The sequence below is a fragment of the Amphiura filiformis genome, chromosome 8 (genome assembly GCF_039555335.1).
Source record: "Amphiura filiformis chromosome 8, Afil_fr2py, whole genome shotgun sequence".
Classification (NCBI taxonomy): domain Eukaryota; kingdom Metazoa; phylum Echinodermata; class Ophiuroidea; order Amphilepidida; family Amphiuridae; genus Amphiura; species Amphiura filiformis.
The window spans coordinates 38,223,701-38,512,058 of NC_092635.1; the positions used below are offsets into that span (position 1 = coordinate 38,223,701).

Here is a 288,358-nt window from a genome sequence, read left to right on the forward strand (position 1 = left end):
AGCTGATTTTACATGCATACAGCAATTTCCATAAAACTCAATTCACTTTAAAGATTGTATCTGACATTCCAATTTTGTTTAGGTTTTAAAATAAAGGAATGATATTGAGGAAACATATACCTGCTTTAATTTAATATTCTATACAGCTGTAATGACGAATGATGTAATTTCAGTAACTAACCAAATACACCTGGACTAAATTTAGTCTACCAGTCTATTGAGATGTTATATCATCACACACGATTATTAAATGGTTTCAGATACATTCTCTTATATGCATATCAACTGCTGGAAAAATTAGGTACTGATAAGCCCTTTTGTAACTATTTTCATATACTGGAAAATACATGTAAAAACTAGTAAATGTGATGTGATCAAGCCAAATGAGTCGGATTTGGAGAATGTTGATTTTGAGAAGCACAGAAGGTAATAGCCAAGAATAGTATTCAATTTGTTTTGTATTTTAATGTTTGAAGAAACACTAAAATGGCCATATCTCTGGAACCGTAAGTCTAATTATGATGGGATTTTCAGCAATATAAAGCACTGAAAATGGCTCATGAAATGAACAGAAATTGAAAACTAAATTTTGATTTTGATCAACATACTCATTTAACTTGATTACATCAATGTGATATCGAATAAGCCCTTTTGTTAGTATAAAAATGACATAATTAGAATAACTCATAAAGCCTTGTAAAAGAAGATATTACCTTACTTTACATGTAGTTGAGCCTACAGCCAGGGTGGTACTGTATTACCACACCCACAATATATATGCAGCTATATAGCCTATACATTTACAGTGAAACTGGTAAATAAAACTTGTATTACCATAACACATTACAGCAACACCAAGAAATATACCATGCACTATTTAAATACAAGATGAGGTTTTAAGAAATAGGTCTCTATGTATTTTGAACATTCTCAAGTATCGAACACATTCCCATAAATTGTTTTCATTCAATATTCTTGCGCATTTAACCGGCTACCATATCTGGCTGCAATCATCTTAATTGGAAATATGATGCCTGTAATATGAATAATTCTCATGTTGCAGACTTTGACTGTCTCAAATTCACCTGCCATTTTCTTAGCTGACCATGAATGTTTTAATGAAATTTAATTGAAGCTTTAAGAGGTTTTCAAGATGTTAACTAAGTGCAAAAAAGCTTCTCCGTCAGCTAAATATAGAGCCGACCAAAGCAACACCATTTCGGGATGATACTGATGGTGACACATTGTTTTGCAGCTTGTGCATCACGCACACTTTGCATTGGACACAGAGTGATACTACACAAACCAGCATGGAAGAACAATGTGTATTTCAGCATGATTTTATTCAAATGATCTTTATTGTATGAAATACAAAATACAAAATACAAAATTGAAACAAAACGGAAAATTAAAATAACAACACGGAAAAACCACAGACTTTAAGTTTTAAAACACAGAAAACTTGCCACCTTGCCCAAGCAGTCATTACACAACATTAACAAACCATGTATAGCGCTATTATACACCAAAAAACCCTAAGCGCTTTTATAAAGATAAACAGACAAAAACAAAAAACAAAACATACTGTATTTTTTTGCTATTACACAATGATATATTATGCAAATTTTATCTAAAAAATAATATGGTAGGCCTAGTTCATTACAAAAAGTCTGAGAAAAATATTTTGAACCAGCCATATCCTTGCAGTTCCATGATTGCGAAGAGAGCCACCAGTGCCCAAGTCATTGTTAACAAGCTATTAATATAGATGGCTCACTTCATCAAAAATTTACTGTCCAGCAGGTTGTGAATGACGTGCATTCTCTAAATTCAGTAAATTTCCATCGTCAACCGTGTAATTGAATGGGATTATTTTGAAATTTTAAAACGCTTGAAATATTACAAACAAATAGGCCTATGTTAATAAATAATATAAATATATAAAGCTAAAACCGTTGGGGTTCGATAATGAACCCCACAAAACTAACCGAGTATATGGAAAATGCCATACGGCCGGGCGGTTTCACAAGTTGCCGGCTCTATCATGCCACTCGCCGCCTGCTGTCCAGCATACACATGATAAAAGATGCACTGAAGTGCATTGGAATCAGTGAGTGAGTGAGAATCCTAGAAAAAGGAAGATGATCAACACATAATCCCAAACATTAAAGAAATTTGGCTAGAAATTTACATTCAGGAGGAAGCATTAGACGACACAAATGTAAGAACATTTGTATACATGTATGTTGTTGAAATGATATTACGCTTGTACAGAAAGATGACACCTTCACCTTCAATGGGTTAATTCTTTTCATACAGGGGATGCAGAGTGACCCGGACGATATGGGCGACGTCGTGCCTGAAGTACAACAAACCCCAAGGAGCAGAAATCTGTGAGTGAGTAACATGTGAGGAAGTAGCCCACAATACAGCCATTGTGAGGGTGGTAAGACTATGACCAACAAGGCTGTATGCGTAAGAATAGACAGCAGCGGCATAGGCCGAATACAGTAAAGACTTTGATCACAGCAAGACTTATACAACTGTCTTCTGCATAATGTAGGCTAGTAGCTTAGCATACTGTAACTTTTGTACTTTACAATCAGATTTTTAGATGACCTTAACCTTAACCAGTACTAGTATTTCAAAATATGTTCAAAATCGGACACTGGAAACATTCCCAGATATAACTGTTTACTGTTTGATTGAGAGAGCGAGCGCAATCAAACTAACTGCCGCAAAGGCTATATGAAACTCTGTTCTGTGTGGTATTTTAATTTACGATGGAATTTACTTTTCTTTTAAGGTCACCAACGATTCAATCACTCAAGTATTAAGAAACATGGCATCATGCAGAAGGGTATGGACAATGGGTTGAGGAAGGCGGAAAGACAGGATTCATAAAAGCATTTCCGTTAGCACAGAAGTTGTTGGATTTGATCAATCTGGACGAAACTGCATATACAGACGTGTCTGCAAAGGAGAGTTGCCAACCGCAAAGCTGTCTCTGTCGCTGAAAACTTGGTTAATGAAGAATGCTGGCAAGGAGGTGTTGAGCAGGTTGAATGGAGAGGAAGGCCAGGAGACCACCAATGGAGAAGCAGACCAGGAAATCGCCACTGTACATGAAGATCAGGGGATGCAGAGTGATGCATATGGACGATGTCGTGCCTGAAGTACAACAAACCCCAAGGAGCAGAAATCTTTGAGTGAGTAACATGCGCGGAAGTAGCCCACAATACAGCCATTGTGACTAAGACCAACAAGGCTGTATGCGTAAGAATAGACAGCATGCAGCGGCATAGGCCGAATACAGTAAAGACTTTGATCACAGCAACACTTATACAACTGTCTTCTGCATGTATGCTAATAGCTTAGCATATACTGTAACTTGTACTTTACAATCAGATTTTTAGATGGATCCTTTATTCATGATTTGCTGTCGGCTTGATTTTTTTTAGCAAAGTACATGAATGCATTGCAAAAGCTGCCTCATTTTTCTTCAACTGAGACAGAAGATTTATTTCGAAGTTTTCCATGGAAGAACGCATCCCATCTACAGCATAATTGAAGTGAACGATACACTTTTATCTCATCTTGCACCAAAACCAGTGCAAGATTTCCTGCAGCAGAATTATGGTATCAGTAAGTCTGGTGCCAAATCAAAAGGCCACGATCGATGCAGACTATATCTTGGAGGAGACAAACCAAGAAACTAAACAATGGATTCCAAAAAGTGTTCCAGACGATGAAACATGGCGGCAGGTTTGCCGAAATCTTCCACACCTAAAAATAATAAATGAGAAAATAGCAGACCTGACAGGGGTATCAACATTCAACAAGTAATGGGTACGGGTAAAGGAACCTGGATGTTGATGCTGGTGTTCACGCCTGGCGCTGTAGATTGCATGAATCAGAGTATCTGTAGACTGATAATCTGCAGCATACTTCAATATCAGGGGAGCCATAGCATGGTCAAATTTCCGAACTTTAGCAGCAGGAAAAAGGGCCAATCATATCAGTGCAATATTTGACAAACACATAGTTGAAGACACAAAGCCAGTTTTCATCACAAAAAAAGAAGATGGAGAAAATGGCTATAGAAAACAACACGTGGCACAGATAAAGAAGAGAATATGCGAGAGCTAACCAGCACTCATAGAAGCTGAAGAAGACAAAGTGTACTTCTTCAGTAAGTTTGAAAGTGTAAAGGGACAGAAAAAAGCTGAACTTATTAAACCCTTTTATGAAATTCAAAATCATCACAATGACCAACTAAAACTGGTAACCATGGACATGGATGAGTCTACAGATGAATGAGTTAAGGATTTAGCCTATTTTAAAAGTTTAAAAGCATTAGTGCTAAAAGACGAAATAATCCTATATGCAACTGGGCAGCTTTGCTTGTATTGCTGCTAATATTTCTCTTACACAAGGTACAATCCCAGATGATTGGAAAAGAGCTACTGTTGTACCTATTCATAAATCTGGGGATATCACTACTTTGAAAAATTACAGACCCATTTCCTTGTGTTCTGTGGTAGGCAAAACGTTAGAGAGAGTGGTTACATGTAATGTTGTCAATTATATGAGAACAAAAGGTCTTGTTTCTCCTCAGCAACATGGTTTTATAGCTGGTTGTTCCTGTACCACTCTCCTCAGTAAAGTTTGCCACACTGGCTACAAATTCTTGATCAAAGATCTCCACCAGATGTTGATGTCATTTCCTGGACTGGAGCAAGGCTTTTGATAAAGTCAGCCACATCCTTTGCCGGAAACATAACTGTTTACTGTTTGATTGAGAGAGCGGCGGAATCAAACTAACTGCCGCAAAGACTATATAAAAACCTGGTCTGTGTGGTATTTTAATTTATGATGGAATTCACTTTTCTTTTCAGGTCACCAACGATTCAATCACTCCAGTATTTAGAAACATGGCAACAGAAGGGTATGGACAATGGGTTGTGGAAGGCAGAAAGACAGTATTCATAAAAGCATTTCCGTTAGCACAGAAGTTGTTGGATTCAATCAATCTGGACAAAACTGCAGAAACAGACGTGTCTGCAAAGGAGAGTTGCCAACCGCAACGCTGTCTCTGTCGCTGAAAACTTGGTTAATGAAGAATGCTGGCGAGGAGGTGTTGAGCAGGTTGAATGGAGCGGGCATGCTAGGAAAGTGGAGAGGCAGACCAGGAAATCGCCACTGTACATGAAGATCAGGGGATGCAGAGTGACCCGGATGATATGGACGATGTTGTGCCTGAAGTAAAACAAACCCCCAAGGAGCAGAAATCTTCGAGTGAGTAACATGCGCGGAAGTAGCCCACAATACAGCCATTGTGACCAAGACCAACAAGGCTGTATGCGAAAGAATAGACAGCAGCGGCATAGGCCGAATACAGTAAAGACTTTGATCACAGCAAGACTTAAACAACTGTCTTCTGCATAATGTAGGCTAATAGCTTAGCATACTATAACTTTTCCATGGAAGAACGCATCCCATCTACAGCATAATTGAAGTGAACGATACACTTTTATCTCATCTTGCACCAAAACCAGTGCAAAACTTCCTGCAGTAGAATTATAGTATCAGTAAGTCTGGTGACAAATCTAAAGGTCAGGATGCAGACTATTTCTTGGAGGAGACAAACCAAGAAACTTAACAATGGATTCCAAGAAGTGTTCCAGAAAATGAAACATGGCTCTAAGTTTGCAGAAACCTTCCACACCTAAAAATAATAAATAAGAAAAAAGCAGACCTGACAGGGATATCAACATTCAACAATGGGTACGGGTACAGGAACCTGGATGCCTGGCTCTATAGATTGCGTGAATCAGAATATCTACAGACTGATAATCATTCTGCAGCATACTTCAATATCAGGGGAGCCATTGCATGATCAGCTGTCAAGTTTCCGAACTTTAGCAGCAGGAAAAAGAGCCAATCATATCAGTGCAATATTTGACAAACATGTAGTTGAAGATACCATGTACAAAGCCAGTTTTCATCACAAAAAAAGAAAAGATGGAGAAAATGGCCATAGAAAACAACACAGTGGCATAGATAAAGGAGAGATATGCGAGAGTATACCAGTATACTCCTAGAGAAGCTGAAGAAGACAAAGTGTACTTCTTCAGCAAGTTTGAAAGTGTAAAGGGACAGAAAAAAGCTGAATTTATTAAACTCTTTTATGAAATTCAAAATCATCACAATGACCAACTAAGACCGGTAACTACGGACATGGATAAGTCTACTAATGAATGAAGGATTTAGCATATTTTAAAGGTTTAATTTAAGCATCAGTGCTAAAAGATGAAATAATCCTAAATGCAACTGAGCAGCTTTGCTTGTATTGCTGCTAATATTTCACTTACACAAGATACAATCCCAGATGATTGGAAAAGAGCTACTGTTGTACCTATTCATAAATATGGGGATATCACTAATTTGAAAATTTACAGACCCATTTCCTTGTGTTCAGTGGCAGGCAAAATGTTAGAGAGAGCTCAATGGTTACATGTAATGTTGTCAATTATATGAGAGCGAATGGTCTTGTTTCTCCTCAGCAACATGGTTTTATAGCTGGTCGTTCTTGTACCACTCTCTCAGTTCAGTTTGCCACCACTGGCTACAAATTCTTGATCAAAGATCTCCACCAGATGTTGATGTCATTTTCCTGGACTGGAGCAAGGCTTTCAATAAAGTCAGCCACATCCTTTGCCCTGTTCCCCTGTGTTGCTTGTCTGTGTTCCTGTGGAAACCAATTAGGTTTAGCCACTTTGAAAGAGTGCACCATGGGATAGATAATATGGCGGCCGACTGCCCATCAACAAAACCGCCACTGTCGTACAGATTGCGCTTGTTGCCAGACCGAGTCAAGACGTCACAGATTAAAAGCGTAAGCTAGAACAGCGAGAGGCAGAGATTAAGAAGCTAAAGGAGAGTGAACAGGAGGAAACTGAAGAAGCGGTTTATTACAGACAGTGGCAGCAGAATCAACAGCAGAACCACTACTGCTTGCGAGCTGTAAATACCAGCGTGTAATTCTATCCCGCGTGTCATTGTATTTGATTCCTGCGTGTCATTGTCAACACACTGAACATGGCTGAAACTCTATCGTCAAAGCATGGGAAAGATTGTTTAGCATTTGGGGGATTTATATAAAGTTAATTTTTTATTACTTCCATGGTCCAGGTAGGCGCTGGTGAACTACGATCGCGTAGAAGAGACAAGGTCGCCTACTACACGTCACGCCGACAACCAATGGGTCAACCGGCTTGTTGTCAAGTGCGTTGATCAGCCAATCAGCATGATTGTTTATTTCTTCTGTGTGTACGATCGTCAAAGCTTGGAAAACAGCTTGGGCAACGGAAGTAATAAAAAATAACTTTACACCAAGAGGAGGGCGACTGATTTGGCTGTGTACTGGCGCTGCCGTAACCGCATCTGTCCTGGTACTCTAAAGACAGATGTGTCGAAGGGATTAGTCATGGCCATCCACCAAACGTGGACAAGGTGGCAGTTCACAGAACCCTTGGTAACATGAAGAGAAGAGCCAGTACCGAATTAACACCAATTCCTGCGATTTATCACCCAGGATCAAGCCAACCTTTACGTCGCAAACGAGGTGGCGGCAGCGGTATTGCCCTACTAAATGAGTATCGGACCAAGTGAGTATCAAACCATTGGACTAAATGATGAGTGGACACAGTAGATATAGACCAAGTGGGTTTAGACGAAATGGGTGTAGACGAAATGGTTATTAGATGGAATGGTATTAGACCAAACGGCAATTCCCCCTTTAAAGGAGAGTTCAAAGAAGGAGGATTTAACAAAATTTTGCATGAAGAGAGATGAGGACGGCTGGCTTTACCTGCCAGAAGATCACGCATACCAAGTACAAATGCAAATGAACATTTGTAATAGGTCTTTCTGTGACTTTATTGTGTGGAGTGAGAACTCATGAGAATTTGGGACCCAATTGACTATCAAATGAAAAAGATAGGTGGGTCACCAGAAAAGTGCATGCTGATGAGGATGGTTTGGTATACAGGATACTAAAACTAAACTGCCAACTTAGCCAAGTCGGACGATGAGGAGTCTGAAGAAGGTCAAGTGTACTGCTATTGTACAATGCCTGCAATGAACATGATGTTGGTATGTGGTAACAAGAAAATGCATCAAACAATTTCACATATAAACCAAATTGGAGAAATTTAAGGAAAACAACAGATTGTACAGGCCACACTGCAGCTTACCAATCAAAAAATACACTCAAGAATACCTTGCAAAAGGAAGATATATCAACAGAATCCAATTTCCACTCACACCATGTTGGGCAACTACAGTACACAAAATACAAGGATTATCACTTTCAAATGCAGTTATATCAATTAGGTCTAGCATATTTCAAGCAGTCCATGAGTACGTAGCACTCGGCCAAAAGGACAATGTGTCCTCAACATTAATATACAGTGACTGCAAAGTCATTGAAGAAGTCTGGAAAATGAAACGTACCATGGAGGTCTTTAATTTCAAACTTGTTCGGACTTTCAAGTTTGCACGAGGGCGCTTTTCATCAAAACATTTGGATTTGCTGTTTTTTTATGCGCCATCAAGATCCCAACTTTTTTTCTTGGTTTTTGTTATGTAACCAGTTGGCAAGGGAACACCAAGCATTGTAAAGCTATCTGATGATGAAGAAGGAGACACCACAAAACTGACCCATGACAGAGATCCAGCATCATGCTCATCACCTTCAGCTCCCAAAATAGTCAAATACAACACCAGGAGTAGCAGACAGAAAAGGGTACTAAAAATGGAATGTACTTCAGTCAAATGCTTTAGAAAACCTTGGTGTCAACTTTGTTTAATAAGTATTAGCTGAAAATCATACAAGAACCTTGCTAAAGGAACTATGCAAAGAGGGATACGGAGAATGGGTTGAAAAAGGGAAAGTTGTCGGAATGAAGAAGAATGAAGAAATCGCCCATGAGAAACTGACAGCACTAGACATGGATGAGGAGTCACACTAAGAAGCATGTCGCAAAAGCATGGCAGAAAGTAAAAAGCCCAAGAGTGTGATGAACTTGTTAGAGGCTGCATTAAAGGCACCCTTATGCACGGCAGTTGGCAAGGGAACACCATGCATTGTAAAGCTATCTGATGATGAAGGAGACACCACAAAACTGACCCATGACAGAGATCCAGCATCATGCTCAACACCTTCAGCTCCCAAATCAGTCAAATACAACACCAGGAGTAGCAGACAGAAAAGGGTACTAAAAATGGAATGTACTTCAGTAAAATGCTTTTGAAAACCCTAGTGTCAACATAATTTCTTAAGTATTAACTGAAAATCATACAAGAACCTTGCTAAAGGAACTATGCGAAGAGGGATACAGAGAATGGGTTGAAAAAGGGAAAGTTGTCGGGATGAAGAAGAATGAGGAAATCGCCCATGAGAAACTGACAGCACTAGACATGGATGAGGAGTCATACCAAGAAGCATGTCGCAAAAGCATGGCAGAAAGTAAAATGCCCAAGAGTGTGATGAACTTGTTAGAGGCTGCATTCAAGGCACCCTTATGCACGGCAGTTGGCAAGGGAACACCAAGCATAGTAAAGCTATCTGATGATGATGAAGAAGGAGACACCACAAAACTGACCCATGACAGAGATCCATCATCATGCTCATCACCTTCAGCTCCCAAAACAGTCAAATACGACACCAGGAGGAGCAGACAGAGAAGTAAGAATACAACAACAAAGTAAGAAATTTGCGTGGATTAAATTGATTATCGCAAACTTGCAAGTACAAAGAATCCACTTTTAACTTGACGCTTTAGGAATAGGGCTGAATTTGGGATAATTTTCATTATCACAAACTGAGTTTAGAGAATCATTGAAAATTGGTTCTCATAAGTCGCAATATGGACATTACCAAACAGTATTGGGTCTAGCCTGGCATATACATGTACTGTGCACAATTAAGTTTCCTTTTTACTTTTATTTCTATATGTCTGCCTTTTCCCATATAATTTTCTTGTACTTCAGTAAAATGCTTTAGAAAACCCTGGTGTTAACTTTATTTCTTAAGTATTACCTGAAAATCATACAAGAACCTAAAAGGAACTATGCTAAGAGGGATACGGAGAATGGGTTGTAAAAGGGAAAGTTGTCAGGATGAAGAAGAGTGAGGAAATCGCCCATGAGAAACTGACAGCACTAGACATGGATGAGGAGTCATAAAAAGAAGCATGTCGCAAAAGCATGGCAGAAAGTAAAATGCCCAAGAGTGTGATGAACTTGTTAGAGGCTGCATTAAAGGCACCCTTATGCACGGCAGTTGGCAAGGGAACATCAAGCATAGTAAAGCTATCTGATGATGAAGAAGGAGACACCACAAAACTGACCCATGACAGAGATCCAGCATCATGCTCAACACCTTCAGCTCCCAAAACAGTCAAATACGACACCAGGAGTAGCAGACAGAAAAGGGTACTAAAAATGCAATGTACTTCAGTCAAATGCTTTAGAAAACCCTGGTGTCAACTTTATTTCTTTTAAAGTATTAGCTGAAAATCATACAAGAACCTTGCTAAAGGAACTATGCGAAGAGGGATATGGAGAATCGGTTGAAAAAGGGAAAGTTGTTGGGATGAAGAGGAATGAGGAAATCGCCCATGAGAAACTGACAGCACTAGACATGGATGAGGAGTCATACCAAGAAGCATGTCGCAAAAGCATGGCAGAAAGTAAAATGCCCAAGAGTGTGATGAACTTGTTAGAGGCTGCATTCAAGGCACCCTTATGCACAGCAGTTGGCAAGGGAACACCAAGCATTGTAAAGCTATCTGATGATGAAGAAGGAGACACCACAAAACTGACCCATGACAGAGATCCAGCATCATGCTCAACACCTTCAGCTCCCAAAACAGTCAAATACAACACCAGGAGTAGCAGATAGAAAAGTAAGAATACAACAACAAAGTAGGATATTTGTATGGATTAAATTAATTATCGCAAACTTGCAAGTACAAAGAATCCACAAAGAAAGCATTAAATTGGTTGTGGGAAGGTTGGAGTAGCTTAACACGACTAGCCTTCACATTGGCACTACTCCTACATTACACACGACCTTCCACAGACCCATCCTTTGTTCAACCTTCTGCCAGGTGTAAAACCCAGCGTCTGAACACGGCCTTTGTTTTGAACATGAAAAGATACTCTCTGGATAATGTTTCATACCCCTCTCATCAGATGAAAAACTTCAGTTGAAAGGGTACTAAAAGTGGAATGTACTTCAGTAAAATGCTTTAGAAAACCCTGGTGTCAACTTTATTTCTTAAGTATTAGCTGAAAATCATACAAGAATTTTGCTAAAGGAACTATGCGAAGAGGGATATGGAGAATGGGTTGAAAAAGGGAAAGTTAATTGTCTGGATGAAGAGGAACGAGGAAATCGCCCATGAGAAACTGACAGCACTAGACATGGATGAGAAGTCATACCAAGTAGCATGTCGCAAAAGCATGGCAGAAAGTAAAATGCCCAAGAGTGTGATGAACCCTGGTTCTTTATTTCTTAAGTATTAACTGAAAATCATACAAGAACCTTGCTAAAGAAACTATGTGAAGAGGGATATGGAGAATGGGTTGAAAAAGGGAAAGTTGTTGGGATGAAGAGGAATGAGGAAATCGCCCATGAGAAACTGACAGCACTAGACATGGATGAGTAGTCATACCAAGAAGCATGTCGCAAAAGCATCGCAGAAAGTAAAATGCCCAAGAGTGTGATGAACTTGTTAGAGGCTGCATTCAAGGCACCCTTATGCACAGCAGTTGGCAAGGGAACACCAAGCATTGTAAAGCTATCTGATGATGAAGAAGGAGACACCACAAAACTGACCCATGACAGAGATCCAGCATCATGCTCATCAACTTCAGCTCCCAAAACAGTCAAATCGACACCAGGAGGAGCAGACAGAAAAGTAAGAATACAACAACAAAGTAGGACATTTGTGTGGATGAAATTGATTATCGCAAACTTGCAAGTACAAAGAATCCACTTTTAACTTGACGCTTTAGGAATAGGGCTGAATTTAGGATAATTTTGATTATCACAAACTGAGTTTAGAGAATCATTGAAAATTGGTTCTCTTAAGTCTCAATATGGACATTAACAAACAGTATTGGGTCTGGCATATATACATGTACTGTGCACAATTCAGTTTCTTTTCTAGTTTTATTTCTATATGTCTGCCTTTTCCCATATAATTTTCTGTCAATGCCTTTTTTGGGATCGCAGACTTTATTATTTATTTCATGTATTGCCTCATTTTTCATTATTTTTTCTGTATTTTTTCTCTTTCACAGTGGGTTCATTATCCTATTCACATGAGTTTCCAGCAGTACTCGAGGAGAGGAGGAGGCCCTTTTTAATGAGATTCTGAGGGACAAACGATGGAAGAACATAAAAAGACGGTTGTGAACATGTGGCGTGTATGTGGCAAGCGACTAAAAACACGCTGTGCTAGAGTGTCGAGCAAAGCAGCTCAAATTAAGGCTACTTACAATGTGGACACCTCAAGAGACCAAGCAAATATCCAACCCCAACATCTGTGCAAATCCTGCGATGCAGACTTGTACAAGTCAACAAGCTCATGTGATGTAATTAATTTTTGGGAACCACACAATGATGTCACATGTCAAACATGTGAAATGTATAACATGACACTTGACCCAGATGACAAGATGTACCCAACCATTCGCCTCGTACACATAACATTCATTCCAAACAGCATGTAGCGGATATCGTACAGAGAAGGGCATATAACTGTAAGAACCTATCCAAATGAATCAGATGGGCAGATGACCCTTATTGGAAGAAAAAGAATGATGAGTGAGGAGCACAAACTTTCTTTACTTCGTTCATTTGAGAACAATGCACCAGTGCTTTCTAGAGTTCAATTTGGACCTGACAACACGGAAGACTTCAATGCTATAAAGGGGGAAGCATTTATAAATGGCACCTGGAACATTTTTGGAACCATTAAGAAATCAAAAATTCCCAAATTGACAAAAGCCATGAGGAAGAATCAGCTTGTTGAATGTAGATTTGTCAAAGCTCCACACAATACACCATGAATTTAACATAACGAACTAATATCTATAGAGCAACTCATTGATGTGCTAATTTTTAATGTGTCATAAATTAATGTGTCATATTACGCTTTTTTTACAACCTTTTGACAGCTATAGTCTATTTAGCTTTCATAATTATACAGATGTGTAGACTGTAGTTCAAAAATGCAAAATTTCCTTAGGCAAGGGGGTGCTGCCTCCTTGCAACCATCGCCAGTGGACCAGCCAGCTGGACCACCGTTTTGGTCACCAACAGCACTGCGGGGAAGCAATACTGTACTAGAGTGTCTAGCAAAGCAGCTCAAATTAAGGCTACTTACAATGTGGACACTTCAAGAGACCAAGCAAATATCCATCCCCAACATCTGTGCAAATCCTGCGATACAGACTTGTATAAGTCAACAAGCTCATGTGATGTAATTAATTTTTGGGAACCACACAATGATGTCACATGTCAAACATGTGAAATGTATAACATGATACTTGATCCACATGACAAGATGTACCCAACCATTCGCCTCATACACATAACATTCATTCCAAACAGCATGAAGTGGATATCGTATTAGGGAAGGGCATTTAACTGCAAGAACTTATCCAAATGAATCAGATGGGCAGGTGACCCTTATTGGAAGAAAAAGAATGATGAGCGAGGAGCACAAAATTTCTTTTCTTCATTCATTTGAGAACAATGAACCATGGATTTATGACCCAGCAGATTTTTCCTGGATGAAATACATGTGGGCAATTTGTAACCATGTGCACACTTTAGATATTGTATTTGTGGATGGAAAAATCTGCAATTTCAAAAAGTAAGTTAATTTCAGGAACCAAATAATTTTCCTTGAATCTGTTTCTGAAACAATTCAATACACTATTTGATTTTCATAATTTGTTGTATGAAGTTAAGATTAAAGAAGAAAAGTCCATAATGAACACATACAAAGAGGGATCCTTTGGACATTTGTTTTGGAACCAACAACGGGATGCTGCAAAGGCAAAGGATGAAGTTAAGTATTTTCAGAACTTTGCATTCAACTGTTTATATAAATTTTAATTTTGTTATGTATTTCATACACAGGTTTTTTTCAAGACTCGAGACTCAATATCAGTCCGTTTCAAAAGATCGGAATTCCTATGGGACAAAAGTTCAATATCCAAACCATTTGCATCTGTCACAGACGATGGTAGTGAATTTGTTGAAATGTACAATAGTGTATATGAAGTACCACTGGGCCGGTAAGTGAACATTTCAAAATGAATTGCATTAAAACAGTCTGGGACATGTGTCACAGAAATCAATTTTTTTGTGAGCTAAAATCGTGCTTCTTAAGTATTGCTCCTTTGGGCTTTTGACCTGTTGACTAATAATCATTCAATTGCCTTTGTTACAGAACTACTTTGAGACCTGCATTGGGTGTGGGATGTTAGAGCAGAGAGTGGCAGCTCTGGAGGGCATCGTATCTGAGCTTCAACGCCAAATAACAAGTACACCACCAAGACCAGCACCACCGCAGGCACCAGCACCACCACAAGTACCAGCACCACAGCAGGCACCACAACCACAGCAGGCACCAGCACCACAACCATGCACAGCAGGCACCAGCACCACAACCACCGCAGGAACTATAGCACCGCCACATGCACAAGCACCCCCACAGGAACCAGCACCACTAGCACCATGACGGGTACATGTACAAGCACCACCGCACGAACCACCACCACTACCGTTTCATGCACATTTTACCGGACCAGAATTGGATGAGAATGGGAGAGTTGTCAGAGTTGAGCTGACGGAGGATTTACATGTACATGACAATGCGCTATTATTAGTGGAACAGGGAAGGGAAGCTATAACATGTTTTTTGGTCAGAAAATTATAATACAGTGGTGGAGAGACGTCAGAGGAATTGTGCCAGGCGAGCAGGTAAAGGATGTCTCGACCCGGTATGGTTGGATGTGATAAAGCGTACAGTTTTTGCAAGAATCCCTTGTGCGCGTACAGAGACAGGCACTGCGTGGAAGTCTTGTGTGAAGTCAATAGACTCTATGAATAGGAATCTCAAGCGTCAGCAGAATGCACCAGGACCCCAACAGTAGAATGCACCACGACCAGGACCCCCATCACAACTCTTTTTATAGACATATTAATTGGTAACTTTCTGTATACATGAAGTCTATTCAGTATCAGATGGCACCCTGTTCTTGTTCCACTTAATCACATGGATATAATCACATGGATATCGTACAGAGAACTGTAAGAACTTATCCAAATGAATCAGATGGGCAGGTGACTCTGAATATTGGAAGAAAAAGAATTATGAGTGAGGAGCACAAACTTTCTTTTCTTCGTTCATTTGACAACAATATGAACCATGGGTTTATGACCCAGCAGATTTGTCCTGGATGAAATATATGTGTGCAATTTGTAACCATGTGCACACTTTAGATGTTGTATTTGTGGATGGAAAAAATCTGAAACTTCCAAAAATAAGGTGGTTAAAAGACTACATAATTTTCCTTGAATCGGTTTCTGAAACAATTCAATACACTATTTTCATTAAGAAGCCAACAGGATCTACAGATGTGTACATGTAGACTGTACAGAGTTCTCGATTTTAGCTCACATCATTTGAAGATCATACCAATAATCTTTGAAATGCTTAGTTGATGTGCAAGTGGAAGTGATCTTACACCTTCAAACAGAAGTGTAATGACCTTTTCACTCAACACATGGAGGTCCGTATATGATCAAAATAATGTGAAAAATATAAAAAAGACGAAAATTAACAAGTGAAAAGCTACAGCAGCATGTAAATACACAATTCCTAAATGTATGAAGTAACATTTATTCCTCTCCACAGAACAACTTGTCTGCATGCATCAATCATGAACTAACAGCTTGCCAGAGATGAATTCTTGTCACCAAATGGGTTGGAGAAGTATGGGAGGACATGAGCACCACAATGAAGGGAACTTTCATCAGGGCCTTTTCGTAAGATGTTTAACACCTGGTGCGATGAAGTGATGATATGCATCCTTTAACAAAATTAGGATGAGTGGGTCATTCCACAAATACAGTATGAAACGTTGATAAGGGCTATTAAAGAAGGTTAACTCCGGCGAGAGTTATCACTGACTTCGCTAATGCAGGCCGTAAGTGCCAAATTCCCAACCAGCCGCTTGTGTGGATGCTACTTTCATTTCTGCAGTAGGTTTTGGAGAAAAGTCCAAGAACTCGGATTACAAGCAGCGTATCAGAATTATGTGAGGCTAAAAGCGTTTATAAGGCGGTTCATGGCATTGGGATATGTCCCCCTCCCCCACGTGAGATTTTTTCAATATAGGAGGTAACATGGACGACAGAATGGCGGAAGCAGTTGAAAATGCAACTGCAATTCTGCTGTGTTTTTCAGAGAAGTATCATCCCAGAAAGAAATACATCCTGGATGAATTTGTGAAGAGGAGTGGCAAATTCAGGATGGGTATAAATGTTTGTGGTCTTCACACTGTACTCAATTACGGTGCATCTTGGGATATTACTTTCAGGAAAGCAGGAGGGTTGGACGAGATGGAAAAGATAGCCATGCAATACCTACTGTGTATAATCCCACACTCGCTAACCCTAACATGTTACTGTTATAGCTTTTCAGAATGACTGATACACAAGTGCATGTAGAGAAATCGGGAGTAGATAAAGTTCCGCCAATGGACGCAGAAGATCAGCATGTAGTGGAAGATGTGGGAGGAGAAAATGACAAGCAACAGCAGATGGAAAATGACGTGGAAGAAAATGCAAGAGAAGAAGAACAACAAAACTTACCAAAGCAACAGCATGTGGAAGATGGACCAAATGAACAAGAGTATGTAGAGAAATCAGGGGAAGATGAAGTTACGCCAATGGACACAGAAGATCAGCAAGTAGTGGAAGATGTGGGAGGAGAAAATGACAAGCAACAGCAGATGGAAAATGACGTGGAAGAAAATGCAAGAGAAGAAGAACAACAAAACTTACCAAAGAAACAGCATGTGGAAGATGGACTAAATGAACAAGAGTATGTAGAGAAATCGGGGGAAGATGAAGTTAGGTCAATGGACACAGAAGATCAGCAAGTAGTGGAAGATGTGGGAGGAGAAAATGACAAGCAACAGCAGATGGAAAATGACATGGAAGAAAATGAAAATGCAAGAGAAGAAGAACAACAAAACTTACCAAAGCAACAGCATGTGGAAGATGGACCAAATGAGCAACAGCAGGTAATATAGATGGTAGCATCCAGGATTTTCAGTTGGGGCGTAGTAATATGATGACAAATCGAATTGTAAAGGTTTTTTAGAAGGTGTTTAGCCTTTAGAAGGTTTAACCGTAAAACTTTGTACAATAAACAAAATACTTTTACCGATCTTGAAAAAATAAACATGATCTCATAATTCTTTTCTCTTTTTTCCCTTTTGTGTTCTTCTTTTTCTGTGTAAATTTTAGGTTCCACCACTGCCTGTTAATATGGAAGCTGGTAAAGAAGCGCCACCGCCTGTTGGATCCGTGCCTGAAGCCGATAACATAGAAGCTGGTAAAGAAGCGCAAGGAGCCAAGAAAAGGAAATATACAAGAAGGAATTTTAGTGAGAAGGGCAATATTATAATAGGTGAACGAAAGGGCGGGAGCGATCCGATACATTCGGAAGAGATCAATAACACTTATAAATAACGGGAAACACTGCATAAACTGACAAATTGTCATGTCAATGTGGAAGTAATAGCCACTTGGCCTGGGGAAAAAGATAGGAAATGGCAATCGCCAGGTTTCCCAGCTGCCCCGGTCCAGCTGCTGCTCAGCAATCTGCAACCGTGACTAGTAGCATTTCTAGTAGACCAGAAAATCCACGGGTAAAAGTCCCCAGAAGCGCAGTTAATACTCCCATGGCAGAGCATGATGAGGCAAATGAGCCTACAACTTCAGGGACAACTTCAGGAGCATCAAAGAAGCGCGGCAAAGAAAAGCGTGGAAAGAAAAAAGCGCGAGCTCAACAATCTAAAGACGAGTGTGCCGTTTGCGGGATCGAGTTTGATAGCCCTGCGGATATGCTAATGCAAGATGCTTATTGGCTAAATTGCCAACATAAAGGGGGAAAGCGGGGTTGTTCTTATTGGGTACACTCAACATGTACTGGTATTTATTATCCGGATACCAGGGCAGGGCGGTGTGCCCTTGACAGATGGGCGCCTCCCATTTTTTTTTTGTACCGCTCACATGCCAGGCTCACATATGCCATCTGGCTTGGGTAAGAAAAAAGAAGTAGTAATGCATTATTAGCATATCAACGAGGTTAAAACACAAAAATGCATGAAAACAGGTTTAGAAAATGCATTGTTAGTTTAAAACAGTTTTTAGAAATGCATTGTTAGTTACTTGAAAATTAAAAGAATTAGGCATTGTGCCTTGCGTTACTTGTTAGTTGAATAAACTACAATACCAAACTTGAACTACCTTCACTTGTTTGTGTGTTTTACTCTTTTGCATCTCAACTCAATTTGTTTTACTGCTTTCAAATCGTTTCAAAGCACTCTTGACACTTGACAGAGAAGGTAGTTAGACATGTTTACTTGAATTATTTTTCAATCCTTGCTCATTTCAAAAACATTCCTTCTCTTCTGAATCTCCACAGAAAGTCCAATGAGGTTAAATCACATTGTTTCATCCATCTACATTAGTACACAGCGCCCATATCATTGACATATCTCAAAGTTATAGTAATTGTATGCGCATTTAATGTGCGATATCACGCCTAATGTAGCGACATCACGCCCAATGTAGCAACATCCGGGTGCCGAATGGAGCGTGATGAATCATGTGTTCAAAACATGTGATACACATGAATAAAATTAATGGTGAGCTATTTTCAGCGTTTAATAATGAACTACAAGCTAATACAATGACATTTAATTAACTATTATTCCATATTATGCCTGGATTCAAAAGATATAACAATATTGCTTGATCGAGCGTGTACGCTCTATCGAGCCGTGCACTCGGCTGCTTGATCCAGCAGGCCGCTTGATCCAGTGGGCCGCTCAATCGAGCGAGTGGCCCCGACTGCCAATAATCTTTGAAATGCTTAGTTGATGTGCAAGTGGAAGTGATCTTACACCTTCAAACAGAAGTGTAATGACCTTTTCACTCAACACATGGAGGTCTGTATATGATCAAAATAATGTGAAAAATATAAAAAAGACGAAAATTAACAAGTGAAAAGCTACAGCAGCATGTAAATACACAATTCCTAAATGTATGAAGTAACATTTATTCCTCTCCACAGAACAACTTGTCTGCATGCATCAATCATGAACTAACAGCTTGCCAGAGATGAATTCTTGTCACCAAATGGGTTGGAGAAGTATGGGAGGACATGAGCACCACAATGAAGGAACTTTCATCAGGGCCTTTTCGTAAGATGTTTAACACCTGGTGCGATGAAGTGATGATATGCATCCTTTAACAAAATTAGGATGAGTGGGTCATTCCTTTAGGAATGACCCTACTCACGGGAAAGACACAAATACAGTATGAAACGTTGATAAGGGCTATTAAAGAAGGTTAACTCCGGCGAGAGTTATCACTGACTTCGCTAATGCAGGCCGTAAGTGCCAAATTCCCAACCAGCCGCTTGTGTGGATGCTACTTTCATTTCTGCAGTAGGTTTTGGAGAAAAGTCCAAGAACTCGGATTACAAGCAGCGTATCAGAATTATGTGAGGCTAAAAGCGTTTATAAGGCGGTTCATGGCATTGGGATATGTCCCCCTCCCCCCACGTGAGATTTTTCAATATAGGAGGTAACATGGACGACAGAATGGCGGAAGCAGTTGAAAATGCAACTGCAATTCTGCTGTGTTTTTCAGAGAAGTATCATCCCAGAAAGAAATACATCCTGGATGAATTTGTGAAGGGGAGTGCAAATTCAGGATGGGTATAAATGTTTGTGGTCTTCACACTGTACTCAATTACGGTGCATCTTGGGATATTACTTTCAGGAAAGCGGGAGGGTTGGACGAGATGGAAAAGATAGCCATGCAATACCTACTGTGTATAATCCCACACTCGCTAACCCTAACATTCATACAAATGGAGCATCACCGGACATTTCATCTGTCCTCCAAGAAACCAATACCATTCTTCATATCAGTACACCTAAAGGATACCCAACACCATTACAAGAATTAGTGGATTGCGAGGAGTGCTTTTCAAAGGAGAGCTATATTTTTTCAGGATTCAGTTATACTGATAGACAGTAATAGATTGTAAACAGCAAATGTCCATATGCCATGAAGGCTCCCTTTATTATCATGTATGCAAAATAACATGGTTTTATTGTTAATAATATTATGTGCTTATTCTGTTTTTCAGAAAACCACAGACTCTGTGAACAGTTGCAAGCTGAATGCAACCATTCTTCATCCTCCCGTCTGCGTCCAAACAACTGCAGGATTCCTGCTGATGGAGAAGAGTATCAGCCTGCAAGGGGCCCAAAGATACAGAAATGCCATTACGTATGTACAATGTTGAAAACAGTTTGAGTTTAACAGTGGATACTTGTTAACACAAAGTTGCTAGGATCTTTAATTTACCTAGTTAACAGGATTAAATGTTATCTGGGCCCTATTTCATAAAACTTTAGAAGATCTTAAGTGACTTAAGAATATTCTTTTTAGGATCACCATTCATGTTTCTTTTAGCTGAAATAAGTATTTGCTCAAATTTTCTGTAGCAAAGTTTTATGAAAGGGTTTGTGCAACAAGTTTGCCAGTACTTGCCACTGTTGTTGAAGAAGTTGCCAGTACTTGCCACTGCTGTTGAAGAGATCTCATGAAAAGGACTTTAAAATGATACTGTTTTCAAGAGTAATGAAAATATAATATGAACAGAGTCAGAATCTTGGCAAGAATCCGAGAATCAATTCTCACACAGATTCTCGTTACAGTCACTCGTAAATGTCATCAATGTAATTTTCTACATTGATTAATCCTTTCAGTAGGATTCTCATAATTCTGTTAAAGGTAGCGGCAGCATTGACCAAGCCAAATGGTATCATTTTGAACTGATCATGTGTCTTTGGCCATAGGGATCTGCCAATACCCTTTACTCAAGTCAATTTTGGTGAAATAATGATCTTTGGCACCTAGTATAGATTCTGGCATTATGAAGGAGGTAAGCAGGCTGCTTTCGATTAAACAGTTGACTACAACACCTTATCACCCTGCATGCAATGGATTAGTCGAACGGTTCAACAGGACGTTGAAGGCTATTTTGAAAAAAATCTCTGAAGAAAAGCCTAAAGACTGGGATAGGTATATCCCACCCATTTTATTTGCTTAAGGAAACCCCCCCCAAGACCCTTTACTCAAGTCAATTTTGGTGAAATAATGATCTTTGGCACCTAGTATAGATTCTGGCATTATGAAGGAGGTAAGCAGGCTGCTTTCGATTAAACAGTTGACTACAACACCTTATCACCCTGCATGCAATGGATTAGTCGAACGGTTCAACAGGACGTTGAAGGCTATTTTGAAAAAAATCTGTGAAGAAAAGCCTAAAGACTGCAGGGGATAGGTATATCCCACCCATTTTATTTGCTTAAGGAAACCCCCCCAAGACTCGTCTGGATTTTCACCATTTGAACTGTTATATGGGAGAACAGTCAGGGGACCTATGGCACAAACTTCCTTTTCTTCGTTCATTTGTGAACAATGAACCATGGGTTTATGACCCAGCAGATTTTTTCCTGGATGAAATACATGTGTGCAATTTGTATTATAAACCATGTGCACACTTTAGATATTGTATTTGTGGATGGAAAAAATCTGCAACTCCAAAAGTAAGTTAGTTTAAGGGACTAGATTTTCTTTGAATCTGTTTCTGAAACAATTCAATACACTATTCATCCAGTTATGACTTTACATTATCACTTTATATTGTTGACTTGGATTATTCTGAAATATACATTTTGTTAATTGGACTTTGCTTTCTCATTTGACACCCTGTTCGTGAAAAAATCGAACAAGAATTGACCAAGATATGCGCCTCAAAGCCTCAAACCCCAAAATCAAAAGTTGCATTTTCAACGATTTTCAATGGGAACGCATCGTTGTATTGCACACAAGCACCACGGGCCAATCAATAAAGCACACAGTGTAACAGGCACAATTGAATCGTTAAAATTGCAACTTTTCAGTTTGGGGTTTGAGAGTTTGGAGGCGCATATCTTGGTCAATTCTTGCTCAATGTTCACGAACAGGGTATCAAATGAGAAAGAAAAGTCCAATTAACAAAATGTATATTTCAGAATAATCCATAACTGACGAGTTTCTTTTGTGCCTGGTGTATGTTAATATGTAGCTTAACACACATGGACGAGGAGAGCTCACATGACCAATGCAAGGTCACCATCGACTCAGTGTTGGACATCTGAGAGTGCCTCCTGAAAGGTCCCGGACCTTTCAGGTATGTACTAACTTTCAAAATGTCACAGGACCGGCCACCTAGCTCGATTTTCTTCAGTCGAGAACGAAGGCGCAGTGGTTGGAACAATAACCCTAACTGTCTCCAATTTAAATGGGATTTGAGATGCATATTCCATCATGCTGCATGAGTTGATGTTGAGGGATGCTGCCAAATAGAGTGCAGCGACAGGTGGATGTGGCTACTGGAGAAAGAATACATGGGATTCAACAAGAACTCATTACATGGCAGGGTTACGGGAAGCAGTATGATACATGGACCAAAACAAGTGTATCTCTTGAGGAAAAGACAATTTCTGGACACTCAACATTGCCTGAGTTCTTGGATATTATGGCAATCCATGTTCAGCAGCACTTTCGTGGGGGAGAATCCAGGAGAATATAATGTTTCCAGGAAACAGTATGTTGCATACCATAAGCTGCATTATGAACATCTTTGTGTGCAGTGCAAGGACACGGGACTCTGGATCAGTAAAGAGCATCCATTCATAGCTGGATCATAACTTGTAAACATTGTGGAAGAGGACTATTGGAATTGAAAAATCCGTACATGCACAGACACATGACTATTTCACAGTATGCCGAGCAGAAGGACTCATGCCTTACCATAGAAAATTGACACATTGAAACGCATGCACTCTTATTATGCGCAAGTACAAGTGCAAATGAAGCAGTGCATATTTGAACAGGATTGGCTTGCTGAGAATGACATCATTGAGCATAATAATAGGAGTGAGCTAAACATGGGTGATATTTAGTTTTGCTCGGTTTAACAGTTTTTTAAAATTCCTTTTGACCATAAGTACACCCTCTGCTTTTGTGCTTGCCATACTTCAAAAAGGCTTATTGTTGTCATGATCTCTTTTATTTTTTTTTTTTGAGAAGCAAAATGCAATTTGTATAATTTTTATTGTTACAGTCTGTATTGTTAAAATTCCTATAGGCATATCACATTAATTATATGGTGTTCTGCTTAATTTCATGTACAGGGGATTCAATTCAGGAAAAGTACAAGTTTTCAGAAGTTGCTACTCTCGCCTAGCAGAGCTCCACTCCTTTCTACACAGCTCCACCCTGGTGATTGCCCTAACATCAACTGGTTGACAAGTCACATCACCATATGTTCAAATAGTAACAATCCATGGAATTTTGCAGGATGAGTGGGTACTCACGGGTAAGACACAAATTGAGTATGAAACAATGATAAGGGCTATCAAAGCGAAGTCTCAAACCTGACAAGAAGAAGGTTAACTGCGGCGAGCGTTATCACTGACTTCGAAGCTTTGCTAATGCAGGCCATAAGTGCCAAATTCCCAACCAGCCGCTTGTGCGGATGCTACTTTCATTTCTGTAGCAGTATTTGGAGAAAAGTCCAAGAGCTCGGGCTACAAGCAGCGTATCAGAATGACGTGAAGCTAAGAGCGTTTATAAGGCGGTTCATGGCATTGGGATATGTCCCCCTCCCCCACGTGAGAGTGTCATTCAAGTAAGTATCAAATACTTTCATAATATTATTAAGTTCGAATATTTTCTTATGTATTCTAATATTATCGTGAAGTATACATATATAATGTATGACCTCAGGATCTCTTCATTTCATTCCCAAACTCAATGAGCATGTAGTGGCATATCAAAACATTTTTGAATTTTAAATACAAAAAAGTGTTAATGTTGAAAACAAGTTTGTTAGTCAATATGAATCACTTGCAAGTCAAGTGTTTATGTGGAACTCAAGGGTCTAACCCCTCCTCATCGCTTTTCCTGCCAGAACCCATATGTTGAAAACTGCCAGAAATGTCAATTAATATTTAGAATAACATTAGATATTCAGTAATAGACTCATGTGAGAGAGAAAATGATAAGGTGAAACACTTTGCGTGGCTAGTAGACGATCTGCAGCGAAAGGCAGATAAAGTGGATAAAGTGCTAATATTTTGCAAAACACATCGGAATGCATGCAATATTGACATTGCCATAACAGAGGAGCTTACCCGTGAAACAGCCAGTTTAGTGGGCCTTTTATCCAGTGTTACTGAAACATCCAGAAAGAAATACATCCTGGATGAATTTGTGAAGGAGAGTGGCAAAATCAGGATGGGTATAAATGTTTGTGGTCTTCACACTGTACTCAATTACGGTGCATCTTGGGACATGATGATTACTTTCAGGAAAGCGGGAGGGTTGGACGAGATGGAAAAGTTAGCCATGCAATTATAAAGAAGACGTTATTGGAAAAAGTCCAGACTTCTGAATACTCAATGGCCCTCATCACAAATGACGCAGAGAAGATTCGCAAATATTCTTGTTTACTTGCTGTATTTGCACAAGGCGCACATTCCTGCATATTTGAAGGACATGTTTGACTATATGATTCTGTGTTTGTCACTGCCCACCATGAGCATGGACATGCAGCAACAGGGTCAGCACTTGGGGTGGACTTTGCAGAGTCAAGTAATAAACAGCTGCGGGACTTCACATATGCAGTCGGTGGAAGAGGAGAAACATTCAAGCATGACAGCACAAGAAGCACACTATTACAACGAGTCCAGAAGATATTTAATGAGAAATATAGGCAACATCCACAGTCAGATGCAAGCCAGGTACAATACATGTACATGTACTACACTTTTCAACTTGGACATACATGTATCACATTTAAATAGTATATGACTTCATCAAGCCGATCTGTGGTAGTTTTAATATTAAGCTATTTGTCCATAGTACCGACGCGGACGCACACATTGTGCTGACTTTGAAGGCACACATACCTGTAACAGAGACGCAGCACTATGCGCTGTATACACGCGCGCTGTCACTTTGTACTTCAGAGTGGACAAACTGTAGGCCTTGTATGACAATAAATATACTGCTGCTGCTGATATTACGATTTTAATTTAACTTTTATGACAATAAATATATGGCTGCTGCTGGTATTACGGTTTTAACTTTACTTTTAATTATTCTTCTATTAATTTTGCAGGGTAAGGTAGGTTGGCGGAGCTTCAATCTTTTGTAAGAAGTGGTACTCCATTGCTGGTTTTAACAGCTACTGCAAGTCCTTCAGTGAAGCGAACAATATTTTCGAGTCTCGGACTCGCAAAAAAAAAATGAAATGAAAGCAAGCAACGGATAAGGTATTAATCTTTTGTAAGACACACAAGAACAGTCGCAGCTTTAATTTTATGCTACACTAACCGAACACTTGTCAGAACAGGATGAAGGCATGGTTGCTGTTTTTTAGTGTCACCGAGGACAAACGCTGAAGCAAATACTCACAGACTTCACCAAAGAAAACAGTACAATCAGAATTTTGCTGGCAACATCTGCTTTTGGAATGGGCATTAATGTCAAAGGACTTCACACTGTCATCAATTACGGGGCAACATTTATTCAATATAAGAGGTAACATGGACGACAGAATGGTGGAAGTAGTTGAAAATGCAACTGCAATTCTGCTGTGTTTTTCGGAGAAGTATCAAGCAAGTGCCAACTGCAAAAGGACATTGATGATTACGGGGCAACATTTATTCAATATAGGAGGTAACATGGACAACAGAATGGTGGAAGTAGTTGAAAATGCAACTGCAATTCTGCTGTGTTTTTCGGAGAAGTATCAAGCAAGTGCCAACTGCAAAAGGACATTGATGATTACTTTCAGGAATGCGGGAGGGTTGGACGAGATGGAAAAGCTAGCCATGCAATTATAAAGAAGACGTTATTGGAAAAAGTCCAGACTTTTGAATATTCAATGGCCCTCATCACAGATGACACAGAGGAGATTCGCAAATATTCTTGGTGTTCTTCATATTGTCGTTCCCCACACAGAGGATGAAGCAAGTGGACGTCTTATGAAAGTTAAATATCTATATAAATGGATCATGTGCGGCAAAAGTGTTGCGATCTCTTCCAGCCAGGACAAACTGTTTCTATAGATGAGAGCATGGTTGGTTCAAAAGGATGCTCTGGTCTGAGAAGGTACATACAAAACAAACCAGTGAAATGGGTTTACAAGCTGTGGGTTCTTGCCGATAACTCAGGTTATACATGGGACTTCAATCACCCAATGGACTTGGATATGATGTTGTTTTTGATCTTGTTGAACCATTTATACTGAATCAAGTATATGTTATTTGTTGACAACTTTTATACCTCACTACAACTTCTCATTTCAGAACACAGTGAAAAACTATCTGACCAGAGCGCTACAATGTCTGCGGTGTACGACATGTTGTTGGTACGTTGAACATCAAATCAGTGCACACCTAATATAGCACCACACTACCAGTGTCCCCTCAACAACATATGCCCCCTACACCACTATCCTCCCATGAGGTGCTCCTTCCACCTGCAACACCAAACCAGCCATCACAGCAGCAGCATTGCAAACCAGCAATCGGTAAGTTTAGGCATGCACATAGCACTGAAAGGCACATTCAGTTTGGGGAGGGGGTGGTTGCCTGAAAGTTCAGAATGATGTCCATGCAGATGTGTAAGGTACATTCATAATTTCATGTGAAAGACCACAAAGTTGCAACAGCCACAATATCATTCTTTTATGAAGTTTTAAGGGATCTAGAATGAGCGTTTATGGCGTTTCGACAGTATTTTTGTGGGACATGAGAGCACCTCAGGCGTGTCAATTGCATTCTGAATACTGAAGCATGTCTTTCTGATATCAAATAATTTTCATTTTTGAAATTCACGATATAATACAAATTTTATGACAAATTATTAAAATTTGATATTTTCAAATTTTGATATATAACAGTCCTCGAAATAAATTTTATAAATCTAATGATATATTCTTAAAGTGTATGTAGCTGGGAGGAAAAGCCGACGATCAATTGAAAATTTTGACCTTTTATATTGAAGATATGGATTTTTCCCAAAAGATCTATTTTTTTTGGTGTTTTGGGAAAAAAAATCCATATCTTCAATACGAAAGGTCAAAATTTTCAATTGATCGTCAGCTTTTCATCCCACCTACATACACGTTAAGTATAACTCATCAGATTTATAAAGTTTACTTCAAGTACTGTTAAATATCAAAAATATCAATTTTAATGATTTGCCATAAAATGTGTATTACATTGCGAATTTCAAAAATGAAAATTATTTGATATCAGAAGGACATTCTTCAGTATTCAGAATGCAATTCAATATGTCTGATGTCCCACAATAAATACTGTCCAAACGTTCATACCCCTTCCCTTAATGCTACAAAATCTGTGAATGTCATTGGGAACTAGTAATGTAGGGATGTTTGCCGATGTAAATGTGAGAGAAAATATTCCCATAAGGAGACGATTAAAAAAAAGCCTATGCTGAAGCCTGACCAGCCTTATTTTCCATTTTGATAATTTTTTCCTTTTAATTTGCTGTATACATGTTAAATCGGCCATTTTAGGCCCAAAGTGGACTTTGTTTGACAGCAATTGGTGTATGCATGTAAAAGCAGCTGTTTTGGACAAAAAGTCAATTTATTTTGACTGAAAAAAACCATGTGCAATAGGAAGAATCAGAATATGTAAATATATTAATCATTTTGTCCTTTTCAAACTACCGCTCATACCATTAGCCTATATATGTGAGACCAGAGTGCAGTGCAAGGAAGGCAACCAAAATGCTGCTGCTGCAAATGTTTGGCAAGAATATGCTGGCCAACCACACATTCCGAAAGAGCCAGCGAAAGGAATGCCTAGACGAGACAAAAACTACTGCCATCATCAGCAAGTATAAAATATAATTTGCATACTGTAATTCTCCTGTTTTACTTTCGCGCCGCCGCCAGCATTGAAACCGCAAGAAGCCATATTTCCCACTTCCGGGTCGACAACTATTTAAAGATGGTGGCCATCGTAAACAACTTTCGCGCGATGAGACTCTACCAACTTAAGAAATGTTAAGCAGATCAAGGTATTCCAAGTGCAGGGAAGAAAAATGACAAGCTTGTAGACTTGGCAGTGAGAGCTCAGGGAAAATATGAAGTGTTGGGAGACTGTGACCACAATGATTCAGAGCGAAAAAGATGACTACAATGCAGTGGACGATAATAGCTTGTACTTTACAGGCAAGGCTATAGGAGAAATAATACACAATGGGGTTCAACAAGAACTCATTAGATGGCAGGGTTACGGGAAGCAGTATGATACATGGACCAAAACAATTCTCATCAGACCAAATAAAAGTGTTATCAAGACTTTCAGCATCAAATCCCAAAAGGACGGAACTAAAGCATGTCCTGTGAGGATAGCCTATATCTGGGCTAAACAAAATCGAGGAGGATTGGCAGTGAAAGAGACAGCTGATAAAGGTTTGTCAATTATACTATCAGGACTCACTCTAAAATGATTTTATCTTTAGTAATAAATGTTACATGATTTGATAAACACATCAAAAGAAATAAGTCCCCCTCTGAAAATTTCGTCATAACATCGTAAAGTAAAACTTTGTACCAATAAAACTTACTTAGAAATAATTATATGATTGTTTACTAAGTGTTTTGTGAAAATGAAAGATGTCCATGACTTCATGGCTGAATGAACCCAAATTGAAGACAAAAACTGCCCTCTAATGATCCCACCCCACTAACCGCGAAAGTCCACTAACCGTTCAGACTAGTGTCAGAGGGGATATGGCATGGTTTTTCATTTTTCTTTCTATTGGATGGAAAATAGGTCGGCTTTGGAGCAAAGCTACAACAGCGTCCCAGACAACAGACAGCTTCTTCTGCTCGTCCAACGCCTCGTAATACTCATCAACAACAGCGTCCCAGACAACAGACAGCTTCTTCTGCTCGTCCAACGCCTCGTAATACTCATCAACAACAGCGTCCCAGACAACAGAGTTTCTTCTGCTCGTCCAACGCCTCGTAATACTCATCAACAACAGCGTCCCAGACAACAGACAGCTTCTTCTGCTCGTCCAACGCCTCGTAATACTCATCAACAACAGCGTCCCAGACAACAGACAGCTTCTTCTGCTCGTCCAACGCCTAGTAATACTCATCAACAACAGCGTCCCAGACAACAGACAGCTTCTTCTGCTTGTCCAACGTCTCGTAATACTCATCAACAACAGCGTCCCAGACAACAGACAGCTTCTTGTCAGCTTGCTGAAGGCAAGCTACAAAACTGATCCAGAGCCCAGCTACAAAAGTCACCAACAAGTCACCCACAATCGACCACTATTTTGGCACTAACTGTTAAAAAAGATACTGTCTACTCAACCCCACCAAGCATGAAAGTACACTGACAATATATACTTCTCTCTCATATCTTTAATATTACCAGCCACATACACTTGAATATATGGATCTATATTGGGACAGTCAAAAGCTGCTTCATTAAAACAGACTGCCACTGGGAAGAACTCTACTTCAGGCACAACCAAACTTGGACAAGTATCTACCACAGGTAAGAGTTAAAAAAATCATATAAAACCAAATAATGCTGTATTGGGACAGTCAAAAGCTGCTTCATTAAAACAGACTGCCACTGGGAAGAACTCTACTTCAGGCACAACCAAACTTGGACAAGTATCTACCACAGGTAAGAGTTATTTTTTTTTTTAATCATATAAAACCAAATAATGCTGTATTGGGACAGTCAAAAGCTGTTTCAGCAAAACTTTTCCCAGAACTCACAGAAGAAATTACAGTGCCAACAGACTGCCACTGGGAAGAACTCTACTTCAGGCACAACCAAACTTGGACAAGTATCTACCACAGGTAAGAGTTTAAAAAAAATCATATAAAACCAAATAATGCTGTATTGGGACAGTCAATTTACAGAATATACAAAGCCAACCTACAGCCAGTCTTTAGACTATAGTGTTAGAGGGCATATGGCATGGTTTTTCATTTTTTCTTTCAATTGGATGGAAAATAGGTTGGCTTTGGAGCAAAGCTAGGTTAACATAGGCCTCAATCTTGGAAAACACATGTTTAGTTAATGTTGTCAAATCAAGATAGTCCAAGATTAGGTTTACTATGTTTTCAGAGCTGCTTTTTTATCCTTGCAATTTAGTCTTATATGGGTTAATTGTATAGCCTAGGGGAAATCAGATTGTAAACCAATTTATGTGCTCAAGTGGCATATTTTGGAAGGGGGTTCAAAGTAGTGAATGTACCGAATGTTATGAATGAATGTATTAACAAAAACACTAAAGGAAGTATTTTTTGCCAACTAAAAATTTGAATTGTTGACCCCAACCTTTTTTTTTAAGAACAGTGTAGTTCAGAAATGAAGCAATATTATATTTAGCAGAGCAACAATAATGGAAAATCAATCTTGATATTCAATCTCTCAATACTACATGGATTGAGTTTCAAGGTGTGATTGCGCTCACATGCCATCAAGTGCCTTCTTTTCACCCGTGCAAAATATATTGTGTGCCTCAAATGTAATAAATGCACTTTAGCAAATATTGATGCCAATGCCAAATTACTCTCCTCACTGCTCTCCAAATTATTTTGAGGCCATGAGGGCAACACTTCTTCCAACCTTTGAACCTAGGACATTGATAATTGTATCAAATGCTTCATACATCTAGTGACATTTTTAATTATGCATAAATTGAACTGGAAAAAATAGAAGTGATGATCATATCAGAAGACTTACATGTAACAATAAGAGACCTTGCTGATGGAGGCTGTCCAAGCCAGAGTTCATTTACTAACTACATATTCTACAGGATAAGTTGGTTCCAAGATCGGATAAAATATAACATGTAATGGTTACTGTGAAAAGAAGGTTTACGGAATCAAGAGATGTAGCATTAAAGAAAATGCAAAGGGTTTTTTACATTCAGTGCATGCACTTTCTGAGATGTTACATTTTTTTCCATTCTTGCTTATAATTAATTTCCTGCCCAAAAGTGGTCCCAAGCTGGACCACTCCAGCCAAACTGGACTGTAAAATAATGTGAAATTCAAATCCCGACCCAGATACAACAAACGTTTTCTTTAGTAGAACAAATGAGTGGCTCACAACCCCACTTGTTTAAATCAGGGGTGGGCTAGAAATCATAATGTGGTCCACAATATTATTCAGACCCAACTTGAACCATTTTCCTGAAATATATTCGAATCATGAGACAAATTTATCACAGAACATCAAAAGTTTGATTACTCTTGGAGGTGCTCATCATACAGGTGCCTATATAACCATGGTATTAATTTATAAAATAATTTTAAGCAGAATCCTTCTGTTTGTCACTTTTCAGGTAGAGGAGTTGTTGCAACTAAAAAATTCTATAAAGATGACTTCCTCCTCCAGTATGATGGAGAACTTATCACAGGAAAAGAGGAGAGAGGATGATGAGAGTAGCCATTAATGCTGTATAACGGTGGGCGATATCGCCCTGTATGATAATATCAGGATATATTTTTCTACATCATAATAATATTTTTTAAGCTTTCAACGATATGCCTATGCAGACCTTGCCGTTTGAGGTGAGCTCTCACTCTCGCTCGCCACCGCTCGCCCAAACTCGATTTGCAGTGAGCGATATTCCACTCGCCATGGACACTAAATATCGACTCGGCGCAGACGATGTGCATAGCATATAGGTACCTAGCATTAATTTTATAGTGAATCCACTGCTTTTTGATTTATTTTTGTTCTATAGGGATATATCTCCATTGTCAAATAAGTCGCTAGATCCTTTTTTTTTAAAATAATTTCACCACTGACATCACCATTTCGTGAAGTTTAACCTTTAAGTAAACAGTCATCTTCTTCAAAAGAAGTCTGCAGACGTAGACCCAGCGAACTTTCCCCTACAACTCTGTGCCTACCTGAAGGAGAACTTAAAGCTGTTGGAAGAGTGTCGTTGTATAAAAAATATCCTCGAATTGTTACTATAGCAAATGAAAAACTTCTAGATCATGGACTTGCAGCGCATAGGCGTAGGCGTGATACATGTCCACAAAAACTTTACATGAAGAAATTTAATAAGATTTTGATGGTCTAGAATCATACAGCGAGACTTCAGTTCGCTGCTTGTTTGCTCCACCAAATAAAAGGCGCAGATCTGCCTCAAGATATGCTCACCTAATATGACGCAAAAATCGGAACAAAGCACAATGATTTATCAGTAAAAAACATTGATTCGTATTATTACGGAGCAACTGTAAAATATGGATTGGAAATGGGAACAGGTTTTGATGATGAAATGTATATGATATCTGCTGATGACAAAAATAAATAACTATAGTTGGAGGAGACACTCCATGTATGAATCGTCATCAGAAATTTCAAAGCTACTTTCTGAAGAGAGAGTTTGGCAGCCGCACTAATATCTTCTAAGTTAATACAATGTGCATGTTATTTTTACATGCGGCAAAAATGAGTTTGGCAGCCGCACTAATATCTTCTAAGTTAATACAATGTACATGTTTATCTTTTTTTTTCACATAGATCATGTAGATCAACCACGTCAAGAAAGTCATGCTGCTGATGTTGCTGAGTTTGGCTACATGTCGCTAAATTCACAAGGTTTGTTAAATCTTTGAAGTATTAACATTAATTTGAACTTTAAATCTGAAAGTTTAATTTTTTTAAATCCCTGTTGGACTGAAATTTATAAAAATTTGTAAAGACCTATTTTAATCCTATATTGATTGGTCCCTAACCACACACGGTCTCTGAAAGTTTTGAAAGTTTTGGATTTGAATTTAAATCCATGTAATTTATAGTGTATGTGTGTTACTTTATTGTTATAAAACTAATCTTCAAGATATCTTCCTCCAAATTTTATAAAAAATATAGATACAAAAGAAAAGTATATAGGCCTACACACTGCATATCCCAGCAAACACAAAACGTTTTGCACATCTTTCGCAAAAGGTCAGAAGAGGTTGACAGAAAAGGTTTAAATGTCGGGTTATATATGGACATATAAGGTATAAAACGTATTTTATCAAAACATATATTTGTTGATAACCTACTGCAAATAATGTTATGTTATTTGTATGTTGACAAAATATTTGGCAAAACATGTTTGCAAAAGATATTTTACAATAACATTTCTAAAACATTTTAACATTTTTGCTGCAGTGTGTTTTCATAGTTTTTCATGATCTCTATATTACCCGATATTTAATGTTATTAAAAGGTTTTTATCTAAACCAAAAACCAAACTATAGGCCTTTTGACACATGTGGAGGTCAAGTCGTGATCTTTGACATTTCTGCTTAACTCCAGAAGGGAATCACACATATAGGTAAAAGTATACCTTTTCTGGATCGCCATGACAAGAGGAATAATTTGGTAAACTTTCAACAGCAATAAATTGGATAGGGCCCTACCACAACAAGCTTCTGTGGCAAAAATGAGTTTGGCAGCAGTACCAATATCTTCTAAGTTAATACAATGTACATGTTTATCTTTTTTTTTCACATAGATCATGTAGATCAATTAACCACGTCAAGAAAGTCATGCTGCTGATGTTGCTGAGTTTGGCTACATGTCGCTAAATTCACAAGGTTTGTTAAATCTTTGAAGTATTAACATTAATTTGAACTTTAAATCTGAAAGTTTTATTTTTTTAAATCCCTGTTGGACTGAAATTTATAAAAATTTGTAAAGACCTATTTTAATCCTATATTGATTGGTCCCTAACCACACACGGTCTCTGAAAGTTTTGAAAGTTTTGGATTTGAATTTAAATCCATGTAATTTATAATGTATGTGTGTTACTTTATTGTTATAAAACTAATTTTCAAGATATCTTCCTCCAAATTTTATAAAAAATATAGATACAAAAGAAAAGTATATAGGCCTACACACTGCATATCCCAGCAAACACAAAACGTTTTGCACATCTTTCGCAAAAGGTCAGAAGAGGTTGACAGAAAAGGTTTAAATGTCGGGTTATATATGGACATATAAAGGGTATAAAACGTATTTTATCAAAACATATATTTGTTGATAACCTACTGCAAATAATGTTATGTTATTTGTATGTTGACAAAATATTTGGCAAAACATGTTTGCAAAAGATATTTTACAATAACATTTCTAAAACATTTTAACATTTTTGCTGCAGTGTGTTTTCATAGTTTTTCATGATCTCTATATTACCCGATATTTAATGTTATTAAAAGGTTTTTATCTAAACCAAAAACCAAACTATAGGCCTTTTGACACATGTGGAGGTCAAGTCGTGATCTTTGACATTTCTGCTTAACTCCAGAAGGAATCACACATATAGGTAAAAGTATACCTTTTCTGGATCGCCATGACAAGAGGAATAATTTGGTAAACTTTCAACAGCAATAAATTGGATAGGGCCCTACCACAACAAGCTTCTGTGGCAAAAATGAGTTTGGCAGCAGTACCAATATCTTCTAAGTTAATACAATGTACATGTTTATCTTTTTTTTTTCACATAGATCATGTAGATCAACCACGTCAAGAAAGTCATGCTGCTGATGTTGCTGAGTTTGGCTACATGTCGCTAAATTCACAAGGTTTGTTAAATCTTTGAAGTATTAACATTAATTTGAACTTTAAATCTGAAAGTTTTATTTTTTTAAATAACTGTTTTTTTTCACATAGATCATGTAGATCAACCACGTCAAGAAAGTCATGCTGCTGATGTTGCTGAGTTTGGCTACATGTCGCTAAATTCACAAGGTTTGTTAAATCTTTGAAGTATTAACATTAATTTGAACTTTAAATCTGAAAGTTTTATTTTTTTAAATTTCTGTTGGACTGAAATTTATAAAAATTTGTAAAGACCTATTTGCACCGTGGCTATCTACTGAAGACAGCAGAGTATTATAGTCTATACTCGCGCCTAACCTTGATGGTCTTTTCCCGTCACTTTGTCATCTTACAAAAATAAAGGCATAGGGCTATTATAATATACTTTAAGTGAAACAACAATACCAGCAGAAAAGACAAGCGAATGAAATGCTCAAAATCGTTCAATTTTAATGTAGTATTAAACTCTTTGTTCGATTTTTATTTTGCATACCACGAAGAAAATTCAAGAATGTGCACAAGGACTTCTATGTGAACTGCTTTCATATTGTGGCGTCTATCATTCATCAACAAATCGCCAGCAGTGCTAATATAAAGACGCGCTTGTTGCCGAGTATTTATGAATAAAGATGAGGGGCCTACCGACTGGACAAAATTTATGACCAGGTCATAAATACTCGGCAACAAGAAAGTTTGGTGACGTCATCAAAACCAGACAGAAGTGTTGCTGGTGCTAAAAACATCTAGAAACACCAGTACCAGAGTGAACAAGATTCCTGATAGGAATTGAAATATTTCTGAGTGAGTAGTATCATTTAAATTGGATCTGAAAAAGAACCTTTATCAATCAAATGTAATGAAATTGTGTGTTTATTTCTTGTTTTTACAGTGCTAACATAATTTTGACGTATAATGCCACCATGGTCATGCCCATCGCAGATATTCCGGGAGGTAAGAAAATGATAACAATGTCATCATGATCATTTAGACAAGCGTCGACCGCATTGGCATCCATGTCGGGCTCACCTTGTTGACGCGCAATATTAACACCCAATTTCACTTGTGGAGCTATGGATGACAGTTGGACATGGGATTTTGGATGTTTTTAGGAGAGGGAGGGAAGTAAAAAAAGAAACAAAAAAAAACATAAGTCTGAACTATTTGATTCATACGTGCAAAACAAAATTCATGCATCCTTATAATTATTGTATTAGTTGGATGTCCAAATTAGCTAAATAATGTCCGGAATATTTGCGAAGTTATCAACTTTCTATACATTTTCTTGTGTTTTATAGATGCAAAAAAGCTATGGCAGATTATTGCTGGCCGAGATGTTCACTGATGCAATGATTCTTACTTTTTGTTCAAAGTTTAGCCAAGCTGTATAATAAAGTTATCGTTTCACATCAAATGTTATAAGGTAGAAGTCAAAGTGCAGAAAATAACTTAAATTTTCAGTATGTTTTCACATTTCTTTGTTTTTTCAGAATTCCCTCTGTAGAAAGCATCACTAATACGGTGGGATCATTCGTGGCATTAACAAAAAAGATGGGCAATCTGAATGTGCCTATGCCAAGTCTATGTATTTATGACGACAACATTTGTAAGAAAACATTTGACAAGAATCTGCTCAAATGATTAAATTTGACTTTTTTTTTATATGAAATTGTGATTCTTTCATGACACCCTTTAAAGTTCCATTGTGTTTATTCAGAATATCAAGAAAATTCATTTATTTCCTAATTCGCAAGCTCAAACGGAAATAAACGTTTTCCTCTTGAGCCTGTCTCCTTTGCTTGCCAAACACATACAAACTACCTTGGGGAGCACTGTACTTCAGCGCCGAGCACTTGAGCTCTACCCCTATGCCTCAAGCATCAGCTTCAAAAGTATAATGTATGAGGATCAACAAGATCTTGTTGGTGAACAGTTGCAAGCGCAAGCGAATAGAGTGAACGTAGAAGTTCATCAACAGCAGGAGCCAAGAGGTCAAGCCCCGGCGCTGCAGCAAGTTGCTCAACAGCGTGAACAGGTTCAGGTGCAAGTAGTCACGCTGGATAGCATTTCGGCCATAGTAAAAAGCTCTGTAAAAGAAGCTGTTGGAGGTGTCAAGGAATATTTAGGTATGTATGTTGTGTCATGTAAGACATGGTTGTATTGTATGCTCATGTTGTTGACCGTATGCTTGGTATGCATGTTGTTGGAACGCCAATAATATTTTATTTTTGTGTTTTATAGATGAGGCACTCACTGCTCAGAAAGAGCAGGTAAGATGCTAGTAAAGTGAAGCTAACCTACAGAGGAAATAGAATCCAGTACGATTACAACATTGAACAGAGAGATAAGATAAATAAGGCGAATACGGTCAATGGAGTACCACACCCCTCCACTGTATAAAAAAAAAACGCGCTACTTATTAGCATAATTAATTTGCAAATGAGCCTTATATATAGCATCAATAGGAAAATCTCATGGGCAAAGGGGCACTCCATAAAATTCAGTACAATTCATTGAATGTTTTTAATCAAATTTCACTATCCAATTTCTTTCTCTCTCCCTGATTTCCAGATACAAGATGGTTAAAGCTGTGGAACTGTTATACAATTAGGCACAGCCGGATTTGATTTCACAATTTGCACTGGCTGAGAACCTGGTATCATATTCTATAACAGCCAATTAATTGATTAGTGACATGAATGGACATGCTTCACCGGCAGGGAGCTACTGGTACCTTAAAACATGGTTTGCGGACCAGTCACAAACACCAGAGCCAAACAAATCCGAAAAACAAACAAATTTCACTATCCCATTTTTCTCTCTCTGATTTCCAGATACAAGATGGTTAAAGCTGTGGAACTGTTATACAATTGGCACAGCCGGATTTGATATCACCGTTTGCACTGGCTGAGAACCTGGTATCATATCCTATAACAGCTAATCTTGCAGAGGTTATGTACATGTATATGCTAACATGATTCACATATTTTTTATATACAGAAATTACAGTCTTTGACAGACCTCGATGGGAGAGTAACGGCACAGGAAGCAGTAATAATGGAAAATTCAGAAATATGCCAGAGCCTGGATAACAGGGTGACACATGTTGAGGGAAAGTTGATGCAGTCGGTGGAATCCATCGACAATAAATTTGGATACTTGAAAGAAGGTAAATGTTCTATATGTGACTCCTCGCCACAACTGAGCCCGGATGTCGCCAGTGCCACTATTGAGATATGCTCCATCGAACTTAACAATAAACAATAGGAAAGAAAGGATTTATTGACTGTTTTATTGATTTTTCACTACTTAAATGTCAAGTACTATAGACATGATATACATCATTTTAAAGCTAATTTCAAGCAGAATATTTTGGTTGAATATCTCAAAAATGATGATTGGCGACATCCGGGCTCAGTTGTGGCGAGGAGTCACATATGTTTGATATAAACTGCTCAAATATAGAAAGTCCACACTTATGTCACCCGTCCTACACCAAAATCTGATCTTGTTATGGCAATTTGATTGATGAAGTCAAGTGCAGAATCTTGTTAGCTCCAATTTGCTACCAAAAACTCTAAATTCACAGAGATTGATACCAATATATGAACTTTGGTGCATTGTTTGAGCTGCCCCAAACTTGATGGGTGGAGTACTTTGTAGAAGGTTAGTGTATGTCATAAGAAAATAATGGTCAATCCTCAATATGAGAAGAACTTGTCAAAAACTCAAACACAAATATCAAGTGCCAAATAATTTCACTGCCTATGTCCACAAAAAATATACCAACACAATTGAAATCACTGCCATACTGTAAATGCAGTGTCAGTATATGTAACAGAATTTCCTATTTGAAAAATAAACCCTGTGTAGTATTTAATGGTACTAATCATTGTCTAAATTGTATTGTTTCTTTCCACCAGCTCCAGGCAATCCAAACATTTCCGAGTAAATATCCACCGTTCCAAGATGTAGAGGTGAGAAATGGAACCATCTCCGATGACACAGGATGTGTAGAATTTGCCTTGTGGCGGAAAATAGCAGCTGCAAATATCCAAGTTGGGGACATGGTGAGATTCCACCAAATGACCAAATCCACGTCCACCTATGCTGGAACAAAGTACACTGACAATATACTTCTCTCTCATATCTTCAATATTACCAGCCACATACACTTGAATATATGGATCTATATTGGGACAGTCAAAAGCTGCTTCATTAAAACAGACTGCCACTGGGAAGAACTCTACTTCAGGCACAACCAAACTTGGACAAGTATCTACCACAGGTAAGAGTTAAAAAAAAAAATCATATAAAACCAAATGATGCTATATTGTGACAGTCAAACATACAAAATATACAAAGCCAACCTACAGCCAGTCTTTAGACTATAGTGTCAGAGGGCATATGGCATGGTTTTTCATTTTTTCTTTCAATTGGATGGAAAATAGGTTGGCTTTGGAGCAAAGCTAGGTTAACATAGGCCTCAATCCTGGAAAACACATGTTTAGTTAATGTTGTCAAATCACGATAGTCCAAGATTAGGTTTACTATGTTTTCAGAGCTGATTTTTTATCCTTGCAATTTAGTCTTATATGGGTTAATTGTATAGCCTAGGGGAAATCAGATTGTAAACCAATTTATGTGCTCAAGTGGCATATTTTGGAAGGGGGTTCAAAGTAGTGAATGTACCGAATGTTATGAATGAATGTATTAACAAAAACACTAAAGGAAGTATTTTTTGCCAACTAAAAATTTGAATTGTTGACACCAACCTTTTTTTTTTTGAGTAAGAACAGTGTAGTTCAGAAATGAAGCAATATTATATTTAGCAGAGCAACAATAATGGAAAATCAATCTTGATATATTCAATCTGTCAATACTACATGGATTGAGTTTCAAGGCGTGATTGCTCTCACATATGCCATCAAGTGCCTTCTTTTCACCCGTGCAAAATATATTGTGTGCCTCAAATGTAATAAATGCACTTTAGCAAATATTGATGCCAATGCCAAATTACTCTCCTCACTGCTCTCCAAATTATTTTGAGGCCATGAGGGCAACACTTCTTCCAACCTTTGAACCTAGGACATTGATAAGTGTATCAAATGCTTCATACATCTAGTGACATTTTTAATTATGCATAAATTGAACTGGAAAAAATAGAAGTGATGATCATATCAGAAGACTTACATGTAACAATAAGAGACCTTGCTGATGAAGGCTGTCCAGGCCAGAGTTCTTTCATTTATCAACTACATATGAATTCTTTTGCCATTTTTGTACAGTACAAGCTAAATGAAACCAAACCAAAATTTCCCACCAGTTAAGATTGACAGTAAAAATCTCAAACAGATGGTATTAACAAAACAATAATAGTGATCATAAACTTGATCTAAACTTGATGTCACACTTCTGTCCTAGTTACACAATCTTGCCTCATGCAGCAAAAGTATTTAACCCCATGAGAACCACCTGCCGATTGGGCAAAAAGAAGTTTTCGTTATCAATTGGTCCAATCAGCAACATTGTTGGAACAATTTCACTATGCAAAAAATTGGGGTGAATTTGCAAAGGGGTTAAAACAATAAAACTTGTAGGAATAGCTTGTAGGAAAAGTGCACTGGATGAAGTCGATAAAATTTGTACTTATTTCATATGAAAAACTTGGCAAAATGAAAAAGGGCAGTATTAATAATTATAAAGCTCCATTCCAAGTAATTTTTTCTGATAGGGCCTATAGCGAATCACTAGGCAATGGTACCTTTAATGTCAAGGCATGACTTCTTTTAAATATTGCAGCAGGAAATTTTCCTGAAATAGATTCTAATTATGACACAAATTTATCACAGAACATCAAAAGTTTGATTACTCTTGGAGGTGCTCATCATACAGGTGCCTATATAACCATGGTATTAATTTATAAAATAATTTTAAGCAGAATCCTTCTGTTTGTCACTTTTCAGGTAGAGGAGTTGTTGCAACTAAATAATTCTATAAAGATGACTTTCTCCTCCAGTATGATGGAGAACTTATCACAGGAAAAGAAAGACAGAGGAGAGAGGATGATGATAGTAGCCATTCATGCTGTATAAGGGTGTGCGATATCGCGCTGTATGATAATATCAGGATATATTTTTCTACATCACAATGCAATATTTTTAAAGCATTCAACGATATGCCTATGCAGGCCTTGCCGTTTACCTATAGGTACCTAGTATTAATTTCATAGTGAATCCACTGCTTTTTTATTTATTTTTGTTCTATAGGGATATATCTCCATTGTCAAATAAGTCACTAGATCTTAGTCCAGTCCTTGATACCGTTATTTCACCACTGACATCACCATTTCATGAACTGAGTTTCACCTTTAAGTAAACTGTCAAACTTTCTCCTACGACTCCGCGCCCACTTGAAGGGTAGGAGAACTAAAAAGCTGTTGGAAGAGTGTTCAAATTGTTACTATATAGCAAATGAAAAACTTCTAGACCATGGATTTGCAGCGCATAGGCGAGGCATAGGCATGAAACGTGTGCACCTGTTGGTGTGTCCATAAAAACTTTACGTGAAGAAATTTAAACAGATTTTGATGGGCTAGAATCATACGACGAGACTTCAGTTCGCCGCTTGTTTGCACCACCAAATATAAGGCACAGATCTAGCTCAAGATATGCTCACGTAATTGACGCAAAAATCTGAACAAAACACAATGATTTATCAGTAGAAAACATTGATTCGCATTATTGCAGAGCAACTGTGAAATATGGATTGGAAATGGGAACATGTACAAAGCATGTAACATCAGTCCATTGTTTACAAAGGTGACTAAGAAAGTTGTCAGGGTGATGATAAACATTGTTTATGTTTCAAATTAATGCGAGTGCAAAGACTGTGATAGGAATGTCTAGATATTTAGCTTCTAGCAAACATTGAGTGGACGATACATGTATAAGACCGTTTGTTAAAACAATTTACACTTTTATACTTTTACACATTTATTTTCCATTGCAGAACCTATCACTCAGGCTGCAGGCAACAAGAAACAGAAGAGACAGAAATTGTCCCTTGTAAAGAATGTAAGTCAATAAATACTAAGTAATTTATTAAACTCGGCATGATTTGTTAAGCGGGCGGTTTTGCAAGTGTACACTACTACATGTACATACCTGAATCCATCTCTTGCTGTTAAAATTCTGTTCTGTTAATACATTGTAGATAATATCATGGGCAACTCGTCGGATAACATGTTTAAATGTTTGACATGTAAATAGGGATTATCGATTTAGAGAGTGGGACAATCTTTCATAGAAAATCATTGCAAATTATCTTTCAGAGGCATAGTTTATGATACATGTACATGTGTCCTGATATATCCAAGAGTGTCATTTGCAGCAAAATGTAGGTATACATGTATTATTTGCCCAGAGTTGTTGGCTGTATTGGAGTTCTCACTTAAAAGTGCTAACACTTGACTTTAACCAAAGAAGTAAGAATGTGGGAGATAAGATAAAAAAAGAAAGAAAATGTATATTCTACATGTACAAAGAAAATTGTGATAATCCTAGTACACATAATGAATGAGTCTCTGCTAATATATACAATCTCTTACAGGCAGCAGCAGTTCGGAAGAGTGCCTTGCCTCCCGATTACAACTCCCAGATCCAGTCTGCGGGAGAGGACTTCCGGTACGACCTTCATGAAGATGAGACAGTGGAGTCTATGACGGATGCAGCAGATGCGGGTCTGCTTAGGCTGCAACAAATGAAAGATGTACGCGATGCCCAGAGGGAACAGCTGAAGAATCAGCAGGTAATTATATTTTCCACTCGTATAATTATATTTTCGTTTAACATGGTTTCATTGTGGTATAGTAGTACATTATTCTGTCGCAACTGCTGCATGATGTTGAATCGGTCAATGTAAGCAGAGACATATTGCTTTTTGGACAAAGTTCCTTTCCAAAGTTGAATATATTTGAACAAAGACAAGCATACTAAGGCTTTGTCAGGTTTTTATGACCCCCAAGTAAAAACCTAAAATGAATATCATGTCCAATTTTTGCAGCAGTTTGGGGCACAATTTGTTGACCCCTTCTTGAAATTCGCTTTGACCCATCCCCCCATCCATGAACATATCATGTAATGTTTTTGTTATTAATTTCACTTTCAGGCAACACAAGCCCAAGGTGCAAAACAGGTGCAGGATGAAGCACACACACTGAATGAGGTGAGTCATTTTTAACAGCCAGGATGAATGTATTTTATAGAATATATTCCAAAAGTATGTTTTGATAATCATTCTCAAATGATTAATAACCCTTGATTGGTACATGTTTGGTGTACTATAGGGGCAGTGCCATATGAGGGGAACGTCCCCAGGTAGAATTCTCCATGCCCGCCCCCTCTCTGATTACCCCAGTATAAACCAAAAAATTACTGAAATTTGCACTTTAGTGCAGCAATTTTGGGCACAATTTGTTGACACCCCCCCTTGAAATTTACTTTGGCACATTCCCCCTATAAACATCATGCAATATTTATGATATTAATTTTGCTTTCAGATAACCCAAAGATGCACCACCACTGAATGAACTTGGAAATGGTGGCTTTGACCTCGCTGAGTCAATTCTGGTTAGTGATACAGTTTTTTCCCCAAGGTATCATAAAATACCATTTCAAATCAGATGGGAAAACCAGGGGCAGTTAGCAGAATAGTGGTATTTATTTAGTAAGGTAGGGGTCAAAGTAGTGGACACACAAAAATTATGAATTATGGTGCCCTTTTAGGCCAAAATTGAGTCATTGTCAACATGGTCATCACATATATTTTTTTTTAAATATTGAACTAAACTCATCCACTATTCAGCATGAGAGTAATGGAAGGCAGAGTGAAAATGTTCAATCATGGCAGCTGTCTTCAGAAAACTAAGGTGTCGATGTTTCCTCTTGGCATAAGGCACAACCTCACATGTACATTTGTAAAAGATGCAGCTAATCACAAGAAAATTTATGATAATACAAATGTATGTGTGGAAATGATTGACAATTTTGAATTTTATTATCTTTCTTTACAGATATCCATCGCACCCGGCAATGAGCAGAGCACATCAGCACAACCACACTCGCAACCACATTCACCTGTATCACTGGTAAGCAAAGCACTGCCATTAGAATATACCATTTCAAATCAGATCGGAAAACCAGGTGCAGTTAGCAGAATACCGATATTTATTCAGTAAGCTAGGGGGTCAGAGTAGTGGACACAAGAAAATCATGAATTATGGTACCCTTTTGAGCGAAAATTGAGTCAATATCAGCATGAGGTCATCACATAATAAATTTTCCTAACATATTGAACTACTCTAACTCCTCGGTTATTCACAACATTACAATGTGACAGCAATGGAAGGAAGAGTAACATGTTGAATCATGGTAGCTGTCTTCAGAAAACTAATGTTTCTGTTACTTGGTATACATGTAAGGCAAGATGTGCAAGATGCAACCAAGCACAAGATACATGTAAATAGCAATACTTAAGGGATCTAAAATGAGCGTTTATTGCGTTTCGACAGTATTTTTTGTAGGACATGAGAGCATCTCAGACCTATCGAATTGCATTCTGAATACGAAGCATGTCTTTCTGATATCAAATAATTTTCATTTTTTGAAAATCACAATATAATACAAATTTTATGACAAATTATACAAATTTGATATTTTTCAAATTTTTGATATATAACAGTCCTCGAAGTAAATTATATCAATCTAATGATATATTCTTAAAGTGTATGTAGCAGGGAGGAAAGGCCGACGGTCAATTGAAAATTTTGACCTTTCATATTGAAGATATGGATTTTTTTCCCAAAAAGACCTATTTTTTTTTGGTGTTTTGGGAAAAAATCCATATCTTCAATACTGAAAGGTCAAAATTTTCAATTGATCGTCGGCTTTTCATCCCACCTACATACACTTTAAGTATAAATCATCAGATTTATAAAGTTTACTTCAAGTACTGTTATATATCAAAAATATCAATTTTTAATGATTTGCCATAAAATGTGTATTAAATTGCTAATTTAAAAAAATGAAAATTATTTGATATCAGAATGACATTCTTCAGATTCAGAATGCAATTCGATATGTCTGATGTGCTCTGATGTCCCAAAATAAATACTGTCCAAACGCTCATACCCCAGCCCTTAATCAAAATATGTAAAATTATTGATATTTAAAATTTATTATCTTTCTTTACAGATATCTCTCACCCCCAACAACACCACAGAGAGCACACTATCACAACCACCTTCTCCTGTCTCAATGGTAAGCAAAGCACTACCACGCCACTAGGCTCACTGGTAAGCTACATATTAAGCGATTTTTTTTCTTAGTGATCCAGCTGAATGAGTTCACACTACAGAAAAATTGGAGATGTTGCAAAAAATGATTTTTATTTACTATGTTAGAAATTTTCATGACATGGATTTTGGATGGCATATGCAGTACCGTAGCCAGCGGGGATGCAGTAACATAGCCAGAAGTTTGTATTGAGAGGACAAACCCAAATTTTTATCCCCATTTAGGGGGCAAAGCCAGATTTTCGCCCCCATTTGTCAAGTTTTTTGTCATGTTATACAGTTAAGGACACTACAATGTATGCTCTTTGCCATCCGTATCCCTGAAAATAGGGGATGAGGGCACTCTGCCCCCTGCCTACGCCACTGGGGTGGGGGGCACAATGCCCCTGACAGAAAAATGAAAGAGAATTTTGGAAAGGCAAAGGAAAAAAGTGACACCATATTTTGTTAACCCAAAAGACACAGAATCAAGTATAATAGTAATTTTACTTTCAATCAACATTCTGCATAATTTTTTCACATGATGTAATGATGATGATGTATGTTAATGTCCTTTACAAAACCAATTTTCTCAAAAATGATGATGCATGTACATGTACAGCCAACTATTTTATTTTGAACATGTTTTTTTCTCTACAATTTACAGGAATCATCATTCGAGGCATGCCATGGGTGCAATGTGCTGTTGGCACGAGTAGATGCCCTCGAGGCAATTATTGCTGCACAGGAGAGGAGACTTGTTGCCCTTGAACAAAAGCCACCACCACAACCACAAGTACAACAGCCACAACCAGGACCATGCAGGACCTCAGCCACCAGAACTACATGTAGTAGCACCTCAACTGCCAGAACCAGTACATGTAGCACCTCAACCACCTCCACCACCACTGCGAGTAAATCGACCACAACACCCAGCACCACCACCAGGTCCACTACCATCTCAAGTTGCACCACACCACTATATCTAATCAATGATAAAACCTGATAAAAACCCGTGATATAGCCCAACATTTAAATATTGTCTGTACTAAAATGCTTCGTTTGCTAGGGATGTAATGAAATTGTGTTTTTATTTCTTGTTTTTACAGTGCTAACGTAATTTTGACGTATACCAACAGGGAAGTTGCACATGCCACCATGGTCATACCCATCGCAGAGGTAAGAAAATGATAACAATGTCATCATAATCATTTAGACAAGAAAGCATTGGCCGCATTGGAATGTAATGTATAGGTATCACAAACCATATAACTCAGTGTTCAGAATGGAATATATAAGTAGCGCAAACCATATAACTCAGTGTTCAGAATGGAATGTATAAGTAATGCAAACCGTATAACTCAGTGTTCTGAATGGAATATATAAGTAACACAAACCATATAACTCAGTGTTCAGAATGGAATATATAAGTAAGCAACTGCTACTGCATGTCATCATATTGTTACTGCCATCATATCAGCATGTACTGTAAAAGTCAATATTTTCGCGAGAAGATATTTTCGCGATTTTGAAGATTTTGTCAATTGCACGAGAATTAAATTTCGCGGTTTTGATTTTGATACAATAGAAACCTAATACAAAAGTTTATTTTCGCGAGTTTTTATTTTCGCGATTTTATGTCCACTCGCGAAATTCGCGAAAATAAAAACCTCGCGAAAATTTCTACTTTTACAGTAATTATAATAATATTAATATAACCAATATTTATGGACACAGTAAAATTAAGTAATTTAACAAAAAGTGACAGCAAATTCTTGGGCAATATTCAATCTGAATGTTTTTAAACAAATTTCACTATCCAATTTCTTTCTCTCTGACTTCCAGATACAAGATGGTTAAAGCAGTAATAATGGAAAATTCAGAAATAAAAATTATGCCAGAGCCTGGATGACAGGGTGACACATGTTGATTTCCAGATACAAAAAAAGCTGTGGAACTGTTATACAATTTGGCACAGCCGGATTTGATATCACCTTTTGCACTGGCTGAGAACCTGTATCATATTCTCTATGTAACAGCCAATTGGTTAGTGACATGAATGGACATGCTTCACCAGCAGGGAGCTACTGGTACCTTAAAACATGGTTTGCGGACCAGTCACAAACACCAGAGCCAAACAAAAATGAACAAATTCCACTATCCCATTTCTCGCTCTCTGATTTCCAGATACAAGATGGTTAAAGCTGTGGAACTGTTATACAATTTGGCACAGCCGGATTTGATATCACCTTTTGCACTGGCTGAGAACCTGGTATCATACTCTCTATGTAACAGCCAATTGTTTAGTGACATGAATGGACATGCTTCACCGGCAGGGAGCTACTGGTACCTTAAAACATGGTTTGCGGACTAGTCACAAACACCAGAGCCAAACAAATCCGAAAAACGAACAAATTTCACTATCCCATTTCTCTCTCTCTGATTTCCAGATACAAGATGGTTAAAGCTGTGGAACTGTTATACAATTTGGCAATGCCGGATTTGATATCACCGTTTGCACTGGCCAAGAACCTGGTATCATATTCTATAACAGCTAATCTTGCAGAGGTCATGTACATGTATATGTTAATATGATTCACATATTTTTTATATACAGAAATTACAGCAATCTTTGACAGACCTCGAGGGGAGAGTAACGGCACAGGAAGCAGTAATAATGGAAAATTCAGAAATATGCCAGAGTCTGGATGACAGGGTGACAAATGTTGATTTCCAGATACAAGATGGTTAAAGCTGTGGAACTGTTATACAATTTGGCACAGCCGGATTTGATTTCACCGTTTGCACTGGCTGCATGAGAACCTGGTATCATATTCTATAACAGCTAATCTTGCAGAGGTTAATGTACATGTATATGCTAACATGATTCACACATATAGAGAAATTACAGCAGTCTTTGACAGACCTCGAGGGGAGAGTAACGGCACAGGAAGCAGTAATAATGGAAAATTCAGAAATATGCCAGAGCCTGGATGACAGGGTGACAAATGTTGATTTCCAGATACAAAATGGTTAAAGCTGTGGAACTGTTATACAATTTGGCACAGCCGGATTTGATTTCACCGTTTTTGCACTGGCTGAGAACCTGGTATCATATTCTATAACAGCTAATCTTGCAGAGGTTAATGTACATGTATATGCTAACATGATTCACACATTTTTTATATAGAGAAATTACAGCAGTCTTTGACAGACCTCGAGGGGAGAGTAACAGCACAGGAAGCAGTAATAATGGAAAATTCAGAAATATGCCAGAGTCTGGATGACAGGGTGACAAATGTTGATTTCCAGATACAAGATGGTTAAAGCTGTGGAACTGTTATACAATTTGGCACAGCCGGATTTGATTTCACCTTTTGCACTGGTTATTCTATAACAGCCAATTGAATATTGACATGAATGGACATGCTTCACCGGCAGGGAGCTTCTGGTACCTTAAAACATGGTTTGCGGACAAACACCAGTGGCCATACCCGATGAAGATCTTGTTGTTGCGTTTGACAATAACCAAGTGATCGGGAAGAGCTACCATGTCAGGTCCAACAACGAGGTCTCCGGTTCAGTCGTCACCAGTGTATGTGTTGCTAATAAACTGGACACCAATCTTCAAAAACCAGAATCGCTTATGCCAGGGAAATATATGGACTCGGGACATTTGTGTTGAGGACATTGAAAAAGACGTCGGACCTGCTGTTTGCAGAACTCTTGCAAACCACTATTTGATAATGGCAACCCAAGAATTGCCGCTTTAAAATTGACAATAAGGTACCAATTTTGCTGAAGTAACATCAGAGCTCACAACTCTGTATGGTGACCCATCACCTAAAGGAAACAATGGCCATATGCAACATGGCCCAAGATGATGATATCCTGAAAGCCAATTTAAAGGATTATAAACTACAACTTGCTGAAGATCTATGTAATAACTATACCCACTTGGCAACATCATATAAAGATCTGAGTTATCATAACTGTATGCTAGAAGGAAAAGTAGCAAGCTTGGAAGCAGTCTGCTGCCTTCCAAACTGCAAAAACTCCTGCAAAACCATTACCCCCTAGTCTTACCCCTCCAACCATTGGAGTCTCTAACCAATTCAACATACTTGCAGATGAGCTTGAATCTGCTGTTCTTTCAGCACCCAGCATCGACTTGATGACCCCAGACAAATATGTCCCCGTTAACTCAGCAAAGTCAAGGCTTACAACTAATCAACTCCAAGACCAACAAGACAACCTACAAAAAGTACAACTAGTGAAAAACCACCGCCGAAAGCATGCCCACAGATCCTAATTTTTAGTAACTCCATATGCAAGCAGATTGATGAAGATGGGTTCTACAAAGGAAGGTATTTGCTAAGAGTGGAGCAACCATAGTTGACATTCAGAGACTTCTAGAGGATTGCGAGTATGAAAACCTAAAACATGTCATCCTACAAGCATGGACTAATAATCCAATCTTAAGCTTTTTTACACAAAGGAACCAGATCTACCAGGTTTGTTTGAGTGTGCTAACACAAGATGAAACATCCACAACTACTATTACATGTATGAGCAGGTGACAAAGAGCAAGCAGGCCATAGTTAATTTCAGAATGAGCATTAGGCGCAATAACTCTGAGCTAGTACAAAGTGCTAAACATGAATCAAAGGGAATCATTCATGGGAGATCGCATCTGATTCGTCAATTGAGGTCCATTCACTTACAGACAAATATACCCAGATCCTATCAAATATCAGCTCCAAGCCTTTGAGTCAATATCTAAGAGTGGTGAAAAAAGCATATATTGGGCTACACCATGCATTGGGTGGATGACGCTTGGACTTTGAGATCCCGGAGCCTATAGGAACTAGGTATGTACCTGAAGACCATACCGCAGCTAACTTATTAGTTTGTATGGCCAACCTCCTTGACCACTGGGGACTTGATGTAAATAAACAGGTGGCAATGACTAGGCTACAGACAATGGGGCAAACATTGTGAAGGCCTGCCGAGACCTCAACTGGAAGGAGGTCACCTGCTTCGGACATAATTTACATCTTGCAATTACAACAACCATGAGCAAGGATGACAGGCTACATCGCACGGTGGCTGTTTGTTCAAAGGCATGAACTGCCGCCTTCAGCATGAGCTTCAAGCGCAATCGGGACTTAGAGAAAGATCAACTCCACCAGCAAAATAACGCAGAACTTGAAGATGAGGCAACTCCTTGAGCACCAGTTTAACTGGTTATGGCAAGTTTGTTGTTAACTTATTTTCGTTCCTCTTAAGGGATCTAGAATGAGCGTTTATGGCGTTTTCGACAGTATTTTTTGGGACATGAGAGCACATCAGACATATCGAATTGCATTCTGAATACGAAGAATGTCTTTCTGATATCAAATAATTTTCATTTTTTGAAATTCATGATATAATACAAATTTTATGACAAATTATTAAAATTTGATATTTTTCAAAATTTTGAGTCCTCAAAATAAATTTTATAAATCTAATGATATATTCTTAAAGTGTATGTAGCTGGGAGGAAATGCCGATTTTTTTTTTTTGGGTGTTTTGGGAAAAAAAAATCCATATCTTCAATACGAAAGGTCAAAATTTTCAATTGATCGTCGGCTTTTCATCCCACCTACATACACTTTAAGTATAAATCATCAGATTTATAAAGTTTACTTTACAAGTACTGTTAAATATCAAAAATATCAATTTTTAATGATTTGCCATAAAAATGTGTATTACATTGTGAATTTCAAAAAAATCTAAATTATTTGATATCAGAAGGACATTCTTTGTATTCAGAATGCAATTCGATATGTATGATGTGCTCTATAATGTCCCACAATAAATACTGTCCAAACGTTCATACCCCTTCCCTTAATAGTACCATAATTGTAGGCTTATTTGTGTTTTTTATTATTTCAGATGATAACCTATCTTGACATTTTGAACCAGTTTTGAACAGGATTAATTATTATATTGATAAAAATCAATAATGATGAATAAAAGAAATCAAATCAGTAATTAGCCAAAATTTAATATTTGAATTCATATGGAAATAATTTTTTTCTTCTTGTACACGTATCTTGCAGGTGCCATTTGTCAAGGAAGGGAGCAGCATATTATAAAGCTGTCTTTCAGGCACTAGATGAAGCATTGCCAATAAGGCCCAAGGTGAAATGATGCTAGACTTCGAGTTGGCTGTATGGAAGGCGATCTGTTAAGCCTTCCTACAGGTGAGTCCAACTGAAGATGACCATGTGACGTGACCTCGCCACCCACGAAAGGTAGTGGGTTACCGTGGAGTTTCACTTTTTTGCATCAATTGGTAATTAATTTTACATCATTTTTAAACAACATAATGAGTTACAACTGTGAACATGGGCTCATTTTAAAGCTTACACTTACTGTTATTTTGCTGAATAAATATCATGAATTCATCATTTGTGTTGTTATCTCCATAACTTGTGCAGGCAAGTTGTGTTAGGTGCTCCTTTCATTGGAAACATGCTGTATGGAGAAAGAAAGATCCAAGAAGTTGGACTCCAATGCACCTACATGGAGAAGGGCGATGTACATCAGCTGCTGAAGGAGTTAATGATGCTACCACTCCTTCCTCACAAGAGGGTGCTTAATATATTAACAAGCTGAAGGAACATGTTCAGACAGAGATGCTCAAACAGGATATGCATGATGAAAGTAATTTTGTTGTTTATGCTTATATCTGGATCTGGCAAAAAAATCATCCCAAGTCACATGTGGCTTAGTAATGTTTTCTGTATTCCTAAATCATATGACTTGGGGATGATCTGAAGTGACCTCCTCTTAAGATGAGTATTGTATTTAAATGTCGTTAAATACAAAAATGTACCGTTAGGTAAAAAGAGACATATCTGCCGAACAAGTGTTGATTTGATATGGATATCCTGGGATGAATGTACACATATACCGTAAAAACTTGATAGTTAGCATGTGTGCTTACTATCAAGCGCTTTTAAACATGCAAACATGAAGAGCCCCATCCACAAAAGTGTAAAGGGTTTTGAGCAAATCGTCGATACACCTAATTATATACAAACAAGTAAACCTGCAAATTTGTGTCTCAACCCCAATAGCTCAGTTGGTAAAGTGCCGGACTTTAAAATTTCATGTTTTCAAAAGCACTCGATAGTAAGCACATATGCTAACATATGAGTTTTTACTGTATGATTGCCATGCTTGACTGACCGATAATTCATTTCCCTAGCGTGACCTAAGATATATACTAAAATTTGTTATGTATTTCATTTTGATTATAGGTTGGGTGAGACTTGTTCTCTTGCAGCAGCCTTGCTCTTTAAGATGGAGGCAGCAGTTCGCATGGGGTTCACTCAATCGCCAGCATGTACTGACGAATCATGCCACTGGAATAGATGCTATGTCAAGAAGGTGACTGGCGCACCGGTTTCCAAAATTAAATTTTACGACCATCAGGCTTCCAAGGAACGGGTAAAATCAGAACGTGCAAAGCTGCCACCACAACCATCAACTGCAGCTGAGCAAGACCACTTCTTGGACAGTCTTGCCAGCTGCAGCACCCTGCCAGTTGGACTGGCTGGGTTCGGAAAGCATACAAAGCGATTTATAAGTAAAAAGCCCACTTCAAACAGGGTTAAGATCCCTTCTGGCCTTCGCAAATTATATATGACCAAATGTAATACACCAGATTCCATTTCCAATGATCAAATCAGGTATGTGGAGGAAGCTGGTGAAACTTTATACAATATAATATAACAGATATAATAAATTCTACATTTTTCAAAATGGCAAAAAGCCCTTTCATCCAAGAATATAATGATAGAGCTATGCCTTTTATTTGGTTGATATTGAACATTTGGTTCCATAGATATGCTTGATCAAAGTTGAAGAGTGTAAGCCGAGGCAGAAAAATAGTAAACAATGCATCGCTCCTTTACTTATGTAGATATTTTCAAGGTGATATTTAAGAACATTTTAACAGCATTATTTGTTCACCATTTGAATTGTTTTACGGTTTGATTTAGTTGTATAATTATTCAAATTGATTTTGTAACAATTTAATATCATTAAATATTGCTGGTTCATGGATTTCTTTTGTATTTTACTGCTTCATTACCATGATTACAAACTGAATTTGCAATTTGAAACAAAAGGCATTTTGTTTACGGTTTTAAAGTAATTACTCTGCAAATTTTACTTGAAATTTATATAAAAATTACAATTAATGGACCACTTTTATTAGAATAGCTCCAACTGTCAGAGAAAGGCAGAGCATTCAGATCTATTTGAAATTGCCAAGAAACATGTGAATGAGAAAAAATATAAAAATGATGGTGCTATAAAAAATATAACCATGCATCACTGTAAATCCCAAAATATTTTAAGTAGGCCTTCCACATATTCCACTAGAAAAAATAAATTTTATGTTATTTCAAAATCAATCTTTTGTAGGTGTGGTGAAATTTTGACTTTTTGATGTTGACTTTTTGATTTTGACTTTTGATTTTGTTTGTTTTGTTTTGTAATTTTTTGTTCTTTTCATTTTTTGTTAATCATTCTACAGAGCCAGTCAAATCCTCTAGATGAGCAGAGTGATGGCAGTATCGACAGCGAAGAGGTTGTCTACTATCAAGGCAATAGCAGCAGCTTGGAATCGGTGAGATATAGCCCACCTGTAGGTTGGAATGCAATCCAGTCTAGTGGTAGTACTTTATATTTCACAGATGATGGTATAAGCAGTGGTTATGGGAGTAGAAATCCCCATTTCCCTGTTGTGTCACAAGATGATGTACTGATGGATGTACCTGGAGATAGAATAGGAGGAATCGACAACCAAGGTAATATGTACAGGTGGGTTGTCAGAGAGTATAATGATTTAGGTTGGGGAGGATGGATGGTGGCAACAGACAGAGTTAATTTGGAGGAAAGGAGATCAGTCATGCTAGTGAGAAGAAATGAATGATTGCGACATCCATTTATGGACAGGCAAGAGAATAGGTTAAGCAGGCATTGCACTGTCCAGATTCATCTTCTGTCCATGCCATTTGTCATCAAATACCGCTGACAGATTTCAGGGATGCAATGCTTCAAAAGTGTTGCATCAGAGATGATACCAGCAATCAAGCTCCTGGTAGAAAAGATGTTGTTTAAAATAATCAAGAAAATGGGTCAAAAGCCAAGAACAAATAAAACAAGTTGCAGAAATCCCTGATTTGTTCTGTAAAGAGTATTGATATATTAAAACAAGAGTGGGAACAAGAGTGAGCCAATTTGCAGGACTTAGACCAAAACATGTTATGTTGAGTAGCACATTACGCCACTAGTGAAAGAGAACTGAAACCACTGAGGATGAGGGCAGATGGTTATAGGCAGAATATCAAATACAAGTGTGGAGACAGGAAAATTGCTTTTAGGAGCCTCATACAAGTTGATTTTAATTCATATAAATATGAACCAATATCAAAATGACATATTTATGATTAAATTAATTTTTAATAGTTATGACTTAACAAAATTTCCCCTCTTTTCAGCTATTATTTCTCAAGAATTGCCAATCTAATTCTGATAGAATTTTTAATATATTGTGCAATATAGGCAAGATTATTAGATAAAAGTTAAAATTTCCCCCTCAAAAGTGTATAATTCTTTCAGAATCCATCAAAGAGACAATTTTACCCAAAATGTCACTTTTTCCTTCCTCTGGCAGAAACAAGTGTAAGGTTATAACAATTACAGTGCATGATACACTACATGTAAAGATGCAGTTGGTGGTCTATATCACAGCAACCCAGGGAGCATTTCGCTGAGTATTCATGTTGTGTGTATAAACAACAGGCTTTTTTTGAACTTACAAGTGAGCAGCATATTTACATGTAAGAGAGCTGTCACAGGAAGAAAATTTAAATTGACCATTGCGTTCTAAATTTTACAGGCTCTAGCTATACCATTTTCAACCCAATTGTGGCACATGAGGAAACTTATGATTGCTTTTAGGAGAGTGGTCACCCTTTTTTACTTCAACAGTCAAAGCCTGAAACATTAATACCATCTTATTATAGAAAATTATTTAATTTGTGTACATCGTGGAACATACTCTTTGTGTGTCTGTGTGTAGTAAGCTGTTGTACGCAGATAACCTTGCTAATATGGAAGCGTAGAGTAGCGTTGTACGCTCGTTATTAGCATGATTAGTCAAGGAGTAGCAAGCATAGTTGAATGTTCCACGATGTACACTTTTAAATTAAATATTTTTTCTATACTACGACAAAGTTGTAACCATAATAGCTGCTTTATGTTACTTATAACTGTTAATTTGAACAAGATAAAAAGTCTATGGCTACTTGCAGTACCTCTCATTATTTGGTTCATTGCTGATAAGATCATTTGGAGTTAAAATATAGTCAATGTGGCAGATATACTGCTGATACAACTTTGTTGTAATCATGTGTAACAATACACATAAAAGGGGTTATATTCACATATCCTGGTTCACATTGAGCACTTTCTTGTTTGTAACCAGAGCTACTTTGCTTGAACCTTTGTCTAATGACAAACTATCTGTATACTAAGGAAAACAAGCCAGATATTTCATGAACAAAGTAGCGCCTGATTTAGCAAAATGGGTATGTATATGGCCCATTTCACGGTTAGGCGCCACTTTTGGTGAAAAAAACTTGAAATTTTCAAAATGGATTAAATTTCATTTAATTGGGGTTTTCTTTCCACATAAGACCAGATTTTCATAAAAATATCATTTCCCAGCTTAAATCTCTCTACTTCTTGAAGAAAATTATAATTTATTATCTCATGTCATGTAATTTTTTAACAAATTTGATAAATATTGAGTAGTGAATATTTATACTTTTACTGTCCAATACATATAATAGATATTTAAAATAAACAAGTATGTCATAGGCTCTCTTCTGACCAAATTTGGGCAAATTTTGTTGTGTAATGACAAATTTATGGCCACTTACATGTAATTTTTGTGGTAAAAAGGAAATTGACATGAAAAGGTTTACTCAACAATTTTAATAATCAATGAATGACTCTGATATTTCACAGCTTTGATGGTCATAATATGGGTAATGTTCACAAATAATATCAGCCAGTTTGAAAGCACAGGTCAAATTCAAGATTCTTATGTTTGTGCAATTTTGGATGTGACAGATGTCAATGTGAACGGAAACCACACATTGTAAAGCACAGTATGTTTCAGAAAATAATGATTCAAAGAGTTTTCACACACTCAGTAAATTAAATGGGATATATTGAAACATATTAACCTGTGTTAGTGTTCATTTTAAAACATTGTTTACAATTTATAGAGGTGGATGTGACATTTTTAATTGTGAACAGAATATTTCATTATTATAAACAGTTTGCTTGTCAAAATATAAGCTTTAAAGCACTTCTAACACATATATTTTGATAGATTCTATTGAATTGGGCAATGCTAAAATGTTTTTCCTGACCATTTATATTTTTGCCAAGCAAAATGTTTATAATACTGAAATATTCCGTTCACAATTGAAAATGTCACATCCGCTTCTGTAAATTGTATACAAAACTGTCCCCTAAAAGACAACAACAAAGCCATGAAATAATCATATGTGACATGTATGAAATAATAAACCTATTTTAGAAAGTCAAATATCATGTTGTTTAAGTATTTTGGCCTAAAAACTACTAATTTTGAGGATGTGACATGTGAACGGAAATTGAAGCTTTTTGAATCTCCTGTCACAATTAAAGAAGGCATGCTGAATTAAAAACTTATTGTGCCTTTTGACCCCCCACAAACTTGTAATGAAATAACTTCAAACTGGCATCCTAGTCCCATACCTGTCTTAGTTCTTTGAAGAAACTATTTTGGATGTGACAGGTACCATGGATGTGACACATGTGAACGGAAACTTTGAAATGACATCTGCAAGCTAAGTTGATGAAGGAGTTTTCATTAAATGGTGTCATTAGATAGCTCATAGCAGGAGATTTTTAAAAATCAAGGAGAACAAATTCTGCCACTTATTTGTTAATAAATTATACTATTTGGAAAATTAATCGGATGTGACAAAATTGTGAACGGAATTTGTTGGCAAAAATTCAAAATATCGCTGTATCTACGTATTTAGAGCAACAAGTGTAATTTGTTCAACAAATAGTAACAAGACTCTGAACTTTACTAAAACACACTAGTTTGCCATTCATGTAAAGTATTAGTCGATCTATTCCACATTGAATAAGGTACATAGATGTGAACGGAAAATGTCACATCCGAATTCAGAAATTTAAATGGTTCTCATGCTAGTTTAACTGACAACTACTACTTTGTTCATGTATGGCTGTATAGTGCAACTTGTTCATTACATAAAAACAACAAAAAGCAGCTGGTAGGCTCAACATAGTTAAAAGTGGCAGCATTGGAAAATAAATGTCTGTTTTAGGTTGCTAGTAAAATGTGGTTTTTGACCACTTCTGACCCCTGCGCCCTGAAAGATAAAAGCAGAAAGGCCGATTAAGCTAGTGGAGGTAGGCTATACAGAGACAATGAAAAATCACCAACAGTCAATTCTGTAACCCCATTATTTTTTACACACCAGGCCAGATACGTTGAAAATCAAAAAGTGGCGCCTAACCGTGAAATGGGCCATATAACAACATGAACAGGGTTCCACACAGCTCAAAGTTGCTTCTTACCTGTGGGACAAGTCATTTCTTCTAAGGTCTTTTTAAAGTAGGCTGTACTGGATATCCCAGAGCTTTTGTGAAACCATGTCTGAGGACTTCTTCAGAGACAGTGGTAGAATTTTGATGCACAGTGATTTTTTATAGCCAATTGATTTTGCCAAATTAAAATTCTAGCTTAGATATAATGAAAGGAAGTGGCAATTTCAAAGATTTGTGGAGTGCCTAAACCCATGCCAAGCCTATAGACACAAGCTTTGTGTTGTGTCAGAAGGCTTGGAATGGGCCTACAATAAGGCACTAGAGACAGAATGGCAAATGAATGACCACAGCATGACGAACAGATGCTTTCCTACCACGCATCCATGACAACTTATGCAATTATGTGTGCATCTAAAATGACATGTTGTGTTCATTCATTTGCCATTCTGACTAATTCATCAACAGGAGTGTAAAAACTCCTGTATTAACACAAGACCTGATTCTTACGATGCATTAGCTACCCGGTATATCTGCTTGACAGAGAGGCTGTATACGAATCACCTCGGCTACATCATCATCAAACCAGCACGTCACATGAACCGTATCTACAGCAAAGAAGTAGAGTCTGTCAGAGCACTTCTCACGTCTGTACGTTGATCGTGGATCAGCTTGGAGTATTTCGCAGATGGCTTGTCTCGCTTCTTGCGCATTTTTGAAGAACTCTAACGTGTAGTCTGGATTGGTTTCTGTGTGTGGAATAAAAACAAATAATAATATGAAAAAGTAATTATCCCGCGCCGGAAAATGAACCCCCTAAATATACATAAGATATGAATTTGGGTATTGCAGTTGAAATTCATACACCTCCTACACGTATATGGAAGACATGACGTTAATCTCCCACACAGAGAGTTTAGATTTCAAATGGAGTCACCCATTCACGGAACCCCATTCAAAATTTGCACTCCCTGTGATTTTGATTGATTTGATTTGTTCTGGGTTTGACAACCCTGGATAACCCAAGAAAGCCTCTATTCAAGCTTATTTCCATTGGGGTCCATTTGAACACCGGGATGGGTTGGGAACAGTCAGGGGTTAACACCCTACTCTTTTCGAAACTGGCTGTGAGATACAGGTATATGGGTCTCTGCACATGGGACCGACATCTTAACGTCCCCTTCGAAGGACGGAGTACTTTCACGATTCATTTACCCAATTCTAAATGAACCATGGGGGAGAGCGGAAGTCTGAATTTAATCTACAGAGGTTGCCAATTAATTTCAGACTTTTTTTCCCAAGTCAATATCCCAGCAAATGGCCACTGCCGCGAATTGAACCCGCGACCTCATGCACTAAAGGCAAGTACCCTAACCATTGCGCCACGCTCTCCCTGTGTGGGAGATATAAGGGTCATGTCTTCCATGGGGTGTATGTGGATTTCAACTGAAATACTTTGTAGCCCATTGTGACAATATGCATACAAAACTAGTCATTTGAAAATGAAAGAAAACATATTTTGCAGACTTTAAATTTATCAAATTCATTTGAAACTTTTAAAGCAATATTAATTGTTGCATTTCCATAGATAAGTTTAATCCTTTTGCTTGAATTCATTCCAACCAGGTGTACAATAGGGAGCTGTTAGGGGTTGACATACACCGACACGGTCACTGTTGGCAGCCACATGCATGGTGTGATACATCTAGGTCTGCTAGGAATACGCAATTTGAGACCAAAATATGCACCTTGTCCAAAAATGCCAAAATATGCGCTTTCTCGCCCAAAACTCAAAAATCTTCTTTTTTTCTTTCACGATTTTTCTTTTCTTTTTTGTGGACTTAGAGAGTCCCTGGACCTAACAGCAAGTGATGTAATCATTCATGATTGCAATGATTAATGAAAATTGGAAAAAAATCACCAAATATTTTGTATCCATAATCTAAAGCTCCAAAACACATTGGTTTTGCACACATTTCTCTGTCTTTAATAGATTCTGAAGTAACCATAAAATCATTTTTTATTATTTATAGATTCCCCCTCCCTATGTCAAAAAACAGATTTGGAGCCAAAATATGTGCTTTACGTCGTAAATAACGCAGTTGCATATTTGTAGCAGTCCCAGGTATATTCTAGTAAGGGCGGAAAAAAATTAAAAGCGCTTTGAACAATCTGATAAGCCCTGACATTTATTTTATTTATTTATTTATAGAATGCAAAAAGACAAACAATCTATCATTGCTACCTTCTCTCAATCATACCTTCACTTGATACTGGTCGAAAAGCCGCCAACTGCCTCTCTGCTTTTTCTGTGAACTGAACCTTCAGTTTACATATCGGCGGGTTCTGTATCCAGTCTGCTACCTTCACTTCAACTTCGCTTCTATCTTTTTCTTCTCCACTGTTTAATGACTGACTGGAATCTTGGGGTTGATGACTAGTGTTCCCAGCAGGAGATGTTGATAATTCATTGCTTATTGCCCCTGGACTGGCACCACGATTGTCAAACTTATGGGAAATATCTTTACAATCAGCTTTAGTTCTCCCAATTTTGTCTTCTTCCACTGAACAGTCTGTAGACGTGTGCATGTCAGCTTTACTTACATCACCTTGCTCTGTCTCTACATGGCTTTCTATATCTTTACCTCCAGTCAAATCTTCACCCAGATTGGATCGATATCTAAATATTTTCTTGTCAGGATTCAACACATTTTCTGGATTGTCATAGGCTGGAACATACGGCTTGATGTCCAACACTGGGGTGCCATCGATGATGTCAACACCAGACAGATGTAAAGTTCCTCCTGAAAGTAGTAATGTTTGATTCAACAAAATCACACAAATATTCATGTAGCAGGGGTGAAATTTTGATGAAAAGTGCAAATGTTTATTAATTTTAGGATGATGGATTTCAACTTGGATACAAGGGCTTGACTTGGATGACAAAGTTCCCACAACACAAATAATATCCAATATAATGGACATGTTAAGGGGGTACTACACCCCTAGCCAATTTTGTGCCTATTTTTGCATTTTTCTCAAAAATTATAGCGCATTGGTTACAGGTAAGATATGTAAGTTATAGGGGCAAAGACTACAACTACTGCATTGAAAATTCAGCAACTCAAGGCAAGTAGTTATTGATTTATTGATCAACTATTGGTTTTCCCTCATTTTTGACTGTAACTCCACAACTGTTGTCTGTGCTGAAATAAAACTTCCAGTGCAGTAGTTGTAGTCCTTGCCCCTATAATATACATATCCATATCACATATACCAATGCGCTATAATTTTTGAGAAAAATGCAAAAATAGGCACAAAATTGGGCAGGGGTGTAGTACCTCCTTAATGTGATGTTTCAAATAAACTTGGTTTCTCGAGAACTCTAGCTTTGTATTTGCACGCAATATTCGAAGCTAGAGTCCACTGGTAGAGTGTTTTGCAAAGCATGTTAAATATTCTGTTGACGTTTAAATTTGGAGTATAGTTATTAAGATGAATCAATTATATCTTTAAAGGCAAATGTTGTCTATTTTGAACAATCTAAAATTGAGTTGAAGTACAATTTTAGCAACATCTTTCATCGTGATTGGCTTTGTTTACTTCTTAACTTCAAATGATTAACACCTAGTGTCATGCTTTCATTTCTACTAGATTTTGATAGCAATGGACTCTAGCCTCGCATGTGAAGCTATCAGTGAGCAAATTCGAAGCTAGACTTCTCGAATAACTTTAATGAGGAAAATAAATGATGACTGATGATAAACCTGTTCTGCAGATTGCCACTTTTAATAACTACTGACAGGAAAAAAGCTGCAGATATAGCACATTTATACAATATCCTTGCGCTTTACAGGAAGTCGTTGAACACTTTGGTCTAACACACCTTATAATCAGCAACATTCAGAACTCTACAAAAATATACATGCGTAAACCCAATTTAGCCTGCATATAATATAGCCATTGCAGCCAGTATACATGTAGGTATACTTGGGCAATTGCCAGTAAGTTCCTTGCCAAGGGGTATTTCAAGCCAGCTCAATTTTTCCATGAGAAAGAATAGCCACTGTAGGTGGGGCTCAAACTCATAGCCTCACACAATCATTTAGTCTTGCTAGCAGAGCACTTTACTGATTGAACTCAAAAAAATCTTACAGACTTCAATCATGCTTCAATGAACACTGCATGCATAAGAATTAATGCCCAATGTAACAAAAGAAATGAAGAATAAAACAGGTGAGCAGTACATGTAGAAAGCTAAAAATCAATGACAAAAATCAATCAGAAAAAAACAGGGTGTAACAAAATAGTTATACACAAGGTGTATCAAAATTAAGAGCAACATAAATTTCTTAAAATAAAAATTTTTAAATTTTAACCTAAAAAGCACATCCCTTCAAAAAAAACACCACACCAACAACAGTGCCGGGGAGGGGCACTCGAATATAAAAGTGGCCATCAGCGTACGAAACTAGGGGTCTATCAGTGTAGAAATTTTCATAAAAAAGGGTGTCATTCGGTGTTGGCAATGTCAAAAATGGGGCGATTTTGTATGGGAGCGCCCAAAATTTCACATCATTAACAATCAAAAATAGCTTTTTACCCAATTTTACAGTACAAAATAGCTAGACAAAACTCATTAATTTTTTTCAAAATGCACGCTTGCACGCCGAAATTTCAATTTTGAGGACTAATTGTTCAAAAAAGGGGGTCATTTAGTGTAGGCTACTGAAAAAAAACGGGGTCGTTGGGTGTAGGATTTGCCAAAAATAACGGGTCTTTTCCTGGGCACATGACGATGTCAATATATGGGAGTGCCCCCACCCCGAACTATAAAGTGCCACACCTGGTAACACTTGAGTGAAGCCAAATGTTGAAAGAAATATTTTAAAGTGAAACTACAACACTAAGGACAGATCAAACTACATGTACTACTTCTAAAATGACCATTCGAACAAATGTAAAATATATTATCAACCAAATCATGATCAATTTTAATATAGCGTGGAAATATAATTTGATGGAAATACAATTTTATGATCATTATTGAAATAATAGGCCTAAATATAATTCAGATGGAAAAAATCCAATTGCTATAACATTGTATTGTCTGTTGAATTCTTTGTGCTCTCTTGGCTGGTCCAGGATTTATTGTGTGCTCATGAACATATTTTATGCCTAAGGCCAAAAACAACATGTTTGTTTCCTGTAGCAGGTCTAAAAAGTTAAATGTGAAATTTTTTTTTTTTTAAATCCATGTCTTGAAATGAAAAAAAAAATGCTGCAAATTGGAATGGTAATTTACAGTGGGTCCCTCTGACACACACACAAAAAAATATCATAATTCTTCATAGTCAAGAATATTTATGATCCCCTTTCAACCTGCAGATTAAAAAAGGTATTTAAAAAAAATCACAATAGATATTTTTTTCAGTAAGGAAAACATTGAAACAACATTGTTCTTTTCTTCTCTTAGTATTCAAATGCTCAATCAAACAGTGTTGAAGGGGCCAAGTCTTGGAGGATTAACTTATAATAAAAAAAAGTCTTTTGCCTCGCAAATAAAAATACAAAATCTATAAATTTGAGAACTTGCGTGTGTTTTTCTCTTTGTGTGTGACTTCAGGGTATTCTCTGTGACTTTTAAAAGAAATGTCAACAAACATCAATACTTAGCGCTTGTGTTTATAACTTTATATAGGCCTACCCCATCCCCTAATGTGCATTTTCCTATAGCCTGTGAAGTGTCCACTCAATTTCTTAATAACACCCCCCTTGACAAATTTCACACTGATTTCAAATGTGTCATCACAATCTACAGTTGATCTATGTGCTGTTTGTGCAAAAAAATGCAAAAAAATTGTGAAAAAAATCAGCCAAAATAAACTAAAACTTTTCACAACAACAGCATTGTTTCAAGCCTATACCAGATCAATTTCTGTCAGAAAAAGACTTGTGCATGAGTAAGTTAGCTCTCATACACAAACTAACACAACAACAATATAATACTATGAAAACATGCATACATTGCATACATTATAAACATTTACAAATCAAAAGTAATTCAAACTGGCCATAAAACAAGAGTTCAACTTAAAAGATGCAAGCGCTTGAAAACAAAACATTGATCAACTATGAATAAAAATCATCATTGGGTAATCATATTGAAAAAAATCAAAAAACCACAAAACTATGGTCCCAAAAAACCTTTAATGTAAAGTTTGGGATCTAATTTTAAAATCTTCATTTCGGATTTTATTATAGTCAAATATCACACACCATATTTTACAGTCTGTAACTATTACATTGTGTATGGCTGGATTTACCATTGGCAGTGTCTGCAATAAGTGCGTAGCAGTAGAAAAATGCTACACAATTTTCATCATTTGCTATACAATTTTGCAATGTGTAGCAATTTTGTACCATTCATAAGCATTCGCTCCCAAATTTGGTGAGCATTTTTGCTACACAAATAAATTTTCTTAATGCGGACCCTGACCATTGGGCCAGATGGCTCGGGCCCTGGTCTTCTTCCTTTTTAGCCAAAAAGCACTATGGTTTGGGCCAAATGGCAAAATATGGTTGCACACTTCACACACATTGCTTCTTTAGTTTGCAAAATTCACTTTCACTTTGGGCTAAAATAATGTGAAATTTAAATTTTTTCGTGTGCTTTACCTGCAAATGTCCCAGTAAAATCAGAACAAAACATGCTTGTCTCCCTCTAAATTTTAATACTTCCGCGCAACTGTTAATGTTATACATACACCAAAACTTGCCCACTTTAATGCACATGACCTTTCTCATGGTGAGTTTTGGGGCCTCCAAATTATGGCCTGGCCCAGGGCCCCCAAAAAGGTAAATCCAGCCCTGATTGTGTGACTGTTACAGTCTGTGATTTTTACATAGTTACCTTGTACTTTGTCTAATTTTGCCAAAGTCAATCCGATTGGATTTGGTCTATGTGGACTACGAGTTGCAAACACACCAACCTTGGCACCATTCAACCTGGGAGGTTTCACTTTGGCCTTTGTAAATGATTCAGCTCCATTCTTGTGAAATAAAAACATTACCCTGCACAGGAAAAAAACACAATTACCTGCACTAGTGCACTTATATTTGATCATAAAAAGTACATAAATTGTATGAATATTTGTTTAAACACATCAAAAAATTAAATTCTGTTTAAATCTCTGCAATTTTACTTATAGATAATAGTAATACAAGAACTACAACTTAAATATTTAACATTTTAATACAAAAATACAAAATTTCACTACATTGTCAGGTCATGTAAAACATATCTTGAGTTGTAGGCAAATTTCAATGTGTTTTGCTGAGGATGCATGATACATGTAAGTATCCAGGGTTAGCGGTGACCTGCTGAGTCCAGGGGTCCAAATTGGCAAATAAAGGGGTCCAGGCATCTAATTCTACATCAGAAGTACAAAATTAAGGGGTCCAAATCACGGGGACCTGCCAAATCAAGGAGTCCTGGACCCCAAGACCCCTTAAAACGCTACCCCTGTAAGTATCATGATACCATCATTTTGATGGATTGAAGATTTGTTACCATCAGCATTTAGCATACAATTTTAAAGCCATTCAACTTACCATACATGGGAAAATTGTTCTAACCCCTCCAATGAATGATCAGGACACACAAATGCAGATTTGAGTATCTGAAGTTTGGCCCTTGAGTAAGTACACACTGATGGCTGCCTTGGGGTGCCATTTTTACTCTTGAAACATGATTTAATGAAACCAATTGGAGTGACTGATTTCAGATGATCATGCTCATTAACAGGTAGTAGGTCAGCTTGTTTCTCCTGATTTGTCAGACTTGCAGCTGGATTGGTAGATTCACTCAAGTACTGAATTGGTGCCCCTTGATGGCATGCCATGGCAAGCTGAAGTAATTTCTTTTTCAAAACCGATGGAAGCATCTAAAAAGATCTGAAAATTCAAATCACAATGTCAAAAGTGAAATTATAAAATTTGCTACATTATAAATTCCCTTTCAATTAGTGAAATGGAACATTAAAATAGCACATTTATCTTTCAAAGTTACCTCAAGCAAATTCAGCATTCTGAGCCATTCTGGATATGAAAACTCCTTCAACTCTTGGACTTATTTGGTGGCTCTTCTTTGGACCTTTCCAACTGTGGCGTGCCTAGATGCATTTCCTAAAATAACACACTGTAACACCAGGCTCCAGACACAGTTGGCATATTCCAGGTGGGGCCACACAAGCGTCAGCGATTGTATGTCATCTTGCATACAAAAGCTTATACACGATCAATCAACACACATGAATTATATGGATAGAACATAGCTGATAATGGCTCAACTAAATTTATGCTTATGAACATGAAAAAGAGAATTGCTAGTGAGCAAATCAGACAGTGTGGATAAGCCAGAAATAGAAAAAGGAGGAATTAGGAATTTTAGGAATTAAAATAAAGCCTGGTAGTACATGTAGATGGAGGTTTAAGACATCCTTTTTGCCATCAATTTTACCAGGGTGCCATGTTTTATGCTTGGAAGTTGGACATCATATCCAGGACACAGAGAATGGAAATACTTGCTCGAGAACTCTAGCCAAGAATTTGCTCACCGATAGCTTCACATTCTAGGCTAGAGACCATTGCATTCAAAATCTAGTCGGATTCGCTGAAGCATGACACCGTGTAAAGCAATGGAAGTTCAGAAGTAAACACAGCCGATCACGACAGGCGATTGCATCAAAAATGTTGCTAAAATTACACTTCAGCAAAATTTTAGACTGTCCAAAATACGCAAATCTTGCTCAAAAGATACAGTTGACTCATTGAAATAACGTTCATCCAAATTTCAATATTAACAGAATAAATAACCTCCGGTGTAAAAAATTGCACCGCTGTCCGACCGAAAAACCATAGTAATGTACTCTAGCATCGAATGCGTAACTATCATGTGCAAATTCGAAGCTAGAGTTCTTGAGTAAGGAAATACATGTAGGAGCTGCAGGAGGAAAATAGGAGGTGAGTGAAACACACAGCTGGATGTCCTGTTGACATTCAGTAGCAAAAATACAACATGGCAATCCAATCACCGATTTAAATATTTAGACAACTAGACAAAAAAATAAAGTCCTTTAGAATTGATTGAAAATAGGCTGATTTTAAAGATCTCATTAAAACTTAAAATATGGTTTTTAAATGAAGTTGTTAAGGTTATACAGGATTTTGAACTTTTGTGTAGGCAAATTGGCTGCACGTAGCAACCTAAAATATTTTGTTTTTCAAAAAATAAACATGGCAGGCCTACAAATCATACTTCATCTTAAAGTTGACACTCTAATGATTATTATTGTAATACTTTTAACGTCATAGCTCATACACAAATGTACTTTGTAAGTGTTTCAATTTGTGTTCAATTTCATGAGCATGAGGTTTTTTTTTGGAAAGGGGCCAGGAAAATATGGGGAGAGGGTAAGATTTCATTGCGATTTCGCATATGTGTTACAAACAAACCAATGAAATAATGTACCTATTTATTCTTTCGATAGGTCCTCCTGATTTAAAACAGTAAGCTTACATGTTCACAGAATGTCAATGAAAATGATGGGGTAAATGTGGTCTTTTTTGCAACAACAATATTAATTTAGTGTGCCAATATATTGACACAATTATTCCCTACATTATTTCTTTGAAGTATCAGCTAACACATGCATATCAAAATTTTATGCATCAGCTACGGGAAACATTAAAAATAATTTATTTCATCTCAGCATATCAGGCCAAATGGTCCAAAATGGAGTTCTGAGATATCCACACATTTAGTTTCAAGTACTCACATTTTCTGCTATTTCACAGTATCAATTCACAATCCCATAATATTCCAGGTGCAGTGCTCCTGTATTACTACTGATAATCCTTACTGCATGGGAAGTATCAATTGATTTTCACAAAACTTGCAGAAATTGACAAATTTCTGCCAAAACTTCCACACTATCTATTATCATGTTCAAACCATGTGCTAACTTGTTTACAATGCTAGTTAGTGTTGCCAGGGCCAAGGTGATAGTACTTATTTTATTGATTTTGTCTAGTATAGTGCTGGTTGAATACTCATGCTCCACTGTGCATATGCTTCAGTGATTTTAGCAATCAAATGAAAATGATAGGGTTGCCAGTTCATGCACTGGAATAATAATCACTATAAGGGGGCACATCACTAAATAAATGTCCCATTGAAATACATGTGAAAATACAATAAAGTAACTAGGTGCATAATAATTATGAGTCCTGAGGGAGGGTAGAATGGGGGAGGGGGGAGCAGTTTTTGGTAAACATTTACAGTGCATCTTTATAAGGCTTAGGAAACACTACAGAAACATTCAAATCTGCATCATAATATCTAGGCCATTTAAAGTTTCCACATTGGCAAAGTTAGGCTGGCCGAGAGCAGGGCCAGGGGAGGATGACAGGAAATGTTGGCATACCTTTTAAAATCTAACCCACGGGCCCCCCATGTAGATTTGGGATTCCCCCTTCCAAAGAAAAAAATGATAGCCCTCACACCTTCTCTTTCTTCCATGAATTACACCAAATGCGGAAGGATTTAGTGTAGTGTCCCCTTAAAACAAGAACTGTCTTTAAAAAAGAATTATTGCTGTGGGATATCTAGAGCAAATATTGATACACAAAAATAATTTAAAAAATACTTTGTTGATACAATTTTTTCAATCTACATCTCTGAGATGTTTAATATATACATATACTTCATAAATAAAAATTAAAAAACAAAAGACAAGTTGAGTGGAATTTTCACCCTCCGTAACCTTAATGTACGTCATTGGGTTCCAGAGATACAACAATTTATGTCTTGGTCAATTTAACACAGTTTTCTGTAGGAAAAAGTTGTGGATTATAGTTTTTTAGTGACATTTACAGTATTAAAATGTTAATATTTGATGTTTCTTTTGATTTGTTTCTTTACAGATGAAGTAACTTTGTGATGATAACAAAGAATAAGTAAAATACTTTCGCTTATGAATTTTAACTTTTTTCGCAGCAACATTTTCGTACCAAATTAATGTATTTTTTGCCCGTGAAAATTTTTGTGGCATGAAAATTGTTGCGTTATGATTGATTTGACCAATAATATGCCAATGCCCACTGGAGAAAATAATATTGAAATGAGTGATAAAACTGTTTCATGTGTAACAATTACCTCAGTTTTCTTAAGTTTTGGTCATTATTCATTATATTTCATGTTTTTTAATTTTCGCGCAACTTAATTTTCGCAGCATTTGAATATTAAATGAACAGTACAACTGTACATTGTACAAAAATTACTTTGTACTTTAAATTAGGTATGCTAGGTGAATTCAAATTTGCCATCAAACTGCATCGTTTTATATATCAAATTAAAGCCCTTGAGTAAACAAAGCCAAAACTGAAAACCTTTTTTTCATAGCACTTTCCGTAGCAAAGTTACATCTTGTCAAAGATTGACTTTCATCAAAAAGATTCAGCTAGCAAAATTCCCCAAAACGGCATTTCGGGGTGTTTCTAGATCTTAGTCTCATTATGATAGCAGCTTTTTTTAATGGAACTGCTATCAAAATCCCTCTAAAATTCCATGTGCGATTGTCTTATCACCATAAAAAATCATATATTTGGGTCAAGTGAAGTATAGAAAACATGTAGGTTTCCTTCTTCGGCCAGCTGTTTAAATTTCAATGTAAATATGCACAGGGAACGTCTATTATTATCGGGAATTGCCTGTTACACATGATCGCACACAAGGTCGTAGGCAATTGGTCGGACCTCATCTGCTCAGAACATATTGACCCAGGTCAGCATACCGCCATATCCTTCCCGACATGCTTAGTAATAGTAGCCAAGTCCGTAGAAGAGTGGATCCACACACTATATATTTAGTGAGTGGAGACCTTTACCATATAGGTATCAGTTTAATTTCAGCCTGTTTTTTTGGTACTTTTCCCCAATTTCACGCGCATTTTCAGTTTTGTGCAGTCTCATGCCTGTATTTTACTTTATTCCGTTTTTGATCATGTTGATACTTCATTACAAAAAATCATTGAAAACATAAGGTAGGCTTATGATAAAAAGCTTTCACCCAACCCGCCCGTTGCAGATGTTGTCGCTGCTTGCGACATTTGCCCTCCCTGCTCGTTTAGGCCGAGGCCTATAATACTTTTTTTGAAAAAGGATGAGAAAATCCAATAGGCTATGAATTTATATGATGAGTCAACTGTCATTTTGCTCTTTAGGCCTCTCTAGGCCAATAGTAGACTTTGGTTTGCATGAGCATGCACTTGAGGTTGAGGGTAGGGGTAGAAAAAGGGTAGGTATAGGCCTACATATAGGCCCTATATGCCGCCGGTTGTGTTGCATTTTTCACCTCTTACTATTATTTTTATTATGTTACTATGTGGATGTTTGTGGTTTGTTCGTACAAATCCAATGGCTATATTGACCATGTGTCGATAACTCTGATATTCTTATCATGAGAATGCATGGGTCATTAATTAGGCCTATTTTAAGCCAACTATACATGTATGGCTGGTCCATATGTTTGGAGTTTATTTTATGCAATACTTGCACAGGCCTAATATATATGTATGTATATGGGTCTTACTGAAGGCATCCCCCTTTTTAGAGCTAGTACCATCCTTCCCTCCCCGGGTTGAGGTGACTTTAAACATAGACATTAATGCTTTTAAGTGGGCCTAATGGTTATTCAAGGTGGGGGAAGTTATATGCTGCATGTCGTCATTCATGAAAATGTAGGCCTACAGATGTTGATATAATTATAATATCGATCATAGGTCGAACCCCGTTGATGTTGAATAGAACTTCGTTTCCTTCTTTTTCTTTTTATTATATCGTGTTTTATTTGTTTATCATCATAAGCAAATTTTAGGCACTAGGCCTAGTAATAATGCTATTATACAATTTCATCAAGTTTAGTCGAGTCATTTTAAGCAATGCGTGAAAAAAAACGGGAAATATTTACTCTTCAAGAACTTGGTTTATTTAAAAATAAATAATTGACTTTTATTTTCTATTGATTTTGTTGAAATATTATTCTTTCAAAAACAATAGCACTTCGTTCCTATATATACTAATAAGCCTAAGCAGATTTATAAGTAGAAAACAAAAAATTAGAAAACGGGGGAATAATTGTTTATTAATTATTATCATCATCCCCATCATCATTATTATTGTTGTACCGGTATGTAATTGAAAATCCTATTGTTATTACATTTATTATTATTATTATTATTATTATTATTATTATTATTATTATTATTAGTGTTATTATTATTATTATTATTATTATTATTATTATTATTATAGCCTTATTGCTATCATTTTTGCCTGAAAGTAGGCCTATCGTCGCCGCGTCGCGCTGACCATGGCCAGACGACCATGGGCTGGGACCGCGCGAGCATCATCTGCAGTGGTCGGGGCCGGGCATGGACGTGAGCGATGTTTTAGACCCATATAATATTAAAATCATTATATTTGACTAAAATGTAGGCCTACTATTAATTTTTCATGACAATATATTCTATGGTAATTCTTTGCGGTAGCATATTTATAGTACCGGTAGTCTACGTAGGCCTACACCTATAGGATCTATGACCAAAAATGTGTGATAATTCATGGATGAAAATCACGGATTTTTGACACTTCCTTAAAAAAAATCTGATAATCTTGCATTTGAATTTTGATAGTAAATGGATTTTGAAAAAGCACTGGATGTTTTTTTGAATAAACATAACCTATATAGCAGCATTTTACTCAAAAATGTACTTTTTTCATGTTAAATTGTGGTATTTTTACCTCAAAACATTAAAAAATCAAGAAAAATACGTTGTAGGAAATCACAGATAATTACAAAATTATTTTAGATTTTAGCTTTAAATTCATTATTTTCCAATTTGTACATGGATTTGTGAATTATTTTATCAAAAGAATCAGCGGTAAAGACACAAAAACATTTTTTATAGCCCCAGGTGAAATTCCCGCCATGTCGGAGAATTTCATTTTTTGATTTCGAATTGCGCGGCAAAACACCGCTGACTAGTGCGTGCGTAGAAACCTAGTTTCTATGGACGAACAGCCGTGCGTGGTAGATTGCAGTGAAAACTAACAACATTTTAAACCAAAAAAAAATACAATTCTATTTCTTATGGAATTGTTATAACATGGCTTTTATCATGCATACATTCACATGGTCATGCATTGCACTTGCAGCATCTGCATGATCCATATCCAGCAACCACGTGTGGCAACATGTCGACCATATTTTCATCATATAGTAGGTATAATACAAAAAAAATTGAACTTTTTTTGATTCTCATCAAAGTAATCTCATATTAAAGAGGTAAATGAAAGAAAACCGATGAGGCATAAATGAATGTCATACGACATGTGGTTGCGGAGATATGCTAATTTGAATGTCTCAATTTTTCAGCCAATTTCCTGTACAAACTTTTTGTGCATGCACATATTAAAATGCTTATAGGCCTATACTGTGCATTGTGAGTACACAATTTAAAGAAACAAGCACTTGCTATTTACCGGTACTGAACTGTAAATGTAATCCTAGATTGATTGAATTTGAATTGATGTGAACATAAGGGCCTATCATTTTCTTTGGAAGGGGGGGGGGTCCCAAATATACAGGGGGGGGGGTCATAATTTTTTGGGAAGAAAAATAGGGGGGGGCATAAAATTTTTGATGACCAAAATGTAGGGAGTCGCAAGATGACCACAAATAGTGTGTTTATCTTATTCAAAAAGACTGAATACAATTTTAGCCTCTTCAGGGGGTACATGACTTGTAAAGTGTATCAGGGTGATGGGGGAGGGGGTCATAAAAGTTTGTTGCCAAAATAGGGGGGTCGCAATTTTATTGATGCTGACTTTTTGGAAATTTGGGAGCCCCGCAGAAAATGATAGCCCCTAATATACAAATGAACATGTATGAGTAACATTTTGTTTTATTTCTGTTTTCTGATGCAGATTCCAGCTTTGACAGAGGATGGAAACCAGGGACTGTCTTTTGGAATTTGCAGGAGAGCATTACATAGCTCCGATTTAAGGAGAGCAGAAGAGAGCGATTGCTCTCGCTCTCCTCAAAAGGCAGTCCCTGGGAAACCACAGTGAGGGCCAACAGCATATGCAAAAATAAAGAAAAACTTATTCATGAAATTTGTGTTGAAGTGTCTTATTATTTTTTTGTCATTGAAAAACTCACGGTTTTGATACTACCCACCCGAGTACACCTTTTCACTGATACAAGGGGGGGGGGTAATTTGTTTGAGGGGGCACCCTTTAAAATGTTTAATTATTATAAGCACTAGCTGATGCCCCCCCTCCGCCAAGGAAATGTTTTGAGCAGGCACCCTTTGGAGCACTGGCTGGCGCATGCTCCCTATTCCGAAGATCATTATGGAAACTCGAGGGCCAGTTCACTTGATCATCAGAATGGGGTCACTCCTGCTCAAGTATGAACCCCCCCATCCCCCAGCTTAAGTTTTGTCTTTGAGCAGGCACCCTTTGGAGCACTGGCTGGCGCATGCTCCCTATTCCGAAGATCATCGCTGAAACTCGAGGGCCAGTTCACTTGATCATCAGAATGGGGTCACTCCTGCTCAAGTATGACCCCCCCCCCCCCTTCCCCCAGCTTAAGTTTTGTGTTTGAGCAGTCACCCTTTGGAGCACTGGCTGGCGCATGCTCCCTATTCCGAAGATCATTGCGGAAACTCGAGGGCCAGTTCACTTGATCATCAGAATGGGGTCACTCCTGCTCAAGTATGAACCCCCCCTTCCCCCAGCTTAAGTTTTGTCTTTGAGCAGGCACCCTTTGGAGCACTGGCTGGCGCATGCTCCCTATTCCGAAGATCATTGCGGAAACTCGAGGGCCAGTTCACTTGATCATCAGAATGGGGTCACTCCTGCTCAAGTATGAACCCCCCCACCCCTTCCCCCAGCTTAAGTTTTGTGTTTGAGCAGTCACCCTTTGGAGCACTGGCTGGCGATGCTCCCTATTCCGAAGATCATTATGAAACTCGAGGGCCAGTTCACTTGATCATCAGAATGGGGTCACTCCTGCTCAAGTATGAACCCCCCGCCCCCATCCCCCAGCTTAAGTTTTGTCTTTGAGCAGGCACCCTTTGGAGCACTGGCTGGCGCATGCTCCCTATTCCAAAGATCATTGCGGAAACTCGAGGGCCAGTTCACTTGATCATTAGAATGGCGGTCACTCCTGCTCAAGTTACCCCCCATGACGTGGCGCCATAGGACTACGCCCCCCATCAATTTGAACATTTAGACAATCAAATAGGAAAATGGCCAAAAACGGCCTGTATCCCCCCGGCCATCATACCCGATGTGCCCACGGCACAGTCATTCATGCGTCTATCATAGCAAAAATCTGATAGCGCTATGCATGATGGGATAGGAATAGAAAAGGTCCAAATTTGCTTCTTCCCCCGACTCATAGTCGGCACAGAGTGAGAATCTATCCCAGCATCCACAGCATTCAATTAGTATACGCAAACCATGCCGGGTTAAACATGTTCACTCACTGGCAAAAGTAGCCGAATTCGTACTACACAAAGTCTCCAGTTCACTCACTTTTTGCGCAAGGCATCCATCCAATCTCATCAAACCAAACATTTTTATGTACAAAAAACTATCTTTATTCACCGCGTGCTCCATTTAACTTACCGCTCAACTCCGTTATTTAGATATTTGGAGAGTAATTTCCGAAAAAAATAGATCGAAATCGTCACTTTCAAACCCACTAGAAAGTCGCCAAAATTTGCCGCGACCACGTGCGAATCATCTGACCTCTTCCGGGTTATGATCAAGTTCAACCTTTTGACTTGACCTTGTAAGCTTTGGAACTGTTTTAACTTTTTAACTCGATCTAATTCCCCCCAAAATTTTTTTCAAAAACATCGCCGTAAAATTTACTACCGGTAATGAATTTCCAAAATGGCGCCGGGTGCGCGATTTCCCTATGCTGAGAGAGGCTGAATATTGCGCATGCTCAGGTAAGGAATGCTCACATACCTACATATAGTCATTAAAACTCCATACCAAAATATACCTGGGAACATACCATGCATGTTACATCACAGAACAGCAGACAAAGCCGAGTGACAAGAGCTTTATCTTTATCACAAATTCCACAAGTAAAACTTTAGGATTTTACTGCACAAACCACCCAGGACACTCTATCATGGAAGCTGACATCTTGAAACCTGGTTTATTAACTCTCAACGCTCAAGAATGTTCTATTTTCATCTAAACGAAAACCAGCCAACGTAGTAAATTGAACTTTGACATTATGCGCAGGCTCAAAAACTTTATTATGAACTTTGTACTTGGAGGTGGGGTTATTTTCGTAGCAACAGTCAACAACTAGAAATTGAAATGTTGTACTATGGAAGAATTTGTACAAAAAAGGTAATTTAAAACCATGAAAGAAATTAAATTACTTAAGAATCATATATTAGACATCTTTATCCTTCTGTATTACGTATTATTTGAAACTTTAAACACCTCTTTGATAGAAAATTTACCATCGTTAGTGCGTGGTGTTTTGCTGTCCACCAGGCACCACTGAACCAAGTTGCCGAATTCGTCAGGCTCATTTAAAGCAATAATAGGCATTGTAGGAGAGAGCGGACTAGTGTTATTTTTAGGAAATTTCCCTGGCAACTTGCAGCTCAAAAACAAAACATTCCAAGCAGGCACTCGGCGCAAAGTGTAACGCTTGCGATGTGCATGCAGTGAGCGCACGGTCCAGTAACCTAATTTGATTGATCTGCGCATGTTGTTTTCACCGCGCCGGCACTTGGGGCCTTGGAAGTTTTTCACCGGCATGACGTAGCTCCGTCCCGGAATATAGGAGAGAGCGGACTTGGGTTATTTTTAGCAAATTTCCCTGGCAACTTGCAGCTCAAAAACAAAACATTCCAAGCAGGCACTCGGCGCAAAGTGTAACGTAGCTCCGTCCCGGAATATAGGAGAGAGCGGACTTGGCTTGGGTTATTTTTAGCAAATTTCCCTGGCAACTTGCAGCTCAAAAACAAAACATTCCAAGCATGCACTAGCTCGGCGCAACGGCAAAGTGTAACGCTTGCAATGCGCAGTGAGCGCACGGTCCAGTAACCTAATTTGATTGATCTGCGCATGTTGTCAGGGCTGTCAACTTTTTGGAATTGCTTGGCGTGAGACAGAGGCGTACCGGATTTGCCGACTACAATATTCATTTTGACCCTTGATTATTTGAGCCACGCCCACGGCCCTCGAAAATCTGAAAAGGGGTTGGGGGGTTGGGATAACAAATTATTTTGACGATGTGTGAGATTTTACTCATTTTCCAACTTTTTCTCTTTTCCACTCATTTTGCAACTTTTTGCGTGACATTTACTACCTAGCTAGGCGTAAGCTTATACTACCTTGGTGTGAGATAGTGACCCAATGCGTGAGACTCACGGCCAATGCGTGAGAGTTCACAGCCCTGATGTTGTTTTCACCGGCACTTGGGAAGGGCAAGTGCCAAGGCCAAGTTTTTCACCGGCATGACGTAGCTCCGTCCCGGACTATAGGACACTGTAAAAATTAAACTACTCGTATTGGACAAACCACCTCGTTTTAAAGTGCCCATGAACAATGGTGGATTAGCTTTGTTATCCTGGCAATACAAGTATCAAAACAAGTTATAAAACGAGTACTTGTACCACCCAAAATAGCAAAACAAGGTACAAAACGAGTACTTATTACACCCAATATGAGGGCTATTTCATTATAAATGACACGTTCACAAAAATGGCTTTTATCATATCTGGTTGATATAATTAGGGTGATAATGCAGTGTTATTAACTTAATTCTAAGTATGCCACAAACTACAAGCTACATGAGCATTTTTACAGAATTCTGTCTATTTTTTGTATAAAAAATTGCCAAAAGGTACATTTTAACCCAATTTTGGAGTCCCATTTCATTTTGCCCATGTATTCTGAATTAATTCTTTGAAAAATTAGGTACATTCTATGGCAATGTGCTTGTTGCAATGAAAATATGATATGTGTGGAACATCATGCAAGTTGAATGGTGAAAATTGGTGCAAAAATGTTAAAATTCCGTAGATTCTTGCAAAATTGGCATTTTGCGTTAAATAAAAAAATGAGTGTCCTCTCCAATTCATGCCTCCATTTTTGTTAACAGTAAAGAGGAAATATAAACCCTTACCCTACCTGTATAATCTGTGTTATATTACCAATTGATGGGACAGGGCACTGATTGAGGAATTCATTTATTTTACATACAGTAGACCACTTGTTCTTGATACCACAGTTCCGCGTTAAAAATTTGTCCTCTCCAGAACTGAAGTTAATTACTAATTGTTGAAATAAGAAGGATTATATCATAGAATGTGAAATTTGTAGAGGAAGAGTGGTCTTCCTTCTACCAAGGTGGCACATGATTTGGTATTTGTTGCATTTTGCAAGCCTGTATCCACGATTCTGTTTGCAATTTAACAAATGTCCTCTCCAGCACAATTATGTCATTTCCATGAATTGGTAAACAAGCTAAAAAATAAAAATTTCAAAGAGCCAAACCCACAAGAAATTTTTGCATTTTATTGCAAATTATGCTTACAAACCACTTTAGTGTTCAAATTATTGTCCAGTTGTTGAGAACAAATATGATATTATTCTGCATTGAACTTCGGTTAGCTAAAATTGCAATATTCCTAATTTAACCAGAATATTAACCCTGTTTGTAGTGGATTTTAAATGCTGGGGATCTTTTATGCAATAATATTGATGCAATAATATTGATGCAGCTATTTCTAAAGTTAAAGTATGCTTTATTATGTGTTAAAAAATGTGTCCTATCCAGAACAAATGACACAGGAGGGGTCTTTTATTTTAGGTTTTCCATGACTAGTACAACAGATTGACGAGAATACTCACTTATGCATCAGTGTAGCTATTGGGCAGGACAAAATGACTATTTCATGAATTTTTCATGTGAAGATAAAGTTTATCCTTAAAATATGTAGTAATTTTGCACCATTTATCTGGATTAGTATCAATTTACTAATTGTTTTATATTGAAACTGGCATATTTAAGACACTGAAGTGTAAAGGAACATACAACAATTATTACAGACTAAATATGAATAAGTATGAACCCAATGTTGGTTACATATACTCTTTCAAAGTTGTGTATTAAATTGTTTAAAAAATGTCCCTCCAGACGGCAGCTATGTTTTTTACAGCAAAAATTCAATTTAATTTTTTAATGGTTCCTGAGGGTTTGACGCCTAATATTTTGAGAATTATTGACACACCATCTGAACTTTGAAATGATAATGAATTTGCATGAAATAAATGAGTTTGAATTTTGACCCCTTTTGGGACTCAATGTTGTCATTTATAATGAAATAGCCCATGAAGTGTTTTGCCACCCAGCATTAACAATCAATAAACTAGACAATGCTCCACACAAATAGTGGCCAGAAGATCTCAAATTAGTTCTCATATTAGTACTCGTTTTGAAGTGGAATGTCAAGAGCTGGTCTTGAATTGCTACTAGTTTTGAAGTGGATTGTGTAACCAATAAAAGGGGAGACAAAAGATAATTCCTCATTGTTACAGGGAATTAAAAACGAGGCGGTTTGTCCAATACGAGTTACTTTTTTTTCACAGTGGGAGAGAGCGGACTTGGGTTATTTTAGCAAATTTCCCTGGCAACTTGCAGCTCAAAAACAAAACATTCCAAGCACGCACTCGGCGCAAAGTGTAATGTTTGCGATGCACAGCGGGCGCACGGTCCAGCAACCTACATGTAATTTGATTGATCTTCGTAAGTTGTTTTCACCGGCATTATAGAAAAATTATTAAATTTGTGTACATACATGTAGTGGAACATTCAACTACGCTTGTTACTCCGCGACTAATCATGCTAATACACGAGCGTACAACGCTACTCCATGCATCCATATATATGCGAGGTTATTTGCTTACAACATCAGCTTAAAACGCACAGCCACGCACAGAGTAGGCCCTATGTTCCACGATGTACACAAATTAAATATTTTTTCTACATGTATAGTCTTGGCTGTTTTTACTGGCATGCCAGTCTCGGAAAACCTTTCCAAATCATTTCCACTGGTTTAAAAATTCTGCAGACATCCACCAGTATTACTATTACGATCAGAAACAATACGTATAAATTTGCTGTAACTTTGCGGGAAGGAAATGAGGGAATTCGATCAGGTTTTCGCCAGTAATGATCAACTTGAACTCGGAAGCACAATGACGCAATCGCAGAACATGTGACCGATGCAAAAGGGCACTAATATCATCCATTTCCGGTACAGGTCACCTGGGGTCGGTTTAAATTAAATTTGTTAAAATACATGATCGATACGGTTGCATAACGATCAAAACATATATCAAAGGCCGTGTTTGAGGGACTGCACTGATTAAATCTTTTCAAGTGATGACTCGCGTTGAATAGCGTAATCGGCTCATCCCTCTTGAAGTTTTGAGTGGATGAGGATTTTTTGTGTGGAATCTCCTATTAGTAGCTGGTGGTACAGGGATCTTTAAGAATGATTTCTTTTTGAGACCTGTGTGCAGGGCTTGAAAAAATGTTAAATTCCCGGGAAGCAAGCAATATTTCCCGTGATTTATAGCATGTTTTTATATACAAAACACAGTTTCCATTCCCTCCAAACACCAACATTTCCTGGGAATGAGCTTCCCAAATTCCCCACTTTTTCAAGCCATGCCTGTGTGTATCATCATATAGGCAAATGATGTCGAAATTTCGTGTTTACAACCCAATGCACCACGCAATTGAATACGGTACTCCATAGGTCACCAATTTTTTTAAAGACATTAATAATTGCCTATTTGTTGTAACATGTATTATCTTCTCAATCTCAGGCGATCCTGACTTAGGCCACCCGAGCTACATATCGCTAATTCTACAAAATCGGGTGCCAATCCACTGTAAAAATTGAAAAAATAAAAGTTGTTCAAAAAGACCAGCTTTTTGTGTTTTTTAAGAGTAAATGTATCACTACTTTCATATGTAAAAGATTGCCAACACCACTTGCATATTTTTCTTTCAGGAGGTCATGATGTTTTTTAACACTAAAACTCAATGTAATGTGAGCTACATGTACGCTTACGGCTACAAAATGGGCTGATTTTACTCAATCCAAGGTCATAAAAAGCAAACTAAAGATCACTTGAGTGAAATGTAAACCCGAATTCACCATTTCATAGAAGTTTTAAAGATGCGTAAATGAGTGTGTAACGTAGCTCACAGTAACGTAGTTCACGGGTTTTTAATGTTTTTGATGTGATTCTAATATAAATGGGGTTCGACCACTGGTAGCTTTCACATATTATTAGGAAGTACATGTAATACAAGTGTATACTATAGAATCCTGGTAACGTAGCTCACCAATCTTAATATGGTCGGTCGAAATTTCAATGTTGACAACATTTCTATGCCAAAAATGCTACAGCATCACGATTTTTACTGTGATTTTTAAAAACCTATGAGTGTTTCCTTTCAAAAACCGCAAATTACATTGATACCTCTGTTTTACTTCTTTCCAATAACGTGTGTTAAAAAGGGGTAACGTAGCTCACAGCGTTTTGGTGGAAAGTGCAATTTATTTTAGAATTACACAAAGATGTTTTAAAATCACTAAAAAATAATGTTGATAAACAATAGGCCTATGATGGTGCGTTATCTAATTAAAAAACAACAAATATGTAAAGAAATCGCATTTATTCAAAGAAAATATTCAGGGTTAGATGTGACACTTGAGCAGTGGAAACGCATTTTTAGCGATTTTTGAGCCTTTGCAAGGGTTAATCAGGCTGAAGAAAGCATTTAAAGTATGGAAAACTATATATATATCCGTGTAGATCTCGTTGAGTTCTACCAGAAAAACAACATATTTGATGCCCTAAATGCTCGACAAAGTGTTTGTGGACCAAAGAATGGAAAAAAGGCTATTGGCACCGGATTTTGTAGAATGAGCGATAAGGTTAAAACTTCTAATCTATCAAATGTAACTTTCTCAACAAAGTTTTCAACTGTACAAACATACCTTTTATTCGGTCAAACAAACTTTGTTTTGTTCCAGAATTCATGTTTTTGTAGCTATCTTTGTAAAAGTGCTTTTCACCGGTGATACCGGCTCTGAAGCTTTCGCGATTTTGATTTGGTGGCGAAAATCATTCTGTTCATGTCCGCAATATCATAATTTTCTGGCTTCTCTTGGTAAAAATGTAGAATTCTTATCAAAGGCAATTGTACCATATATATTCATGAGCTTAGTAGTACATAGTCTACTAAAAATTTCCGAAATTTGGAACCGGGAGTCACTTCCACCTGTTGTACTACAACTTGAGAACAGGTCAAAGTCCTCAAACGTTCGATATCTGTATCACTTGTACAGGAAGTCAGGAATGGAAATTTCCACCCGTCCGGTCGCCAATTGCGAGTAAAATTGCAGCCGGTCGAGTAAAGTTTGAAATTCACCAGCCCGACTGGCGAGTAACATTTCACGGCCGGCCTAACCCTTACCCAGGCTCAGAGTACAATTTGACCTCATCAAATGTCGATTGTTCTAAAATAAAAGTGCATTTTCACCGTGATATTTTATCATATTCCATCTGTAGTTGCTATGATATTTTTTTCTTTTCAATTCTAAGTCAGTTTTGGTCAGAAACAGGTGCAAAAACATGCACAAACTCTGCCAATTTTCACAAAATTCTGGTTCTTCCGCACTTCTTAAATTAACGTTTTGTTGTCATGCTAAAACACTAGCACGTGGTGCCACAATAATACAAAAAATGTTATCATTTTGATTTTGTCTTTTAAAATTGCTTTTATTTATCGTAACAATAATATTAATAAAGGAAACGTAGATTATTTAGGAAAACATTAACTTAATATATTAAAAACTGTAAAAAATAATTAAATAAACATTAACCGCACGTCATCACTCGTCAGTCTGAATATTATTTCATCAATCGGGATTTCCCCGGCAAACCATCGTTCATGTAGGTCGTTACGGAAAGCATAAAAAAGTGCAAGATTTCCTGATGTTGCATACTTAAGAATGGAAATTTCTTATTTTTTATCATCAATTAATGATTAAGTTTTTGGCTTCATGCACACAAAGTGAGTTACGGATTTTAAAACACACGGCGGCTGTCGCGTCTTTCATGAGAAAATGGACCCACGAAAAACAGCACTGATCGCGATTTGGCGACCGTGATTATCGGACGAGTACAACTTTGTTCGGACGGGTAAATTTTTGGACCTACTCGCCCGATTGAAAAAAAAAAAAAGTTAAGTTCCATGCCTGCATGAAGTCAATCCAATATACCAGAACCAGTATAGTCAGAATTCCTACTGTCAAGAGAATTCATACATTTTGAGATTGATACTGCACTGAAAAAGAAAGCACTCAGTCAAGTCAACAATAAACATCTCTAAGCATAAAGCTGTTTATACTTTTTAATGTGACACGATCTGGTCCATGGAGGCCAAAGACAGCAAACTTGAAATTTAGATAAAGGCAAAAATATGAAGTAAAAATTTATGGAACACAGTAATGTGATTTTTTTAAATGTGTGGAAAGTGATATTGTAATTTGCAGTGAGTCTAAAGATGTTTCATATATTAATCAATATTATACCGGACACATCATATTTTATTGATTAGAAAAACAAATTATTTTCTGGAGTCAGGAGTAGATTTAGAAAGTATTTTAATATTGAATTTTTTTGTGTGTGTATGTTTTTTTCTTATTTCAGCAGTAATTCCCCGCAAAACATGTAGACCAAACCAATTGACGTTTGTGTTGTAAGATCAAGTAGCAAAGTAAGCCAATATTACCATCATGACAAGTATGAAGACTGAGCTAAGGAGGGGGCCTGAGGCCAACCATCCACAGGACAAGCATGGAATGTATGTCATGAACAAAATGAAATTTGGGAAGGTAAGTGAAACTAAGCTCTGCATATCCCACTACACTGTTGGTATGGGTTACACCCCGTCAGTCCGAAACACCGTCAGTCCAATTGTATTTAGTTTTTGTTGTGTCAATGCATGTACAGAAGCTCTGACCTTAGCGACTGCCTGCATGCTGGGACGCACTGTTTGTTTTCAAATGTACATGTCGTGTCTAAGAATTAAACATAGAAACAGTAAAAGGTGTGAAATAAGTTATAAGAGTAGACCTTTTTAGCAGCTAATTAGAAAACTTGCAAAATGTAGTTCAGAAAAATGTCACGTGCGGTAACTAGTACATGTGTGTAGTTTATGTTTGTTTTAATGAAAAGTTTTAATCTTGTTTTATTTGAAAAATTGAAAGTAATATACAAATTGCATCTTCTTGCTTTTGTTTTCTTTTTTCACAGAATGATCTACAGAAGAAGTATGAAGACATCCTTGGGCCACTGACATTGTTTGCTCCTTACTTTCATGAAGAAGGTAGGGGTGGTCTTTATTGTTGGATTATGTACCTACATACTTTGGTTTGAAATGTTTGAGTTTGTTGTGTGATTTTTGTTTAAGATATTCCAGAGCCAAGAGTTCTTTTTTTTTATAATATTATTATTATCATAGATAATAATGATAAATCCCCTTCATCATGTGGTATTTTAGATTGCTTAGAGTGTACATAACACTTTACATAGCCCAAGTGCTGTTTTTAATGGAAAATATAACATAGAGTAACTTTTATTACAAATACTATCAGGGTTGTCACTACACTGGTCGGTGCCGGTCGGTAGTAACCAGCACTCAGGCAGACCAACCGGCACTCAAGGGAATATGAGGACTTGCCAACCAGCACTAAAGTAGAGAAATTGTACTTTTTACCCTAAAAAACAGCTGGAAAGTGACACATGAGAGTATTTTGGACAAATATCATGGAAATTTAGCCGGCACTAAATTCAGTCTAGTGACAACCCTGAATACTATACATTGTAATTATAACATTATATGGACAAATCAGTATACATTATGCACAAATCGATCATGAAAAATTTCAAAAGATGATTGTTAATGTAAGTGTGTTTTTAACATGGATCTGAGTGTATTAATTTTACAAGAAGCACAAAGCATTTTGGTTAAAAGATTTATGATCAAATTCTTTGTGTTATCACATATTGGCATAATGTGAATAAATAAACAAATGAATTCTCGCTATTCGCAATAAGGGCGCCGCTAGCGGTTTGCGATGTAATCGTGATGTATCATGGGAAAATTGTGATGTATCATGGGAAAAGTCCGCGCAATACGAATATTACCATGCTATTACATAGGAACACGTGACAATATTTTTAGTTTGTCAATATAACGGTATTACACGCAAATCGATAAGAGAAAAATTAATTGTGCACATTTCAAATCACATTATTAAGTATTATTGAGTATCGATTCGCGTGTAACACCTTTATTTTGACAAACTAAAAAATATTGTCACATGTTCCTATGTAATAGCATGGTAATATTCAGATTATGCCGGACTTGATGTCGACCTTTTCCCATGATACATCACGATTACATCGCAAACTGCTGGCGGCGCCTTATTGGGAATAGCGAGAATTGCCATACATATCAGGTGCATAATCTTGCCCAGTTCAATTCCCCTCAACATTTTCCAATGTTCATTTCTTGATCAATTTTTTTCAACACCTATGTGATAACACATATTTTCACATACACCACTATGTGAAAACACCGGTGAATTCATCTTCATCAAGATGGGAAACTTAGAGGTATAATTTCATACATTTTGGGGGTATTTCAGGATTTTATTTGTGACTGCTGATGCTGCTACTTTTTTTTATAGTAACTATGATACTAATATCCTGACTTGGCAACTATTAGGCCTGGCATTTTCGGGTAATTTTGTACCCGGTACCCGCCGCAAATTTTGGTAGGGTAACGGTACTGAAAAAAAAAAAAAAAAAAAATTTTATTTTTTTATTTTTTTATTTTTTCGGTTTTGTAGTGTCCCTGGACCTAGACCTAAATGCTAGGATCATTCATGGTTGACCTAAAAAAAAAAAAAAAAAAAAATTTCAAGATATTTTGTTATTTTTATATGAAAATTGATATTTGTATTCATGTCATAGTCTATTAATGATTTCAAAATGTATTTGAAATTAATAGACTATGACATGAATACAAATTATCAATTTTCAAATAAAAATAACAAAATATCTTGAAATTTTTTTTTTTTTTTTTTAGGTCAACCATGAATGATCCTAGCATTTAGGTCTAGGTCCAGGGACACTACAAAACCGAAAAAAAAACTTAAAAAAAAAAAAAAAAAATTTTTTTTTTTTTAATTTCGGGTACCCGTGGAGAATATTTTCTACCCGGTAATGTAATCTCGAGCGGGTACCCGTTTACCCGACCGAAAATGCCAGCCTTAGCAACTATATTGATTTTCAAAATACCTGAGAAATTTGAGATAGCATGTCGTGCTCTGACTGTGTCAATGTATTTTTCCTTTCTTACAGTGCCAGATAAAATAGACATGGAAGTGGAAAGACCTGTTACTCCTATTGATGTAAGTTTTGCTGATATTGTTAACCTGTTTATAATATATTTTGTCTGTCTGTGGGAGTGGGGGTGTGTGTGTAGAGTGTTTGTCTGAATGCATGCATACATACTTGCGTGAGTAGAGATGCATATTGTGAGGATGATAGAAAGTAATATGTTTGAACACATATTGTCATAATGATTGATTCCTTATCAATTTATTTAACATATAAGCTCATTGAATATTAAAGCATAATGTACATTTGTAATAATTGATATGTCTTTTACTAATTATTTATATCTTGTCTCATATCTGCTATTATAGGAAAGTATCAAGACACCGCCAGTGACCTTCTCTGAGTTAGCCAAACTGATACGACGTCGTATAGCTGCTAACCCAGACATAAAGCACATCACTGTTGATGACCAGCAAACATTGGTGAGTACAATGTTAGGATCACAACACTGAAATATGTGTCTATTTGGATTTGGAGACTAACTGCCTTGACTAGACTAATTTAGATGGTGAGATAAGACTAAAAGTGCAGTGATGTATAATAGTGCAATATGCACACTGCACAGGGGTCAGTCCATATCAAAACAGATTGAGTGTACACCCACCCTCTTGGATTTTGCTCTCCTTTGGCTCAGGGGTACCTTTCATGGATCCCTAGGTGAGGTCACAAGAAAAAAATTCAAATTCAATTTTGTTTCCAAATGGCGGGCCATCTAAGTTTGGCGACCTTGACCAAAATTGGGAATTTAAAGTGTCCAAATGACAAAGCGCTCTCTTTGAGAGGCATTTTCTTCTTAATTAAATCAGTTGTGACCCTCTTTTTGAATGTGGTCACTCACTGGCTGTGTCTGAAATGCCTAATGCCAAAAGAGATTGATTTCGCAATGTCGTTGGGAGTTCAGGGAAATCAGCACTGCGTACTGTTCAAGCAAATTATCTTTGATTTTGAAGGACCCATGATAATGTCACAGTGCACTTATAGGTCCTAATTATGTTCAGAATGGATTAACCATGTGCCAATGTCTATGAGCAATTCAAAAAAGAGAAATTTCTAGACCCCTACAGAATTTTAGGCCCCCTAAAGTGGTTCAGCCACAAATGGCGCTTAAAATTGGCAAATTTTGACACCTAATAACTTTAGGTGTACACCAGATATGAATTTCTAGTCTTTTGCATCTGAAAGAATGTAGTCTAATGTTACTAGGAACATAAGATTTGTTTTGTATTATTTGTGTTTTGATACTAAGTTGATGGTCCCAAAAATCCCAATTTTTGAGTAATAATGTACAGGTTATGGGTACAAAATGTCAATTTCAACATACCCTTTTTCTATTTTTGATCATTGTCTTATTTATCCTGTTATTACATAGTTAACAACGTCCGATTTTGGTGTCTAATTATGTTTTCTTGCATGAGAAATACAACTACGCAACTTAAAAAACTGTACAAGGAACCAATGACCTCCTTATTACAATATGGACGCTTTTGGCAGACATATTGCAAAAGAGGGTCATCGGTTCCTTGTATAGTTTTTTAATTTGCTTAGTTGTATTTCTCATCAAGAAAACATATATAATTAGACACCAAAATTACTAAAATCAGACGTTGTTAACTATATGGTCAGAATTCAAAAGGTCGTTGACCTATGAACATTTTTTCATAGCGCCCTCCTGAAAGGTCTGACACAAACAAACTATACATTTTTGGAATCCTCATGACCATAGGAGTAATTTGATATATTACTTGACATAATTGGAAGCATTCTGAAAATTTGACCCCCATAACCTGTACTTTGCATGTGCATCGTTGCCAGGAAGTGCATTTTTGACCCCCTTAATAATCCATACAGAGGATTAGAAAGTAGTTTTTTCTTATTACTTGACTCGAGAGCAACTTGAAATATCAGGATAAATAATACAAATGGCTATAAAGTGATCAAAAATATAAAAAAATATCATACTAAAATTGGCATTTTGTACCGTATCCTGTATGCATGGTATGTTAGGCAAAAATGAAAGCGTCAACTTAATACTAAAACACAAAAAATACAAAACAAATCTTATGTTCCTAGTAACATTAAACTACATTCTTTCAGATGCAAAAGACTAGAAATTCATATCTGGTGTACACCTAAAGTTATTAGGGGTCAAAATTTGCCGATTTTAAGTGCCATTTGTGGCTGAACCACTTTAGGGGTGGCCTAAAATTCTGTAGGGTCTAGAAATTTCTCTTTTTTTGAATTGCTCATAGACATTGGCATATGGTTAATCCATTCTGAACATAATTAGGACCTATAAGTGCACTGTGACATTATCATGGGTCCTTCAAAATCAAGATAATTTGATTGAACAGTACGAAGTGCTGATTTTGACCCCTCTGAAATCCCAACGAAATTCAAATCTATCTTTTTGGCATTAGGTATTTCAGACACAGCCAGTGAGTGACCACATTCAAAAAGAGGATCACAACTGATTCAATTAAGAAGAAAGTGCCCCTCAAAGAGAGCACTTTGTTATTTGGACCCTTTAAATTCCCAATTTTGGTCGAGGTCGCCAAACTTTGATTGCCCGCCATTCATAAACGAAATTGAATTTGAATTTTTTTCTTGTGACCTCACCTAGGGATCCATGAAAGGTACCCCTGAGCCAAAGGAGAGCAAAATCCAAGAGGGTGGGTGTACACTCAGTCTGTTTTGATATGGACTGACCCACAGGCATAAACCCATTAGCCTCAGCACTCTTTACATGATTATATGGACTTCTGTGGCCCAAGACACACCACATAAACCATATAGTACCAATCAGGGATTTGCAGCTAAGAAGTGCACACCCTGAAGGATAATATAGTAGTTTTATGTTAGGATGCTTTATTAAACCCTCCAATTTCACACAATGACCTCAAAATAGATGGTGCAAAGTTATTTTTGTCATTCATTACCGTTTTTTGTACAAAATCCTATCTTTCCTTCGTATTATTTGCTGGAAATTTTTCAATTTATTTAGTGGTCATCCCTCATTAATAATGGGCAAATCATGACTACATGACGTCATTGGCGTGGATACAGGGCATTTTTGCTATCCATATTCCGGGGCCCCTTGATTAATTGATTAATTTGACCGTTGACTGCGGTCAAAATCAGAATTTTCTCTTGACCCACCAAAGGCTGACAGTAAAAATAGAGCTCAAGTTTTCCTTGCACTGTATCTTCAAATCTGTAGGCCCTATTTTTCCATATTGGCCAGCATGCTTATAATTTATATCATCATGATTACTACGCTTTTTAGCCTGCCTTGAGCATTTTGTTTAAGTCTGGCACTGCTGGCCCAACCAAGCATCATGCCTGCCCGGCATCATGAGCGCGAGCATGCAAGTGTCTCTGCACGGCGCGACCGTTTACCGAGCATGCGAGGACCGTTTAAACAAACCGTTTGCAGAATGATCCGAGAAAAATAGAATAGAATGATGCTCTAAAAATGAATTTAAAAAACAGTTCCAGGTTTAAATTACCTAGCCCGAGGTAGCCTACTCACACCGTCACTACGATGACTGACTTTCTATGGTGAGGAACAACAAATGCTAGGCCTAGCTAGCATGCTGGGCCCCCTGTGCCATGATGTTATTCGGCTACATGATATTTGTTAGGCCTACCATTTACAAAATGATTGCGAATAAATACCTGAAGAAATTAATTGTTTATATTGTCAGGAACATGGGAAAGAACAACCAGCATGCCCGGCCAGCATAACTATTTATATAGGTCCATGATATTTTGAGCTTCATAACTATTTATAGGGCCATGAATGATATTTTGAGCTTCAAATTACCATACAAAATAATAAATAGGCCTATTCAGTAATTTTCTCATCTGGATGATAATAAAAATCAAGATTCAGATTTTGTTAGTGGTTTTAAAGCCGAAAGCGGACGTGTAATTTATTTTACAAACAAAATATAAGATTTATTTTCCCGTTTTGTCAATAGTCCACCATGCACCATACTGCTGTTTTCCTGGGGTTTTTTTTTTTTTTTTTTGGGGTGGGGAGCCGTGTTCCCGCTCGTCCACAGTTGCACTGCACACAGTACGACAATACTCTCGAAGAGAGGAATTATGTACTCACCGGTAGAAGAAGAAATGTTTAATTTCAAAAATATCTAATTGGCAATTTTAATGACTAAATATCCTTCGAGTACACAATAACAAATTTGTATTTTTACACCTTCACTGGGATGTTTTTGGGTCTTAAAATATTAATTTAATTGTAATATCGTTTGGTTCCTGTTGTTGTTGCTATTTCTTGTTTTTGTGACTCGTCTATTCTTTTGTTTTTTTCCTGTTTGGGATTCCCCAATTGTATTTGTTTTGAGTCACGTCATACGATGCAATCATAATTTATATTGAGAGCAATAGACGATTTCCGTAATTGACCACTTCGTCGCCGTTGGCGGCGTTTGGCTCTGCTAACTCCAGTTTAGCGGAACAGAAACACTGAAAGCGAGGCCAAAGATCAAATTACATACTCCCAACTATGCAAAGTTAATTTGCTAAGTAAATATAAGGACTATCTAGCTGAGACTAGATACATAATGTAGTACAAGCACAATAGAAGTATATTATGTTTAGCATTTTGCTAATTTTAATCTGCATAATTAAACAGGGCTCGTGCATTGGACGCATTAACATCTCAGCTAGCTTGCATTATTGAGCCTAATTTCTCTCGCAACAAGTGATACGCATTTATTAATACATAAGTGCAACATAGGCATATAGCCCAGAATATCAGCTTGCATCATGATACTACTTTGACATACATTAATTGTGTAAGTAAGCGTAAACACACCTCCCTTGTTAGGTTCGTAGAGCTTCATCAGTGTTTGGTGTATTTTCTCTTTTATCCTTTGATTTTGTCTTTTTAATTTCAGGCTGGTGTCATTATGGGTGAAGTCAATTGTTTGTGGCCAGATATGAAACGTCAAGTGGATGATCCATTCTTGGTAAGCAATAATTGCTAAAATTGCAGCAATACCCTTAAAGCCTTAATGTACGATTTCCGTCAAATTTTAATTTTGTTATTCTTTATTCAAAATGTTGAAATAATATTAGTAATAACTGAGGGGAAGTGTTGATGTCCATTTTAAGTTGAATTAACAAGGTATTAGTGAAAGAAACCACACTGGTTATTTTGGCCATTTAACATGCAGTTCTATGGGAGGACATATTATCATAATTTTTAAATTATGATAATATGTCAAACTTTGCTCTCTTGACCTACAAAGACAACAGATGTGACCGATTCCATTTTGGTGCAAGTTGGGACATGTGTAAACATGTAAACAAAATCAGGTTTTAAAAAAATTAACCAATTTCATATTATAAGATCGTACATTATGACTTTAAGCACAATATAGCATGCAGTTATTATCATTTACAAAAGTTTTTGCTGAATTGAACATTACTACTGATGTGTCAAAATAAAAAGTAAATTATAATTGTTAACAGAGTAGCAGTGTTATTATAAAAACAATAATTTGTTCCCTATTACGCTTTCCTGTGCTTCATGGATAACACCCCGGGTTGACTCAGTACAATGAACATAAAGGGATGCATGGGTCACATTTTTGATCATCTGGTATATATCATAGACCCAATTAAGTTTGGATAGGTCTTAGTCTCAATCTTAGAAGGTGTGGCCTTGGTTTTTGGTATTGGATGGGCAGATCTTGGTCTAGCCTCGACTACAGCACTGAATCTGTTTTCTTAACCATGTATTACTTTTTTCTTGTCCTTGATACTATTTAGACAGTGGTTGAGAATAAAGAATTACAGAGGAGGATCACAGTTCATATAGTAACAGTATGTCAACAGCTCTTCCAACACTTTGTAGAAAAAGCTCAGTGTAAGTCAGCTATTGTAAAATTAATGGCATTTTCTTTGTTTATTTTCATTTTTGGGGTTTTGCAACTTTTATGGCATTTTCTGATAAACATTAATCATCCAGCTCATCAAGTTTCCTAAACTCACTTTGCAGCATGTCTTTATATTTTAGTTGAATAGAGGCCGTCAGCCTTTTCCACGGGATCCGCCATCTTGTGGGTACGGCCGTTCTGCATGTCATGTGTTAGACATTTATATGCCCTCGATTACGCGGAAGTCGCAGCGTGTGACGTACCTCATCAGTCAAGTGTCAATGCGGTGATCTTGGCAACAAGGCACTCTGTACCCACAAGATGGCAGTGTTGACGTCACAATGACTACCTCTATTGGATATCAGTTTTGAAGTATGAGTCTTTCATCATCTTTTTTTCCAGTACTTAACCAAAGGGGAGTGTTTAGTGGTCCAGCTAACATGAGCAGATTAAAAGCACAACTTTCTATAGATGGGAATAAATTGTAAGTATATACACAGTACACACATTTGTTATAATGGTATTCTCAAATCACAGCAGCATCTGATGTCCTCCAATATATCCTGCCTAGCTATTCCCAATATATATCAGATGAAGACTGTACAGTATGCTTAATATACTAATGCTAAAGATTTGAATGCACATACAGGTGGAAAACCATCCTGGTTATGGTTTGATATCAATTTGCAAACTTTTCCAATGTTGCATCAAAATATATGTTATTACAAAGGGGCAGTCTGCCGCCTCTGGTCTTGCCTTTGTACATTTATTGCAACATAATCATTGACAGCAGATTTTGTAGTTCATGTGCTTATTATGCATAATTCTGGTATCCTTTTATGACAAAAACTGACAGTTGAAAAAAAAAAAAAACCTGCTGTCAACATGCACATCATTGCCATAAATGACTTTTCAGTGTTGTTAGTTTGTTGTACATCAAGAGCCAGCTCTTTATTTGTAATGTGTTTTTAGAACCACCAAACCTTTAAAATTAGCAGATAGGCAAGGTCTACTTGTTTTCTGTTGACAATGGGCAGTCTTCAGCGAACAGATCTTTTCAGAGCCATCAGTAGGCAAGGGGTGGCCTACATGTCTCATTCTTAGGTACTTTGTCCTGAAGAAGTCAGAGCTACTCCTGACGAAAGCTTGACAGTTCTAAACTTGACCGACGGCGAACCCGCCAAAAACCCACGAAATGTGTAGTTGGTTGATATACTAGCATAATGCATATTGCAAACATAAGCTAACTCTAATTCTCTTAATCATTTCATGTTTCCTCATGCATTTGACATGTATAAAGGCCTAAAATGTTCATTGCTCAAGTTTGTACCTTGTGAACTCCAGCATTTTGATACTAAAAAAAGTATATGTATATTGGATTATAAGAATCAGCAATAATATAATAATTTGACTACGTCTTTTTCTCACCAGTTTAAATGTTTTAGCCATAAGAAGGCACATAGTAGCTGATATTCGTGGGGATTTATCAGAGTCAGAAGAAGACTTTCCCATGGATCTAGCAGACACTGTGCAGTCAGGATTTGTGCCACTCTCTTACCAAAAACTAGTAAGTTAGATATATTTAGGAGGTATTTTTTCATTCCATAAGGGAGCTGGTTTTAATCTCCCGACTAATATAGCATTTAGTCTTACCATGCAGGATGTTTCTTACATTTCGTAATCTATATACTTGACAGATGTGTCAAAGAGGAATGATTAATTTTTGTGTGCCTAATTTCATCATATTTAATTATCCATTACCTTAAGGGGGTACTACACCCCTGCCCAATTTTGTGCCCATTTTTGCATTTTTCTCAAATATTATAGCGCATTGGTGACAAGTAAGATATGTATATTATAGGGGCAAGGACTACAACTAATGCACTAGAAATTTTATTTCAGCACAGACAACAGTTGTGGAGTTACAGTCCAAAATGAGGGAAAACCAGTATTTGATAAATAAATCAATAACTACTTGCCTTGAGTTGCTGAATTTTCAGTGCAGTAGTTGTGATCCTTGCCCCTATAATATACATATCTTACTTGTCACCAATACGTTATAATTTTTGAGAAAAATGCAAAAATATGCACAAAATTGGCCAAGGGTGTAGTACCCCCTTAACTTCTTTATATTCTACGACACCATAAATTTGGAGTGGGAAATAAAATGTCTTTCCGTACTACATTAGACTAACAAGCAATTGGATCTAGGTTCTACTTTCAACCAATATGTTTATATTTAACACCACTCTAATAGCATTCTGCTTGTAATTTTGAAGTACCAAGTACTATCAAGAAGCAGAAACAAATAAGAACTCTTTTAGTCCTTTCAAGTTTAACTATTCTCCTATACCATTTTTCACCTGAACTTTCACACAGAGGCAGCTGTGTCACTCGCACATTTATGCAGAGTATTATAAGTGTGTGTACCACATCAGGATGGAAAATGGTATAGTAATGCAGTTTAAATGCTGGGATCACTTGACATATCGACTGTTTGAAGCGCAAAACTTAAAGTGCAATTTTGAAATCAGTCACTTTTACACTGGGCTATCATGAGCATTGTATTGTACACGTAACACCAATATAGGCCTTTACTTACACAAATATAATCGCAGTACATGTTAAGTCTGATCTGCCATTTCAGAAATGCCCTTGACTTCGCATATTGCAATGCTTATTGCTCATAGTCCAGTGTAATGACCAATTTGATAGATTTTACCCTTTTTGTGCTCCAAAATTCTGAGATGTATTTTTATCAAACAACTTATTATAATGCACTTATAAAAAGGGAAGATGCAAGATTTCTGTGTGCCTGAATTATTAAGAGGAAAGTCCTTTTAAATATTTACTGTATCATAAATTTCAATTTTACAGATTGAAACTAGTCGTCCAAAGAGGAAAAAGCGGTACCGCCAAAATGTAGAGCTGGAAGTGCGGGATATGAATCGCCAGATGCCTCATCCAATTCAACCCAACAGAGTATTAGATCTTCTTCCCGATGTGCAAATGATGCAGCGTGGGTTGTTCCGAGATGATGAACCGCCTGAAGTAGCGCCCTCTATAGTTGAATCCAAAGGGGATACATATGACAGTGTTAGGCTTGCAAGGTGATAATTTGATCATTTCAGGTTTATTGGTTTCAGATTAAGAATAATATAAAATAAGCAGAATAATATACTTCATTAATATATTCTTGTTCATTGATTGGTTAAAAGTGGATCACATGACCAAAAATAGTTCTACCATCACTGCTCCTATCCGTAAATGGTACCTCTAAGCCGTAAATAGTATTTTCAATGTCCCGGATGAGCCGTAAATAGTACCTCCAAGCCGTAAATAGTACTTTTGACCATGCCTTCCTCATGCGCGCATTCGATGCGACGGAACAGTTCACATACGCTTGAAACTGCCATAGCGTGATTTCGGCGCTGCTGTAATTGGTTAGCCCGATTTTAGCCTATTCGATTTTTTGAAGGGTAAAATATATATTGGTCGTGCTGTTCACTCAGGATAGAAGCTAGAGAGTCAAATAATTTTCTTTTAACCCATCAATGATCAAAGAACATATTAATGAAGTATATAAAACAAATATATAGCTGCCTTTATTCGAAGTTCTGGTTAAAACTATGGTCCCTCGTTGAGATCAATTAATACTATTTTCCTTGAGGGCTCGCCCTCAGGAAAATAGTACTATTGATCTCACCTCGGGCCCATAGTTTTAACCAGAACATCTCATGGCAGTATATATTTGTATAATGTCTCAAGTAGGGATTGGTTCACATGTTTTTGGTCATAAAGGAGTCATTGTTGAGGTTTGACAGCATAGAATTTGCAAGGTGAAGTCTCTCCATCTTTGGTCAAATGCAAGTAATCAGGACTTCAGAGAAATGCCACTTTGTAATTTTCTTTTGCTAAAGTGAGTGTAATGTGTCAATGTTAGATCTTAATACAATATAATACCTTTTAAGTATTTGCAATCTATTTTCTGGTGAAATATTCAATTGTCAAAAGTTTTTGATTAAAAGAGCATAATTATGTGTAAAACTTTTGAACTTTTTCAACTACACATTCGGTTTTGAAAAAGATGTGATTGCATCAATGGCGCTGTGCATATAATTTGTGGATGATATGTTGATTCTAAACTGCAGTCTGTGGCCCTCACAGACTTCGCATCAAAAAGTAGTGCTAGTTGATTCTATGGAAAAAATTAGTAAAAATTTAACTGATCTGAATGTCATTTTACAGAAAATTAGAGGAAGATGAACGTCCTAGGTTTAGAATTCACAGAAGTGACTCTCTACCAGAGCTACATGTTGAAACACTTCTAGAAGAAATGGGAATAGAGGGGACACCAGACAGACCACTGTCATCATTCCAAGTCCGAAGCATCACAGATAGGAAGCAGCCTGAAGTGCAAACAGCAAGAACGGTAAGTTAATTAAATTTGACACTATCTGATCCCCTCAGGGCAGTTATAATGAAATTTCGTCAAATAAAAAATAGTCGCCCCCACCACTTTTTTCAACCAAGATGTTTCAAAAATTCCGATATTTCCATGCTATCTTGTGTAGTAAGCTAACGAAGTTGCTCACATGGTCGATAATAGCAGCAATAAATGGCGAAAATCTGCATCGGAACAACGGAAGTGAACCAAAAGTCAGTGTCAAAAGTTCATAGTTCGTCATTTTAGCGTAACTTTTAAGCTTACCTAATGATTTTAACGGGAATTGTTGTGCTAAAAATGACCTCTAATAAATGCCCCCCTTGGGAAAATGTAACGCCCCCGGGGGCGTTTATTTGACGAAATACGGTACTTGTTCTGCCTAACCTTGATTTTCATTTTTACAGGCCACCAAGACACCAGGTAAAAGGGTTCACATAAAGGAGGATGGTAAGGCACCTGATAATAGAGATTACCTCAAAGAAGACCTGCAGAAGTTGTCAAGTTTTCGCTCTGGTAAAGCTGACATGGAAGAACCACTTGCTGAAGAGGAAGATTTGCCACCGTTACTTCAAGTAAGTCAGTTTTAAAGCTGCAAAACTCAGATGCTTGCTGTTTGTATCAGTAGCGTAGCCGGCAGGGGGGGGACAAAACTGCCCCTCTGGCAAAAAAAAATGAAGAGAAAATCTGGAGGGCAAAGGAAAGAAAAAGGGCAAGGAGCCCCTTTTCCACCAAAATTCAACCAGCTCATGGGCCTAAATAGTGTAAAATACAAAAATTTTGCGTGCACACATTGTCACAATAAAGCCCCTTTCATCCCACTGAATCATGGGCGAAAATAGTGCTTACTTTCGAGCGCTTCTGAAAACATGAAATTGTACCAAAGTCTGGCACTTTACCAACTGAGTTAATGGGGTTGAGACACACATTTGCAGGTTTACTTGTTTGTATATAACTATGTGTATCGGTGATTTGCTCAAAACCCTTTACACTTTTGTGGATGGGGCTCTTCATGTTTGCATGTTTTAAAATCGCTCGATAGTAAGCACATACAACAAAAATGTATGCTAACTATCGAGTTTTTATGGTATAAAATACCTATCGCAGCCATAATCAGCTCTCGATTTCGTTCATGTAAATCAGGACAATTAGAGTAAGTTCATTTCCAGGGGAATTGTAATTATTAAATAAGAACAGAATAATGATACTGCAAGGCCCTAAAGTCATACTGGTACTTTCTAGAGTCTAGTACTTAACCGATTGTGTCAAGCAGACTTCTCATCATCACATTTCTTTGTTACATGTGATTGCAGGCTGTAGGTGAAACCACCAGGGCTGATGCCAGAAGAGATGAACTCAAGAAACACCTGAAGGAAATGGAAGAGAAGAAAGCCTTGATAGAAGCAGAGGAAACGTAAGTTGTCGACTTTGAATTTTGAGTTAATTACATCAAGGCAGTGATTTACATTTATAGGATTAAATATTATGTTGTAAATTGCAATTATTTGTCAACAAAAATATAGGTGCTTATACAAGCTACGTCACCACAATTTGGAAAGAAAACAAATGGGGATGTTTTTTAACTCGTTCAAATGTTGATGCATAATTATGTAGGCAATGTTGAATTCTGTAAGTTACATTATTGTTTTAAACAGATCATGTGATGTATCTTGAGACACTTTGAAACCTAAAAGCAATCACACCTAAAGTTTTCTCTCCGATTTATAGCACTCCTTAACGTATAAGGAACAGTGGAGGAGTGTAATTTGTAACACGCCTGACAGCACTCATAAATATCATCAGGAGTGTGATTTGGAACACTTCTTGAATTTTAAAATTCAATTTGTGTGTTTGAATTAAATTTATGTTGAAACTTGTCTTATATTGAAAGCTTTCCATAGTTTTGCCATGATGTAGGTTCTTCCTGTATGTTAACTTATTCAAATGTGGTCTTATAGACGAATCCAACGAGCCACATTCCTACACCTCACTGGCGGCCATCCATCCATTTTACGCGACGCTGGTATCATAGGCGTGCAGCGTTTACCACTCCTGTGATGCAGCGCAAGTGCTGCACTCTCCGATGCGCTCGCTAAGCTAATTTGGCGTGGATGGCCCCCAGCTATGGTCGACTTAATCCTGACCATCACTTGGCTCGTCGGATTCGTCTATACTGTAAAACCAATATTTTGTGTGTGATGTGTTTAATAGTTGGAAGAAATTTCAGTTGTGTAGCAATTTTTTTTATCTTGAATCATGATTCATGATATGGTCGACGAAATCCTAATTTGTTTTATCTCTTGAATCTCAACAGAATACAAATAACAGAACCAACTCATCCACAACCAGCAACCATCACAAAGAGGTTACCCAACAAATCTGTAGTAAGGACTTCAGATATAAGAGTATCTGAGAGAGTCAGCATGTCTTCTGTCACATTGAAACTTAACCAGACAGTGTTCAATGAATTGACAGATGAAGTTGATGCACACACAATCAAACGAATGGACAGCAACTTGTTTCGTGGACAAGAGATCAATGAAGTGTATAATGAGATCCTAAAAACGTTGCCCACTGGTCATATGGATTTTGACGTGGTGAGTTTGAAGCATGAAACATTATTACAGGTACTATCACAATCACAGGAATGAGGACATGTGAATGTGGGTCCTGGACGTAGTGAATCATGTGATAAAATAGTCTCATCTTATTGACTAAATAGTAAATACACCAAGTGTTAGATTACCAGTGTTCAATTTTGGAAAGATTAATATAAAATGTCCGGCTAAAATTATATTACAACTCTTGCAAAATAAGGTACTTGGCAATACATTATTCTGTTTTCAATGAACAACATGCAAACATGGCGAACCTTGCTTTCTGTGTGGAACTACTATGTAAACTCCTCAACAAAAGTTTGGAAAGTATTTCAAGCATATAATCTCAAATTATTTCATATCGTGTTGCATATCAATGGACAGCTAATGACACCACATTTGAAACGATCACCTTTTTCACGGCTGAGATTTCAAATAGAATCACCCATTTAGGTAACTCCATTTGAAATTCACACTCACTGTGCGGGAGATTAAGGTATTATGGGGTGTTTGAATAGCAACTGGAATAGAGTCCAACCTATCTTATACAGACCTTTTTTATTCAGATATCTCATTTATCCAGCTGTGTGATATTCATAGGAAATTATGTTTTTAGTGCTTTAGCACCTTAATTGTATGCGTTAGGCATTTAAAAGGATTTATGTTGCACACAACAAATTACCATCTCCCAGTTTTATTACCCCATATGGAGTAATCTATTGTTGATCCAAATTTAGCACTTTGGGCATTCTTTTGAAGGATTCACTTATCCAGATTTTTTACTTATCCGTGCAATGCTTGGTCCCATCATGGGCTGATAAAAGAGGATATGGTGTTCCTGAAACACATTTAAATCATAGTAATATCAGCATTGGTAGATAGAAAAGGAAGTTAATATTCATTGAATACAGTTCTACTAAGGTTCCTAACCAAATGTATGACCATTTCTTGTTGCAGGATACTTTTGTAGAGCCTCCTGCTGCGGCATATGCACTGAAACAAATCAATCCTATGGCGTCGGCATTGCATGCTAAGAAAGGTACTGAGTTTGTATTGAACAAGTCATTGCGAAAAACAGATGATGCACCTTGGGGAGAGAGTAGAGAAGAATGGTGTAAAAGGTAATAAAGATGGCTTGAATGAAATCAGGCCATGTGCTCGCTTTTTGCTAACTACTGCGCAGTGGCTCACATAAATATTGTGAATGAATGGATTTCTGTTTGTGTACATGTTGCAATGCCATAGATAATGATGGATTTATTGTAAAGTATTATCATGATTATCAGACTGGTTTGAAATATTATTCGTAATCGTAAGGATTTTGTCAGGGTAAGACTATAAAAAGAACCTAAAATAAGTGACACATGCACACGCCATGATCAGAAGTGTTTACATCTGATATTTATTAGCTTTTAATTTGATGATTGACAAAATGCTTCCAATGTTGCACACTTCAGCAACAAAAAAAGAAGCGAATGCTAAATGCTGACACTGTTGGAATTTATAACAATAGGCCCTACAGCTTTATTTTTGTGAGAAATGACTGATTTAATTTAAAAGTTAAGCAATTCAGATAAACCTTGACGCGTAAGGCAACGGGAAATTTTAAAACTTTGAGATTTTATGTAAAGAAGGTGTGATGTTGCAATGCGTTTCACGATCATTATCTATTTTTCTATGTAACATTTGATTTATAAACGGAAAAATTGGTCCCAGATACATTAAAATTTCATCCTAAATTAGCTTAAATCCTCAGTGCTTGCAGGGGCGAAGGACCCCCGTATTTTTCGGTCACAGCAAAATCATGTTGGTTTTAGCATAAAAGAATGGGAAATAAACACATTTCTTTAAAACATATGCATTTGAAATGAATCTCCACAATAAACTAGTGTAGTATGCTGATGTCTTGGGAAGATTTTTGGTATTATCAGTCCCGTTTTTCGGTAAGCTTAATATGGATTTTTTTGTCTGGGGAAACTTCTGTTGTCACGTTAAACGCAGTTTAATGGCGGGAAAATCCGTTTAAACGCTTAAAGGAATAAACGGAAATCGACAGCCTTAGATCAGGGACCTTGTATGGAGGGACTGGAAACGGCTTCCACCCATTGTACCATGCGAGTTGCTGGTTTACAAATTATCCTCAGTTGAGCAAGCATGAATAATACGTTGATCAATAGACCCTGGTACGAATCCAAGCACAGTTACAACACAGCGTGTGGCTTGTCTTGTACATTGCGAAATGAGCCTACATGTTTGCCTATAATGACAGACTCTAGAAATGCCAACATAAATCTTCAAAGAACATCATCTTAAGAATTATTTCAGTATCAAAATCAGTAGGAATACCAAGCGTACGGTGTACACATTCCAGAAAAAATATAATTTTGTTTGTTGTAGCATTCTGTATCTCCACAAAATTATCACATTTTGTCTTCAAAATCCTATGTAAATGATTTTCCATGCTACACAGAAATTGTGTTCGACAAAGGATAGACATTTTACACAATTTTACATAACTTAAAAAGATATTGGAATATTTTGATGATTTTTTGATATTTAGTAGGGCAACATTCATGAGTAAATAATCTGTTTCCAGTCCCTTTATACACGGTCCCTGCTTAGATCAAGTAAGTGATCATCATCAGTTGGCTGTGAAGCAGTCAGTCACACTGCAGTGTTTAACATATAAATATGCTTGAATTTTCTCCACAGTCCTATATTCACAGCCACATTTGCCAAGAACCGTGGTGGCCAGATGTTGGCGAACGAATCACAATCGCTCACTTCTAATCTGGTTAATCTTAACTTTGGTATGAGTTCCGGCCTTATGGGGTTAGACACACCTCAGATGAGGCCGCCTGGAGGACTGATGGATGAAAGAAATGCTAGGTCGTATCAGTCATGGTTGAACTGGTGGAAGAGCACTGTTAGCTCGGAAGACTATACCAAGTATCTATTTACCCAGGTTAGTTTGTTTCACAAATGGGTTATTTTAATAACCATTAGGTTTCACTACCTGAAGAGAATTGATCAAAAATTGAATTCCCTCCTGATGTTGGTATCTGTCAATGAGTTGACCAGATCACCAGGCTGTCATTATAGCTAGAGGCAGTAAATGACAAGAATGGGTCAATGAGTTACATAAAAATGACCATGTATGGTATTGACTTCCAAGGAAGTGATGAGTTTTGCCTGAGACAATTTGTAGTTCAATGTTGATCCCTCACTCTAAGAGTTGATTTGGTTGAAAAAGGAGGTGAGACATGATCAGTTGTCTTCAGACAGTGAAACCTAATGCAATTCTATCGCTCTTTTAATTTGCGATGTGATCAAGCTAAATGAATAAATTGTTTGTCGCTAAAATTGATTTTGAGATATAGCGAATGATAGTGCTCAATTTTCTTCGTATTTTAATATTCTGAGCAACACTAAAATGGCTATATCTCTGGAACCGTGAGTCCATTGAGGATGGATTTTTCATCAAAATAAAACTCTGAAAATGGCACATGAAATGAATTTGAAACTCAATTTTGGATTTGCTCCGCAAGTGACTCAGTTTGCTTGATCGCATCAAATTTGTCTTCAAATTTACTTCTGATGGATTTCATTTCACATAAATTTAAATTTATTTCTATTTTAACATAAAACTGAGAGCAATGTAAACTTAATGCTACTGAATATTTATAATTCATATTTTCACATGGTCAACCTCTGGTAGTGTCAGCTGTTGTTGATTCTCTGATTCAATATCATAGGTTTATTTGCTGTTTGCTGGGATGTGGACATCATTGGTATCAATCAAGATGCAAAGATAGTGATATGTATAAATAATCATCAGTATGATCATAATTGCTTTTACTTTTTGAAATCTGCAGGAGTCTGACTATTTGAATGCAGTGTTCCACATGTACAATGCTGAGAACGAAGAAGGCGACGAGCGCAAAAAGGACAAAAATGCTCTGAGTGAATCCAAACTAGCAAAGCAAAGGTAAAAAGGAGTGTCCTTCCCATCACTTCCATGTGTGAAATCAAGAATGATTGTCTTATTTAATGTGATGTCTTCACATTTCTATTTTTATACATTTTATACAGGATGAATCGGTAAGCCTGGTTTGCCAACTTGACCATCTTTCAAAAATATGAGATAAGAAGAACACACTGATTTTCAAATATTTATACATCAATTCTGATATTAGTCTGCTCAACTTTTTTTTTGCAAAATTATATTGGAAAATAAAAACCACATTTTGTGTGCATTATTTAGCACTTAATGTGGATATGCATATTAGGCTCGTAGAAGTTTTTCCTGCCTATTTTCCCATTGTACCATATTCCTTTCATTTTGTGCTATTAACGCAAATATGACTCTTATATTTACGAGGGGCAGTCAGTATGTTTTAAGAGTTGACTCGTGACGTCATTTGTGGATTGTTTTCACGGCATTTCTCAATTATTACATAAACACTGTACCTTTGTCTTTCAAACAACACATGTAAAAATTATATCATACACATGATTACGTAACAGCATTAGCATAAAATCAATAGTCTAGGGACACTGCCAAAGCACGCAAAAAGGCGGGCCTTTTAAATTACAGAAAAAACACGTGTTTACAATGTCCGACAACAGCAAAAGTACAAGGTGCATATGGCTAGTTTTGGGCAGGAATAAACACTAGGTCCTCAGTTGGCATTTGGTAAAATATGAGACTTGCCATTAAACTTTGATAGAAATGGGAGGTCTGGAAACTTCAACAACTTTAGGGCTTGAATGGAAGCGAAATTATTCTGCAAAAATGGCGAATATGAAAAAGCAATTATTACAAATTACATCAATTATCTCCAAAATGAAACAGACTAAAATATAATGACTGGTCACGTGTGAGAGCTGGTACTCAGTGCGATGATAACTGGTGCAAATCAAACAACAATCTGCGCATGCGTAGGTGGGATGACCGATACAACATGCTGGAAATGCACGAAAATTGAAAAATTCCATGTAAATAGGGCCTAAAATATTACAAAATGCTATGAAAATTGTAATTTAAATATTCATATGAATTTTTATGGATGATCTCAACCTGAAATGAACAGAAAAGTTTTAAAAATAAATTTCTCATTCAAACGACGGCCTCTCTCTTTGTACCACTACGCTTTGTATAAATGTAACAATGGTAGAATAACAGTTATATTTTAATCACGGATTCAAATATTTTCTAGGGAGACTCCCGTTTAAATGTTTGGAGATTAGTCAACAGAACTGGCCAAAAAAATTAAATTTCCACGTTTGCTATTTTTGGCAATATCAAGATATTTAAAGAAAGAAAAGACTTGTTTTTGTCAAAAATAAGACATATTTGACCACGCATTTTAATAAACTAAAACCTTTACAGCCCAACAACATGGTTTAATGAACTGGTAGTTTGTGTTCTATTACTGTTCCAAAAGGCAGTATTCTCCATTCTTTAATTCCCGAGAAAATATAGAAAATACAACAATACCTCATTTCAGCCTCTTATTTCCCTTAACAAAAACGACTCAATCTCACCAGGTGATTCTAGACCATTGATTTTATGCTAATGCTGTTACGTAATCATATGGGTGATATAAGTTTTACATGTGTTGTTTGAAAGACAAAGGTACAGTGTTTATGTAATCATTGAGAAATGTCATGAAAACGATCCACAAATGACGTCACAAGTCAACTCTTAAAACATACTGACTGCCCCTCGTATATATTTTTTTTAAAGAAATATTTATGAATGCAATTCAACTCCTTATAGCAATCCTTGGAATTACCCTAATGTAAATTTGCCAAAAGTAAAAAGCTATATTACTTATATATTATACATCTATATTCTAATGCTTTCTAAGACACTATTTATTGTTTGTTTTCTACCTGTGGGGCAAAAAGTACCAAATCTTATTCCAGTTGGCATAATGGCAAACCAATGCTGTAGTATGTGTGCATGAGACTATATGGAGCTTGCCTTCAAACTCACCACTCCATGGAAAAAGAATTATTTGGTGGTATTATGATTATGATTATGATTTTTGTCCATTTGCTTACAAATAAAATATATATCAGCCGATCATATCTAATTATACATTACAATTTGTAATATGCATTTCATGTTTTGAGAGAGAACTTGTCTTTTTGGATTACTTTTTACTTTGAATGAACAAACAGTTAATATTTGAATTTATTAGTGCCAAATGTCTTTGATCTTGACAAGTTCCTCATTCACTATCTCAACAAATTGCTCTTACAAGTGGGTTCTGTTAACAATTATCAGAGGAGAAAATGACATTATGTGACATGATATGATTTGATTAGCCCACAGTAAAAAAATTGGGAAAATATAGGGATTAAAACATTGAAAAACATCAGAATGATAGCATTTTGAATAACAATACTTGACAATCAAGTATGCTACTTACTTTATGGGTTTCTTGACAGTATTACATATCTTACTTGATGGGCAACGATATCACAATGATAATTCAAATTCACAATTGCCACTCGGTGGATCAGATCATGTCATATATGTTTTCATAGCCTCCATGTTTATACACTTCCGAGTGAAAGCACTTGTTAAGTGAAAACACCATGTGTGTGAGAAGGGTTTATGCAACAATGACTGTATTTGTACATGATTTGGGGCTGCTGTAGTTGGTTGCCTGCAGTAAGTCTGTTTTATGTAAGTTGTGATTAAAATGTTTACTTTTGATATAAAATCTTGTTATTTTGTAAGTGAGGAGCAAAAAGTGACAGTTATGAAATCAGGTTAATAAGTTTGCAGCAGTTATATGTTGGGCATTTTGAAAAGTCTAAACATTATTTTTTTGACATCGGAACTGCATAGCCAATCAGAAAAGCTGTTTGAAAAATTTGCGAAGTGCATAAAATTGTATAATTGCACTTGTGTGCAGTTTCGTATACTGAGGTGCTGTGCATTTGTACCTTGCATGATTTACTTTTTTTTCTTGAAGGTGTATTAATATTGTTCAAATTCAATGAGATTTTGCAGAAATTCTTTGTCATAGCGTATGAAATAGGTTAATAAATGGAGATCCCTTATTGATTGAGAGAAAGTGGACACAATAAAAGCACTTGCACTGAATGTTGGTGCATCCAAATGCACTGCCCCCCTGCGGGGCTCATGCATTATGACGTATCAACATCTCAGCGTGTGTGCATTAGTCTAATTTCTCTCTCAACAAGTGATACGCATTTATTAACCTACAAACAATACCCTTGAAACAACTGATCCAATGTTAACCTCAAATTAATTTCAAAATGTTGGTTTACGATATCCTTCTGGTTATAGGGAGAAAGAGCAACAACTGGGAGAATTACGTGCACAGAAGTCAGAATTTACCGCTGGTATGTGGAATGTTAACTCTGTGTTGCTTGGTGGATTGGGGAGAGATCCAGATTTGCCAGGTGAGTCAGTAGACTGCTGCCCTCATGCGGCAACTGTCTGGGGTGACGACTAAGAAAACTATATGGAAAAAAAGTGACTTTGTTTGCAACAGGATTCTTGTGGCATACAGACAGTGCAGTTGTGTCCAAATTGACCTGTTGACCAAGTTTGTTGTTTTTAAAACTTAGAGTGTGATCTTGTCCCGCTAGTCAGTCGCACTATTGGCACACAACCAAAGTATTCAGAGAATATTTTCATGAGTCTGATATGATATGAACTGTAAGTTATTCACTATGAAGCATAACACAAGTACATGCGCAGTGTAGACAACAGATGGAGTTAGTCTAGTGAGTCAGTGGGTTTGAGTGCTAGATGTGGTAAGTATAGCACATGATACTTAAAAAAAGTAGACTATAACATTTGATTTCTTATTAAGTTTTCTGTTCAAAACTATTAATCTTTCTGGTTAATGTACCAGTTCCTGGGAAAAAACCTTGACATATGATATATATATTCAAAGGTAAAAGTTTTCCAAGACTAGGTTTACAAATTTGTTACAAATTAGACTTTTTGGCAAGGTCCTTCAGCAGACTGCCTATTTGACACTGTTTACAACGTACAGCATAAACACAGAAGTGGAGATGATTAGCTAATTGAGTCACATCATCATCACATCGGCACCTCATTTGCCAAACAAGCTGTATAGCATTGTGTGACCCATGTGTAACAATGATAATCAGGAAGAGCAGTCGGACACTGCTGAATAACCTAGCCAAACACTATAGCATTGTTTACTGCAGTGTGTATTTGCATTGAAATCTGTATCAAAAAAAGTACCTGCATTCAATAAAACTGGAATATTCATTTGGAAGCATTTGTCCATGCACTTTATATTCAGGGACAATAGTATAGAGGATAAGATTTCTCCATGCAGACATGGTGTGTGCATGTGTAACGTCAGTTTGTGTCAACTGCTGTTACCAATCAGTACTCATGAATCACATCAAATTAAATTGGCATCACATGTTCATATCCTGTATCCATGTATGAAAATTTAATCATGTCTATTACTTAAATATCAGAGCATGTGGAGCCCACATTCAATAACTTTCCAATTTTTAATTTGGAGGATGTAAAATTGTCTGTATTAAAGTGTTTTACCATTTTCACCTAAACTCTTCATAATTGAGTAAAACATGAACAGAAGCTTCCACATATACATGTACAGTGATTAGTATGTTATTTATACCCTTACAACCATATTTTATGATTTGGCATTTTCATAGTATCGGAGTCAGATGAAGAGGAAGACATGTCGCTAAGAGAATCTCCATCATATTTGAGGAGGACACGTAGTGCAATGAAAAGTTCTGCATCCAGAGCATCCGACAAGGCCAGTCCAACACGTACCAGTAGAAATCAGCTTCTCCCACCTGGACCTGGGTCTGCTGCAAAGAGAGCTCCAGGATCTGCTGGGAAGAGGAGCCCAAGTAGAGCGGAGAGTAGGGCATCATCTGCAGTAAGATCTTTTTGTTATGTGGATTTTAGGGATATTTGAAGTAAATTTTTAAAGAAAAATCCAAGAATTTTTCATAAAATGAATAGACACTTGATACAAGCGCTTTTGTTTGGCCAGTGTAGCAACTTGTGACCTAGTTATTGGTTAAGGAGTGAAAACATGCATTTTTAGGCCTACTTGTGAAGTCCAAGAGGTCATAGGTCAAAAACCATAGGAAAATGTTGTGATTGACTTTTTTGATCCAAACATCCATCTTAGTAAACTGATACACTTTCCAAGATGCATATTGTGCAAAGTTTGAATGTTTCAAAAAAGTTCCCATGTAAAAATTACTTTTTTTTGTTGTTGATAAAAACAAGATCACCAAAAAAAATAGCATTTTTAGCCTTAAATTGAATATATTGAATTAAGCGATGATTTTGTTTACATATTTCAAATATCCTTGTGACATGTGTTCTGCACACCAAATATGAAGTTTCTACTCCATTTAAACTGTGTAGACTCTCAAAAATAGGTGTGTCTGGTTGACAACATTTAAATTAAATCTTAATTTCTACTCCATTTAATTTTCAAGAATAACTAGTTTAAATGTGCCATTTTTAGGTAAAAAATAACAAAAATCCATATATAGTGTGACCGTTACATTTACAATACATCTTTTTCATGTAATATTTTGGAAATTGCCTAAAATGACTTAATATTCTAGATATGCCTACTGGTTATAAAATTATTTCTTATTTAATATGCATTGTATACTTTGAATTTTGCATTGGTAAATCTTGTATTTTCTCTACTTACAAGGCTTGTTTGTCTTTGTTGGGTTTTTTTCCTAATGTATTAAATTTTGTTTTGCTTATTGTAAAATTGAAACATTATGTATAGGGTGCCACGTCATCACGCTGTGCGCTTGGTGGCATCCTCATCCTCTGTTTCTCATACTTTTGTCATATAATTTAAAATGTTCCACACTGTTTTATACAAGAAAATATTATTCTGTATTATGTTAACATGTATTTTGAATGGATGAAATAAACTGAACTGAACTGAACTGAATGGAATAGAACGTGCAGGTTACAGATTTGGCAACATGGCAGAAAAGATGCTACAGACTCTTTTGAACATTTTGATATATGATTTGTCCATTTGAAACATCTGTCCTACGAAACCATTATATAGAGCCCTTTTGGCTGCATGGCCCCTATACTGTATTTACCCTAAGCGGTCTAGGGGCAAAATTAATTATATAGAGGGTGTCTGAAGGAAATGCACACAAAATGATACATTACAAGAAAGTAAATAATAACCATATAACCATAACACTTTGCAAAACAAGTAATGACTATTATTATAGTCTGTCACCCCAACCCTTTACAATGGGTGTAGGTGATGAGCCACCAGCCAGTACAGAGGGAAACAAGTTTGCCCTATTTTTCATCTTACTATTTTAGATTTTTGGACTCAGTTTCTGTCTAGTCATTGTTTCAAATCCAAGAAACTCTGGAAACATGTTGTTGATGACAGTTACCTTATACAAAAGTTTTATGATAGTTCTGACTATTTTATCTTATGTTTACACTATTTACATTCAAACAAATCATGCCAATCCATCACTTATTCAACACAAGCATGATGATGTCGTTTTTTCTTTATGGTGGATTGATGTATTCTTTTTTCTTTACAGAAATCTCGTTTAGGTACTGCAGAGCCTAGTCCTCAAGATAGACTAGAGAAAGTTTGGTATGCATTACAAATGCCAGATGGCCTCAAACTGGACATGGCAATCAAATATAGCTCAGATGAATACATGAATAGGCTTGAAGAGGTAGGTAGTTATGGTGTGTAAGCGGTAGCCAGTAGAGGGCAGTGAAAACATCCCACAAGAAAAAATATATTTAAAAAATAAAAACAGCAAGAATACCACTCAAACACCTGAACTTCAGAACCCAAGTTATGGTAATAATAATAACAATTTGTACCAAATGGATTAATATTTCTTAATATTTATGTTGAGGGTATGTCCCCAATGTACACCCACTTGTATTGCTGCATTGTTTTACCTTAAACTCAGTCTTCCCCAAATGTTGTTTGTGCCTGTTGTGATGTGAGTGCACAAAAGTATGTATGCATAAAGCAATTTAGACCTGGTCTAACCATGGAGGTTAGAATTAGGGTGGGTCCTTTTTCTTTTTTCTTTTCCTCCTTTATTCCTACTAGCAAAGTCCAAAAGTTTAATTGCAGCCATCTAAATTAATGCTACATGTATATGCCCTTAACCAGATCAGCAATAATATACAATAAGCTAAGTAAATTCCAAAAGGTTCTCTGTAGGACTAATCTCCATAGCTAGACCAGAACTATGTGAGGGTTATTTTGATGTTGCAGTTTTGACAAAAAAACAAAGTTGATGTTATGGAAAAATTCTATGACGGGTATATCCCCCCCCTAGCAAACCCTGGCTATGGGCCTGTATATACACTTGAAAATAAAAACAGGTAGAAATCTAGAAACTTGTGGAAAGAGAAGTGACCCCGTTTCCCCAAAGGACAATGACACTTTTGAACCACCACCTTTTTTACTCAAAGCTATAAATAATTTGCATATGTATGAAAATGGATGAAAGACACAAAGATGAAAATAATATTGTTGATGTTTTCATGCTCACCAGATTCCTAATGATTTCATGAACTATGAATTGCAAAACAAAAGAATAAACAAAATATTAAACAATGAATAATGTCAGAAATGCACAATGTGGGATTTGTCAGATATTGGCTCAGATATCTAAATATTTATAGATGCAGTAGTTGTGAAAACTCACAAATGTCATTATTTGAGGTGAGAAAAACATGTGTCCTACTTGAGAACGGTTTTAAAAGTATTCCGATGCAAACTTCATCTCAATACACTTGCCATTCACATCTTCATCCATTATCCATACATAAAAAATCATGTGTAATACTAGTATTATGATTCTGCAAATTCCTTGTATGATTGCAAGATTTGTAGGTGTATGTGTTGTGAATTTTGGTCATTATGAATTGTTCCCTTTTCTTTCTTCTTTATGTATTTATTTCTTTACTAATTTGTTTACTTGTTTGTTTATTTTTTTAATCTTACTAATTAATTGATTGTATTTCCACAATAACTAAGAAGAGTAAAAACTATCACATTTGAAACTGTCCAAATAACGTGTAAATACAATCCACATTCTCAAGTACCACCCCTTGTGCAATAACATATGACATTTTGTATCAATCAATGACTAGTATGTTCTAGCTGCCCTTCAACTTCAAGATTATAATGGCATTGATTTGAATGGCTGACATATATAGCAATGAAAACAGCATTTAAGTATGTGACATTATCAAATGGTCAGTGGGGAGAAGTCCCAATGTGCAATTGTGAATTCAAGAAATGTCACACATAAAACCTGTCAACATGTAAGAACAAGATATCAATCAAATATCATGCATTGGGCTATTCCAGTTGAAATCCATACACTCCAGGAAGATGTGACCTTAATCTTCCACACAGGGAGTGTGAATTTCAAATGGGATAACCTGAATGGGTGACTCCATTTGAAATCTACAACCCCTGTGTGGGAGATTAAGGTCATGTCTTCCACATGGGTGTATGGATTTCAACTGGAATAGCCATTGGGCTACCAGCCCCAGTAGCTGTCACTCACCTCACATTTTAGATCAGTATTAATTGCTACAAGAAGTTGAAATATTGTAACTTTTCTCATAAGAATGCTTGATGTGCTACCTACTTCTTGATACGCTGCCTACATTTCACCTTTTTCCCCAGTTGATAAAGTCTTTCCTGTGTAAACTTGTTCCACTTTCAATATTTTGCTGTTATGACATATAAATTTTCTTAGTATTTGTCTAGAGATGTACAAGTGGAATATTTCTTTGTTAACAATGAATAGATTGTCCTCATAAGTAGACAACATTAGCTTGATATTTGCTTCTGTGCATGGCTATATCTGATCCAACCAGTGTAATTGTCAATTTTGAAAACAGAAAATATTCAAATTTATGTTTCAAATCTGTAAAAAGCCCATGAGTCTAGCATATCAAGTTCAAGCAAATTTCTATGATATGTTCCACTTTCATTTGGAATAATTTGTACAGGTATTATTATCAGTCGAGGTGCTCACTGACTCCATACAGTTCAGTTAGGAAGAGATCTATAATACTTATTTCTGTTGCCTATTTCGAACAATGGTAGAGGTCCCATGAGCTTAACCTTTCCCAGAACTCAAATTATAAGGAATATCAATTATAAAAATTATTAAAAATGAAAACCTTTTGTCTTTAATAAAGATTGTGTCCTAGGAATGAAAACTCAGGCCATCAACTTAATATGTATATTAAGAATACATCAGATGATGTCCAAAATGGCTATAATGAAGAAAGTAGTCCAAATCAACATTCCTTGAGCAAATATGAAAACCTAATAACAAAATTCAGCTTTCATTAGTTTATACTGAAAACCTATGGCTTAACTACTGCCCATCATGTCATATAAGGGTTGTTATTAAAGTAGACCTCTTATACTGGTTAAGGCAGTGAAAGCCAACCAACCAAACAAGTCAAGTGATACTGACCTGATTTTATCCTATCAGGTCTGATACTCTGTCCAAATATCTCCTTCCTATAGCATCCCATATTGGTCAGTCATTTCAATCAGTACATTTACTCTACCAAGAAATGAAAACAATTCTGGTTTATTCCCCAGGGTTTAGAGTCTTTCAATTTACTTCGTACCAGCCATCTATAAAATGTATTTTTGTATTTACTCAAATGTCAGTGACCAGGGAAAACTTGAATATTTTGCAATAGGTTAAGAGATGTTCAAGTGGAAAGTTCTTTCAGATAATGTTGTATGGACGTTAGTGGTTTTCCTCAAGTATGAATTGGGATGTTTATTTTGGCCTCGGATGTGTACAATATTAAGAATAAAGTTAAAAACCAAGCTGTTAAAAACTGCTCATCCACAGCAAAATGTGTGCAATAAAATCAAACTTAAGTTAATGCTTTCAATCCTAGCAGAATCTGTTCAAAGGCAAAAGAGAAATTATTATGCTTTTAAACATTTGAAACTGTAAATTTACTGTATTCTTGTTTCAAACTTTTCAATATTGAGTAAAAATGAAAACCTTTTGTCTTTGATAAAGATTCTGCTAGCTATGAAAATTCAGGCCATCAACTTCATATGAATATTAAGAATACATTAGATGATGTCCAAAATGGCTGTAATGAAGAAAGTACATGTAGTCCAAATCAACATTCCTTGAGCAAATATGAAAACCTAATAACAAAATTCAGCTTTCATTAGCTTATACTGAAAACCTATGGCTTAACTACTGCCCATCATGTCATATAAGGGTTGTTATTAAAGTAGACCTCTTATCCTGGTTAAGGCAGTGAAAGCCAACCAACCAAACAAGTCAAGTGATACTGACCTGATTTTATCCTATCAGGTCTGATACTCTGTCCAAATATCTCCTTCCTATAGCATCCCATATTGGTCTGTCATTTCAATCACTACATTTACTCTACCAAGAAATGAAAACAATTCTGGTTTATTCCCCAGGGTTTAGAGTCTTTCAATTTACTTCAGCATTCAGCCATCTATAAAATGTATTTTTGTTTGTACTCAAATGTCAGTGACAAGGGAAACTTGAATATTTTGCAATAGGTTAAGAGATGTTCAAGTGGAAAGTTCTTTCAGATAATGTTGTATGGACGTTAGTGGTTTTCCTCAAGTATGAATTGGGATGTTTATTTTGGCCTCGGATGTGTACAATATTAAGAATAAAGTTAAAAACCAAGCTGTTAAAAACTGCTCATCCACAGCAAAATGTGTGCAATAAAATCAAACTTAAGTTAATGCTTTCAATCCTAGCAGAATCTGTTCAAAGGCAAAAGAGAAATTATTATGCTTTTAAACATTTGAAACTGTAAATTTACTGTATTCTTGTTTCAAACTTTTCAATATTGAGTAAAAATGAAAACCTTTTGTCTTTGATAAAGATTCTGCTAGCTATGAAAATTCAGGCCATCAACTTCATATGAATATTAAGAATACATTAGATGATGTCCAAAATGGCTGTAATGAAGAAAGTACATGTAGTCCAAATCAACATTCCTTGAGCAAATATGAAAACCTAATAACAAAATTCAGCTTTCATTAGCTTATACTGAAAACCTATGGCTTAACTACTGCCCATCATGTCATATAAGGGTTGTTATTAAAGTAGACCTCTTATCCTGGTTAAGGCAGTGAAAGCCAACCAACCAAACAAGTCAAGTGATACTGACCTGATTTTATCCTATCAGGTCTGATACTCTGTCCAAATATCTCCTTCCTATAGCATCCCATATTGGTCTGTCATTTCAATCACTACATTTACTCTACCAAGAAATGAAAACAATTCTGGTTTATTCCCCAGGGTTTAGAGTCTTTCAATTTACTTCGTACCAGCCATCTATAAAATGTATTTTTGTTTGTACTCAAATGTCAGTGACCAGGGAAAACTTGAATATTTTGCAATAGGTTAAGAGATGTTCAAGTGGAAAGTTCTTTCAGATAATGTTGTATGGACGTTAGTGGTTTTCCTCAAGTATGAATTGGGATGTTTATTTTGGCCTCGGATGTGTACAATATTAAGAATAAAGTTAAAAACCAAGCTGTTAAAAACTGCTCATCCACAGCAAAATGTGTGCAATAAAATCAAACTTAAGTTAATGCTTTCAATCCTAGCAGAATCTGTTCAAAGGCAAAAGAGAAATTATTTTGCTTTTAAACATTTGAAACTGTAAATTTACTGTATTCTTGTTTCAAACTTTTCAATATTGAGTAAAAATGAAAACCTTTTGTCTTTGATAAAGATTCTGCTAGCTATGAAAATTCAGGCCATCAACTTCATATGAATATTAAGAATACATTAGATGATGTCCAAAATGGCTGTAATGAAGAAAGTACATGTAGTCCAAATCAACATTCCTTGAGCAAATATGAAAACCTAATAACAAAATTCAGCTTTCATTAGCTTATACTGAAAACCTATGGCTTAACTACTGCCCATCATGTCATATAAGGGTTGTTATTAAAGTAGACCTCTTATCCTGGTTAAGGCAGTGAAAGCCAACCAACCAAACAAGTCAAGTGATACTGACCTGATTTTATCCTATCAGGTCTGATACTCTGTCCAAATATCTCCTTCCTATAGCATCCCATATTGGTCTGTCATTTCAATCACTACATTTACTCTACCAAGAAATGAAAACAATTCTGGTTTATTCCCCAGGGTTTAGAGTCTTTCAATTTACTTCTTACCAGCCATCTATAAAATGTATTTTTGTTTGTACTCAAATGTCAGTGACCAGGGAAAACTTGAATATTTTGCAATAGGTTAAGAGATGTTCAAGTGGAAAGTTCTTTCAGATAATGTTGTATGGACGTTAGTGGTTCTCCTCAGGTATGAATTGGGATGTTTATTTTGGCTTGAGATGTGACCATTACATGATAATCGAGGGAAATGTTCGTGCAAATAATGTAATGTGTCTACATATGACATTTACGCTAAAAGAATTACCTGACTGATAGTATTGGCATGCCTTTTCTGACATTGAATTATACTGAGAGAATTTAGGTGTGTTCCTCATGATGAAGGGATGAGTTGTTTCACCATTTGCCAACCTTTTTTTGTGTGTATGTTTGTGATCTCTATTCAGTGCATTGTGCTACATGCCTAAATCATTGTAACACCAATACTTGAAGAAGCCAACTTAATTTATATAGCTTTTGCCAAACAAATAATTAAGGATTTCCGTCCATTATACATATTGAGCTGTATAACTACTTTCCTATGACCAAATATAGTTAAGTACAAATGTATCAAACTTTGCTTATCTGGCAACATGTGACCTAGATCTATTGCCTAATTCCTTGCTGGTTCAAAAGTTCAGGCAATTCTGGAGTTTAGACTACTACATATTTCTAAAACTGCCATTTTATTTTTATGAAAAGAAAAAATAGGGCTGACATCTAATATATGCGTAATAGCCTTTCACTAAGTAAATTTGCAGTCTTAAGCTCATATTCCATGTCTCAATGATATTTCTATGGACCATCACATCATTAGAAGCAGACATTGTAAACAAGTCCCTGCCCTTTCAGATAATAAGTGGCCTTATAAAGAGCATTAAATATGAATGTCGGGGATAATGTGTTTTTCTACCTATAAATATAATCAGCTTGATTGATGTTTATCGGCCCATTCATTTGTATTTTTATATAGTCTATAGGTGCCTGGGAAGAAGCCTCTGACGTGATTCTTCATAGGGAGTCAATTCTAGCGAGATTAGAGGAGTTTGAGAGATTTGCGTCGGACCCAGACAGATTCTTCAGAAAAGGTGAGGGAGTTAGCCACAAAGGAGATTTTCTGGTATTAATTAAGTACAGTTATTTCATGACTCAGAGAACTTAATTGCTATGCATTGAGCCAAAGTAAATGTTGCATACAAATTCTAACTTAATGTCTTGGTTCAATGCCACGAGATTCAACTCGAGAGATGCCAAAAAGTTTGGGTGCAAGTGAAGCCTAATTTTATAAATAATTACTGATTATTGAAGATGGAATGTGACCTACATGCAAAATTGTGTGTGTATAGGGTTGTTGGTGTTAGGGTGGGGTGATGGTGTGCCAAGGTGTAGGGGTGTGTTTATTGTATGTGTCTGTTCATACGTGTGTTAGTAAAGTTTGTAAAGAGTGAAGTCATCAGTGTGGTGCAATTTGCAGCTTACGGGTTTCTCGGATGTCGATTTGTACCTAAATTTCTTCCCACAATAACATATACGTATTGCATAACAATGGAGATCTCTGAACTGTATCTATTGTTATGCAATATGCCTGTTACCTTGTGGGAAGGAATTTAGGTACAAATCAACATCCGGTAGAAAAACCATAAAGGTGCATATTGAACCACACTGAGAACTTCACTCTCTTCAAACTCTACTAACACACATATGAACATGAACAGACACATACAATAAACACACACCTACACCTTAGCATACCATCACCCCACCCCAACACCTTGGTTTTAGCATGTGAACCTTTGACCAAGAAAGCATTCCCAGTGGATAGAAGTACTATCTAAACAATCACATGACTCAAGGCCAGCGAATTGATACGTGCCACTGCCTAAGTGTTACAGATCTTGCCAGTTATTTATATCTATCATACTGTATAACACCCAGGAGGAAGCATGCATACTGAGATTACAATGACATTTAAGTTAAAAGCGTCTGATACATACTTCTTATCAAAAGCCACAATAAGCAGCTTCAGATTTACCGGTACAGCTAGGAATTGATTTGGGTAATGTGTTATAGAAATTAATGGGTCAGTCCATGTCAAAACAGACTGAGTGTACACCCACCCTCTTGGATTATGCTCTCCTTTGGCTCAGGGGTACCTTTCATGGACCCCTAGGTGAGGTCACAAGAAAAAATTCAAATTCAATTTCGTTTCCGAATGGCGGGCCATCTAAGTTTGGCGACCTTGACCAAAATTGGGAATTTAAGGTGTCCAAATGACAAAGCGCTCTCTTTGAGAGGCATTTTCTTCTTAATTAAATCAGTTGTGACCCTCTTTTTGAATGTGGTCACTCACTGGCTGTGTCTGAAATGCCTAATGCCAAAAAGATTGATTTCGAATTTCGTTGGGATTTCAGAGGGGTCAAAATCAGCACTTCATACTGTTCAATCAAATTATCTTTGATTTTGAAGGACCCATGATAATGCCACAGTGCACTTATAGGTCCTAATTATGTTCAGAATGGATTAACCATGTGCCAATGTCTATGAGCAATTCAAAAAAGAGAAATTTCTAGACCCCTACAGAATTTTAGGCCCCCTAAAGTGGTTCAGCCACAAATGGCGCTTAAAATCGGCAAATTTTGACACCTAATAACTTTAGGTGTACACCAGATATGAATTTCTAGTCTTTTGCATCTGAAAGAATGTAGTCTAATGTTACTAGGAACATAAGATTTGTTTTGTATTTTTGTGTTTTGATACTTTCAAAAGGTCGTTGACCTATGAACATTTTTTCGTCATAGCGCCTCCTGAAAGGTCTGACACATAACAAACTATACATTTTGGAATCCTCATGACCATACGAGTAATTTGATATATTACTTGACATAATTGGGAGCATTCTGAAAATTTGACCCCCATAACCTGTACTTTGCATGTGCATCGTTGCCAGGAAGTGCATTTTTGACCCCTTAAAAATCCATACAGAGGATTAGAAAGTAGTTTTTCTTATTACTTGACTCAAGAGCAACTTGAAATATCAGGATAAATAATACAAATGGCTATAAAGTGATCAAAAATATAAAAAATATCATACTAAAATTGGCATTTTGTACCGTATCCTGTATGCATGGTATGTTAGGCAAAAATGACTATTTTTGAAAGCGTCAACTTAATACTAAAACACAACAAATACAAAACAAATCTTATGTTCCTAGTAACATTAAACTACATTCTTTCAGATGCAAAAGACTAGAAATTCATATCTGGTGTACACCTAAAGTTATTAGGGGTCAAAATTTGCCGACTTTAAGTGCCATTTGTGGCTGAACCACTTTAGGGGGGCCTAAAATTCTGTAGGGGTCTAGAAATTTCTATTTTTTTTAATTGCTCATAGACATTGGCATATGGTTAATCCATTCTGAACATAATTAGGACCTATAAGTGCACTGTGACATTATCATGGGTCCTTCAAAATCAAGATAATTTGATTGAACAGTACGGTGCTGATTTTGACCCCTCTGAAATCCCAAACGAAATTCAAATCTATCTTTTTTGGCATTAGGTATTTCAGACACAGCCAGTGAGTGACCACATTCAAAAAGAGGATCACAACTGATTCAATTAAGAAGAAAGTGCCCCTCAAAGAGAGCACTTTGTCATTTGGACCCTTAAATTCACAATTTTGGTCGAGGTCGCCAAACTTTGATTGCCCGCCATTCAAAACGAAATGGAATTTGAATTTTTTTCTTGTGACCTCACCTAGGGATCCATGAAAGGTACCCCTGAGCCAAAGGAGAGCAAAATCCAAGAGGGTGGGTGTACACTCAATCTGTTTCGACATGGACTGACCCTAATATAAAATCCATGCTCCCTTCAGATTTGTGTAACTGTTCAGTGAACATTGTAGGACTTTAATATATTCACATGCATGTGATGATACTTGGTACCACAGAGTCAAAAACTTGGATAAAGTTTTGAAAGAGTGTCTTTGCTTGTCCTCCACTACATGGCCATCCCTAATTTCAAAAATCAGGAAAATGTGGTTTACTGTACAAAAGAATGCACCCGTCCAGATTGCTGGCATCCTAAATAATAACACAAAACATCTCTAAACAGTCCATTCAAATTCCTAAAATGTATAAATGAAGAGCTTTGCTGCAAAACCCCTTACATCCACTTGAGTAATTTTGAGAAAACATAAAAAAATCATCAAAAAAAGTACTGATATAACAGGGGTTTGCAACAAAAGCAATTTTGGGTGGGATGCTTTGGTAGGACGAGCATCCCACCAAAAACTGGTTTTGTTGCAAACCCCCTTATATCAGTGATTTTTTTTTTTTGATGATTTTTTGATGTGTTCTCAAAATTGCTCAAGTGGATGTAAGGGGTTTTGCAACAAAGCTCTTTCAAATACATATCACAGTCATTAATATCTAGATGCAGACCTATTTACACTTTTTTTTATAAATACAAATCCTACCTGCAGACAAGCAAACATTTATTTTTGCCTCAGGAAAACATCACTATTTTTAAAAAACAGTTTTTTAAGGAGATTAATGGGTCATTAGTGATATGGTCCTCAACAGATAAAAATAACTATAACTTGCATATAGTATTTCATTAGTGACCCAGATTTGTCACTTAACTCTCTTCATGCGGGTGTCGACTGCAGACGACAAGTTTAAAAAAAAATGTAAACTTCAAAAATTTCAGAAATGTAAATTTTCATGACCATATTTGGAATCAGTATGAAAAATGGATTAAAATGAGTACAAACACACCTAGTATTGATCCAGTAGTTCTTAAGATAGCTCTTGATATTTTGAGAAAATATTTCAAAACTTGAACTTTTTCCATTGAAGCGCATGGCTAGCATGCAGAGCATTAATATGGGAATGATTAAACTAACAAATGAGCACTTCTAAACAGGACCTTTGTATGAAAATAGGTTAACTGCCTGGATTCCCTTTGGTGAGTTATCCAATCATGTTAGCAGTTACATGAGAACACACACCTACTTACGTCATACTAATATTACATAATAGAGGAGCAGTGACAAGTCACTGCACCTCTATTACTTGTTCCTGCTTTGTGCACTTTGTTATTTTGGTTATATTTTGGATCGTATTCCTTGCTACTCTGGATTTCAGAAAATAAAAAAAATAATAAAAAAAATAAAAAATTAAAAAATATTATCTTGTTTTGCCAAATGAAACAGAGCTAAATCCTAGTCCTTTAGTTCTAACTGTCAATAAAAGTCCAATTTTAATATGTTTGCAATTTTAGGGAAAATGGGCCAAAACTGTAGGCAAAAAACAAATCTAAGCATTCAAAATGTTAAGTATAGTGTAAGAGTTACATGTAGTTTTAATATTTTATGTTATTTTAATAAAGATTGGTCATGTAAAAGATTAGAAAATGTGTTTTCCAAAAATTAGAATGCATAACCTGAAATTAGTTTTTGTAGGTCTTTGGGGCTTCTTTATCACAGCATATGGAAAACACCCTAACATGCATATTTTAGCCCATCCAAAATTTAACCAAATATTAAAATTTGACTTCAATGCCAGTTAGGACTAAAGATTAGGATTTAGCTATGTTTCATTTGACAAAATAGGATAATATTTTTTAATCCCAAAAAATTAGTGCTATATTTTTCATTTTCTGGGATAGGGAGTAGTTTCATCTGTCTTACTCCACTGCTCACAGGTGTGGGGGGGGCAAGGCATTGTCAGTTATATCCTATATCATATATGAATCTTGTTTTAAAGAAGATTTTAATTGTTTTACTTGTTTTTCACCTTGCGACGTATGTTTCCAAAAATGTGTGTCACTTATGAATGTTGCTTACAAGTGGCATGCCATATTTACTTTGTATCTGTTACACAAAACAGAAGCATTATGATTTTAAAGCTTCTAATATTCAAGGGATTATCCAAGGAGCATATAGCTATTACTCTGCATTTGTATTTCTTGAGGTGTATTCTTTAAGGGCTCTGGTAGCAATGTTTGCGCAGTATTTTTTGTGGGACATGACAGCACATCAGACATATCGAATTGTTTTCTGAATACGAGGAATGTCCTTTTGATATCAAATAATTTGATTTTTTTTTTTGAAAATGGCAATATAATACAAATTTATGGTAAATTATTAAAAATTTATATTTTTTTTATTTTTCATATTTAACAGTCCTCAAAGTAAAATTTATAAATCTAGTGATATGTACTTAACATGTATGTAGGTGTTTGGGGGAAAAAATCTAGATCTTCAAAATTTTCAAATGATCGCAGGCTTTTCCTCTCAGCTACATACACTTTAAGTAAATATCATTAGATTTATAAATTTTACTTTGAGGATTGTTAAATGTCAAAAATATCAATTTTTAATTTTATTTGCCATAAAATTTGTATTATCGCGAATTTCAAAAAAAAAATCAAAATTATTTGATATCAGAACGCCATTCTTCGTATTCAGAACGTAATTCGATATGTCTGATGTACTCTCATGTCCCACAAAAAATACTGTGCAAACGTTGTTACCAGAGCCCTTAAAGCCATATTATAACATTTGCTGAGGAGAACGCCCTCACAAAATTGTTAAATTCTGGTTTTTACACGATTGTAATGTACTTTAGTCAATAAAGATACTCTGCAAAAATCAAGACTATAGGTGCTGTATCCGTATTACAACCGCGGGAGTAACATGCATGGGCGCTAGTATAGTAAATTACAATTTTCTATGCTTTACCTAACTTGTTCGGCTCAAAATTAAAAGGGAACATATCTGACAGTAAAAGCTAACATTTTATGGAAAATAAATTCTAATCTATTTTTACAGAAATGTTATAATATGGATTAAATAAATTTCGTTTGCACAAAACCAGAAATTTACTCACGATTGACGGTTTCGTCTATCATGGGCGATAGACATCTTCAGAATGATGATGGTAGATCCTCACCACTTCCGGTTTGCCGGATCCTGACCGTAGATGGTGTATCAGCCAGGAGAGGATCATAAACGTGACTTAAGAAGTGGGCGCCCTCGTCTCTATTCATGACGCTGGCTCCCCTTTTCCTGATCCAGATGGATTCCTTTATGTGTCTTGAGTTGGGGTCACACTCTTTGCAAAGGATTTTCGCATTGTCCCAGTTAATGATGTGGTTTTGTTGCACGGCATGATCTGCTATGGCGGATTTTGACTGTTCACTACTTGACTGTTTACGAGTTTGACAAGTAAAGTTTTGCTTTGTCTTGGACACCCTAGTTGTTTCTTTCTGGTGTTCATTGAGCCGAGTTTCGAACTTGCGACCGGTTTCACCTATATATGAATACCATCATCATTCTGAAGATGTCTATCGCCCATGATAGACGAAACCGTCAATCGTGAGTAAATTTCTGGTTTTGTGCAAACGAAATTTATTTAATCTGTATATCTACAAACCTGATGAATCTATTCAGTGTTATAATATGGCTTTAAGCAGAATTCAAATTGCAGTTATGAAAGTATCAAATCAGGACATGACTCATATGGCCCAATAATTTTGAAACCAAAGAAGTGATATCTTGTTGAGTGAAATTGATAGCGGTGTGAATGACTCTGTCACAGTCTCCTAGGACCATTGATTATTGATATTGAGAAGTTAAGTCCCCCATCTCAAGATCAAAAACAGTCTGTGAAATGAAATTGAATAGCCAGACAGGTTGCTTTAAGAAACACCAGTGGCATATGGGTTAAATAAAATAACATGGATATTTTTATACTAAACTGGCCTCAAAATGAAACTTATAATTTTTCACAAGGTCATATCTTAAAATCCTCTCCATAAAAATGAACAAAAATTGCACACAGGATTACTTCAATACTCTACTCTAAACACATGTCAGTCTTTCAATCATGTGTACCTCACCAATATTTTGTTCACTAATTTCATTAATTTACTTTCAATAATTAGTTTTTGATATGTGCATTTTGTTTTTTCTTTGTTTTTTCCTTAAATGTTAACATAGGATATGTCATTGATGGACATGACAGCTGGTTGGTTGGACTCGCATTTTGTTGTCTACCAACCTGCTGCCATGTCAAATAAATGCCATATACCTGTATCAAGGGGCTACAGAGCTACAGGCCTTAGGGCCTTTACTGTAATTCCTTCACTCACCGTTGTATTATGCATTTCCATAGTTTATTATATATGTATTATTCCTGATATCTTTTATAATGTATTATTCTTATGTATTATTCTTGTATCATGTAATGAGTGAAAAGATAATAATAAATCTAAATCTAATCTAAAAATCTAATCTAACCAAGCAGTTGTCCAACTGACACAACAGCAAAATGCACTGACATGGAACACCTTCCTGGACCAAAATTCACATCAAAACAAATTTCTTTTGTTGGGTTCCAATTATTCGCCTGTGAATGTGGTCCCGGAAGCTGTTCCGTGTTAGTGCATTTTATTGTTGTGTCAGTCGGACAACTGCTTGGTTACTGACATGTGTTTAGAGTAGAGTATTGAAGGTATCCTGTGTGTAATTTTTGTTCATGTATAGGCGAATAATTGGAACTCAACAAAAGAAATGTGTTGGGATGTGAATTTTGGTCCAGGAAGGTGTTCCATGTCAGTGCATTTTGCTGTTGTGTCAGTTGGACAACTGCTTGGTTACTGACACATGTTTAGAGTAGAGTATTGAAGTAATCCTGTGTGCAATTTTTGTTCATTTTTATGGAGAGGATTTTAAGATATGACCTTGTGAACAACTTTTTGAGGCCAGTTTAGATTGAATATTTAACATATGAGGATACTTTCACATACCAGAAAACTATAAATTTTGTGTTCATCAAGAATTTGCATATCTTTCAAGATATTTTGATTCATTGGAATAGAAATATTCTTTATTTATGAAAATTTTGATTTGTCATGCCACTGTATATAAAGTTCAGTATCTATATAAATAAAAGGAAGTCGCTCAATCTTGTCCAGAAGCAGGCTCCGAGATGCTTTCACTTTCAGCTCTGATTTATTCGTACATTGATCGGGTACATATTGCCATTAAACCATCTGAAGTTCATTTTTGCAAAACTATTCAATCACTATGGAAATAACAAAGAAATGGTCGGTTGCTAGGCCGTTGAGGTCAATAACCTTACGGGTCAGGTCATGACAAAAAATGCGTCAAATGCAAGCGTTGTCCATCACGCGCGCTTAGTGGTGAGTCACGCACCTAGACACGCATCGCGCCTACCACATCGCTTTACATCACTCCGCTGTAGGCCTCACGCGTGACTACTAGGCGGAGACAGTGGCGGATCCAGGAATTTGGGAAGGGGTAGAATTAAGCACCATTGTGTTGTGCGCCACATGGGGTTGTCTGAGGGAGGTGTGTCCCCTCAGAATTGGTTTTTAAACTTGGTCAAAGTAAAGGACTAATTTGAACCATTTCGTGGACATTTTAACATTAAAGGGGGGCAAGGGCTGGGTGTGCCCCTGCCTGCATCCGCCACAGACATGATGGGAGATCGTTGGTCATGATCAAAATGCGATATAGTGTAGGCCTATATCTTCCATAAACGTAAAAATGAAAAGCAAATCAAAAGGGTTACAAAATTGTAAACAAAAATAGGAACCTCAAAAGGGGGGCGGGGCACAGGCCCGGTGTGCCCATGCTTGGATTTTCCAAATATTATTGTGTTGCAAATGCCATATTTTGTCATAAACACCAAACAACCGTATTTTCAAAATATTTTAGTAAACAGGCGTATATGCATACAGGGGTCCGATGCCCCCCCCCCCCATCAAGTGTAACCAACATGTTAAAATGTATAGCGCTCTATTTTTGTCTCGAACTGTTTCAAAAGAAACAGAGTAAAACCGTTATCACAGATCTGGATATTCAGAACTTAAATAATTCTCAGTGACAGAAGCTAACATGATGAATAATGATCCACAACAAGATATTAGGGCCTAACATGTCTATAATCTCCTCCGTTTACCATCTTTACTAATCACTCCCGTTTAGTTACCGCTCCCATTTACTAACCGCTCCCGTTTACGCAACTAGCGGGGACCCGCGCAAAGCGCGGGTCTCCCGCTAGTTACAGTAAAAGAAAGTATGTTTACAATGATTAAAGAGTTTAACTTCAACACTACACTATTTTTCGCTCACCTGGAACGTTTTCACTAGTTTGACTAGCGTCTTCAGCAGATGGTGATGCTGTGATGGTATCTTGTCTACGATCAGGATAACCTTCACTGATGACGCCATATGATTGACAGAATGACGCCATAGGATGTTACGATGTAGCGGCGCCCCCCTGGGCATCAGTAGGTTGTCCCAAATTGGGTCTATTTCGAGTCCTTTGTCACGATTCAGTCTCGGTTTCTGAGTTCTTATGTGTATAGCTTCCAGAACTCTGCGGGAATATTCTTTTTGTTCCTGTTCAAGCACTTTCACATTTTCCCAGTCAATCTGGTGTCCTTTTGATCTGACTACGTGCTCCCTGACCGCTGATTTGGAACTGCCAGCAGTGGATTTGTGTTCACTAATCCTTTTCTCTAACTTCCTGGCAGATTCACCGATGTAACTAGCGTCACAATCAGCGCAGGTGATCTCATACACAATTCCAGATTGCTTAATGGGTTCTGTCTTGTCTTTAGGGGCTACTAAAGCACTCCTGAGTGTATTCTGTGGTTTGAAATTGGTAGAAACTCCCGAGTCCTAAACGCTCTCATGTAACTTCTCAGAAAGGCCTTCTATGTAAGGCAGAGTGACAAAACCTTTGTTGGCCGTCTTCGAGTCCGGGTTCTGAGAAGCGCGGTCTTTCTCCTTGGGCTGGCCGCGAAAGAAAGTCCAGTCTTTATATCCACAGTTCCTTAGGGCGTTTTTAACATGAGCGATTTCCTCCTCCTTATCTGTTTGATCTGTCACAACAGTTTCCGCGCGATGAAGCAGCGTTCTCACGACACTGAGCTTATGTTCAAGTGGGTGGTGAGAGGAGAAGTTCAAGTATTGCTCTGTATGTGTGGGTTTCTGTACACTTTCACTTTGAGAGTTCCGTCTTGTTGGCGACAAACTAAGGTGTCGAGGAATGGAAGTTTACCGTCTTCTTCTTCCTCCCGCGTAAACTTTATATTTGGATCAATGTTATTAATGTGATCAGTGAATTCTTCGATGTGCGTAGACTTTATCACCACGAAGGTATCATCCACATATCTTTTCCAAATACGCGGCGGGTGGGGGGCAGATGTTAATGCCTGACTTTCGAAGTATTCCATGTAAGCATCCGCATATAGGGGACTACAGGAACTTCCCATCGCACATCCATAGCGTTGAAGGTAGAATGTCTCTCGGAATACGCAGTAAGGAGTGCCCAGACAAAATCTCAAACAATCAAGCACTTGTTCCGGCTCAAGATTTTCTGCTTCACCTTTCTTCCAGCTGGAATCACTTTTCAAAAGCTCACCGACAACTTCCAGAGTCTTATCTACAGGGATGGAAGTGAACAGAGCAGAAACATCAAATGACACCAAGGATTCATCCGGATCCAATTGTAAATCGCGAATGTCCTCCACGAAGGATTGTGTGTTAGAGATGTGATTTCGGTGTTGCCAATGAGAGGAGATATAATCCCTGACACAAACCGCGCAAGTTCGTAGGTGACCGATCCAATGCTAGATATAATCGGTCTCAGCGGGGCACCAGCCTTATGGATTTTTATCAATCCATAAAATTTTGGTACATCACAGACAGTCGGATATAATTTCCAATAAGTTCTTGAATATCCACTCGTATATGTTTACAATGTTTTGCAATATTTTGTATGTATTTGCACAACTATGTAGTCTAATCCATTGGGCTAATCCATTTATAAGTCCACACTCCCCCTGTGGAAGATATTGGAAATATCTTCCACAGGGGGAGTCTTAATTTCAATGGAACTAGCACATGAACCAACTCTATTTGAAACTCATCCTCCCTCTGTGGAAGATTCAGGAGAGGGTGAATGGAATTCAGATAGGGCTGCCTAATGTGTTCCTTACATGTGAAATTCATATTCCCCCTGTGGAAGATATTTAAAAAATCTTCCGCAGGGGTAGTGTGGATTTTAAATGGAATAGCCCATTGTCCTTGCAGGTCATTCATTCCCTTTTAGAGACTGGATACTTTCCTTTGGTAGGTTATAGATTAAAATTTCTGCTAATGTAAACTCTCATTGTAATCAAACTCTTAAAACAATGGCAATTGTACCATTGCTTCATTACAGGTCAAAAAGGTTCATCAGTGAACAGATTAGAGGAAGCAAAGACAAGAAGCCAATTCTATGCCTCGTTACATGAAGTGGATGCTAAGGTCAGACGGAAAGTGCAGTTGGTATGGAAGAAATTCAACGACAGCATCACTTACCAGGTATGTACCAGATACATTCAAACCATATACAATTCTAAATTTAATCTGATGTTATCAATTGAATTGAAAATCAGAGTTTTTCCTAAGAATTAGACCAGGAAGCTGCCAATACCAGGGATTGGGACCTCACACCATGCACCCAAGACAAGACCCTTAACCACTGTACCACTCTCTGTCTCTCTGATAGGGTGAGGGTGCAGTGTGTAACTGAATCTGTTATGATACTGTCAACATCTATATGATTTATATGCAAAATTCATTATTTTTGCCAGACAGCTTATCTTCATCAAACATTTATGAGATTACAGAATGTGGCATGGAAAAACATTGCCTCCATTTGATATGCACAGGTTAACAACCAAACCTATAATACATGTAGATAAAATCCTCCTGCCTGGCCCACCATGGTACCGGACACCTAAACTTGACCGATTATGCACTTGACAGCAACATGTCAAGCGACAGACTCAAACATTGAGTAATTCTTTAGCACAAGTTTAGTTTGTTCGTGTTGGAGATGTCTGTATGTTTTCAATCATCAAGATATATCACATGGAAATGAACTTTAGTTTACTTGAATAACTTGTTGTTGACTTATCGTCCAACACTTATATATATCTACATGTATACTAATAAAATGGCAGACTCATCTGTGTAAATGTTTGTCTGGTTTTTTGTCGGGCTATGCATGTCATTATGCTTTGACATGGGGATCTGTAATTTCAGACAGTGTAGCATGTTTTTGCATGTTATGGTAAAAAATATTTAAAGAGTATTATTTTTTTTGAAAAAAATCATAAAAAAGCAACTGTGTCAAATAACAGTTACTAAGCTATTGCGTGGCTACGCATCATATTTTGCATTTATTTGTTGATGGCGCCTGCACTGCTTTGCGCGGTTATTTACGCAAATGAATCTTCAAATGAATGAGTATGGGTGTCGCGGTTGAAGTATTGGTGCTAAAAAAATGAAAAATGAACATGATTGGTCGCAAGTGTCCATCTCTCAAATTTACTACTAACCACTCTTGTTTACTTAGCTACCAGGGACTGGGCAAGACCAGCTAGTTTCATAAACATGCATTATAATAGATCTCTAATTTGATTTTCAAAATTTATACACATTCTTATTTTATAAAGTTGTCAAATTTGAATGTGGTGTGTCGCAGCAGTCATTGCTCTGCGATATGTATATGGCGATACCACAACAATTCATGATGCAGCGTGCAATTTGATATATTTTGTAGCTAAGTTTTTTGACACACATTGGTCTGTCAAACTTAAGAATAAAATAAATTGTCAGTGTGTACCTCATCTGAATTACCAGCCTGAATCATATTTTACTAGTTGTTAGGAAAAACAAGTGTACCGAACTTTGTTTTCTTGTGCTGGGTTACATCATTTGAGAACAGAAGGTGTTTATGAGACACACTTGTCTCATCAGGCAGTGAATTGATACAGAGCCCTCAGTTGTTTGAAATTTTCATGTCATTAATCCTGCTCCAATGAAATATCGAATCGTGAGACCGTACTTCTCTTCACATCACAGCTCATTTCAAGTTGTCAGTTGATATTCCAGACAAATGAACATTATATGCAATGTATGTGATCAAGAAAAATAAGTCAAATTTTAGTAAAATCAGTTTCGAGACATAGCCCAAAGAAGTAATTTAGTTTTTGTATTTTATTGTTTACTGCATCATAAGTTAACCATAGATATGAGTTATGGTTGGGTGGGGATTGTAGTGTATTGTAGCATGTAAATTTGGGAATAAATTTCAATGAAATATATTTTGCCATATTAAAATTGAGACACAACGTCACATAATAAGAGAACATGCAGCAGAAACTATGGATTTTATGATGTTGCAAATATGCAGTAATGATTTGATTTAATGCTCAAACTGACTCAAGAGAGCACATTAATATGGTGTGATAGGAGCTTGGCGAAAGATTAATGACTTATTTTGACCATTAATAAAGCTGATAATTAAGGTGCATGCAATAAACAAGTGATATTTTCCTGGAATATTATTCAACATCATTTAATTAGCGACTGGGTGAGATTCCCAGGCTATGAGCTCAATTACTTGCAAGAATGAGCTTGGTAAAATATTGTTATCTGCATACAAGGGCAAGACAAGCTGAAATTTGAGTAAATTGGTATGATGAGGGCAGTGTAAGTGGTAGCTGCAGTATGTAGCCCTCACAACTTGGATCAAGCACTCAGTGTTGTGCTTGCTATATGCCTAGATAGTTTACTATAAAACAACAGAATGCTATGAAAGTGGGCAATGTAATTACTAATTCAAATTCACTGTTAATATCTTTATAAACTTTTGTTGTTTTGTAACTTGAATAGAATAAGACTTGCTCTAATCTCCTCCCAACTTTTACTTTTCCCTATCAATCAATTTTGGGTACATCAGAAAATTGGAAGAACTCATCCTTGATTAGGAGGAACAGGATTATTTTTTTCTTACTTTCTGGAAAGGATAATTTACATCACCCCAATATTCAAAGTTTCACAGCACTTTTTTCTGCCATTATTGGTAGTATCAAAATTTATTATGATGAAAGTAATTGTTCAAAATGTATCAGCATTGTATCTCCAATTCATCCACTGAGTCACATGACTAACTTTACTGCTCAAAAACATACAAACAAACAAACAAAACAAAGGTAAACAAGTTGTTATACATGATTATAGTCAAGATGGCACATTGACATAGTTCTGTCATTTTCTACTCTACTTACGTTAGGAATGATGATGATTTGGGCATGTGATAGGCAAGGATTTAATATGAATCAAGCAATCCCTGTCATGTTTCACTGAACATCACATTGTTGTTCTTGATATGTGTCAACAGTGTATCCAAATCAATTGTGTGTCAGTTTTGTTTCTTATATGTCAAGAAAAAACCTATGTTGAAATAAAACCCTCGGAGAAGGTATCACTACCGTGCCAGTGTCATCGAGTAATTGTGCACAAAATTTGCCCTAAGAAAACACAGCTTTTTCTTCAGAGGAGCAACAGGTCTTGCTTGATCTCTCTGATTATGATAAGCATCATACAGGTTGACCCAACTGGACCTCAAAGTCAATTATGTATAGGGATTACATATTCTCTAGGCCAAATCATGCTAGAGTTTTTTTACAGAAAACAGACTGAAGAAAATGGATGCTTAAAATCATTGCCTTGACACAACATATAACTTTTGTTTTTCTGATGAGTTATAAGATTGCCTTATATGAGATGGCATGTGTGGCTGTTGTGTAGGGTACATTGTATATACCAAGATAGGCATTGAATATCTTATTATTATGTTAGATTTATATAGCTATATTCGTCCTTTGCACGGATCGGCCATCTTGTACCAAAAGGAGGTTCTCCCTGCAAACGCTTGCTCAAGAAGTGCATTTTTATTTCTCACACTTTTCTGGCAACGTGCCAAAAGACTTTTGCAAAGCGTACGCTGTAACTAAGCACACGTTTGACTGGCGTATGCATACACAACACACACTTTGCAGGTAGAACCTCATTTTGAGATGACCGTGCAAAGGGTCAATCTTTTTTTTTTTTAAATCCGACTCATTTTGCTGGATAAGCATCACAAATGATTACCTGCATGCCCGCCTTGATTCACCTCATTGATGTCTAGACATTTTGTCTTGTGAACTCTCACAGGATTTATTAACACATAGGCCATGCTTATTTGTATAACATCTCCTGCATTGAATAGATCAGCTTATTGAAAAAACTCATCAGAGACATCATCTGTAACTGTTAAATGTTGCTATGTCCTTATGTACAGAGCCAAGGTTCATGTATAAGCAATAAAGGAAAGACCCCATAGCCTGTCTAGGTGCATAGCCCGTAGGTTGATTGACACACCATGTTATTAAAACTGCTGAATGTAGCATATGAGGAAATGTTTACACACACTTTCTGTCATTTTGTGAAAAGGTTATGAAGTTTCTAGAGGGTAAATTAATCTATGGTCAAGGTTCTTGGATATGAAGTTCTTACGCATTACCACAAGTATACTGCAGCGTAGGAAAGATTATACATGGAAATTTGGAGTGACTCTAAAGTTTGTTCGGCTTTTATTAGGCAGAAATTATTCTGCTTTTGTTACGGCACATGTCAATAAAGTCCCAACTCACGCTCGCGTAAATTCACATAAGCGTGCGCAGGTCACATTACGCAACAACTAGCGTAAGTACTGTGCCCAACCGCATGCATGCCATTCTATATCAACACACGCTGTTATGAGTCTTAATTTTTCCGCCTTATATAAACCAAACAAACTTTAATATCTGACAGGTGTGCAAATTTGGCTTGACGTGCCTCTGGGTAGATTTTGGCATTTTTCAAGTTCGGTTGGAATATAGATGTTGTTTGTATCGATCCACACAGCATCGGTTTCCATTGCAATTTGGTGGAACTGGAGAGCATCTGAAATTAAAATATGATAGCGAAAAGTAGGTCAAAAGATTGAAATAGCAACACATGGCCTGTTATAATGTCATGGAATTTTGTTCATAGATACCTGTCAAAAGTGACAACATTTGAATCCTCTTTCATTGCAATTCTCACCTGACAGTCTGTGGTTCTCCAGGGTAGTGTAATGTGGGTCACTCACCACTAAAATAAAATTAAGGAATGGGATGTTAGAACTGCTAGAGTAAATTTCCACATTTTCTGGTTGTCAAGAATAATTGAGAAAATTGTGTAGATGTTGAAGCTAGGAAAAGTAGTTTATATCAGGAATGTGTTGGCTTTAATTTAGCCAGGGGTGCGTGCAGAGAGTGCAGTTGCAACAGGATGGGTATATTTAAAGTAAACAGGATGGTGAAATGATACAAAGGTGTGTCTTCATGTCTATGCACTAGTAATATATTCAAATGTTTAACATGAACAGGATGAAATTTCATGTTGTACTGGGCTTGCATAGGGTGAATAGGGATTTGCATATGGGGTAATAGGAGGATGGTTATGCACCTGTAGGAGTAGTGATCATAATATAATATTGTCACAGCAGTACTATTCCCTATTCCAGGAAAATACAACACTAATTGTTTTGGATTAAAATAATGTTGTCCAGTTTTGCCAAATGAAATATAAGTAAAGTAGGTAATGGGGATACGCATCCTGCACAAGAACAAATAAACACAATGGGGAACGATTGCTCGCTACAAGAGGAAACTGAATATATTTAAGAAGAAAGAATGAACAGTTTAACCAACCCAAAGTGTTACAATTAAACATGACAACAAATAAACACAAATCCCGACCGGCATTCTTTCATCGGAATCCTTTAGTTAAATCTAACTGGCAATAAAAGTTTTAAATGTGGCCAATTTGAGGGGAAATGGGCCAAAAATATGCAATTTTGCATGTTTTCTTACAATTGTAGTCACAAAATTCTAAGACTTGTCACAAGTCTAAATATTCCAAATCTTGAGTATAGGCTAAATGTTTGCTCATAATTTGAATATTTTATGTTATTTTGATAATTGGTTATGAAAAAGATTAGAAAATGTGTTTTCCAAAAATTAGAATGCTTAACTTGAAATCAGTCTTTGTTCAAATCTTTGGACTTGATTGTCACAGCATACGCAAAATGCCCTAAAAACACATGTTTATGGCCCTTATTTCCAAAAATTGACCGAATAGTAAAATTCGACTTAAGACTAGGATTTAGCTATGTTTCATTTGGCAAAATAATAAAATATTTTTTTTAATTCCTAAAAAATAAGTGCTGTGTTTTTCTGGAATAGGGAGTAGGACTTAATGATGCAACTCTCAGCCAGGGAAACCATTTTGGGTTTGTCTTTAAAACTAAAAGTGTTAAAATGTAGAATTAAGTTAATAAACTTCCTTGAGTCTTGATGAACAAGCTAATATTATAGCTAAAAGCTATCAAGATAAAACCCTACACACTCGTACACACTAATGTCATAAATTGTAATAACCATTTAAAGTGGCACCTCAACTTCATTCACTTAACTTACTCCAAAAACTTGAGATTTTCATACCATCAGAATACTCTCTATGCATCATATGGGTTAACAAGATGCTTTGATCAGTCTGGGAGAGTGGCATGCTTTTAGTAAATGCACAAAAATCCACTCATGCAAATGATCAATATTAATTGACCAATCAAATGACAGGAATATTTGTATTAGTTATATGAGTTATGAGTTGCATAAATGTTTATAGTACTCACGAAATTCATGAAAATCCATGTGAATATTCAACTTTATGTAAACAAACCTTATTATTTAAAATCTATGCTATAATCCATACAATGCTCTAAGAATATTTGATTTATTGAGTAAACCAGTAATATATCCTCCTCAAGAAGGAAACAATTAACTTTCATATCAAAGAATGTGTTCTGACTTGAACCTTTGATTTTTGTTTGTGGTAAATGTTACATACTCATGCTAGGAATGTGAAAAATTTATATTTTAAAATAAAAGCAAAAGTCCTCCCCATTATTTTACATAAATCTGAATTTACAAACTGTTTGATTAGCAAGTATATTGACATGTATGCCTGGCAGCCAGGCTTTTTAATGTGAGTTCATGTGTGGATATAAGTATACATATTAATTTCAAATTGGTAAAGCTCATAATCACATCTCATAAATAAATATGATATTCAGTATATTAAATCGCTGTTATTGTCCCGTTATTTGAATAAAATAAATAACTAATATCTCATGTAAAGTTGGACTGTACTTCCACTGGAAGTTGCTTCAAAGCACTAATTCATGAGTGTATCCCAAACTGGTTAACAATAGAGAAATGCAAAGCTGGAGCTTCCAGTATCACTGCTAACATAATTGCATAAGAAAACCATTATTATATTAACATACGGTATTCTGTAATATGTAAGTCAGGTACAGATTACTATAATTACAAAGATTAACTCGATTATGACAATTAAATATTGACAATTAACAGCGCATGTGTCTTAATTTACTTCCGATATCGTTCCTCTTGCATTATTCACTGCGGAAATGATTTAGCAAACTACAACTTAGGTATCTGATAATACCAGAGCTGTATCCCTACACCCACTTTGGATTATATATTAATCAAGCACAAATGTGTACTTTATTGTTAAGTCAGTTTTCTTGGTTATTCATGAGGGATGTGATGTTGCAATCGATTAGATTATCCAATAATGCCATATAGTTATCCCTATAATACATCTGCCCAATTAGGTTTTCCTTATATTTCAGCAACATTACTGCAGAATCTCCTCCTAGCTTACATGTATATGCCTCTGCATGCAGAGACTGCTAATTTACCTATAATGCTGGAAGCTTGTTGTCAGTAAGCAGAGATTTTCTAATACCAGATGAAGGTTGAATGACTGCAAAGTGTTAAAATACATTTGTTAAGCAGAAACAAAATGTGTCCCTATAAAAGTAGGCCCCCAATAGATCTTTATATTCCATCATGCACTATTCCAGGGGGTACTCCTGCCACATTCCGCTAGGAGAGTGTTGCAAAATACATCATCCCCCAGGAGGCCCCAATAGATCTTTATATTCCATCATGCACTATTACAGGGGTACTCATGCCACATTCCGTTGGGAGAGTGTAGCAAAATACATCATCACCCAGTGGGCCCCAATAGATCTTTATATTCCATCATGCACTATTCCAGGGGGTACTCCTGCCACATTCCGCTAGGAGAGTGTTGCAAAATACATCATCCCCCAGGAGGCCCCAATAGATCTTTATATTCCATCATGCACTATTACAGGGGTACTCCTGCCACATCCCATTGGGAGAGTGTTGTAAAATACATCATCCCCAGGGTTGTAGAGTTCTGCTCATTAGGATACAGATATGTTGGCTGGTGCTTTCTTTGGAGAAAAGGAACTTTCTTCGTTATGCAGTTTAAGAAATTCAAATGGTGTACGATAACCGATACTTTAACAAGACAAAAATCAACTTTTCTTCGGCATTTGTGCTGTGCATTGAAATAGTTTTACTGGATTGAAGGCACAGTATAAATACCATTATTAATATTGTAAAAAGGGACCACCGTAGCAGTGAAATCAATCATTTAAATACAACTTAAATAGTGAACAAAACAAACATAGCATTGTAATTTAAAGCAAATAAACATTGTTTCATCTATTTTGTTTAAAATATCAAGAAGTGTTCATACCTTTCAAAACTTGTTCAATTTGAACTGAACTTACTCATTCCTGCTTTAATGCAAACTATAAGGTTATTGAAGGTTTCACATAAGGTTAATGAAGGTTACATTTCAGAGCCACTAGGGAGCAAGGACCTGCTATGAACAACTCTTTTCAGAGCCACCTTATAACTAGAAAAGGTAATTCTCCATCCATGCAAAACTGTTCCTAATAGGCTTTATCTAAAGAAATCCTGACAAAAGCTTAGCACTTCTCACCTCGCCTAGGCTTTCATTTTCCTGCTGTAAAGTAAATCCCTCTTCAAGAAATTTCCATTTCTGACCCTTCTATATCCTTATCCGAAGAAGAATCCATTGATACCCCTTACTTTGTACTTTGGGTCAGTAACCGCAACTTTGTAATTCCCATATGTACTATACATCTGTAGCTGAGTTTACTAAAAGCTATGTAGGACTTGAGACTGGATTGATTTTATTAACAACTAATGTAGGAACTACCTGTAAGATGACATACTGTTGAATTACATGAAAAGTATTGAGCATACAAAAAATATATAATAAGAATGTATGCTAGATTTGCGCATCAATATTACACTGGAGTACTTGATGTGTGTATAATGTTGGTTTATTGTTCTTCATGTGAACACATATAAGTAGTTTTGTTGTTTTAAGTCAGGAAAATGTTCTCTCTGAAGAAATGTACATATTTACATTTGAAGATGGGGTGTTCTATTCATAGAAATGTAAATTGATCATAGCACTCTCATTCTATCCATCTTATAAAAAAGGAAGAAGAAGAAAACTGCATGAGCAGCAGATTGGCTATATGTTCAAAAGCATTTGCTCATCGCAAGCTAAGTCTTTGGTTCTGTTGCAATCCAATCTCAAGGGGCTATGATTAAGATTTTGTTTTAAAATAAGCATATCACATGGAAATTGAGTTTCTCTTCCCTATAAGTTACAGTGCGCTCTGATATTTGCCTTTTCATTTATAGAACAAGCAGTCAACTTTATTCATGAATATTTAACAACTGGTTCATCGACTTTATTTGTAAATTTTGTAGAAAGAGCGCACATAGTGCCCAGCTATGATAAAAAGTACTTCAAAAGCTATGAATGTCTTATTACTACATTGTCTGTGTTCATTTTGTTTTATATTAATAATGGCCACTAAAATTGGGCTAATGAAGGCAGCAAATGGAGGACTTGAGATCTAAAAGGGGGTTAAGGGTAGATGAGGTATTATTGGTCGAAGCAACCAAAACAAATCGATTTTCATGATCTAGATCAATATATTATTGAAAATTAACACCTTGATATTTTGCACAAGTTCATTCTACAAATCCTATACTTTGCAAACATGCTTAATTTACTGTTGTTAATGAGTTATGTACGTTTTACAAAAGTGTTGTTGTTTCAGCCCTCTTTACAACACAACTCAAGAACCACAGGACCTACAAAAGTATATACGTGATATTTGAATTCTTCTACACGCTCGCAAGGAAATGAGCAATGCAGTTTTTGCCAAAGCCTACTACCATTCGCAAGATACTGTGAACTACCAAATCGCAACAGTTGAAAATAGTTAATAACCTTAAGTCACATTGAGAGCATTTTTTAAAAAATGGCAAAAACAAGGTGGTTTTTTTTAAATTGTGATAAGATGACATGTGGATGCATGATTATTTCTTGTACATTGTTGCATTGCTGAAAAGGTTATCTTTTGAAAAAGTTGTGAAATTTGGTTGTGTTTGCCATTTTCAAATACTGCTAATCTAAGAAGGTCAAATCCAATATTATTTGACTTGACCTCCTTTGTAGATTTTAAAGTAAACACAATGTGTTGAATATAAGACCATCTTTTTAAAACATATTATATTTAGATGCTTTTATGTTCAAGGTCTCGTCCAGGATTTGATGCTTTATTTTATAATATAAGTTTCAGTGCAAGAAGGCCATGTAGTGTCAGACTATGCATGTCCATGCGTGTGGACTTGTGGACCCCCACCTGGTTGCACCTCTCAGTGTCTTTTTACACATGCTATATCACACTATAAAAACTTCCACACAGAGTGTAGCGAACCGCCTTGTTTATGATTTTGTGACTTAATCATTTTTAGATCTAGAGTCTTTAATTTGAAGGCACTATGTGTAATATTCTGCTGGTTATACCACAGGTAGGAGAAGTCAATTATTTGGATAAAAAGGCATAGTTTCCACCCATTTTACTCTTCTTAATTCATTCTAAAAAATGAAACAAAAATTGCTATTTTACATTAAAGAGTTACAAGTAGATAGCACATGCATACAATAATGCTATCTACAGTAGACAGCAGGATTTCAATGCAGTGCATACTGCTAATAGATTGCATTCAATTGCACACTTAAATATAGTACATACTGCTGTGTTCAGTAGATAGCACAATTTAAATATGGTAAATATGGTGCATGATGCTATCTTCAATAGAGAGCACAATTTAAGTATGATGCATAATGCTATCTTCAGTAGATAGCACAATTTAAATGTCATGCATAATGCTATCTTCAATAGATAGCACAATTTATATACATGTATGATGCATAATGCTATCTTCAGTAGGTAGCACAATTTAAATATGGTGCATGATGCTATCTTCAATAGAGAGCACAATAATTTAACTATGATGCATAATCCTATCTTCAGTAGATAGCATATTTTAAATATGGTGCATAATGCTATCTTCAGTAGGTAGCACAATTTAAATACGATGCATAATGCTATCTTCAGTAGATAGCATAATTTAAATATGGTGCATAATGCTATGGATTGCTATCTTCAGTAGGTATCACAATTTAAATATGATGCATAATGTTATCTTCAGTAGATAGCTCAATTTAATATGCATAATGCTATTTTCATTATGCAACACAATTTAAATATAGTGTGTATTGCTATATTCAGTAGATTTGAATATAGTGTATACTATAGCACACTTAAAATATGGTGCATAATGCTATCTCCAGTAGATAGAACAATGCAAATATTATAATAGCGCATACAGCTATCTTCAGTAAATAGCGTTAATAGTGTTATATCTATAGTAGATAGCACAATTTAAATATGGCCTGGGTGAGGTGTCCAGGAAATTATGACTGGGGAAATTTGCACAGAAGAGGTGGTCAGAAGAAACCGACGGGAAAATCGGATTTTTGAGTCTTGCAATCTTTGGAATACTTCTGTTTTCTTTCCATGTCGTTTTCTTACATCACTGCTATTTCCTGTACATCTTATCCAAGCCAACTAAACCCTTTTCCCGCTATACTGAAGCCTTCCGGATATTCTAAAAAGATTTTAAAAGAAAACCTCTATTTTGAGAATGTTACAGTACTTATCTTTAGTGTGGGTATACGTAGCATTTAATTTAATGCATGCATGATTTGTTTTCAGTAGGTAACATAATTTTTGAATTGGGTAAAAGTTTTTTAAATGCAGTGCATAATATTTCAACATTTCCATCTTGATTGACCACCTTGCTCATCAGTGTTGATGTGCAGCCACAAGTATACCAGTGAAAACAAAAAACAAAAACAATTTTGCTGGCAGTAGTTTTAAACACCAATTTATAAAGTAGAGCAAAGCCCTATATATGAGAATACCAATTAATGTAAGTAAATGGATTTGCTAACTATGTAGGCTTTTATACTATGTAGGCTACTAGATCACAAAACACATATGGCGAGACTCTTTGGCGGTGGGGTTAATTACAGCCAATCTACAAACACGTTCATATATTCATGAAATGGAATTGGAAATAAGTAGACCAAAGCATTACATATCAGAATACCAATTGATATGAATATGTAGAAGTTAGATTAGGAAAGAGTGTGTGAAATTATTAAGATCACACAACCACAGACTCTTTGGTAATGGGGCCAATTATGACATGAATAAACATGTTAATATGAAACATGTTCCTACAAAATGAGAATAAAGTTGCAAATCTTTATTTATGAGTTATGGTCAGATTCATAATCTCTTATTTATAAGCTTTGAAAAATATATATAACTTGCCAGGTTTATTTCACTTAGTATTCAAAAGTCAGTACTTCAATGAAGAATTTCTTTGTTTTCTATTGTTTTCTGACATGTTCAGTGATCTATATTTCCTGTTTGGCCTGGCAACTTCCTGCTCATTTTGTGAGAATATGCCTCATGTATTCATGAAATTATAGATTGAATTGATTGAGTGTAATGCATTAAAACATGCATTGAGGAGCCTGTTGTAATATTAAAATGTTCTCCAGCTTTTCGCCAACAAAGTTGTTACTCGCGTATAACCAATTCTCTCATCTTTTGTAATGATATTACATGTACATCATCTTTTGCAATGCTAATTATGTACATGCGGTAGATGTAGTGAAGTAATCACATGTGCCTATTAGAGTCTTATTATGAACATGTTATATTCCATTCGTAAGGGAGATAAGACAAAATTGGTGCGAATTAAAAATGTTGAGAGAAAAGACATGCAGGGATATCATTACTTGAGCGGAGTGCAAGAAGGTCATAAGCGCCTTGTTATTAATAAATTATGCGGTTTGGACCTTCTTGTACTCAGCTGAAAAGTTTGTACACCTGTAAAAACTAAAGAATAATCTCAATCTGCAAGCTCATACTGATTTCGTCCTTAGGCACCTATATATTTGTGGCTCTTGAACATGTTTAAAACCAAATTACCAAGAGGTTATCCAAGAGATTTTGCTTTGAACATATACAGGGGCCAATGACACATAGGAGGTTTGTTCTAACCAACAACATAGTGCTACACCTGAGTTAGGTATGTTAGCTATGATAACAAAATGTTACATACAAAAACAGGAAAGGGAAGGACTGTTTCAACAAAATTATTTGTCAAACAACAGAAAGCAGAGGTATGCATTATTTATAATGATATCAATCTGAAAAGATCTGAAACTAAAATGTTAAAAATACAAAGATAACATTAAACTACCAGTTTAAGGAACTCTCCTTCAATGTCCTAACACCAACACCCAAAGGTGGTATAATGATCAGATCACATTCTTATTTGTTTTATATTGTTTCAGTTCTGGAATTCTGATAATTATATCATACCTGTTACCCAAGCCAGTGTTCTCTGTCTTGAAAGACAATTATTTTTCAAAAAAAAACTCATTTAAACAAGTTTTAAATAATATTTATATTTCATCATTTAAAAAGATAACAACAGCATCGCAGAAATGTTTAGCTTCGATCCATGGATTGTAAACACATGTATTTCATAACATGTTTATGACACAGTTTATCCATGATTAGATCTCTAACAAAAACTGAAGCCAATGTTAAACACCTTGCTCCAAGATACGTTTTGTTCCCCTATATTAATAACCCTATATATAAATAGCTGTTCCAATTAACAGTCAAATTCTACAGATCTGTCAATTACAGGTGTAACAAGCATATGACCTGATTCCGAGATGCCTTTGGGACTGTGTGCTAAATAGAACATCTAATGGTTTCTTACTCAGTAGGCAATAGATATACACATCCAAATTAATCATAAATTATCACACATATTGTTGTGTTAGCAAATTGGTTTGGCTTACTTGAATAGATTTGACAAAGTCAGTTTCTTTAATTGAGATCTGTTGTTGAAGTGGGTTGGAAGTGAACATGACCTACCAGTGTTTGCATTAAAGTATTGAGAAAAATAAAACTGTCACATAACAGAAATGATATGAGTTCTGTGAAGGAGGTCACAAAAATAATTTCCGCCCCATGTGCATGATTTCTAAAACTTTAAAAAGATCACATTGAAAATTGTCAGAAAATGGTTGGTGTTTTCTCATTCGGTTGCAGGGGGATTTGCCATTTGGTCTAATACCATTTGGTCTAATATCCATTTCGTCTACATCCATTTCGTCTAAACCCATTAGGTCTATATCCACTACGTCCAATAATCATTTGGTCCTATAACCATTTGGTCCGATAACCATTTGGTCCGATAACCATTTGGTCTAATAACCATTAAGTCTAAAACCATTTAGTCTAACAACCATTTAGTCTAATACCCATTTGGTCTATAACCAATAGGTCTAATAGCCATTTGGTCTAATACCCATTTGGTCTACAAACCATTTTAGTCTTACAAGCATTTAGGTTATTAATAAATAGACGAAATTGTATTAGACTAACTGGTTATTAGACCATACGAGTATTAGACCTAACGGTTATTAGACGAACCGGTTATTAGACCAAACGGTTATTGAAGACATATTAGACCAAATGGTTATTAGACTATATGGTTAGTAGACATATCGGTTATTAGACCAAACAATATTAGACTAAATAGACATTAGACTATATGGTTATTAGACTAAGTGGCAATTAGCCTTTCTGGTAATAGACCAATTGAATATAGACTAAACGGGAATTAGACCAAATGGTATTAGACCAAATGGCAATAGACCGGTTGCAGTACCTTCCCCACGTAAGGGAAGCATGTTCTTTCAATTTCAAGTATTCAAATATTGAGAAAAATAAGCTGACATAAAGCCTGATTTTGCACTGCATATTGTATTCATCATTTTTGATATGTACTTCATTTATTACTTCTGTAGCAAAACAAATGAAATTACTAACAGAATCATATTTCTTATCGGATACTTTAATAAGCATGGTTTTGCCAAAACTGTTTTCTTATTATTTCTTTACAGACTGAAAAATTCCAGTTGACTATTAAAGTTCACTCAGAAGGTTTTATTATAAATTGTGACAGGACAGATAGACATTGAAATTGCATTGAAATGCACTATACACACAAGCATAAGGTGTTATGCAATCTCCTAGCTTTAATTCCAAATGGGTTAGTACATCTGAAGGAAGAATAGTGTAGATATTTCCTTTCATAACTTCTTCTTCTTCTTCCTTATTAGTACAAGTAATACCAATATGTGATCATTAAACTGAAACGTCTTAACATTTGTAGTAAAAAATAAGAAGTGTAAAGTTGATGACTTTTTTCCTCTCGACTCACGTGGTGATAGGAAAAAGTGCATTGAAATTGGTTTGCGGAAACAGGCACTGATGGCTTTCACAATTTGTCTTTTTACTCCTTTGTAATAAAGTATGATTTATAAATCCACCAGATGAGATTGCAGTATGGCAAACATACAACAGAAGTTATCTCTTGGGAGAAACGATAGCTGTCTTGTGGTCTGGGGATGTGAAAAATATCAAATGGAACATCCCTTCAGTCAAATAACATTTTCTGTGTATTATTTTCGAAACATGACTTGCTTGATATTGTGCAGACGTATCTAAAGTTGTAAATGTTATCTGTAACTAATTGCAAAGATGATAAAAGTCATTTTATCGATAAAAATTAGGTTATTTTTATTCCTTTGTTCTTTTTTACTATGTATATATATTGAGATGGGAAAAGTTTTCACTCAATAAATGGCAATGACTTTTGTTAGTATGTGCGGCCTTGCACTTCAACCTTTTAGATACTTTTCTTGAGAGGAGACACATTTGCTCAACCATTAGACATTTTATGATGGTTGCAGGTGGGTTGAGCTATTGTGAGCAGGTGGTCTTTCAAGTCAGGCCTTAAGTCAGTACTATTCACACAATTGCACATGTTAAGCTTTCACATTATGGTAGACTTGTGTTGTAGGCAACACCAAATGACAAGGGTAACCACCCAGAGGCTTTCGTTTTTGGGTTCAGCTTTAGGGCTACGATTAGGATTATAGTTTGTGTAAGTAAGAAGTTTAGGATTGGGATCCTTTCAGTTGGAAAATTGTCTGATTACACAATATTATTGTAGACGCATGCGAAAAGTGGTATCAAAGAAGCAATGTAAATTGATGAAGGTGATGAATGTAACATGCTCACATGACAACCTTATAAAGTTGCTCATTGAAATAACATGCTTTTTCACCACCTATCATATCCAACAAATTTTGTTGAAATGTCAGCCCTGGGGATATTTGTCATCTGATTGCTTCATTCAGCTGACGATAGTTGACTCATTATACCTTGTAGCTGCTCCATGATGATGTTATAATCCAAATAAATAAGAAATAAAAACTTGCTACCAGTGACATTTACAACTTGCATTACTGTCTGTCAGAATTAGAGCTTGAATAGGAAGTAAACACAAGATAATTGAATGACATTCAGTAAATATTTAAAATGAGGTCTGCTCAATAAATACTATCAAATAGTAGTACCTCATTTACATTTTTAAGTTGTAGGCCTAAAGGCCACATTTTTGCTTAAAACATGGGAAGGGGCAGCCTAGCATCTGAAGTACAAAACTACATTATTCTTAATGTAATTAGATGGCGCTACTTCAGCACTTGTAAGTGGATGATATTGTTTAGATATAATATGTTCCTTGTGCGGAAATTGTGACTGTGTAATGATAGAGGGTAGAGGAAGTGTCATTTAGGGTTTTTTTTATAACACTCATACATAAATTCCAGACTGTTCATCCGTTGCTTACCATTTGATATTGTTACTATCACCGTTTGATGGTATTTACCATCTCAATGATGCTTATGCTGCACAATACGTATTGCGCCTCCAGACCTTGGTCAGACGCAGTATGTGACAGCGTGTCTTGTATGTGCAGGGAAGAGACGGCTCCTTAGTGTGATTTGTGTGTGTGTTATCTTGTGAACTCACAGATGAAGTTACAGGTAAACTTGGATAAAATGAATAAGCCATGGCAGAACTTGGTGTGATGTTGTTGAATATGAAATATTCTTGAATTTATGTATGAGTTATATTTATAGGTTAATAAATGTGTATGTCCATATCAAAACAATGCACATGTCAGCCGCCATACGTCTCCATTCACACAACAGCTAGGAACAAAAACCAAACCTATCACACGTGGAAGCCCCCTCAAATCATCCCAAGTTAGCATGGTTTAGGTTTCATGCCAAATATAGCATTGTTTCGCTCCTCATATATCATGTATTGCATCGTAAGTTTATAACTTCTGTAACTATTACTAAAAGTTTCCTTTCATTACCTTCATTACCAAGTGCATTTGTAAATTATAGACATTAATATGATTATGCAACTTATATTATAGGACTGTCAATGAAAATATCTTTCATTCATGCACCAGATAGTTCTGACAAAAACAATTTTAATATGAACCTGTTAGCTTGTTATTGAACATTTTGCAGTCTGATATTCAAGAATAGGAAACCCAAATCTATTATTGGTTTCATCGCTTATGTTGGTAATTGCTTGTATAGATGCTCTTTATAGACACCTTCCCAGTCATATTATCTGCTCAAAGTGCAGTGTTCCCATTTCTTCTTGTTAGCTACATGTATAGTAGCTGTCAAAGTCACTGAAGGGGTGAGCTGTTTTGATGCATTTTCATGGCTGCCTGTTAGTCACCACTTGTATCTTTTTCTTTATAAGCAAATAAAGTTTGATTGGCGTGATTTAGTTAAATATTAATAGTATGTGGGTGGCCAATTTTGCTGCTTTAGTACAGTATCCAGCAAATGAGTATTATTATATTATGACTAAAGATGCTACTGATCAACAGTACTAAATAAAATTACAGGACTGTGTGTTGGCAATACAACATATCACATGCATTGCATTTGATATGTCAGTATATTGCCCTTTTAAGAAGTGCAGTATAACTTGAATGTTTATCTGACTCTAATGCGGGCTCTAATGGCGATGACTTGTTTGCAAATAGATAGCTCCTCTGAGTGGCAGCTGAAAACGGGTTGTGTCGAAACATTTAAAACAAGATATGGCTTTTGAAGTCTCCAGAATTTAGATACATTGCATTTTGTCTTACCTTCAATTTGACATTAACATGACAAGGGCTGTGGTGTTAAAAAGAGTTTATATAGTGATATAGTATAGATCTGTATGCACCTATCATTCAGCAAAAGTAAATAGAGATCTGATCTTGAATGTGGCAATGATGTTATCAAATGTGACAGATGGGCTGGATATATAGAGGATCCAATTTGCTGCTTGAAAAGTGCTGGCCTGGGGATGGCATATATAACATCATCGAAATGCTCAATGTGTCATGCCTTATGCAGTCATTTTCTGATCATTTTGTAGCAGTTATCCAGCTTCAATTTACATGGATTGAATGAGGAACATATTGCTTTCATGCAATTGTTGCAAAAATAAATATTTGGAAATGGTGAGTGACCTACCTATTTGAAAGTTGACAAAGATTTAAATCATTCCATATGTCCAGGAAAATGTTTCTCTTACATTAACAAATTATTATTTTAAATGTAATCACATCAAATATAAAGCTATTAAATGACCATCTTGTACTATATATCTTTGTTTCAAATAGCATTTTACCAGGGACATAAAATACATAAGATAATCATGTGTACAGCCCTTCTTGAAGCAAGCACATTTATGACCATACATCATGAATGAGCTGTCAATGTCCCTAATTGTATTCTGAGTTACAGTGTAAAATGTGACACGATCAAGGGAAATAAGTCGGATGTCGCTAATATTGATTTTGAGATATTGGAAAAGAAAGTGTTAAAATTCTTTTGTTTTATATTGTTTTCAGCGATGGATGAATTGATGTAACTTCGCAAAGAAAGGTCGTATCAACATGGGGTTTTCAGTTTCAGAGAGCTCTTAAAATGTCCTCTTTAAAAACCTATGCAAAACTCATTTTCGACTAGGGTCGACATGTGACTCATTCCCCTTGATCATGTCACAAATGTGCATGAAGGTCGTATTCATACATTTTTTGTAGGTACCTCAAGTTCTTGCTCAGTTAGACTTTGTGCAAATTTGATTACAAACCTGAATGCTGTACTTGCTTAACCCTAACCCCTGAGGGCTTTTTTGGCGACGGAAGGGAAAGAAGGAAAGAATAAAGAGAGAAAAAGAAGGAAAGAAGTTGTTTGCTCTGGGTGGGATTCGAACCCGAGACCCCTCGCATGCCAAGCACTCGGTCGGCGACACTTTGCCACAGGTCTTGGGCTTCGCTGGCCAGCGAAACCGTGCCTATATATCACTTTGGGCGATTGCGTCATCACACCACGTGGGATGCATGCACGAACAGCGCATATACCAAGTAGTATTTTGTAGTATTCAGGCGGGTTAGGGTTAAGGAAGCCTATACTGAGTTTCGATAGTGGTAACCTAACCCTAACCCCCTGAGGGCTTTTTGGCGACGGCAAGGGAAAGAAGGAAAGAATAAAGAGAGAAAAGAAGGCGAGAAGTTGTTTGCTCTGGGTGGGATTCGAACCCGAGACCCCTCGCATGCCAAGCACTCGGTCAGCGACACTTTGCCACAGGTCTTGGGCTTCGCTGGCCAGCGAAACCGTGCCTATATATCACTTAGGGCGATTGCGTCATCACACCACGTGGGATGCATGCACGAACAGCGCATATACCAAGTAGTATTTTGTAGTATTCAGGCGGGTTAGGGTTAATAGACCTTCCATTTTACATGTAAAATCTATAGAGATATAGATTAGTGAAGGTTGGAAAGGGTGCTATAGCCTCATTTTAGGTCATTTTAGTGCTTTAAAGGGTCATAAAAAAGAACAGCATACAAATTTGCAATTTGCATAGAATGCTACTTGAGCAATTACAAATATAATTAAATACTTCTGAAACAGAGGCTATAGAAAAAACAAAAAAAATCCTATACCTCTGTGTTTATGAAACATACGTTTATAATATAATAGTTGGCTGGTTCAAAGTGTATGTGCCTGGGTGAAAATAATGTTTTTATGGATTAGCTTTGAACAATGTTTTGACAAATGTTAAAGACCTCTCTAAGATGTGAAAGACCTCTCTAAGGAGGTTAGGTTTCCTTCTTTCCTGCTATGCAGACAAATGAAGCTGAAACATTGATTTTAGAAATTTACGAGATACAAAATACTATTGAAAAAGGAGGTAAACACGAGACCTGAAAACGTGACACACAGTTTTAATGTCTTTTTCCAGGACTCCTTGTTTGTGTAACTTCCCCCAATGATATTTGAAGTGAATTCAAGTCAAGGTTTAATGTTACAATGTTTTGAGCAGAGCAAAGATGTTTACACTTTGAAGTTTGTACTGTCTATAGCTCTCATCAGTTATAACTTTCTATTCAAATTGCAGTCTTTGCTAACATGCATAAGTTAGGATACCAAATTAAGAAAAACAGAAGGATGGTCTGAAACAATACTATACATTTAAAGAAAATATACTCCCTGCCTAGAAACTCGGGACATTTGTATAATGCACAACTGTTGTGTTAACATAAAATGGTCAAATATCAGTTATTTTAAGAGTATGTTACCTGCTCTTTTGGCAATGCACTCTATCAACCGTTTTCCCATGCTATGCTGACGAACAAGTCCAGTGGCGTGCGCAAAGGGGGGCACATCCCCCCAGTTTGACCTATCAGTTGGAGGAAAATGGTCATTCGGGGGGAACTATGTGGTCACTGTTTAAGCGAGTTTGAGCCGGAAAATTTTCTGCAAAGATCATTTATATGAAACAATGAATAGTGCATTAAACTTAGAGTAAGCTTTCACTTTACCCCTTTAAAATGGTCATATTTAAGGTTAAAAAGTTTTTATTTTGGTTGCTAGCACCTATAATCTTTTATTTTTTGTTTTTTGCTCTTCACTTTTTCAAACCATCTAAAAAAATTGGCTCAACCTTTTTAGGCGCAATCATTCACGGGAACAGGATTGTGTGCCCCCTCAGTCAAAAAATCCACTGAACAAGTCTTGGATGTCAGTCTGGGGTATAAGTGCCCATTCACTATAAAGCCTTGTGGTCAATTCATTCAGTGTTGCAGGAGGCAAAGGAAAAACTTTTGAGTCATGGACTCTTCTCCTCAAATTGTCCCACAAGTGCTCTATTGATGAAAGGTCCAGTGACCTAGCGGGCCAAGGGAGGCAGTTGATATTGTTGGCCCCAAAGAAGTTCATTGTCACTCTAGCAGTATGTTTTCGAGCATTATCCTGCTGGAATGTGAGGTTCTGATCCTGTTGAATGGTGGTAGAAAGAACAACAGATTCAATAACCTTATCAATGTAGCATTGTGCTGTTAGTGTACCATTTTAGCAGGTGTCTTCCAAATGTGAATTTGATATAATGTGTGCATCCTCAAGCAGAAATTCCACTTGGACCTCATCCTATTGTCACCATTTCTTTTGTCATCAGGATCAATTGTTAGAGTAGAGTACAGATAATGAGCTATTGTGCAAAGCCTTTCTATATTGGTCATGGCAGTGTCCGGATTTTTTAGACAGGGAGTATAGTTTGGGTGATACTTTATAAGAGTTATTACACAAACTTATCAAAATATCATACATATTAGCCTGTCACTTCGATGAGCAATTCAACTTGATGCACTAACCCAAATTAAATTCACCGGTACTGTGATAATAACATGTTATTTCTAGGCCTACAGCATGTTTTAGTTCGGAATTATTAGCTCTGTGCTTCAAGGAAAGTAGGACTTCCTAAATATGAAAACTATGAGTGATGTGGTAGATTTGCATGTCTGAGATAGGCATCCATTGTGCCAATTCCTCATTTCACAAGTGTCTGTTGCATATCTAACCTAACCTATATTCAAATCATCTGATAGCTTAACTTGATTGATACCTGTATTATAGATTGCTAATTTATTATACATGAGAAGTAACCAATATTTAAAGCAACATCCGGAGGAAAGGAGTAGCATATCAGGTGAAATTTCCAATGGGGCCATGATTTTGTAGGTCCGTTGGTTCTTGAGTTATGTTGTAAAGAAGGCTGAAACAATAACACTTTTGTAAAATGTACATAACTCATTAACAACAATGAATCAAGCACGTTTTCAAAGTATATGATTTGTAGAATGAACTTTTGCAAAACAGCAAAGTGTTATTTTTTTTAATAATGTATTGATATAAATAATAAAAATCTAATTTTTTGCTGCTTCGACCAACAATACCTTGTCTAAAATTAATACCAAAATGGCCCAAATTAACATGATTTTGCTTTGAGACATGGCTAAAGGAAAATGTAAAAATTGCAATTAATTTTGTCCTGGTATTTTGAGTCAGGGGGTTACTTTTCCCACTCATTCATCCACCCCAACCCTTACCGTGGTCAGTACACCACTGATAGAACTATATATCACTGCCATAGATAACAACTTCACCTGCACTGATATTGGAGCTTATTGGGTAGATAGTCACTTCATCATGTGATAGTTACTTATGTGATCAGTACCCTAGCAGATAACTTCTTCATTAAGACTATCATTAATATCAGCAGTAGATAAAAAAAAGCGCGGTGATTTATAGTGCGCTACACACAGGCACAACGCCTAGATGTTGATCCACAAGCCTCAGCACACTTTACAGGTTTTTGCTAATCACTACGGCCCCACATTATTCCATAAACCATTTAACAACAAATCAGAGACTTTGCTGCTTCAAGAGCGCACACCCTAGACAGACAATCCACAAATAACCATCGCAACCAGGATCAGCTCCCCGAGTTTCGTACAGGGTTACAACGAGACAATTAGCAGTAAGTTCCTTGTCCAGGGGAATTTTAAGCTAACTCAATTTTCCCACGAGAGCGTAATAAGCACCGTCAGGGTTCGAACCCGCAACCTCTCGCACCATAGTCGAATGCCTTATCGATTGAGCTAACTTGATAGCTACTTCAGTAACAATATCAGCAGTAAAGCTACTTCATCAATAACAATATCAACAGTAGATAGCTACTTCATCAATACCAATACTAGCAGTAAATAAATAGCTGCTTCATCAGTAACAATATCAGCAGTAAAGCTACTTCATCAATACTAAGCAGCAGTAGATAGCCACTTCATCAATACCAATACTAGCAGTAAATAGCTGCTTCATCAGTAACAATATCAGCAGTAAAGCTACTTCATCAATACTAAGCAGCAGTAGATAGCTACTTCATCAATACCAATATCAGCAGTAGATAGCTGTTTCGTCAATATCAATATCAGCAGTATATAGCTACTTCATTAATAGCAAAATCAGTAGTAGATAGCTATTTCATCAGTACCAAATATACAGGCTGTATCAAAATGATTGGTACCCATCAACTTTCATTGATAACGGATGAGTCTGATACATCAATACTCAACATAAGATCCAAATAATTTGTAGATCAATTGTATACCAAGTCATAAACTATACATTCTGGGCATTTCAAGTACCCAATGTTGAAATTGGAAAATGCAGGCTTTTCAATACACATCATAATCGGTGCATGGGTCACAACGTCATCATCCCTATATCTTCGTGTCAAAAATTGCTGTGATAGTACGGCGAATCCTCTCGTTTTTCAATAGCTACGCATGGCGATTGTGTTCAAGATAGGCCGAGCGACTCAGGCTAAGCATAGTACGACTATCATATGAGATACCACCAAGTTCTATTCTACACGTTATATTCGATTTGTTTTCAGGTAAACCCAGGTTTTGTTTTTAAATACACTAACTTGAAATTAAATACACTAATTAGCAGCCATTGCTGTTTGCTCTGGATACATTTTTACTGCATTTTTGGCGTAACAATTTTTAAATCGTAAGTTAAAATTGTGATATTTTTAATTTTGAGAATTACAATTATATAAAGGAACACATTTAGCCCATTCACCTAAAATCCAGGTGCTTGTATTATAATATTCGATCACACGTGTATATCACAAAAGATACCTACTTCATCAATACCAATATCAGCATCAGATAGCTACTTCAGCAATACCAATATCAGCAGTAGATATATACTTTATCATTACCAATATCAGCAGTAGATAGCTACTTCGTTAATACCAATATCCGAAGTAGATAGCTACTTCATCATTATCAATATCAGCAGTAGATAGCTACTTCATCAATACCAATATCAGCAGTAGATAGCTGCTTCATCAATATCAATATCAGCAGAATATAACTACTTTATTAATACCAATATCAACAGTATATAGCTACTTCATTAATACCAGTAGATAGCTACTTCATCAATACCAATATCAGCAGTAGATAGCTACTTAATCAATACCAATGTCGGTAATAGATAGCTACTTCATCATTACCAATATCAGCAGTAGATAGCTACTTCATCAATACCATTATTATGTTTTCATGGTTATAAGGAGTTAAGAAAACCTAATAATGATAATATTGGATAAACTTATTTAGCATGATACCATAACATATCGGATTAAGTCATACAAATATCGAACTCGCCGTTGGCTCGTCCGATATTTTTATGACTCATCCGATATGTTATGGTATCATGCTCAGCCATCCAATATTATATCAATATCAGCAGTAGGTAGCTACTTCATCAATACCAATATCAGCAGTAGATAGCTGCTTCATCAATATCAATATCAGCAGAATATAACTACTTTATTAATACCAATATCAACAGTGTATAGCTACTTCATTAATACCAGTAGATAGCTACTTCATCAATACCAATATCAGCAGTAGATAGCTACTTCATCAATACCAATGTCGGTAATAGATACCTACTTCCATCAATACCAGCAGTAGATAGCTACTTTATCAATACCAATATCAGCGGTAGATAGCTGCTTCATCAATATCAATATCAGCAGAATATAACTACTTTATTAATACCAATATCAACAGTGTATAGCTACTTCATTAATACCAGTAGATAGCTACTTCATCAATACCAATATAGCTACTTCAAATACCAATATCAGCAGTAGATAGCTACTTCATCAATACCAATGTCGGTAATAGATACCTACTTCCATCAATACCAGCAGTAGATAGCTACTTTATCAATACCAATATCAGCGGTAGATAGCTACTTCATTAATATCAGCAGTATATAGCTACTTCGTTGACAGACTCCTCCAACATTGACTCAAAATGTAACATTTTTCTTTACAAAAATGCAAAATTTGTATTTCAAATGATTTTTTAGATTTTCCGATTTAGTGAATCATTGAAATTAAGTGCCTTTAAGTATGCCTTGAGCATGATAAATGAGCCTCTTAATAATTATTGAATTGTTGTATGTAATAACTCATCATGTAATTAATCATGTAACAGAATGTGATAATTGAAATATTCTTTAAAACTTTGATTGATTGGCGACCATTGCTTTTATGACAAGTATGTCTGTTTACATTATGTGTTCTAACAGTATAATAATGCATGTGCTGTTCATTGTATGCTTACACAGAACTGCACTGTTATACACTTTTGTTATCTACGAAAAAAAAGTACAAGAAAGGTGATCATTTTTCCTATGTAAAGTACATGGTTTTTTTTCTGGCAAAAGCATAAAAAATGTTTCCATTGTATATAATGTTTTTATTATACAAGAAAATCCATTTATTTTGTGCTCAAACTTTTCTCATTTGTTAAAGATGTAATTTGTTCTAGTTTCCATTAGTAGCTGTGACAATCATGTTACTCTTGAATCCACAAAGTTTCCAATTCAGGTCTCATAAACTAGATATACATTGTCAATTTTGATGGGAACAAGTATGTCATTTTAATTTTAATATCCATTTAACATCCATTGAGCTGTCATGTCTTTTCTTATTTTAAGTAAGAGAATTCAGTTCTTTTATACTTTGCAAATTGTGTGAAAAGTTAGAACTGTAAAACATGAAACAATCTAAATGCTCCTATAGTAGTAGCACATCAGTATCTGCTCATATGAAAAAAACATCTCTCTTTTAGCCTGTTGTTTATAAAGTAGGGCATAGGGTATATGGGCAGGAGGCTTCCTTTACTGTCTCTTGTTGAAAAGGATGCAGATAATAGTTTAAATGCAGGTAATAGTTTTATCGTTGAGGCCTGTGGGAACTGATGTTGAGACTTACATTTTAATCGAAGAATATATAACATATTTTGTTGCCTGATATTAAAATTAAGAGATTATTCTTAATTTTCAGGCCATTTTCAGAGGATGATTCATGATCATCCCATAATTCATTGCAAAATTGTTATCGCCAAGGCTTACCCAGTAGGTATAGGAAAGTAACAATAATTATAATAATAATTAGAGTTGGGCGACTGTCACTTTTTTCTAGTTTCCTAGTCAACTACATGTAGTCAGCAGCAAATAATCATGACTATGACTATAGTCGCCACTATCTGTGGTCAAAATTGGACCAAAAATCAGGTCAAAGATTGGTGCAAATTTACAATGACAAGTCAACAACACTAATTTAATGATGATTTATGGACTTTGTGATTACTTCTTGGTTAGTGTTGTAAGACAATATTTAATGTTTTATCACATTTTCACAGTTTATACGTTAGTATTTGGTCAGTTTTGGTACGGATATATGACGCTTTTAACATGATTTTTTAACATAAAAATATAGTTGCGTTAGTCGACTTTTATTTTCAATAGTCGTAGTCCTGTCTACCAGTACCTGTCTACTATTGGCGGCTTAGTCACCCAAGTATAATAATAATAATGATAATGATAATGATAATGATAATGATAATAATAATAATAATAAACAAATATTTATAAAGCGCTGGCCCTCAAACTACTGAGGAATAGTTAAGTCATCATTTGCGCTATTTTTGAGAAGGGTTTATACATACATAGTGAGCATGTGTAATTAAATTTTTTAATAAGGGTGGCAACCTGCAGTTGATACTATCATCATCTTCTTACAGCTGGGAACAATATATGATACATATTTGCTTATTTACCTAGTTATTATATGGAGCAATGAGATGTTTAATTCCTTATGGAAATTGAAACATCAGCTGTCCTGTATCATTTACCGATATATTCCTGCCCATTTACTGGGCTGTGTAATGGCTAGTAGAAATCAATCTGCTGTTATGGGCTAGTTTCAGATCACCAAGTATAGCTACAAAATACTGTTGTAAACGTGCCTTTAGGCTAGGCATATACACTTACTCACAAACTAGCTACCCTTTCAATGCTAAAAAGCAAGAAACTTATAAGAATACAATATTGTGAAACGTGAAGAGGTTTGGTAAGAAGTTGACCCATTTTTTCTGGCGAGAGATCAATGTTTGTCGTTTGTTGTTGCGTTGTGGTGTGTAATATTGCATTAGAAACAATAGTGTCAAATATAAAATTTCAATAAATCCTTTCTGGGAATACAAACAAGGTTATGTTCAATTGATTTTATTGTTTTGACCTGATAAGGTATCATCGGGATATCATTTGGCTTATTGTGTTTATATCAATGTGCCATGTAGTGCCATGGGAAAATAGGAAGATTAAATTGGTTCATCAATCCATCTAGTCTATGATCAGTGTGGATGATGACCTAAATGAACTAGCAGTTTGCACAGGTTAAACTCAATTCAGACTCCACATCACAGGATGTTGCGATACTTCTGAAATGTACTGCAACAATATAAACTCAACCAATAAAGTATCGAAACGATTATATATGGTCAGATTTATCGGGAACTGAAATATATAGCAAAAACTTATTTAATGTATATAAAGCGCAGCTTTTTTCTCCTGCGCATTTTGATACCTCTTTTGTTGCTCTACGATATCATTTGGTCGAGTTATGGGCGTTTAAGTGGCTTCAAGTCGGATTTTGAAAGTTGCACTTAGCTCCTATTCAAGCCAAACGCGTTCTTTGTGTACACATACACACAAAATCAAGACAAAGGACACCGATGTGCTCTGTTTACTTAACCATGAACATTACTTTATTTTACTCCTTCGACTTCCAACTTCAAAGCAAAGCTAACAAATCAATCAAGCCTGACACCACCTTAGAAGGCCTTCGGCGCGCGGCATCTTGTGCAGGAAATGGCGAGACACTGACCAAGGAAGATAAGACATCTTGTTCAGAGCATGCGACAACGAATCCAGGCAGTGATAGACAGTGATGGCGGGCACACCAAGTATTGAGATGTCAGCAGAAAGAGTTCATGAGATAAGTCAGAGATAAGTAAAGGGTAGCAAGTATTGAAGTTGGAATTCGAAGGAGTAAAATAAAGTAATGTTCATGGTTAATTAAACAGAGCACATCGGTATCCTTTGTCTTGATGGTGTGTGGGGTTGTGTGTGTGTCCACGACGAACGCGTTTGGCTTGAATAGGAGCTAAGTGCAACTTTCAGAATCCGACTTGAAGCCACTCAAGCGCTCATAACTCGACCAAATGATATCGTAGAGCAACGAAAGAGGTATCAAAATGCGCAGGAGAAAGCTGCGCTTTATATACATTAAATAAGTTTTTGCTATATATTTCAGTTTCCGATAAATCTGACCATCTATAATCGTTTCGATACTTTATTGGTTGAGTTTATATTGCAGCCGTGATGTATAGTCTGCATCTTCTTTTATGGTCATTCTGCCGACCTTGATTTTCCAACAGTCAATCAGAAACATGCATGGCCGCGATATTGCAGTACAATGCGAAGAAAGTTGAACAAAGTTCAAATCTCATTGCCGGCCAAATTTCCACAGTGGGATGAGAATTTTTACCTCTGAGCTTTTAAAAACCTGGCTCAGATTTCATCGTGGCCATGGTGTGGAGTCTGCTTGCTTACTTGCTTAATTTGAGTGGTGTCCTCAAACTGTGATGGCTTCAATTTCCACAACTTTCTGTCCTCCATTGCTGTCCTGATGTCTGCTGCCTCCAGTCCAGTGTCATCATTCTGAATGTCAATGTAGGTCAGAGCCCGAAGTACTCAAGTTTGGTTTTGGTAGGGACGTGCATGAGAATTTGAAAGTGGACCCATAAATATACCAATTTTTCAAGAAATTTGGACCCATTGATATACCAAAAGTCAAAATTTTCGCCAAATTTAACCCAAATTGTCTTGGTTTTTACTCATTTTTCCAAAATTTTGGGAAAATTTTGGCTAGATTAAGGAAAAATTGGGCTATTTTCCGAAAATTTTGAAAAAAGGACCCATTCATATACCAAAATAGGCTTTGAAAAAGGGGTCATTGATATACCAAGAGGCTGAAAATGCTACCCATATTTGCGGCACGTCCCCGTATGGTCATTTGTACTGAGTACCCCGGGTCAGAGCAGGTCTTTCAAGTTTCTGCCTCCCATGCTTGGGCATCCAGTGTACCATTTTTGATGCGGGCTCCTCACTTCTGGAACAGTGGCCAGCAAACCGGGTTCTTTTTTCCCTGATCTTGTGGCTTTTGGAAGACCTCCATATAGGTCTGCATTTGACATATGTTCCTTCCAATGCCCATTCAGCACGGTTCTTAGCATGCTGCCATCCAGACCCTTTGCTAGTTCAGGGGTGATGGTCCATGCTTCGCATCCATTAAAAGTGGAGTCTGAATGGGACTTTAATGGCTACAGCACTACTTTTGGGCTCTGTGGCTGTCTGGTTTATGTTTTCAGGGTCAAATTTTGGACAGGCAGTTTTGGTGAAAATGACAGGCACTTGTCAAATCCTAGTTGTGTGAAGGATGTATGTATCTCATCAAGGATCCTTCACACATCCAGGATGGGCATTGCAAGATTTCGAATAGGCCTACATAGTTGGCCCAACCATCAGATAATACAACATGATAGAGGAAAAAATTAAAATTCAGAGACCTGTTTATTATTGTGCAACCACGAAAAAATGGTATCTTACCGTTGTATATGGTAATAAATAATAGTTCTGTTTCCTTCAATACTTGGCGCACCACCTGAGTCCACATTAAACTTATTTAGAGCAGTGCTTCGAGGAAGCACTGTAACAGTACCTTAATCTGACCTTTTAGGTTTTAAGACTACTTCTAACTTTTTAAAAAACACATTGAGCATGAAACTGTTTTCTTGGAAAAAATCACTTTTATGTCCTGTTATTAGGACTTGATAGCCGGGTTAGACTGCATGTGGACTTGATTGTCTATCTTGATGGCTACATTTTATTACACTAGTGTTGTTGATATTCTTTATTGCCATAGTTTGTTTACTTTTTGCCATGTTGTTACTAATGTTGTAGCTGTATCGCCCCAGTTCTCATTCGCCTAATTATTCCAAGAAATGTTGTGGTAGGAGTAAAGCAGAGTAGACACAACAAACATAAGAAGACAGTTGAATGCATGATCAAATAACTGCAAATGACAAACGACCATTCCTTACTCCCACTTACATGTAACACACTACACCCACTCTAGTAGTTAACCCTGTATAGCCTGTAATATAGTATAGACTATGTAGATTAAAAGTTAATATCACCTGCTATAGATTACATCCACTGTCTGGTTTAAAATTTATGACACTTTTACATTTTCTCAATTTTCAGATTTGCTTAAATATGTGCAATTTCAACATTTACCTACAGCCATAAGAGCTACTATACAAATCTCTTTATGGCATCATAATACTAATCATGGCGTGTCCGTCCTTCCGTCCCTCTGTCCGTGCGCTATCGCGTGCACGCGGTACGATAACGTGTGCGCGCAGTGCGCATCACATGCTCGTAGTGCGAGGAGTACCGACGGCGCAGTGCGAGCATCAGAAAGCATTACAGTGTGGCTAACCCTAACCTATTACCCCTACTAAGTTGAATATTGTGTCAAATTGGGTCTTGATCGTTGACGTATATCAAAGGTCAGGGCAGGTAGGCCTATCACGAGAACCACCCAACCCGAGAACCGCGAAATCTAGTTCACTATAATGGATAGCCCATGTATGAGTTATCCATAATGCCTACTGCATGAAGGAGATATCAAACTTTGCACATTTTATGACTTGATAAAATGTCTGCAGGCATCAATCTGGCCAGTTGATTTGTCATTTGCATGAGGATCATTGTTGAAATTGACAAGCCAAACAAGGGCGTTAATTAGCATGTTCAGCAACTATGCCAGTTTTCACTGGTAAAGATTTATGTCTGTCTGCTTTGTTGACGTGAATTGCCATATATCTTTTATTGGTTTCATTGCTCCCCATTGTAATTCTGGAAGTCGCATGATTTCATTAATTTTGCTTAGAGCTTGAGTCTCTTATGATTCTATTACATGTAGAATCTTTTTATCTTAAAAGATAACATTAGCCTTTTCTGTATTTGGTTCATGCTTGCTGTTTGCTTGTTTCTGGGTTTTTTCTGTTTTTTGTTTGTTTGTTTGTTTTGGGGTGTTTTTTTTTGTATTGAGCACCTGTTTAGTTGTAGGTCCTAAATGAGTATTTGATATGTATGTGCATATAATTGGCTATGGTTTGTGTTTATGAGCTTATCCCTAGTGTGTGGCCATAATGGATTTCAATTTAGAAATGTTTTACAAGAAATAAATTAACAGCCATTAGGATGTCACAAAGGACTGCAATTATGATACGTTCACCTTCTAGAATAGGTATATAAAAGCAGTGTAGACATAGTAAAAGGATATCCATGGGGATCAGTTTTCTCTAAATGTATAGCATTTACATCAGCTCCTGAGTAACGTAATAGAGAATGGACACTTATATGTAAAAGAGTACCAACATCAACAAAATACTGTATGTTTAATGAATCATCTTTCAGACCTGAGGCAATGGTAACTCATGGGTATTCATTTTCACATGATGTGCTTCTACATAATGGGTTGTAAAATATTTGCATGTTATGTAATAATATGCACCTGTCCCTGGTACACACAATTTTGTGATGGCATTAATTTTCCTTGATCTGGGTGTCCACAAAATAAGTGTGTTGTAGAGGGCATTTAATGTGATTTTCCCTAGACCTTGGTGTCCAGTATAAAACAGTGAAATAAGTATGACACAGAGGGCATTAATGTGATTTTGCCTAGACCTGGATGTCCAATAAAATATGTGTTTTACGTTTTACAAAGGGCATTAGTGTGATTTTTCCTAGACCTTGGTGTCCAAAAAAATAAGTATTCCACAGAGGGCATTAACATATTAAGTTTTCATAGACCTGGATGTCCAATAAAATATGTGTTTTACATTTTACAAAGGGCATTAATGTGATTTTTTTCTAGACCTTGGTGTCCAGAAAAATAAGTATTCCACAGGTCAGAGAGCATTAACATAAGTTTTCCTAGACCTGGGTGTTCAGTAAAATATGTGTTTTACATTTTACAGATGGCATTAATGTGATTTTTCCTAGACTTTGGTTTCCAGAAAAATAAGTTTGCCACAGAGAACATTAACATAAGTTTTCCTAGACCCGGGTGTCCAGTAAAATATGTGTTTTATATTTTACAGAGGGCATTAACGTGATTTTTCCTAGACCTTGGTGTCCAGTAAAATAAGTATGTTACAGAAGCCTGTGATTTTTCTAGCACTGGATGTTCAGTAAGGTAAACTTTTTACAAAAGGACATAAAATATTAATGTGCTTTTTCCTAATGATGTATAATATTAGGGGGGTCACACATTAGCTCATTAGGTGTCTGCATACGACCCATAAATGAACAATGGCATGTTTTGAGCATAAAAAATATCAAATTGTTTTCTTCATAGAGACCTAAACATTTTCAAATATTTATTTAGTATATGTGTAGTTACAAAAAAAATATTTTTAGGTCTATTGACCTTTTGAATTTTACACGGCGGCTCTGTGAAAGCACCAGATTATTTATCAGCAAAGACCAGTGTCTGGAGCCGCAGAAGCAATTAAGAAATTGCCTTTAGAAAGTGAGTTTTTCGACCGGTGCCAACGATGTAGTGAATTTTAAAGTTACTTTTTCTGAACCATGAGAAATGTATCTTTATTTTGGCACAACTTGTTTTTTCTCGATAAATTTGAAAATTTGATGTTTTTTGCCCGAACGTGTGTATTTTCCCATAGGAAACGCTGTCCAAGGGTGAAATTTTGATATGATGACTGTAGATGATGAGTTACCCTACTGTGTGCCACATGTGCAATCAAATTGAGACTCCTTTTTCCTGAATCTCCACAAAAATATCTTTCTTTTGGCGTAAACAAGAAATTTCTAGGATGTTGGGTTAAAAATGGCAATATATTGAAACATTTTTTTGGCCATTTTCCTGTGTATTTTCCCATAGAAATTGTTGACCTTACTTGTGAAGTTTTCATATTTTTCCATTTCTGGAGTGTAGTTATCAACATATTATGACCAACTTGTTGTTTTTATCTACAGCAGTGGTCCAACTTGAAGTCCTAGAGTTGTTTTACCTTGAATATGGATGTACAAAGTTGATATTTTTATTCCGAGGGTGTCCGTAACTTGCTGTTTCATTCTGTAGCACTTTTTTACATTGAGCGGCAATTTCCTTGATTTTCTAGATTTTTCCCACTTTGGAGGCAATTTCTCACAATATTTTGATGCACATGAAGCTTTTGTTGTTGTTTTTGTGTTTCAACCCAAGGGTTAGAGTTGGCTTAGTGTAAATGCAGCCATTCACAATTCATATTTTTAATCTGAGATTGTCGTAAATCTGCAATTTTATTCTGCAAGGGGTTAAAATGAGAGTGCGACGATCCTTGATTTTGGTGTTTTAGTCCATATTTGGAGTAATCTTTTTCAAAAACTGAAGCAAATGATGTACCTCTTGACATATCTATGTTGAAAGACTCAGTTATACAGCAACTTTAAGTGAAAATCGGACATAGGAAGCATATAATTTTGATTTTTTTAGTCTTCAAACATGCCATATTGTCGAAAACATGCGTTTTTATCAAAATCATGCTGAAAAACAGCCATTTTTCGGAACTTTTAAATTAGCGTAACTCGAAAACGCTTTATCCAATTTGAACCATTTAAATTGCTATCTTCATCATTTTGCAAGATGCTTCTGAAAAACTTAATGCCAAACATTTATATTGTAGATAAAAGAATGATGTGACCCCCCTAATAATATAAAGCAGCAAAGCAAATGTGTTCAATTATTATTTAATTTAAAAGTCTTTGATTTTTATTATTTTATTAAGAAATTATTAACAAAATTATCTGGAATGTGTTTAGAAGATGAAATTTACAACTTCATTTTTAGACACTTTTCTAGAGTGAAGTCACCCAGTCATGCTTGGGTTGATGTTCATATGTTATTTTCTTTGATTATAACTGGATTGTGAGTTTCATAATCGCATTACACCATTAGCAAAACAAGGTAACAATTCAACATCTAGAGGGGATTGTTTCACATGGCATGCTTTCTTTGAAATCATTCCTATAGGGTTATTCTTCATGTTCGCATCAATTAATACATTGTGTGAAAGAAATGCAATATATTAAACTAGGGTATCCTTTATTGTGATTTTACCTTTGTTTTGATAGGTAGTGCTGAGAATTTGTTTTATAAAATGTCATTCAGCATTAATGGAAGCATATATATTGTAGTTAAAAGCATCAAACTGTAAGTAAAGACACTGTAAGCTCTTGGTTGTGAATGGTAATAGCTTGATGCCTTTAGACCCTATAATGTGGCTTCTAAACCTTTTGAGATATGAGTTAAAAGCCTATGAGCATACTTCCATATGAAATAACACATTTATAGTATCAGGAGGCAATTGAGTGTGAATACAGTTTCATTTCACAAAGAAAACTAAACCAGTATTTGTTCCAATATAATATATGTTGCTTCAGCTACAGCCTCTTATTTACAAAAGTATCAGCAGTAACAAGATATGTGATATATCAGGTTGACAAATTCCAAGGAGGCATAAGTCTCAAGTACTCTTTGGTTGCTTTAGAAAGGGAAATGTTTTGATGTGACTGTCTGTAAACTGATTTTGTTGTTGTATTGAGATTTGACCAATATACATTATCCCTACAAGGTAAGTCCCTTTTAATACTATGGCCTCCAAAAACTAATATCACCTGAGATCTAATCAGCATCACCAGGAAAGCTTTGTTCCTGGACAGGTTGACAGGTTCTCAGGTTGTATTAGCTTTGGAGGCCATAGTAAAGGAACCTCCCGGCAAACACTAAAATGTTCTTAAAACGTTTAGTTGTAGGGTTCATATATAAGTCATGAAAACGTTTTTAATTGTAAATATTTTGGGCAAACATTTTTGCAATATATTTTTCCAACACATAAATAGCATTCAGTTTTGAATGTTTTGCATCAAGTTTTCAATAATGTTTTTCCTTCCCCTTATAGATGTCACTGGTGAAGATGATGTGTTAATTGTCATATTCTTAGAAGCAATACAAGAAGAAAACTGTTTCCTCACAACCGGGAACATCAATTAATTGCACCAGTGCCTTTAGCTAGATTTAGAGTCCTGATAACTTGAAGTAAACTATCATCTTAAGCTGCAGAATAACATTAATATAATCAACTTACAGAACTGATGATTCAAATTAAGGGTAAAAAGATTTTGAAATGACAGTATTTCTGGGAGCAAATGTTTCTAAGAATAGCAACCAGTTGCAGCAGGAGTAGATACTAATGGTATGATGGCTTTAGGCTAGACTGATGACCTGATTTCATCTTCAATAAGCAAGATAAGCATCCCATGCGGCAGACAATTCTTACTGGGAGCAAGGTCTTCAATTGCAGTTGATTTTGAGGATATCAAATTTGAGATGTATTGAGCTACAAAGTGTATCTATAGTCATGATCTAATTTTTGAATGCAAGACTAATTAGTGGCAAGGTTTCGAAAGCCTTGCCTTTGGGTTGTTACTTTTACCTTATTTTCGTCACCAATTTGACATTGTATTGTGAGGTAAATCAATTTTATTCATTTAAATAAACTGAAAATTGGAGGGAAATTGTAAATGTAGGTCATGCTCTCAAGTCAGACCATGACTCCGTGAGCCTGTGGTCAAGCTATTGGCAAGTGTTCTTTTATGAAAGTATCAAAGTGCTTGCCATCTCCCTTTTCATGTGATCTCAATCCGATATGACTTTGGACTTTCATGTTAGATTAAAATCCAAGCTGGGACCCAGCCTGCCCTTTAATATCCGGTAGATAGTTTTTTGATACCCTAGCTTCTTTTTCAACAGCAAGTGACTGTAAGCAATGTGATTCGTATAACATGTTAGCAGGTGTAGGCAATTAAGAAGTTACATGGTACAAATATCTACTTACGATATTATGTGTTTCTGGGCCATATTTACTAGGTTAATTTTTACTTTACATGATATAAGCCAGATGACAGGTGTGTAATTAAGTTATGGGTGAATAACTTCAACATAGATCCATTTTTATGTCTTAAAGCAACAGCAACTGTGCTCTGCTTCAACCCATGTAGTATTTCATGAAGTTAACATTGTGTGACCCTAAAACCTAAAGATAATTCTATATCGGCCAAATTACTGACTTTGACCTTCTTGTGCTATTGGTAGTTCAAACCTTTGTAATGCTCAAACTAGACACAAACCGGGAACATCAGCAATTAATTGCACCAGTGCCTTAAGCTAGATTAGAGTCCTAAAAACTTGAAGGAAAATATCATCAAAAGGTGCAGAATAACATTAATGAACTTACAGAACTGATCATACAAATTAAGGGTAAAAAGATTTTAAAATGACAGTATTTCTGGAAGCAAATGTTTCTAAGAATAGCAACCACTTGCAGCAGCAGGAGGAGATACTAATGGTATGATGGCTTTAGGCTAGACTGATGACCTGATTTCATCTTCAATAAGCAAGATAAGCATCCCATGCGGCAGACAATTCTTACTGGGAGCAAGGTCTTCAATTGCAGTTGATTTTGAGGATATCAAGTTAGGGATGTGTTGAACTACAAAGTGTATCCAGTCATGATCTAGCTTCTGAATGCAAGACTAATTAATGGCAAGGTTTCAAAAGCCTTGCCTTTGGGGGTTTATTTTTACCTTATTTTCGTCACCAATTAGACATTGCATTGTGACGTAAATCATTTTGATTCATTTAAATCAACTGAAAATTGGAGTGAAATTGTAAATGTAGGTCATGCTCTCAAGTCAGACCATGAGCCTGTGGTCAAGCTATTGGCAAGTGTTCTTTTATGAAAGTATCAAAGTGCTTGCCATCTCCCTTTTCATGTGATCTTCTCAATCCGATATGACTTTGGGCTTTCATGTTAGATTAAAAAGCCAAGCTGGGACCCAGCCTGCCCTTTAATATCCGGTAGATGGTTTTGAGTTTTGATACCCTAACCTCTTATTCAACAGCAAGTGACTGTAAGCAATGTGATTCGTATAACATGTTAGCAGGTGTAGGCAATTAAGAAGTTACATGGTACAAATATCCACTTAATTACCATGCATATTATGTGTTTCTGGGCCATATTTACTAGGTTAATTTTTTGCACATGATATAAGCCAGATGACAGGTGTGTAATTAAGTTATGGGTGAATAACTTCAACATAGATCCTCTTTTATGTCTTAAAGCAATAGCAACTGTGCTCTGTTTCAAACCATGTAGTATTTGATGGAGTATTGTGTATTGGACTCATGTTGCTGGAGATATATTTTGACCTTTTTAAAGTAACATTTAATGAAATATTGATTTCTTTGAAGTTGCAAAAACTTCAGAATTTAAGAACCAAGTATGTTAGACCTTTGGTGTTTCCAGTATATGATAGCATAGTGTTTGTATATGGTAATAATTATTGTAACTCAATTTTCAAAAATGCCTCCTTTGGCCTCCATGGACCAGATCATGTCATATAACAGAGGTAGCCTGTAGTAGTCGACTGCTGCCCTCATTCATCAATGGTCTGGGTTGACGACTGAGAAAACTATGTGGAAAAAAAGTGACAGACTTTGCAACCAGAGCACTGAGACATTGACCTTTTGACCGAGTTTGTTGTTTTAGAGCTTCAGAGCCTCAATCTTGTCACAAAGGCGTGGTACAATGGTACAGTACACAGGTGCCGATAATCAGTCATGCTATGTCGCATAGCCAAAGTCGCAATTGAATATTTTCATGAATCGGACACGCTACTTAAAAGTTATTCAGTCGTCGCTACAAAGCATAACTCAAGTACATGCGCAGTGTAGACGAATGATGGATTTAGTCTAAGCCTGTAGCAGGTGCATGCAGACATCAATCTTTCAATATTTTGACATTTCCAAACACTATTGGAAGATAACATAGATCTATCATGGTTTGCTAGTTATGGACAATGTATCATGTTGGTGTGGAAACCATGTTTAGAACAAAATGTTAACGAACATGACTTTTAGAACAAACTAGCAGTAAATGAATGATTGATTTGTAGGATATTAGCGTCAGAGGGACGCTGATTAGGTGTATGCTAGGGTTGATTCATCAGTAAGTCAACTATAAAGTTCTAGAATTTCTATGAGTACTACTGGTGCAGCTGATTCCTGTTAGAGTGGTCAAGCTTTCGTCAGATGTATTTTTGACTTTATCAGGACATCCTGAAGAAGTCACTGATGAAAGCTCTACCATTCACACAGGGACCAGCTGCACCGGTACTGACAACGGCATACAAAATACGATAACTTGTTATGAATTCCCATCAAGAAAGCTATCTACATATTTTTCAACTGTAAAGGTCATACCATACTAAGCAATAACAAGGAGCATGGCATTTTTTTGTGATATAACTTCCGTTGCTTATTGGAATAGCGATTTCCAATATCTGATTGATAAGTTGCTAGCATACCCTAACATCAAATCACAAGCAGTTGACTTTGTCGCTACATTGCTAGCCACAACTGAAACGCTACCAGCATTTGATTACTAGTGAGTTTTAAATTGCATGCTGCAACTGCTCTATGATGGCCTTAATAGTTGTAGCCAAGTTTATAACTTCTAAAAAAAGACACAAAAATCATGTAAATTTCCAAATGTTTGGTATAAAATTTTGTGAAATATTTTTCTGTGTACTGCATAAATCTGATGACAAACCTTTTAAATCAGTGTTTACCTGTTGTGTCCTCAGAGACAATAAAAGATGAAAACTATTTACACTTTTATCATGTATCCATTATTGCAATTGCTTTTTATCATTATAATCATGACATTTAAATCAGATTTGGGCCTCCAAATAGTTGTTGTTTATATAGTTATCATAGTCACAACAAAAGTTTGAAGTTGTGCAACCCTAGTACTTGAGTTCTACTGCTGCCACTGACTTATATGGTATAGTTGGTGGACCCCATTATAGGTGCATGAACAGGGTAATATCTGGGTGAAAAATAAGAAGCAATGTTTCAGAAAACTTGATTTAGTCGTATATAGAAAACATGAATGTCAATATGCTCATTACACGCTAATCAGTAATGTAGAGGAACAAAATAGACATGGCAATTGAAGCATAACACCTCATATGCTTATGTGATATTTATAAATGATCCACCAGCATGTTTTTAATGTTTCAAATATGGGCAAAGCAGACATCCTATGTTATCAGAGGCAATGAACCAACAGTAATAAGTAGACTGTAAACGAGGAGCGATGGGAAAGGTGGTATAAAGGAGTGATCAGACTGTCTCTCATAATTCCCTTGGAACTCATGAATGTGAATAAATGATGATGAAATTTGTGAAATGATAGCGATAATAACACTCCTGTGCCATTTATCTTGTTTTATGGGTAATACAAAAAAAAAAAATTCATGGTGTATGTTGATACAAAGTGTGTGGATGAAATATGTAACACTTTTGAATAAAAAAACACCAACTTTTGGTTTCGTTTCAGTAAACTTGATTTATGTAGAAAGCAATAACTTAATTTCACTCTCATGGTACTCATCAACAAGATTATTTATTTATTTCCCATAATTTATTTCCCAAAACTGAATTCTGCCAGTTTGTGGTACTTTTTGCCCAATTTCAAGTGCATTTTCAGTTTTTCTAGGAAAGTGCAGTCTCATGCCTGATTTAGAGAAATAAAATACACATGACAATTAAAGCAGGGCATCTCATATGGTTGTGTGACATTTATTAATGATCCACCAGCATGTTTTTAATGTTTAAAATATGGACAAAGCAGACATCCCACAGACATCATATCAGAGGCGATGAACCAACAGAATTAAGTTGACTTTGTAAATGAGGAGCAGTGTGAAAGGTGGGATGGAGAAGTGATCAGACTTATGAATGTGAATAAATGATGATTTAGTAATAACTACAGATAAAATGTGTGAAATATGTTTTGAAATATTGATATATGTGAAAAATATATCAATAATAATCCCTATGGAACTCATGAATGTGAATTAATGATGATTTACTACAGATGAATTGTGTGCAATTTGTAGTAATAATGACACTCAAGTGACATTTATCATGTCTTTATGGGTGAAGAAGTGTTTTTGTTGGATTGTCTTTGTTGATACAAAATGGGTGGTCGAAATGTAGAACTTCTGAATAGAAGACAATCAAGCTTTAGCTTGGTTTCAGAAAACTTGATTTATGTCGAAAACAAGAACCTCCTATAGTATTCATCACCTGCTAATCACACCCTAATTTAGAGGAACAAGATAGACAAGGCAATTGAAGCGTCTCATATGGTTATGTGACATTTACAAATGATCCACCAGCATGGTTTTAATGTTTCAAGCATGGACAAAGCAGACATCCCATGTTGTCACAGGCAATGAATCAGCAAGAATAATTAAACTGTGCAAGTGAGGAGGGATGTGAAAGGTGGGATGGAGGAGTGATCAGACTGTCTCTCATATTCCCCATGGATGTGAATAAATGATGATTTAGTTTTTACTACAGATAAAATGTGTGAAATTTGTAGCGATAATGACACTCCTGTGCCATTTATCATGTCTTTATGAGTGTTTTTTGTTGGATGGTGCATGCTCATACAAAGTGTGTGGTAGAATACAAATACAAGCAATTTTATTGGATATTTCAAAAATTAACTTAAAAAAATAAATTCTGGTGTTTCAAGTTTTGGTTATGAATAAATGATAATTTAGTTTTTACTACAGATAAAATGTGTGAAATTTGTAGCGATAATGACACTCCTGTGCCATTTATCATGTCTTTATGGGTGTTTTTTGTTGGATGGTACATGCTCATACTGTGGTCAAATACAAATACAAGCAATTTAACTGGATATTTCAAAAATTAACTTTAAAAAAACCTTTCTGGTGTTTCAAGTTTTGTTTAAACGGTCGCTCTGTGTGGAGACACGCTTGGGTCCTGATGCTCAAGCCAGGCTAAAAAGCCTATAAGCATGCTGGCCTGTATGGAAAGAGAAGTGAGAAACAGATTTGAAGACAAATAACAAGGAAAAGAAGGCCACTCCCAACCCCGGCTCCCAACAATCAAGTTAACAATTTTACTGTCAGCCTTTGGGTCAAGAGAAAGGAAGTGCTTAATCCAATCTCAACTGCCATTGAGTTTTTGGTCATGTTGTATTGTTAGGATAAATAAAGCCTTCTAAGAAACTAGTTGCATTTTATCTGATTAGTGTTAAGTGACTGATCAATTTCTGACCACCGAAAAGGATTTGTAAGTAATTCAGTTCCTTTAAAACAATGTATATGACATGGATTTCAACAGATCTGAATAGATAGCTGTGATCAACAGGGAACAGGTTTTTTTACTAAAAACTAGGTCACATCACACACATTTTGTATTGTACAAAACCGACCCCCACACTTACTACTTATAGTGAGTAATCATTCTTGTTCTTCAAATTTTCAAGCATCCCCTTCATGAGGACTTTCATCAAATTTACCACCCCTTTTTCATGCCCAATTGAGAACAAAATTGTGCAAAACATCCCTTTTTGCATTTTTCAAAGGCTACAATTTTTTCACCTGTATAAAACTTCCTTTTTCAATGAAAATCAATAGCGACCTAAAATTGATGTAAAACAAGGAAGTTAAGTTCATAGAGTTTTTTTACGATATTGCAACAAAGAATATATATATAAATGTAAAATGTATGAATGTAACAAACTAGAAAAGCTTAATAAATAATGATTTACAAATTACTTTACTGCTCATTCCTATTCATATATAATGCACAACTGTACATTACCAGATTATTCCCAAACACCATTTTCTCCTAATTTCAAGGACAGTTTGTGTGGCTTAAAATTAGCCCTATTTTGATTATTACCCAGTCCTTGCTGACACTCGAAAAAGTACACCTTTTCAATGATATATAGAACAATCATGATTACCCACAACGAAAGAGAAAGACATATGGTATTGTAATAGCAGAAGCATACAAGAGATGTGACAGCAATGAAATGTGTTATTCAGTTAGCAAATTAATGAAGACAAATGTAATTGAGAAGCAATTTCAAACCCTTATTACGCTCCCTGTGATCTATAAGTGTTTAATGATCTCATAAGTATAAAACAGTAAGGAAAACTTGAAATGCCATTAATGCTTCAGCCCCTTCAGTTTTTTCAACATCATGAATATAAATGTGTGAATTATGTGAAACAAAACATCTGCAAGTAATATAGGGCAAATTTGGAAAGACACCATCCACTTCATAAATCTTTCAAACGGCGCTAATGAGAACAAGAGGCAACTAATTTTGTGCCTGCCCGTGCATGTTACGAGAGACTATTCTTCACCAATCCCATATGCACTCCAATTTGGAACTACTGTCCAACTTCCCTATTGTAGACCTCTTTCAGATGGATTTCTCTATTATCCAGCTCTGTATATCGTAGAAAAATACTGTAAAGATTAGCCTAATGGCGCATATTGACTACTTAACATAACAGAAACTTAGAGCACAAACTAAAAGTGCATGGGCCCTTAATTCTTGTTGGGATTTTCAGAGGGATGTCTCAATTTGCATGTAAAATTTACTGTAAGGCAGCAGAGTCGCAAGTGCGCCATTCAGTGATTCTTTACAACTTTTACAGCTTAATTTCATGCTCTTAAGTAGAACTTTGTTGCATACTAAAATAAACATCTTTCAGTATTATTGCCCCATTATGGTTCTAATGATAATAATATTAATAATGAAAGTTCACCTGTGTTGGTAGTGAAATAATTTAGTGGTGTAAACCTGTGATCACAACACAAAAAATTTGCGTTCCTGGAATTTTCAGCGCACCTGGAATTTTTGACACTTCTGCTGATGAAAGTCGGTAGTGTCTATTGAAAATTCCATGTACGCAAATTTTTGTGTTGTGATCAAAGGTTTAAACCACTAAAATAATAACAATAATAACAATTATGATGTTAATAATAAGACATATTATGCAAAATTACAAAGTCATGTTCACTTATCTAGCCAATCTTTGGTCCAATATTGACTGGATAAAAGACTTTGAACTGTATTTGTACAAATTTAGTGTCATCAACCTATTCTTGATATGCCTTTATGCCTTGCACACCTAAATCTTCACATGTAAATAATGATTTCTCGCCCTTACATCTGTGTAGTAAATATGTTTCCTGTTCCATACAGATCACACAATAGGTATTATGTCTTCTTATGTGGGGAGTCAGATTAGAAAGCAATGCATCATGGGATAGGTAATCATGGTAATACTCTTTTGGTTGATTGAGAATGTGTCTGCCTTAAAAGTGATAAATCACCTGGTTGAAATCATGAAAGAACAAAGATCTGTGTCAGTGTGGGATGTCAGGCTTACATTATAAAAGGCACCAATGTCAACATACCTGTCCAACACATTTCTGATATTATTGAAAATTGATGTTCCAGGTCTTATCCTGTTTTATTTGTAACAAGTGTAATGTATCATACATATCTTTAGATAGTTTTCATTAAGGAATCCAACTGTATCCTAAAAAATTCCTGCTAAACACGATCTTGCTTGCCTCTTTAAGCAATTCTTCACAGTGCCTTATTTAGTCACAGTCAGTGGACCAAAATGCCAGTACCACTTTGAGCTACTTTGCAAAGACATTGATTAAGACTATTATTTTTACCAATGATTTGTCTTTTTCTGATTGCCACATTACCTCAGGATGTTATTGTGGACATCATCAGGAGCATCTTAGTGGTGTTATTGTTGTTGTTGTCATATAGAATGATTCTCATCAATTTGACTGCTAAGTGCTAAGCATAAAAATGCAGATCCTTTTAAGATTACAACACATTTAATATACCCTAGTGAACACAAAACAAATTTCAGAAAAAGGTTTAAATGTCGGGGTATATAAATGGTACAAACATTCTAAAAATACTCAAAAACTACAAAATAGTGTAACTCTGTCTTCTTTTATACAAAATTGACAAAGTGATTTATATGCTATACTGATCAAAATATGGTTATGGATCCAGATTTGTTACTTTAACAATATTGCTCTGATGTTTGAGAACTATCTTAAATGATGTATATTTTGTTTTTGCTTTTCCCCTCACAGGGTCGACCGTACCATGACAAAATGAAAGTGGATTGCACAGAGATGCTTTACTGGCTGCAACAGGAGAGAAGACAGCAAGCTTTAGAACGTCACAGCTTGACAGAGGGCATCAAAATACCTGTAGCAGAGTTACCGCCTATACACTCAGTACCAGTGCCTTTCTAAATACCCATGTCTGTATTCTGTGTATTGCATGTGTTTAGTAAATACCACTTGTTTATTTTGAGTACCCATAGCATATTTTTTGCTGTCAGTATTATGTCTGACTTGAGGTGCGCCACAGTTGCATACTTGTTAAAGAAGTGTTGTCACTTGGGTTGCGTATCGTAACAGTTTGTTGTGAGCATGCACAGTTATGATTGTGACATGTATGCAAGAAAAAATATGTGTTTTGTGATCTGCAGCATTGTGTATTTGGAACAAACTTTATCAAAGATTGGTTATAAAGCATAGATGCCAACCCACCGATATTATCAGGGATGCTTCCTGAAATTAATTCATTTGTGTACATTCCTGCAAACAAATATGATTCAGGAAGGTTTTGTACCGTAATTCTGAAACCTCCCTGATTTCAGTTTGAAACCTCCCTGATTGCAGTATGTGAAATGTTGGCATCTTTGATAAAGATATTACCACTATGTGAAGATATTTAACATTATTTGTAAGTGTGATAAAATTCTTTAAAAAAAAAAAAAAAAAAAAGAAGAAAACTGTTTAGTTTACATTAATTTTAGAACACTAATAATGAGTGATGATAGTGGTTTATCCCTGGAAGCCAAGAACATTTTACTCAAAAGTATTAAGGGATCAGATTTATTTATTAGCATTTTTTCCAAAACATCAGTAAAATTGTAAATCAGACAAGTGACATTTCATGCAATAATGTTCAAGCAACAAAACACTTGTACTGCTAAGTACTGAAGCCCCATGACACTGAAAAACACTTCAGTCAGCACCATGAGAACTGAAAAGAACAAATGGAAATCAAGATGGTCGGTGTCTGGTCCTATTTTTTGGAGTAGTATACTTGTGGCTGCATAGGTAGAATGAAAGGGTATTGTCCTATTCTTTACACCCAAATAATGTGTCTAAAGCAATACAAACATAAATAAACAGGCATAAAGGCATAAACTCTTGAATATATTATAAGTAAGTAAAGTGATATCTCTATAGCAATAATGTATAATTAAAGAGCGATCTATTTTTGTTATTTAAAAGTATGATTGTATAATTGTGTAAAATGTGTTTTAAGCTTTCAATTGCATATGCTGTGAAAATAAACCATGCTTGTTTGCTGGAACTGTTTTCAACCACCACAACAAATCAGAAATAAGGAGTCATGGCTAGAGAGATCGGACCTAACCTTTTTGGCACCTGTCCTTTTGGCACCGAACCTTTTAAAAGCAGGGGGGTAACTTGACTTTTAATGGCACTTTGGCCAGTTGGGCAGGTATAACCAGAGAAGATGTAATATTTATTACATCTTCTCTAGTATAACCAATACAAGTTACTAGCTCAAATAGAACTTTGACCTGCCTGATGTAAATAACTGTGCAGTTTTACCAGCCCAATAGTAAAGTTATCAGCCATCAGGCCTGCCAATGGCTTTCTCATGAAGTGCTGCTCGGGCATAACCTTTCTAACTTTTAACTGGTTAGACGATTACCAACACCAATGAATGTATGAAGAAAGTAAAGAGCTCGGCAGGGCTCATCCGTTAGTTCAGTGTACTTTGTTAAGAAGCAATTGTAGATTTTCACTTCCTTGTTTCTTTCTCAGTTAACATATGTCATTATTAGTTACCCTGTTTGCATCAGATAATAGGCATTCGTATTACCAGTTTAAAATGTATTAGTCATTATCTAGATGAGACACCTGTAATGCATATGTCAGTAATGCTTAGATGCTTCAGATAGATACATCACCCCACATATCAGATGCATTACACGTCTGAGATGCAAAAATGTAGAAATGAAAGCAGTTATGAGTTTTGATGTCTCTGTGGTTGACTGGGTCAAACTGTTTGTCTAGACATGATAGGTAATCAATAGACTCTGTCTAAGATGGCATAATAACATTACATGTCTAGGATTAAGCTTAAGTGAATAATAGGTTTAGTTCATGCCCATGTTCCCATGTGAGCAGAACTTACATGGGTTCATGTTCCATGTTGTTGTTTAATAATGAGGTTGGCCATATTACTGAAAGTAGTATTTATATGACCTAGGCCTATATATAAGAGAAGAAAAAGGTGTAACTAGGTCAAATCCCTGAAAGGTAGTCAATTTCCCCTATGGTACACACACTGGGGCACAAACTGTTTCTTTCGTTTTGTTTGGTATCATTTATGGAAAGAATACAATATGCAAAAATATAGGCATATTGAAGTTTAAAATAGTAATATTTATTGTACAATAATATGTCAATTTCCACTGCTGTTTAGAGTATAGCTTTTGCACAGCAAATACCATACATGTCTGGTATACACTATAGTACTTTTTATATTTCTAAATGTAAAACAGTTTTGGCATGTTGGGAAGAAAAAGATAACATCACTGACATATAATGTCATGCTACATCTCACTACTCAGTCACTGATGAATGAGTTGTAATAAAGGTAGCTCATAGTGCATCCAATACCTGCCTTCATAAGCTCTACTTCTATCTTATAATCAAAGCACAGATATACGAAGTGGGTGACAGCCATGTGTGTCACATCAAATTCTAGTTGTATGACATAATTTGAGGTGATTTAGAAATATATATTTCCGCTGCAGTATTATTAAATTCTCTGAGCGAGATTGGTGCTGCAACTTCTCAGCAGCTATCATAACAGATAGTGCTTTTATGAGGTCTGTGTTTGACATAGTTTCTTGTGAGCAGTAGGGATGTTCTGTGATATTATAGTTTCCATGGGTACAAAAAGTAGATCTGTGTTAATGAACATATAATTTAGAGTAATTTGAAAATTAAAATTAGAGCAACCTTATTAATATTAATATTCATCTTTCTTTGTGAAACATATGATAAATTATAATGAATGTAAAGTCAACATGAATGGAATAAAATGTTTTGATGGTTTATTTTTTAAATAGAGTAATTTTAAAGCTTCCTGAATTAATGGCTGATTTGCGCCAATGAATGCCTTTATAATAAATATGCCAAGCTAATAAACTGATGTTATTTCATTCATTTATTAAATTTTTTGTTTTAGCTAACCATGGTCAAATTATTATTTTTTTTTTTTTTTTGCTTCTTTGCAAATATGTTACCTGTGTTTTTATATTTGTTTTAAGGTTTTTGTTTGTCTTATAGGGAAAAGCTTTCAATCCTAGCCAAATCTTTATCAAAGGCAAAGTCTATCGATAATTGCTACTTCTAAAGAGATAAAAAACAAAACAAGATTATCTAGTAGGAAAGTAAAATACAGAATTAATATAAACATCATATATTTTAGAAATTTGTGGACAGTGCTATAGGAACAACTTCCAAATTGCATCCAATAATCTTTGAGAGTATGGGTACCTGTAGCTGTATTGATTGTTAAGCTGATAAAAATGAATTGCAAAATGATATGATACTTTATTCCGTCCTTCCCATATCGTCCGTCCAAAATAAGTCAAATATTCCGTTTTATCGGATATAGATACTGTTGTTTTATACAAGGACTCTGTAGATTATTACCAGATTCTGTGGTAGTATCAAATCCTAAATTATTATTTATATTGTAAATAGTGATATGATATTGTGAATACATATGTTGTATAATAGTGATATGATATTGTGAATACATATGTTGTATAATTATTTGAAATTGAAATAACAATCTCTACTTGCATAATATTTTGATTGTCTCTTCTCATGTTAATTTGTCTTGATATGTAGAAAAAGTATGATATTTTAAACAGTGTTTATTATTTGAGCAAACTGCTTTCAGTTTCACAACTTAATTTCCTGAAAGTTTGTAAATCAAACACCTCAGACTTGTTGCTCTCTCACTTCTCTCTTTCGCTAGATCTTTCGATTTGATTTGATTTGATTTGATTTATTGATAATCCAGGCAAACATACATACAATAGCAGAAAAAAAGCCTTAAAAAAAAAACCACAAATACAATAGTCAACGGGGTCCCTGGCGGATTCCCTAATAGCGAACTAAATCACTTTGAAGTGGGTCTCCGATAACCCCTTTGACAAAAGATATTATATATAAAAAAGCGATAAAAAAACCGCACACACAACACATTACTGATAAAGGTACATACAACTACGTGTTTTGCACGAAAAAGAAAAGAAACTAAAAACAATTTCACTGGAGACATTCGGTAAGGTGGACCATAACCTGGGAAATGCGACAAAGAGGGAATTATGGAAAGCGTCAGTTCGGCTGCGATGGAAATGCCGGAAATCTATGTTGACTGCTTGTCTGGAGGAAAGAGTATTCAGCTTGATATAGTCAGCCCAGCTAATATTGTATAACACAGACGACATCCAACAGCAAACATATTGCGAAGATAATCGAGAAAGAATGGTGGGAATCTCAAGGGTCTGGAGCCTTGTACTGTAGGAAGGCCTAGACTGCCAGGGACCAGGAAAACAGTATCTGGTGAACCTTCTCTGGACCCCTTCCAGCTTATTTTTGTGACCCTCCCTGTTAGGAGCCCAAGCTGGAGCACAGTACTCCAGGATAGGTCTCACCAGAGCAAAGAAAAGCTTCTTCATGGTATCCGGGTCATTGGATCCAACCGTTCTTTGGATGAAACCAAGCAAACGTTGGGCATTGTCTTAGGAGGTTATGACCGTCAAAGGTAAAGAGCTTTCATTATAATCTATCACCCTCATGTTCCTATATAAGTTGCGACTGACGTCAACCATTACAAAGGCCAGTAATGTAATCACTGCACCTGTTGCGTCAACCATTACAGAGACGAGTGATGCAATCACTGCACCTGTCTCACCTGGTCAACATTCCTCAGATATTTGAGCCCCATATACGGAGGTCAATGTGTTTTGATAAAGCTCTTGCAAATAATCGTTAACAAACCAATACACGTAATGTTTGTGAAACTATGTGGATTTGTAATAAGGGACGCATCCGGGCGAGACAAACTTCCGGTTTGATGGGGGCAAGTTTTTTTTTATACAAAGACTAATTATTTTAGTAATAATGGGTAAAGTTGGGTTTTTTAATGATAGTGGGGAAAGTTCTTTTATTTATTACTTATTTACATACGATGTAGGATTAGAAAATGCAATACAAAGAAATCTTTGATTAAAGCCTTCAAAACACTTGCATGTTTGTAATTTACCCTGTAACAGTATCCATATGAGAAATCAAGTGGATTCGTCTCTCAATTTTATGTTTGAGCTGCATCTGGACTATTATGTCCAACAAAACCACCCTATATATCAGGAGATGTGTACAATATGTTGTTTTTATGGTCGGATTGTAATCCTATCATGTACTCGGATGTTTTACCGCTTGTGACATCTGCTCACCTCTTGACATGGTTTTTGCTAATAGAAAAATTGTAGTTTTTAAAATATAAAAATTCTTTCAATGAAAATTGTTCCTTGTTTTCTTCCTTTATATTTTGCCATTTTCGCACCCCCGCGGCAAGGTTCTCATGTTACAGGCTTTTAGAGCTTTTAGCTCACAAATTCTTGTTCCCCATGCAAAACTGATGATTCAGAAAAACTAAGGTGTGGTAGCTAACCCATTTTACTCTGGTCTATCCATGTAAGTAAAACTTTTGTGGCAAATTGACCAGACGAATACTGGTGTGATTTTGATCAAAATGTAATCAATCAAATTTGGAATTTAAAAGTTAACCCCTGTCTGACCTTTTCGGGCCAGAACTCTTTTAGGGGCAAGGTGCATTTTTACAACCAAAGTTTTTCTGGTATTTCAACGTCTTGGGCAGAGTTATGATTTGGATCCAAGCCTTAATCACAAAAAAAGCACATTTAAAAATCGTGCACTTTGCAACTGGGCTACTCATCATATCTCAAACGAACACGCCAATGTAGAGAATTTGCGAAATGAAGTACGATGTATATAACTTAGCATTTCACATTATGCTGATTCAATGTACGTTTCACTCACACCTGTACGTTTAGTGTCTTCGAAAAGAGCGATATTGTCTGATTGTATTCAATCAATGATTGCACACATACACAGGTGGCATGACAGGTGATAAGTGCAGCCTACTTATAGTGCAGGGCAATACATTCAAATTGTTTTCACCCATCGCTATAGTAAAATCATGTTGCACCACTACTACGGCGAATTTAACACCGATTTCAGACTTCAAATACTTGTTGTCACGTACATATTCAGTTTAAACATATTGAGGAAATCCATGCTGGCAATCGATCAGTATCATGGCATTTGTATCAAACATGTTTGTCATGAATAGCGATGTGAAGTAGATGTCATATCTGTGTCAAAAGTGTTGACAATCAGTGACGAATCATATTATAAATGAAATGGTAACAGTAATAAGACGACCTTGAATGAAGTATGTTGAGCACTTACAATTGCTTGCTGTATTGACGTAATTTGAAGTCATTACTCCGAGCATCGAACGCCTTCATTTCATTCTAGATAGAATCAATGCATTTTTCCCCATTTCCCGTACATTCAGCAATTTGCTATGTGTTCTCAGGTAAACTTGAAGTACTTCAGTCAAATCTAAAAATATACATGACTGTTACACTGCCTCGAAACATGTAACTTCCTGGTATGAACTTAAAACTATTTGGCAAATATATCAAATATCGTCATTCACCAACCTAACATGGATTTGAAGTCATGGAAGTAGACGCATTTTGATATAAATCATGGTAATGGTTTTGACATTATAATCCTCAGCAATTTTGATTAACATTACGTGATTGAGCCATACGTCTTCAACCTGTTGACTTTTAAGCTTTTTAAAAGGCATAAAGAAAACAACGTAAAAGGGGAAGGTGTGGTTGGGGCCTTACGTCTTTTGACTAAGGTTTTTAAAAGGCATAAAGAAAACAACGTAAAAGAGGAAGGTGTGGTTGGGGCCTTACGTCTTTAACCTCTTGACTAAGGTTTTTAAAAGGTGTAAAGAATACAATGTGAAAGGGATGGGCAAAAAAGTCATTGGCTTGTTTCCATAGCTTCCCGAATCGCTTTAGACCTTTTATCGTGTTCACGACCAAGGATATTAGACACACCCCAGTATATAACATGGTTAGCCATGTAACGTGATTTGTGATGGTTATTTTGTTCCATTTCTGATGTCCTGGGTTCTGAGAGAGTGTCTTTTTTCTCATACGTCTTCTTCACTTCCGCTTGACGATTAGCGAGTCTTGTACCGAACATGCGAGAGGTTTCACCTACATAGGAGAGATCACACTTTTTGCATCTGATTTCATGGATTCTATTACCGGTTTTTCCCTTCCCAAGCTTGTCTTTGGGATAAAAGCAGGGAAGTATTTGTCTGCGGTGGAGTTTCATTGCTGTGTCAACTTTCGTGAACACGCTTTGGACGCGTTCCGAAAAAAAAAAACACCGCTGAAATAAGGAATGGCCACTATGCCTTTGTTCTTTTCCTCGGTAGTCTCGCTTTTCTTTGATCTCAGTTTTATAGCATCTTTGGTTTTATCATGCATTTGATTTTGAACTTTGTCCGTGGCCCAATCTGGGTAACCATAATGTTTCAAGGCTGCACGCACTCGCTCTTCTTCTTTGATTCTATCTTCCGTTTCGGTTACTACAGAGTTCATGCGATCAAATAGTGTTCTAATCACACATTGGTGGTAAAAATGACTATAATTCCTCCATAAGTTTGAAAAGCTTCAACAAGATAGCCAAAAAAGAAACAAAACCATGATTAGCAAGAAGAAACGAAGAGTGCCATATTATTACTAAGATGACGAGTTGGAGAGATGCTTCAGAATATGTCATCTGCATCGAGCGTCTGTGCATAAACCTTGTCTTTAAACCTCATCGTAACATAATAACTTTCAAAATTAACCCTATTCCTACATTTCCTTTATACACCTGGAAAATGAATTATGTAAGCATACTCCAGGAGCAATAATTGGCCATGAAACATATTCCACAGTATTAGACTATGTTAATATCTTAACTATAATGCTTTTAAAGAGAAACATAAAGGATTACACATTGACCCAGATGCAATATAGTCCAATATCGTCATTCGTCAACATGGACATAGTTCAGAAGTAGACGCATTTAGATAATCATGGTAATGGTTTTGACATTACATAATCCTCAGCAAATTCGATTAACATTAAGCGATTGAGCCATACGTCTTTAACTTGTTGACTTTAAGGTTTTTAAAAGGTATAAAGAAGACAACGGTTTAGGGGAAGGTGTGGTTGTGGCCTCGTATATAATAATAAACTAACAAGCAAATCATCATGGCATTAGCAACTGGAACATTTAATCATTTCATGGTTGCATCTTCACATTGTAACGCTGCACTTATCTTGATTAGATTGAGGGTTGAATTGATTCTGCGCGAGTTACCTTAATATACGTGAGGTAAGATGCAACAAGATATTCGCAACACATTATTCAATTTAAAACATGTAAGAGCGACATACCGCAACATTCAGGTTGACGAGTTGGCCCAGGTGTTTAGTCAGACAATGAAAACAAATTTAACAAGTAAGATGAAAGAGGGTGTTACACGTTCACATTTCGACAACAGGGAAACTCAAATGATAGACGATATAATTAAAGTGCCTTTAGAAAGAATTTATGTATGTTATAAAAGTGGTGATGATGTTAATATTGAATATTGTTCAACCTTACAAAAGAAGAGAACTCTTTACATTAACTTTAGAACACTTTTAATGGTGAGGACACCACATTGGTTCATCCCTGGAATCTAGGAATACTATACTATACTCAGAAAATAAAGGGATCAGATTTATTTTTTAGCATTTTTTTTTCAAAACAGCAATAAAATTATAAAGTGACATTTTATTAAAGAGAAAATATCACTTTTTTGCCCAAATATTTAAAGTTGTTTACATCAAGGTAAAGCGGTATCTCTATAGCAATAATGTATAATTAAAGAGCAATCTATTTTTGTTACTTAAAAGTATGATTGTATAATTGTGTAAAATGTGTTTTAAGCTGTTAATTGCAAATGCTGTGAAAAAAAACCATGCTTGCTTGCTGGTGCAGTTTTCAACCACCATGACCACCACACCAAATCAAAAATAAGGAGTCTAGCATAAATGGCATGGCTAGAGAGATCGGACCTAACTTTATCGGGACCTAACCTTTAAAAGCAGTGGTGTAACTTAACTTTTAAAGACACTAGCCAATGGGGCAGGTATAACCAGTGAAGATATTACATGTAATAAAAGTTACTAGCCTAAATGGAACTTTGACCTGCCTGATGTAAGTAATTGTGCTGTTTTACCCGCCAAACAGTAAAGTTATCAGCCATCAGGCCTGCCAATGGCTTTCTCATGGCTTGTTATAAACTGCTGCTCTGGCATAACCTTTCTAACTTTTTACTTTTTAGGGTTCATCAATTTAATAGTTCATGTACTTTGTTAAGAAACAATTGTAGATTTTCACTTCCTTGTACTTCTTTCTCAGTTAACTTTTGTCATTATTAGTTATCCTGTATGCATCAGATAATAGGCGTTCCTATTACCAGTTTAAAATGTATTAGTCATTATCTAGATGAGACACCTGTAATGCATATGTCAGTAATGCTTAGATGCTTCAGATAGATACATCATCCCACACATCAGATCGATTACACGTCTGAGATGCAAAACTGTAGAAATTAAAGCAGTTATGAGTTTTGATGTCTCTGTGGTTGACTGGGTCAAACTGTTTGTCTAGACATGATAGGTAATCAATAGGCTCTGTCTAAGATGGCATAATAACATTTACATGTCTAGGATTAAGCTTAAGTGAATAATAGGTTTAGTTCATGCCCATGTTCCCATATGAGCAGAACTTACATGGGTTCATGTTTCCATGTTGTTGTAAATGAGGTTGGTCATATTACCGAAAGTAGTATTCATATGACCTAGGCCTATATATAAGAGAAGAAAAAGGTGTAACTAGGTCAAATCCCTGAAAGGTGGTCAATTTCCCCTGTGGTACACACACTATATGGGGCACCAACTGTTTCTTTGGTTTTCTTTGGTACCATTTATGGGAAGAATACAATATGCACAAATGTAGGTAAATTGAAGTTAAAAGAGTAATATTTATTGTACAATTATATAATATGCCAATTTCCACTGCTGTTTAGAGTATAGCATTTTCACAGCAAATACCATACCGTAAAACCCCGTCTACAAGCACATAGTGTGCTTCGGATGAAAGCTACATTAATCCAGTCGCCATTATGGAGTTTGAGCAAATAAATTACGGATCCAAGCATATACAAACAAGTATTATTTTAAGACCGATCTATTGTATTGGTATATTAACACTTGCTTCGAATTAATTAAGCTTTTATAAAAAAAAAAACACTATATATGCTAGTAGACAGGGTTTTACGGTATATCTGTGGTATACACTGTAGTACTTTTTATATTTCTAGATATAAAACAGTTTTGGCATGTTGGGAAGAAAAGGATAACATCACTGACATATATTATCACGTTACATCTCACTACTCAGTCACTGATGAATGAGTTGTAATAAAGGTAACTCATAGTGCATCTAATATACCAGCCTTCATAAGCTCTACTTGCCTCCTGAAATAAATCTTATAATTAATATCAAAGCACAGATATACGAAGTGGGTGACAGCCCTGTGTGTCACATCAAATTCTAGTTGTATGGTATAATTTGAGGTGATTTAGGAATGGAATATATATTTCCGCTGCAGTATTATTAAATTATCTGAGCTTGATTGGTGCTGCAACTTCTCAGCAGCTATCATAACAGACAGTGCTTTTATGAGATCTGTGTTTGACATAGTGTCTTGTGAGCATTAGGGATGTTCTGTGATATTATAGTTTCCACTGGTACAAATCAGATCTGTGTTAATGAACATGTAATTTAGAGTAATTTCAAAATTATAATTAGAGCAAGCTTATTAATATGATAGTTCATCTTTCTTTGTGAAACATAGGATGAATTATAATGAACGTAAAGTCAACATGAATGGAATAAAATGTTTTGATGGTTTATTTTTTAAATAGAGTAATTTTAAAGCTTCCTGAATTAATGGCTGATTTGCGCCAATGAATGCCTTTATAATAAATATGCCAAGCTAATAAACTGATATTATTTCATTATTTCATTCATTTATTTTTTCATAGTTTCATAGTAATGTTTTGTTTTATCCAACCATTATCAAATATGTTTCTTGCTTGTGTTTTTATTTTGTTTTAGGGTTTTGTCTGTCTTATAGGCAAAAGCTTTCAATGCTAGCCAAATCTTTATCAAAGGCAAAGTCTGTCGATAATTGATACTTCTAGATAAAAAAAAGCAGATTATCTATCAGGAAAGTGAAATACAGAATTAATATAAACATTATAAACATCATATATTTAGAAATTTGTGGACAGTGCTATAGGAACAACTTCAAAATTGCATCCAATAATTTTTGAGACTACCTGTAGGTATTGATTGTTACTGATAAAAATGATTGCAAAATGATATGATACTTTATTCCGTCCTTCCATATCATCCGTCCAAATTAAGTCAATATTCAGTTTTATCGGATATAGATACTGTTGTTTTATACAAAGGACTCTGTAGATTATTACCAGATTCTGTGGTACTATCAAATGCTAAATTATTATTTATATTGTAAATAGATGATACATGATATAGTGATATGATATAATACATATGTTGTATATTTTTGAAATTGAAATAACAATCTCTACTTACATAATGTTTTGATTGTCTCTTCTCATGTTAATTTTTGTCTTGATATGTAGAAAATCAGTATGATATTTTAAACTGTTTATTATTTGAGCAAACTGCTTTGTAAATCAAACACCTCAGACCTGTTGCTCTCTCACTCCTCTCTCTCGCTCACTCTGTCCCCATCTTAGAAGGTAATGACCGAAAAAGTAAAGAGCTTTCATTATAATCTACCAAATGTTCCTATATAATATATAAGTTGCAGTGACGTCAACCATTATAGAGGCAAGTGATGCAATCACTGTACCTGATGCACCTGGACAACATTCCTCAGATATTTGCCCATCCCTTTCACATTGCCTTCTTTATACCTTCGATGTGTTTTGATAAAGCTCTTGCAAATAATCGTTAACAAACCAATAAACGTAATGTTTGTGAAACTATGTGATTTACGATAAAGGGACGCATCCGGGCTAGACACCGTTTCACTTCCGGTTTGATGGGGGAATTTTTTTGGGATATACACAAAGTTAAATATTTTAGTAATAGTGGGTAAAGTTGGGTTTTTTAATGATGGGGAAATTTATTTTATTATTATTATTTTGCGTATGTAGACCTTTACATGAATTGGAATTGAATGAACCGTGGATTGAAGATGAGCAAAAAAGCATTATGAGCGCTACAAAACAGACTTTCCCAGTCAAATATTTACCCAAAAAGGGGAAAAATTAAAAAGACAAATGGGACATTTCACACATTAAACTACGATGCTTATCTTGGTGAATATAAGGTCGGAGGAGAGCATGTCAACAAACAATTTTATGCCTTTATACTTCGTTTATTTTGAAGCAAAAATGATATTTGGTTACCGTACTTACATACGATGTAGGATTAGAATATGCAGCGAAAGAAAAGCTTTGATTAAAGCCTTCAAAACACTTGCATGTTTGTAATTCACCCGTAACAGTATCCATATGATGAAACCAAGCAAATTCGTCTCTTTATGTTTGAGCTGCATCTGGACTATTATGTCAACAAAACCACCCTATCATATCAGGAAATGTGTACAACATGTTGATTTTTATGGTCGGGTTGTATTCCTAGCATGTACTCGGATGTTTTATCGTTTGTGACATCTGCTTAACTCTTGACATGGTTTTGGTAATAGAAAAATTTTAGTTTTTAAAGTATACAAATTTCAATGAAAAATGTTCCTTGTTTTGTTCCTTTATATTTTGCCATTTTCGCGCCCCTACGGCAAGGTTCTCATGTTAACAGGCTTTTAGAACTTTTTAGCTCATAGTTCTTGTTCCTCATGCAAAACCAATTCAGGAAAAGTAAATGAGAATTTCTCGATCTCCAAGTGGTAGCTACCCCATTTAACCCTGGTCTATCCATGTAAGTAAAACTTTTGTGGCTAAAATGCCCCTTGCTCAGGAAAGATTTAACGTCATACAGGTAAGATTTCAAATTTAGTCAGATCTATATCTTTTCTTTGGCCATTATTGCTTGATCATAACGACTCAGACAAAAATATGGTTACTTTAGCCTATCTGAGATGTATGGTTTTCTACAGTAGCAAAAATGTCTGAGGTCAAATCTTGGGCTCCACAGGAGTCAAAACCTAAACAAAAAATACACTGCAAGTATCATACAAATGGTCTCTAATCGTAAAATTTTGATACCAATTAGCTTGCACTATTTTTGACATCTCCTAATCAGGCGAAACGGTATAACATTTGACCGTTTTGTTTATAACTCCAGAAACTATACGTTTAGGTAGGCCAAATATACTTTTTTCTGAATCGTTATTACTAGAGTACTAACAAATTTGACCTAAATACTCATTAAACCATATTGGCGACGTATTTGGCGATGTTATCTCATTTAATGATAGATAGATATGCTTTAATGATGTAATGATAATTCAAATTATTTTTGCAAGATAACTAATTTGAGACTTTTTGGTTAAAATCGGAAAATTTTTTTAGGTTTTGACACTTGTGTAGCCCAAATTACCACCGCTGACCTTTTTGCTTATAACTCGAATACGTCGTTGATAGACTAAACTAAATTGACCAGAGGAATACTGGCGTGATTTGGATCAAAATCTAATCAAATTTGGAATTAAAAAGTTAACCCCTGTATGACCTTTTCGGGCCAAAACCATTTTAGGAGCAAGGTGCATTTTTGCAACCAAAGTTTTTCTGGTATTTCAACATCTTGGGCAGAGTTATAATTTGGTTCCAAGCCTTAATCACAAAAAATGCACATTTGAAAATCGTGCACTTTTGTAACTGGACTACTCAGCCTATCTCAAACGAAGAGACGCCAATGTAGAGAGTTTGCGAATTGAAGTACGATGTAACTCTGCATTTCACATAATATATGCTGAGTCCATCACTCACACCTGTACGTTTAGTGTCTTCGAAAAGAGCGGTATTGTCTGGTTGTATTCAATCTATGATTGCACACATACGCATGTGGCATGACAGGTGATAAGTGCAGCCTACTTATAGTGCAGGGCAATACATTCAAATTGTTTTCACCTATCGCTATGGTAATTAATCATGTTGCATCACTACTACGGCGAATTTAACACCGATTTCAGACTTCAAATACATATGTCACGTACATATTCAGTTTTAACATGTTGAGGAAATCCATGCAGGGGATAGATCAGTATCATGGCATTTATATCAAACATGATTGTCATGAATAGCGATGTGAAGTAGATGTCATATCTGTGTCAAAAGTGTTGACAATCAGTGACGAATCAGAATGAAATGGTAACAGTAATAAGACAACCTTGAATGAAGTATGTTGAGCACTTACAATTACTTGCTGTATTAGGACGTGTTGGAGTCCCGGGTTGGAGTTACTTTCATGTTGTACATTGAATTACATCATGAATTGGAATTGACGTAATTTGAAGTCATTACCCCGAGCATCGAACGCCTTCATTTCATTCTAGATAGAATCAATGCATTTTTCCCGATTTCCCGTACATTCAGCAATTTGCTATGTGTTCTCAGGTGAACTTGAAGTACTTCAGTCAAATCTAAAAATATACATGACTGTTACACTGCCTCGAAACATGTAACTTCCTGGTATGAACTATTTGGCAAATATATCAAATATCGTCATTCACCAACCTAACATGGATCTGAAGTCATGGAAGTAGACGCATTTTGATAATCATGGTAATGGTTTTGACATTATAATCCTCAGCAATGTTGATGTTGACATGAACTGATTGAGCCTTACGTCTTTAACCTCTTGACTTGGTATAAAGAAGACAATGTGAAAGGGATGGGCATAAAAGTCATTGGCTTATTTCCATAGTTTCCCGAACCGCTTTAGACCTTTTATCGTGTTCACGACCGAGGATATTAGACACACCCCAGTATATAACATGGTTAGCCCGTGTAGCGTGATTTGTGATGGGTTATTTTGTTCCATTTCTGATGTCCTGCGTTCTGAGCGAGTGTCTTTTTTTCTCATACGTCTTCTTCACTTCCGCTTGATGATCAGCGAGTCTTGTACTGAACATGCGTGAGAATTCACCTACATTGGAGAGATCACACTTTTTGCATCCGATTTCTTGGATTCTATTGCCGGTTTTTCCCTCCCAAGCTTGTCTTTGGGATGGACGAAGATTTGTCTGCGGTGGAGTTTCATTGCTGTGTCAACTTTCGTGAACACGCTTTTGGACGCGCTCCGAGAAAAACACCACTGACATAGGAATGGCCACTATGCCTTTGTTCTTTTCCTCGGTAGTCTTGCTTTTCTTTGATCTCAGTTTTATAGCATCTTTAGTTTTACTATGCATTTGGTTTTGAACTTTGTCCATGAGCTTCCATTGCCCAATCTGGGTAACCATAATGTTTCAAGGCTGCACGCACTCGCTCTTCTTCTTTGATTCTATCTTCCGTTTCGGTTACTACAGAGTTCATGCAATCAAATAGTGTTCTAATCACACATTGGTGGTAATAAATGACTATAATTCCTCCGTGAGTTTGAAAAGCTTCAACAAGATTGCCAAAAAAGAAACAAAACCAGGATTAGCAAAAAGAAACGAAAAGTGCCATATTATTACCGCGCTAAGATGACTAGTTGGAGAGTTGCTTCGGAATATGTCATCTGCATCGAGCGTCTGTGCATAAACCTTAACTTTAATCCTCATCGTAACATAATAACTTTCAAAATTAACCCTATTCCTACTTTTCCTTTATACACCTGGAAAATTAATTCCGTAAGCATATTTCAGGAGCAATAATTGGTCCTGAAACATAAATCCACAGTATTATACCATTTTAATATCTTAACTATGCTTTTAAAAGGAAACATAGAGGATTGCACATTGACCCAGATGCAATATTGTCAAATATCGTCATTCGTCAACATGGACATAGTTCAGACTTAGACGCATTTAGATAATCATGGTAATGGTTTTGACATTACAATCCTCAGCAAATTTGATTAAGATTACGTGATTGAGACATACGTCTTTAACTTGTTGACTTTAAGGTTTTTAAAAGGTATAAAGAAGACAACGGTTTAGGGGAAGGTGTGGTTGTGGCCTCATATATAATAATAAACTAACAAGCAAATCATCATGGCATTAGCAACTGGAACATTTAATCATTTCATGGTTGTATCTTCACATTGTAACGCTGCACTTATCTTGATTAGATTGAGGGTTGAATTGATTCTGCCGGGTTATCTTAATATACGTTGGTTAAGATGCAACAAGATATTCGCAACACATTATTCAATTTAAAACATGCAAGAGCGACACACCGCAACATTCAGGTTGACGAGTTGGCCCAGGTGTTTAGTCAGACAATGAATTTGAGACCAATTTAACAAATAAGATGAAAGAGGGTGTTACACTTTCACATTTCGACAACAGGGAAACTCAAATGATAGAATATACATGTAACCATTATACACACCCTGCAGTTAAAATTTGACTATTTTACAGTTACAAAAGCGCCTTTAGAAAGAATTTATGTATGATATAAAAGTGGTGATGATGTTAATATTGAAGGGATTGTTCAATCTTACCAAAGGGCCAACAATTTTGAACAATGGTAATGTTGGAACTTGATCATAATTCTATTCTTCTGGTTACACTGTTTTGTCCGTATTAAAGGATAATCTAACACAAATCTTATTTTGCTTATACACAATATGTCAGGTTCTGACAGGAATTGTTGAAGTGAGTTTACAGATACCAATGCTACCACTATTTTTCAATTAATGCCTAATTGACTCCGACGCCACTATTTCCGGGCCATGTGGTATCTACCTTTACACCATAAGTTAAAGCCATGATTTCTCCGTGATACGGAAAAATTCACGGAATTCAGGGTTTGCTCACCAGTGCTCACGGAAATTTGAAAATGCCACAAAGTAGTGAAAATCTGTGTAAAATGTCTAACTTTTGTGTTGATTTGATAATTTAGCAGTAATAAACAATCCATTTTAGCATTTATTCTAGGCCTACGATGCAAGATTCTGTCCGATACAGCTATCGGAAGTACACATAAGACAATTGATGATGCTTATGAGACTATAGTAAAAAAGGTAGACACAAAGTGGGGTAATGCCGGACTGTGGGGAATCCCGGACACGTCGATTGCAGCTAAACGGAGAAGGTGGCACTATTATACTACCTTAGGGTATTAGCTACCTCAAGGTGTACCTCCCGTGTACTACTACCAGCGCTTTGGGTCTCGTCTTTCTTTGTGAAAATTACGAAAAACAGAAATTGTCATTTTGACTTTTATCTGAAAAGTGATTTATTAGCTGGGTGACAGTTAATGCGACAAGAGACACAGATTAAGTATGGATGAAAATTATGTTTGATACTTGATTGTTAGCTGGATGTATGAATTATGGTATCTTAAAAATGGATTAGTAGAACAAGCATTGAAAAAATAAATCGAGACCGTGAGGGGTAATCCCGGACACACATGCGTATCTATACAGATGGGGTAATGCCGGACACTTGTTATTTCGAAAATATAGACAACAACAACAGCCCCCACAGTTGTATGATTGAGGTAACAGAAGTACCTAATACATTCAGGGGATTATCATCCTACTGCACTTTCCCTCTTAGCAACAATCACGTGTCCGGGATTACCCCGTGTCCGGCATTACCCCATCATTTTTTTCTTTTTTTTCTTTTAATTATAACTTATTAACTATAGATGTTGAGTTATTAAAAACTGGTTACTAGTTAGAATATTACTCCTACTTTGCATTGATATGATTTTCACTGATGAACTTTATTTAATCTTGTACCTGTGTAGCCTTAACGAAAGGTGCCCGGGATTACCCCACTTTCCCCTACATATAATTATATAAGACAAATTACACTTTTAAAAAACATGCTTGTATGGGAATGTATGCACTTTTCAGTGCTTTATAATGTAAAACGGAAAATCACGGAATCGTCCAATTTGTAACACGGAATTTAAATTTTGTAACATAAAAATCATGGCTTTACCATAAGTATCATCAATTTGAAACTGAAGAGTCTAGATAAAAACATACATTGCCCCACATTGTTGTTGATAAATCCGTTGTGGCTGAATGAAAACAAAGAAACTATTGATACTGTTTTAGTACGATCAAGACGTTCTTTAGAAGTAGGCGAGGTTCAAATTCCCGATAAATCGTGTACACAAAGCGTAATGATTAACGTGTTTCTTTGTGCCGCCAATCAGCTGCGATCGTATCAGATAACTTTGCTTTTAGCGTATTAGTGTTCACAATTTATTCCTATACTTTGCACCGATTAAACCTATCGGAAAAGCAAATGGTCAATTGGTCATAGTCCAAAATGACAATAAGCACTCGTCATGCTCATGAAACAAAGAAGAAACAAAACCAGGTTATTACGAACAAAAAGCTAACAAACGATGAGTACCGTGTTGCTGCGCTTAAAGTTTGGGAGATCGGCAATGGTGATCTCATCTGCATGCCAGGATTTTATACACTAATTCAAAACCTCAAATCGTAACATTAATAATTTTATAAAATTATGGAGAAGAAATACAATCAGGATTAGGAAGAAGAAATAAAGAGTGCCATATTGTAGTGTTAAAATGACTTGTTGGAGATATACTTCATAATATATATTCTGCATTTAGCATATTATAATTACGTATTTATAAATACGAGGGGTATCCAAAAGAATTTGACATCACCCAGAAGAGAAATATCTATACCGAAGAAATTTTGTCAGTGTAATCACTGGTCCATATGTACATTATGGTCCAAAAATGGTCTCATAAGTATATTTACTTTTTTACAGGTGGCGCTAGATGGGCAGTAGGCGCATATTAAACCTGCAAGATGGTGAAAATTGAGGCACGCAGCGTGATTAAGTTCCTGCATTTGAAGGTAGGCCTACAATGCTCAGAAAATCTATGATGAAATGAAAGCAATCTACGGTGATGATTGCCAATCATATGCACTATTGCTTTTTGAAAAGGAATTTCCAAACTGGCCACATGTCCCTCACAGATGAGCCAAGAAGTGGACGTCCATCACTTACGGATGATGCGGCCACAGTGAAAAAACTCAAGAAAGTGGAGGATCTTATCATGAAAAGGTTATGCGCCTACTTCCCATCTAGCGCCACCTGTGAAGAAAGTAAACATACTTATGAGACCATTTTTGGACCATAATGTACATAAGGACCAGTGATTACACTGACAAAATTTCATCGGTATAGCTCTTTCACTTCTGGGTGATGTCAAAAACTTTTGGATACCCGCTCGTACGCACGTGACCACCTTCGCGCTGCCATAACAGCTTGTAGACAGAGTCGAAGTGACCTACACAGCGGGCGGTCCGTCCTGTACATTTGAATGCAAAGGCGGTAAACAACACGAGACTACTGTTCATCAAAATTGTCTATTTTGTTCAACTTTGTGATATTGTAAACGTTTCCGTAGATATTTTTCCGTCGGCAAACACTTTCAAAATGTTGGTTTTGATAACAAATTACAAATTCGGAATCCCACATGTGTAATAATTTTGCTATTAAATTAATACTTAAATTTGATGGTATTTATCAAAAGAGTTCCTATCCTTTTCTCTATAGTGGTCGATGGCATCAGGATTTAGTCACGCTGGCTGGTCTTGGTATGTCGTGCCCATCATGGCTCACGTGCGTATTTATAAATACATATTTATAAATATAGTCAGAAACATACTGTTTAGTGTCTGGGCGGGCATAAAACTAATCATAACATTAATACTTTACGAAGTAAACCCTATTCCCTACATTTCCTTATCTTTACTCTTGGAAAATTAGTTCTGTTAGCATACTTTTGAAGCCTAAGATCACAGAATATGATGATGATATCTTAACTTTTTAAATAGCACTATAATAGAAGATTGCGCAATTTGGCCCAGATGCAATATTGCCAAATGAATCAGCAGTTTCTACCAACTAAGTCTGTCATGTCTACAGAGAAAATTAAACCGGAAACGAGTTTAGAGCGCACCTTGTTTCAACTTGCTGTAAAGAGAAGTGGAACAAAAAATGTTACTGTTTGTTTTTTGTTTTTTGGGTTTTTTGGGAGGGGGTTGTTTGTTTGTTGTTAGAAGAAGGTGAAGACAAGAGTGTTAAATGAGAATAGGCTGACTTACGTACGAGTATGAAAAGATGAAGAAATAACTAAGCAGAATGAAGTTCATTTGGTTTCAGAGTGTTGAATATAAAGTTAGTTTTCGTTTTGAGAAGACGTATTATTTACGATTTATACAGAAAAATATGATTACGACGATGATAATATTAAATGATGATGACGTACAGATGAAGCGGAAGAAAGGGGATTTTTGTTTTGTTTTTATGTAACATCACTTTCATTTGAAAATAAATCATGCAAAATCAAAACTTTTAAAAGCTGTAGCAACAAGAAACGTCAAGACATTTTGACTAGCGTGATTACGCTGAAGTGTACTGATTGACACATTTTCAAAACATTTTAATAGATGAATTTATATATTAACAAGGAAGTGTTAAACCTATATTTTAGTAGGTCGCACCTGTTGTTTGTATTTTGATGTACGAGCGTATAAAATACAGTATACCGGTAAGCAAACCCGAAACATACATGCAACGTTAGAGTACTCTGTTAGAGTACTATGCCTGAAGTTTTTCAACCTGTTGCAAGTAGATCTGATCTCATGTTTCAATACAATTTATTCCAAAAGTGAAATCTGCTACCTTTAGGGGGTACTTGAACCTCAGCATGAAAATGTCAAAAACAGGGGACAGTGCAATGACAGATGAAAACGACCCGGTTTTGCCAACAATTAATGGCTCACTCTTGCATGGACGTGGACACTTACATGGTACGATGGACAGATATGTTTATGGGAAGCTTTATATCATCAGATTAAGGGTAATACACCCTGGCCAATTTGTGCCTATTTTGCATTTTCTCAAAAATTATAGCGCATTGGTGACAAGTAAGATATGTATATTATAAGGGCAAGGACTACAACTACTAAATCAATAACTACTTGCCTTGAGTTGCTGAATGTGCAGTGCAGTAGTTGAAGTCCTTGCCCTATAATATACATCTTACTTGTCACCAATGCGCTATAACCTTGAGAACAATGCAAAAATAGGCACACAATTGGCCAGGGGTGTAGTACCCCCTTAATCAAACTGGTTCTAACCAATAGCCTCATATGATATTTGATGTTTGTTGATTCTAATGCAATGGCGTCTTTAGCCTCATATGACATTTGATGTTTGTTAATTCTAATGTAATGTAATGTAATGGCGTCTTTCTATATGCTAATTCATGGTGTTGCAACCAGCGATGAACAATAACAATGGATTGGATCTTGCCCTGTTCCCTACAAGGACAAATGAGTGAATGTTCTTAGTCATCCAGTAGTTTCAAACAGAGTTTTGGAATTAAATCTAATACTGGAACTTATTTTTTGCAACTGACCAGTCCAGTGGGTCAGTTGCCTGATGAAATCTGGTGATTCCAGACACAACGTAGCAAAAGTTGCAAAAAGTAAGTTCCCGTATTAGATTTAATTCCAAAACCCCGTGTGATAAGGAGTTAGCATGGTTAGGTGACTACACTGCAAAAACTATTGAGTAGTTTTTACTCATTTTTGTTGAGTTGTGACTTATATGAGCTCAATGTTGAGTAATTTTTACTCAACTGTTGAGCTGTAACCTTTTTACTCAGTGTTGAGTAAAATGTTTTTGCAGTGTATAGGTCGAGCAACAGGGTAGAGACTCCTGAAGGGTTTTTAATATGGTGGCATCGATATGAGGCCTCATCCAAGGCACGAAACACTGAGGGGTTGGGCAGGAGTGTTTGGTAAGTAGGCCAAGAAAATTTACTCACTAGATAGGTTAAAAAAATGCGTAAAATAATTCCCTCATTTAATTCAAATGCACAGGATCTTGAAAACCCGTGTTCACAGTCTATCAACCGTTGACTATATAGTTTAAGAATGATGATAGAAGTCCGAAAATCGGTTCAAATTTATCTTCGCCGGTGCAAGGTAACTTGATTCATCTGCATAATCGTTTGTATGTTACTTTCATACTTGGCTTTTATATTCTACTATTTCTAGACCTGAAAAGAACGATAACATTCCTTTAAAAACTTGTAGACAATAACCAGACTGGATCTAATCTGAGTGTTTTGCATTTGATGGATGAGTTTCAATAACCGACTTCTTCACGTTTGTCATCTGTTCCCATTTGTGACTACTCGGGTATTTCTTGATTAATTTGACGGTTACATATTGGGAACAATGACATTAACCTTCATAGGTAAATGTTAAAAATGAGCAGGTATAATCTCACTGTATGCAGTGGCAATGGCAATTGGTGCCGATATGATGACTGCATGAGTCCCAATGAAAGACACTATTTTGTAGGGTTTCATCGCCAAATCTGTAGCCATAATATGCCATAGAATAAATACACAGTCATAGACCTATACATATAAATAATCCAAAGGTGAACTATTGCAAACTTGCAAAAAATATTTTCGTTGATTGCATTATGCTTTCTTAAAGGCCCTTTCAGTGATTTCACAGGAACATTAAAAAATGGAAATTTGTCAGAGTTGCTTAGAAATAAAGAATAAGTCTACAGAATTTCATTAAACCACTTTTCCCTGAATACATCGACAAATTAGTCAAAAACAGAAGTTTTAGAAAGGTTTTCTACTTCAACTCAGATCGACTCGAGAAAATCGAGATTTAGTACAGTGCGCCACCAATCGACTGGAAAAACTTCCTAGTCAGTGTTTCTAACACGGGGAAGTAGAGTCTAAATTGATTTAAAACAGACGCTTAATTTTTGTAGTAGAAAACAAAATAAGCAATTAAACGTCACCGAGGCAAACTAACGGTCAATTCAAATATGAAAAACAGTTAAAATTGTGTATTTTGTTTAAAATAGTAGCTACTGATGTAACAAGTAGTAGAAACAATACGCAACGCGTGTTGGTATGGTGGAGAGTGAGCTTCTTTCGATCTCGAGTCGGACTTTTGTACTGTCAGTATCAAAAGTCCAGATTCATGTAAATGCTTTATTTTGTTTAAAATACACGGCTTTCGACCGAACCACTAGCAGGCTATGTTAGCACATCTATGCCAATTACAAAGGTACCAAAATCTGAATTTTGATGATTTTTACGATCGTCCGGATGAGCAAATCACTGAATGGGCCTTTAAAGCCATATTATAACCAGGCGGTGATGGAAGCGATATCGCCAATTTTGAGGTCGCCATTGGATTAACACATAATCAAGAAATCTTCACAAACAATTCTAAATTTGTTATGTGGTGTCAAAACAAAATTATCTTACTCTAAAACCGTCGGGGTACGACCGTGTACAACACAGGACGTATGTTAATTTTCCATTTGTACTTGCCGTGTCGGCTATGATTGAGTGGGGCTGTCAGCCCTGTATCTTCGCCAGCCTCGTACGTCACGTGTTGCGCTTCCTGTGCCGCCTGATTATAACATTTGCTGAAAAGAACGCCCTCAAAAAAATGTTAAATTCAGGTTTTTACACGATTGTAATGTACTTTAGTAAACAAAGATTCTCTGCAAAAATCAAGACTTTAGGTGCTGTAGTTTTGTCAAAATCCGAGATTTTCAATAAACCGCCGGATTCGGCGTTTTATTATTACGATAGAAATGTTACTCGAACGCGTATGCGATGTCAACACACCCCTACGTACACGGCGTGCGGGACACGCACAGACACGCCACAGGATCGTACCATATTACAACCGCCGAAGTAACATGCATTGGCGCTAGTTGTAAATTCCAATTTTCTTTGCTTTACCTCACTTGTTTGGCTCAAAATTAAAAGGGGGCATATCTGACAGTAAATGCTAACATTTTATTGAAAATGAATACTAATCTATTTTTAAAGAAATGTTATAATATGGCTTTATATACAATATAACATTTCCACGCTATTCCGCTAAAAATCTTAGACTTTGTGTTGGTGATCAGAATCATGTTCAATTTACGTAATCTTCGTCATGGAATACCATATTCCAAAATATACAAGCCAATTTAAAATATTCCTTTTTATTTAAATCCTACAATTGACATTCGTTGCTTATTTAAAAGACTTAATCCTGTGTTATATATATACATAGTGTTTCAGCGATTGATAAAATACAATAAGTTTTCAATCGCACGTAGTTCTTCCGGATGAGCTGATCCGTTTCGCACCGAGTGATTATTAAATTTCTTTTAAAGAAATAAAACTGCATAAAACATAAAAGACAAAACATGACAATGAATATTGTGACTTGAGGCGTTCCATTATGTAAGGGAAAATTATTTTTATATGTAGCGTTTTCTTTTACATCTGGATAAAGAAGTTTCGAAGCATAATATTATATTTTAACGATTAACATCAATGGTAAATATACTGCGCCCAGAAAGTATCCTTACATTTTGGAAAAAAACATTTTTAAACTAAACCATATTTGGATAAATTTATTTTTTTAAATAGATGCACCTAATCCTGCACATTATTACACCCCATTGAATCAATGTGACCTCCAGAAGAAAAGTTACAAGCATTTGATTAGACGAAGGTCCAGTTTTAAAAGTGAAAAACTGCCCTATATATACAAGCCTTATCGGAGCATGCGACGAAAATGAACAACCATTATGGACAATAACGGTGACCACACAAGATATTGATTGGATTATAAGAACATAAACAAAAAGAACTAAAGAAAACTGAAACAAAAGAATTGAAAAAAATAAAATAAAAGTTGTGAAAAGTACAGAAAAGAAAAAATTAAATAAAAACTTACTGCTTTAAATAAAGCTTGACTGAAGAAACTCTGTTGTCTCCTTGTTGCGCTTTTTTGAATCTTTTTGCCATGTATAGGCCAGTTTGTCACTTTTAAAACTGGACTTTCGTCCAATCAATGCTTGTAACTTTACTTCTGGAAGTCATATTGGATTCAATGGGGTGTCATAATGTGCAGGATTAGATAATGCGTCTATTAAAAAAAAATTACCCAAATATGATTTAGTTTTTAAATTTTCCAAGTGTAAGGATACTTTTTGGACGCAGTGTACATCAAACAAAAGGGTATATGATAATTTTGATGAAAATAATTCGTACTATACAGCTTAATACACGAGACCACACCGTATGCTTAGAAACAATGCTTTGACCCCCTTATTTACACCCCGCGGGTTTACACCACACTCTTTCCTATCCTATCCTGTCCTTGCGGATGTTGCATACCCGAGTCGTATGTTGTATGATACAAACTATTATGAGCAAATAGGATTAAGGGCTCAAATGATTTCTTATCATGATATGACAGCGTCCTTACACTGCAGAATTTAGATACTGGACGTCGCTGAAACCAGGTATCGGGTTTCAGAAACTGGACGTTTCAACCAGACAATGAGTTTCAAAATCAACTGTCCTAGGATCCTTGCATTCAGAACCAGCTGTCCCGAGTAAATGTATTTATGGGAAGCTATGGCATAATTTCATCAATACTTTGTATGGGAATATAAGGTACAGGTGATGCATTCTGGGAAGAATACATAGTGTACATGTAGGCCTATTTAACATGACAATAACATGGTTTTAAAAATGCATTATGGGCAAGAGTTCCAACAATGCATTATGGGCAAGAGTTCCAACAATGCATTATGGGAAAGCATTGAAATACAATCTACAGCAATGCATTATGAGTATAGGTATAGCATATAGTTTCAACAATGCATTATGGGAAAGCATTCCAGTACAGGGTAAGGAATGCATTATGGAAGGCATTTGACTACAGGTATAGCATAGTATCAACAATGCATTATGGGAAGCTATGGCATTTCATCAATACTTTGTATGGGAATATAAGGTACAGCTGATGCTGGTAGGCCTATTTAACATGACAATAACATGGTTTTAAAAATGCATTATGGGCAAGAATTCCAACAATGCATTATGGGAAAGCATTCAATACAATCTACAGCAATGCATTATGGGAAGACATTCTGCTTCAGAGTATAGGTATAGCATATAGTTTCAACAATGGTACAGAGAATGTCTTTAGTTATATAACTCGATCTAGCCAACTATAAACTCAACTATAATTCCAACTACAACTATAAACTCAACTATAATTCCAACTACAACTATAAACTCAACTATAATTACAACTACAACTATAAACTCAACTATAATTCCAACTACAACTATAAACTCAACTATAATTCCAACTATAGCTACAACTACAACTATAACTACAACTATAAACTACAACTACAACTATAAACTATAAAATGTTAACACTGACAATAATATACGCGGTCCATCGGACCTCCATGTCTAGAGTCCAGATTTATGTTCAGTAATCAAATTTGACGTCTCATTCTTTCAAATGTCCTGAGACATTCACCTTTATTTACTGAAAGTAAATAATATTAATAACTATTAAAACTTAATTTTAGAAAGTATGGTCCTAATAAGACTGTGAAACAATCTCAGAGCCTATTGGACTCTACAAAGCACGGACTCACTTATTCTTGACACCAGAATACTAAATGTTTTAAATAAGCGCTGAAATGACTCGGACTTAATCTTAAGTCCATACAATATGACCTACCATATGTGACCCGGCAGCACAAATGAGCCGTAAATTCCCTAAATTGTATTCTGAGTTACGATGTAAAATGTGTACGAAGGTCGTATTCATCGGTAACTTAAGCTGGCCCGACATCTGTCTGATTTTGATAGTCATAAACTAATCAATAATCCTATTATTGAAGTGGATAATAAGCTTCTACCTTAGATGGCTATAGAACTTTTAATAGCTCTGGTCTTTGTTTGCTTTTACTAAATCCTGTTCAAATGGTGGGTTACCAGGCATTGTATTTTGTACAGGTATGCATAACCAACAATTAAGAATGAGAGAACTTTCTTAAACCTCGTTGACTTGGGGATGATTTGAAATGACCGCCAATTATGACTGTTTGATATTTATTGCCAGCAATGTAGAAAAAGAGACACATGTACAAACGTAAAAAGCTATAATTTTGTTGAAGGAGCAAAGTTTAACAAACCATAACCCAGCTTCTGGATATCGTTTGAAGTCAAATGATATACCATTTTTAAGTTTATGATGTTTATTTTTTAAACACGAAATAAAACAAAATTGACCGGGGGAAATTTACGGCTCATTCGCCGTGGACGGTCACATATATATGGCATCAATTCCCGGGTGAATAGGGCAGCCGATCAAACTGGAACAAAGATTTCCTTCCATTTTAGCCAAACTTATTGCAATGATTTGAGCATGTCAATAATGATACTAACCGGAATGTAACATTACGAGAAGATACTAATCTTATAAGATAAACGAATATTCTCATCAAATCTTGTTTGTCTTGTTCGTCTAAGCCACAAATGTAGAACGGGGCAAAAGTAATACACTTTGGGTTTCTATATGCTCAATACTTTACCCATACGTAGCTATTCGGGAGTATTTATAGTTACATCAAAAGTCAATTTTGAACTAAAGATATTGGCACTAGTTGACACATGGGCCTACGCATTCAGTCAAAATTACTATCGAAGCAGCCTACACGTAACTTGACTACCAATATATTTACAAAAACACTCAAAAGGCGACATAATGATGAAAACGAATACCTAAAACGGAATAACTATTCGTATACGCTTCCCCAGCTCTTAGTCGATTTAAGGCGAGTCGGTTGGAGGAGCGTGCCCTAACGGTGTTTGCGCTCAAATATTGATACAAGTAAAGATGACACTCAAAAGGTCCCAAGGTCCTATGATCCTAAGGCTCTATATTGTTTGGCAAATTCATATCATTACCTAATCAATTTTGTGCACACACTTTTCCAAGGTTCAGACAAACGCAACAATGTAGGAACGGTAGTCCTCACGGACTTCTCCAAGGCATTTGACCTGGTAAATCACAATATAGCTGTTGAAAAGTTGATTGCTTTGGGGGTCCGGGGGCTATCGTTCCTTGGGTTTGCAGTTTCCTCAATAATCGCACTCAGTGTGTGAGATATAACCAAACCATGTCTGATTATGCCCCCTTGTGTGCTGGTGTCCCGCAAGCTACCAAACTTGGTCCCATCATTTTCCAGGCTGTAATCAAAGACGCTGCTCAAGGTTGTAGTTCTCACTACTGAAAATATGTCGACGATCTCACATTCGTTGAGAACCGTGCGTGTAGTGAGAAAGGCAACCTTCAGTCTGATCTTGATGATTTCCTGGACTGGTCTGTAAGTAACCACCTGAAACTCAACCCTGACAAATGTCAAGCCATTCAAATCTGTTTCATGAGAAACCCACCATATGCCAAAGTCCTGGGCATCTTCATACAACAAGATCTTAAATGGGATGCCCAGGTGGATCACATGTGCAAGTGTGCTAACAAACTTGGTTTCAACGTTTCGGAGCTGACCACAGTTTACGTTGGTTACATACATCCCCTTTTGGAATACTCGGATGCCATTTGGCATTCATCGCTCACTGTTAAACAATCTAGTACACTTGAGCGTGTCCAAAAATGGCATGCAGAATCATTTTGGGTGCTAATTATATTTCGTATGATAATGCAGTTAGTGTATGTAAGCTAGACTCTCTCTCTGCCAGGAGAGAACAACGTAATCGCTTGCTAAATCAGAGCGTATCAACATGTTGCTCCTTCCTAGTAGAAGTGAAGTCCATGAGACAGCTGAGAAAAGCAACCCATTTCTCCAAATTGTGTGTACGCACAAGCAGATTTGCCGAAAGCCCCATTCCCTACTACATTAATCTGCTTGCGTGCTGGTGGCTTCCCATTGTGCCCTTTTGCATCTCTCTGCTGTTTTCCATGCCAAGTTGCCTTTTTTCTTTTTTGCTTTATAATTATGTGTAATTGTTTCTTTCATAATATTTGTTTCTTGTTTCTTGTATAATGCAATTCGACCGTTTCGCCGCGATGTTGTGCAGGTTAATAAAATCATATCATATCAAATTCATTCAGCGGTGTCCGACTGTTCTTCCTGTTTATCGCGTAAAAAGAACCAGGTCACGCGTTGCTACGCGGTTTGATCGGTGATTCACCTTTTCGGTAAATCCCATAACCCTTTGCGAGTACACCTAAGAACTCGTCATTTTGCGTCACGCGGCTCTGCGCCGATGTGCACATCGTTTATCGAACATCGTTACTGCGCATTGCAAGTCGGCGTGACGTAAAATGACGAGTTCTCAGGTGTACTCGCAAAGGCTTATGGATTTACCGAAAAATCAATTGAGATGCCGTTGTGATGATAACGTGATTCAATTAGCCAATCAGAATGCCAAATTCCGTGTTTACGCTATAAATCGCAAAATCGGCAGACCTTGCCAAAAGCTATTAATAAAACCTCATTTTCTTATGAGGGTGGAAACACCCAAAACTTTTGTTTTGGTACATGTTTAACCTAATCTCCAGAACCACAAGACCTATGGAAATATACATACAAATATTGGCTTCTTTGAATAATTTTCTAGAAGATCAATGTATTCATATTAAGTACCCAGCAGCATTTTAGATAACTGGTTAAAACTGGAAAATATATACTTCCTGGCTGCCATTTGACCCGCCTTAAAATAAAATTAGATCAATGCAACATATTATTAAGTGTCCAGGCTCTTGAATTAAAATTCGATGCGAAACTTAACGCACATCAGATTCATCTAAATAATATCAAATTCTAAATTGTGAGATTTAAAGACACTTCACACTGATGCTGTTGTTGTATACAAACGGAAACATTAAACCAAAGCTATTTAGCCTATAATTACCAAAACGTTTAAAAATAGACTTTCTGTAATGACGAATGTGATTTGTAACTTGATCTGTCCTGAAGCAGAGGATGATTTAAGGAAGCCCCATCATGCACTGTAAAAGTGTTATCATTAGAGTTTCAACTGCCACTTAACTTTTCAAATCCCATTGAACTCTGTGCAAAAGATGTTGTTTTAGAATTGCCCGTGTGTCATTATTACTTGGTCGATTTCAGATCTAAAGTGATGTATCCATGAAGGATAATACACACCTTCTGTAGATAACATAAAATGTGAAATCGACCAACTTTATGAAGGTGTTTTTACTGTAAATATATCTGTCCAAATTCAAACTTAACCATGCACGTGTGTATGCAGTGGGCGGGCAGTGGTGTCATGTTCACTCACACAAGCACACACAGCTGTGCTAACCGCAAGACTTGCTGGGAAGTGCTTAAATCATCCTCTGGTCCTGAAGCTACACCTGTCTTTTGATGTCCTGTGTCTATTCCATTACGCATTTAAGTGATGTTTTACTGGCTATGCTGACAGTGAAATGTCCGTCAAGGAAAACAACGCCAAATAAAAAAAGGTTTACGCTTTGTTCAAGTTTAATTGCGTGAACCATCCCAAGAGTAATTACAGTAATTACAATGATTACATTAATTACAAATTTATATAGAACGTTGTGACAATTGATACTGTAAAGTGATGTACAATCAGCTATTGTCACCCATAACGAACTTGCTATAAGTAATTACAACTAACCTCACACTTTTGACAACAGAATTGCTGAACTGTTATATCTTCGGTGCGCATGGAATACTATAAGCTTCATTAACCTCTTTTAATAAAGAATGTAGCCGCTCTAATTAAGAATGATTTTCAATATTAAAAAAACCAGGTTATTGTTCTGCGAGTATTATGATTTGGTATAGTGCATGAATCACCTGTAATAAATGGCACAGATGCATGTTAAAAATCAACAGGATATGAACCCATCGTACTAGAGGCAGCTGATGCCGATATACGAGATACGATTCTATATAGTTGATACAGTGAAATCGCCCGCTTTTTGCGCGTCATTCAATTTTTCCCGCTGTTTTATTTTATTTTTCCAAATCCACCACACAAAAATCGCACGTTTGACATCGCCAGACGTCAAAATAGCTTTTAAGCTATTGAACATTTTGATTAAGATTTATGATTTAAAAATCATAAACCTCAATCAAAATCTTCATCTTGACCACAGTGAAACCTCCTTGAGAGATGACAATGTGGTCTATTCTTGTTAATAAAAGCTCGTCCCACAGATGTAAATAAATATTTAAAAAATACTCTAAAAAACCGAATTCCGCATTAGGTTTTTAACTTAGGAAGGGCTTTGAGACGAATTCTTAATAAGATGGCCTCACAGAGGTCTTTAAGAAAATTGGTATCTTTTTCGATGTCAACTGTTAAAAGATACAGCGGAAGGAAAGTCTGACAGGGACGTTAAAATAGATTTTCCTTTCATATTTAGCCCACACATCCGGTGAAATTGCATGTTCCGTGAAATTTTAGCTGAAAATCAATTTACCTATATACTTATGTACATGACAGAATCTCCCAATATCGCGCGAGGTGATATTACTATGCAATGTACTATAAATCGTGTAGTCTGTGTTGCAGTCAGTTGCTTTCAATCATGCTGCAACCATTTGCCAAGTCTAATACGTTATAAGTATGCTAACATGGCAAAGAGTTGTAATCCAAACCAAAATTTTAAACCTCCGATTTTATGATATAGAAATGCAAAGGCAAAAATTGACCCAAAAATTCAACTTCAAAGAAAAGTAAGTAGGTCATCATCCTTCATATTGAGATCAAAAATAATGAACAATGTGGATTATTTATGAAATTACCTTTCCAAAGACACCAATATCAACAAAGTTGTCTCTCAAGTTACTGAGATATTGTCCTTTGAAAATTAAAGACCTGAGCGCAAGAAGACTGTAAGTCCACTTGGCCCCTCAACATGTATACACTAAAGTTTCGTATAGTTTCGTATAGTTTGGTAATGTTTTATACATGTTCAGGGTGCAAAACAAATCTTTCACAACCTTTCATGATGTTGTCATCCTGGAACATGTATTAAACATTATAAAACCCTAAGAAACATACGTAACTTTTGTGTATACATGTTGCGGGGGCCAAGTGGACTTACGGTCTTCTTGCGCTCAGGTCTTTAATTGGACACCATGGTAGTCCGTTGGCAGACCAAGGTATGTTGGTTTTGTCAGTTAAAATCTGTTTGTTTGTTGATTATTGTTCAATGGGTGGTACAAAATGAGATTCCGAGGCGTGTAAAATTGTCACCACTGGCCAATTCGAGATATCCAAGGTCAAAGTTTATACAGGGGTCAAACTTAAAAGCTGGCCCAAACTTATGCCAAATTATTCCCACAGTTGAAAGCACTTTCTCACCTTGTCTAATCTGTGTGATCCCTGATTCCCTGTTAAACAAATTACCATGGCTTACAAATTTTCAAAATCGCTTGAACCTAAAAGTAGAACAAGTCAAACATTTCAAACTCACAGTGGTGACTATATTTCAATATTTATCTCCTAAATATTCTGCAAGTTTAAACCACACATCCGGCGCAATTGCATGCTCAGTGCACGAGGTGATATACCTAAGCAATGAAGTATAAATTGTATAGTCTTTGTTGCAGTCAGTTGCTTTCAGCCATCCTGCAACCTTCTACAGAGTTTTGCTATATGCCAACTTTGCAAAGAGTTGGAAACCAAATAGAAAATGTGTACCTCCAATTTAATGATATTCATCTGAAGGTTAAGTGATCCACAAGGTCACATTCAAGGAAAGGTAAAGAGGTCATCATCCTTCAATTTGGTCCGATATCAAAGATATAATGAAAATCATTAATTATTTATGACATTACCTTTCCAAAGACACCAATATCATCAAAGTTGTGTCACAAGTTACAGAGATATTGTACTTTGAGAATTGGTCACCATGGGCATTTTTAGCCGAATATAAGCCCATAAGCCAATTTGAAGAGGATCGGGTTTACCATATTGCGTGATCTGACACAGAATGACCGTATCTGACTGTTCTTTGTCAAGGCTGTGAAAAAAAAATGATATCGTTTTTGAAAACCAACATTTTTCTTTACAAAATAGCACAGTGCGTTTCCTTTAACATACCTGTATATTAATACTTTAAACAACAGCTGTAAATTTGAAAAAAAAAATCTAGTCTTCTTTTGTCGATTCACCTTTTCGGTAAATCGCATAAGCTTTTCTGGTTAGACCTGAGATGTCATTATTTGACGTCACGCCGATGTGCACATAGTTTAGTGATTATGCTACGCATTTGGGAGCCGTAAAGCGCGCAGTGACGATGTACGCATCGGAGTGACGACAGCAGAGGTTTACTTGCAAAGGCTTCGGATTTACCGAAAAGGTGAATTACATCAGGCTTCACCGCGTTATTAACAAAACAAACATTCACAAAGAATACACAGTGTTATACAACTATCTGTTCATTTCTGCTCTCTTTCACAAAATGTTGGATGTTCGACGTGACCACGTTTTGACATTTTAAAAACGGACCGTTTGGAAAATACAAAACGTCTTTTCTTTTTCTATTTGAAGGATTGAAGTTACGGCTTTCTGGTGTGTTTTTTTTTGGGGGGAGGGGTTTCTTGTTGTTGTTTTTTTGGTTATAAAATGCTAGAGTGAACAATAGGCCATGAGGAGTGTCACCGGTGAAAAACCTACATAGACACTATAAAAGACAACCAGATGGGACAATCAGTGGTTTACAGCAGCCTAGGAACAACAAGAGTGAAGGGGTACAGTAAAACATCAGACACATGAAATACGATGCACTCTGCTCGTGAATGATGGTGTGCCGTCGTCCCTGACTACTTCATCTGGTAGGCTATCCGAACGTGAACTGCAGTGTGAATGAATGTCCTGCCAGTAGATTTGGTTCTAGATACTGGCTATGAGAGCATGGCAAGGTATGGACAAGCTGGAACGTGTAGCTCTTCTGACTAAAAACGGCTTTGGTAGCAGTGACTTCAGATCTGGTGGGCAAAAACTGGTGTGCAATTTGTAGAGGACTGTTGCTGCAGCCACTTGACGTCTTTGATGGAGAGAGGTGATGTTCAGCTCTGTACTTGCTTCCTCTTCGCTCACGCCTATGATTCGAAGGGCCTTCCTCTGGATAGAGTCTAGTAATTCTAGAGTGGTGGCTAAGACAGTGCGGCTTATTCCACCACACTGCGAACTTGAGCCTTGTAAGCGGTTGCTCTGCCTCTGCCATCAAGTTTGTGTGCAACTCTCCTCAGAGCGCCCAGCTTCTGTCCGGCTCTGGATGAGACGTTAGAAAATCTCCAGCTCCTACTTCTCAGCCAGTTTGGTGGTGCCACACAGAAGACCTAGCTTGATTGCACTCCTTTTCTTGATATTGTCATTGCCTTACATTTTGCTGGCTCGAATGTCACTTTCCCCCTGTCTTCATTTTCTCCAGGTCACTATTCAGGCTAGAAGTAACGGCTTCAGGGTTTACTCTAGATGATGTAATCTCACAGATCAAGGTGGAATAATCAGCGTAGAGGTAGAGTTGGTTTTCACACTCATCACCCAGGACATCAATGGAGACAGAGAACAAAAGTGGGCCCTATATTGATCCCTGGGGAACCGATGCATTGATAGAGGAAGTGATGACTGGCCAGATAAGATCTGTCAGGTAGCTCCTAATCCAGGTGAGTAGCTTGCCGGGTACTTCTTTTGCCATGAGTTTTGAGAAATGGCCATTATGCCAGACTTTGTCATCAAGTGCTCTTTCATTGTCTGAGGTTTAGCTTAAAACATACAATATAATGATTAGATGACAAAAAATGCCGAGCACTTAACTATCAATTTGGCAATACAAGCTAGCAATCAGATCTATCAGGATATGCTCTTCCTGTTTTCTTGACGTTTACTGTAACGATTCGAAGATTAAGTTCAGTATCGATACTTTCCAGTACTGGAATATATCATTTCAAGAACAAACAAATTTGATTACATATTAGATATATTAATATTCTCATTCAAATCGTGTTTGTCACATTTGTAAGCCACAAATGTAGAACGGTGCCAAGTAACTCACTTCGGTATTGATTTGATGCTTAACCCAAAGCTATTCATGACTCGAGTAGTATATAAATAGTTAACATCAAAAGTCAGATCTAAACGAACGATATTATTAATATTTGACAAGTACACGTTAAGTTACTATTAATATTGAAGCCGTCTAAACGTAATTTGAATACTAATGTATTACACAGTCAACACTCCAAAGGCGACAGAATGATGAAACGAATAATTTAACAGATTATTGTAAGATAAGCCTCTTAGACAATCGAACGAAATTAGATAAAGCCGACACGTTATCAAATGTCCTCAGAAAACTGGAATTAAATAGGATGCGAAACTCTGCACGCAGACCGACCTAAATAATGTCAAATCTCTGTGTTTTCCTTCTTCTTTTAAATGATTTAAAGGTTTTATGCTTATGCTTTAAAACACAAGCGTTAAGTGTTTTTAAATCTCACAAAAGTACGCCGTAAAAGGCGTTTTATCAATCATTTTAAACAGACTTTGAGTAATGAAAAAAAAATCCAATATGCTGTGTAACGTTGCCTCACCTAAACTTGACAAATGTCTTTAGATGTCCTATTGTGTCTATTCAGTTTAAAATTCTATGATGCTTTACTGAATAATAAGTTTTGATCATTACTACTACTATATACAATTTGATCGCTTACCGGGAGCGGTACCAGCTGCGTCCTCAGCTGGATGTTATGGTTCTGATAATTTATGTCTTGACAACCTTAGATGACGTCACACTTTTAGATGACGTCTAAGGTGTTTTCCTCGTCCCCCTGGTGGTCTTGGGTATGAGAAGGTTGTCCCAACCTGGATCTAAGTCCAACCCAGTGTCTCTGTTCAAGTTCGATCCTTTTTTCGTGATGTGAATGGCTTCTGGAAAATTCTTTAGATGACAGTTATACTGTAGATGTCACATTCTGCGTCATAAAAACTTCGCATGTGGTTCACTGAACACATTGATTCGCAAGATGACACCATTAGGTTCACAGGAGGAGAAGAGGAAGACCGACAACTCCAACTCCAAAGGACGAACCGGATAGCGAAACTTCCAAAAAGGTTTTACAATAACTTTACCTTACTTGGAAGGAACTTCTGAGCAGCTTCACAGAGTCCCCACAGCTTTCAAACCATACCGCACACTCCGGCAAACACTCGTGTCACCGAAAGATAAAATAGACAAAACTAAACAGTCAGGGACCGTCTACAAAATCTCCTGTTAGGATTGTGATTCTATGTACATTGGTGAAACAGATCGAACGTTACCAAAACGGCTATCTGAACACAAATCAAAGGCTGCCTGTTCCAAATCTGCTGTACATGAGCATATTTCCAGGAGTATAGACTGGGAAAACGTAAAAGTGCTGAAAAGGAACCCAAAGAATTTTCCAGAAGAGTCCTAGAAGCCATTCACATCAGGAACTTAAATAGAGACACTGGACTGGACTTATATCCAGTTTGGGACAACCTTCACATACCCAATACCACCAGGGGGACGAGAGAAAACAGCTTTGGCGTCATTTAAAAGTGTGACGTCATTCAAGGTTGCCAAGCCATAAATTATCAGAGCCATAACATACGGCTGAGGACGCAGTTGGTGTTGTGATTTAAGCGTTCCCGGTAAGCAATCAAATTTTTAGTAGTAAATTTTTAAAAAAATCTTCTAATATACATTTACCTCTACGTATGGATATCCAATTTGACAAACAAAGGTCCTTTAAACAAAAAGGGAAAATATTTACTTCAAGTTTTTGTACCCTAAAGTTTTTGTACCTATTTTTTAAGTAATGCACAATTGAATTATTTCAGTAATTGTCTCTGCTGTAATAGCCAAAGATATACCGATATACAGTGCATGATTTGATTATTGTAATTTTAGCCAATCATTATTTCCTTTCACGTTAGTGAGTCTTATCCGCTTGATATTGTCAAAATTCTGTTGAAGAACCATACAACATATTTACTTTTAAAGTTCACCGTTCCTGAATTACGTCAGAAGCAGAAAATGTAATTCTTTTGAAACAAGCAAGACCTTGATGTTTATTTAAAGAATTCCAATCCAGGGAGAAAAGTACTACAGGTAATTACGAAATTGGATACGTGACGCAAAAGAAAATGATAGTATCAAAATGGTGTCCGCTATGAGTGACCAGAAACAATGAAATATTTATTGTCACATCTTAAATATTCAGCCAATATATCTAAAAGTATACATTTCTGGAATGGAAATTAGTCAAGGAATCTAAATAAAAATACATTGTGTTAAATACATATTTTTTCTAGAAAATCACAAAAGCACCGTTCCTTGAATTTAGATTGCAAAAAACACAAGAAAGGCAAATTTCTAAATAAAAAAATAGTCAAAATCACTTAATGTTGATTCAGAGCATTAAAATTATAAAATTATAGTCAAATGAAACTCAGTATTGATTAAATGTTTATTGTATATGAGTACAATTTAATCAACATTGTTGCTCTATTTACTTTTTACTTAACAGTTTAGTAATAATAATATTATTTGCAGTGTATTGTGTTTATAAAATAAATTGTTGTTTCTGTAATTTTCTCCAAAATTGTTGTTTTTATTACACATCTGTTTATATTCCTTTCCCAAAGTATATACCTTTACAGATCTTGCATGTATAATTGAGAATGTTACAACACTTTGAATTAATGCATTTCTGAGTGTGTAGTATCCTTAATATTAAGCGCGTGTGATTGTGCGCCCTAGGAATTAATATAGTCAAATAGACCATTCCTATAATAATAATAATTGGCTATTAGTTGACGGGTGAACATCGATATCACGTACCAATCATTTTGATAAACCCTGTATTATAAAATAACAAAAGTGAGGTAAAAAGATCTGATTTTTACACAATTGTAATGTACTTTAATAAACTAAAATACTCTGCAAAGTGCAAACTTTAGGCGCTTTAGTTGTGACAAAATCCGAGATTTTGAATAAAACGACGGAATGCCTCTTTTAATTATTACGATCACAATATTAGTCGAACGCGTACGTCTTATTCTCATAACACTACTATGTATTGCGCGCGGGAAGGTCACAGCACATCAAAAGGATCGTCCTCAGTCTCGATCGACAGATCGGGTTGCGATATAATAAGGATTTAGCGGGACACCCTGTAAGTATTCGTATATTATATACTCGTAGGCCTATATACAGACTTGACATTTAATATGGAATATTTTTTTTTGACTGGTCTGGACGAAGTCTGCATAAACCGCACGGGCTAAATATTGATTAGTGTGTGTCTGGAGATGGTGTAAAATAATTGTTTGATAGATGATGTGCTTTCCATAAGTTTATATTATGGTTCTCATAATGTAGCGAATTTGCCTAAAATGTCGGATTTAGGGAAGCTGAATTTGAGCATTGCAGGGGACACAATTTCGGATTTTATGCAACATTGTTCAGTTATTATCAAATCTATTATAGGGGTTTGAGCTGATATTTCTTAAACTGCGTCAGCAATTGGCATTCATCACAGCTGAAATACACTTGCAATGTACCAATTTTTTTAACATGGGAGTAGCTTAAAAATAAGGGTCTTAAAAGTGGTATGTACTCAGAAAGTTTGAATGGCCCACTGGGGTCAAATGTTATAAACCTACGGTACAAAACAACTTCGTGGATTCCTTGTTGTCCAACGAACTCATGCTGTTTCTTTGTGTACAGTAAGTTTATAACATTTGGCCCCAGGGGGCCATTACACTTTCTGAGTGCGTATCAATTTTGAGAGCCATATTTTTAAACCTCCACCCACTTTCAAAACTGGTAGATTACAAGAGCATTTCAGTTCTGACGAACACTTATTGGTATTTACGTTCAGTAAATATCGCCTCAAACCTCAATAAATTTGATAATATCAGAATAATGTTGCTGAAATTCAGAAATTTTACCACCACAAAAATCAAATTCAGTCTCCTTAAATCCGCCATTTTAGGCTAATTCACTACATTATGAGCGCCATAATGTAAACTAATGGAAAGTACATTTCTGTCAAACAACTATTTGCACCATCTCCCGACACACCCCAATTGGTATTTAGCTCGTGTGGCTTATACAGACCCCTACCAGACCAGTCTTGAAATTTTGCGAAAAAATATTCCATATTAAATGTCAAGTCTGTATATATAGAATGAACAATTATGGGCATAAATTGATCCATGCGGAACGGACATCTTTTATTATATTGGTCTGAAATGCAAAAACATTAACGGAAAACAATAATTTGGCCTCCCGTATATTGGTAGATTTATACAAATGAAAATACTTCTGGTAAGTCTTATGGGAGCCCCATTTTTAACCAACACTGTCAGGTAAAGTTTCTTTTTGAGGCCAGTTTACCATGAATACGTAAAATTGGCATATTGGGGTGAATGAACCGTGAGCTGAAGGGGCTAAACATTTCATGATAAACCCACAGGCTTCGGGGCTTTCACACTTGCAAAGTGAAACAATCTATGTTAAATTAGGTCACGCTGATCACCCTAACTATTGAATACATAAATATGTTAGATTTTCACGGAATTCAAATCACGAAATACATTCTGATTTACTTCCGTTACTTCCTGTGTTTCATTCGTTACAAAACTCATGCCAGTAAGAAGGCTAATTTTAACTTTCTCCTTTAAATTTAGTTTATCTAGGTCATATCAATTTTCGTTTTGCAGGAAATGAATTTGAAAGAAGTGCGTAGCTTGAAGCATTATTCTATCTCCACAGAGAACCGTTATGGTTCTCTCAGGTTCGAATGAATTATAGTTTTTGCAAGTTTTGGGGAGTTGCATTAAACATTCAACAGTTTTCTCTGTGCTTTGATCCGCTGTATCGCTATAGTTTTGTTGGTATTTCCATTATAAATGTATTATCTGCTATATTACCTCTGCGGCATATTAAAAAATTGTTCTTCACAGGAGTGACTCAGATCGTAGCGACAGCTATGATGGTTCAAATCAGCCCTCTGACTAGGAAAAATAATATGTTGACGTTATTACTTTTACGACTGGCCCTCAAAATTCAATGATTAGTCTTGGAATTGCCAAATCTACATGCAAAAACAAAATCAAGAGTTTCTACACAAAAAAAAACAGAAGAAAAAGGCTGCTTAAAATAATTAAAAATTACACGATCTCTCCCATCTATGGTAAACTCGCCTGATCATTACTAAGCATGACCAATCCAAATTAAGCCAACATTATGCAAATTTCTGCTCATTTTAATGAAGGCAAGGGTTTTTCTGATATTGAAATTAAGGGTGCACAACTATATATTTCTATTTGGTGCTGTAAAATCTTAAGGAACAATTAACATTGAGGTCGAGGCCCCTGGTAATGATAGGTTTATACGTGTAATATCGAGAGAATCCAAGAACGTCACTTGTACAATGAAATAAAAAGCAACTTATGATGTTACTTAGTACTCAAGTAAATGCGAACATTTACAGTTATTATTCTTTAATGGTTTCACATTGCGTAGACAGAGGAAGAGTAAAACCAAAGGGGAGGACTTTTATCGTAGTTTTGCAGACGGGCTTTTTATACAAATACGCCTGCAGAAAACCCCAATCTAGATCACAAATCTAAATTTACAGACGCCCGTAAGCAATTATTTGGTATTCTGGATCAATTGTTATCACAGAGTTAAGAACATTGTGTTGACGTCTGTTGGTTCAGGGAAAATTTTTTTAACTCAGACTCCAGGCCAGTAAAGCCATATATAACCAAATATCTCGTGTTTAAAACTTTGAGGATGGGTAAATTCACGGTACTAGTATTCAAAATCGCTAAACATCTGATTCGTTATAATTCATATACCTTCAAGAACCACTGGATCAATTATGATAAAGCATATTAATTTACTACTTTTATTACATTTTAATCTAGTTATAGATTTGGTGATGTAAGTTTGGATAATTTTGTGTTTCATTCGGTCGTGCTAACGGCACCAATTACCACCGATACAATGGGTTTATACCTGCTCATTTTCAACCTGTACCTATACCGGTTAGTACTGTTTCAAGTGTAATGGTGTTTTTTTTCTCGATGTACCAACAAAATTAATCAAGAATGCCGAGTAGTCACACAGGGAACATATGACAAACATAGAAGTGGGTTATTACAACCCATTGTACAAGGCCCAGATTAGATTAAACTTTTTTCTACTGTATTCTACAAGTTGGTAAGGCGATATTATCATTCGTTTCAGGTTAGTAGGACTTTCACGGTAGAATAAATAAACGATAATACAGGTTATTCAAGTAATCCAGGTATTGCACTTTCAATACAATTGGTGTTTCCAGTCTGATTAGGAGGAAGCTGGTACGACGGCAGAAGAAAGACGACAGGTGAAAGCAAGAGGCTTACAAACAGAGAAGGACAGAAGACAGTATAAAGATCTTAGTAGGAGAATTCAGCGCAGAACCAGACAAGATAAACAGGATTTTGTAGAAAGAGAATGCAAAGAGGTTGAATCACATTCTTTTACCAACCACTCCATGGATCATTTAGAGCAGTGAAAGAAATCACAGGGAAGAAAACACCAAAGCTGGATGTAATCAAAGATGAGAATGGTGAAATTCTAACTGAGAGTGATCAAATCAAGCAGAGGTGGCAACAGTACTGTCAAGGGCTGTATGTAAGTAAAGATGGTTTGGGAGGTGCAACAGAATCAATTGAGGTTGATGAAGATGAACCTGACATACTGAGATCAGATCAGAAGTGGTGATGGCAATGAAGAAAATGAGGACTGGTAAAGCACCAGGATATGATGATATCCCAGCTGAGTTGATCAAAGAACCGGAGATGAAAGAGTGGATGTGATGCACAAATTATGCAATCTTCTCTGGAAAGACAAGAGCAGGCCGGTAGACTGGACCAGATCAATATTCCTACCGCTCCCTAAAAAGGGTGACACAAGATAATGCAAAAACAACAGGACCATCTCATTAACCTCCCATGCAAGTAAGATCATGCTGTATATTACGGTTGAGATGATCAAACATGCGCTGTGAGATTCCCCCAGAGCAGGGCGGTTTTGTGGAAGGCAGGGGCACAAGAGACCAAATAGCAAACATCAGAAATACTACAGAGAAAGCTATTGAATTCAACCATCCAGTCTACATGTGCTTCATTGACTATTCAAAAGCATTTGATACTGTTCAATATCAAAAACTGTGTGACACCTTAGTATCAATGAGCTTCCCAAAACATGTGACTCTCTATGACGATCAGGAATTTTAAAAAAGCGCAGTGATTTATATTGCGCTACGCACAGGCACAACGCCTAGACGTTGATCCACAAGCCTCAGCACACTTTACAGGTTGTCGCTGACCACTACGGCCCCACATCATTCCATAAACCATTAAACAACAATTCAGGGACTTTGCTGTTCAAGAGCGCACACCCTAGACATTCCACAAATAACCATCACAACCAGGATAAGCCCCCCCCCAGTTTCGTACGGGTTACAACAAGATAAATTCCTTGTCCAGGGGAATTTCAAGCTAACTCAATTTTACCACGAGAGCGTACTAGGCACCGCGAACGCGAATATCGATTGAGCTAACTTGACGACTGCTATCAACTGTAAGAACAACATGTGGTGACAGTACCTGGTTCAAAATCGAGCAAGGGATGAGACAAGAATGCATTTTGTCTTCGCATCTGTTTAATGGGTATGCATAGTATATCATGTGAATGGCCCTCGAGAGTTGCAGCATTGGAATATCTGTCGGAGGCAGAACCATAAACAGCTACAACTTACGGTATGCGGAATACACTACCCTTAACCCTACCAAACAAAGGTGATGGTCAACATGTGACTCTCTATGACGATCAGGAATTATTTTAAAGCGCAGTGATTTATATTGCGCTACGCACAGGCACAACGCCTAGACGTTGATCCACAAGCCTCAGCACACTTTACAGGTTGTCGCTGACCACTACGGCCCCACATCATTCCATAAACCATTAAACAACAATTCAGGGACTTTGCTGTTCAAGAGCGCACACCATAGACATTCCACAAATAACCATCGCAACCAGGATCAGCCCCCCCGAGTTTCGTACGGGTTACAACAAGATAAATTCCTTGTCCAGGGGAATTTCAAGCTAACTAAATTTTACCACGAGAGCGTACTAGGCACCGCCACTATGTCGAACGCCTTATCGATTGAGCTAACTTGACGACTGCTATCAACTGTAAGAACAACATGTGGTGACAGTACCTGGTTCAAAATCGAGCAAGGGATGAGACAAGAATGCATTTTGTCTTCGCATCTGTTTAATGCGTATGCATAGTATATCATGTGAATGGCCCTCGAGAGTTGCAGCATTGGAATATCTGTCGGAGGCAGAACCATAAACAACTTACGGTATGCGGAATACACTACCCTTAACCCTACCAAACAAAGATGATGGTCATCAACCATGAGGTTATCGAACAGTTCAACTTGGATCCATGATTTCAAATCAAGCCGGATGCTCTACTGAGATCAGACGTCGCATAGCAATGGCAAAAATATCAATGTGCACAATGCACAAGTTATGGAAAGACAGAAGCATCAGCAAGTCAAAAAAGATCGCAACACATGCATGTGAAACATGGGTGATCAATGCGGCAGATCAGAGAAGGATTGAAGCATTTGAGATGTGGTGCTGGATAAAGCTTCTATGCATCCCATCCCATGGACTGCCAAAAGGAGTGAGAGTGTTCGGCATGAAATAGGAGAGAAAGACTCACTCTTCAACTCAGTGATGAAACAGAAGTTACAATATTTTGGACATGTTGCCAGGCGAGAAAGAATCAATCTAGAGAAAGTGGTTATGTTCGCAAAGGTTGAGGGGAAAAGAAGCAGAGGAAGACAGAGACTCATTGGACAGATGGGATAATTTCGTTAACCAAAATGTCAATTTACAGCTGTTACACCAAAGCACAAGATCGACATGAGTGACGAAACTTCATCAGAAAGGTCACGAATGCTCAGATATGAGTAGATCGACGACGACGATATTGATGCAAGATACAAGATGCTGCGTTATACTGTAACAATAACAGGAGACTCTGAGGAGGCACTGTGTGTAGAAATTGCCTTCACCAACCAAAAATGTGCTCCTCTCTAATGACCACCTTCCTTTATTTATTTTCAGGTGTACAACATTTAATGTGTGCAATAAGTTCAAATATGAAAACAATAACGGATAAATGAAAAGCAATACGTCAAATGTGAAAACAAAGGTGTGCCTGTGGTCAACTTTCATTATACAATATGTAATGGTTAATAGCTGTTAGTCACTATTAACCCCCATATTGTCTGGCGCTCATAAGCTAAGTTTCTTGAAAGATACGGCGTTAAATCTTACATAGAAGACAATTAAAAAAAAGATAAATAAATAATATCTGACAAATTACATCGTTTTGTTATACCATCGCAAAATGCGATTCATTTCTTACATGTCGCCTTTTTTGGGACACTAGGTTAATTGGAGATAAAAGGTTCCACAATTTGAACAATTTGAGTCGCAAGTGTGAGATTAATTGCAACTACACCATCCGTCATTTAAGGTTTGAAGCCTTAAGAGCACTATTAATAGACATCAAGCGGTTTACTTTGATACACACATATACACCACCGTAACAGGAGATATGTTTGATATGATAGGATTGACTTTAACTTGACTTCAAAATCTTCACGTATAACGACTCGACGCGTTGTCAATCATAGCAAGAAAAGGTATAACGCCATGGGGCGATCGACCGCTTTACTTAGTAAAGAAATGCGGACAGCATTTGGAAATACATACTGGACTGTATCTTATTTCTTGTAGTAGGTGTTGAGTTGCCAACAGCTTTGGTGTTTTCTGTCTGAGTGCCTGTTGAATGATATGAAAAACATATTTTGGTAGCTCAATATAAACAGGGAATCCCCTGGTGACGCTAACGAAGAGCAGTATATTACCGGACACACTCTTTTAATAACATGTCTCAATATTTTTTTCTGGATAAATGGTAAAAATGTTAACACCAAGCACATTGTCATTACAGTAATGCTTTCTTGATGGTGAACCACTAACGATTGTTTTAATGACAAACAGGTAGAGAGCTAAAACATATAATACTTGAAACTCTTTGTCCAATCTGCAGTTTAAAAAAGTAGCCAGAAAGAAGAATAATTCCTAGGGGCAAGTTCACACTAAAGTGTGATTTTGCTACTCAACACGAGATATTCAACTCTGCGACATTAAAAACGCCTTAAATGATGTGATGCAAAGTGTGTTTTTTAGCCAATTATTTTGTTATATTACTTCAACAATGTACATTGCAGGTCTTAACCATTCCAAAATAAATCATGTTTATTTTAGAGTAACTGAATAGGAACTGTTTCAAAAATGATAAAATATCGTAGTTGATTGTGATAAGCACTGCTTTAACATCAATAACATGACTCGAATTGCCTATACACGGCAAAAACTGCAAAAATCGAGTTGTTTTAGTATTATGCTTAAACAACATAAAACAGGCTTAAACAAAATATTTTGTTTAAGCAGGGAACTTATTTGGTTACGACTCGATGACACGTATTTCCACATCCACATTTCAATATTGTGATACACCTTCAGAACCAGTCATGTGAATGAATCATTTGTATCGAGTTTATGCACTGTGAGAGGAACTTTTTGGTTGATGCATTGAATACCTCAACCGTCCCCTTCTATAAACGGTTTAATTTCAATACAAATAAGTTTTTGCCACTGATATCATCATCTTGGTGAAAATAGTTTCTATAACCTTGTATTTCTTACGTTACAGTATCAATATGTTGGCAACCATCGGCGTTAGTATATATCGAGTCAAGGTCGCACTTTATACACAACAATGAACTTCAAAAGTCTCCTCCGCAGCCTGTTTGGTTACGCGTAAACAAACTGGCTGCGGAGGAGACTACTTTTCATATAATGTCCGTCATCTGTCCGCTTCATTGAAATCAATTTCGCTTCGAATGGGGGTGGGCCGTACGAGCCAGCATTTTACGAATACGAATAAAAAAAATTGTAACAAGTGTCAACTTGTAATGTAATAATTATTCTCTTCGAATGGAGTTAAACTTGTTTTTGCAATAGATACGCCATTTAAAGAGCAAAAGCAGGCAAAACTGAGAATTTAGTAGCACTGCATCAATCTGCGTACTTTCATATCCAGTGTAATTCAAGAACTGTATCTATAGACACTTGATAATGTATTATATTAGTAAAGTTATATTTGTGCCGTTTCCATAGTAATTTTAACTTAAAGTTACCTCACGCGTATAGTTACCAACTATTCAGATCAAACTTTTGACGTCAACTTTGTAATACTTGATGTATGAATAGATACGAACAGGTTAAGCATAGAGCCAAGATAATTCCAAAGTCAAATACTCTGCCACCTGTTTTACATTGTAAGCGTGGTAATGTGACAAACAGGATTTGTTATCTATTCAGTTGGCTACGTAAATTACGTATGTACTAACACAGAAAATAATATACTGATTGTTCTTAAAGCTCTTATTTCAGCTTAACGTCAAACAGATTAACTCAACATTAAATACGTTCATGGTTTAAAGGTTGGGGGAGGAGTCGGCGACCTTCACGTGGTCTCCCCTGTTAACTCGCTAAAACGAGAACCAACGTCGACAATGAGTCAAGGAAGAAACCGACATATCGCTAGTCAACGCAGTGTTACCCAGGAGCAGCGCCGTGACCCTGAGCCCTGCTTCGCGTCCTTCTCAGGACGGACAGCTACTGCTGTCGAAGGTTACGGTGTAACGACGTTGCAACTGAACGTAGAAGGCCTCACCCCTGCCAAGATGAACATCATTGAGCAGCTAGCAGTCAACAACAAAGCCATTGTGATTCTTCTCCAAGAAACACACCGTGAAACCAATGAAAAGCTTACTCTACCTAACTTCTCACTGGCAGGCTACATCCCAAGCAAACACCATGGACTAGCAACCTTCATCAGCCAAGACACAGACGACTGGTCTCTTGAGGCCCAGTCCTCACCCGACTCTGATACTGAATGGATCGCTGTGAAAGTGCTTGGCATCAACATCATCAATGTGTACAAACCACCTCCAGTACGCCTGACCAACACATCTCTACCTCATTATCCAGCACCATGTGTATACGCAGGAGACTTTAACTGCCAGCACACTGACTGGGGCTACTCTCGCTGCAATAGTGATGGGACTTGCCTCGCGGAATGGGCTTCTACCAACAACCTGATCCTCTTGTTCAATCCTAAGGAACCTGACAGCTTCTTCTCAGGACGGTGGAATACTGGCACCAACCCAGACCTGGCATTTGCTGAACCCAGCCAAGGAAACCAACTCCCTGTGCGTAAAATCCTGGACAAGTTCCCAAGATCTCAGCACCGACCATCTCTGATAACCCAACCTGCTCTGGTGTCTTCAACAGCTAGCAAACCAGTAAAGCGGTGGAACTTCCGGAAAGCAAAGTGGGACAAGTTCTCTGCCGAGGTCGACCAGCGTGTTACCAAACTACCACCACCAGAGAGTGATGATATTAGCGCCACATACTCAGCCTACTGCAACTTGCTCATAGATGCAGCCAAGTTATCGATCCCAAGGGGGTACCAGAAGAGCTACATCCCATGCTGGGACGATGAGTGCCAAGCTCTGTATGAAGACTTTACCTCGACTCCATCGAAGGAAGAATCTGACTCCTGCGCTTCCACTCTCCTCACAAGACTGGATGAGAAACGCAAAGAACGCTGGATCGAGACTGTGGAATCAATCGACTTCACCTACTCAAGCAGAAGGGCCTGGCAAACCGTCAACCGCCTGACAGGCAGATCAACACCAAATGCCGGAAAGTGTCCAGTAATTAACTGCGAACGCCATCGCCAGCGTACTTGTGAACAACGGCCGCTTCACCAACCCTGACCGTGATCACTCCAGGCGGGTTAAAAAGGAAGTGTCCGATCTCTGGAAGATGCCATCCACCTCCGATCTCTGCAGCGATTACACCATGCAGGAAGTAGAAGATGCTTTGAAACTACTCAAAGCAGGTAAGGCACCTGGACCAGACAGTATCCACCCAGAATTCCTCCATCATGCTGGCTCTGCTGCAACCAACTGGTTATGCAAGTTCCTGTCATCCTGTATGAAACGATGCAAGATACCAAAGATTTGGCGCAAGGCAACTGTCATCGCACTGCCCAAACCTAATAAGCCAAAGGATGACCCTAAGAGCTACCGTCCAATCTCTCTACTCTGCATCCCCTACAAGCTACTGGAGCGCCTGATCCATAGCCGTATCAACCCGATCGTAGACCCACAGCTTCCTCACGAGCAGGCCGGTTTTCGTCGGGGCCGATCAACAGTGGACCAGGTCACCCTCCTCACCCAAGACATCGAAGACAGCTTTGAAGGGAACCAGAAGACTGGTGCTGTATTTGTAGATCTGACAGCAGCATGCGACACCGTGTGGCATAGAGGCCTGATATGCAAACTCCTCAAGCTCATACCAGACAGACGGATGGTGTCCTTCATCGTGCAGCTAATCTCGAACCGCAACTTCATTCTTAAGACCAGCGACGGCCAAGCTAGCAGACCACGCAGTCTGAGGAACGGTGTGCCACAGGGCTCCGTCCTAGCACCTCTCTTATTCAACATCTACATCCATGACCTGCCCAATACCACTGCTAAGAAGTATGGATACGCAGATGACCTGGCAATCCTGAAGTCGGGCAACTCTTGGGACACAATTGAGAGAGCGCTCAGCCTAGACATGGATACCCTAGATACTTACCTCTACCAATGGTGGCTCAAGCTGAGTGTTGCTAACAGTGTCTCCTATGCCTTCCATCTCAACAACAGGGAAGCCAACCGAGAACTCAATGTAACCATCAAGTCCAAGCGACTGAACTTCGAGGCTTGCCCCACATACCTAGGAGTGAAACTGGACGGAGCCCTCACCTACCGGCAACACTTGGTTAATCTAAGGGACAAGGTCACAGCAAGATGCGCATTGATTCGTCACCTAGCCGGCACCAACTGGGGCGCAAGCGCCAAGACCCTCAGAACATCAACTCTGGCCTTGGTATACGCACCAGCAGAATAATGTGCACCAGTATGGAGCAGGAGCCACCACACCCACCAGGTAGACACGGGTGTAAATGAAGCAATGCGCACTGTGTCAGGATGCCTGCGACCAACTCCAACTGAACAGCTTCCGGTTTTAGCAGGAATCCCTCCGCCGGACATCAGAAGGAAAGCAGCCTCCGTAGCTATAGCACTCCGGTCTGAAGAACCAGGACACCTCCTTCATGACACCCTGTCAAGAGCTAGGAACAGTGAGGGGGAAAGCAGGAGATTGGTATCCAGGAAGCCGTTTGCTCAGCAAGCAATAGTCCTGATGAAGACGACACACCCTAACCAGACAGCCAAGGACTGGACAGCTAAGGCATGGAAAGACCAATGGCTTCAGTCTTCCTCACCACTCCAGCGCTTTGTCACAGACCCAACAGACACCATCCCAGGCTTCAATCTACCCAGGTCTGCTTGGACAAAATTAAACCGCCTGAGAAGTGGAGTTGGACGCTTCAATGCCAACCTGTTCCAATGGGGCTTAAAGGAAAGCCCAGCTTGCGAGTACGGTAGTGAGGAACAAACAGCCGACCACATCATCTCATCCTGTCATCTCCATAGACCACCGAATGGTATCTCCGGCCTGATTGAAGTCGACGAAGCCACCAGGGACTGGTTGATGCGTACTGGGCTTGAAATTTAATGAAATTTATGTTTTGGCTTTTATATCTTGTTTCTTCCTGACATACGCAAGAAGAAGAAGATGGTTTAAAGGAACAAACATATTAATGAAATTGTGCCACATCGTCGGCTTCATTCCATAGTGGCGTATTGTGCAATTTTTGGTTATTTCGGCCAAAATTAATAAATAAATTATTTAATTAAATTTTGCGTATGGTTACTAGATGAAATTTTGTGTTTTCCATAGTGTCGTACCCGCCTTACGCCACTTTTTTTGATACACGATTTATAATAGCAAACAACATAACAAATTCGGCAAAATGAAATAGTACGATCTTCGCGTTATGACTAGTGTAAGTTCACCTTACACCTATAGAATGAAAATGACGTAAAGTAACACCACAGGTATTACACGACGGTCGAGATGGCGCAAGGATAGGGACATGTGTTTTAGCGTCTTTTCCATACTGACATCCTTATTGTTTTCAATTTGCCAGGAATAATATGTCTTTATTTCTTTAGAAACGTATAATAAGGATAAAATTATTTATTTTTAACAGAAATTTCAAAATATGATGAATATCCGATTTACACAACTCGATTTTATATTGTCATTTCTTCAAATCCGAATAAAAGTTGTTTATTCGCGGTGCCCCACCGTACGCCACTGTGGAATGAAGCCGACGACATGTATATACCTATAATATATCACTCTATATAGCTGTCGACTTGAAATCAAACTATGTCTTTTTCGAGGTAAAATCCAATATCAACGTATTCTTTAAAATACGTGAATTATTTACTGTATGTGGATGGAAAGACATTGGTAACTACACATTGGAAGGAATACAACATGTCAAACATGTTGTTTGCCAAGTTGCACCTGCTTTATAACCCAATTATCCCATTTGAAGTGCAACAAAAATGCGATAACTTGTTTTATTTTGTAGCCAAGGACATGCCAAGGTAAGGTAACTTTACCTTGTTCTAAATTGGGAACATCCTATTGTCATTTAAGGCTGTGTGACATTTTATTTTATGATCCCGGATACAAAATGCATCAGAATGAAATCATGAGTACCAATTTCATTACTTAATTACCCCCATTTACCTATATAAAACATTATCTATAAAGCCCCTGACACAATAGTACAAAACCACTTCGCATAAACATGGATTTCGGATCAGAGCCTCTAAAGACCGCTCACCTTGGCAGGGATTACGTGTGACGTCTGAACTGACCCAACATATCACCTGACATATTAATGGCTCCTGTGGCATCGCAGATATGACCAAAAATATTTCACTTCTGGTTGAAACACAAATATTTGATATCAAATTACTGTAAGTAATCTTCAAATATAAAGTTAACAATATTCAAGCACACTTTATGTCTAACGATATGGACAATTTACGTTCATTCTGTTATATATTGTTAAATTTACCATGAATCTGATAGAATTGTAATAATAACGAAAACTACCCTCTTTTTTCGCAAGTAGTTATAAGCATCGACTTCAAGTAGCCTTTGATGTGATGTGTGTGACAGCCTACGGTTTATCGATTTGCACTCCAAAATTATTGGAAATATGTGACTCCTCGTCACAACTGAGCCCGGAAGTCGCCAATCATCATTTTTGAGATATTCAATCAAAATATTCTGCTTTAAATTAGCTTTAAAATGATGTATATCATGTCTATAGTACTTGACATTTAAGTAGTGAAAATCAATAAAACAGTCAATAAATCCTTTGTTTCCTATTGTTTATTGTTAAGTTCGATGGAGCATATCTCAATAGTGGCACTGGCTACATCCGGGCTCAGTTGTGGCGAGGAGTCACATATTATTTCCAATTTTTGTTCATTATGGACGCGTAGTATAGGAAGGCTGTTGGAATGTTGCTGTTACAGTAGTTTGTGAACAAACAGAGATGATGTAAGGAAGAGGAGTTTGATCTAGCTATACTGAAGCAAATTATGTGAGAACCCGTTCATTCAAAGTAAGTCACCCTAATTAAACTTAACGAATACTACAATTGGGTTTGAACCAGGGATGGGCGTGATCATACACCAGATGCAGCTAGCTACTGTTAGGGATATGTCCGTGCTTGTATGTCATCATCCGTGCTTGTATGTCATCATGAAATGCATGCCATACATACAGGCCATGACATTCACTCATATTTCAAAATAAATATGACCGAAGTTCAATGGCAAATTACAATATCATCACGTTCAGGGTATATTATTAGGATAGAGAATATCTTCAATAATTATAGGCAATGGAAGGAAAATACATTCGCTTCTCTAAAAACAAACAAAAAAAACCTTGTCCATGGGCCTCCAAGTTTTCCTCCATCATGATCAGCACTTGGACCCGATCACTACTTTCGGGCTTGTCAAGTCCGTGAGGACCACAAACTTTCACACAGATTGCGCGTACTATCCCCGGGGTAATATGATATGTTGAAAGACAGTGTTGAACGACCGAACTCGGATTGAGTCTACGAGCCCGCCAGGGCAATGTCCTAACGGGCTGGTAGGCTCAACCCGAGTTCGGTCGTCCAACATACGCACGGTCATTTGGTAGCGGCGTGGCCGTCACGGACTTGGCGAGTCGAAAGTACTAGTGATAGGTTCAGGTGCTGATATCAGGGAGAAAACTATTAAAGTTAGAGGGCCTTGGACAGGGCTACGAAAATGGAAGATTTTGCGCGAATTTTTGCAACAGCCAATTTCTTGCCAAGTACTCGCGTTTCATACTTTTTAACAAACTCTCTACAGCAACATTAGAAATAATATTTACAATTTTGGAGTGCAAATCGATAAACCGTGGGCTGTGTCACACATCACATCAAAGGCTACTTGAAGTCGATGCTTATAACTACTTGCGAAAAAAGGATGCGACCGGATTACCTCAAGTATATAATTCTGTTAACCTTCCTCCTCCTTACATCCAATCTAATGGCACGTTTACTTTTCATTCTCATCTTTCGTGGCCTTGACAAACAACAAATCGGATACGGTGGAACAGCTGGCTGCTCTCTAATAACATTTTGAATGTCACAAGCACTTTATGAATTAATATTGTTGCACAAGCCCCATCAGCACTCTTAACCACATTCATGAATAACAATTACTGTTCTTAAAATGCTCTCAAGTTACGCAAAACAGAAAAGTAAAACGAGAAGGAGCAAACATGCCTTGCATTCCAACAAACGGGTTTTTTCACTAATACTTCTATAGAAAACCTTGTTCCAGATCACAGGCCATTCAAATCTAAATTTAAAGACGTCCGCTAGGCGTGATTTAGTATTCTGGATCAATTGTTGTCACAGATTTTAAAGAAAACTGGACTAAAGATTCCGTCCGTTGATTTAAAGAAAGTTTTTTTACAATGCGGGAGCACAAGTTGGTAAAAACACATTACATTACTCGTATCCTTTCAGGCCAGGCTAAATCTAAGTTACTTTATTCATAATCGCTGAATATGTGATTTTTTTTTCATCCACCCTGTGGAATTTTAGAAACTACTAGATTAATTTATGCATATTCGTAAACTCATTTTTTGCATTTTATTCTGCTTACGGATTTGGTGATAAAAACCTATCTTTATCACAAAAATAGTATTGGTCATCAATTTTGACTTAATTCAAATTCTATGCAGGTATTTAAATGTAATTTTCTCAGCTACAAAGCGAAATAATACGCTTTAAGCATCAACGTGGCGTGCCTTTAAATTTCAGAAAAGTAAGCAAAAGAGGGAAAAAATGAAGGCCAACAGTGTTTTAACTGTGTAAAACTTGATGTATGAAAAGATATGAATAGATACGAATAGGTTAAGAGTGCACACCAGTAAATACAAGTCTCCTATACCCTGGGAGGTGTTTCAAACGAGGAAACGACTAAATTAAATACATTAGAAAAAGCTTAAAACTAGGTATGTCACAGTGGCTGCACAATAATTCTGCTACACTGTGCATGCAAGCATAACAGTGAATTGAAAAGGGCGCGCTTCAAATTTGGCCAATTTTAGAAAACATCCATGTCGATAAATGAATTTCTTCATATGCTTCATTTATCCAAATTGTTTAAATTTTTAATATATGGTGTGTGAAGCCTTTCCGAGGCTAACATCGGGTCCTTAAATAAAAATATTGTTTTGTTTAAGAGCTACTGCCTGTTTTTATGGATTTTTGAAGATCGCTCATAAATCAGTAAATATAGGCCTATTGAAGTAAAGGAACTACCACCATTTAGCTGAAATACTAATCTTTCTTAGCATGTAAATTAATTCCGTCGACAACGAATGAAACACTTCCCTAAAACTAGTTGAAGCAAAACATTAATCAATGATATTTTTAGGGTGTAATTTTCCAAACCACAATAGCTCTAAGCCATTGTGTGTGTCCAAGGCCATACTATTTTTGTATACGCGGTACAGTAAAATAGCTTTTGCTTTTACCGATTATCCTCCCATGTTAATCCAGATGACAAAATGTTAATTTAAAGTCTCATTGCAACTGAATTTTAATTTTCACTTTTCGGACTTGGCTTTGAGTAATGGTGACACATACCATGTTTACAGTAAAATGAAAATTATATTCCAGACACCGTCAAAATGTCAAACTTTTTATTTTTTTTGTATTGTTTTTAAATAATTAACTGCAGTTCATTTATTCAACCTCATAACAGGATCATACTTAAAAAAATAATGATGAATGAACAGACGTTCATTAAATATTGAAAAAAACCTAAAATTACTCATGCCTAATTTGCATAATAATATCATAAATACATAATTAGCTGTAATTACCTAATTTGCATAATTAATTACTTTTTGTGTATTTTTTGTTATCAATTGAAAGAACTTTGTATACATATGTGTGCAAAAAAACCCGCACCTTTATATCATGTACGGTTTTCTATTGGCATCAATTTTGCATATTAATTAGCTGAACTTAGTCATTTTTTGAGATTTATTTTGTCTGCAGATTGGCCGAAATTGCTAAAATAGTATATTTGGTTAATTTATTATAATTATTCAATGATAGATTTTTAAATTTTGTTTTCTGTAACGAAGTCAGGAAAGATATGCATTTAACATGTGATATTTAAATTTACGCTGCTTTTTCAAGCAAGCGTCCAAATATACCTTCAAAATCTTAAAATGTGCCAATTTTGTCATTACAGCCATTTGTGGCAGGATTTCATTCCATCTACGAGCATCTTTAAATTGACACTACGTCGCAATGCATTGACCGATTTCAATTCTGTTTTTTGATTTTTGATGCTTTAATAAAGCTCAATAATGTAGGAACATTAAATAACATGTTTCTGCTGCGATTATTTTTGAGGTGATATGCCTATTAAAACCCAACTATTAGGCCCTGATTTATATTTAATCCTCATTTATGCCTGGGAAATAGATTGTCTGTGAAAAATGAGCAGGATCTGACTTTGCATGACAATTTGGATAAACTTTCAAAATGTGTTACATTTCAGAAACACCAAGCTATTCGTTAGGTGGCGTAAGCTGTGTGGGTTATAGGGTGATCTAGTCTAAATGCTGGACTCTGTGTATATCATTTCTACAATGGATGCCTTCATCTGACCTTCGACTTGCAGAAAGGGTGAGGTTTGAAGAACTGAGTCGCTCTGGAGTCAAGAAAATGACGTTTTCCCAGACCCTGTTTGTACACAAAGTCAATGGGGGCTATTTACTGGTGTGCACCCTTAAGCATAAAACCAAGATAATTCCAAAGTCAATTGCTCTGCTACCTGTTTTACATTGTAAGTGTGGCAATGTGACAAACAGGATTTGATATTTATTCAGTTGGCTACGTAAATTACGTAGGTAATAACACAGAAAATAATAATATCCTGATTGCTCTTAATGCTCTTATTTCAGCTAAATGTCAAACAGTTTAACTAAATATTAAGTCGTCTATGATTTAAAGGAACAAACATATTAATGAAATTATGCCACATCGTCGACTTCATTCCATAGTGGCGTAAGGTGATTTTTAGTTATTTTATTTTGGCCAAAATTAATTAATTAATTAATTAAATTTGGCGTATGGTTACCCAGATGAAATTTTGTGTTTTCCATAGTGCCGTATCCGCCTTACGCCACTTTTCGTTTGTTTATTATGGAACCATGTCTCTGTGTGTTAAGTTTCACGTCAAATTTAATTCAAAAGCGATTTATGTGGATACTTGAAACTTATCGGCTTCATATAATTTCGTTTCAATCGTCTAAAAGGCTCATCATCCATTTAAATTATTCATTTCATCATTCTATCGTCTTAGTTATCTGTGTAATGCAACTCATGTCTAGACTGCTTCGATATACCTGTACATTTATATATAGAAAGTAATAAACAGTATGTCGTATTTTGATATTCTCGCCCATTTTTAGGTTGCTCTTCTGGCCCACTTCGTGCAAAATCTGTAAAAAAGGAAGAAAAAACCTATACTGTTACAAAATATCAGTTACAAAATACCATCTGAGATTGTTCAACTTTTTTTAAAGACCAAGCTCTAAAGTTATATTTTCGCGACCTGGTTTTATCCTCCGTTATGCCCAAAGAGAGCTAAGAGAAACTACAGCAATAAACCATTGGCAGCCAACTTTCATCTGATTTATCCGTTAGTACATGTATAAATCTTTGTGGTTATTTCCTGTCTAATGTTTTCTTCTAAAAAGCTTAAAAACACCAAACAAAACATTCAATTATTGTTAGAATTACATTTATCGTTACTCTTCCTGAAATTATTTGCTTTTTGAGTTTATAAGTACGTACAGAGATCCATAATGTATAATTTTTGAGCAAATTCGATCGTGTCTAGTAGTTAAATTTTCCAATCCATATCATACCACTGATGGATTAACCTTCGTCCAAAGAAGGGGAAATTTAAGACCATTAACGTTTTTTCATCTGGTATAAAAAAACGCAAATGTTTACGCCCAAACGACTTAAGCTAATCGTAGATCCATTCTTATTGCTCATTTTGTGATAGAATTTTACCCAAGCACACCTTCAAGTTACCCGGCGGTACAAAGGACAGACTATTAAAAATGGAAGGGGTGGTGAAGCCCACCATAGAATCTAAACAAATCTATGCTTTAAATTATTGCGAGAGATATCGATTTTGGTGAAAATCGCATGTTCATACAATTTTTAGCCGAAAATCGATTTTGCCCATATATTCGTACTTAACCAGATTTGTAATTAAACAATCATTAGGTGCAAAACTCATCCGGCTATAATTGTTCAGCTATGATTGTCGACAAATGTAGTCAAAGTTATGTAATTGTGTCGGCAAATTGCAAGAGTCATATTAAGATTAATGTGTTACGAAATTGTGCTGTTGTTACGTAATAGACCTATTGTGAATGTTATAGTAGTTACTAGTTTAAAAAAATTGTCGAAAAATTTTTGACCCCGAAGAGGCAGGATAAAATCCAACTCAAGGTCTAAGATTTAGCGGAAGTGCGTGTAAAAGTGCTCAAATAGCACTTTGAGAAAGCTTAATGATATTGATTGATAAAACGGAAACCTTTTGGCAAAGTTTACGGTATCTTGGTAAAGCTTAACATTTATATCCTTTTAATGCGTGGAGGAAACTGTTGCTTTTCAAATACAATATCATCTTCCGTGGCCTTGAAAAAAAACCCTGATATAGTGGAACAGCTGTCTGTAATAGCATCTTAAATGTCACCACCACTTTATGAATTAATGTTTGGTACATACCACCATCAGCGCCCTTTTATGACTAAACTAAAAATTACTTTTCTTCAAATGGTCTCAGCATACAGTTACGTGAATTGCAAAGTAATACGAGAAGGGAGAAACTTGCCTCGCATTTCTGCAGACTGGCTTTCTCTACGTACATATGCGGCTGCAGAAAATAGCGTTGCAAGTTACAGACCTTTCAGATCAACAAAGAAGATTTTAAGCAATCATTTCGTATCCTGGATCAATTTTTAGCATAAAGTTAAGAAAACCTGACCTGAATCCGTCTGTTGATCCAATGACGTCTATCTATTCAAAACCACTCTCCTGTGACAGGGTTGCTTATTTAACCAGAATTGGAGATTCTGTACGAACAAATTGGATACGCAAACAACGTAGAAAATGCACCGCAACATTTGTCCGTTATATTAGAGAAAATCAAGGATATTGACAACGCGAAGGAAAGTCTAACTACATGTATTAATATGATTGTAAGTAAGAAATCATTATGATAAAGCAACAATGAGGTGTGAAAATTGTATTATAGGCCTAATAGTAATAATTATTGAAATCAGACTGAATTAAAATGTGGGTTTTTTTTTTCAATATAGAGACCGTTAAATAATTCCTGGTCGTTAGCGGCGGAAGCATTAAACATTTTCGCGCGAAGCGTGCGAAAAATGTTCCGACTATTTTAGCTCAAAATTAAGGTGAAACTTAGTACTTGAATTTTGCAATTTCACCCTCTTTTGGACCAAAACATGGTGTGTTTTTTGTAAAATTACTAGAACAGCTGGATCAATTATATGGATGTTTATCTTTATTTTTTTTATAATTTATTTTGTCCTGGCTATGGATTTGGGTGATGAAAACTCACAAAGTACTTTTTGTCTTTCAGTGGGACTCATATCGGAACCAATCGCCACCAGCGGCGGCGCTATGGGGGGACAAGGGGGCATTTTCTTCAAATAATTTTCTTGCCCACCCCCCCCCCCACCTCCACACTTTCAAGACAAAATACCCAACATTACATAAATTTCCCTTTTGCTGCAATTTTGGGCAAAATTTGTTGATTTTACCCCCCAATAAAATTCACTGTGCTACCCCAATGCCCCCCCCCAAAAACCATCCTGCTGCCGCCACTCACACAGTAGATTACCTTAATATGTCGGTTAAGGTGGTTTCAATTTAATCAAGAAATACCCGAGTAGATACAAATGGGAATAGATGGCAAACAAATCATGGTTATTACAACTCTTTCATCAATTGTGCAAGACACAGATTATATGAAATCTTTGTTATTACTTACAACTTCTTTAGGCAATGTTAATATTCAGCTTAAAAGGAAACCGTAGTCAGACCCAATGATTGGGTGTAACGGTAAACCTAATCATTGTACTCACAGTACAGTAATTGGGTCAATGAATCTAATCAGAAACCACTAGACTAAACGAGGCTTTGCGTAAGCTTTATTAAGAAACTGAAAAGGGGACTGTACTTCATTCTTATCTTATTTCTTGCTACAGGGTGTCCCTATAAGAACTGTATCGTCGGAAACTTAATTGTTTGGGTATTTTAACGCCACAACTAAACATAACTTATAAATAAATCAGCTATTACATACGTTTTGAATTTTGACAATTGACCACACTATTCGTGAAATATAAGAATTTTACGAAAATCTCTCAATTTTGAACCTTTCCACGGATTCAAATATCAATCGATGATCTGTATTCGGAGTGCGAATTATTAGCGCCTGAGGCGTTTATTGACATTGACAGATATTTGATTCCGTGGAACGGACTGAAAATTAGGTAGTTTCGTAAAATTCTTTTATTTCAAAAACGGAGCGGTTAATTGTCAAAATTCAAAAAGTATGTGATAGCTGATATATTCCTCAACCACACCAGCTATTTAGTTATGTCTGGTTTATGCATTAAAATACCCAAGACAAGAAATTCAGTTTCCGACGAGGGACACCCTGTATAAAACGGTTCCTAACGTAAGTGCGTCATGATCACTTCCAACGAGGAGATAACATGTCCCAAAAACAGGAACAATTTGACTAAGAAATGAAAGATTAATTGTTATATCTTAGTTCCTTATGGGAGTGTTGCAGATTCCTATTAGCATTTCTATGTTAATTTGAAACCCAGCCGGAAAATGTCATGTGTTGATTTGATGGAAATTGTCCTCAATTTTGTGTAAAACTAGATAAGTTGTGTGTTTAAATATTCTGCGTGAGCCCCAAAAGAGACTAAAAGCTCGTCATAATCACGTAAGACCGGCAAAAATAAAATTGAACCGATTTTCTTGCTCGCTGCATATTTCACTATTTGAACAAATTGTGTTGCAATGTGAAATCAGATTTACTAGCAACAGGTGGAGTAGAGGTTCAAAGATATTCAAGCAGTCTCTCACGTTGCATGTATGTTTCGGTTTTGCTTATCGGAAGAGTATTTTATAAATCAAAATACGATGCGAACTCTTTTTCTGTAAAACGTATGAACAAATACGTAAATCATTATCAATTGGCTGATAGGAGTTTGATGAAGTAATCTTGTAATCTCACATCTTGTTGAATTGTTTCAAAAACATAGCTGAGGGTTAAAGCCGTTTTGAATTGTGCAAATACAGGAGTGACCTTTGTTAATAAATACGCAATATTACCGTTCAAACACTACAGACATATCAATGTTTAATTTGAAGGCAGTGATAATGAATGTAGTCCAAGTTTTAAATCAATAGCTCATAAAAAGTTAATAATATATGGGGTGCATAGTATTAAAATGCCCGATATTTATGGTGGTAGAGGTAGAGTGACCAATATCCCACTTGGCCAAACAAAAGGGAACAGTCGCTCACACATGCATTTATTTTGATCGCCCATTGATACATACGACGTATGTCCCGAATTAAAGCGACAAGACGCTATTGGTGCAGTAACCAATCAAATGTTCGCGTTGAAGTAAAACTGAGCAAGAAATCCAATCGATTATGCGTAGTTGCCGATAAAGTGGAAGTAAATTTTCAAATTTCATTTCGCAAACTATCTCTTATTCAAGATCAACGTATCCCATTGGAAAGCCTACGCAGTCGCTTAAGCATTATTAACATTATCGACATTTAGTTGTCTACATTTTTTTATACCAAAAGACGGTTTATGATTGTTAAACCTGTCTTCTGTGATTAGAATTTTCCCTGCTACCGAAGTGTGAAAGCGTAAAACTCTCTTTCATTTTATTTGTTGTACTTGTTTTTATTGTTATCTGAGACAACCAACTAAACACCTGGGCCAACATATGAACGTAAGTGTTGCGGAAGGTCGCTATTAAATTGAATCATATGTTGTGTATATGTTTTGCATCATAACGCCTCACGTACATTAAGAATCAGTCCAGCCCTCGATTTAATCAAGATAAGTGCAGCATTACAATGTGAAGATGGTCATCTAATGATTAAATGTTCCTGTTGACAGTCCCTCGTTTCAAATTACAAGTTTTGGTTTCTGAGCGACAGCGATTGGCTTTTACCCAATGAGGTAGCGCGCTTTTTGTTGCGTTGGGAAAAGCGCTACTACCGCAAACAAAGACGTCCATAATGACGTCACTCAAGATAATAGGCAGCCACGTGACCAAACCCAAACCCAATACTAAAACTCACCGGGAAAACTCAATATTTGAAACGACCGAGTGCCACGATGAACCAGATTATGATTTGCTTGTTAGTTTATTATTGTATACGAGGTCACAAATCGCGGCCAATGACTTTGTGTCCCCTTTTAAGAACCAGATTATGATTTGCTTGTTAGTTTATTATTGTATACGAGGTCACAAATCGCGGCCAATGACTTTGTGTCCCTTTTTAAGTTTGTTTTCTTTATGCCTTTTATGATTAAACCTTAACTTCGTGTCAATCAATTGCCAGGGTTATAATGTCAAAACCATTACCTAAATGCGCCTACTTCCAAACAAAAATCGAATTTATATTGTAACAGTGTAAAGTGTTCTTTCTGTTGTTTGAATTTTTATTCGTTCCTGCGCCCCATGAAGCTACATAATTCGAGCCATTAGTTTTTATGCTTTATTGAAGTGCTTCAATTTCATCTGAGAAGACAAAGGAAATTTCTGAATAAAAATGTACGGGAAAAACACAGGAAATGCATCATTGGTTCGCTGTCAGCAAACCGGAATTCAACTTTGAAGAAATGAAGGAGTTCGATACTCAGGGTAATGACCTTAAAATTACGTCAATGAATTCATACATAGGATGTAAAATATGAAAGAAATTACAAACATGAGAGAGCAGTTTGTGGGTTTAATGAAAGGTTTTCGTAGGTTTTGAATTATCGCAATATCCTTTCGTACCAAAAATTTGAAAGAGATTTTCGTAAGTTTGTTTCAAATACGTGAAAGTTTCAAATGGTAATTATGTAACCTTTGAGAAAAGTAGGAGGGAGCTAAGTAATTCTTATCATTATGTGTTGTGTTCAATAATGCTTGTGGTTTCAAAGTAAGGCCCAAATGGTCCAATTTGTGTCTATTTGTGTAATATGTTACATTTGTAAGCACAAACAGTAAATTGCTAAACATCGCCAGTCACCATGTGAGCATGACGAGCTTTCATATAGCTTTATTCAAGGAATTTAAGTCCATGAATTAATTAACGAGAATTAATCCCATTCAGAGCTCGTGCAGGATATTAAATAAATTCACTAATTGACTAGTAGTATTTCATTCATGATTTTACAAGCCGCGGGCACCACATTGAGACGACTTGTTTCTGGATGGATTTCAAATTGACATAGAATGCTCTGATAATCGATACTACATTGTGGTCTATTAATATGCCCGTAAGGAATTTGTTATTAATCTCACACAGACTCAAACTGTATTAACCCACTGTTTTAGTCCCAAAAGATAGGGTTTCATAACCAAAATCGTAACCAAGATAAATGTAATAAAATGGTTACGGATATACCCGGTACATGTACACATAATTGATGCAGCCGTTCTTGATTGAAGATAATCTTTCGTCCCGAACAGAACACTTAACTGGTATTTAGGTTCAGTAAATATCGCCTTAAGGGCTGGGGTATGAACGTTTGGACAGTATCTATTTTGGGACATTAGAGCACATCAGACATATCGAATTGCATTCTATATATGAAGAATGTCATTCCGATATCAAATAATTTTGATTTTTTGAAATTCGCAATTTAATACACATTTATGGCAAATCATTAAAAATTGATATTTTTGATATTTAACAGTACTTGAAGTAAACTTTATAAATCTGATGATTTATACTTAAAGTGTATGTAGGTGGGATGAAAAGCCGACGATCAATGGAAAATTTTGACCTTTCGTATTAAAGATATGGATTTTTTTCCCAAAACACAAAAAAAAAAAATTAGGTCTTTTTGGGAAAAAATCCATATCTTCAATATGAAAGGTCAAAATTTTAAATTGACCGTCGGCTTTTCCTCCCCTGCTACATACACTTTAAGAATATATCATTAGATTTATATAATTTACTTCGAGGACTGTTATATATCAAAAATTTGAAAAATATCAATTTTTATAATTTGTCATAAAATGTGTATTATATTGTGATTTTTAAAAATGAAAATTATTTGATATCAGAAAGACATGCTTCGTATTCAGAATGCAATTCGATAGGTCTGAGGTGCTCTCATGTCCCACAAAAATACTGTCGAAACGCAATAAACGCTCATTTTGGATCCCTTAAGGTTATTAATTATTTTAAACTGTTGTGATTTGGTAGTTCACAGCATCTTACGAATGGTAGTGAGCTTTGGCAAAAATTGCATTGCTCAATTCATAGCGAGCGTGTAGAAGAATTAAAATATCACAGATATACTTTTATAGGTGCTGCGGTTCTTGAGTTACGTTGTAAAGAGGGCTGAAACAACAACACTTTTGTAAAACGTACATAACTAATTAACAACAATAAATTAAGCAAGATTGCAGTGTATACGATTTGTAGAATGAACTTTTGCAAAAGATGAAGGTGATAATTTTCAATAATATATTGATCTACATAATAAAAATCGATTTTTAGGTTGCTTCGACCAACAATACCTCGTCTACCCTTAAACCTCAATAAATTTGATGTTGCTCAAAACCAAATTCAGTCGACTTAAATCCAACATTTTAGGCTAACCCAGCAAACACAAAACGTTTTCATAACCTTAAAAACATTTTTGATAATCTACTGCTCAGCAAACAAAAATGTTTTACAGAAAACGTTTAAATGTCGGGTTACATAAAGGGTATAAAAACGTTTTAATAACATTCCAAAAACATTCTTGAAAACTTGATACAAAACATTCTAAACAGAATGTTATTTTGGGGTTGAAATAACGTTTTAAAAACGATTTCATGACCTTTATATAACCCGACAATTAAATGTTATTAAAACGTTTTGAAAAAACATATTACGAACATTTCTGTGTTTGCTGGGTTAAAATATGTTAAGATAATGTTATTTAAGTATTGACACAATATTTAGCAAAAATGTTTGCAAAAATAGTTTACAATAACATTTTTTGAAAACATTTAAAAATATTGTTGCAGCGTGTTTTCATACAAAACGTTATCATGACCTTTATATAACCCGACATTTTAATGTTAGTAAAACATTTTTACCTAAACCAAAAGCCAAAATATAACTTATTTAAAATGTTTTTAAAACGTTTTTGTGTTTGCTGGGAATTCACTACATAACGAGCGCCAGGATGTAAACTAATGGAAAGCATATTCTCTGTCAAACAATTACTATACACCATTACAATTACTTTTAAAACCAAAAGACGATTTTCGCCCATGTTTTGTTTATACATAGTTAACATTGTCATTTGAGACATCATGATGTCATCATTGCTTTATTATGGATATGGAACATGTTGGTACTTATTTTGATATCAGTGGATAACAGAGTCCTATAGGTACCCTTGATAGATTATTGGTATAGAAATCAGTAATTAGGATGGTACTCCCCGTAACCAAAATAAAAACAAAACAAAACCGCAGTAAGACAAGGGATAAAAATAATCATATATAGTATGTAAGAAAATATGATAATGCATTTGAACAGTAAACTTTCCTCCACATGTTGTATGGGCGTCAATCGGTGGGGGGGGGCAGAGGGACATGTACCCTCCACATTTTGAGATGGAGACACAATATCAAAGCCCCCCCCCCCACGTTTTGACAAATTCTTCCCTGGTCTAAGTAGGTATACCGTAAAATTACAGACAATATTCGGTATTATACTTTGATTTGGCTAAAATTAAAATTTTATAAAATGAACATTTTCTCGGGCTCCGCGGGCACTTCGCCTTAAAATTCGCCTACACCTTCAAATTCAAGTTTCGTGTGAACAATACGCCAGGTAAACAGCTTTGCCTAGTATGTATTACCCCTGGTATCTGGTACGCCAGCGACAAGATGCAAATACACATGACAAAGCCGACTTTCCGGTTATCCCGTAATTTGTTGTTTTCACGTGATAACCGGGAAATTTGCTGCATCCCCCTCATACACCCCTGCATCATGCAAGTGTGACGAGATGAACGCTGCCGGATCATATTTCACAAACATTGAGTGTCCTCCCCCCAGGATCAACTTCTGATTGACGCCCTTGGCATATTAGATGGAAATTTTAACTCTTTATAATTTCTCTTATTTTCCACGAGTCCTAGGCTTCCTTTCTTAACAGGCATCATTATGCTGTTCATGTCTTCAGCTTAATAGTGGATGTTGCGTTTGGCGTGACTTTGGTCACGTAGCTGTCCATTTAGTCTGAGTGTGTAAATAGTTTGTGAACATTCCAACCAGGTACACTTTGGCTTATTCTTGAATGGGTCTTCTTTGAGGTGAATGAACCCTTGCTAAGTGTTACAATTTATGTGAAATCAGGTCGTGCTGATCAAAGGAAACTCTTCAAATAAATAAGTATGTTTAGTAGGTTTAACGGACTTTAATGAAAGATGATAACCTAATTCCTATCACGAAATACATCTTGTTTCCAGTAACATGCAAATATTAACATTCTCCTTCACCTTTATGTAGGTCATATCAATTTTCTGTTCGTTGGAAATAAATTTGAAAAGAGGTGAGTTGCTGGAAGCAATATCTCCACAGAGAACCGTTTCCATTATGTTCGAAATGAAATTGTGCAAGTTAAGTTACATCAAATATTTAGCAGTTTTCTCTGTGCTATGATCTGCTGCATTGCTATTATGTATACCATGTTTATGTATTTGCAGTATCTAAAACAATACCTTCAAGGCTTATTAAGGTACAGAGAAACCCCTAGTAAGCGATAGTTTTCAAATCGTCGAGAGAATCCAAGAACGTCATTGGTACGATGAAATAAAACATATAAACAACTTATGATGTTCAATAACATTTACTTAGTACTCTAGGTTAACAGTATGTATACATTCATATTGGTATTACAATAACTATTTTCAAATGGTTTCACAATGCGTATACAGTTAAAAATAGAATAGTAACTCTTGAACTTGCCTCGTATTTCTGCAGAATGACTTTTTTGCACAAATCCGCCTGCAAAGAAACCCAATCTAGATCACAAATCCCAGTTTACAGACGCATGTAAGCAATTACTTTGTATTCTGGATCAAATGTTATCACAGAGTTAAGAACATTGTGCTGACAATTTCCGTAAGTTAATTCAAAGAAATCCTTTTTCAACGCGGAACCCCGTGCAGTTAAACCACATCTAACTCGTTTAACATGTGGTTTGCGCTCCTATCACTCAAAATCGCCAAATATGTGATTCGTTATATACCGTTCAAGAACCACTGCATGAATTTAATAAAGCATACAAATTTATTCATTTTGTTACATTTAGAATTGGTTCTGAATTTGGTGGTGAAACCTTCAAAGTTTGTATTATATTGTCTTTAATTGGTACCGTACAGTGGGTTTTTTATATACCTTTTCGCTTTTTAATCTTTACATATACCAGTTAGTGTTGTTTCCAATGTTACGTTGTTTTTAGTGTACCACCAAATTAATCAAGAAATGCCCGAATAGTGACACACAGGAAACAGATAACAAACATGTAAGTCGGTTATTACATCTCATCCCGCAACTGTACAAGACCCAGATTTAATCAATCTTTTTTATTTTATAGTCTACAGGTTGGTAAGGTGATGCTATTATTCGTTTCAGGTTACTTAGGAATTTCGCGGTAACAACAATAAAAGTAAGAAATAAATACTAATGCAGATGATTCCGGTAATCCACTTATTGCGCTCACAGTACAATAAGTCTTTTGAGTCTGATCAGGAACAATAAGAATTAAGATATGAAATGACAGGTGCCGGTATCCTACCTCATTGCATCAAATATATACATATGCTTTATACAAAAAAATGCAAAACATGAAAATAACAATTCACTTTTAGATTTATAAAGAGGTTAACGAAGCTGATAGCGGATAAACATGTTCCATAAATTGAACAATTTGAGTCGGAAGTGTGAGATTAAGTTTCTTGACTATTGTAGATCAATACAGTATCAATTATCAATAAATTGTTTGTAATCCTACCAGAAAATCGCCATTTGTTGATATTACGGATAGGAAGTCGTCGTCATTGTTGTGCCCGCGGCTGGTAAAAATATATAAGTAGTGCGTATTAAAGCAGGATATTCCTGCAAGATTCCCAAACGAGATTAATATGTTTGCTAACATGTTACGTGTTTACGAATGTTGATGCTTACGTAAATATTACACCATTAAAACAAATTGTATTGAAATGAGAGATTTGATCCACTACCTATGCAATTTTCATTAATAAATAATTGTAAATGGATAGTACTCAAACACTTCAAATAAATATGGGGCTTGCTTACCGCTACTGCACATTTTATAACACGATTTATTACACTGTGCTGTTTACACTTCTTCATCATAATACTCGTATTCATCCGACATAATGGTTTGACGTTTCTTGATGATAGTGTTTTCAAAAGTGTACACTTTGGTTTGAAGTGTATGAAGCAAAATAAATCCACCCTAACCTTCTACGCCTACTTAAGTTACTCTCTCGTATTTTGCTTCATCATCTTTTCTATAGCATCATTTTATTCTGTCATGTCGGCAGCTTTAAAATATTTTGGTCGGTGAACTATTTCATTTATTTATTTTTCGCTAAAATGACGGTAAATGCGAGCCTTTTTGCATGTCTGATGAGAAACCCTAAGGGGTGGGTCGCAACCATCATCTGGTCATTAAAGTTTAAGCCTTGTCAACACTATTATAGACATCTAACAGTTTACTCTGATACATACGTATGCACCACCATAACTGGTTAGAGCACCCATAGCGTCATGGGACTGACTTTAACTTGACTTGTTCAAAATCTGACCAAAATAGCTCAAAATGGCTTCACGTATAACGAAAGTGTTGCCGAGCACATCACGAAAAAGTATAGTTAAGTAACGCCATAGGGCGATTGACCACTCTACTAAGTAGAGAAATGCGGACAGCATTTAGAAATAAATACTGGACTGTATCTTATTCCTTGCAGTAGGTTTGGAGTTGCCAACAGCTTTAGTGTCTTCTACTTGAGTGTCTGTAGAATTATGAGAAACAGATTTGTATAATTGTAGCTCAAAATAACAGGGAATACCCCGGTGATGCTAACGAAGAAGTGTACATTACCGGACACACTCTTATGCCAACATATCCCAATACACCTTCCTGAATAAACGGTAAAAATGTAAACACCAATCACATTGTATTTACAATGGTGCTTTCTTGACAGTAAATCACTGACGATTGTTTTAATGACAAACAGGGGGAGTGCTAATATAATACCTGAAACTCAATGTCTACATAATTAGTCGAGTAGCAAGAAAATTTGAATTATTACTTGACAAATACATACTGAAGTGTGATTTTGTTACCCAACATAGCGACATAAGAAATACCATATGCTAGCTGTTCATGTCCTTGCTCTTTCACTTTGGTCACGACCATGGTCACGTAGCTGTCCATTTAGTCTGGGTGTGCATAGTTTGTGAACATTCCAACCAAGTTAACGTTTAGCTTATTCTTGAATGGGTCTTCTTTGAGGTGAACGAACCCTTGCAAAGTGTTACAACCTTTGTGAAATCAAGTCGTGCTGATCATCAACGTAAACTATTCAAATAAATGGGTATGTTTAGTAAGTTTAACGAACTTTAATGAATGATAGTAACCTAATTTCTATCACGAAATACATTATTTTCCAGTTACATGTAAATATTAACATTCTCCTTCACATTTTATGTAGGTCACAAATCAATTTTGTGTTCGCAGGAAATAAATTTGAAAAGAGGTGAGTTGCTGGAAGCAATATTGTATCTCCACAGAGAACCAATTTCATCAGGTTCGAAATTATAGTTTGTGCAAGTTAATTTACATCCAATATTCAGCAGTTTGCTTTTATGTATGCCATATTTGTGTATTTCCATTTATCTAAAACAATACCTCAAAGGCGTATTAAGGCACATAGAAACCCCTGGTAAGCGATAGTTTTCATATCGTCGAGAGAATCCAAGAACGTTATTGGTATGATGAAATAAAACATATGATCAACTTATGATGTTCAATAACATTTACTTAGTACTCTAGGTTAACAGTATGTATACATCATATTACTATTACAATAGCTATTTTAAAAATGGTTTCACAATGCGTATACAGTTATGTAAAGTAGAATAGTAACTCTGGAGCTTGCCTCGTATTTCTGTAGAAGGCCTTTTTTGAACAAATCCGCCTGTGACGAAACCCAATCTAGATCACAAATCCCAATTTACAGACTCATGTAAGCAATTATTTCGTATTCTGGATCAAATGTTATCTCAGAGTTAAGAACATTGTGTTGGCAATTTCCGTACGTTAAGTCAAAGAAATCCTTTCCCAACGCGGAACTCCGTGCAGTTAAAATCACATCTAACTCGTTTAACATGTGGTTAACGCTCCTATCAAGAACCACTGGATCCATTTGATAAAGCATACATATTTACTCATTTTGTTACATTTTGAATTGGTTCTGAATTTTGTGATGAAACCTTCAAAGTTTGGATAATTTTGTCTTTAATTGGCACCAATTACAAAATAATATACAGTGAGTTTATACCTTTTCACTTTTTTAATCTTTACCTATGCCAGTTATTGTTATTCCCGATGTAACGTTGTTTTTAGTGTGCCACCAAATTAATTAAGAAATGTCTTAATAGTCACACATAGGAAACAGATAACAAACATGTAAGTCGGTTATTACATCTCATCCCGCAACTGTACAAGACCCAGATTTAATCAATCTTTTTTATTTTATAGTCTACAGGTTGGTAAGGTGATGCTATTATTCGTTTCAGGTTACTTAGGAATTTCACGGCAACAACAATAAAAGTAAGACATAAATACTAAATGCAGAGGATTCAGGTAATCTACTTATTGCACTCACAGTACAATAAGTCTTTTGAGTCTGATCAAGAAGAATAAGAATTAAGATATGAAATAACAGTTGTCTGGATCCTACCTCATTGCATCAAATACATATGCTTTATACAAAAAAATGCAAAACATGAAAATAACAATTCACTTTTAGATTTATAAAGAGGTTAACGAAGCTGATAGCGGATAAACATGTTCCAAAAATTGAACAATTTGAGTCGGAAGTGTGAGATTAAGTTTCTTGACTATTGTAGATCAATACAGTATCAATTATCAATAAATTGTAAATACATTTGTAATCCTACCAGAAAATCGCCATTTGTTGATATTACGGATAGGAAGTCGTCGTCATTGTTGTGCCCGCGGCTGGTAAAAATATATAAGTAGTGCGTATTAAAGCAGGATATATATTCCTGCAAGATTCCCAAACGAGATTAATATGTTTGGTAACATGTTACGTGTTTACGAATGTTGGTGCTTACGTGAATATTACACCATTAAAACAAATTGTATTGAAATGAGAGATTTGATCAACTACCTATGCAATTTGCATTAATAAATAATTGTAAATGCATAGCACTCAAACACTTCAAATAAATATGGGGCTTGCTTACCGCTACTGCAAATTTTATAATACGATTTATTACACTGTGCTGTTTACTCTTTCTCAACATTATACTTGATATACGGTTTATATCTTGAAAAAATATCTGTGAAAGTTTTCCAATACTTCAGCGTATTCACCCTACATGTAGTAATAATGCTTTGACGTTTCTTGATGATTATATTAGTGCTTTCAAAAGTGTACACTTTGGTTTGAAGTATGAAGCAAAATAAATCCACCCTAACCATTTTGTCCTTCGTAAGTCTTCTTGCTGTTTCTTCTTCTACGCCTACATAAGTTACTCTCTCGTATTTTGCTTCATCATCTTTTCTATAGCATCATTTTATTCTGTCATGTCGGCAGCTTTAAAATATTTTTGTCGGTGAACTATTTCACTTCCTTATTTGTCGCTAAAATGACGGTAAATGCGAGCCTTTTTGCATGTCTGATGAGAAACCCTAAGGGGTGGGTCGCAACCATCATCCGGTCATTAAAGTTTAAGCCTTGTCAACACTATTATAGACATCTAACAGTTTACTCTGATACATACGTATGCACCACCGTAACAGGTTAGAGCACGCATAGCGTCATGGGACTGACTTTAACTTGACTTGTTCAAAATCTGACCAAAATAGCTCAAAATGGCTTCACGTATAACGAAAGTGTTGCCGAGCACATCAAGAAAATGTATAGTTAAGTAACGCCATAGGGCGATTGACCACTCTACTTAGTAGAGAAATGCGGACAGCATTTAGAAATAAATACTGGACTGTATCTTATTCCTTGCAGAAGGTTTCTAGTTGCCAACAGCTTTGGTGTCTTCTACTTGAATGACTGTAGAATTATGAGAAACTGATTTGAATAATTGTAGCTCAAAATAACAGGGAATACCCCGGTGACGCTAACGAAGAGGTGTGTATTACCGGGCACACTCTTGTGCCAACATATCCCAATACCCCCTCCTGAATAAACGGTAAAAATGTCAACACCAATCACATTGTATATCTAAAATGCATTTTCTTATAATTGAGATATCCGGGTGAGATATACAGTAACCCAAAAAATTAAGGTACCAGTTATGTTCACCCCTGTATATCATAAATAAAGACAAATATGTCCAAATTAAAACAAGCAGTCAAGACCTGTACTCTTTAGCTCTGATTTAAGACCTTACTTGTTGAAATTGGCTGAGAATGAAAGAAACGGTAACTAAAAACCTAATGAAGAAACGAAATCAAAAGTTGCACTTTTGTGTTCTAATCAATGAAAGCACGACGCTGGTTTTAACGTGCTAATCAATGGAAGCGCAGCGCTAGTTCTCTTGTTCACGAACGCTTTGTGTACAAATCAATAGGGCATTTAACGCAGCAAACTGCAACTTTTACATTGGTATCTTCTTTGGGTTTTGGGATCGCCGTGTCTTTATTTCTTGAACAATTTCAACGAATGAGGTCTTAAATTCGAGCTAACAGATGCAGCTATTGGCTGCTGGTTCCAATTATGGCTGATCTGTCTTTGTTAAGGATATACAACAGGTGAATATAACTGGTACCTTAATTTTTTGGCTTACTGTAGTGTCATCGTGTGTCATGGCAGAAGCGTTTACGTTCGCGACTCCTACCAGTTTTGCTAAGCAACTCGGCCAGTTTTGTTAAGCAACTCTGCTAATTCTGCCACCACCTTACACCACCACTGTATTGTGTACTGCTAATCAGCTGCAATGCCTCGAGACTGCAACAGACGTCAGTGTCATCAACTCGGGCCATTCTCAAGGCCGGCATTGACAGTATTGTCTGCCAACGTCAAGGGGCTCTCTAGGGTGACAGAAGAGCTCATCACCAACATATGCAAGGAAACTGATTGTGACGTCCTATGTCTCCAAGAGACTCACCGCGGGAAAGGCAACATCCGACCCAAGATCAGTGGAATGAAGCTTGCCGTAGAAAGACCACACGAGAAATACGGTAGTGCAGTGTTCGTCAAGGAAAGTACAATCATTGAGTCTACTTCCAAGTCAGGTGAGAACAACATAGAAATCCTGACCATAGAACTCAGTGGAATCATCATATCTTCTGTTTATAAACCACCTGGCTCTCCGTTTGACTTCAAGGACCCAATGGGGAATACCCAGACTAAAACAAGGGTAATCATTGGAGACTTCAACAGCCATAGCACGGTATGGGGCTATGATAAAACCGATAAGGATGGCGAAATGGTAGAGGAATGGATAGACCAACAACAGCTAAGCCTTATCCACGACCCTAAACAGCCTAAGTCATTCAACAGTAGCCGATGGAAACGTGGATACAACCCCGACCTGGCCTTTGCTAGTAACAGAGTTGCTCAACTGTGTCACAAGATGGTGATGGATCCCATCCCCCGCACTCAGCACCGACCAATCGGTCTACAGATAAGAGCAGCTGTAAGCCCAGCCTCAGTTCCATTCCGTAGAAGATTCAACTACCAAAAGGCAAACTGGGAAGGTTTCTCTAGTGACTTAGATGCAGCAGTCTCCAACATAGAAGCAACACCTGAGAACTACGATCTCTTTGTGAAAACCATCAAAGAAAACGCCAGGAAGAACATCCCTAGAGGCTGCCGTACCAGCTACATCTCTGGACTCACTTCGGAAACAGCCGACCTATATGAAGAGTATAAAGCCATGTTCGAATCGGACCCTTTCGATGAAGCCACTACTGCCACAGGGGAAAGATTGATGTCAGCTATTGGAGAACAACAACGTCAGTCATGGCAAAACCTGATTGAATCAATAGACATGACCAATAACAGCAAGAAGGCATGGACTCTCATTCGGAAACTGAGCAACGATCCAAGAGAAGCGGAACAACACTACAACACCACCGCTAACCAAGTAGCCCACCAACTCCTCCTGAATGGGAAAACAACCACAAAACATCCGAAGGTTCAAGTGGATTGGAACAAATATAATGAAGACCAAGGTTTCACCAACACCTTCTCAATGGATGAGCTGGAAGAGGGAATCACCAGCCTGAAGAATGGAAAAGCATGCGGACTGGATGATGTCTCTGTTGAACAGATGAAACACTTTGGACCGCGTACAAAGGAATGGCTCCTCCAGTTCTTCAATGAATGCATGCGCAGCCACAAAATCCCGAAGATCTGGCGACGGACACGAGTGATAGCACTCCTGAAACCAGGAAAGGACCCATCAGAGGCAAAGAGCTTCAGACCAATATCTCTGCTATGCCATAGCTACAAGCTGTTTGAGCGGCTCATCCTGAACCGCCTTGCGTCACATGTAGATGGTCTACTGATCCCTGAACAAGCTGGCTTCCGCCCAGGGAAATCAACAACCAGCCAGCTGCTAAACCTCACCCAACACATTGAGGATGGATTTGAGAGAGGGCAGATCACAGGTGCTGTCTTCGTCGACCTTTCTGCAGCTTATGACACAGTCAACCATCGCCGGCTACTCGCCAAAGTGCTTGAGATGACTAAGGATGTTCACCTCACCAGGCTTCTACAAACCCTGCTCCAGAACAGAAGGTTCTTTGTTGAACTAGGAGGGAAGCGAAGCCGATGGCGCAGACAACGAAACGGACACCCCAAGGAAGTGTCCTAGCTCCTCTGCTATACAACATCTATACCAACGACCAGCCAGTTGACAGCCAAACCAAGCGGTTTATATATGCAGATGACTTGTGCGTAACCAGCCAGAGTACCAGCTTTGAGGTGATCGAAGACACTCTGACAGATACACTGACTGGACTAGGAGAGTACTACGACGAGAACTGCGCGCAAACCCAGGGAAGACCCAGGTCTGTGCCTTCCACCTTATCAACAAGGAAGCCAAGCGACAGTTGAACATCACCTGGTCTGGTACCAAGCTCCCTTTCTGCTCTAACCCAGTGTACCTGGGGTCACACTAGATCGATGCCTATCCTACAAGGCCCACGTGGAGAAGACCAAGGCGCAAACTTGCCAACACCAGTTGGTGGAGTTTCTCCACCGTGGAATACGCATGCCCTGCTTGGGAGAGATCATCACATGCTAGGAAGCTAGACTCTGCACTCAACGGAAGCTGCCGCTCCATCACAGGATGTTTAAGGCCTACCAACATGGACAAGGTCTACCTCTTGGCAGGTATCGCACCACCTGACATCCGGAGAGCTGTGGCAAGCAAAGAGGAACGCCGTAAACAGACCACGGACGTAAGACACCCCTCTTCAACCATACACCACCAACCAGACGGTTGAAGTCAAGGAAAAGCTTCATCACAAGCACCCTCCCTCTGCAAACAACATCATCAGAGGCTCGCACCCAGATGTGGAAAGAAAGGCCTTCATCTGAAGCAGCCACCACTGAGATGGGGATTCAACCCACAGAATCACTACCTCCAGGAGCAAACGAAGTCTGGGCAAACTGGAGATGCCTTAACCGCCTCCGAACCGGTGTTGGGCGTTGCAAGGATACCCTTCACAAATGGGGATACATCAGTGGCCCGACCATGTGTGATTGTGGACAAGAACCACAGACGATGCAGCATCTGCTGGAATGCCCGCTTTTGGAAGATCCTGTGACGACAGACGATCTGGCGCAATTTTCTCAACGGGCACAAAAGTGTGTTTCTCAGTGGATAAGTACAGTTTGATGTAAGGACACGAAAGAAGAAGAAGATCGTGTCTCAGCCTTTATTAAAGTTTGAGACAGCCCGTCACCCAGAAAAGTATCCAGCACCATATGTTACGAATCGCATTTAACACGAGATTATTAATCTGATATAAATGGAAGTGTGTACTTTAGGGCAAAGAGTTTGTAATGGTACATTTGCATTGAAAAATCTCAGGTTTAGGGACTAAGTTGTTTGATGAGGCTGTGGATAACGAAGTGCCCCTTTAAATGACTTGAATGCAAAATTTCCATTTCAGAGTAAATAAAACTTCAGAACTCTAAATATTATTGCAAACTTAGTGATACGCTTTCAGAATATATCATTTGCAGTCAATTATTTGGTGCACTAGAGATGGAAATGTTTGCTTATGTATTGAATATCAACAACCTTATACCACGCCATTTTTAAATGCTTTAGACCCATTACCTCAATTCAAATAAATTTCGACATTTACATTTTCTAACGGTGAATATAAACAAACTTGCATTTCTTGCGTCGATACGCTATCAATTTTTGTAAGCATCGGTGCACTCGATAAAGTACCGGCGCGGTGCTACTATATCACTTCGATGGATTGGAATTATATGAAATAAAAATCTATTCTGCTGGTTTTAATAAAATCGTTTTTTCTAACCAAATTCATGAGGAGCAATCTTTGAAAGTAAACCCTGCCTCTGCTATTGTCATTAATTTGAATTAGGTTGTTGACAATATCGAGCGATCTATATATTAAAAAGTCGGTGCAAGATAGACATTGGTTGTTCAACAAAAGCTGAAGTACTTCAAGTGCATTTTATCAAAAAGATAGTATTAAAGGGGGCAACACTATTGGTTTAGGATATAGATTTCCTTCAAATTTACGTACAATGTCAAATATCGTCCCCTTTATGCATCCATGTAACATTTTCAGCCTAAATGTGAATAATTAGCACAATTAGCAAGTCAAATACGTTGGTACACGAAAACTGCATTGTGGTCCTGAAATTGCAAACAGCGAAGGTATACCGCATGCCGTATAGTAGGCGTATCAGTAGGCTGTTACCAGTGCAATTTAGACTGCGGAACTCAGTCTTCAATGATATTTCTTATGACACATCCTTCAGGCAGCAGTTTCAAACAATAGCTTGGGATTATTGGGGCAGAGGTTATTAGTACAGGGCGCTATGTGGGGATATTTTAAGTTAGCATTTTGTCTTGCTACATTAGTGGAAACAATGTTTTTTTGGCATACTCAAATGATAAAATTAGAATTGGTTCCTTTTTATGCCCCCTATGCTTCCCACGAGAGGTCGAAGGTCATAATAGGGGCCAAAATGTAAAAAAATTGTTCTATCATGTTGAAATATACCTCAAATTATTCCTCTCATTGTTAGGATTAAAATGGCAATTGTCATCTTGCACTAGGATGCTTAGTACAGGTAGGAGTTATAGAGTAAATTAGGTCAAATGTCTCCATATTGTTTCATATCAGTGAAAACATTGTTCTTTCCTGTAACAATGACACCTCATTTGCGACGATAACTTATTCCACGGCTGAGTAACTGTCTTTGAAACACAAGGAGATCTCAAACAAAATGTGCCAAATCTGCCATTGTCTGCGCCATTTGCATTAGTAAACAGGAGTAAGGAATATCACACTGTTTTATTAAAACAGTCACCGCTTACCTAAAATCAGTAACGAGTAGAGTACCCATATGCGTTCACAACAGCATTGCATCTTCTACTCATGCTTCTTATCATCCTGGTCACATGCTCCTAAGGGATGGCATTCCACTCTTCAAGCAAGATCTGTCTTAAACCAGCCTAGTACTTTTCATTCAAAATAATATACTGCAAACAACTTTTCATTTATTCCTTCATTCATCCATTAACCCACTCATTCATTCCCACAAAGAGATGAGAGCAGTTTGGCATCTTTTCTTTGAGACCTCTCTGTCTTTCAAAGAAAGTTACTCAGCCGAGGAATAAGTAATCGTTACAAACGAGGTGTCATTGTTGATAGAAAAGAACAATGTTTTCACTGATATGAAACAATATGGAGATAGATTTCAAAACTTGCTGATAGACAGCCGTTTTTGAAAGTTTCCAAACTTTTTTGAAGAGTTTAGATTGCTAGTAATAAAGACACTATGCGCGCAAATCATGTCAATTTCCTTTGTTCTTTGCCCTTCAGTGTGCGTAGGCCTACGCGTCGTAGTTTACTCAGGGCACGTGCATTTTAAATTGCCCACCACACAGACTTGTACCCGAGTCCATTTGCATCCGAGTCCGAGCCAAGTCCGAGTCATTTTGTGCCCGAGTCCGGACTCGAGTCCAAGTCCGGGGGTGCCGAGTCCGAGTCCAACAAAAACAAGACCCGAGTCCGGACTCGAGTCCGGCTCGAGTCCGGACTCGGTCAAAGTCCATGCCCGGTGTTGGTGGTGGGGGTGGAGGTCATGGGTATTGCTTAGTTTGGGTATAACAACATGAAAAAGGGGTAATTGGGTATAACGTTTTGAAAGAAGGGGCTCATTTGGTATAACATTTTGAAAAAATAGGTCATTATTTCCAAAAAGTGAAGCAACATTTTATATTTTGTTTTTAATTTGAAAATTTACAATACAAATTTGCTGAAAAAAAGAAAATTTCAAAGTTTCCGCATAATTTTATGGCATTTTGATGATAAAATTGTAGAAACAGAAGATCACTTACTACACCCCAGCACACACCGCTCTCCCTATACACACCCACCCTACCAAAGGCCACCCCACCCCACCCCACACAGTTGACATTTCAAAGACTCGTTCCAACTCAACCAACCAACTGTACACACTTACTTTAAAGATCCATACCCATGCACAGGTTACTCCTAAAGGTAAAAACTACATGTATCAGACCACCTGTATCAGACAGTCATGTGGGGGTATTTGTGTGTGTGTGTGCCTAGACTATGCCATAGTCGAATTTTATTAAAAATATGTTATTATTAGTCATGATGAACCCATTTCATTGAACTCAAAATTATACTGATGTTTATTAAAATTAAAGTATTCAATAGTAAAATGGTCATAAAGAGTTAAAAATATCAGACGATTAGTGAAAATAAAAGTAATTGAATGCAACATTATCTTGCATAATTATAACGGCTCACTTTAATACTGAACAATTCTGATTTTGGAATCTACCCGTTTATTGATAGCGAACCCCGAAATTTCGACTATGAACTTTGAATTGTAAGCAGAACTTTACCCCCTGGACTTTGCTCTCTAAAAACACACTGTCAAGCATACTTGTTTATCAGTCCATTAACCACAAGTACTAAGCATGGACGCGCTAGATGTTTGATGAGAGATTAACTTTCGCGTCAACACAAAAGCGCCGCAAATACCACAGACAGTTGTTTACGGTGTAGTTAATGGTAATGGCGCGGACCCAGACGATTTAAACCATAGCGAGGTATAGGCGACCAATCACAAGGCAGATCCATTTAAAGATGCATTACATCATGGACAATTTTAGTTAGGCCAGAAATTGGCCTAACTCTCCATAGAGTCCCGTGTTAAAAATCTTAACCGCAAGGCAATGTCAGTAGTCCACTTGGGAAGCTAACTAACAGAGGGAGTAGGGTGACTGATCAGATGTGAAAATCTATCAATTGTGCACACATTAATTAAATCAGAGTTTTAAGCTTAAATACAATATCCAGAGTATGGGCAAGTGGACTACGGGGTAGTCTAATGTGTGCCACACTACATGTAAACTCACACTGCACTAGAGAAGTATCACAAGGCTTTGTGCAGCATACATGTAAATGAATTGCAATGTATTCAAATTAATGTTAATTCAATGCATTGAAATCGAATTGAATTGAAATGAATTTTGGGCGATTTTCATTTCAATGCATTGGAATTGAATTGGAATCGAAATGAGTGGGCTTGGGCATGAATTGAATTGGATTGGAATTGAAATCACCGTGAGCAATGAAGAATTGAATTGGATTGGAATTGAAATCATGTTGCGTGATGAAGAATGAAGTGGAATTGAAATGAAATTCAGCTTTGATTTCAATTCAGCATTTCAATTCACAAGCAGATGTCTGTGATTCCAGATCATTCCACCTGAAAAAAAGTGTCCTTGCCCCGTTGTGAATTCTGATACACTTCCAGGTTTATTCACACAAAAGACACACATTAAAAATTTAACATCAATAGTGTTACAAAACTTATTGCAACTAAGTATTCTGGAAAGCTTTCATTTCAAAATGATAGCATAAAATACACATATATTGAAGAAAATTAAAAGCAAGATAAATTGATATCATTTCTCATACACAGGTATAGTTAAACTTTTCGAGACTTTTGGGGAGTTCTTCTTAATCTTTCTTTAGAAGAATATCTACTGTCTCTCTTGTCATATGGAAAAATTATAGGTTTCATAAAGACACTAATATCTTCTAATATGATGCAAATTGATTCTTAGCATTTCCAATGTTTTAAATTGCTTGATATGATCGATTATGTGAGTATGAGACCCCCTCCAACTTGCCAAAGATCTCAAACTTTTGGCAATAATCATAAAGCCCCTATTTTTCTCAATCTCCTAATTTTTATGCTCAAAAGTCATTGTACATTTGAACAAATTATGAGAAAACTATTAAAGAAAATGCTTATATCTTTGACAGCTTTTTTTCACACTTTTTCAAAAGTACAAGGATTTTTGGGTGTAAAATCTTAGGAGCAGGAGACAAGTAGGGGCTATATCAAACCTTGATTTTTGACATCTTTGAGATCAGTGTGGGGACAGAGTCCCATTATCGATCGTACCACATACCTTAAGTTTAGAAAATAATGTGCATGGTGAACAAGAAGTTAAGACAAATATAGGGAAGTCAGTCACCTAAGAACTAAGAAGTTCCAAAGTTTCATAAAATAGGACCCAGAGGTCAAGGATCACTTGCATTGTTTGAATGTGAAAAGTGAGTTAACATAACACCTAAGTACTAGTATTTTCTGTTGAAATGCTTTTGTGACAAGTAGTACTACTGGTGTACTTGATTTTGACTTTGTGCTGCTGACTCTAGTGTTATAAAATTGGTAGTAACATTTAAAACATGGCACTGCAAAAACAGTGTCTAGATATTAAACACCATTCTAGATACCATCTTGTCCTCGATTTGTAAACATGTCTAAATGCTAAACATGTTTAGTAATTTGATGCCTTGTGTTTAGATATTAAACACTTGATGTTTTGAAGTTTGACATTTGTGTTTAGATTTTACATGTGTTTACATATCAACGACAAAAAAGTGTTCAATCTCTTGACACAGTTTTTGCAGTGTGCCTTTGGTCAAGTAACACAAACTGCAACTGTATTGGAATTGGAATTGAATTGGAATTGAAATGAATGCTAAGAATTGAATTGAAATTGATTAGCTGTTAATTTCACTGCATTGGATTGGAATTGAAATGAAATGATTTTGAAATTGAACAATTGAATCGGAATCGAATTGAATTAATTCTAAAGCAAGGTGGATTGAATTGGAATTGAATAGTAAGACTCCAGGTGTAGAAAGAATTGAATTTGAATCGAATTGAAATCAATTTTCTGGAGTGAAATAACAATAATTCAAATACATTATAGAAAAATAACATCATCATCATCATTATCATAATAATAATAATACTAACAGAAATTCACCTTTAATTCTAAACATCTTCAAAATTGGCCCACACAAATGTGCAGTGAGAAGTGAGCACACACAAGCTACAGACACCATATAGCCAGTGTCCGAAATAAGGAAAATATGGAGGTTGTCCCGAGGACAACTAAAGCATGAATTATGCTTGTCCTATATATATATGTCATGTTTTTGAGTGCAAAAAATCCAAATAGTGGTTGTCCAGGGCATATAGTACTTAGCTCAATATGGTTGTCCCAGTGATTTTTGGACAAGTGGACAAGAGGATAAGTGCTTATATCGAACACTGCCTATAATAGCCCTATGGATGAGTACCATACTGAATGGGAGGTGAGATAGTCCAGTGTGCATGTTTCTCTCTTTTTTATGGATTGGAAAGTTCCAAGAAAGAAGTCTTAGATATTTTTATATAGTCCAAATAATTAATAAAATTATGCATTTAATTAATTATCAATTATTTCATTAATCATAATGATAACAATAATATGATTCTGCTAAGTGACAGATAAATCTAAATAATTTGCTGTATTATGTAGGATATATGACAGATCACAGATTTGACAGCTTCCAATTAATTTGGAAAATGGCCAAGTAAATTCATCAAATTTGAGATCTATTTTGACATGTTTAGAAAATCATTTCACATTTTACATGGATTTAAGTGGGCTGGACTCGGACCGGAATCGGCTTCGAGTCCCAGTCCTTTTGTGTCCGAGTCCGAGCCGAGCCGAGTCTTTTTGTGTCCGAGTCCGAGCCAAGTCCGAGTCCAACAAAAAGTGAACTCGAGTCCGGACTCGAGTCCGAGTCCGGACTCGAACGATACATCACTGCCACCACATTTCATGTAGTACAAGAAAGCCATTGAACAGTGTAGCGGTTCGTTCAAGCATATCGATAGATCAGTCTCTCACCTTTGTCGATTTATTATTTATTGTATTATTACAACAATGCACTGATAGCGTGTAACTACAAATTAATGTGGGTTTTTTTCACGATTTCGTCGTAAATACATCGATTTGGAACTTTTAGGATGGTAACGAGAAAAATATGATCTATTATCATATGATACCAAAAACTCATCAACAATGAGACGAGGTTTTTTAAACAGATAGCATGCACATGCGATTCAATCTTTTTTACTTATGCTTTCTTCAAAAGGACGTTTCACCAAAAGATTATTTAACAATCGTTTGGTGAGGTGGTATTGACACCTGTCGCAAATTGAATATTATGTTTTTAGATATAAACTAGGTTACTAGGAAAATTGTTCTATTTCAAGTATCATGGTAAAATGATCTATCTAAAAAATATTTAGAACGTTATAATCTGACCGGAACTGACAGCGAGATCTTGTTCATATCCTAAATGTACCTGACCATTAAAATTCAGGTATGAAAAGAATACAAAAAGTAGAAAACAATGTTTTTAAATCATACCCGTCCATTTTAATCCTTAAGGAAAACACTATTCTTGGGCTCTTTGTCATCCAGATGTAAAAGAAAACGACATAAGACTTTAATGTTCTGTTCATCTAGAATAGATACATGGCTCCAAGTTACAATATCCATTGTCATGTTTTATTTTGAATGTTTATAAATTTAATAATCATTCGGTGCAAAACGCATACGGCTATTTCATATATCTACGTGCCGTTGAAAACTTATAACATTTTATCAATCGCTGTAAGACTAAGGGGCAGGATTAAATCCAACGCAACGTCTAAGATTTAGCATAAACACTCAAATAGCGTATATTAAGGAAGTTTGATGCAATAATTGACAGAAAAGGAAGCCTGGGAATTCTGGCAAAGTTTCGGGTGGTTTGGTGAAGCGAAACATCCATTCCACCTTCTAATGCATGGAGGACACTGTTGCTTTGCAAACACAATATCATCTTTTGTGGCTTTCGAAAAAGCAATAATCTGATATAGTGGAACAGCTGTCTGTAATAGCATCTTAATGTCACCACCACTTTATGAATTAATGTTTCGTCGTCATGCCACCATCAACACCCTTTACACATTCATGACTAAAAATTACTTTTCTTCAAATGGTCTCACGTTGCGCACTACATTTACATGAAATGGAAGAGTAATACGAGAAGGGAGAAACTTGCCCCACATTTCTGCTAACTAGCTTTTTGTAGGTACAAATACGGCTGCAGAAAACAGTGTTCCATATCAAACACCTTTCAGATTATCTCAGCCCTTTCTGCATTTAAAGGCGCCATTAATCAATAATTTCGTGTCCTGGATCAATTCTTATCATTAAGTTAAGAAACCTTCATATTAAGGGTGATTTGCAACAATTTTAACCTGTTCAAACTGTAAAATACCAAATATTTGCTTCGATTTACTCATAATTGGCCATAAAATGACCAAATTATGGCAAGGGTCTCACTAAAAACAAAAACAGTATGTGAGTGAAGGTAAATAAAAAAAACTAGAGCACTAGAAGATCTAGACCAGACCCAAACTAATCTATGTAGGTTAATTTAGATCAGATCTTTGTTATTGCCTACAAATGATTCAGGCAATGTTATCATTCAGCTTAGAACAGACACAAAATACATGATCATGTGTGACCTAATTATTGTTCTCACAGTACATTGGTCAATTAATCTAATCAAGAACCACAGAACCTAATTAAGTTTAAATGAAAGTTGTCGATATCCCAGCACATTTACATGAACTACTCATGCTTTATTAAGAACATTTAAAAGGGACTGTACTACTTTCTTATCTTATTTAATTCAGTGCGTCACGCTCACTTCCTAGGAGGAGATAACATGACCCAAAAACATGCAAAGGGAACAATTTGAATAAGAAATGCGAGATTAAGTGTAATTTTTAGATTCTTGCAGACCCCTATACGATTCGTTACCATATTTGAATCCAGCCGGAAATCGTCATGTGTTAATTAATCTGAAGAAAGTCGTCCTCAATGTTATCCCCAAGGCTTGTAAAACTAAATACGCTGTATATTTGTAAATATCCTGCGTGAGCCCCAAAAGAAACTAATTCTGCACATTGATTAACATTCCTTGAATAAAGCTTTTCTAAATGATGTAAAAGCTCGTCATAATCACAGACGACGACAAAATTGAACCGACTTTCTTGCTTACAAAGATAGCATATTGTACTATTTGAACAAACTGTATTGGAATGTGAAACCAGATTTACTAGCAACAGGTGGAGTAGAGGTTCAAAGATATTCAAGGATATAGAACACTAACGCTGCATGAATGATTCGATTTTGCTTTCTGGTAGGCTTATAGTATTTTATGAATAAAAAAACCAGATGCGGCTTCTAAAACATAGATTTGACACTGTAAAAAACCATTAGCGCTCAAAAACCTGAAGGGCCTGAAGAAAGAGGGAAATTATTTGTTATCACCAGCCCGTCACCTAGTACAGACAGCCTGTCACCCGTTTCATTAAAATTACGTATTCACCTTTTTTCATACTCTGCGGGGCTATTATATTGGAGTCCAACTTGGAGTGTTTAGTCGTCGTATGGGAGTGTCCTGCCACTGTTCTGCCGGCCCTGCGGCCTTGATCTTTTTTGTCGTTACTGGGGGCAAACATCAAACCCGCATGGCCGGCAGGCCCGACGTCGGAGATTCCCATACAACGACTTAACACTCCATGGGGGACCAATATAATAGCCCCGCATGGCATGAAAGCAATGCGTAACCTTAAGGTTGACGTGCTGTCTCTAACGTAATTGGTATTTTAACCTTAATGTTAAACCTTGAGTAACCTCAATGTAATGTAATGTAATAACTTTGTAATGTAATGACATAAACCATATATAAATATATATGTCATGTAAATATATGTTTAAGGGGACTCGATCTTTTGTGCGTAATTATAGAGGGCCAGGGGATTCACTCTATCATTTAAAAAATTATTTGAAGAAGTTAAAGAGCCCTAAGAATAAAAAACTGTAGTGTAATTCACGCCAGACACAATTTCTTTATATGACAAAAATTAATGTTTGTAATCGATCAAAAACAAACGTTTTATATCAATTTTAAATTTAGCCTGAATCGGTAAATATGGTACCTCTCGCCCTTTTTTAGGTCAAGGCTGTTTTTACCATTATGCAGCGAACCATTGTTGAAGCTATTTCACATACATGTACAAAACATTCTAGAGAAAGAATGAGGCCATATACCGTTTAAAAATCTTTTGTTGATTTCGAATGATAATGTCATGAAGTCGTAAATTTTAAGGTCACATTCCTAAAACCAAAACAAAACATTGCGACGCAGATATTTCCCGACTTACGCAATTTCATCATCACATCAGTGTCTTTATTATGTGTTTGAAACATTTCCCAAACGTTCGTGCTCTTTATGCATAAAACGGCTAATCTATCTTTACAAAACGCGTCTTTTTTAGTAAACAAAAGGCTAAAGATGGCATTATGAGATTTATCATTTATCATTACACTCCTCCACTCAACTGCCACCGTGGACGAGCGGTAAAGCGCTAGATGCGTAATTAAAGGAAGTTCCGAATCGCTGGTTCGAATCCCAACGAAGCCTGTGGAAACTTTTTTTTTCTTCAAAATTCATGATCGCATTCCGAAATGAGTCACTTGTCTGTAAATCATGTATCGTATCCTTAAATAAATAAATAAACATTGTTTACATACTAAGATCAACGTGTACCATTTGTCCTATACGGCTATACGGTCGCTTAAGCATTAATATCATCACCGCTTTGAAGCTGTCCCCATTTTTTCTGCCTTGTCCCTATATATATAAAATATATAGGGACTGTATTATATTGTGCCTATATAATACTAACAGACAATTTATGATTGTTTCACGTATCTTCTATGACTAGAATTTCCTTGTTATCGAAGTGTGAAAGCGTAACACCCTCTTACATCTTATTTGTTGTACTTTTCATTATTGTCTGAGACAACCGACTTAACACCTGTGCCAACCTAAGTGTTGCGGAAGGTCGCTATTGAATTGAATCATGTGTTGCGAATATCTTGTTACCTCTTGTTGCATCATAACACCTCACGTACATTAAGAATCAATCAAACGCTCGATTAAAATGTAAAGATGGTCATCTGATGATTAAATGTTCCTCTTGGTAGTGGAACGATTATTTAGATTATGATTTGTTTGTTAGTATATTACGAAGTCGCAAAGCCAGGCTAATACTGCGTCACCTTTAAAAATGTGTCTTCTTCTTGCCTTTCATGATTAAACCTTATTATGTAGAAATCAAAATTGCCTTGGGTTATAATGTCAAAACCATTACTAAAGATGCACCAGGTTGACGACATTGGCTATATTTATGCGTAACATATATAATTCGAGCAAGTCTCTAATGGTATATTTCCTAATAGTATATTCAGCTAAGAAGACAAAGCAAATTCTGAATGAAAAAATGTACGGGGAAAACACAGGAAATGCATCATTGGATCGCTGTCAGCAACTGGGATTCTACCTTTCATGAAATGGAGGAGTTCGATACTCGGGTAATGACTTCAAATTACATCAATGAATCCATATATAGGATGTAAAATATGAAAGCAACTCCAACCCTGCCCACATCCTGATAAAACAAGTCAGTTAACTCTAGTGCTACGAATGCATAGGGGCGTTGTTCCGATCCCTAAGATGTTTCATCAGGCATTAAAAAAACCGCGCGTATTTACGCCCAAACGACTCAAGTAAATAGTAGCTTCACTGCACCGTTTGATGTTATTTTTACCCCAGCACCTTACTCGATGGTAGGGCCGCCCATAAAAAATTACAAAAACGCTTTTATTTTGCTCTTGTAAAAGTATTCCAAGTAATATCAACATTTTAATAGGTAGTTAGGCCGAAATTGCCATATCATTTTAGGAGAAAATATGACTAAAATTGCATGTTCGTTGACGGTTGTAGCGGAAAATCAATTTTGCCTATACTTTTGTACATATTTAGAATTTCCCAATTTTGCAAGGGTGATTCAGTAGGACATAGTATTTTTCCAAATTCATTTTTGACGAGTTTTGGTCACTGATTGTCAACAGTTTGATCTCTCACAATCAGTCCGGTCCGACTGCCTGCTCAGGAAATACTGACGAGTCAGGCAGCATGTTGCCTGCGCAGGCAACATGGTATCCTACAATGCAATGCTCTATTTGATCCGTTATTTCTTGGTTTAGAGTAAAGAAGTATAGGCAAAATATATAAAATTATCAATGGATGTACAACCAGTAGTATTTTTTAATTAATCTTAGTTAAAATAAAGGTAATTTGCATATTTAGATCAAATTTAAAACAAAAACGTAAGAAATTGTTATCTAAATTATTTTCCTCCCAGTGGAATTTGTTTTCGCCTGGTGAAAATTTGTTAACTTACATGTAGCTCATGTGTGTCAAAGTAAAATTTCCACCGATCTTTTATAAAATCACCATGAACAATTTAGTCCTTAGTCTGTCAAATTCGGAAGGCTTACCAAAGCCTGTGTTGCCTGCGCAGGCAACATGCTGCCTGATTCGGCAATATTTCCTGAGCAGGCAGTCGGACCGGACTGACAATTCCATGGAAACATGCTTGAAATAAAAGCTATGATACTGATGTATCACGCTAAACTTGGATGGTGGAATCGGTGTTAAAATAGCATAAACAACAACAACTCACATTATGAGAGAAGAATCAGTGCTTTTTATACATGTAAAATACAGAAATTGTCGGTTCAAAAGCCCTGTAAATTTCATCTGGTTTCGTTTGAGATATCTTGTGTGTCATTATTGCATGCAATATTCACATAAAACGTATTTATAAAAAGAATCCCTTAAATTCGGGTATTTCTTTCAAATTTAATATCAGATTATTCTTATTTCTAGTCCAGTAAACCAGGTTTACTAGGCTAGAAATATCACAGGTTTACTGGACTAGAAATAAGAGCAATCTGATATTATGTTTCAATAACAGTCCTGATGAACATATTCAGTACGTTCAAATGATTGCTAACAGAAAGTGGCAAATATATTACCAGCAAAGAAGACACATTTGTCATACTTAAAAGCCACAATGTACGATTCTATAATATGAAATAAGTGTTTTTTCGAACCTGATTTTTGGCATATTTTCAATGTTTACAAATGTCCCAACTTACATCTAAATCAGCCAAATAAAGATAATTGACATAAAATAATTGACATCAAATGATAAAAATGAAAATAGGTATGACTTTATGTCCGCCATAGGACATGTTAAATGACCAAAATATTTAGTGTGGTTTCTTTCACTTTACCTTGTTATTTAAGCTTAAAATCGACAGCATTTTTATTTCAGCATTTTGGGTAAAGAATAACAAAATTAAAATTTGACGGAAATCGTACATTGTGGCTTTAAATAATATTTTGCCATAAGCAAAAACCATGTCAAAAGGTGAGCAGATGTCACAAGCGGTAAAACATCGATAACATGCTAGGAATACAAACTGGCCATTAAAACAACATGTTAGACGCATCTGTAGAAATGTAGGACGATTTTGTTGGAGCTTAAGTGTCCAGATGCAACACAACATGAAATTGAGAGACGAATCCATTTGATTTCTCATAACTTTTATGGATACTGTTACAGGGTAAATTGCAAACATGCGAGTTGTTTGACGGTTTAAATGAAATGTTTTCGTGGGGTTTGAATTATCGCACTATCCATTCTTGTGTTAAAAATCAAACAAATAAGCCAACCAACATCATTTGAAAGTGGGTTTATAGGTTTGTTTCAAATGCGTAGAAGTTTCATAATGGTGATTGATTATGTACTCCTTGAGAAAGCAAGTACGATCGCAATTGCAAACATGCGAGAGTTGTTTGACGGTTTAATCTAGCCACTATTGCGTAAATACGACCTGCTCTAAACCTTGCATTTGATATGTAGATACCAGCAAACACAAAAACGTTTTAAAAACGTTTTAAATAAGTTATATTTTGGCTTTTGGTTTAGGTAAAAACGTTTTAATAACATTAAAATGTCGGGTTATATAAAGGTCATGATAACGTTTTAAAACGTTTTGTATGAAAAACACTACAACAATATTTTTAAATGTTTTCAAAAATGTTATTGTAAACTATTTTTGCAAACATTTTTGCCAAATATTGTGTCAATACTTAAATAACATTATGTTAAAATATTTGAACCCAGCAAACACAGAAATGTTCTTAAAATGTTTTTTCAAAACCTTTTAATAACATTTAAATGTCGGGTTATATAAAGGTCATGAAAACGTTTTTAAAACGTTATTGGAAATATTTTGGGCAAACATTTTTCGCAAAATATTTTTCAACCACAAAATAACATTCTGTTTAGAATGTTTTGTATCAAGTTTTCAAGAATGTTTTTGGAATGTTATTAAAACGTTTTTATACCCTTTATATAACCCGACATATAAACGTTTTCTGTAAAACATTTTTGTTTGCTGAGCAGTGGATTATCAAAAAATGTTTTTTAAGGTTATGAAAACGTTTTATACTCTTAATATACCCTTTATATAACCCGACATTTAAACGTTTTTGACAACCTTTTATAACCTTTTGCGAATGATGTCGAAAACGTTTTGTGTTTGCTGGGTATGATAGTTTGTACCTTTTCATTGGTACTTTCTTGTTGATCAATGCCCTCCCAGTATTTAAGAAAATGCCCTTTTTTGGAATAGCTAATGAGTTGCTAATCTATGGTGTCATTATTCAATTATAACAAATCACCAACTTTTCCATCCGCTCTTATGCATTTTGCAGGGCTCGATATTGTCAAAAGTCTGTTATCACAGATTTATGATAACTGGTTTACTTTCAAAGTTCTCCGTCTTGAATTACATCGGGAGATAAAATTCATTCTTTTGAAATAACCAAGCGGAACATGATATGAGTAGATGTTTACTTCAAGTAGTGGTTGCAGAAATTAAAAGCGTGACGCAAGCAACTTTAAATATGCCATTAGAATATGATAGTATGGATATTATATCTGTTTGAGTGGCGAGAAACAATTTATTTCAATTGAGAAAACTTTGTAGGTTGAGACATTCAATTCCGGGCATTCAATACCCTAACCAAACATGAGTCAAACTATTAAACTGCAACTTGGTCATTGAAATAATTGGTGTTGAAGTACTATCAAAAAACTAAGGCGTGGGGGTTGTAAATGTGTGATGTTAAATATCAATGTATTTTCTTAACTGGTAGCAGTTGGTTATGCAATCAAAGACGATATGTTTAATATTTTCATAAATTCCAATAACGCTCTAACGAACAGTTTACATTTCTTTTCTTTAAAAAACATATAGAAGTACAATGTCATTTATATCCACATTTTCCTAGACATGTAGACATTACGATATTCTACAATTATTTTAGATTGTTTTTCATGATAATATTCCACGTAATCAGCTATATAATACTTTTCCCGCTTTTTGGTGGAGGCGATTGATGAAGCCCATTGAGGAAACGAGGAGTTTAAACACCTGTAAAGTTAAAATTTTATTACTTCCGTGGACAGCGCTATGCGCCACGGAAGTAATAAAAAATTAACTTTACAAGTACATGTTTTCATATTTTAATGTTGTTTTGCGTATTTAGATCTTTAAAAACATCAAAATATGCAAAACAAAATTCTCCATCTATTGATTACTTCATTTTGTAAATTAAATTTAGTGGTCTTTAAGGTGTTGCTTTTGTTTTAAGTGTTCGGATACTTTTTGTGCACAGTATATTTTGTATACTGAATCAATTGTTATCACAGAGCTAAGAAAACTGTGCTGACACCGTGTGTGGATTCAGAGAAATCCTTTTTCAACACGGAACCCCAGGCCGTTAAAACAACATTATCAACTTTTTAACACGTGGTTAAGACTTTGGTGATGGATAAATTTACGCGATTCTTTATATAACTACTGGATCAATTTAATAAAGCGGACTAATTTACTCATTTTGTTACATTTTGAGTTGCTTCCGAATTTGGAGATGAAAACCTTCGAAGTTAGGATAATTTAGTCTTTTTCGAGGGTCGGTCAGGATGGAACGAAATTTGACCTGTGACTCATGGCATTTCTCCACCATTTCTCTATGATCGCATAAGCATTGCACCTTTTGTATTTCAAACGACACCTGTAAAATATATCACATATTTGATTATTTAACAGCATTAGCATAAAATGAATGGTCTACAGTCACTGGCTGACAATGAGGGAAATAAGAGGCTGAAATGAGATTTTTTTTATAGATTTTCTCGGGAATTGTTTTAGTTTATTTATAATGTCAACAATAGCAAACATGGAAAAACATTTTTTTGCCAGTTCTCTTTACTAGCCCCCAAAATTAAAATGGGAGTCTCCCTAGGAACTATTTGATATCGTGATTAAAATTACATTTATACAAACCGTTGCATTTTGGATATACATAGGGTCATTTGTAACAACTGCTTTTTTATTTTTGACATTTTTGCAGAATAATTTTGCTTCCGTAAGTTGTTGAAGTTCAAAGATGTCCCTTTTCAACCCAAGTTTAATGGCACGTCTCATATGTCACCAAAGGCAGACCCAAAAGGTTCCATTTAAAAAAAGGTCATTTTCTCACCCAATAACAACCCCACAATTTTACATTTTGCTCTCACCGAATGCCCCTTACTGTGAAAGTGTCAGCCCTACACCTATATCCATATCATATTGAAGTGCCCACCCCCCCCCCCCCCAATCTATGACACTTAGTGGTGTTTCCATTGTAATGTTGTTGTTGGTGTACCGCCAAATTAATCAAGAAATGTCCGATTACTCACACACAGGAAACAGATAACATACATGTAAGTCGGTTATTACATCTCATCCCGCAACTGTACAACAAGACCCAGATTTTATCAATCTTTATTCATTTATAGTCTACAAGTTGGTAAGGTGATATTATCATTCGTACCAGGTTACTAGTATTTCTTGCGGTAACAACAATAAAAGTAAGAAATAAATGCTAATGCAGATGATTCAGGTAATCCACTTATTGCACCCACAGTACAATAAGTCTTTTGAGCCTGATCAGGAAGAATAAGAATTAAGATATTGAATGCTAGTTGTCGGTATCTTACTGCATTTGTATCAACTACATATGCTTTGTATAGATAACTGCAAAACATAAAAATAATCATTCACATCTTGATTCATAAAAAGAGGTTAATGAAGTTTATGGAAGATAACATGTTCCACAATTAGAAAAATTTGAGTCGGAAGTGTGAGAATTTGTATTTCCTAGGCAGCTTTTTCAGGGAGACTATTGTAGATCAGTAGAGTATCAATAATAATAATAATAATAATAATAATGTTTTCATACATGTAAAATACAGAAATTGTCGGTTCAAAAGCCCTGTAAATTTCATCTGGTTTCGTTTGAGATATCTTGTGTGTCATTATTGCATTCAATATTCACATAAAACATATTTATAAAAAGAATCCTTTAAATTCGGGTATTTCTTTCAAATTTAATATCAGATTATTCTTATTTCTAGTCCAGTAAACCAGGTTTACTAAGCTAGAAATATTACAGGTTTATTGGACTAGAAATAAGAGCAATCTGATATTATGTTTTAATAACAGTCCTGATGAACATATTCAGTACGTTCAAATTATTGCTAACAGAAAGTGGCAAATATATTGCCAGCGAAGAAGACACATTTGTCATACTTAAAAGCCACAATGTACGATTCTATATTATGAAATAAGTGTTTTTTCGAACCTGATTTTTTGGCATATTTGCAATGTTGACAGATGTCCCAACTGTTTTTGTAGGTCAACAGAGCAATTTTGATAAAAACAATAAATATAAAAAATAAAGATAATTGACATAAAAATAATTGACATAAAATGATAAAAATGAAAATAGGTATGACTTTATGTCCGCCATAGGACATGTTAAACGACCAAAATAATTAGTGTGGTTTCTTTAACTTTACCTTGTAATTTAAGCTTAAAATCGACAGCATTGTTATTTCAGCATTTTGGGTAAAGAATAACAAATTTAGAATTTGACGGAAATCGTACATTGTGGCTTTAAATAATATTTGTCATAAGCAAAAACCATGTCAAAAGGTGAGCAGATGTCACAAGCGGTAAAACATCGATAACATGCTAGGAATACAACCTGGCCATTAAAACAACATGTTAGATGCATCTGTAGAAATGTAGGACGGTTTTGTTGGAGCTTAAGTGTCCAGATGCAACACAACATGAAATTGAGAGACGAATCCATTTGATTTCTTATAACTTTTATGGATACTGTTACAGGGTAAATTGCAAACATGCGAGAGTTGTTTGACGGTTGAAATGAAATTTTTTCGTGGGGTAACGCAATATCAATACGCAATATCAATATCCATTATTGTGTTAAAAATCAAACAAATAAGCCACCCAACATCATCTGAAAGTGGTTTCATAAGTTTGTTTCAAACGCGTAAAAGTTTCATAATGGTGATAGATTATGTACTCCTTGAGAAAACAAGTACGATCGAACTAAGTAATTCTCATCGTCATTCGTTCAATATGGCTTGTGGCTTTTCCAGTGTTATAATTTTATAGCAGGAAGGAAGGCCTTTTAATTTGTGAAAGCATTACGTTCTTGGTGTACCTAAACATGCTAATAGTATAGACTTTAGGTATATAGTAATAGGCTACATCTGACTTTTCAGAACAAAAACAAAAACCTTTTTAGTTTTCTTTGTAACGTTAATTAAAGGGCTCACAAATGTTACCAGACAACGTTAAAATGGCAACTCTAGTAAATGTTATAAAAAAAATTATTTGATTGTCTCAACTCTACCTTCTATATGTAATATTTTATAATCGGGATTTTTCTGCACAGGTAGCCCTCGTAAAATATATGGTGAATAAATAAATGAAACCATTAGACATTGAGATTTCGTTCGAATTCCAAGCAAAAATTCCATTGCGCATTAAATAAAAAAACCCGGAAATCCAGACACTATTGCGTAATTACGACCTGCTCCAAACCTTGCATTTGATATGTAGATATAATAGTTTGTACCTTTTATTAGTACTTTCTTGTTGATCAATGCCTTCCCAGTATTTAGGAAAATGTCCTTTTTTGGAATAGCTAATGAAATCTATGATGTCATTACAACAAATCAGCAACTTTTCCTTGCGGTCTTACCCATTTTGCAGAGCTCGATATTGTCAAAAGTATGTCATGACAGATTTATGATAACTGGTTTACTTTCAAATTTCTCCGTCTTGAATTTTATACATCGGGAGATAAAATTCATTCTTTTGAAACAACCTAGCGTAACATACGAGTAGATGTTTATTTCAAGGAGTGGTTGCAGAAACTAAAAGCGTGACGTAAGCAACTTTAAATATGCCATTAGAACATGATATTATGGATATTATATCTGTTTGAGTGGCAAGAAACAATTTATTTTAGTTGAGATAACTTTGTAGGTTGAGACATTCAATCCCGGGCATTCAATACCCTAACCAAACATGAGTTAAACTAATTCACTGCAACTTGGTCATTGAAATAATTGGTGTTGAATTAGTATCAAAATACTAAGGCGTGGGTGTTGTTAATGTGTGATGTTAAATATCAATGTATTTTCTTAACTGGTAAATCAGTTGGTAATGCAATCAAAGACGATATGTTTAATATTTTCATAAATTCCAATAACGCTCTAACAAACATTTTACATTTCTGTTCTTTAAAAACATATAGAAAATAATGTAATTTATATCCACATTTCCATACACCTAACACTTGTAGACGTTGTGATATCCTATTATTATTTCAGATTGTTTTTCATGATAATAAACCACGTATTCAGCTATACGTTTCCCGCTCTTTGGTGGAGGCGAATGGAGAAGCGTAATATGAAATAGTCAGTGTATACCAACGCACCAACGCACTTTCAGCTCATAAAACCGAGCTTGTCGAGCTGAAAATGTTTCAGTTTATTTATAATGTGTGGTCAATGTGTCATTTTTTGTTAAAAATAAGGCTATTCTTTCTATTAACATTTTGTTATTGACAACAATAGCAAACATGGAAATTTAATTTTTTACCAGTTCTGTTGACTAGCCCGCAAACATTAAAATGGGAGTCTCCCTAGAAACTATTTGAAATAAAAAATATAACTGTTTTTCTACTATTATTACATTTATACAAACCGTTTCATTTTGGATATACTTAGTGTCGTTTGTAGCAACTGCTTTTTCATTTTTGACATTTTTGCAGAATTATTTTGCTTCCTAAATTTGTTGAAGTTCAAAGATGTCCCTTTTCAATCCGAGTTTAATGGCACGTCCTATATGTCACCAAAGACAGACCCAGGACCTAGTGTTTATGCCTACCCAAAAGGTTCCATTTAAAATAAGGTAATATTCCCCCGCCCCTAACCCCTTATTTTTTTTACATTTTGCTTTCACCGAATGCCCAAAAGCTTGCTCTCCACCAATGACCCCACATTTTTTACATTTTGCTCTCACCAAATGCCCGTTAGGGTAAACGTGTCAGCCCTACACCTATATCCATATCATATTGAAGTGCACATCCCCCACATCTATGACAGTTGCTGGTGTTTCCAATGTAATGTTGTTGTTGGTGTACCGCCAAATTAATCAAGAAATGTCCGATTACTCACACACAGGAAACAGATAACAAACATGTAAGTCGGTCATTACATCTCATCCTCCAACTGTACAACAAGACCCAGATTTGCTCAATCTTTATTCTTTTATAGTCTACAATTTGGTAAGGTGATATTATTATTCGTACCAGGTTACTAGTATTTCTTGCTGTAATAACAATGAAAGTAAGAAATAAATACTAATGCAGATGATTCAAGTCATCCACTTATTGCACTCACAGTACAATAAGTCTTTCGAGTCTGATCAGGAAGAATAAGAATTGAGATATGAAATGACAGTTGTTGGTGTTCTTCTGCATTTTCATCAACTAATGATTTGTATAGATAACTGCAAAACATAAAAATTACCATTTACTTCTTGATTCATAAAAAGAGGTTAATGAAGTTTATGGAAGATAACATGTTCCACAATTTGAAAAATTTGAATCGGAAGTGTGAGCTTAATTTTTATTTCCTATTGTCTATTTATTAATTATTTTCTATTGTAGATCAGTACAGTATCAATAATATTAGCACATTGTAATTATTTGTAATCCAACCGGAAAATGTGTTGAAATGTAAGATGTCGTCATCAATGTTTTTCCCGCGGCTGGTAAAAATATATAAGTCAGTGATGTATCGATCGAGTCCGGACTCGGATGCTTGCGTAATCGAACACAATAAAATATTTTTTTCAAATTATGATAAGTAAAAGTACTGATGGGGTTAGGGAGCTATAAATATCTAAAATGCATATTCAGATATAGTTTCACTGTGTTTTATTATACTAGCTTCGTCACTATCGCTTCCTCAGTCTTCCTCGCTTCCTCTAAAGTTTGAGACATCCTGTCACCCAGCAGAATATCCAGCATCATACAATTCTAATCGCATGCCGTTGTACTATTTTAGTATAAGATTATTAATCTGATATCAATTGAAGTGTATACTTATCGGCAACAAGTACTCAGTATCTAATGGCGCATTTGCATTTGTCAATCTCAACTTTTCTGGGGCAAGTTGTAGGATGAGTCTGTATATACCATTTCAGAGTAATTAGAACATCAGAACTCAACACCCACTATTTTGATACGCTTTCAGAACCAGTCAATTGCAGTGAATTATTTTGTGCACTGTCAAAGGAAAAGGAAATATTTGGTTAATGTATTGAATTTCTCAACCTAAGTGATAAGTGATATAAAACTTTAATTAAGTAAAAACAAAAAGTGGTTACTCTGCTCTGACATCAAGTTTATTTGCAATTCTCCTCAGAGCGGTCAGCTTCTGTCCTGCTCTGGATGAGATGTGCTTTGTATCTGGTAGGACCTTCATCCACGCTTGCAATAGCCTACCAGATGGAGTAGTCGGATACATATCTGACAACGGCGCCGCGGCGCACCATCCTTCAAGAGCAGTGTGCATAAGCATCTTATATCACGTGTCTGATGCTTTACTGTACCCTTTCACTCTTGTTGTTCCTAAGCTACTGTGAACCACTGATTGGCCCATGTTGTTGTCTTTTATAGTGCCTGGATACCTATATGTGTCACTCTTCATGGGCTATTGTTCACTCCAACATTTTATATTTAAAAAAAGAAGGATGGTCTTTATTGAGGGCTCTTTTAAGGCCACCAAAACGTTTACATTAGCAGATAGGAGAGGTCTCCTTCCTTTTTTTGTTGAAAAGTGGAAGTCTTCAGTGAACGGCTCTTTCAGGAGCCTTCGTAGGCAAGGGGCGACCTTCATTCTTAGGTACTTTGTCCTGAAGAAGTCAGAGCTACTCTAAAATTATCCGACAGTGAACCAGCTAAAAACTAAAGACTGAACTCCCGTCGTAATAACCTATCCTACAAATTGAACCTGATGATCCCAATCCAATAGGCATATTTCAACAATTTATGTAGTCTCAGTTTAAAATTAATAACTTAGGTATGACAGAGGTGAAAGTACATAAGCGGGTATATACCATTATTTGGAGCAAATCTAGAATAATATTGTACAAGCATTTGTACAAGAGTTAAGATAACTTTTCATCTAATCATACTTATTAATGTAACAAGAAGTAGAATGATGATTAGCTTCCAACATTATCATTGTTCAAAATTGTTTGCATACTAAGAATAATGTATCCCATTTAGTAAGGTTGGATAACTACATAAACATGTAAATGTGTCCTTGTCCCCATACTACTATACTAGAAGACAGTTTATAAGTGTTACGTGTCTCTTCTATCACTTAAATTTGCCTGAAAGCACAACACCCTCTTATTTGTTAGACTTGTCTTCAGAATTGTTTGAGACAACCGATTAAACACCTGTGCCAAAGCATCAAAGTCAATGTTGCAGTATGTCGCTCTTGAATTAAATTATATGTTGCGTATATCTTGTTGCCTCTTAGCAACCCATGTACATTGATATAACTCGGGAAGAATCAATACAAACCTTGATCTAATCCAGATAAGAATAGCGTTATAGTGTAAAGATGTAATCATCTAATTGTTAAATGTTCCTGTTGCTAATGCCACGATGAAGCAGATGATGTTTTACCTGTTAGTTTATTATTATAATTCGAGGTCGCAATTGCAGCTAATGACTTTCCACCACTTTTGACCATGGTGTCATAATGTGAGCACACCCTCACAAAATTGGGAAATTCTATTAATGTACAAAATATAGGCAAAATTGAATTTAGGCTAAAAATTCTACGAATATGTGATTTTCAACCAAACCAAGTTAAAAGTCGATATCTTTTGAGTATCACCCCCCGCCCCCGTACGGACACTTTTGACGGCGGGCCCTATTCACTCGATCGGACATCCGGGAACGTTGTCCCCTTTGTCCCCTTTGCACAAGAGCGCTCATAGCAACCAGCTCGAGGAAGGGGAACTACACATGCCCGACTGCTTACGTCAGCCCGACCAAGAGACTTAATATTTTATCACTATTAGCTCAAATGCTGGATCTACGATTAGCTTGAGTCGTTTGGGTGCAAATACAAGCTTTTTAAAAAATTTAGTGCCGGATGAAAACCCAAATCAGAACTGCCAAGGGTTATATTGTCAATAGCATTACCTAAATGCACCTACTTTTAAATCCAGTCAGGTGGACGACATTTGGTATATTTGCCAAAACTCAAATTTATATTGCAACACATTTGTGTGTTAGAGTGTTCTTTCTATTGTTAGAATTTACATTTATTTTTGTGCGTCACATGCAGCTACATACTTCCAGCCACTTTTAACAGTATATATTGAAGTTTATCTTGCATAGCAACTATCTAAATGTACAAATGTAAGGGGAAAACACAGGAATTGCATCAGTTTCTCCTGTTAAAAAACCTAGATTATATCTTTAATAAAATGAAGTAGTTCGATACTCTGGATAATGACTTCAAATTACGTCAATGCAATTCATATATGATGTTAAAAATGAAAGTTAGTCGAACAAAATTCTGATAGAACAAGACATTTTGAAAGTGCTTGACATGATTTATCACAAGGTCATATTACGTTTTTGAGGTATGGGACAAGCTATTGTTTCTAATTCAGTCTTGACAAGTGTTTGGCACTGATTGTCAACAAGTTTGACACAGATTTATTACCTCGAAATTCATGAAAAACATGTTTGATACAAAAGCCATGATACTGATCCATTTCCCTCAGCTTGGATTTCCACAACGTGTTTGCACTACATGTACGTGACAACCTGAAGGTGGAATCGGTATTAAAAAGAACATAAACAACAAGAACTCATTATGAGAGAACCAGTTGCTGGTTATACATACGGAAATACAGAAACTGACATCGGCCGTGTCAGAAGTGTAGAAAGTAACATCTAAATCTGATAAATCTGGTTCATTTCCATTGTACTGCAGGGATGGTGCTGTACCATTTGCATTGGTATATTTGTGTATTCGTTTGAGTTATCTTATGTGTCGCGTATTTTAAACTTAAGTTTCTAATTAGTGCTAACAGTAAGTGAAAAAATATGAACACCGATGAAGGAAGAAAAAGAGATAATTGTTTTGATTAAGAGATTTTTAATACTTTAATATTTTGTGATAAGGAAAAACCATGTCAAGAGGTGAGCAGATTTCACAAATGGTAGTCCAGATGCAACTCAAACATGAAATTGAGAGACGAGTCCATTTCATTTCTTTTAACTTTTATAGATACTGTTACAGGATAAATTTCAAACTTGCGAGAGTGGTTTGAATGGTTTAATAAAATCTTCTCTTGGGTATTTATCTCAAAATCCTTTCTTAAGTAACAAAAATAAAATATAAAACAACAAAATATCATAATTTGTTATTTTCGTAATAGTGATCATGTACGATGGGCCATCTTGAAATACCTTTAGGCAAAAACTCTAATCGTGGGGAAACCCCTTGGGCACTACCCGGTTAAACCATGTAGGTATACAGAAAATCTTAATCACAAAACTGACACACAACTCCGCTTATGGTTGAGCACAACTTCGAATCGTGAACGATCGCTAAAACGATACCATACATCCAAGGAGACATCACACATTTTTGGTGGGTACGCTCCCCCGGAATTTTGAGGCGGTGGGTCTTTGGGAGCCGACGGCGTACCATTAAACTTAAAAAGTTTTTTTTGAGCTGCGAAAATGTAAAATGGGGTCTTTTGGAGATGTGAACAATAAAAATCAAGGGTCTTTCTTGGCTTTCTGGTTGAAAATGGCATAAAAAAAGAAAACGAATGAGGAATGAGCAATTTCGGGTTTAGGGTATTTCAGAGAGAGCATACCAGTATGGTCATTTGTGTTAAGTGCCCCCTCCACCCCCCGGAATACACACGCACGTGTTTGACGATGCCTCGTAGATTCGCGTGAAGCCACTCCCTCTCAACGCTCTGACGTCATTGCCATGCCAAGGTGAAAAAAGTTAAAGCAGAGCAGAATTTAAGAAGTGGTTGCAAAAATTGGTAGCGTGACGCAAGCAACTATGTCTGCTATGAGTGGCGAGAAACAATTTATTTCAATTGAGATAATGGGTCTAAACTGTTAATGAACTTTGCTATTTGAGGGATTCAATACCTGAACAAAACATGAGTAAAACTAGTTCACTGCAACTGTTCATTGAAATAATTGGCTCTGAAGGAGTATCAAAATACTAGGGCGTGGGTGTTATGAATGTGTGATGTTAACGTTAATGTATATATTCTAAAGGGTGATAATTTTATTACTGTTAAAGCAGTTAAATGACAGATGATATGTTGAATGTTTTCATAAGTTCATATAACTCTCAAATTGATAGTTTCGGTCATTAACCCTAACCCCCGAAGGGCTTTTTGGCGACTGAAAGGGAAATAAGGGAAAATAAAGAGAGAAAACGAACAAAGAAGTTGTTGGCTCGGGGTGGGATTCGAACCCGAGACCCCTCGCATTTTTCAGGTTTTGACCCCTGTGGAGGTCAAATCGTGACCTTTGGCCTTTTTGTTTATAACTCCAGAAGGCTATGTCACAGATAGGTAAAAGTATACTTTTTCTGGATCGCCATGACAAGAGGAATATTTTGGGGAACTTTTCAACAGCATTTGAGCAATTTGAATTTTGACCTCTATGTGAACTTTGACCCGCCATAATGCTCGATGCTGACAGAGTTTCAGTAAACTTATTTTTGAAGTTGGTGGTCTTGAGAAGCAATATCCATCAAAAACAAAACTATTGACACCAAAAACAAGCTTCTGTGGCAGAATTGAGTTTGGCAGCCGGACTATGAGTGAAGTTATCATTAGTGCCCAGGAATTACTTTAGAGATTGACCTGCATTGACGTAAATATCTATACGTTTTTTAAATGGACTGGACATCGTGTTCATGGCGTATAAAACGTGGGGCCACTTGAGACACAATTTAGAACAAGTCTAGTTGAAGTCAGTCATATCACACTTCACATGATCTAATAATTATGTTGGTGTGGTGCACACGTGTTTACCAATGTACCCTAAACATTTCACGAAATGAAGGAGGTTTTATCTCCCCCTATAGATTCTCACCATGCTGAAATGCTCAAATATACCGCCAGATGACACAAGTTAATTATGGTTCCATCTTTTCCATTCAGTTTGGCGAAAACAGAAGAAAGAATAAGTCCTCAAAGGTGCAGATGAAAGTAATAATTTTGATCACCCGATAAAAAAACAAGTTTATAGGCTATGGAGAAGAACACGAGGATACTAGAGAAAGGAGACGGAGCAAGTTTTGAGAATATGTTTAAGTAGAAGAAGTAAAAAGAAGCAGGCAGGTAAAAAAACTTCGGGTTATTTAGTTTATTTCCGTTCACATACTCCGTTTTCTTTTTGACAATAATGCAAACCGCATACATGTAAAAGCATTAATAAGAAACAAGAAAGATGTTTACTACGCCGAAGTATCATGATTGAAAAGAAATTCAAAACATTTTCAAAATGGATGCATTTGTATGACAAGGAAGTGTACATATCACATATTAGAATTAAAATAAACCATATATGACTCGTATTTTCATCTACACAGTAACGTATATTACAAGCAAACCTAAATGCTTATCTGAAACTTTTGAATAGTATGCATGATTTCATGACATTTGCCGCGTTGTTGATATCACACCTCAATACAATTTGCTTCAATGTGAAATATGTTACCTTTGTAAGCACGAGCATCAGTAAAATGCTTAATATTCCTCGTGTGATTATGTCGAGTTTTCACTTCAATTATACAGAAAAGCAAGGAATTTGTGTCCATGTGCAAAATTAATATCGTATGGAGCTCGTACAGGATATTAAATGCACTAGAAGTATAATATTTAGTTTTATCAATAATATGGGCGCCACATTGATGACAACTTCCTTGAAATCAACACATAATAATTTCTGACTTGATTTCAAATTTACATAGATCTGCTCTGATAATAGATCTAAAATGATATGTAATGGGCCAATAAGAAACTTCATAAGGGATGAAATCAAAACTCGACTGCCGGTTCCGGGCGGTTCCGTTTGGTTGAAGCCGGTTTATATTGTTCTATACAAAAAAAAACGAGTTTTAATTTATCCCTAAGACATTTCAATTAAAATAATTGAAATTCAAATTGTACTCACCCGATTTATAAGTCGCAATTATTGATGGTGATATGACGGTCTAATATGTCCCAATAAGAGACAAATTTTCCAAACTATAGGTTTTCAACACCAAATCCGTAATTAGACACCAAATCCGTAATCAGGATAAAATGTAATAAAATGATTACAAATAAATATACTCTATACGTCAAAAGTAATAATAAATGGAGTCACACTATACGTGATATGGCCACCCCCTATCGGTGAGGGCCATGTCAATTTCGTAAACGGGTTCAGCAGCGAAATGGTTTCGTAACTCCGTAACTGATCACGCACCTTTGGAATGATGGTAACGTAATAAGAAATATTTAGGCCTAGTTATGTACTTGTATTGTAATATAATATTATTCTCTTTTCCACAGGAGGCATCTATGGGAAATTTTCTATGAGAATACAATAAAAAGATGATAGGTATGAGTGGTTTTGGGTTCGAACTAAAGACCTGTTCCTCTGACATCTCAGAACTGGCCTCCAACATAGCTGCCATTTTAATTGTTATTACCACTCCGGTTGGTTTATTGCATAGGGTATATTCCAGTAATAAAGTATGCTAGGTTTTACCGGGCTTCAATGAAACGATAAAGAAACAAGAAGTGAATTTCAAAATAAGTGAAATGCTTGGAGTGAGTCATCTCAACAGAAAACTGTTTCAATCACGTTCGGATCAATTTTTAGTTTGTGTAAGTGAATGTACATTCAATATTCAGCATTTTTTTCACTGATCTGATGTATGTGTATCGCTATTATATATTTATGTATTTCCATGATCTACAGCAACACCTCGAGGGTATATTAAGCACGTCGTTGGTACACTAAAATAAAAATAACAACGACTTAGTAAGCATACTCTAAGTTAACAATATGATCGAGATTTATAATTTCCCCCAATGATGAAAGGAGTGAAAACCCTCGTCCAGGTTTTAACCTGGGACACATTATGCGTATCTTACCAACTGAGCTATCAAAACGTTTTTTAAAATACTTTTAGCGCTCCATTTTAGTTTAAGATCTGATACAATATTTAGGATATACAGTTTGTATTTCTTTAAAATTAGAAATGTTTTTATAGTACTCATCTGTTATGCCGAAAACATACAACATATACAGGGTGTCTCTGACAGAACTGTACTCTAATAAGAAAGCTTTCATATTACTTTTGGGATGTTTAAGATTTAAATTACTGGTTAAGAAGATACCATTTTTGAATCCAATACAACAGTCTCATGTCACAGCTTCTACGTAAGATCAACGGTACACAATATGTGAGTAGATTGACGAAACGGGTGTCTAAAAATAAAAACCAATTAATGAATAAGAACGCGAGACGTGATTTAGATGGAGGCACAATTAATGCTTCTCAAAACCCAAAAGAATTGTAGCAGATTGGATGATGAATAAGTAACTTAAATTCAATTCATCCATGCAAAACAACAACAACAACAAATCAAAAAACGTGAACCACTCGAAACCCTCAACCGTAGTACACTTCAAATATTGCCACTTATCACTGAGTTTAAGTGAAGGGTTCCACCAAAACACTTTTAAAAATTAAACATGCTAGACACTTTATATTTAGTGTCAAGGACTTTTAATTTGCATATTTAATTGGCGGCTATCTTGAATTTTTAACCGTCAGCTTTCGAAAGAGTAACGGTACCATGGTTGTTTTATGTGATCGTTTATTAAATTTTCTAACAAGACACCATATAATGTTCACTTCTAGACCTTGACAATGTCAACAGGTATCACACAGTAATAAGTGATGCGATCAAGCAAAATCAGTCGGAACTCAGAAATATTAAATTTTCAGTTTCTTATAGGATAGTAAAACGCATTTGCAAAGCTGCCTTTTGCAAAAAAACCATTGAAATTGAACAACCAGTTCCAAAGATATGAGCAGTTAAAGAGTTTCCAAAACAATAGGAAACAAAAGAAAATATTGGCTTTGTTAGGCTATATCTCAAAATCAATATTTCCGAGTTCCGACTGATTTTACTTGATCGCATCAGATATATGAATATGTTTTTAGTCATTTTAAACATACATTTTCGTTTATATATCACTTTATTAATCTTCTGCTTTTTTGTGGTAATTTTTATTCTATAAACTGTACATTTGTGTGCAAATTGAGGGCGCTATTTACATATATTTTAAATTTAACTTATCAAATATTATAATTTACTCCTTACATTTCATGAAACAAGGATTTTTGAATATGTCCTTGCTATTTGGTGTTTTATCCCTTGTAATGATGAAAACACGATTTAAGATAAATAGCGCCACCACCTTTTCTTAAAAATGACGTAGTTTTACATTTCATCAAACAACCGTCAAACAAAATATGTTTGAAACATAATTCTTTTTGTGATATCTAATAAAATAGATAATAAGCAAACTTAGAAAAATATAGAGGTAGGTATTTGATCAAATATTCCATTTCTTATTGCACACAATAGCGCCCTCTATAACTTAATTTTACCCATTCTTAAGAAAAGTTTGTAATAGTGATGCCATAATAATCATGACAAAAACCATCATAAGATACATGGGCTGAAGTAACTTGGACACCAGAAAATACAGGCGTTTCGCCGATGAAAATGTACATCCACGGCAACTGCAAATATATCGACTGAATGGCTTGCTCAGATTTACTGCAACGCGAACGTCTGATTGGTTGTACCAACAACGTCCTGTCGCTTAAACTCGAGACTTTTGAAATGGGCGGTCAAAAGAAGAGCATGTGTAAACAACTGCATCCCCGGACTGCATCAAACTTTCTCCCTTTTGTTTAGTCAAGTGGGTTATTGGTGACACTTCAAGACGTACTATAGCTTAGGTGCTTCGTTTGAATAAACATGAATGAAGTCACATGGCGATGAGCTTCTTAACAGGGATTATGTCCGAATCCAGTGCTAATCTCCTTATCATATTATTAAACTAGTATAATATGTATCAATTAATATACTTACGATAGTATTTTCATATTATTAAATAAATGCTTAGTCATTTAATTATTTAACGTTAGCTCTGTCAATTTCATATTTCCATTTGCCAAAACAAACCGTAATGAAACATCAATTGTTTTTCATTCCCTTCCTTCTCAAACTTTACCTCCTCCTATAATAACCCACTCCCACTCCAGGACCCTCTAGTTTCCCCTCTCCAATGGTGCTGTCAGGGTTTTTCTTTTAGGAGGGCGTGGGGGAGACGGCTTTCAATGGGGAACATTATTGAGATATAAATGGGCTAAAAAGGTCTAAAACGTAACATATCACGGGGGCCAGCATCCAACAGGGGAAGGGTCAAGAATGAGGGCAAGATGTCTCCTGGGGGAGCTGTCCATCCCCTTGGCTACCGCCACTGACCTCCATGTGCACTTGCAATACCCTCCCTCTCCTCCCCCGTCCCCTTTCTTACCAGACACAACCAATGACATGTTATTTGGACACCAATGTTATATAAATTTATATATAAAACGCACGGGTGGCGTTTATATATGCTGATTTCACAGCATGTCTGGGTTCATGCAACGCGCCGAATTTTCACCACAAAAAAGCCTCAGTTTGAAAGTAAAGAAATGATATATGGATGCATCAGTCTCTCATCTAACACAATATTTGTTTTTTTAAGCATCAAATTAACCCTGACTTTAGTAAAAATCAAAAGTATGCTGAATAGAAGTAGACAGAGGAATCGGCGACCATTCAATTTTCAATCACATCGCCCTCTATTGACCAGATCAGATGTTAGTCTTTGTTCCAGCCGCGTGAGCCGCCTTGTTCGCCTTCATAAACGAATGAGCACAATCCAGCTTGGAACCGAGACAATATTCAAAGCCATTTTGAACGTCGTATTTGCGCACGGTCCACGCGTCACTTATGTAACATCACAATCTTCATGTCTCAGACAACATCGCAAAATAGGTCCGGGTCAATAGTGAACCAAATAGCCTATTTATGTGAAACCTATCGTTATGGTTAAGTCCGGTTAGTTGGGGTGGCTACCCTTATGTTTTACGCTGATATTACATTAGAATAATGTACTTTGATCGCTTCAGACCCCTATATATATTTTCAAATTAATCAGTCGGCCATTTTGTTTGAAATAAAACATCACGTAGGCCAATGAATAAACAAATTCATCCTTGACCAGGACAAATTTCTTCCTTGGGCTACTCAAGGGAAAGCATAGATTACGTGCATACAATTAACCTCGAGTACGTATTAAGTAACTCTTAATCATTAGTTTAGAAGCTTCTATATTATTTGCAACAATTTTCAATACCTCTTAACCATACGATCATTTAATAATGTGCACTTCATGTTCCAACACATCGAGGAAACACGGACAACAGCAAACACTTTTGTGCAGTTTGTCCAGCGTCTGTTGGGTGATCTTGATGGAATGTTGGAACCGAATCAAAGTTGTATTAATGGCCCAATTGTGCTCCGCTGTCGATTGATGATATTGAGCTTTAAGTTAAAATTACTTAACTTACTAACTTGAGTATTATATATTGAATTACACAGTAAGGACTCTAAAGCCGATAGAATGATGAAACGAAAATAACCTTTCTGGTTTACTGTTGAATATAAGCCTCTTAGACGACTTAACAGAAATTAGATCAAATCAAAACATCAAGTGTCCATAGAAAACGTGTTTGAATTAAACTTCATGCAAAACTGATGAAAATACTGCTAAATTGACCTTAATTAATCCTTTTTATAAGGGATTTAAAGACACTTTCCGATGATGCCTACATTACCAAAGGGAAAATTAAAACTACATGAAAAAGCTTTTTATAATTATATTACAAACTATAAAAACTGATGTTCTGTAAGAAAGACAAAATATCAAATTTACATTAGCTGGGCATTAGCTTCACCTTGTCTCAAACTAAAATATTTGTGATGTTCTAAATGTGTCTATTACATTGCATGATGCTTTACTAGTCGTGCTGACAGCAACCATCCGTCAAGGGACAAACGAAAAGTGGAAGGCTTGCTTTGTTTTAGTGTTTAATTGCGTCAACCACCCAAGAGTAATACTACCTGCTTATGTCCCTGGATACGACATGTAACCGCTTGACAACAGCATTGTATATAAATACACATCGAATCACGTGAAAATTGTATTGAGTTTCAAGAAATTTGTCAAGTAACATTTAAAAAAGACAGGGCTCAGACAGACAGAAAACAATCACTATTTTTATATTAAAGGTATTGAGTGAGGTAGGACAGGAAAAAACGTCGAGGCAATTTCTTAAGCAATCGGATAGCAACGTTTGCACAATATTTTTGTGTGGGACCCGAGAGCATATCAGACACACCAAATCAAATTGCATTATACGAGGAATGTCCTTCTGATTTTCATTTATGACAAATTATTAAAAATTGTTATTTTAAATATTTTTTTACATTTAACAGTCTTCTTTCATATTGAAAGTATACATTCCCCCAAAAAAACCCCATAAATTTCTATTGTCAAAGTTGGTTAAGTTTTTATTTTTCTAAATTTTGTTTTAATGTCAAGCATATCATGTTTAAGTTGCGTGGTCATTGCAATGATTGGTTTCGAAGGCGAATAAATTACTTATATACTTGATGTGCAGGTGTGGATGTTTATGTGTTGTGAAGTTTTAGCAAGTGGTAATACACTACGCAAAAAAAGTTTCTTTATGGTTAGGAAAATTTACCCACTATTCAAATCTAGCGACTAATTTTATACGTTTGCTAAATAATCGCATGCGGGTGACACCTCAATCACTACTCTACGACACTCCTGAGAAAAGATATGAATGGTTTAGTAACACGAGGTCGAAAAATGAAAATTTAGCAAACGTACAAAATTGGTCGCTAGATTTTAATAGTGGGTAAATTTCCTAACCATAACGAAACTTTTTTTGCGTAGTTTATAAATCCTTGAGTCATTATCAAAATCAGCTACAATATTTTATAATTTTCTAAGCAGTTCTTATTTAGTTACTAGTACTCTGAAACCGTAACAGAAACGTTCCCTTCCCGTCCATTCAAAGTCCATTATTTCTGAATTACCAAGATCATGAAGATATTGCGATGTCTTTTCATTATTGTACATTGTTTTTGCACAGGGGAGAAATAGGGTTTAAACCTATTATTTGTCATAACTCAATTGCAATACAAATGGAAATATCAATATGACCAGTAGCTTCATTGTCTAATTTCCTATAAGATCAGCGTATTAACCTGCGAAATAAACTGTATTTTTAAGCAAAATTGCCCAAACTGGAAAAAAATGCTTGAAGGCTCCAACACGCCTTAACAACTTAAATAGAAGCTTAAAAAGTCTTTCTTAAGGTCGCAATGCTGAATATCTTGCGTTGAGTAACAAATCACACTTCAGAGTGTACTTGCACTTAGAAATTCCATGGCTCAGTTAACTGAAGGTGAAGGTAAATAGTTTGAACGCAATCGTTACAATAATGGCCGGATGCAAAGCAATACTGGAATTGCAGAGAAAAACGTGCTTCGTGTTTTAATTTTTATCGTTTAACCATCAGGAACAGGTTTCGAAATATTTTGACACGTGAAAGTTCCCGCGTTAATATACAGCTTTCGTTAGGGTCACCAGGAATAGTCCTTGTTATATGCTGCTATATTTTGAAACAAGCTCTTCATATTATCCCTCAAGCTAAAACGCCAACCTGTTGGCAACTCAAAACCTATTGTCAGAAATATGATACTGTTTTATTTTCTAGAATCTCTCCCACATGGCGTTACCTAACTGACATATTTTCTTAATGCGCCGGGCAACGTTATTATTTGAAAGCATTTAGAAGGTATAAAGCATTAGAAATTAACGCTCCTTAACCTGCCTCGTTGACTTATGGTCAATTTATAAAATGCATGTATGTTTTCGGTTAGATGAGGAATTCTACTTTATTCTTCATTAATCGAAAGTATTACCGGTACTGCTTCAAATAACTGCACGCATTTGGAATGCTACTTTTGAAGAACAAAATCAATCAACTATATTTTGTCTCAGTAATCATGGTAATATTGATCAGAAATAACAGCAATATCGAACTCAAGATACAGACATGCAAACATCTCAAAAAAGTAACTACTCCCCTAAATAATGGCCATTATTCAACAACGGCCTATTGTATTACAAATCTGTAACATGCCGGGCTATTGTATTACAAATCTGTAAAATGCGTCGGAAGCAGAATTTATTTCTGCGCATTTTGACACCTCATTTGATACGATAGCTCAGAAAACCATAAAACACTGGTCAATTTAATGTAGTAAGGTCTAGATTTGAAAGTTGCACTTACAACATTACAAAAACACTCAGATATCATTACCATGATTACACAGATTTCCTTCAATTATACTGAATACAAATCAATAGAAGTTACTGCAACTTTCAAATCTTGGGTTACATTGATTTAAATGTACTCTGTGACTTCAACAAATGAGGTGTCAAAGTACGCAGAAATAAATTCTGCTTCCAACGCATTTTACAGACTTGTACTAGGCATATCACCTCAAAAATAATCGCAGCAGAAACACGTTATTTAATGTTCCTACATTATTGAGCTTTATTAAAGCATCAAAAATCAAAAAACAGAATTGAAATCGGTCAATGCATTGTGATGTAGTGTCAATTTAAAGATGCTCGTAGAAGGAATGAAATCCTGCCACAAATGATTTTGAAGGTATATTTGGACGCTTGCTTGAAAAAGCAGCGTTAATTTAAATATCACATGTTAAATGCCTATCTTTCCTGACTTCGTTACAGAAAACGAAATTAAAAAATCTATCATTGAATAATCATAATAAATTAACCAAATATACTATTTTAGCAATTTCAGCCAATCTGCAGACAAATTAAATCTCAAAAATGACTAAGTTCAGCTAATTAATATGCAAAATTGATGCCAATAGAAAACCGTACATGATATAAAGGTGCGGTTTTTTTGCACACATATGTATACAACGTTCTTTCAATTGATAACAAAAATACACAAAAAGTAATTAATTATGCAAATTAGGTAATTACAGCTAATTATGTATTTATGATTTTATTATGAAAATTAGGCATGAGTAATTTTAGGTTTTTTTCAATATTTAATGAACGTCTGTTCATTCATCATAAATTTTTTAAGTATGATCCTGTTATGAGGTTGAATAAATGAACTGCAGTTAATTATTTAAAAACAATACAAAAAAATAAAAGTTTGACATTTTGACGGTGTCTAGAATATAATTTTCATTTTTACTGTAAACATGGTATGTGTCACCATTACTCAAAGCCAAGTCCGAAAAGTAAAAATTAAAATTCAGTTGCAATGAGACTTTAAATTAACATTTTGTCATCTGGATTACAAGGGAGGACAATCGGTAAAGTGAATAGCAATTTTACTGTACCGCGTATACAAAAATAGTATGGCCTTGGACACACACAATGGCTTAGAGCTATTGTGCTTTGAAAATTACTCCTAAAAAAACATTGATTAATGTTTTGCTTCAACTGGTTTTAGGGAAGTGTTTCATTTGTTGTCGACGGAATTAATTTACATGCTAAGAAAGATTAGTATTTCAGCTAAATGGTGGTAGTTCCTTTACTTCAATAGGCCTATATTTACTGATTTATGAGCGATCTTCAAAAATCCATAAAAACAGGCAGTAGCTCTTAAACAAAACAATTTTTAATTTTTGAGGACCCGATGTTAGCCTCGGAAAGGCGTCACACATCATATATTAAAAATTTAAACAATTTGGATAAATGAAGCATATCAAGAAATTCATTTATCGACATGGATGTTTTCTAAAATTGGCCAAATTTGAAGCGCGCCCTTTTCAATTCACTGTTATGCTTGCATGCACAGTATAGCAGAATTATTGTGCAGCCACTGTGACATACCTACTTGTACAGTGGACTTCGGTTGTATATATAAATGCGCATATATAAATGCGCACGTGACCAGATGGCCAGTGCCATGTTAGTGTTACCTCACTGTCAATCACTGAAATTGCGACCACAGTTCCAGGTGGTGGCCGCATTGCATTCTCTAAATTCAGTAAATTTTCATCGTGAACCGTGTAATTGAATGGGATTATTTTGAAATTTTAAAACGCTTGAAATATCACAAACAAATAGGCGTATGTTGATAAATAATATAAATACAAGCTAAAACCGCTGGGGTTCGATAATGAACCCCACAAAATTAACCGACTATATTGGAAAATGCCATACGGCCGGGCGGTTTCACAAGTTGCCGGCTCGATCATGTCATCCACCGCCTGCACAGTTCTGACCTTAAAGCCAATCATGTCCCCTTTCATACTTCCATGCCGTTGCGACAAGAGGCATGACTTATCAGCCATTCACAAGTCTTGATTGTGTCTGTTTGTCTACAATGCGCGTGTGTCACGCCGCTCGGCGGCAAGCAGCATGATAGTATGAAACCAGCACTACGTCATAGATATGGCCAATTGGCACGCCCATTTAGCACGGAAATTATGAAATATAAGTTTGTAAATCAGCTATATCTAGCTTTTCCGTAGTTTTTTTTTTTTTCCGTGATGGAAAACGTTAATAAAGAGTTTATCTTTCGGGTCAAGGTATTTTACCCTTTGCAATCAATGCCACTATTTTGCAAAAGCAATTTTCCTTGCGACCTGTCATTTTCCCCTATACTTTTGCACGGGGAGTTTATGTACATCCGGGTACCTTATATCGTTTAATACGGTATGGCGACTTGTAGATGTCACGTGCGCATTTATGTATGCGCATTTATATATACAACCGAAGTCCACTGTTGTAATACAATCTCTCGTTTTTGAATAATGGCCATTATTTAAGAGGGTGGGGTGGGGTTAGTTCATTTTTTTAGATGTTTATGTTAGATGCCAATTAAATCGGATGTAGACACTTGATTAAAATGAAATTAGGTTCTTTACCGTACGCAATTTGGTAGTTCACAGCATCTTGCGAATGGTAGTGAGCTTTGGCAAACATTGCATTGATCAATTCATAGCGAGTGTGTAGAAGAATTCATATATCACAGATATACTTTTGTAGGTCCTGTGGTTCTTGAGTTATGTTGTAAAGAGGGCTGAAACAACAATACTTTTGTAAAACGTACATAACTCATTAACAACAATAAATCAAGCAAGTTTTCAAAGTATATGATTTGTAGAAAATCAAACATCATGTGTTCTTTTTCAATAATAAATTGATTTAGATAATGAAAATGACTTTATTGACGCTCGCATAACTTCCCACATTATTCAAACCATGCCCTCCTTACGGCGATAAATAAGCGGTCTATGCAAGGTAAGTGACATTGGGGTAACTGATGGCGAAGGTGAGTGACATTGTGGTAAGCCTAATGGCAAAGGTGAGTGAATATCTAAAAAGATGTGAGGTGCATTGTGGTTTACGATTATTGTATGGTGTTAACCTATCTAGCTCAATGGTCAGACTCAGATATCAATCTGACAAGGATTCTATGTGCTAAAATTTATTTATTAAAATGAACGGAAAAGAAAATTTAATTTTAGCCACATATGGATAATATGAAGTATTTTGAATATTTTCAATGCAGCTTTTGTTGTTTTTGTTGTTTATATAGCCTATATTATAGGTAGTGCTTGGAAGAACTCACATACTTTGCAGTGAGATCATAATATACATGAAGGAGAAACATTGTTACCTGCTTTAATTGACTTAAGGAAAATTATGATATATTTTTTCGGTAAGTGACAGGCACCAGCTATTACAACAATGTTTATTTGATATCAACGTCTCGTTATATGTCTTATTTTTCTTTGTTTTCGTGGTATTAGCTTTGCATCAAAAGAGGATGCTTGTTACTCTATTTCCTAATGTTATATCGACCCTAAATCTAAATATTTACACAGTAAAATTGCTTCAAGCGACATCTGAAAGGGAAAAATAGCACCAAATGTGTCAACCACTTGAAAAAGAACATTAAAGGACATGAAACTCATGATGCGTGAATCTAATACAGATGATGAGATATGATTCCGTGCAGAGATAACTTAAAAAACCCTACTTGTCCGCACTTCATTCGGTCGTTTCAAATAATAAGTTTTGGTATTGGTTTTGATCACGTGGTTTCCTATTATCCTGCCAAAGCTCTTGACAGACATCATTACCAATACCTTTGTCTGTACCTTTTGTTAGAAACTTAAAACGTAGAAAGCTGCTTTGGTTTTTATGTCAGTCTGTTACATAATCGTGTGACCGCAGGAAATCAATTTGAAGTTACCTTGATCAAAATATACACAAGATATTTTTTAATTTCGCAGTGCAGTATTCACGAGCAGAGAAGTCGAACAAGCCAATCTACATTTGAAAGCGTGATTTAGTTTTCGAAATAAGCCTAGGCTCTGTGATTAAAATATAGACCATCGAAATATTTCCACCGAGATTACAAAAGAATAGACACTAGAGTGATAAGAGTGATATAATACACTATTATAATACACCACTCTATTTATGTGCATATCGCATGCAAGAGGATCAATAAAAAGCTATATGACTTCCAATATATGCTGAGTTTAAATTGACTTTTATTCAAGTTATTTATATTACTCAAAAGAAATGAGAAGAGAGAGAGAGAGAAGAGAGAGTGAGAAAGAGTATGTGTGGTGAGGTAAGGGAGGGAGACAGAGAAATATAGGGGTGAGCGCATTGGAAGTAGTAAGGGAGGGAGGGGGAGAGGAGAGCTCGAGAGTGGAGTGGAATACTGTATAGAGGAGAAGAGATATCGAGTGTAGGGAAGGCGGAGGAGAAGGAGGTTATATAGGTGGGGGAAGAGGGGAGCCTAGATAAGAGGTATGGGTTGTGCTTTCCGGGGACAATAAACTAATTCATAATCAAACAATTTCCATCATCATGCACCGTTTATGTTGCATACAAACAAACAAACAGAAGTTTTTATGACGCTTATACTTCTAGCACCCACGCCACGCCAGTCCTGTTACCGTCTACGTGTGACTGAGATCCGATCAATATATAACTGTCTACATTGAATATAAACACAATCGTATATGTATCCGATATTTGCTTAGCACGATCTGACAATAAGCAATTATTATAAACTTATGGTCCTACACTGAAGTTGAATTTATTACTCTATCACTGAGCAAAAAAATCGGTTGGTATTTGACCAATGAGGTAGTGGCGCTTTTCCCAACGGAACAAAAATCGCTCTACCACATTGGGTAAAAACCAATCGCTGTCGCTCAGCTATTCGCCACTTGCACGGTTCCGCCATTATGCACTATATGCGGGAGAGCCTCGAACTGGCAGCATACATGAAAGGAAGAATTACGTAACCTTACACAGAATGTTATATGACTGGTTCAATTCCCATTCATGTATGCTGCCAGTTCGAGGCTCTCCCACATAGTGCATAATGGCGGAACCGTGCAAGTGGCGAATGTAGTATACATTTAGCTTTAGATGTTATGATTGCAGACAAGTTCTGCCCTCTTTTTAATCCGCTGATTTTTTGGTTTCTGAACAAAAGAGAAACGAAAACTTATGTCTTGAAACGAGGGAATATTTGCATCTTAATCGATAGCCATCATTTAATAAACTATTTCATGTAATAGAATGTAACATACGTTGTCAGTTGCCCTTTAAGTGAAAGCTTGAGCTACAGTCTATTGGTCTTGTTTTACTGACCACTACTTGACTTTGTTTGAACTATTTGCTTTAACCACTAGATTTGACTTTGTCTTAATCATTACCCATTTTACCTTTAGTATCAAGCGAATACGATCTTAAGAAAGCATGGAAGATAAAGACGACAATAATCTAGGGCAACGTGTAGATTTAATTCGGTCTATGTACTATCAATGGACACATATCCGCTTGATGGACACATATCCGCTTGATGAAAAATTTTAATCAAACAAATTGGTAATTTTTCAAATCTCCACAGATGGAATATCATATATTTTATATCTGGGGAACTCTAGCTTTAATAATTGTGCTATTATTAAGAAATCGGGTCGCAACGTTTACACAATATTTTGTGGGACCTGAGGGAGATTCTATCACCGAAAGTCCAAAACAATTCCAAGGATCTAGTTAATTAATTGCTTGGATGTTAGAAGCAAAACCGAGTAATACAATGGCCTAGAAACATAATAAAACAGTACACGTGGGACACCAACATGGAATGTATGAATGAATCTTTATTTCCATAATAAAAAGACCAATAATGTCGGCATTACCCAACCTGTTAAAGAATGAATTTAAAACACACAAGAACACACAGGTAATCACAGAAATTCCCTGTCCCTCTCCTCAATTCCATGTTGATGAAAGCAATTTTGACATTGGGCTCTCCAGTCCTCCCCCAACATTGA

General features: G+C 36.4%; 2 protein-coding genes across 3 annotated transcripts; one reads left to right on the forward strand and one right to left on the reverse strand.

Annotated features, from left to right (window-relative positions):
- Nucleotides 1-58,165: 58,165 nt before the first annotated feature.
- LOC140159515 (tRNA (adenine(37)-N6)-methyltransferase-like) lies at nucleotides 58,166-75,441 on the reverse strand. The gene is made up of 5 exons (XM_072183005.1): nucleotides 75,330-75,441; nucleotides 65,789-66,130; nucleotides 65,088-65,248; nucleotides 60,436-60,978; nucleotides 58,166-58,923 (listed from the first exon to the last, which is right to left on the reverse strand). Exons 2-5 carry the CDS (start codon nucleotides 66,118-66,120, stop codon nucleotides 58,691-58,693), a joined length of 1,269 nt encoding a protein of 422 aa, XP_072039106.1. The 5' UTR covers nucleotides 66,121-66,130; nucleotides 75,330-75,441; the 3' UTR covers nucleotides 58,166-58,690.
- Nucleotides 75,442-75,533: 92 nt separating this feature from the next.
- LOC140159004 (coiled-coil domain-containing protein 87-like) lies at nucleotides 75,534-175,620 on the forward strand. Of its 2 annotated transcripts, XR_011859842.1 has the most exons (24): nucleotides 75,534-75,676; nucleotides 83,081-83,265; nucleotides 83,687-83,759; nucleotides 85,802-85,851; nucleotides 86,149-86,262; nucleotides 90,760-90,831; nucleotides 91,637-91,733; nucleotides 92,146-92,227; nucleotides 93,175-93,310; nucleotides 94,621-94,853; nucleotides 95,992-96,175; nucleotides 96,595-96,762; nucleotides 97,501-97,601; nucleotides 98,502-98,784; nucleotides 99,742-99,905; nucleotides 101,497-101,749; nucleotides 102,660-102,772; nucleotides 106,115-106,230; nucleotides 107,497-107,729; nucleotides 109,411-109,551; nucleotides 116,044-116,158; nucleotides 127,334-127,476; nucleotides 171,854-173,481; nucleotides 173,512-175,620. XR_011859842.1 is itself a non-coding variant. In XM_072182313.1 (23 exons), the coding sequence occupies exons 2-23, from the start codon at nucleotides 83,167-83,169 to the stop codon at nucleotides 172,016-172,018; spliced, it is 3,135 nt and encodes a 1,044-aa protein (XP_072038414.1). In that variant the 5' UTR covers nucleotides 75,534-75,676; nucleotides 83,081-83,166; the 3' UTR covers nucleotides 172,019-175,620. The 2 variants fall into 2 exon arrangements, 1 of the variants encoding a protein (XP_072038414.1); XM_072182313.1 differs by having other exon boundaries at nucleotides 171,854-175,620.
- Nucleotides 175,621-288,358: the final 112,738 nt, after the last annotated feature.

Coding starts and splice junctions, on each gene's coding strand:
- LOC140159515 (XM_072183005.1), bottom strand. CDS start 66,120: ATGCTTCCATCGGTTTTGAAAAAGAAATTACTTCAGCTTGCCATGGCA. Junction 60,979..65,087: donor AAAATTAGACAAAGTACAAG/GTAACTATGTAA, acceptor TACTACTTTCAG/GAGGAACTTTACATCTGTCT. Junction 58,924..60,435: donor TCGACCAGTATCAAGTGAAG/GTATGATTGAGA, acceptor TTCCACACACAG/AAACCAATCCAGACTACACG.
- LOC140159004 (XM_072182313.1), top strand. CDS start 83,167: ATGACAAGTATGAAGACTGAGCTAAGGAGGGGGCCTGAGGCCAACCAT. Junction 93,311..94,620: donor CACTCTCTTACCAAAAACTA/GTAAGTTAGATA, acceptor TCAATTTTACAG/ATTGAAACTAGTCGTCCAAA. Junction 127,477..171,853: donor ACGACAGCATCACTTACCAG/GTATGTACCAGA, acceptor TTCCCCTCACAG/GGTCGACCGTACCATGACAA.